The 245,286-nt window shown below is 50.6% G+C and overlaps 1 protein-coding gene across 13 annotated transcripts; it reads right to left on the reverse strand.

Annotated features, from left to right (window-relative positions):
* Positions 1 to 103,380: 103,380 nt before the first annotated feature.
* Positions 103,381 to 228,885, reverse strand: Rgs3 (regulator of G protein signaling 3). 13 transcript variants are annotated; one of them, XM_052718838.1, is made up of 23 exons: positions 228,733 to 228,885; positions 205,080 to 205,130; positions 202,405 to 202,463; positions 201,320 to 201,414; positions 200,262 to 200,330; positions 192,653 to 192,713; positions 191,481 to 191,571; positions 190,922 to 190,977; positions 184,213 to 184,294; positions 182,940 to 183,045; positions 182,046 to 182,397; positions 181,653 to 181,692; positions 176,945 to 177,141; positions 173,898 to 173,981; positions 167,675 to 167,786; positions 160,900 to 160,943; positions 155,013 to 155,135; positions 116,722 to 117,909; positions 109,369 to 109,430; positions 106,403 to 106,504; positions 106,079 to 106,140; positions 105,290 to 105,456; positions 103,381 to 104,325 (listed from the first exon to the last, which is right to left on the reverse strand). In XM_052718838.1, exons 1-23 carry the CDS (start codon positions 228,833 to 228,835, stop codon positions 104,140 to 104,142), a joined length of 3,492 nt encoding a protein of 1,163 aa, XP_052574798.1. In that variant the 5' UTR covers positions 228,836 to 228,885; the 3' UTR covers positions 103,381 to 104,139. The 13 variants fall into 13 exon arrangements, with proteins under 13 accessions (XP_052574798.1, XP_052574784.1, XP_052574785.1 ...); XM_052718824.1 differs by lacking the exon at positions 228,733 to 228,885 and adding an exon at positions 227,653 to 227,713; XM_052718825.1 differs by lacking the exon at positions 228,733 to 228,885 and adding an exon at positions 227,085 to 227,238.
* Positions 228,886 to 245,286: the final 16,401 nt, after the last annotated feature.

The following is a 245,286-nucleotide window of genomic DNA, read 5'->3' on the forward strand; positions in this document are numbered from 1 at the left end:
TAATACATCTGGATAGGACAAAATAACAATAGAAAAGAGCCCAACAAAAGGCACATGAAACAAATGTAGATGCAGAAAGTCACTCGTTCACACACTCAAGAATCCCTTAAAACCACTAGCTAGAAGCTGTAAGACATACTCAAAGGACAGATAGGGTAAAAAGAAAGAGAAACACACACACACACACACACACACACACACACACACACACACACACATAAAAGTAAAAAATAAGATAAAGTGAAATAAAAATTTTTTAAAAAAAAAGCCCTGACATGTGACAGGGGACTTCCAGTGATGTCACTGAGTTAGTTCATTTTCTGTTGGGCATCCAGTGCCGGGCACACAGCCTACCCTTAAGAATAATTTGTTTCCCCAGTGAGACTCTGTTAGAGATAACTAAATTTTCATTGACAAGTAGTTACCAGTCAGAGACAGCTTCTGGGTTAGGGATGGGGACATGTCTCCGCTTTGTTCAGCTCCAGGACCTCATCTTGTACAGACCCGTGCAGGCCCTGTGTGTACTGCCTCAGTCTCTGTGAGCTCATACGAGCATCAGTCCTGTTGATTCAGAGGGCCTTGTTTCCTTGGTGTCCTCCATCCTCTCTGGCTCTTACACCCTTTCTGCCTCCTCTTCCACAGGGTTCCCTGACCCCTGAGGAATTTGATGGGGACATAGACCAAGTTTTTATTCTCAGCAAGAAAGCAAACAGGGCCACTAGCAACTGGACAAGTGGGTTTGCAGCGCAGGACCCTTCATGAATAGTCACACACTTGTGTTGGCAACCGCTGTGGCCCAGAGCTCTTCTTCTGACCAGACTCTGATGGGCACTTCCAGTCTAGGAACTTCAAAATGTGAGACACCTTCTGTGGCCTTCAGAAGTGGAACAAGTCTGTGGCAGGCTCAGGTGACTGTATTGTGAGAAACACAAAGGACTAATGAAGGGAGACTCCATCGACAAAGGACTCGCACACTGGTACAAAGCGAGACGCGGAGATGGGCGTGGCCAGATGTAATGGTTTGGATCTGCAATGCTCCCCACGGGCTCTTGCGTTTACACACTTGATCTTCAGCTAGGCGTTGTTTGGGGCGGTTATATACACAGGGCAAGATAAAGCTCAACTTCATTTTTCTCTCTTTTTTTCATTTGGCAACAGTTGTCCCAGCACCACTGTGTTACTGAAGCGCCTTCTTTTTCCCTCCTCATTGAAAACTGGTTGACTGGGGATACAGCTCAGTAGTAGACCACTTGCCTGTCATGCATGAGGCCTGATGCATGCTCATGTGCGCACACACAAACACATACACTCTATCAACTACCCAAAGTCTGAGTTTATTTCTAGTCTTTAATTCTATTCCATGATCTATGTATCCATCCTTTCTAATTTTTGATGTTAATATAAATTACAACATTTCTCCCTTCCCTTCCCTTCCCTCTCTACTTTTCTTCAAATCCATGGTCTCTTTTTACATGAATTGTTATTGCATGCATGTATGTTTTTGTACATACATCTATATTTCTAAATATAAACTACTCATTCTATATAACATTACTTGTGCATATAGTTTTGACAGCATTATTTTGATTACTATATATTTGTGATAAATCTTGAAATTACTCATTCTTTTTTCAAAGTTTTATTGAGAATTCAAATTTCTTTGCAATTTCGGATAAATCTGAGGATCACCTTTTCCATTTCTGAAGAAAAATAAAAAGAAGCCCACTGAGATTTAAATGGGGATGGCATTGAACCTGTAGTCTTGTTCAGAGTGTTGACATCTTGCTCATGGTCCATGAACATTGGATGTCTTTCCATTAGTTTAGATTTCTTTTACTTTGGTACTATTTTGTCTCAGTGTCTGACCTCCTTGGTTACACTTATTTCTAAGTATCTTGTCCCTTTCTTGATATCTCCAATGGGATTGTTTGCTTGCTTCCTATTTTGGATTGTTTGTTGCTAGTATGAGGAAATTCAACTGATTTTTATAACTTACTTTTTGCCCTGTAACTTTGCTGAATTTGCTTGTTAGTTTTCATAGTTTTGTCAAGTCTTTAAAATTAGTAACTAGCTTCATATCAATTGAATATAAACAATTTTGTTTCTTTCTAGTCTGGATGCTTTTAATTGCATTTTTAAGAATTTGCTTTTTCAAGAGATCTGTCATTCAGCATAGTAACTGTGGGTAATAATAATGTATACTTGACAATTACTAAGAGTAGCTTTCATTTATATTTAAAATAATTTCACACATGAGTACTGTGCTGGATAGTTTTATGTCAATTTGAATCAAGCTAAAGTCACTTGAGAGGAAAGAACCTCAACTGAGAAAATATCTCCATAAGCTTGGATTGTAAGCAAGCCTGCAGCATTTTCTTGATTAGTGATTGATAGAGGAGGGCCCAGTCCATTGTGGGTGGTTCCATCTCTGGGTTGGTGGTCCTGGAGTCTATAAAAAAGCAAACTGAGCAAGCCATGAGGAGCAAGCCAGTAAGCAGCACCCCTCCATGGCCTCTGCATCTGCTCCTGCCTCCAGGTCCCTGCCATGTTTGTGTTCCTGTCCTGACTTCCTTCAGTGATGGACTATGACATAGAAGTGTAAGCCACATTAAATCCTTTCCTCCCCAAGTTGCTTTGGTCATAGTTTTTCATTATAGCAATAGTAACCCTAAGACAAGTACTATATTTACATCATTTTGACCCCTCCTTCTCCTGCCTCCAACTCTTCCTATGGCCTCTGCTCTCTCTCAAAATTATTGACCTCTTATTCTTTAATCACTATTATTACAAATAAATACACCTGCTGAGTCCACCTAGTGTTTCTCATGTGTATTTATTTAGGGCTGACCACTTGGGACTGAATAACCCGTCAGGGAGCTCATCCCTGAAGAAGACTGATTTCCCCCTCTTGTAACATGAATCTTAAAAGGTCTTATTCAATAAAAATATGGAGCCAGATATTGGGGTGAATTCTGATAGATCAGAGAAGCAGAACAAGTCACATCTAACCTCACCTCGCCAACTTTTCAGCTGATCCTGTTTCCTCAAACTAGATGCCTCTGAGTCCTCATCCAAATGGATCTCAGCTGAACTGCTGCTAAAAGCCTAAAAGCTTTTACCTTTCTGCTTCCTACCATCACTTCCTGGGATTAAAGGCATGTGTCTTTCCCAAGCAAGACATGAGATCTCAAGTGCTGGGATTGAAGGTGTGTGTGTCATCATGCCTGGCTGTTTCCAGTGTGGCCTTGAACTCACAGAGATCGGATGGCTCTCTGCCTCTGGAATGGTAGGATTAAAGGTGTGTGTGCCACCATTTTCTGGCCTCTATGGCTATCTAGTGGCTGTTCTGTTCTCTGACCCCAGATAAATTTATTAGGGTACACATTATATTGGGGGACAAATATCACTACACCCTCTCTGAAGTCATTAGTCGTCTGTAGCTGTGCGTCTCAGGATGGGGCCTTGTGAGATCTCCTCCCAGCCACATTGGCATGTCGCTGAGTGTTCCCATCGTCCATCTCTTGTTTAGGAAACCATATTGTTGAAGCTTCGTGGGTGCACGCATAGAAGACACTGTCTCACAGCGGATGTCCTTGTCCTCTGACTCTTCCAGTCTTTCTGCGCCTATTCCATGATATCCCCTGGACCTTCAATGTAGGAGTTATGCTGTAGATGTATCACTCTGGACTGGACATCCCACAGTCTGTTGTTTGCATTCTGGCCAGTTGTGGTTTCCTGTAATGGTCTCCATCTACTGCAAAAAAGGAGGTTTCTTTGAGGAGAGCTGCACTTAATATCTATAGATGCAGAGTATTGTATACTTGGAACATGCTAAGAATAGATTTAAAGCATTTCTACCACAAACAAATGCTAAGGAGGTGGGGTAAGGTATTCACAAATTTGATTCAGGCATTCCAACATGTATGCATATTTCAAAACAGCATGTTGTATTCCACAAATATATATAATTTTTGTCAATTCAAAAATAAATAATTGATCCTTTTCACGCGAGAATGGATATTGTTCTGATTCTCTGACTATAACTTTTGGTTTAGTGTTGAAAAGAAACAGCAAGAGGAAGCATTCTGGACACATTCTTGACCCTGGGCAGGGGACGCTTCTGGCTGATCAACACAGGGTATGATGGGACTGTGGCTTTTCTGTTGTTGCTTTTGTAAATGCCCTTTGTAAGGTTGAGAATGCTCCCTCTACACATTTGTTGGGTGTATTTATAGCCAGTACCTTGCTTTTATTCATTTATTTCACAGCACTGATGGAGGACTTGCTGCATATGCCAAGTGAAGCATATTCTCGGGAACAAGGACAGGTCCCTATTTTCTAGATCACAGTGAAGTGGAGAAGATGGGCATTGTCCTTGTTTCTGTGATATAAAACACTTTCACCAAACACCTCCAGATCATAGTTCATCACTGAAGGAAGCCAAGGCGGGAACTTGAGATGGACACGGTGGAGAAATGCTGCTTGCTGACTTGCTCTTCACCTTGCTCACAGACTTATGCTTAGCTCTCTTTTTTCTACTGCCCGGAACCAGCTTTTCCGGGAATGGCGCTGCCCACAGTGGGCTGGCTGGGTTCTCTTACATCAATTATTAATTAAGATAATCCCCTGCAGACATGCCCACAGGCCATTGTACTCTATGCAATCCCTCAATGGAGTCTAGCCTTTCATATAATTCTAGGCTGTGTCATTAATAATTAAAGCTAACTAGGACAAGCACCTAGGCAGACCTTCACAACACCAAATGATGAGTGGCTTAGGGAGAAAGAATAGAAAAATCGACTCTTCTGTGGAGGAAAGAGGAGGTATCTTGGTTTGAGTGCCCTGAAAACAGAGCAGGAGGCAAGGACTCAGGAGCAGGGCATTTATTTGACCTTTCAGTGACCTCAGGACTCAAGCGTGAGGAGAGGGCAGACATCAAACTGCAGAAGAAGGCAGGCCAGGGAGGGTGCCAAGTTGTACCTGGGAACAATAGGAGCTCAGCTTGAGAAGACCAAGGAATTGTTCAAAATGTGTCTCTGAACTGTCCTTTGACGGGACGGAAAGTAGAGACAAAAACCACCTTACGCCTGTCAGAATGGCTAAGATCAAAAACACTGAAGACACCTTATGCTGGAGAGGATGTGGAGCTAGGGGAACTCTCCTCCACTGCTGGTGGGAATGCAGGCTTGTACAGCCACTTTGGAAATCAATATGGCGCTTTCTTAGAAAATTGGGAATCAATCTCCCCCAAGATCCAGCTATACCACTCTTGGGCATATACCCAAGGAATGCTCAATCATACCACAAGAGCACTTGTTCAGCTATGTTCATATCAGCATTGTTTGTAATAGCCAGAACATGGAAACAACCCAGATGCCCTTCAACTGAAGAATGGATAAACAAAATGTGGTACATATACACAATGGAATACTACTCAGCAGAGAAAAACAATGACATCATGAGGTTTGCAGACAAATGGATGGATCTAGAAAAAATCATCCTGAGTGAGGTAACCCAGACTCAGAAAGACAAACATGGTATGTACTCACTCATAGGAGGATACTAGATGTGGAACAAGGATGACTGGACTGCTACTCACATCACCAGGGAGGCTACCTGGAAAACAGGACCCCAAGAAAGACACGGGGATCGCCCAATGACAGAGAAATGAAAGAGATCTACATGAACAGCCTGGACATGAGTGGGGGTAGTGAAGGGCAAGGGTCGAGGGAAAGAGAGCTTGGGGGAGCGGGAGATCCCAGCTGGATCAACAACAGAGAGGGAGAACAAGGAATAGGAGACCATGGTAAATGAAGACCACATGAGAATAGGAAGAAGCAAAGTGCTAGAGAGACCCACAGAAATCCACAAAGATACCCCCACAATAGACTGCTGGCAATGGTCGAGAGACAGCCCAAACTGACCTACTCTGGTGATGGGATGGCCAAACACCCTAATTGTCGTGCTAGAAACCCCATCCAAAGACTGAGGGATCTGGATGCAGAGATCCATGGCCAGGCCCCGGGTAGAGCTCTGGGGGTCCAATTAGCGAGAAAGAGGAGGGTTTATATGAGTGAGAATTGTTGAGACCAAGGTTAATAGCCAAACGAATGGAAACACATGAACTATGAACCAATGGCTGAGGGGCCCCCAACTGAATCAGGCCCTCTGAATGGGTGAGACAGTTAATTGGCTTGATCTGTTTGGGAGGCATCCAGGCAGTGGGACCAGGCCCTGTGCTCAATTGTATGAGTTGGCTGTTTGTAACCTGGGGCCTATGCAGGGTCGCTTGGCTCGGCCTGGGAGGAGGGGACTAGACCTGCCTGGACTGAGTCTACCAGGTTGATCTCAGTCCCCGGGGGAGGCTTTGCCCTGGAGGAGGTGGGAATGGGGGGTGGGCTGGGGAGAAGGTGAGGGGGACAGGAGGGGGGAGAACAAGGGAATCCGTGGCTGATATGTAGAACTGAATTGTATTGCAAAATAATAAAAAAAAAAATGAACTCAAAAAAAAAAAAAGTTCTAAGCTCCAGCAGGCATCTGGTGGAAGCCTTATCACAGGACAATGCACATGGGGTGGTGTGCTTGGGGACAGTTCTCAACTGCAGCTGCAGGTGAACCTGGGGCGGGTGTGGACACTGAGAGTCTCTTCTGCTGGGGGTCAGGGGTGGGTGTGGACACTGAGAGTCTCTCCTGCTGGGGGTCAGGGGTGGGTGTGGACACTGAGATTCTCTCCTGCTGGGGGTCAGGGGTGGGTGTGGACACTGAGATTCTCTCCTGCTGGGGGTCAGGGGTGGGTGTGGACACTGAGAGCCTCTCCTGCTAGGGGTCAGGGATGGGTGTGGACACTGAGATTCTCTCCTGCTGGGGGTCAGGGGTGGGTGTGGACACTGAGCATCCCCTGCGGGGGGGTCAGGGGTGGGTGTGGACACTGAGCATCCCCTGCTGGGGGGTCAGGGGTGGGTGTGGACACTGAGCATCCCCTGCTGGGGGTCAGGGGTGGGTGTGGACACTGAGAGCCTCTCCTACTGGGGGTTAGGGGTGGGTGTGGACACTGAGCATCCCCTGCTGGGGGTCAGGGGTGGGTGTAGACACTGAGAGTCTCTCCTGCTAGGGGTCAGGGGTGGGTGTGGACACTGAGCATCCCCTGCTGGGGGGTCAGGGGTGGGTGTGGACACTGAGAGCCTCTCCTGCTGGGGGTTAGGGGTGGGTGTGGACACTGAGCATCCCCTGCTGGGGGTCAGGGGTGGGTGTGGACACTGAGAGCCTCTCCTGCTGGGGGTTAGGGGTGGGTGTGGACACTGAGCATCCCCTGCTGGGGGTCAGGGGTGGGTGTGGACACTGAGCATCCCCTGCTGGGGGTCAGGGGTGGGTGTGGACACTGAGAACCTCTCCTGCTGGGGGTTAGGGGTGGGTGTGGACACTGAGCATCCCCTGTTGGGGTTAGGGTGGGTGTGGACACTGAGAGCCTCTCCTGCTGGGGGTCAGGGGTGGGTATGGACACTGAGCATCCCCTGCTGGGGGGTCAGGGGTGGGTGTGGACACTGAGAGCCTCTCCTGCTGGGGGTTAGGGGTGGGTGTGGATACTGAGCATCCCCTGCTGGGGGGTCAGCACCAACCAACCTTCCAAGAGGATCATCTGTGGTGGCATCTCTACAAGTCTAAGGTCAAAGCTCACAGTGCAGGAGTCTTGTTCAATAGCAGCTTCCAAATTGGAACATCTCATCCTGGAGGGAGGAGGGAGTCTCATGAGACTCCAGAAATGAACTTCACAAGTCCTTTCCTTGCAGTGATAAAAGCAGTAATTACTGCCGAGGAGAGGGGGCTCTCCAAACTGCCAGGCAGGAAACTCCTGAAGGGTGGCTTTACTGAGTGGTGGTCCACGCTGGGGTGGGCTTCTCAGTGTCCATGGGCTTTGGGTAGTCCATTCTCCTGTAAGGACTCCCACTGAGCTCACTGGTTTCCCAAGGTGAACTTAGGCTTGTTCTCAGCGCCCCATCTAAGGTAAATAGACATTCGTTCACATTGATAGTGGCTGGCGGGCGGGTTCTTTTTCTTTGTCCATTAGATTTATAAAAGAGAAATGATGCAATGTAAGATGGACATGTTTATTGGCAAGTGTTACAGGCCTCTTAGGTAGAGAAAGGCCCCAGGGTTGGGGGACTAACCACTCTAAGGGGTTTGGGATGCCTTACCTCAGAATCACTCCCCTCCCTTTGTCTACTGATTTAAAGGTGTCCCTGTGTCTCTTCTAAAGCAGGGGCTGAGTCCGGCTCCTTAATTGTTGACAGAGTGAGAGTAGACCCCCCGCCCCTGCTCTCCGAGGTATGACAGGCACAGAGAGAGACTTGTCGCATGTGAGGGGAAATGGGCTGCATTTCAGAGAAATAAAAACTTACTGACAGAGGCGAAAGCCACAGAGAAGTGGAAACTGTCTATTGTTAGGGATTAAAAAGCCATTTAAAAACAAAAACCCTCAAACCGGGGTTATTATGTCCCCTTCTCCTATCCCAGGGGCCCACAGCCTCAATGTCTGTCTCCCTAGGAAAAGCCACACAAAAAGTCTTCTTGCTGTGTCCTCAAATGGCAGAGAACTCCTCAGTGTCTCCTCTTACAGGGACACCAGTCCCACTGGGCTAAGGCTCTGCCCCTAAGGTGTCACCTCCAAGAGCTCTTAAAGGCCCATTCTCCAATGGTCATGTCATAGGTGGTAGATTCAGCAGAGGTGTTGGGGGAGGCACACAACTCAGTTCACACCGCAGGGCTTTGGCCCTTTGCCCTGAGGGCAGTAGGGAAACCCTGGAGGGATCTTAAGCTAGAAGTAGCCACAGCCATGGGAAAGGAGAGAAGGACCACAGCCCAGATTGGGGGAAGGGTGCAGAGATCTGACTCTCAGCACAGGGTGAGTTCTTAGCACAAGTGAGACAGGAAAGGGCTTTGAAAGGCAGCTCTCTAGACTGGGTGGAAGCCAAGAGGATGAGGGGGGCCAGGGACACTCTCTGGCTGACCACGGGATCTTTGTGGTATCGCTCATGGGGACAGGGAATCCGAAAATAGAAGATGACCTTGATGAGGTCAGTTTGGTCTTGTGCAGGAGGAGGAAGGTCCTAAAGAAGAGACATCCCACAAGATGGCCCCACCAGTGTTTGCCACCCTTAGAACTAAGCAGATATGCCTTCCTTGAACACCATACTAGGTACTCAAGAAGTGTTTGTTGATTGAATGAAAGAGTAATAGACGGTTGGTCCACATGGATGCCTTGCTGGGGTAGCTAATGTTAAGGTGCCCCCTCGCCTGGATTAGGACTTATCTGGAGAAATGGCAAAGCATTATTTCTGGGTGTATCTGAGAGACTGCTTCCAGAACAAATGAACGCATAAGTCAATGAGATGAGTGGGTATGGTGGTCCATTTTGACTGTCCACCTGATTTGAAAAATTAATGCCTAGGGCATAGTGAGGCTCACTCCTGGGTGTATCTGTAAGGGTATTTCCAGAGACGATTGACTTAAGAGGAAAGACCCCTCCTGTGTATGGGCAGATCCATCCCATGAGCTGGGGTTCCAGACAGAATAAAAGAGAAAAAGGAGAAAGCAAAATGCCAGATTCCCTTCTCTGTTTTCGTACCCACTGAGATGTGAGCGAGCAGCTGCTTCACTGCTGCCCCAGCCTCGGGCTGCCCCCACAGCCACACCTTCCTGAGCAGAGCAGGCCTTGAGGGAACCTCAGCTGACAGGGCCAGACACTCTTTGTCCCTGGAAGCGCCCAGAGCTCCCTGGCCGATGGTTTCCTGTCTGGCTGCCCCGAGTAAGCAGCATGAAGGAAGTGGCCTCTGCCAGGGAGGTAGGCAGAGCACGCAGCTGCTTGTGAAGTGGGTCAGTGTGTCAAGTGCCAAAGCCTAGGAAGGAGCCAAGTGGGAGGGAGCACTCTTGCCTGCTCCCAGAGCGAAGGAGGAGCAGGCAGCAGGCAGTGCTGTGGGAGCTGCCGGGAAGGGCTCCAGCTACGGGCTTGCCTGCCCTCCCTCCCCCCACACACCCGTGGTCTCGGGGTGCTGTGTCTTCAGGCCCCCGCTATTGCTTTGATTTGGCAGCCGACTTCTCTCATCCACCAACCACATTCTCCACATGCTCCACCTCTGAATTAAGGAGCGGCTCCACCCTCCTTAGGAGCTACTTTCTCTAAGGGCCACCTCCAGCTGGAAGCCATGCCCAAATCTCATGGTCCCTCCCTACCTCTCTCCACTGAGCCCCTGCCGTTCCTCCTCAGAGGCAGACAGCAGAGCCTTGGGATTCCATACCCAGACTCTGCACTCTGAGAGGCTGGATTCTAACTCTGGTCTCTACAGCAGTAAGAACCCAGACAAGTTACTGAACCTCTGTGCCTCAGCTTCTTCAACTGTTAACTAGTGTAAATTACAGTCTCAATCCCCGTGAAGTGTTCTATCAGAGACTGACAGGTGTGAAAACCTAGGATTGATTATCCCCTGAGCCCACGTTTCCTGGGCTTTCTTCTTGGTTCTTCTGAGGGAACTGTGTGTGTGCACTGCAAATGCGTGTGCACTGCAAATGCGTGTGCACTGTGAATGTGTGTGCACTGTGAATGCGTGTGCACTACAAATGTGTGTGCACTGCAAGTCTGTGTGCACTGCAAGTCTGTGTGCACTGCGAGTCTGTGTGCACGGTGAGTCTGTGTGCACTGCGAGTCTGTGTGCACTGCGAGTCTGTGTGCACTGCAAATGTGTGCACTGTGAGTCTGTGTGCACTGTGAGTCTGTGGGCACTGTGAGTCTGTGTGCACAGTGAATCTGTGTGCACTGCGAGTCTGTGTGCACTGCGAGTCTGTGTGCACCCACAGTGAGGAAAGGGAATGGGAGTGACACCTCTTTTGATCGCCTCTGATGAAGGCCTCTTGACAGCAGTTGGTAGAGCACAGGTTAACTTTACAGAGCCATCACCAACACACACACACACACACACACACACACACACACACACACACACACACACACACTGCTTCATTTCTCTGGAGAACCCTGACTAATCCACCCAGAACCCCAACTGCTATGGTTTGAGTGAGTCCCCAACACTTCTGGAGCTAGGAGCGTGGTCCTCATTGCGGGGATGTTGAGAAGTGATGGAATGTAAGGGAAAGTGTTTTCTTCAATGGCAACATTGCCTTCGAAGGGGCTGATGCAGTTACAATGAGACCCTGGTTAGTTCCCGTGAAGATTAACGTGATTGTCATTTTAGCAGGATCTGGAATCACCCAGGAGACAGACTTCGGGACATGTCTTTGAGGGGTTCTAGATTAACTTAGTTAAAGAAGGAAGACCTACCTGTGTTGGGCAGCACCATTCCTTAGGCTGGGCCCCCAGACAAAACACAAAGGAGAAAGTGAGCTGAGCACCAGTATTCTTGACTCAGCTTCCTGGTTGTAGATGCAATGTAACCACCTCCCCACCACACACACCCGAAAAGTCCTGCCACTACGGCTTCCCTGCCATGATGGGCTGAGCCCCGTGATGATAAAAGCCAAGATAAACTCTTTCTTCTCTAAGTTGTTTTTGTTAGGAATTTTGTCACTATAGCAAGTAACCAACACAGGCCCCAAGAGAGCCTGTGTTGTCGGAAGACCTGACTTCTTGGTTTCTCCTGCTTCACCTCACAGTGTGATTGCATCCGCACCCACTACAGCTGTCACCGTAGGGCCTCACCAGTCAACAGAAGAGATGAGGCTACCAGATCTTGGAACTTCATCCTGCAACTTAAAACTGTTTTCTTTATAAAGTACCCAGCCTTTGGTATTTTGTTACAGCACCAGAACCTAGATGAATATGTCATACCAAGACCTGAAAACGTCCATAGGAAGACCTCCCCAGAGAGTAGCTTGAAGGGTTAAGGGGATTCCATCATCTCATCCACAGGGCAGAGATATACGGTCACAGGTACCACCTTCACAGTCTCCCCTTTCAGGTGACATGCTCCTAGCTACGTTGAAATGTGGGGACAGAAAAAGATCCAGAATCCTTAACCCCCATGGCCTGCACTTAGACAAGCTTTGGGGTAGGTCGTAAGGCTGAGCCCCCAACTCGTTTCTCCCTTTGGTTTCCTTTCTAGTACTGTATTTTGAAGTGGATTATTGCAAAATAAAAGTGGTATGTGATATCTCCCCTAGAAACAGCACTCATGGCACGAATTCATGGTCCTTCCATCACATAGCTGAAGAGCCCACGGTATGGAGCCTCTCAGAAAGGCTCAGTTTGAAAGACTGGATCTGCACCAGATCTTAGAAGTGTTTGGTGCATAGATGTCTCTGAGAAACACACTCTGAAATCTCAGAGATGTCTAGCCAAGCAGAGGAGGCCACATATGACCTGGGAGGCCAGTGACGGTCAAGATGCCATGCAGAGCCAGAGAAAATTGGAGCCTCCATCAAATGATATCTTGCAACCCTGGCATATAATAGCAAGAGTTTGAAGCCAGTTTTGACATCCCTCGTGGAGCACCTGGCGGAAGCTGTCACTGTTATTTAACCCATTGTCTTTCATACAATGACAAGAAGGAGTTGAGGTTGCCTGGGTATCATTGGGGCTGATTTTTGTCACATGAACAAGGAGTGCATTTTGGGGGCCTATGACAATGAGAGATTTTGATAAAAATCAACCCTTTTAATTCAGATGTTTCTTTGCACTGAATGGATCCTTCGCTGTACAAATTTCATATGTTGCTTCCTCATTTTGATCCCGTGTTCTTTTTCTCTGGACCGAATTTGCTGGAAGTTGGTATATTTTACTAGTCCCTTTGAAGAGCAGGACCTTGGCCTTATTTGTCAGCTGTATTTGGGGATGCGTTTGCTTGTCTGTTTTTGCTGAGGTGGTAGTCTCTAACGGATTCACTTCAGCTTTAATCTAGACCGTAATAGCATTCCTGCCCCTTCCTTTGGACTCACTTTTGTTCCTTTTCTGTACTTTACAAAGTTATCTAACAAATAACACTGCTAAAGTTGTGACCTTCTCTGTGAATATAATTACGTCTGCATCCTGGAAATTCACACCATTTAGATTTTTTATTTAATTAAAACATATATAAGCTGGGCAGTGGTGGCGCACGCCTTTAATCCCAGCACTTGGGAGGCAGAGGCAGGCGGATCTCTGTGAGTTTGAGGCCAGTCTGGTCTCCAAAGTGAGTTCCAGGACAGCCAGGACTGTTATACAGAGAAACCTGTCTCGAAAAACCAAAATAAATAAATAAAATTAAATATATTTACATCATTTCCCCCTCCCTTTCCTACCTCCAGCCTCTCCCATGTTTCTCCCCCTCCCTTCTAATTCATGCCTCCTCTCTTTTTTTTAGATATTATTGTTACATCTATATAAGCAAATAAATATATTTTAAAAAACAAGGGAGATATTTTAGAAGAAAGAAAAGCAATTATTTATTTTAAGTCCACCATTCATTTTATGACAGATACATTAGGGAGTTTTATCATTATGATTCTGTCATTAAAAATCTTTATATTAACAAGTTCTTGGAAATTATTACAGCATCCTGACCCATGCTGATCCACACTGACTGTTTTCATCCATGGCCAACTCGTGAGAGAAGAAGCAGTTTCTTTGATATGAACATATTGCATCGTTAACAAGGCTGAATGTCTTATGTACTTGGTGGCCACACATGTTTGGACTTTTTTTTTCCCTACCTTTACCTTTTCATCCTTATTCTTATTAACCTATGAGATCTCTTTGCTCTTTCCATATATACCAAAACTATTTTGACCATTGTATTATTAGATTTCTAATTTGTTTTTTTGTTTATTTTTTTCTTGTAAGATTTTCAAAAATTTGTTCCATGCAATATAGCAATCTTTTTCTCTTTCATGGTTTTCCTCCTCACATATATTTAGGAAGATCTTGCACAGTGAAGGTCAGATGGCTTCACATTTATTACTATTTGTTTACATTTAAATCTTCTAAGCATCTGTGTTCCTCCTGGGTATCCAAAGCCCTCCAGCCCAACCTCTCAATTGTGTGCTGTCATTCTCCAGCTCACTTACTCTTCCTCAGCCTCCTGCCTCAACGCCGACTGTCAGCAAAACAGAGATGAATGTCTCAGAAATGGCAATGCTGCCCTCAGGCCTGATCAGCTCTGTTCTCCACGCAGATGGCAGACACATTGGGCAGCACATGTTTACAGGTTTGTCAAGTATTCAAAGATGCCCCAGACCCCAGCTCCTACATACAGAGGCCAGCAAGTCCCACCCACTCCCCAGCCCAGAGCCCTTTGCCTGCTGCTCCTGTGTCCCTGCCAGACTGTGACCCCACGGAATGCATCCATGCTTTGCTCGAAAGGTCTATGGATGCCCAAGTGACCATGGAGGTGGCTGAGGAAGAGGGTGACAGAAGTCCTTGAGTCTCAGAGGAGTTTGTGGTAGAACTTTCCTCCCTACGCACTCTGGAGTTGGAGCTCAGCAGTCCCTCCCCCATGCCCTTCATTCACCCTGTGTCTTGTCCAGGATGGCCCGGGTTCTGAAGGAGCAAACAATCTCTATGTCTTCATAATACTCAAAAAACCTGATTTCTTGTTCATGGGTATCCACTGTGGCCCCAGTGAAATGACTCTCTGATACACAGCTAGCTCTCTTCCTGTGGCTCCTATCTCAGGGTAAGTCCCTTTGTGACTTCTGTGGCAGGGGAAGAGAGGCAGCTGGCAGTGCCCTGAATATTAGTGCTACCATCTGAGAGGGACCTGCGGCAGAAATGGTTACCTGGCCCTGACTCACATAAGAAGGTAGGAAAAATTCTCATATGCCAAAAGAAAGAGGGAACCTGGGCACCAGTAATGTCTATTACAATCTTGTCAGTGACCCCAACATTGCCTCATCTCGTGTTCCTCCACGTATGACATCTGAAAAACTTTTCATTTAAGGGAGTGTATTAGTCAGCGATTATAACAGTAATGCTGCCTAACAAATAGCTCTACACTCAATACTTTATGATACTCATATTCATTTTTCTCCCTGCCTTGAAACTGCCTATTAGCTGTCTTGGCTGTGTTCTGAGTGCAGGTTAGTCTGGATTGGCTGAAGGGTTTGAGTTGGATCAAGTTCAGTCCATGACCTGGCATTCTAATGATACATCAGAGGGACCAAGGAGCCCATGCAGATCTTGGTCATGCCCGTAAGTCCTCCTCCATATACGTTGTATCTATTAATATCCCTTGGCCAAAACAAGTCATTGGCCTTGCCCAAAGTCAAGGGAAAGGTAAGTGTCACTGTCCATGAAGCATGAAGATGCATATTTCTATTAAAGATGGAAGCAATGATCTGGGTATAATGATCCCATCCGCTCTGAGTGGCCTTTCAGGAAGCTCAAGGCTTAGAGTCCCACAGAGGATAGTTTGAACTCCAGCCCTGCCATGCCCAGGCTGTGTGCCCTTGGGTGAGCTCTCTCAGTTCTCACACCACTTGTACAAAATGAGGGCAGTATTTCCCTTTTGCTGTTCCCTTGACACTCATAGAAATAGCCTGATGTAATAACACAAAATAACAAAGAGTATTGATTGAGTTCCTACCCGGGGTCAGGCCCCAGGGAAAAGCCTGTGCTTCGGCCATCGGCTCTGTATCCACTACAGCAGTGGTTCTCAACCTTTCTGATGCTGTGGCCCTTTAATACAGTTCCTCATGGTGTGGTGACCCCCAACCATACAATTACTTTGGTTGCTATTTCATAACTGTGATTGAACTGTAATGTAGATATCTGGGTTTTCCGATGGAAGAGTTATTTGACTCCCCCAAGGGGTCACAACTCACAGGTTGAGAACCATTGCACTACAGGGTAGCCCCATCACTCCACATCAATGGAGACTAGGATGTGAGGTTTAGCCCAACCAAAGACTAGAGGAGAGTGAGAGGCAAAAGTCCCACCGAGACACTCACTGACGGCACAGGTCCTCTGAACGCTTTATTAGTTAAGGCTTTCAGTGAGCTGAGGGCTGAGGGCTGCCACCTTGACACAGGGATCCCAGCTACCCCCGCATCTGCTTACAGCACATTGACAGATTGCCTGCCTACCCTTCCCGGGGTTTGGGGCTCCGAGGAACAAGAAGCTGAGCAGGGACATCCCCTGCTGCTGCTAAACTTACAGCCTGCCTCAGGCAGGATTTCACAGAGAAAAAGAACCAACAGGTCACATACGATGCCTGTGTGATATATAAAATATGTAGATTTATAGGTCATATATATAGGCCTATAAAGTATATGTTTATAGGCCTTACGTATAAATGGCTGGTGAGTTGACCTGTTTGGTAGAAGTGTGTTGTGCACAGCCCTGCAGCCTAAGCTCTACCAGTCTCCAGACACCATACAGCAGCAGGATAGAACTGTCTCCCAAGAGTTGTCCTCTGTCCTGCACACACATGCTACAGCATGTGCACACCTGCATGTCCGCACACACGCACAATAATATGTGTGTGTGCATGTGCGTGTGTGTGTGTTTGTGTGTGTGTGTGTGTGTGTGTGTGTGTGTGTGTGTATGCACATGATAGAGGTGGCATACAGATAGACAGATTACAGATAGATGGATGGATGGACTTATCATAAGGAAATGGCTGACATGAAAATGGATGTTGAGACAACCCAGGATCTACAGTCAGACCCAAAGAGCTTGAAGCATGCTTCCAGGGCAAGTCCAAAGCCTGAAAAGCAGCTGAGTACAGGGTTGAGAGCTCCTGCCTGGAAGCCATAGGCCAGTGGTTCTCAACCTGTGGGTTGGGACCCCTCAGGCGTCAGATGGCCCTTTCACAGGAGTCACCTAAGACCATCAGAAAACATGTATTTCCGATGGTCCTAGGAACTGAGACACTGCTCCTATATGGCCTCCAGGCGGATCCACCCACATGCAGGCATGCTCACATATGAGCACCTGGAATTGTGTTAAAGGGTCGTCGCAGCATTAGGAAGGTTACTGCCATAGGCTCAAGACTCAGGAAGAACTGAGTGTTTCAGATGCAGACTGAAGGCGGGAAAAGACTGACATCCTAGCTCAACTCAGCCAGACTGAAGGAGATCCCCCTCACCTCCAGAAAGGTCGGCCTGATTGCTCTGAGTAGGCCTCCACCTGAGAGAGCAGCCTCCTTACTCATCCCTTCAGATTTCAATCTCATCAGAAGCTGTCTTGGTTGTACACAGAGTAACGTTTGATTTGGTACCTGGGCACCTCGTAGCCTAGGCAAGTTGGCACATAGCATGAGCCCAGCAGGAAAGGCTGAAGCTGGAGTGGGTAGCAGTGGGATGAAGTTCTGGAGAGGGGCAGAATGAGATTCTGGGAGGATGCCCAGAGAGCATCCCTTCTGTGGGGCAGAAAAGCTGTCATGACTTTCAAGGTGGGGGGATGAGATGCTGAGGACCATTTCCAGAGCTGTGAGAGGGTGGTTAGGGGGCTGGGGGACTTTCCCTTGGCCTTCAGATGATGTGCTGACACTCAAGGTTACCAGGATCAGAGAAGCAATGCTGATTTCCCATGAAATTAACATGTCTTACCAGCAGAAGGAGTTGACTTGGTAGGATCTCCGAGAGAGAGAATAAGTCACCTCAAGGAAGGGTCCCTAGCATGAGTTTTATCTATCTTTGACTTTATTTTCAAAAATAAAGTCAAAACTTAGAAAGATGTCAGATACCTTTCAAGTGAACATTTGTAACAGCATGGCCAGGCTCCTACTCTTTTCCTTTCCTCTTCTGCAGCTTAAGACACACAGGAGTGTTGTTGTGTTGTTGTTGTTGTTGTTGTTGTTGTTAAAGACAGGTCAAATTTATACCATTGTCTATTAGCCGAGGCCAGCTTAAAAGCCAGGTGACCTGGTCTCAGGGTCTGTGGTCTACGACCAAGTGAGCTACCATGCCACTTGGTTTTTATCAACCAGATTTCCAATGCTGGTTTCTGGACAGTTGCTAAATAACCATATATTAAGCGTATGTCCATGTGAAGGCACTCTGTCTGTGGGTCAGCCCAGAGCTGAGCACGTGCCCCCAAGAACTCCTAAAATCACCACAAGGCCACCGCTCCCCGTGCATTCCTTAGGCAAAGAATCTTCCTGTGAAAAGCCCACTTTGTGTGTTTATTTTTAGTGTGTGTGTGTGTGTGTGTGTGTGTGTGTGTGTGTGTGTGTGTGTGTGCATGTGGAGGTCAGAGGACAACCATGGATTTCATTCCCAGGTGCCCCCTCCTCTTCTGTCTGAGACAGGCTGTCTCACAGGCCTGGACCTCAGCAAGTAGGTCACTTAGACCAGCTGACCCTGGGATCTGCCCCTCTCAGGGATTACAAGTCTGTGTCTCCACATCCTGCTTCTTCACCTGGGTTCTGGGGCTCAAGCTCAGGTCCCCCTGGCTGCAGGGCAATGGTTTTTACCTAACTGGGCCATGTCCCCAAGCCCTGAAAGGGCAGCATTAAATGGAATGTTCAGTTTTTCCTAACTGGCTGTACAATAAGAAGGCCCCAAATTGCATGCTTACCTGTGGCTCCCTTTTGCCTTGAGCAACTCCTGCTATTTTACGTCAACAGAAAATAGGCCTGAGGTCATCTTGGTTAAGAGGAAACAAATATTCCCTCTTGATTTTGAAAAGGGGAGGAGATGAACATCTCCGTTCCTGGCCTTACCTAGCTGAGCTTGTGTGGTGCTTTCCATTAAAAAATGCACTCATGTTTTATGGATTTCTAAAGAGCCACAATTTGAACTTAATTCTTCGTCACTTTAAGACAAGCACCCCAAAGTTAGTATTTAAAATGTCACATGCAGCCAGAGGCCTCAGTGGGTCACAGAGGGCTGGGCAACCCATACTGGGAAGTAATAAAATTGACACTGAATGGCTTCAAGACTGAAGACTTGCCCTGAAAGTTCAAGAACAGAAAAATTGAAATGAAACCATGAATAAATCTCCAGAAAGTTGATAGCCGCGCCTTAAAGGAAGGAAGTCGGTACATGGGCTGAGTTAAGCTGCATCCTATTCTGAGGGTGTCTTACAGGAAATGAACTGTGAGCGGCCAGTGACTTGTGTGCTCAGAGGGGGCCCTCAGCAGGGTCACATCGTTTAAATCAGCATCCTTCTCTGCCACCTTATTTACCAACTGAGACTCGGAGCAGGGAGTGATCTCTCTGGGGACAGAGAGCAGGGAGTGGTAAAGTAGGGTTTGAACATGACTCTGCCTGGAAGCGTTGATGGAAGGAGTTGGGAGAAAGCTGGACACACAGCCCAGAAGCCATTGTCACAGCGTGAATTCTTATTATCATTGTGTTTCTAAGCCCCAAAACAAACAGATTTCTTTATCATGGTCTCACATGATCTTATCCAAGACTCTCCGTGATGTCTCCAGAAAGGGACCTCAGCTTTTCTGGAATTCATATGCTGCCCAAAGTGGATCGTGGCAGACACTGTGAGCCCACACTGACTTGTTCTCCTAACCCAAGCACTGCGTGTGGCGGTCGTTTGCTGTAAGTCAGGGAACATCTTTCCATCTTGTGCACAGAGTTCTGCCTGTTGCTCATCCTGCTCACGGGACAGCCACTGGTCTAGTGTAGAGCCGAGGTTCTCAACCTGTGGGTCACGGGCCCTTTGGGGGCATCAATGCTCCTTTCATGAGGGTTGCATATCAGATATCCTGCATATCGAATATTTACCTTACAATTCATAACAGTAGCAACATCACAGTTACGAAGTCGCAAGGACAACAGTGTTACTGCTGGGGGTCACCACAGCATGAGGAGCTGATCAAAGGGTTGCAGCCTTAGGAGGGTGAGGACCACTGTGCTTGATGTCTGGATCCCTCTAGTTTTCCATTATTGCAAAACAAAACAAAATGCCACAGGGGCTGCCGAGATGACTTCATGGATAAAGGGGCTTGCCTTGCTAGACGGACAGTCTGAGTTCAATCAATCCCGAGGTCCCACGCAAAATCAGGAAAGAATCTACCCCTGCATGCCGTCCTCTGATCTCCACACGTGGGCTGTGGAACACATGCACACTTGCACAATTAACTAACCACACAATTCATTAATATATTTGAAAGGTACCCTGAGCATCCTGGCACAGAATCACTGTACAGATGTTGGCATTTATTAGTTACTTTTCCGTTGCTGTCATAAACACTGCGACCAAGGCAGCTTAGAGAAGAAAGGGTGTGTTTAGCTTATGGTTCCGGAGGGATAAGAGTCCAGGATGGCGGAACAGAGGCAGAGGCGGCAGGCAGCTGGAGTGGCTGCGGAGAGCTCACATCTCAACCGGCAAACGGGAAGCAGAGACAGAGCACATTGGAAGTGGCACAAGGCTTCTGAACCTTCAAAGACCCCAGTGACATACTTCCTCCAGCCAAACATCCTAAACCTACCTAAACAGTTACCAACTGGAGCTCGAGTATTCGGATGCCTGAGAATATGTGGGGCAGCTCATCAATCAACCGCAGCGGGATGGAGTCTAATGCAGGATTGTCAGACCAACTGGTGCATTTTACATTTTCATGATTTCTCCAAGTTGGCGCCCATGAAGTCCGACTTACGTTCCACCAACAACAGTTGAGACCTATCATTTTCCCTCATCTTCCCTAAGACTGATACATTAAACTTTTCATTGTTTACCAAGTAAGTTAAAAAAAAATCCATTTCAATTGTTCATGAAATTGAGCATCTTCTGGCACACTTATTAGCAGATACATCAATATTTTCCTGTATCTCTTCTCCTGGGAATTATTGTTCAGCATCACTAGTCTGCTTTTATTACATTTGTGTGTGCGTGGGTGTGTCTGAGTGTGAACACGTGTCACAGCACATATGAGGAGGTCAGAGGACAATTTTCTGGAGTAATTTCTCTCCTTTCTCTACCATGTGGGTCTCAGGGATTGAACTCGGGTCATCAGACATGGCGACCATCACCTTCACCCACCGAGCCATCTCTCATTAGTCTATTTTTATTGAGCTTCTGTCCCTCTCAATTATTTATAAGTTAACACCTATTTGTAGTAACCCTTGGTTTACTATATGTTTCAAATGTTTTCTTCTTACATCTCACGTGTCTTTTGCCTTTGTTGTTTATTTGCTGAACAGCATCCTAAATTTGAGAGGCAGCCAGGCTGCCAGCCATTTTCCTTTGTGGCTTCTGGGATTTGTGTCATGCTTGAAAAAGTCCTTCCTCTCCCGCCCCACTCCCCGTAATTATGAAAGTATTTCTCTATATGTCAGTTGTGTTTTGTCCTTTCTGCCTATGTATTCATCCATCTGGACTGGATTGTGGTTTGTGACCCGAGGAAAGACCTGACTGTATTTACTTCCAGGTGTATTGCTGTTGACCGAGCTGTGTGACTGCCAGTTCCCAATTCCCAAAGTTTTACCTCTGTCAGTGCTGAGGTCCAACCTGGGCCAAAGCCTGCTTCTACGTTCCCTGATCCAGTGGCTCTCCGGCTTCGCTTCACATTAATGTCACCTGATTGGTGTGTGTGCCTGTGTGTGTGTGTGTGTGTGCCTCTGTGTGTGTGTGTGTGTGTGTGTGCCTCTGTGTGTGTGTGCCTCTGTGTGTGTGTGTGTGTTATGTGTGATGTATGCATACACGTGTGTGAGTACCTGTGATTGAATGTGCAGAGGCTTTATCACTGTCCACCCTGTTTTCCTGACACAGGCTCTCTCTCCCCATTCTCTGGGGAATTGTGTACTGCGATTGTTTCTCCCAGCTACCCAACCTAATTACTACCAGCCTTCAAATCTGGTCCTCCGGGGAGGGATCGATTCAGCCAGAAAGGCTGGGCATTTCAGTGAACCAACCCCATGAACGCGGTACTACTGGGGCACAGAAAGCTGAACACCTCGGCTCCCTTTTGTTCTGTGGGGCTTCAGCATCAGTGCCTCCAAAGTCCCTCTTTTTCATGCTTTCCACACAAATCAGCCACTTCAGCCTGGCCTCAGCTCGTGCTGTGCCCTGCGCTGAGCCCATTTTGTCCCCTCCCCAGCCGTCTCTCAGCAGAATCCTACCCCACCCCACGGCAGGGCGCTGTTAATTTAGCCGCACATTGGAACCGCATGCAGAGCTTTGTAAAAATTCCTGAAATTGAAGCCACGCCCCAGGCCAATTACCGCAGCCTCTGTGGGCAGGGCCAGGCTCCAGGAGGTCTGAAAGCTCCTTAGGCAGCTGTGACATGTGGCTTCTGGGGGTGAGAACCACCTGATCCTAAACCAAGTCCCAATACTACTATTCTGGGAAATGACCTCTAATTTCATCTGTGCCCACTGGGACATATACAGGTATCACAATAATTTTTTTGTAAATAAATTTTAAAAACCCTTTATTTGTTCATTTTGGAATAGGTATAATCAATATTTAAAAGGTATAAAGAGGAGAGAAGGTCTTCTCCCCCCTTCCCCTCACCGTAACCCCACCAGAAGGACTTGACCACATCAAAGGCCCGTCTCTCAGCTCTCCAAAGGCACTGGGCATGGCTGAAGGACCCAGCCTGGCAGAGTCTTAGGCTCACAGAGGCCTGGTGTGAATCTTGCCTCTGCCATAGGCTTGGCCACTGGTGGGCTCTCCAATCCTACCTTCCAGCTCCAAGTCTGTGCTTGTCATCAAGAAACAACTTCAACGTCACCCTGTCCCTGAAGCCTTCCTCAGGCTCCCAAGGAGGAAGTCAAGACACCTAAGTTAGAAGCCAGGCTCTGTCACTAGCATGAAGCCGGGAACTCACTGTGAACCAGGTGGGAGTAGTGGCAGGTCCGGGGGGACAGTAGGGGCAAGGTCAGGCAGGTGGCAGAGTCACAGCGGGGCTTCCCGCAGACGGTCCAGAGAGTGGGCAAGGGAGACTCCAGCAACGGGACCAACCAGGGTCTCCTAGCCCCGAAGCAAGCACAGGCTCCGCTGTCCAGGAAAAAAGGCAGTTTTGGAGAGGAGACAAATCATTCCAGGTGTGAGCAGCTGCATAGCTCCAGAGAGACAGCAAGGACACCTCGTCATGGACTGTCTCGATGCTCAGAAATCTGAAGTGTGGTCATCAAAGCATCTTTACATTTTACTCACTGGAGCCTGTGGTAGGAGCTGACACTGAACTATGTCAAGGCCCCAGACCTGGTGGTTCACTGTCTGTGTGTGCATGTGGATGAGAGAGACAGACAGACAGAGAGACAGACAGACACACACACACACACAGAATCTGTGTCTAAACAACTTGAATGTGGGTGCCCACAGAGCTCAGAAGAGCTCTGTGTGATTCCTTGGAGTTGGAATTACAGGAGGAGGTTGTGAGGTACCAGATATGGACACTAGGACTACATTGTATCCTCTGCAAGAACAGCACGCACTCTCAGCTGCTGAGCCAGGTAATCTCGGGCCCCTGAATTTTAATTATTATGAAGGTCAATTTATTTGTTCGTGGTGTTTATCACAGGAATAGAAATATAACTAAGATATGGAGTATTACTAGTAGTAGTGGTGCCCGAAGTCACATGGGCTGGGCAAAGGGACTTTCTAAGTCAATCTGGTTTATATCCTGTGTTACTCATTACAATATTGACTTAACTACACAGTTATCATGATCTGAAGTGATTGATATTGTTGCTGCTCATGGTGTCTCCTTACTATGGGATGATACCATGTCCACTCACAGGCCCTGGCAGACATGAGCAATCAATCAGTGTTCTTGGTGTCTTCAGAATCCTTTTCCACATAGTCACAACCAATCAATTTAAATTCCCGTGAGAGCTGAAAATCATTTTGCTTCCCTGACCAACTGTGTTAAGATAACTTGAAAGACTTGAGGGGGAAAAGGGGGCCCCCAAAGGGCTTCCGGTTCCGAGCCTGACTTCCCCCTCTGCTCCAAGCCAGCTGTGTTGAGGAACACAGCTTGGTTCCCCCGCCCCACCAGGGAGGTTTGCTTCTATGCTAGCCTGACAGACGGAAGGCAGCAGAATGTGCTCCGATGGACCTGAGCTGGCCTTGGTGTCAGGCACTAAACCTTGGTCAGTGAGATTAATCCACGGGGCAATTTTTCCTAGCCACCCTCGCCTGTCCCTGTGGATGGCTCTGCCCTCAGAGGGTTCTCTCTGCCTTCAGAGTTGATGTGGGCATCTCACGGAAGCGAGCTCCCTGTTGGCCTCTACTGAAATCTCCCCCTTAATCTTTATCACCTCCCACGAGATGGTTTTGTTGGGGTATTACTGAACTGCACCCTGAGGGCCTCCCCAAGGCTCTAAGCAGAGAAGACTCACAACAGCTCAGAGCTTTGCCCAGGTGAGCTTCAGGTTATGTCATTCACCTCACAGGGCTCCCCATTACCAAGTCATGGGGAAATCCGCACCCTTTGGGGAGGGGGCTGAAGCTGTTTGCGGGGATGTCCTTTCTCTCAGGAAAGGGAAGAAAAACAACACCTATTACCCTATCACAAAGGTGCCTGGAATGTGCGTTTCTGAATTTTAACTGTAGTTAGAATATCTATGTCTCAAACCGCAGGCAGGGCTCATCTTGCAGGCTACCTCTGACTCTGTCCCCCACAAGAGGGACACTTGGCCTGCTGTTTAGGGATAAAGGTGGGACACCTCCACAGGAATCAGAGAACCAGGTCGGTCACGCATCATGGAGCAAGTCAGGACATTGCCTCTGGTTCTCAGTTTGTTCTAGATTTTGATATTTTTTAAAAAAAAAATATGGGGGAGGGGCAGAGGTCAAAGTTGCTCTCCACTTTACTTTAAAAATTTTGTTGTGTGTGTGAACATGAAACACACATGCTCAAGTATGGCGTGCAAGTGTGGATTTGTGTGCTTAGGTGAAAGCATGGAGGTCAGAGAACAACGTTTTGGAGTCTGTTCTCTCCTTCCACCTCTGAATGAGTTCTGGGAATTCGACTGGGGTCCTCACATTCGCATGGCAGATGCTTTTACCTGCTGAGCCTTCTTGGGGCTGTGCTGGATGGTTTTATGTCAACTTGACACACGCTAGAGTCATATGGGGAGAGGGAACCTCAATTGAGAAATGCCCCCCGCCCACCAGGTTGGTCTGTGGGCCAGCCTGTGGTGTGTTTTCTTGTTAATTGTTACCTCTGGGCTGGTGGTCCTGGGTGGTATAAGAAAGCAGGCTGAGTAAACCATGAGGGAGCAAGCCAGTAAGCAGCACTGTTCCGTGCTTCAGTTCCTGCCTCCAGGTTCCTGCCCTGCTTGAGTTCCTGCCCTGACTTACCTCAGTGATGGACTACAATGTGGAAGTGTAAGCCAAACAAAGCCTTTCCTCCCCCAAGTTGCTTCTGGTCGTGGTGTTTCTAGAGCAACAGTAACCCTAACTAAGACACTAGCCCCACCTTATTGTTTGAGACAGGGTCTCTCCCTGAACCTAGAGTTCACCACTCACTAGACTGGCTGGCCAGTGAGCCTCAGCGGTCTTTGTCACTGCCTCCCCAGCACCTGCTATGACAGACACGTGCTGCACCTGGTGCCCCATGTCCTGGGATCCGGACTCAGGACCTTGTGTTCCCCAGTAGCACTTTACAGCTTGAGCTGCCTCTCCAGCCCCACTAGATTTTTTTTTTAATGGCAGAACCAGCTTGATGGGTTTCCAAAGCTGCCAGAGACCTCAGCTGGCTTCTGAGCTTAACAGGCACAGCAGCTGCTGGAGGTAGAGCGTTGGCTCTGGCAGGGAGTGAAATGATTTACTGCCTAATGGGATTCTTGCTGTAGGTGTAGATCCGCTAAGCCTACCCAAGTTACCATGAGCCACGTGGGGCTATTTGACTCTCTATTAATTTAAGTGAAGCCAAATTGAAAAGACAATACTTCAGGACACGAGCCACATTTCAAGGGCTCACTGGCTGCCCGTCATTAGCAGCTTTGGAACTCTATGAGACGTCTTCATCCTTCTAGGAAGTTCTACCAATAGCACCAGGGCAGAGAGGACATCTTGGCTGCTTTGGTTTTACAAGGATTCATGGAGCTAACGGAGAGCTAACGACGAGCTGGAGAGCAGTCGCTTCCTCTCTGGGCTGTCTTGGGACCGCATGCTCACACAGCGAGTGTAATTTGCCCGATGCCATTCTTCACACTTCCTAAATAGAACACGGCTCTGAAGCAGAACAGGCTGTCCATGCTTTTTAGCTGCCCATCGCCTGTGCGGTAGGTGCAGCGGCAGCCGGGCACGGACGACTGTGTGCTGCGTGTCCAGATCGGGGAGGCTCTGAGAAGTCCCACAGATTCGGCCAGTTCCTTTCTACCTTGACCCTCACAGTGGCTCAGCTTCACCTCTTCCCTGGACTTCTAGAAGCTGATCTGAATTCCTAGAGGAAGACTCCTGTCTAGAAAGTGGCAAATGAAAAGTCATGTGCTTGCTATGGCAAGAAGAAAACGTGCCATCATTAGTCACAAGCATCCTGGTGAGAGGGAAGAAGGAGGCAAACTCTTTATCTCAGGGATGTAGTGCTACAGCGCTGGCCTCCTCCAGGTCCCTGACTCTCTTGCACATTGGGCCTAACAGTAACAACCAGGCCTCAGGGGCCAACACTGTTTATCGCTGTTTTCTCTTTAATCTCAGTTTTAAGGTAAGAGGAGTCTACCATGTGTGTCCAGTAGTGTCCAGTGGTCCCCACGCTACCTTAGCTGCAGCTTCCATGCTTACAGTTACCTGTGGTGAAGAAGAAGAAGAAGAAGAAGAAGAAGAAGAAGAAGAAGAAGAAGAAGAAGAAGAAGAAGAAGAAGAAGAAGAAAAGGAGAGAGAGAGAGAGAGAGAGAGAGAGAGAGAGAGAGAGAGAGAGAGCGCACTATTATATTTGAGACGTGCTGTTATAGTTGAATTTGAAATATCCCCCTAAGGCTCATGTGTTAAAGGCTGATGGGCTCCTAGGTGGGTGATTTGATCCTGATGTTGACTCGCCCAGTGATAAATACATAATACAGTGACATTGCTGAGAGATTATAGAAATTAGGAAGTGCGGCATAGCTGGGGGAAGTAGGTCACTGAAGGTGTGGCCAGGAAAGGTGTATCCTGTCTTTCTCTGCTTCCTGGCCACCATGAGGTGAGCAGCTTCCTCCACCACACCCTTTCCCTCCACCTCAGACCCAAAGCAATGGAGGCAGGCAACCTTAGGCTCAACCCTCTGAAATGAGCCAAGATAAATCTCGCCTTCATCACAGTAGCGAAGAGCTGACTTGCTGCATTTGATCATTAGTTATTCTTAATCTCTCATGGTGCCCGATTAATACATTAGACTTTGTCAGAGAGATATCTGCATAGGAAATAACCGTGCAGATATGGCTCAGGGCTCAGTATTATTTGAGGTTTCAGGTATCCACTGAGTGTCTTAGAAGGTACTCCTCTGGCTAATGTCTACTGTGGAGGCCTGAAATGGGGAGTATATCGGGAAACCCTGGTCCGGGACTGTCTTCGGCTTCCCCTTGAGCCTGTCATGCCAGTTTCAAAGAGTATGCTATTGTTAGGAAAGTGTCTAGCTGGGAAACAAAATGACCCCAAGCTCTCTTGAGAACTTCCATCAACTGATAGTGACTACCTGGAGTGCTAGGTGGGAAAAGATTCCAACAATGCCAAAAGATCATCGATTGATTGTTCATGTCTGGCCAGGGCCCAGGAATGGGTGACAACTTCCCACAGTAGAATGAAATAAGCAGCCACAATGACATGGATAGCAGTAATAGTCAAGTCTAGCTACACTCTCCCAGGCCAGTTGTTGGGAACAGAAGCTAAGGTCATGGGTGTGAAGGTGCATTGTGAACTGAACACATGGACTTGAATCAAAGACTCTCAGGGTAAATCGAGACCTTCTGACTCATGCCACTTAGCCCCACCCCACCCTACCCCCACTCCTTTCATCCCCCTGTACTGTGCTCTGTTCTGTGTAGCCTTTTCAGAAGCCTGGAAGCACAGCCACGTGGGAGAGACTGTGAAACTGCACATTCACCCCTGTCCTCTGTGTTCCCTGCCCTGTCCATTCATTGAAGGATCTTTGGAGGTCTAGGCAGTGACATCAACATAGTCCTGGTCCCTGCTTCTCAGAGCACCTGGAACAACTGGTCTTGACCTTCAGAGGAGGGAAGAGACTGAATTTTCTGGTCAAGCTCTTGCCCCTTAGGCCTCCCATGCTGGACAGTGGCCATCTTGGAGGACCACTAGAGAAGAGGTCTGACCCCAAGCTGAATCAATAGATGTGGTCGGTGACTGCCAGAGGTGCTGCTGAGGAGGCAGATGGCACCAGGTGGTGAAGAATGCCATTTGGAGGACATGAGGGAGCAGCAGGTTACTTCTGTGGGCAAATGGAGGTCCTTTGTGCTAACAGCTCTTGGGGGCTTTGACATTGTCCCTGGAGAGAGAAAGAGCAAAGGGAATCACCCATCAGCCCCATCCGTCTATTAGTGGCTGAGGGCTGCTCTGGGGGCGCTAACTCCCTGGATCATCTGCCCATCGACAAGCAGCTCACTGGTGATCCTACAGCCAGAGAAAGCCCTGTGTACAGATCCAGGGAGTTCAGTGGCATGCCAGGTAAGAACAGGGACATTTCCATCAATGCAGTATTACAGAGTTACCTCCTTATCAGGACGCGAAAAATGAGACTTAGCACAGACGGCAGGTGATGCACACACCATTCCCAGTGTTTGATAACATGAATGCCCGTTGTGAACAGGTATTCACCTAAGTAGGCATCTCTGAGTCTTGCCAATCCTCCAGAGCAGATGTTGCTGCTCCTGTGTGTAGTTCAGGACATTTATCCCTGAGAGATGCGCACAGCTCAAGGACACCAAGAATTAGCAACAAAGGCAGACCCCATGTTTGTGTGACTCTATAACCTGGGGTCTTTTCAAGGGTCCATCCGTCCAGCAGGCATCTCCAGGGACGCCTCAGAACTCGGGGTTCCACCCACAGCCCTGCGCAGTCAGGACCCAGAGTGCCCTCTTGGTTAGGGGCCTTCTCCTAGCAAATCATTTTCTCCTGGATGCTCAGAGCTAGTCCCCTGCTGGGCACCTCTGTGTGTCCCAAGGGCTGCACCTTATGTCAGAGGAACAGCGTGAGAAGGTGCTGGCGGTGGGGTGGAAGCTGAGACCCCACGGGGAGGTGCAGGGGCGTCTCAGAGCTGGACCTTCCTGCAGAGAAAAGCTCCCAAGATCTCACTTTACCCACAGGAGTGACAGTGACATCAGCCAACACTTAATGGGCACATCTTGTACCAGTCACCCTGCTAATGACTTTACATGTGTGAGTACACTGAATTCTCAGACTAGCCCATAGGAAGTATCACTCCACACAAGAGGAAACTGAGGCACAAAACTGTTGAATGACTCCTTAAAGGTGACTCAGTGCTAGCACTGGAAGCCAGGTGACTGGATTTCAAAGTCTTCCCCCTTCAGCTCCCAAGCCAGCCCCCTCTCCCGCATAAACACATATGCCTTGCTAGAAAAAAAATGGATTTAACAATCACCCATTCATTCTCTGGGTATGGCCTCAGTTTCCCAAAAAGGAAACAGAGATCAAAGAGGAGGAATCAAAATCAAGCCAGGAGGAAGAATCTGGGGCTGGAAGTGCCCCTTCCTCCCTCAGGGTCCCTACCCACTGCCCTCCAGAGACCTCCACACGGCGTCGCAGTTCCCACCTCTGCCCTCTGAAGCCACTGGCAATTCCCGCAGACACACAAGCACACAGCCTGCAAATACCCCCAGGAACACCCACCAGGGACAGGGCCGGCCCCTGGGGTGTATTATAAGTGGGGAGGGATGAACAGGAGCAATCAAAAAGATCCTTGTAGAAGGTCCCTGGGGACCCAGAAAAGCAAGCTGTGGGTGACATGGAACTGTGAGGAAACAGGGTGACAAGGATCTGCCTTCTGTGGGTGGCTCCAGAGCAGAGCAGTTCTCCTGGGACCCACTCGGGTTTACAATAGTCCCTCCCTTGGCCTCCGAGGTAAGCTAGAAGTGTCCCAAACTGGGAGGCAAAGAAAAGGAGCTAGAAAGTTCTGATGAGAAAGTTCCAGAGTCCTTCCACAAGGCCACCCGCTCTGCAGGAGGAATGAGGTCCCAGGCAGAAGGGGAGACAGGGCTCATCAGCCCTAGGGAGGAGGGTGGTCTTACAATATCCACAGTCCCTTCCCTCCATCATCCCCCTTCCCTCCATCATCCCCCCTCCCGCACACTCTGTTTCACAGTGTTTCAGCGGCTCCAGAGAAATTACACCTGTAAAGAACTCGGTTCCCCTGTCCCTTGTAGTTCCTGGCACAGATTCTGTGAGCGGCCCTCCCCAGGCTGGAGGTAGGAGTGGCCTGCGAGTTTCCTCCCTCAGGGATAGGTGGCTTCTGCCTCTGCTCCCCTGTGGGCCTGTGGAAACAGCTCCCACAAGCCCTTGTCCTCTGGAGAGCCCGTCTCTTTCCCATCTTGCCCACCCACTCCTCCCAGGTCCACTGCCCGCCTTGTACCCCCTTGCTTCCTGTCTTCCTCAAAATGACTGCAAACTAAAGGAATGATGTTGAAGATGACCCATAGGTCCTGGACCGGTGGGCTTGTATGGAGTTGTCACGGGGCAGAGAAGCCCTTCAAGGCAGGGCCCAGGTTTCTGCGGGGCACAGGAGGTCCAGAGAGTCAGGGTTACCACTTTTCTCCCGGACAACCCAGGCCCCAGGCCCACAAGCAGGGCTTTGCACCTTTGCAGAGTGGGAAGGGGAGATTGTCCAGTGTGGAAAAGGGCAGATGGGAACGGTGGCCGGCTTAGGATGGCCGGTCACTTCCAGCTTATACAAAGCCCCTGGACCCATCGCCCTGTAGAGACAAAAGCAGCAAAGCCTTAGGAACAACGCAGAATCAGACTATTCAGTGACCTCGCGAAAGGTCCCAGCAAGGCCTTCCCTTTGTGCTTTCTAGAACATCTAACCACTTTTCTATGGCCTCCAGACCAGACGGGGGCTCCGTCTAGCCCTCCTCTGAGCCGTCCCCTCACCCTGATATCATCCCTCTGCTCCATGCTGGTTTGCCCATCTTCCCAAAGTGTGAGCAACTCATTCTGCCGCAGGGCTTTGGCCCTTGCCCTTTCCCAACTGGCCACACTTCCCCCTGGCTCCCCACATCCCTCAGCTCACATGTCACCCCTGAGGAGGGAGAGCAAGGACTGTCCCTCCCACATCGTCATGTTTTGTCTTCACAGCTCGTATCATTGGCTGACAATGTTGCTTCATTCCCGCACCCGCTGTCTGCATGCTGCCCCTCAACCCCTCCCCGGGAGCCTACCCCGGTGGCCCGCAGGGGCCTTGTTCCCAGGCTCACTGCTACCGCAGAGAAGGTGCTCAGTACAGACGTCAGAGAAGCATGCGGGCTTCGGCACGCCTCTGCATCCTGTACATCTGTTTGGAGCCGCAGTTAGCCCCAGATGTGTTATTTCCCTTGTTAATTACCGCAGAGTAATTGTAGCAAGAAGTGTAAGTAAAGCATGCATTAATGGGGGGAAAACGATTCCCTGCGCAGGCTCACAGGTCACTGGAAACAAAGCTTGGCCTCCCTGCAGCCTATGAGAATTCAGGAGGTGCGCCTGCGCCTTGCCCACCCTGCATCTCACTGCTTCTTGGGAAGGGCTCCATCCCACCCCAAGGCCCATTTCTTCCTTACAGAAGAGGTAGGGACATGGGAAAGGTTGGCATCTTGATTCTTTGTGTCCTAGAAGGGCTGAGACACACTGAGCAGATGATTTACCTTCCCTGAGCCTCCGTCTGCCCATGTTAAAATGGGCTAACAGCAGTTCTCTGTTGGGCTTGTGGGCCCCAAAAGAGACGACATGTGCGATGTCCTGAATGGGTTTCCACCAAGATGGCACCCTTCTCTCCCTTTGCAGAGTCCCATGCCCCGCCCCCACCTCCACCTGCTGGGACTCTGCAGATATTCCCTCCAAATTGATTTTGACAAGGTTGGTGACAGATGTCTTTAATATGGCTGCTCCAGACCTCAGTTTCCAAGAGGGGGTGTTGTTGCCAGGGCAGAAATGTCACATCTTCATGGAGAGTGCAGGGCAATACAGTTGTGATAGGCAGTTTCCATTTCTGTCTCCCCCCCCCCCACACACACACACACACACATGAAGTGCCCAGTGTGCCCTCAGGGTTGAAGAGAGCAGGAATGGCTCCCGCTATGTAGAAGAGAAAGAGTCTCCTTAAAGTGCTGGGAAGGTGGGGTCACAGCTGGTATTTCAGAGCCTACTCATTGGTCATTCACGGAGGAGCAGCCAGGATCCTGGGTTTGGGTTTGCTTCGCGATGACCCTGAGACGCCCTCTTGTGGGCATCAGCGGTAATGACCGGCTTCTTTGCTCCCCTAGCATTGTGTTTTTTAAAGGGACAGGTAGCTATCATTCTTTTTGATGTGATACTGCCAAACAACCTCTTCAGTATTTCCCAAAGCATGGAAATGAAGACACAGTCTTGTAACTGGCCCTACCTCTAAATATGGAACTGTTACTTTGCTTTTTAAAAGTCATTATACAAAATTTTGAAACTGACGAAAAGCACAAACAAGATGGTTTAAGACTATGGATTATCCTTCCAGAAGACCTGAGTTCAATTCCCAGAACCCATATCAGGGGGCTCACAGCTGCCTGGAACTCTGGCTCCATGGGATACAACACCTCTGGCCTCCTCAGGCATCCACCCACACACATGCTTAAAAATAAATATTTGAAAAGAAAGACTTCTGAGCTAATAGTGGCGCTCTACACTCATCCAGCAAGAGAAAGGGATGAAGTTATAGTCTTCTTGGTCCACCAGACACTGGTTTAGAAGGAATAGCACTATTTCTACAAAGCACTTGGCCAATTGTAGCCCCGTTCCGAGCTGGTGATCCCGGCCAGGCAGTCACGAGGACTGAGTACCAACCAGCTCAGCTCCAGCTGTTGATCTGAAATGGCAGGTACTTCTCCCAGCCCATCTCTCCATGTCGGACTTCCTTTTCAGTCAGAAGTCCATGCACAGTTAGCACCAGGGCATGGAGGGTGCTCTAGAATACTCAGTCCACCCATCCATGCCACAGTGCAGATTGGCATCTGTTTGGGCCAGACCTGTAGATACTGTCCCACCCTAGCTCACCCTCTACACTAGATATGTTCAGAGAGCTAACTCCAAACATGCTTGGATGGAAAAGGACCCTTCAGGCTTATCATGGCTCCACCACTCCTCGGGCATATGTACTTACCTGTGAGTTGAGGGTGGTAACAGGACCTTCTTCACCAAACAGTGGTGAGCACCGAGTGGAGACCCAGGGTAGACCATGCGTAAGACACAGCGTAGTGACTTATTTCTCCAGTCATGCCCAATTCTCTGCACATCTTGACTGAACCTGGCCATGACTGTAAAGGTCTGGGTGCCTGCTGGACCTTCGAGAAGATCCTATTTTATAAGCAGCCCATGGTGGAAGGGCTTTAGAAATCATTCACCCAACACACCTTATTTTAAAGGAGAAGGAGGGGGGCAGAGAAGAAGAGGGACTGACCCACGGTCACCCCAGGTTTGAAGGGACTCCAGACAGACAGAAAGCCTCCTGCACTCCAAGCAAGGCTTTAGTACTGAAATGAGTTCAACACTTCACGGCTCTGGATCTTTCTTTGTGAAGTGGTCACAACTGACCTTCCTTCCTACCGTGACTCCCAGTCCAGTGCTCACCGACTTTAACTGAAGTTTATGAGTCTCAGACGCTTTTAAGAAGACAGCCCGTTATGAAGCTGAGGTACACCTGACTCCCAGGTCAGGACTTGACTCAAGTACATCCCTCGATTTACAGATATTTTGGTAAAAACCTTGGGCCAGAAGAAGCAGGCTTCTACTCTAGGTGGCAAAAGAGTAAATAAATGCTGATGTTTGTTTGTTTGTTTGTTTGTTTGTTTGTTTGTTTGTTAAAAAAGAAAAACAAGAAGATAAAAGCTGGGTCAACCTTCTCTCCCCAGGTAAGCCCTGGCCTTCATCAGCTGCATGAGCAGAGTGGCCATATTTTAAGTAAGCAGGTGACTTCTCTCTCCTCCCTTGAATGTAGTCCACTGACTCTCTGCGTGCCCAAGATGGATGGTACTAGTCTAAGGTCAAACTCAAAATGCCAACGATTGCATCAAAACATCAGATTAAATAAAAATAAAAATAAGCAATCATAAGAATAAGTTAGCCATTCGGTGACCTGTGGCTGGGGGAGGCCACCATCCGCATTTCCTCTTTTCTTTCAAAAATAGCTGGATGCTTGGAGCCTTTCTGGGGTCACCAAATAAGAAAGAGTCCCTCAGGAGCCATTACAAAGCCCCAGTCTCTCCATTTCTCTCTTGCTATCACATGGAAAATCACCAAGGAGAGTAATGATTTTTCTGTACACATGTGTAAACAAAAGAACATACAATTTGCCCTTTCTCCCTAGGAGAGCATTTTACTTTTTTTATTTTTCCAGTTTAGGGAAAATGCTAAGATTACTTAGGGCATTGTGGAAATGTCATGAAATCAAAGACACGATACTGAGAAAATGCAAAGAAATCTTTAGAAGACAAAGAGGCTGGCTGCCAGGGTGGGCATGTGGTGAGCCAGTCAGATTTCAGTTATAAGGTTTCGGTTTTAGGAAGCAAGCTTAAATGGGAATGGGAAGTGGAAAATTCCAGAAAGGGAAGTATGCCAGACCCTTGCAGAGGCCAGAAGTGTCCATTTGGGGCTGATAAAGTGGTCTGTATTCTGTGGAGATTGATGAATAGACTGTGGTAAAGTACAGTACTTGCTCACAGTTTGATAATGGGACCGAGTGGCAGCCATGGGGACAGAGGCAAGAACTTGGCTCTCAGCTCAGCTCGGACACACTCAGGTTCAACATGACTTCTGGTGAGCTCTGTCCCCTCCCTGAGCCTGCTTCTCCTTTTCAGAAAAATGTGATGTTCTTTGTGGAGGTGATATCGGAAGCCTGGATTCCATCGCCAGCACCCGTCAGTGTTAGTCAGGGTGTCTGTTGCTGTGAGCAAATGCCATGACCAAAAGCAACTTGGAGAGGGAAGGGTTTCTTTTGCTTACAAGTTCAGGGAACAGTCCATCACTGAGGGAAGTTATACACACAAAAGAACGAGGCATGGGGGCAATGGTGAAATCCATATTCAAGGCCCACCCCCACCAACTGATGTCACCAGCTAACGGACCCAGGCCAATGCGGCTGGCTGTCTTCTTCAGCCTCCATTCCGCATGCCAGGGCATCACCCCTGGACTCTGGAGTTCTTTGCATAGCCCTGCTGCTTTGAGAAAGGGCAGGGGACTTCAGACAGCCCATAGAGGTTCAGGGGGGTGCAAACCCCACAGAGTGGATAACCAAGCTGATGGACGACTTCCCCTGCACCAGAATGCCAGGCACCTGCCCATAAATGATCCCTCCCCTTGAAATTTCACATCTCTTCCCATATCCCAGTTTGCTCCTTTCCCAAGGGACAGGTACTGCTCATAGCAATAGGGTGGGGAGAGGTCATGGAACATGAGCCATGTGGCCAAGGGTGTGACGTCTCAGCAGCCAGGAGAGATCAGGGGAGTTTGCCGTTGTTTATCAAAAGCATCTGGGTTCATGGCAGCCTGAGAGAAGATGGGGTCAGTGTCAGCGCTGCACGGTGACTGGAGACTTTAAAAATGGCCTCAACTGCCCCAGTAAGTTAGTTCATGTCAGAGTCCATTTCATACAACAGCAGTTTTCCTCACAGCAAGAACTCCTGATATCCGGTAAGTGTCAGCAACACCGTCAGCCTTACCAGCCTTCCCTGACGCCCAGTAGGGTGTTGAGCGCTCTGAGAAATCCTTCAGAAGGGAGAACACTTCTGCCGTCCCACTCCAAGGTCCAAGCAAGGACTATTGTCCTGCATTCACTACCCTGCTCACAGCAGAGCTCAGGATCCAGTTCACCCAGGAGGGGCCTGGCCACCTCCTCCCGACTTGGCAGCCGGTTCGGGTACAGCATTTCCACAGTTACACCAATCATTAACATGGCAATGGTGGGTCAAGGGTCACAGGATTCCTCATGAGGGATGAAAAAGGATGTCATCGATAAGCTGGCAGGCCTGAGAGGTCACAGAGGGTCTGTCCTGGCAGTCGCCCTCCTACTGAGCCACAGGAGAATCACCCTAAAGCCTCACTATGTGGAGGGTGCTGGCACTTTGGGGTGCCCTGGAGAGCCTGGGCCTAGCCTAAAAGAATAGATACATACCCCCCACCACACACACACACACACACACACACACACACACACACACACACACACACACTCCTAACCCTGTGATACTGGGGCTTCATAGAAGAAAGCAACATTATGTATTATATACATTAACTGTCATTTAAACCCACCTGAAAGGGCCTGCCTTAGTTAGCTTCTGTTGCTGTGATCAAACACCATGAGCAAAAGGAACTTGGGGAAGAAAGGGTTTATTTCGTTCACACTTCCAGGTAACAGTCAGAACTGAAGCAGAGGCCACAGAACAGTCCTGCTTACTGGCTTGCTCCCCTTGGCTTTCTTAGTCTGCTTTCTTATACCATCCAGGACCATCTACCAAAGGGTAGTGGGGGATAATGTAAAGATTTGTCACTTGAATTGGTTTAATAAACGCTGATTGGCCAGTAGCCAGGCAGGAAGTATAGGCAGGGTGACCAGACTAGGAGAATTCTGGGAAGAGGAAGTGCGGAGTCAGGAGTCTCCAGCCAGACACAGAGGAAGCAAGATGAGAACACCACACTGAGAAAAGGTACCAAGCCACGTGGTTAAATATAGATAAGAATTATGGGTTAATTTAAGTGTAAGAACTAGCTAATAATAAGCCTAAGCCATCAGCCAAATGGTTTGTAATTAATGTTAAGCTTCCGAGTCAATTATTTGGGAAGCGGCTGCTGGGTATTTGGGAACAGGCAGGTGGGAGAGAAACTTCCGCCTACATACAATGGGATGTCTTTCTGTATGCTGTGAATATGTGTTGCTCCCATTGGTTAATAAATAAAGTTGCATTGGCCTATGGCAGGGCAGGATGGAGCCAGGCAGGAAATCCAAGAGAGATAGAGAGAGAAGAAAGGTTGAGTGGGATCATCTCCCTGAGCCGCCACCAGGAGAAGCAAGATGTGAGAGAACACGTAATGCCACGAAGCCACGTGGCAAAACATAGATTGATTGGAATGGGGTGAGTTGTAAGAGCTAGCTAGCAAGAAGCCTGAGCCACAGACCAAACAGTTTGTAATTAACATACACCCCTGTGTGTTTATGTGGGACTGAACCACTGCGGGACAAGGAGGAACAGAAACTTCTATCTACAGGGTAACACGGCCCACAATTGACTGGGCCCTCCTACACCAATCATTAATCAAGAGAGCACCCTCATAGACTTTTCTTCAGACCAATCTGACGGAGGCATTGTCTTAATTAAAATTCCCTCTTCCTAGATATGTCTAGGTTTGTGTCAAGTTGGCAAAAGCCAACCAGCATTGTGCATTCTGGGAAAGAGAGTCTGCCCATTAGTTGAAGAAGCAGGAGCAGCTGAGATGAATGTCATGGAAGGTAAGCCTGTCCACCCAAGCTGGACAGGGTACTCAGAGTGACCAGACACCTTCAGGGAAGTGACTTAAGTCTAGCTCCAAAGATGGGAAAGAGGGGATGGAAGCACATTCTGGGCCGAGCAAATGACTCATGTAAAGAACTGGGATACTGAAGAGAACTGCTTTCTCAGCTGAATCATGGGATAGAACCAACTTCATGGAGAGACCCCAGCACTTGGCTGGCTCCTTTTGGATTCTGAGCTACTGTTCCAAGTGCCACTTAGACACATTCTGTTGCCTGAAACTCAGGCTTCACAACCCCTCTTCACAGGGGCTGAAGTTTAGGCTGACTGTGAGCCTGGTAAGAACCAGGAGAATCTTTGAAGAGAATTGAAGCCAATCTCTACTGTTAAGAAGCCCCCAGTGGGAAACTGAGGTCTGGGAAGAAAAAGTCATCAGCCTAGACCACTCAGCAACTTGACAAAAAGAGGCCACACTCCTGACACTTGCTTTCTTGGGTCTCGCTATTGTCCCCTCTGGCAGTTGCTGACGGGATCACACTGCTGTCATTAACCAGTTACTATGGTCAGAGCCTGGACCACGGCAGCCCATCCTGAATAGGCCATTAAACAGACAAGCAGAGAAAGGAGATTTGTTCCACATTGGGAAGAGACACAAAGGATCCTGATGACCACCATGTCCATCTTCAGGGTTCCGATAGGAGGTTCAAGTTGAAATAGAGGCAAGAGGTGTACATAATTAGGTGGACATGGTCAAGGTGTGATCCCACCTGTCACTGAGCCATCGTCCCAGCTCCAGTGTCTCTTGTAAAGTGGTCTGACAATACTTCAGAACTGTGTAAAATGTGTTTCCAGAAGTCACACTCCTTCTCCGGCCGGCATGAGCTTTCCACCTTTCCTTTCTCCCAGCACGACACTCCTAAGGACATTTCAATTCCTTGGGGACCACTGTTTCTGAAGTGATGGTCAAGGGAAGAGGGCCAGGGTGTCTCATAGACCGTCTTCCCTCCCGCCTGGTCAGTTACACAGTGTGTGGAGGAAATAGAACATCAGTCCGGCAGACTTTCAGCTTGGCCAGCTGTTTGTAAGTGGGAGAAAAATGTGACAGGCACATGATGTCTGTACAGATGCCCTCCCCCACCGCACCCCTGTTTCCCAGGCAGAGAGAGGCCATTGCCAGGGCTCTGGGAGGAGGAAAGATGGCCTCCGCCCCTGAGGAGCAGGCAGTGAGCTGAGCCTCTGTACCACTTACCTTTGCATCACTAGGACCGTAATAGCCTGACAGAAACACCTGAGGGAACACAGATTGACTGGCCACGGTTTCAAGCCTTCATAACAAGGAAGGAAGGGCAGAGTAGTTCAGGCCGCAGGAGGCTGTGGCAGATGTTCTTCACATCATGATGGACCCAGAACCTAAGAGGCAGAGACCAAGGTTGGGTATAAACTTAAAGGTCCACACTAAAGAATCTTGTAGCACAAATCTTAACAGGTCTTATTAATAAAAACAAACCCGGTGCCAGTTATTGGGGTCAACGCTAGAAGATCAGAGAAGCAGAACAAGCCACAGCCACCTCACCTCGCCAGTTCCTCAGCTGATCCTGTTTCCTCAGACTGGAAGCTTCTGAGTCCTCATCCAGAATGGATCTCAGCTGAACTGTGCTGCTCAAAAGCCTAAAAGCTTAACCAGCTCTAGTTCCTGGTCCTCATGCCTTATATACCTTTCTGCTTCCTGCCATCACTTCCTGGGATTAAAGGTGTGAGTCACCACGCCTGGCTGTTTCCAGTGTGGCCTTGAACTCACAGAGATCCAGGTGGATCTCTGCCTCTGGAATGCTAGGATCGAAGGCGTGTGTGCCACCATTTTCTGGCCTCCATATCTAGTGGCTGTTCTGTTCTCTGACCCCAGATAAGTTTATTAGGGTGCACAATATTTTGGGGAACACAATACCACCACAGGCTCTCCTTCCACCCGCCAGGCCCCGCTTCCCTGTGCTTCTTGAAGTTCCCAAAATGGCATCATCAAGTGGGGACCAAGTGTTCAAAACGTGACCGTAGGGTGGGGGCACACTTCAGGTTCGGACCAGAGTGGCCTCCAAGGCTGAATGATTTTCCTTTCTCTCTTGCTTTGTTGTCTTACCACTTCTGCCAGACTGAGGCAAAGCGGGGTCCTCACCTCCTCCCAGTGTCCCCACCCTCACACTGGGCAAGACCCTCTCCACAGGCTTACTTCCTTGTTTCCTAACATTTTTTCCTTGTATCTTACCCCCACTGTATCCTCCTCCCCACAATCATCCTCACGAATGTATTTGCTACACATCCTTCAATATGGGTGAATCCTTACAACGCATGCTCTGTTTTCCTGCTTCTGGATGTTTTCGTTAATGTGGCTTGATTCTGGGCTGTAGCTCTGTCTTTTTATTCTATTTTTATTACATTGATCAGTGCCAGGAGTGTGCCGAGGCGTGTCATGGCTGCCTCTACCTGTATGAAATCCACCAGAACGCGCCACACTTGCTCATGCATTTCCCCAGGGAAGGCCATCTCGGTGGCCTCCAAACCCCTGGTACCCCAAAGCACCCCTGTCATAGCTCTAGCAGTGTCCTTTCATCCGGCGTGAAGTGGCTTGGGGATGGTTGTCCAGGAGGGGCCTTGTGGGGTCACTGTGATGGCTAAACTTCATCGTCAGCTTGACACACTTAGAGGAAACCTCAGTTGAGGAACCGCCTCCCTTACACTGGTCTGTAGGGATGTCTGTGAGCATCTTCTGACCGCTGATTGAGGTAGGAGAGTCCAGCCTACTGTGGGCAGCATCATGCTTAGGCAAGCGAGTCTGGGCGATACAAGAAACGTAGCTGAGTGTGAGCTTGGGAGCAAGCCAGGAAGCAGCATTCCTCCGTGATTTCTGCTTCAGTTTCCTGCCCTGCTTGAGTTCCTGCCCCGACTTCCTTCAATGGTGGACTGTGAACTGTGAGACAAACACTTTCCTCCCCAAGCTGCTTTGGACACGTTGTTTATCACGGCAACAGACTTAGGACAGTCCTGAGGAAATGCTAAATTCCTCTCTCAAACAGCTTTTGAAAGGCCAGGACCCTACAGTCAAGCAAGATTGCCCCCTCCAGGTGGGTGCTGTCCCACCAACTCCAGCTTGTCCCACAGGTGGTAGGTAGCTGGCAAGGGTTTGAAGAGAGACCCTTCCTTTGACATGCCCAGGCCTAGGCCAAAGGCACAGCTTGAGGCTGTGGTGACCACATGCAGCACTCTACAGAATGGCTCCCGCATGCAGGGCATGGCCAGGACTGCCCTTCCCCTGCATCCCTTGCTGCAGGCCGCAGGAATATATCGTAAGAACTCAGCTGGTTATGGCAAAGTCACTACCTGGAGGGATCAGGGAATTCCTCCAGAGGAAGCCAAATCCCAAGGAGTTTTTGGTGTTACTTGGCTTGTTATATATCAGCTGTCTTCTGTTATGAAAATCATGTGTGCCTTCATAGTTTTCCCAGTTAACTTTTCCCTAAGAAGGGCTAACAATGTGAACTGATCACTCTCTGGACATACACATTCCAGGTATTTGGAGAACAGCCCCAGGAAAGGCTTTCTCTGGAATCAGATATCTCCCCTAGCCATTTTCAAGGACTAAAGGAGACACTACCCAGGTGGTCACCCAACTTCCGAGGACTAACAGTGATAACCACCCACAGGCGAGACTCCTGACTTAAGGTAAATTCTACAAGGAGACACCGCCCAGGTGGTCGCCCAATTTCCGAGGACTAACAGTGGTAACAGCCCACATACAAGTCTCCTGACTTAAGGTAAATTCCACAAGGAGACACCGCCTAGGTCAGGTGGACGTTAAGTAATAGCTTTACACAATTTAGCTCGGACCCTCCCTTTATATACCGGGACTTCCAGGGCACAGAACGGAGAAGAGAAAAGAGAATGGAAGAACTAGATGGGTAAGAACTAGATTGAAGGGCTAAAAGAGAGGACTAGAGGAACGAGATGGAAGATGAGGAAGAGCCAGATGGGGAAGAACTAGATGGGGAAGAGCCAGATGAGAGAGAAGGAGACAGGAGAGGAGCTGATAGGGGAAAGAACTAGATAGATGAGAACCTCGAAGGGACAGAACTAGATGAAGGAATTAAGATAGAACCTAGAGGGGACAGTAGATAAATATAGAGAAATCAGGCAAGAGAGGAGCTAGACATGCGAGCAGAATAGAAGCTGTGTAGAGAGAGAACTATCACAGAATAATAAAGTGTATGAACTATGGAGTTTCGTGTACATAGATTCATTTCTTTTCATCAAAGATTAATTATCAGCTGGTTGTAGATTCTTCCCGGACCCTGGGAGGGGACTATCGAGGGGCTGGACCCCCCTAGTCCCCGATAATCCCTGGGTTCACTTGTCTTTCTAGCTGCTGCCATCTGGGTTGGTAGGGAGTAGCAGGGTTTCTTTTGCATGCCTTGGTTTGCCAGTGTGTGTGTGTGTGTGTGTGTGTGAGTCACATGTGGGGTGCATCTACATACACATGGAGAAGTAAGAGGTTGATGTTAGACATCTTCCTCTATGGCTCTCCACCTTATTTTTGGGAAAAATCTCACCATTTAGGACACTGTCTGGTCAGCAATGTCTGCCCCCCTCCTCTTCTGTCCACCTTCTCTGCCCCATCGGCATGGGGTTACAGGCACACACCACCACACCCAGCTTCCCCATGGGTGCTGGGATCCGTACTCAGGTCTTGAGCCTTCCCAAGGCCCATGCCTTGGCTTTTTTGATGTGCCCGCACGTCTCCTCAAGTGCTCCTGGGCTCTTGGACTTCTTCCTCCACCAATTTGCAGAGAACGTCACTGATGGTTTGTAGGAGTTCTTTGCGCACTAACCCTTTTCTGCTCCATCTCCCTGGCTTCACCTCTGCTTGCCTGCCTTCTCTGTGTTTTCCTCGGCTGAAGAACACTCCTTCATGCCTGTTTCCACAGTCCTACCCTTCAAGCCTAAGTCAGGGGATCTCCCCAGCTTCCCTTGGTTCTCTGTAGGGCTCGAGTGCTGTGTTCTGAGTTGACCTGGCTGACGGGAGGGAGGCAGGACTGAGTTTTCTTCTCTCCCTTAGTCTTCCCTGGCCAGGGGCCCCAACCTCCTCTCTTGCCTGCGGTTCACCTACCCAGCTCCAGAATCTCCACGGACTTCCTTCAGAGGTTCCTCTCCAGTTCCCTTCTGTGTGTGTCCTCATCACATGTTTAGTGTGTGGGCTCTGTGGGGTGTCTTAACATCTGCTGTGGCGGGTCCTTCCTTTAAAAAGTCAAAGCAGGGCCTAGAGAGACAGCTTCATTGCTAACATGCTTGCACAGTCCGATTCTCAGAATTCACATACAAAAAAAAAAAAAAAAAAAAAAAAAAAGCTGGAGTGATTTTGCAGACTGCTAGTGCTGCATCCCTGAAGCTCACTGGCCAGCCTGGGCTAATCAGGTCTCACTGAGAGGCTCTGCCTCCAAGAACAAAGTGTATAGACCCCAAGGGATGACACTAAGGGTGGCCTCTGGCCTCCACCTTCACGCACACACGTACACATGCAAAGGGTGTTCTGGTGGAATGTATAGCACTAGGCAGGACCTGAAAACTTCTGCCACTAACTTGTTACCTAACTAGCTCCTATGGACCTTTAGGTCTGGCCTGAAGCCACCTGGGCTCTTCCCTGGGACAGTGCTGCAGTCCCCTGCATGAGTGGCATAGGCCGTTTGTGGCATTGACTATGCTCACTTCCTGGCTGTCTGGCCAGTACTAGTCAGCAGCTCCTTCAAGGACAGAAACTTGGTCTGTCTTAAGTAATATTGACATAGCACCCAGCCACAGCTAAGGGTAGCATTTACTGAGTGTTTAGACACCATGCCAAGCACTTCAAGAGTGCTCTGTTCACCCTTCATATGAAACCTCCCAGACAGGGTATGATTACCACCATTCAGAAAACTGGGGCACAGAAAGGTTGAACAATTTGCTTAATACCACACAGACGGAAGGCAAACTTTGATTTGAATCCAAATAATTATTGAAGCACTTAAGAGTTCATGTTCCCTTGTGTCCACTGTCCACCTCTCCACACACACCAGGTGAGTACGTGGTGAGTGAGTGAATGGATGGATGGATAGATTAATGAATGAATGAATGAATGAATGGGAAATTAGGAAGGTGGGCAGATAATTCAAATATCTTAAACCACACTTGGCTATAGCTCTTTTTCCCAAGCAATTATGCTCCTAATTCCAGCTCTTTTTTTTCTGCAAGATACTGGTTTTCATAAATTATGGAAAATTCTTTGGCTATTGCTTGTTATGTTATGGCCTGGGGTGGAGCACAGGGGTGATGGAAGACTTTTTAAATTCTTTCCCATCAGCTTAGAGAATTCTCTAGGCCATGACTGTGTGCAGAATCTATAATTAATTATTATTCACACTTAATACAGTTAGATACTGTGAACACACACTTTCCATTAATTTATGTGCCTGGCTCCTCATCATTTTCCCACAGGTATAGTCACTGATTTCTCAAGTTATTAAAAATTAAAATGTATATTAGGGCGCGTGAGGAGCTTGGTGTCCTTGTACCTATTTTTAGTCTAAAGTCACAAACTGAGAGGGGAACTCAACCGCTTTTGGGGGTCAGTTCTGACTGAGGGTGAGAACGTTCATTCTCACTCATCCACTCTTCACTGTTAATTAGGGACAGTTGAACCATGATGGTCCAGTGAGTGCTACCAGCGTTGGGGAACATGGAGAAGACAGGTCTCAGTCTTCCTGCAGAAGGCAGGTAGGTGTGGTCAGGAAGGTTCAGGATGAAGGAAGTCCCCCGCTGGCCTGGAGTGGGTGGCAGGAGCAGGTGGCAGGAGCAGGGGAACATAGAATTGACCCTTGAGGAAAGATAAGGGGTCAGAAAAGAAGAAGGAGCAGGAGAAGGGAGGGATAGGCACTCCAGCTTGTAGGATTAGCAGGTACAAGTCACAGGAGGCAGGAGAGGTCTTGGCGGGTTCTAGAAGGCCAGAAACCTCTCTGGAGAACCAACATCCAGTGTGAGGGGTGTGACCATGGGAGATGGGTGGGGACAGAGGTCACTGAAAGAGCCAGTCCAGGCTGCCTGTACTTAGGAGCTTGAAGACGGCCTTAGCAACAGTGAGCTCAAGAAAACAAGCAAAACCACAAAAGAAGCAGTGGAGAAACGAGAGAGCAGTACTTTCCAGAAGCCTCCACACAAGAATCTGAACGCTGTGGTTATCGCAGAAACTTAAAACCTGTGAGACCAGCTCACCTAACTTTCCATTTGAGAGTGAGGGAAAACTAAGGTTCATTTTCCAAAAATCAAAACCAAGAGCTTCCAAACAAATAGATCCATGCCTGTCCAGGCGTCTGAAGAAGTCAGCTCTCTCCATTTCTCAGGAGCCTTTGCATTCCAGCTCTGGGGCACAGTTCTCACAGGGACTTTCAAGCAGGTGGCACTGAGGATAGAAACCCAGCATCCCCCTGCCCACACACACACACACACACACACACACACACACACACACACACACACACACACACACACACTGTCCAGGCCACCGGAAGCTTTACCCCTCAGATCAGAGACTCACTGTGGCCCCACTGGTGACGAGACAACCAGAGCCTCCGCTGATTTACATATTCTGCATAACTTTGCATAAAGCATTGACAAGTCTCAGAGCCTGTTCAAGAAAACTAATTAGAGGAATGCCTTGTCCTAGGAGGGGAGGGGACATGTTTGCATTCTTAGCTGCTCGCTCAGTACAGCTGTGGGGGCTGACCCAGCATTATGAGGCTGGCTTGCAGTCTGACTGGATTCTGTTTGGTTTTTGAGACAGGGTCTCTTGTAGCCCTGGTTGGCCTTGGACTGGCTATATAACCAAGGATAACCTCCGACCTCTACCATCCAAGTGAGGGGATGACAGGTGTGTACCACCAGCCAGATTTGTGTGGTGCTGGGTGGGGAATCAAACCTTGAGCCTCACTCATGCTAAACACTCCACAAACTGAGCTACATCCCCATCCCCAGGTTGGAGTTTCATCCAAGTCTGCTGCTGGCTATCTGTGTAACTTGGGGCCAAGAACCTTGCCTTCCGATCCTCACCAACAAGGACAATTAAGGAATGACTGACAGCTCCTCAGTGGTGCATGCTTAAAATCCCAGCACAGGGGAGACTGAGGTGGAGTGGGTCACAAATTTAAACAACTGGCAGCGTAGTAAGACCCTCTCTCAGAGGATAAGCCAAGACATGTGGGGCTGTCTGTCCAACTGCTTGGCACAATGACCAACGCACATTCAGGACTCATTCAATATTTAGGCATTGAGTGGGTCTGGTCCATGGACAGCAAAATTTTCCACCTGATTTTTGTTTACGTTCTATTTATTTGTTTTGCATATGTGTACAAGTGTGGATGTGGGCACGGGTGCTCGCATGCCATAGTGAGTTATGTAGAGGTCAGAGGACAAGTTTCAGGAACCGGTCCTCCCTCCACCACGTGGGTCAAGAGAATCAGTCTTATTGACCCTGACAGCAAACACCAGTACACTGAGCCGCCTCACCAGCTGCCTGGTATTAATCCAGAGATGTCTCACTCCTCATCTGATTCTCGGGGGATGTTTACCTTAAGAAATGGACCCCATTCCGATGTCACAAGGGAACCCCTGGACCCCAAAAGATCATCATCCACTGAGGAGCTCAGGAGCCAGAATTTACACACAAACTGAAGACAGAGCCCAAAGAGAAACTGAGGCAGACAAGAGGCAGGAAGGACCATGTAGGGCTGGGATGGGGGATTTCTCTATTCCCTTCTAGACTTTTCCTCAACTGTCTCCCCACACCCTTTGGACTCCACCTTGTGACATTCCTCTGGTTCTGTTACTCTGCACCAGGCCTGCGTGGAGGAAGGGGGCCTGAGGTTCTGAAGATCGATGCTGCTCCAATACTCGCCCCCTGCGGCAAGCTCCCGACATATCTCTTCCACAGTAATAATTAGCGACAGAAATATCTGACCTACTTAAGACTCCACAAATACACACATTTGGTGGCTTCCACATCAACTTGGGGCCTGCCAGAGGAGGCTGGCTGAGAACAGTTTTGTGTTTTATTTTGTTTTGTTTTTTAACTGCTTATTCCTGCCCATCATTGCTCCTGCTCACCTCCAGCCCTCACCTGCCTCCCCCCTGAGGAGGTACCTTTCAGCACTAGAGTTGGTGGTTATTTTTATATCCAGTTCCATGAGCAGAGGGGTCTGGGTGTCTGGCTTTAGCAGGACGGGTTCTGCAGAGATCTTTGCAAATTTCTAAAGCAGTTTAGGAATGCAGCTTTGAAAACATCCAACAGAAAAGGATAGATAGCCCATGAAATGCCCAGTTGTGTCATGTGAGATCTGCCCTTTCTTGCCGTTGTTACGTGGTCCCAGGTATTCCAGGCTGGCCTCAAACTCATGTAATCAAGGATGACCTTGAACTCCGATCTCCTGCCACCACTCCCCCACCCCAGGGCTGGAATTACAGGCAAGTACCCATCACACAGGTTTTATGCCTCACTGGGGATCAAACCCACGATTTCATGCATGCTAGGCAAGCACTCCACCAACCAAGATGCATCCACAGCCCTGCCCTTGCGTTCCTAAGTCTGTCCTCTCAAGATCAGGTCTGAGTTTTCCATAATCACCCACGTGCAACAACATCCGTCACCAGAAGTATACTGAGGCTTAGTGACAAGGAGTAAATTGTGTGCCGACTGCTGAGTGATGAAGTCACCCTGCACAAACCTGTCCCTCACAAAGGACTGTCAGGAAGGCCATCAGGCCTTAAAGAAGTGGGGTTTGTGGAAAAGCAGCAAATGCGTGGGTAAATGAACATGGCGGGAGAAAGGGGGGCTTCCATCCAGCTGGGGGGACATCATGGAGGGTTCACAGGTGCCCCTGAGCCCTGCATCATTAGTCTCTCCAGAGGAAGGAAAAGCCACTGTCACCCAAGGAGCAGCTGCAGCAAAGGCACCGAAGTCAGAGGCAGTTGCTGGGTGCTCAGGAAGCTACGTGAAGTTCAAGGGCAGTGCAGCAACTCGGGATGAAGGTGAGGGCATGATGTGATGGGGAGGGCATGTGAGGGCAGAGGGAGTCAGCACATTGCTTCAGGAAGGGAGCCACAGGATTTGATCTGGACTTTACTGGTTCCTTTTACAAAGCCCATCTGGAAGAGAGAAGGTGGGAAGACGCTCCCACCGGTGGTCTGTGCCCCACCAGGGCCTTTGCCAACCAGAACATCCAGGCTGTTGTCCATCTGTCCAAAGCTATGCAAAGCCACAGCCCACTTTTCTCAGAACCCTTGAGTGTCTGACCATGGAAGAATCACAGCACAGATTTTGTGTGGACAGCTGGATAAGCAGTGGGCTTCAGCTAGGATCCGTAGACATTCACGCAGCCTCCAGCCTCAGGGCTGGAGCGGTAAGTAGCGATCAGCCCTGGGTAGATTCATGATAGGCCTCGGCCAAGGATAAGCCAGGGAGGCAAGGCTTCACTGCTGTGAGAGCAGCAATGGTACCGTAACCTAGGAAGGGGGACCGCCTAGGAGAAGTGAGCAAAGACCCCAAAGCTACCCACCTCAGGCCCTCAGAGACATCTTCTGCAGAGCACAGGAGGCAGGGAGCCACCAGAAAGTGACAGGGTAGGGCTAGAAGCCAGGGGTGTGGTGGGGGAGGAGGGCAGAGAGTACTATCTGTGGGGTCAGCCTAGATGTTTCCTGGCCCGTGATTTTAATGTCACATCCAGGCTAAGAGCTGCCCTGTGTTCGTTACTTTGCTCGTCTCTGTGACCAAATACTGACAGAAACTAATTAAGGGAAAGCATTGTTCATCTAGGCCCATGGTTTCAGGGGTTCAGTACCTCACAGCAGGGAAGGTGCAGTAGAACAGGGCAACCCACATCATGGTTGCCAGGAAGCAGAGAATGTGGGGAACGCTGGAAGGGACCAGGCGAGAGACAGTCCCAAGGATACCACCTGTGATGACGGCCTCCTAAGGTCTCATCTCCTGCTTTTCACCCCTCCCCAATAATCATCCTATAATGAAGCCACGGGTGGGTTGACCCACTGATCTAATCAGAGTCTCCACGGACTAATCATCTCTGGAAATACCTGAGATAGCCCAGCATGGTGTTTCATTATGTGCTCTGGGCATCTCTTAACTAATAAAGATGGCACTCAAGATTAGCCAGCACACCCTGCTAATAGGGTCTTGCGGCTCTGCCTGGTGGGCTGGCATTATGGGAAAGGAGCCTTTCCCTAGCTTTGAGAGAAGGCTTGGTAGTGCCAACATTTCTCTCCCCCTCCCTCCCAGGAGGCTGTCCCCCTCAGGCCTGGCAAGACCATCCAGTTGGCAGCATCCTCATCTGCTGCCACACACACAGGACCTTAGTCACCATCTCCACCAGCCCACGGAGCCCCCTCTCTGTCCTTGGTGTCACTTAATCCTTTAAGTGTCCCCTCCCCAGTATACAAGCTTCTCCGGTCTGAAGACCAGGAAACCCATTTTCTCTGCCCCCCACTCACCTGTCCCGTCTCCACGTTCTCAGAGCACTCATCTACACTAGAGGCCAGGGAGATTCCAGACACCCAGATGAGCACAGTCAGGTCTCTGCTACCAGGAGCTCACTGGGCAGCAGGCAGTGCAGCAGAGACCCGGTGGTAGGTAAGAGGAGCAAAAGGGTGTGTGGGTGTAGGAGTATGGACCTTGCTCCGTGCCCAGTGAACACCCGTGGCATTTGACAAAAACCCCATGTGGCCTGTCCCAGGACTGTGCAGGTTCAGAGGGTGCTACAACTTTCCCAGCAGCCCAGTGATGGTGACGAGACTGAGAGCACGGAGAATCTATTCTGTTGCAGACTCATGCCATCTGGAACATCACCACAAGGTGTCAGCAGAGGCTCAGTGGCCTCCCCTATGCAGCTCTACCTCCACAGCATTCTGGAAAGACCTGGGTGGGTGTCCACAGCCACAGCCCAGCCAATCTCTGCACTGGGCCCTGAGCAGCTAGGTCATCGCCCCAGCAAGGGAGGAGTTGGGAGTTATGTGTCAGAAGTACATATAAATGCAGGCTGGGACTACAGCTCAGTTGGTAGAATGCTTGCCTAGCATGTGTGAGGCCCTGGGTCTCATCCCCAGAACTGTATAAGCCAAGTGTGGTAGTGCATACCTTAATTCCAGCACCCAGGAGGTGAAAGCAGGAGAATCAGAAGTGTATGGTCATCTTTGACTACATAGCATGCTTGAGGCCAGCTAAGGCTATATGAAGCATGATTCAAAAACAAGTATACATATATGCACATGTGTGTAGGCACGTATGTGTTAGTATGCTTGCACATGAGTATATGTATATACTCTCTGTGTGTATACATGTGCATGTGGGGGTCATGGGTGTATGTATATGTACATCGTTTGATCAGGTGCACTTCATGCATATCTATAAGTGTGTGCACACAAGTATGTTATACATGTGAGTGTTTGTGTATGCCCGTGCATTCATGCGGGGGTTTATAGGTGTATTAACACATGGGTGTGTATAGTTATGTGTGTACACTGCCGTCTCTGCCCTGCTACTCTGCCTTCTTGATATTTGTCTCAGGAACTGTCACTCAAAAGTGGGTAGGATATGGTCTAGCAGCTGCTTACTCTGACCCTGCCCTGCTCATAAGATCTTGATCTTGAGCACTGAGTCCCACTGTGCCCTCAGCCACACACAAGGACATGTGTAGAGGCCTACAAAGGTTTTCTAGTGAGATCTGAGCTTGCTTTACCCAGCAGGGCTGCATTAGAGGATTGCTTGACCATGTGCGTGGTTACCAGGTGATTGGAAAGGGTCTGCACTTGCCTGTGCTGGGGGAAGGTCTTTTGCTCCACCCCTTGGCATTCTTATAAATAGCCCTTTAGAAGAGACCGGAAGGGCTAGTGGATAAAAATCCAGGCCCTCTTGAGGCTATCCTGTGTTTCTATCTGTTTCTCTCCCCTCTATCTTTCTATCTAAATCTCTTATCCCTCTCTCCCCAAGAGCACCCTGGGGTAAAATGTGGGAGCCAGTCTCCCAGCTGGTTCTCCCACAGACATGTGCAGAGGAGAAGCCTGGTGCCCAGAGGGCTGGGTCTGCTGCCTGTTTTGTGCAGCAATCAGGGACTATCTGGACCTTCTGGTGACCTTGGAACAGGAGGAAGATGAAGGTCGGAGGCAGGTGGAGACAGAAGCGTGACGTGGGCCATCCTTCAAGGATTGTGCTGTGACTGTCACGTCAAACCAAGGAGTAGAGAAACGGGGGTGGGGGGCTGGAGGACTCAGTCAGAGAGCCTCCAAGCTGCCCCTCTGAGTCCTACTCAACCTCCTGCGCCCACTTCAACCTTACCTCTGAATACTTCCCTCCCCACAGAACCCACTGCCTCATAGTCCCTCAAGGCTGATGTTCCTACAGCCAGCCCATCGGGCTCTCCGGGGGCAGGGGCCTTCCACAACACCTTCTCCCTGGTTCTCCCTAATCCAAGTCTCTTGGTTACTTTAGAGAAGGGCCTGGCCAGAATGATATGATGGTAGGTGTTAACTGTCAACCTGGGGGATCTGAACGGCCTGGGAGGGGGCCTCTGTGCTTGCTACTGAGGAGGAAAGACCCACCTACCCTTGGTAGCACCGTTCCCTGGCTGGGATCGTGGACTGTGTATGTGGGGAGCTGAGCAGGATTTATGGCTCTCTGCTCCTGAGTATGGATCGGACATGGCCAGCCGCTTCAAGCCCCTGCTGCCTTGACCTCCCTGGGCATGATGGACTCTACCCTCGAGCTGTGAGCCAGAGTCAGCCCTTCCTCCTTTAAGAGGCTTTGTCACATCCACAGGAAAAGAAACCAGCATAACTGGCTTTTCCGAACCTTCCTGCTGGGATGGGAGGAGAAAGGGGCACCGAGTTTGTGGCCGCCACCGCCATGCCTTCAGCTGTGGGGGTCCAAACTTAGCATCTTCAGAAGACAGACCATGTTGCTGAGTGATCTTAAGGGAGTGTCCTGTCCTCTCCGGGTTTGCTTTCTGTCTGAGAAATGTAGGAACAGTGAGTGAGGTTGTCATGAGGATAAAAAACAGTGCCTGGCTCTGAGTTAGGTCTTATGGAGGCGTTAGCCATGATCACCACCACTAGGTCCAAGTCAGGCCGTTTATCTATGACCACAGAGATGCAAATTAATAACTGACCCACCAAAGCACCAGCTGCAGTCACCCTGGCATCCTGTAATTGTGTGTGTGTGTGTGTGTGTGTGTGTGTGTGCATGCGTGCGTGTGTGCATGTGCGTGCATGTATGTGTGTGTGTGTGTGTGTGTGTGTGTGTGTGTGTGCGTGTGCGCGTGCGCGCGCGCGCGAATTCTCTCTGTTCACTTGCTTGCCACCCCCCCACCCCCCCAGGACAGCCCTGAATGTTAGCTCTGTGAGTGCTGTTTACTAAGTAAGTTCTAGCTTCAAAATTATGGTATTTGATAATTATTTACTAAGATAAGTTAACAAATTTAAACTTTATTTCCCAAGCCTAAGACCATCCTTCCTCTTAGAAAGGTGACTCCATCACATGTTATTTCAGAACAGGACACCAGGGGGCAGCACAGGGCCAAGTCAGGGCTGCTTAACCCTGCCGAGGAGACTAACGCCTCAGAAGAAAGAGAGGGGCCCTCTGCAGCTCCTAGGAGGAGTGGGCTGGACATAGCCACTCTCTGCCAGAACCAGGGAGCTGGAATCTCTGCAAGGCAGATTTGCACGGGTCATCCACCTATGCCTTCCAGCCAAACCAGCCAAACTCCCTCACAGCCCTCAGAGCCCCGACAGCACGGAATTAAGGAAGGCGTTTGCTCCAAAGGAGGCAGCCAGTGCATTGAACGTGATGATTCTGTGTTTAGAACGAGGTGTTGTGGCTGTGTTAGAGTCACCAAATGGAGAGAGGGGCATGAGCAGAAACCAACTGATGCAAAAGCCCTGAGGCAGGGGAATGCAAAGCTGTTAGCTCTTCAGCCCGGTAGCACCCAAGAAGTAATGCTGGGGCTGCGGTCTCGGTTTTCTGCCTCTTGCCCGGGCTCTGTCCGTCATTCCTGGCTCCCTTCCCAACAAGCTGCCTTTCAGATGTCCCAGCAGCTGGGGCTAGAGGCAGAGGAATGTTGGCTGTGATAAAGCTGGACCCAACTTCCCCCATATAGGATCCAATAAGATGGTTTCATTTTCATGTCTGGACTAAGACAGTGACTGAGTGTCCTGGAGCAGAAGAAGCTGACAAGAATCTCTCTTCGGAGAAATGAGATGGCATTTCAGTAGCCTTAGAGGCTCCTGGGCAGCAGAGGCCATCCATTGGCTGGGGGCCAGAGACACTTAGAAAGTACTAACCCTCGTGTAAACCAACACTCCAGGGCGACTTATCCCCGGAACAGGGCAGCTCTGCCTTACCTATATGAATATTGAAAACATGCCAGCTCCTCTGTCCACAAGGTGGTTCATGGCAGAGGTCAACCTCTCACTTCGTGCAGAGCCCCAAAGGACTTGGTAGAGCCTACATGCTACCCTGCAGACCAGAATTGGGGAGAGCATGAGGCACGGAGCCCCTGGCAGCCTCAGCAAGGAGAGTGGACAAGCCATGCCCAAGCTCTTGGTAGCTGCTTGGTACGATCATTCATGCACCAGAGGAGGAGATCTGAGAGAAGGAAGTTAAGAGTGATGGCCGTCTGCCTCCATGACATGGCCTCTCAGAGATGCCTCAGAAGCTACAGTTGGGGCTGGCTCTTGTACCCAAGTGACTAACCCTGGAACAAGATAAGCAGTCAGCATTGACTGAACACTTGCTCTCTGCCCAGATCGTCTAAATTACATTCAGTCCTCAAGACAGCACTGTGAAGTACATACTGATGCTCTCCCTACTTTACAGATAAGAAAACTGAGGCAGAGAAAGTCCTAAGCAACTCTGATACACTACCTAAATGCTAATGATACGTCACGCTGGTACCTAACCTGCAAACCTGTTTCTGATAGCAAAATGTGATGAAGAAGATCAGCCACTGTCTGATACAGAGAAGCCCAGACAGGGGCAGTAAGCCAGGGCAGGGCCAGGGTATGAGAGGGGCAGTTCTGGGACTGGCATGGGGTGAGGTGGGGGCACCACAATTACCAAGACTTGGAGATGAAGGCAAGGGGGAGGCTGCTGAAACATTTTTTTCCTGCCATACAGTTAATGTTGATTGTCAACAGAATCTGGATTTAACCAGGAGGCAAGCCTCCAGGCACGCCCATGAGGGATTGTCTAAATTAGCTCAGCCCCTGAGCAGGACTAGGCCAGACCATCTCAACTAGAGGTTGGAAGACATCCTGAAGGTGGGCAGCACCATTCCTTGGGCTTGGGTACCTGACTGGATAAAAAGGTGCAAGCAAGCTGAGCCCCAGCGTCCGTCACTCTCTTCTTCCCAACACAAGTGCAGTGTGACCATCTGCTCAAGCTCCTGCGGCCTTGACTTCTACACCATGACGGACTGAATCTCAGCCCAGACCCTCAAGTTCCCATACCCAGGAGCAGGGACGTTCTCTGTCCAACTCACAGAACTGTGCAGTGAAGAGAACCAGTGTCCTCTGGCAGTGTTGGTCCACAGAAGACCCACACTCATGTCCCCACACCTGCCCCTGCATGCACCGTGTATCTGTCCATCTTTTCCCAACATAGGGTCTGATCAAGCATCCTGCATGTTGTATCTCCCCAACTCTGTTTTTGGGGGGAATCAAATCCCTTGAAGAATCCAGGCAGACAGCCTGCAGAACCTCCCATGGGACAAGCTCCTGGGTCAGCTTCAAGCCCACATTTCCAGCAAGGGCAGGATAGGCGGTCAGCCTGTCCTCCCAACAACAAGGCCTAGCCTGAGGCACGAGAATATGCTGGCTGCCCAGACTCCCCAGCCTTTGTAGTGAGTGAGAAATCCTTGTGGTTATTTCCAAATTAGTGAATACCCTATTCACCAGCACTGGCCTCCCAGCGGTCCTTGCAGACATGATTCTCCCTAAATATAGCAAGCTACAAAGGTTAATGTTAGAATTCACCAGGCAGAGCAGGAAGAAGTCTGCTTCTCTTAGCTATTCCCCCTAGAAGACTGTCTCAGGTTGCCCACTGCCTTCCAAACCATAGTGGTCACAGGTGGAAGAGGGTGGTGCCAGCCATGCTCCGTCATTCACTGCCTGTGGGACCCAAGTGTGGTCTCAGAATCCACCTGGGAGATTGCTGAGAACTCAAGCAACTAGACCCTCCTCCAGGGGTCCATGTGCCTGTGGCTACCTACTCAGGACTTACTTGAGAGCTCCCCCACGCTCCAGAGTGTGAGCTTCGCTGCCCGAGAGTGTGGGTCAAACAGGCTCCATCTGTGTTCCTCACAAAAGTAGATGCCGATACTTGCTTGTGTGAGAAGGTGAGGACCATGATCAGGACAGTAACAGCAGCTGTGTCTGGGGCAGCAGAGAGAGCTTGGACCCAGCTTTTGGAATAGAGAGTTTGGGATCAACGAGAAGGGTGCCGTTTGATGCGGAAGGCCTGGGCTTCACCAGAAGTTTGGTTGGTTGGCTTTGTTTGTCCACCACAGGGCCACACAGTCACCTGAACAACAGAGGGGGAGAGCTCAGTCAACAAGGGGCAGTCCTGAAGCTAGAGACGGGAAGAAGGGACAGGGGACAGAGCTGGAGGAGGATGGAACCTGCCACTGACTGGAAGTCCTTCCAGCCTCGTGGTTTCTTTCAAAATCCATGCCAATTTATCCTTCTGTCTTATAGTGGCTTTTAAAGTGAATTTTTGAGTGGCTGTGGGTCTTTGCTTGACAAAATACCCTAACAAATGCAGCTTGAGGGGGAAAGGGTTTGTTTTAGCTCACAGTTCCGAGTCACAGTTCATCCCTATGGGAAAGTCAGCAAGGACTCATACACCACACACATGCCTGTGCTCAGTTCACTCTCTACACTTGGACAGTCCAAGATCTCCTTCCTAGGGAATGGTCTCACCCACAGTGGGCCGGGTCTTCCTACCTCAGTTAGTAATGAAGACAATCCCCCATAGACGTGTCCACAGGCCAACACAATCCAGAAAATCCCTCCAGACTCCCTTCCCAATGACTCTAGGTTATGTTGAGTCGACAACTAAGACTCACTATCACATTGTTCCAAAACCTCATCCCTCTCTGGAATAGTCTCAGGACCCTGTATTCTGTGGTGTTTGTGATGCATGCACCTTAAGATTACGGTCACATCTGCCCAAAGTCTTCTAGGGATGACAGAGACCTGGCCACTGCTGCCAGAGGCTTGAAGAGTGGAGGGGAGCTCCTGTGTGCAGGGTTCTGGAAAACTCGGTTCTCCCCAGGGCCTCTCCTGGGTGAGAGGCTGTTGCTAAGCCATCCTTACCTGTGTCCCCTGCACTCACCCACGTGGAGTTCACTTCGAGAGCTGCCCATTGAATATACCAGCCACAGATGGTACTGAGCAGGATTGTCACCCATTCTGAAGATGACAAAACTGAGCCCAGAGACACAAAGGACTCATCGTAGTGAGAGTTTATTGCTGTGAAGGGATACCATGACCATGGCAACTCTTATAAAAAAAAATATTTAATTGAGGGGCTTATAATATCAGAGGTTTAGTCAATTATCTTCATTGTGGGACATGGCTGCCTGCGGGCAGATATGGTGCTAGAGAAGGAGCTGAGATTCCTACATGTTGATCTGTAGGCAACAGGAAGTGTTCTGTCTCGCTGGGCGTTGCTTGAGCATATATGAGACCTCAAAGCCCACCTCCACAGTGACACACTTCCTCCAATAAGACCACATCTACTCCAACATGGCCACACCTCCTAATTATGTCAATTCCTGTGGAGGCCATTTTCTTTCAAACCACCACATCATCTGAGAATCATACCCCGTTTTGAGGAGAAGCTTATCTTTGGTTGCCGACTTCCAGTCTGAACTAGAAGTTTCTCCCCTTCCTCAGTGAGGAGAGAGATATTTGTCAGTAGGATGGTCCAGAACTGTGGTGCACACAGGCACCAGGAGGCCCAGTGGCTTGGCCAGGGACAGAGAGGAGGGGCCACCTGCTGCAGGTACTTCACAGCCTCTGGTGGCAACACTCTTGGACTTGGGCCTCGGAGACCAGGTAGGAGGATGGGAGCTGGGCCACTCCTGGAGTTTGCTCTGTTCCTCCAGCTGAGGAGTAGCCTGGGCACAGCCTGAGATGTGGAGGGGCCTTGACAAAGAGTCAGGGCCCCACCTGAATGGAAATGAGTTCTCAGGGTGAGCACTGAATGGGGTGGGCCTTGCTGAGGAGGTGATGAGCTTCCCATCAGGGAAGCATCCAGACAGAGGCCAGCAGACTGCAATCTCCAGATCTCTGATGAGGTCTGTGATGTTAAGCCTCAACAGCCCCTCCTAACAGGAAGCAGAGGCAAACCGCAAAACTTTGGCCCTTGCCTCACTTTCTAGTTCTCCCAAGAGGCATGGGAGAGGACCCAGGGTTGGAGGCCGTGCCCACAATCCCCATGTGGCTTGGCAGGGGGGCAGAGGGTCTCCCGAGGAGGAGATGACCACTGAACTAAGGGTCAGGAAACTCTGCAGCATCATTGCAGTGTGGCTTCACGGATTCTGTACATCCTTAAGCAGGTCTTTTCACTAAAGAGAATATCATTCTCCCTACCTCAGAGGACTGGCTTTACCCACTGTCAGGAAGTAGATGACTGGAGGAGACATGCAGAGGAGAGAACCCAGTAAAGCACATGGATGCTAGCTCAAAGACCTGAGTTCCACACTCAACACCCACGTAAAAGCCAGGCACTGAGGTGCACACTTGGAATCCCAGTGTGGGGGAGGAGGAGAAGGGAGGACCCCTGGGGCTTGCTGGCCAATCAGTCTAGCCAATCAGTGAGATCCAGAGCCAGCAAGAGACTCTGTTCCAAAAAATAATGTGGGGAGATATTGAAGAAGACACTCAATGCTGCCCTCTGCCCTCTACATGCAAGCATATACATGTACACACACATGTGCGCACACACACACACACACACACACACACACACACACACACAGAGGGAGAGAAAGAGAGAGAGAGGACAAGAAAGGTGGCCCCATGATGTGCAGTCTGTCCAGCTCATAGAACAGAAGGGTGTCTTAGGCAATAGCAAAACGGAAGGATCCTAAGGACACCCTAGTGGGACAAAGAGGTCTCCATTTGAAGCTGAACAGCAGCCAAATAGGATGTCCCTCAGCCCTCCCTAAAACTAAAGCCATGAAGTCAGCCTCAGCTAAGAAACAGTCCAGGCATCCAGCTCACTCCTCTAACTCTCACAGCAACCTTTTCTGACCCCTAGAGTTCCAGATGCGGTTCAGGGTCACCTGGCAGGGGAAAATGGTGGATGTAACCAAGATGGCTGCGGTCATGTCAAGTGGAAGGCTTCCAGTCACCCCACTTGCCGTAGCATGTCCTCATCCTTGCTCCTCCCTAGGCCTCAGTTTCCCCATGTGAAAAATGTAGACGAGGCTGGATGTTGATCTCTAACCACTGTTGCCTTGGAAACAGTTTCTGTGTACACACAGAAAAATGAAGCTATTTCTTCCTGAGGCCAAGCGCACTAAAACACTGTGATCTGAGTGAGGGAGCATGTCTGAGTCCCACCCACCCTGAGTCCCTCTCACCATCTGAGCATCCCCCACTCCAAGCCCCAGGACTCCAGATGTGGAGCTCCTCTGGGCCCACAGCCAGACACGCCCACACATCTGCTTCCACTCAGCATCCTCTGTCAGCCATCTGCCAAGGACTTGGCCCACAGCCTTGAAGGCTCTCAGGGGCCTGGAGGGGCCTGCAGGGTGCCAGTCACCAAAGAGACAGAGGCCTCTGGGGGGTCCTCCCATGTGGTTTTCACCTAACACCCCAGAAGCCAGGTTTCCTCTCAGCCCAGACCCCAACAGGCCACCTGCTGCTTTGGCCCTATGAACCTGGGGCCTCATGGGGGTGAGGGGGTGTGAAGAAAGGCCCAGAAATAGAAGATAAGAACCCAGAGGTGTGGCCGACCCTGGGCTGCCAGTGGAGTCTAGAGGCAGGAAAGACATTCAAATGTTACTCTACTGCCTCCTAGTGGTACAACCTAGGCACAGCCCTCCGATATCCTGGCTTCTCATCTGCAAATCTCAAAATGTCATGAGAATTAGAAGCCAGTGTGTGCCATATTCCTTATGCACTGTTACATTCCTGCACACAGTAGGTGCTGTTGTTATTCCTCTTGTGGACAGCAGTGTGGGGGAGGACAAAGGCGGTTCCCCGTTACTCTCACTCAAAGGTTCTCTCTATAGCCAGTGAGCGGGTTTTGAAGTGTCCCTTCAGTCACTACAGAGTGACCAGGAAGCCCCCTGGGGACTGAGCAGGTAGAGACAAACTGGGAGACGGAGGGGGGGGGTAGGGGTGGCCTGCTCTGCCAGCTTTAACTACAAGCCTCGGTTCCTTGATTCCAAGGGCTCAGGGCCCCGCAGGCTGGGACATGTGTTCTGAGACTCCAGTAGCCATTTCTCTAAGGGGCCATCTGGGAGTCTATTTAAGTAGAGGACGATGAAGGGAGGTCAGGGTGGCCCAGCCTCTCCAGCAGGGCAGCGTGACTACCCCGCTGTGGCCACTAAGTTAGAGGGTTCTCAGCCAGGCTTGTAAACGGCATTCTAATAGGGAGGGTTGCCTTAGGGGGCTGGGCTGGGCTAATTCATTTGGAGTTTTTTATTTGTTGGTTTGGGGTTGTTTTGTTTTTTGTCAACTTGACACAAATTAGTGTCATCTGGTGAAAAGGAACCTAAGGTATTGCCTCCATCAGATTATCCTGCGGGCAAGTCTGAGGAGGCGTTTTCTTGACTTGTAATGGATGTGGGAGGGCCCAGATCACTGTGGATGGTACCACCCCTGGGCAGGTGGTCCAAGAAGGCAAACGGAGCCAGCCAGTGGGTTAGCTCTCCTCTGAAGTTCCTGCCTCCGCTCTTGCTTGAGTTCCTGCCGGGGCTTCCCTGGCTGATCGACCGTGGATTGGGACCTATAAACCCGATGAGCCCACTCCTCCCCGGTTGCCATTGGTCACACTCTCTATCACTGCCATAGAAATCAAGCTCGGATGCAGTTTAGTGTAGGAGCTGTTCTCTATAACGCAGCAACCCCAAGAGCGGACGCTAGCCACAGATCTCGGCCAGTCCGTCTTTCTCCACAGCTATGGCACAGCCGTCTGTTCCGCAAGCATTTGCCTACTGGGAATCAGCCCTTGAGCTGGATATGGGACTCCACATGCACACAGATCTGTTCCAAGGAAGCAAACAAGGGCTGTGACAGAGAAAACCCAGTGGTGACCAGTTGTTCCAGGATTCAAGGAAACTGTTCTTTGTTGGACGATCAAGGATGCCCAAAGAGAGGAAGAAGGGAGAAGGGAAGCCGTCTTTGCTCAGTGACCTTGCAGCATCTTTTTCCCCCCACCTTGAATTTGCCCTTGGGGGTAAGGGAGGCTTGACCCAAACAGGAGCCAGAGCATGGGGTGCGGACTCACTGGAGAAGAGAGCAAGGCACACAGAGAGCAAGGTGCAGAGCAGAGGAAATGGACTTGACAGTGGTGAGCTCTGGGATTCGGGTCCCAGTTTACTGACTATGTGATGTGGGACGGCTCGTTTACTCACTCTGTGAACCTCCATTTGATATTTACTAACGTAAGTGGCCTAAGAGGACACATCTCAGCTAACTGGTCTACCTTGCCTAGCCCTGGCATAGAGCCAGGCCTCCGTGAGTAGGTGAGTAGTTTCCTATCAATGTTCCCCTCCCCAGGGACTGTGTTCCTGTGCAGGGGAGGGAGTGGTGAGAATTCTCTACCCCGCGTGTCAGCAGTCTCCTGTTCCATGCCCAGGATCCTCGTCATTCCCCTGAGGAGATGCTGGGCCCTTGTAGCATCATGTCTGCTGCTCTAGTTATGAACACCATAGAGACAGTGAGGGGCAGGAATTCCTCCCTAGAAGACAGGAAGCCCAGACTTCCCAGGTTCGTGAGTCATGAAGTTAGTATTTTATGGGTTCACACATGGTGACCTACTGGTGGCCTGACCCACATTCAGTGAGGATGTGACCTGTTCACCCATCCTGTCTCAAGGCCTCCAAGAGCACCTGCCCAGGTGCCTTTCCGTCAGGAAGGGAGCTGTCATTTTACTCCATGGGTCTCATGGGCCTTGGTGGCTGGAACCTCCTTTTGCCCTCTGCAATGGAGGCAGGTGCCCTGGCTGATGGAGAGTCCTTGGGATAATCTCCTCTGCAGGCTGAACAGCATAGGTCTGGGGACCAAGGCAGAGCCTCTGGGAACTCTGAGAGAATGACTTCTGATGAGCCTGATAGCATGGGGGCTTTGGAGCTTCTCAGCTGACTAAGGTGTCTGCTACCTGCTGACACCTTACCCTGCCCTTCAGAGCAGCGGCCGTCATGTCTCTTGATTTAAAGAAGAAGAAAAAGGAGGAAGAAGAGGAGGAGGACAAGGAGGAAGAGGAGAAGGTCTGTAATGGATCAGGGGGCTGAGATCACCAGTTCAAAACCAGCCCAAACTGCATAGACAGACCATATCTCAAGAGCAAAGGGGCTGGGGAAGGGAGGCATTATGCATGTAGAATTCCAATTCCCGGGAGGCAGAGACAGGAAGATTCCCTAGGGCTCACTGGCCAGCTAATGCAGGCAACTAGGAAGCTCTGTGTTCAGTGAGAGATCTTGCCTGAAAACATGAGGTGGGGAGCAATTGAGGAAGATGCCTATTGACAACTTCAGGCTTACACACACACACACACACACACACACACACACACACACACACACAAAACAAAACAACAAAGAAAAACAATAACAAAACAACCCCAATCCCAACAGTTAATGAAGCCCTCCCTCTTCAAATGTCCTATGGTGTCTGGCTCTTTTGATTGACCTTATCACGTCCTATCTGCACACTAACAATGAAGGTGATTGGGAAAACCAGAACAGAGATGTAAGACTCAAGTGATACTGCAGCCCCCTGAGCTAAAATGACATTCAGAGGGGGCTCCACAATGGCAGGATACGCTTGTCCCACTGCACACACAACATCCACTGACACAGACCATGTCCTGGGCCACAAAAAGGCTAAGCGAATTTCAAAAGATGGCCATCGCTGGGTGAGTTCTCTGATAACAGTAGAATAAAATCAGAAATCAAGCTGGGCAGTGGTGGCACACACCTTTAATCCCAGCACTTGGGAGGTAGACAGGTGGATCTCTGTGAGTGAAAGAAATCAATAGAAATTAATGTTTTATAAAAAGACCTATGAAAATCATATTCTTTGTATTTAGCAGTGAACATTGCCTGCCTTCTCACGGTGCCTGGAGCAAAGTCTGTGGTGTAAGAGTGTATGGGAGGCACAGGCCACAGCAATAAGGAAGGAAAAGGAAATAAATACGTAGTTATTGGACAATAAAAAATAAAGTGATCTTGATCTGTTAAAAATTCTCCCAAACTGGCCTCCATGGGACCAACCTAGGCCCTCTGCATGTGTGTGACAGTTGTGTAGCTTGGTCTGTTTGTAAGGCTCCTAGCAGTGAGATCAGGTCCTGTCCTTGGTGCTTAGCTGGCTTTTGGGAACCTGTTCCCCATGCTGGATTACCTCCTCCAGTCTTTTTATAGGGGGAGGAGCTCGGTCCTACCTCAACGTGATGTGCCAAGCTTTGTTCAAGCCCATGGGAGGACTGACCCTTTCTGAATGGAGCCAGAGGAGGAGTGGATGGAGAGGGGAGTAGATGGGAATTGGGGGTGGGGGTGGGGGGAGGGGGGAGGGAGAAATTGTGGTTGATTTGTAAAATAAATGAAAAAATGTTAGTTAAATAAAATTAAATAAAAAAATAATTCTCCCAAGCTAATAATCACATAGAAAGTACAATATATCAATAAAGAGCTATTAGGACAAATCCAAGATTATGGTGATATTTTATTTGTACTGAAATGTGATTTTATTTGTATGTTAACAAATAAAGTTGCCTGGGGGTCAGAGCTAATAGCAAGCCGTAGCAGAAGTCTGGCAGTGGTAGCACACGCCCTTAATTCCGATCACATGACAGGCAGATCTCTGTGTGTTCAAGGATACCACCAGCATGGAGACACATGCCTTTAATCTCAATACTAACCATAGAAGACCTGGAGGTCTGAATAGATGAGCAGTAAAGAGGAGGTCATGTGGTTGGGTGTACAACCAATGAGAACGCAGAATAGAACGTCAATAAAAAGGACAAACACACAGGAAGTAGCGCTCTTGTGGAGAGGTAGGACAGCAGCGGCAGTGAAGGGTAAGGTTTTTACCTTACCTCAGCTCTTAGCTACTGCTCTGACCTCTTGGCTTTAAACTCTGTATTTGGCTCTGTGTTTCTTATTTAACAAGACGGTTACATCTATACATGGTGTTTCTACATAACGGCAACAAACATTTGGGAACTGAATTGATAAAAAGAAAAAAAAGCACAACGGCATCAGGACATTAAACACTGGGGAATATATTTAACACAGCACATGTAATATTGATATGAGAAAAATCTGTGAAACGTGACTAAGAAACATCAAAGACATCCCGAGGAAATGGAGAGGCATCCCATGCATATTCAAAGTGCTATATCCCACAGTTTGTATCCAGAATATACAAAGAGCATTTTCAACTCGATGATAAGACAATCCAAAATTTAAAATGCATAAGTATATACCTTAAAATACACACGAGTTGTCAGCCAATAAATGCATAAGATGCTAGATATCTTGCTAGAGAGGCGCACATAAAAATGGCAGCGACCCGAGGGCACGTGCATGAGAGTGGCTAGCGACCAAATGAAGGGAAGAACCGAGGGCAGACAAGGATATGCGACAGTAGGAGAGGCTGTAAATCGATGTTCTGAAGATTGATTGACAGCTCCTGACAACGTTGACAGGTGTCTGACCACCCCTCAGTGTGTCCCAAGAGCAGCTGAAGCACACATCCGTGGAAAGACCTGGATATCAGTAGTTCTAGTCACTTTATTCGTGAGACTTTCCAAGCTGGGATGCCGGTCAAGGGGACTGCACAGACTGAGGTAGATCTCCTCCCCAAGAGGGTTACGACTCTGCAATCACAGCAAGAAAACCAAACTACTGAGACTCGGTGAAGGACCCTCGGAAACAGTGTGCGGAGTAACAGACGCCACACACAAAACACTACACAGTGCTTGGTGCCATCCATGCCCACGGTAGGAGGGGGTTAGATCCAGCCGTGGAGGAAGGTGGTGCGTGTGGACTGAAACTGCTGTCCCACACTGTACCAAACGCTGGCGGTAATAACTTACAAAGGTTTGTGTAGACTCATACTTCTGGAAGTTTCCATTTGTCATCAACCAGCCCAGTTGCTCTAGGACTTGGAGGGAGGCAGGGCCTCATGGAGGGAGCACAGAGTGGGTCAGAACCACTCGCTTCACAGCTGGGGAGAGAAACAGAGGAAGGGCAAACCAGGGCCCATCTCCTTCAAGGACTTGCTCCCAGTTCCATAAAGACCTCTCACTAGCTCCACCTCTTAAAGGGCAAGGATCCCAAAAGCACCATGCTGGGGAATTAGGTTTTGGAAGAGGAATATTCCAGATCCCAGCCACAGCCGTGGGTCATGAAGGGATTCTTGGAGGTAGTACTGGGTAAGCTGGTCCTGTAGGTGGCCTGGAGAAGTTCTGTGTTTATGGAAGCTGGGGCTCAGGTCAGCACATACAGAGAATACTGGTTGACCTAAAACCGTCCTAGAAAATCTTGCATGGAGGGACCCTGTTGGGGGCCACAGTCTGTGACATCTTTCTCAGCATTCCACATGGCCAGTCTTCCTCCTGCATGAGTTAAATGAAGATTCTTTGGTTAGACACAGGGTGGCTGGTTGGCTTATACATATGTTCACACACAAGCACACTGTTTTAACTGGGAGATTCACACCCAGGCTAGGAAGATGGTGTGTGAAAATTAACCACCAGGAAGGTTCACAGTCCCTGGTCCCCATTCCTATGCACATCACAGGCCATTGTCAAGGCATGATATTGGTGCCAGAATGGACATCAGTCTGTCCCTCAAACAGAACTCAGAGGCAGACCAGGCTGAGGGGACACTGTGGACACGGGAGATGAGATGTGTCAGGAGAGCTCTTTGGACCCCACTCCAGAAAACGAAGCTCACTGTGAAAAATGTAAATCTAAAGAAAACAAGTGACAAGACTTCAAAAGTTAGCCTGGAGCCAGGGGGCAATGTTTCCTTAAAAGGCACTAAGCAGGCTGGGGAGATGGTCCATGAATAAAGAGCTTGTTGACAAGCATGAGGACCGGAGTTCAAATCCCCAGCATCCATGTAAAAAGCCAGGCTGGTCATGTAACCTCAGCACTATGGGGTTGGAGAAAGGAAGATGGTGGGGTCTTGTTGGCTGTCCTCCTAGATCCAGGTTCAGAAGGAGACTCCGTCTCACAGGAATGAAGTAAGTGAAGACACCAGACCTCCGTGGACATGAGGGGGGTGGTTCTCACCTTCACACATGAGTGCACATACACTACACAACCACATACAAACACACACACACACACACACACACACACACACACACGCACGCACACACACACACACACGAGCAAGCACTAAGCCTCTAGAAAAATGACGACACATTTAAAAATGTGTTAGATGTCTGATCATCATTGAAGCCACGAAGAAACACACCTCAGGATTAGAGGTGATGTTCCCACAATGCATCAGACAAAGAACTCAGATCCAGAATCCATCCAAAGAACTCCTAAGGAGAAAGGAGACAACTATTTCCCCACAATAGGAAGTTCAGATGCCTACTGCAAGCTGAAACGGCGCTCACAGGAACCAGTCACAGAAGCTCTAAGTAAAAATTGCAATGAAAGAAATAATACACGTGCAAGACCAGCGGAGACAAAGAGTCCAGACCGTGCAGACCCTAGGCGCCACGTGGAAGGCTCTGCTTTGTTTTGTTGTTTGGTTTCATTCTGTGGTGCAGAGCAAGGATCAGGTTTGTTATGCTTGCCATCAGGACACTGAGAGAGTCATTCTTAGAAAGCGCTGTCCTGTCCCCTGGAATCGCATTTGCCCTAAAACCAATGTCCTCGGTTCATTGTTGACCATGGAGCAGCAAGAACTCTCCTTGGAAGAGTAGAGAGAGTAAAAATCAGTACAAACACTTCACAAAATAGTTTGGCCTTAGTTATTCAAAGTGACGAAATGTGTATTCCATGACTGAGGACATTCAGTAGAACTAGAGTGAGCAAGGGCCCCAGGGGACCAGAGGGTAGAGTGCATGTGGGTAGTAGGTTACATGAAAACGTGACATTGTTTGCCAGGGCAATATGTGAGGAGGGTGGATGGAGGAGCTGTGTGAGGGACACCAAGTTGCAGATGTCAAACACACGGAAGCTGTGAGGTGTGCCAGCCTGCAGAGCGATCCACAGTGAGCACAACTCATCCCCGGATTTGCAGGATGCCACGTGGCCATGACAGGTAAACAAGGTGAGCAGAAATCAAGGTCCTACCTCCGCATAGGGAGGGGAAGGCGTGCTGGAGTTCCAGCTGCTGGCAACACTCACTCTAGTGGCTAAGGAACACTTGATTGACAGCTGATAAACAATGGGCCTATTGGATTCTTTTCTCTGTACATAAGACATTAAAAAAAAAAATCAATATGTTACAGGCTTTGCAGAAGAAGAAATACTGCCAGGAGGTAGAGAAAGATGTGGAGGAGAGAAAGCAGATAAGCCTGGGGAAACTGAGGCAGAGTGCAGAACAAACGCTTACTTTAACAGAGGCACACTAGCCCTGTTAAGCACACTAGTGTTTGAGACCACCAATCTCCCCAGATCCCCACAGAATTTACATTCCAGGAAGGGAAACCAGCAGGCATCACATAAACACTAATTAAAGCCTGCAGTCCTGGCCCCGGGGGTGGTCTAGGCCCTTCTGCTCTGCCTGTGGGAGGATCCCACCTGAATCTGGTTCTCAAAGGTATAGGATGCTTGGAACAAAGACGGCACCACTGGAGGCCCCACCCCCACCCCTGAAGGAACTTCAGAGTCTCTTTCCATCCCCCACTGCTGAAAGGTCACTTGGCTCTGTGCAGAAAACTCTTGAGGGAGTGGCCTGAGGCAAGTCACAGAATGGGAAGAAAGGGTATTTGAGCTGGGCTTTGGAGGGTTGGTAAGAGTTCACCAGGCACTTTTATAAACTCATTAAGGACTTAGAATTCCACCTCTTGCTTTTCTATGCTGAAAATTCAGTCGTGCCCCATAAATACAGACTGATTTGCTCCAGGAAGTAAAAACAAAGACTAGAAGAATGTAGACATTATCAAATGGAGGCTGCTGGCCTTGACAGTAGAGAACTGAGATGCACAAGTGTAGGGGTGTCCTTAGAGTCCGGGGTCCATCACACGGGTCCAGTGACATCACCACCAGAGGAGAGAGGCAGCTGGGCAGGGCAACTCCAGAAGGCAGGACTTCTGCCTGGGAAAGAGCTGCCAAGGTTAGCCCCGCCTTCCCCCACACCCCTCAGCCCAGGCCTCAGGGTCCCAGGAGGGTGGTAGCAGCAGTCCAGGGACACTGGAGCCAGGCACAATCACAGTGGGCAGCCACAGCTGCGTAGCTTCGGAATCTGGTAGTTAGTGGGCAGCCTAAGGAGCCGCGCGGTCTCCCCTGTGTTTATCTGGCTCCATGGAGTAGCTGGGAACTTGATCTCCGTGGGGACCTGGCCTGGATCACCCTACCCAAGGAAGAAGCCCTAACCTCCCAGAGCACCCCGGGAACGTGGAGAAGAGTGTGCCCAGGCACAGGGTGAACCAGCACCTCCCTCTGGGGAACATGTCTGCTGTTCTGACCATGGGGTCAAATGCTTTGCATGTGACCTCCCTGCAAGGAAAGTGGTATCACCCTTCTTGAACAGTTGGGGAAACTGAGGCTCAGAGAGGGCAAGTAATTTGCTCAAAGGCACAGAGAGCCAGAGCTGGGTTGTTGTCCAGATCTGGCTGGTTGTAAAGCCAGTGTCCCTAACTCTCTCCTCGCCCTGACTCTGAGGGCCCTCCAGCCACTGTGAACCCTCCCGTGACTAGAGCTGGGGGTGAATGTCCTCATTAGTCCCACCACCTTCCCACTGAGCGCTGCAGCCGACATTCCCATCAGCCTTGCCTCCGGCCTCTGCTGCACTGTCCGCCCGTCACGGTTGTGTCCCTGGACCAGGATTCTGGACTTGGAGCTTCTAGAGGGGTCTCCTTCAGAGCAGCCCTAGGGAGTGTGTAACGGTGAAAACAGGGTCTCATCTCTTGTCCCAGGCTCAGCACCTTGCACAGAGGAAGCATGAGAATGACCTCCAACTTGGGCAAACCTGCCTCAGCCTCCAGACCACAAGGATGAAGCCAAGTCGCCCACTGACTGCTGTGTGGTTCTGGGCAAGTGACATAAGCTCTCTGATCCCACAGCCCACGCCACACAATCATGTACTGGTTCATGTTTCCTTCATGCTATCACACATGATATCACACATGATATCACACACACACACACACACACACACACACACACACACACACACACACACACATACACGTGTTCAGTAGTAATTGATGGATTTGAACTTTGACATTTTTTTTTATTTTGGCTTTAGTTTTCAGATTCTTTCTCACAGCATGTACCACAAAACAGAAAACAGAAACCCCACACCCACTGCCAAGATGCAAGAACAGTACCAGGAAGGCAGGCGGCTCAGAACTCCAGTGTTGATCTGAAACCTTCCCCTTCCCCTGCTCAGAGGTTTCTGGAAGCCTCCTTAAACCTGTTTACAGCACCAGATCAAATCCTCCTGGGTGAGCCAGGCACGGATGGATTCCTAATCCCTGCCATCTCCAGCTGTTTTCCCACGCTGGGGCTCGGTGGGGCTGGCTGCCCCTTCTCCTCCAAGCCACCTCACCGCCAAGAATGTCGCTGGTACCTTCCACCAGGAAGCGCTGGCCAGATTGCTTCCGTCCTCTTTGATGTAATCTGGATTCTTTGAGCCCAGCTGTCCCTGCCAGGCCTTTTAGGGGAATGCGCAGGGCCTTCCTGGCCTGGGGAATTCCAAGGAACCTGGTGGTCAGATTCTCCTGCCCTCTGACCTCCCTGTGGAGATACAAGGGTCATCTAGAGAGCTGGTCAGGACACTCCTGTGGCCCCTGCCCTCTGGGAGCTCTCACGTCTCCTTAGGCGGGTCCTCCCCACCCCCCTCCCGCCCCCAGCCAGCCTTGCAGGACAGAAGGACCAGGCTCCCTACAGGAAACATGTCAGGGTCCCTCCCCCAGCAGCTTTCTCCTGGAATTTCGTGCCCCTGTTCTGTGTCACAATCTGTGACCTCCAGGGCACAGTGCCCCTTGTGGGTGGCCTCACCAGGAGAGCCTTGAGGGAACGAGAAAGTGTTGGGAGCTGGGTACACATGTACGCGCACCTCTCTCCACAACTGATAAGCACAGCACAAGGCCACACAGATCTGCTGGTTTCCTTGGCAAGGCCTGACCTTTAACTCCATGGCCCAGGCCTGCAAGCAAAGCAGCAGTCCCCACAGGCCTCCCCACAAGGCCCACACTGAGTTCCAGAGCGGACCTAGAGCGGGGACGTGTTCTTCCTCAGGGCAGAAGTTCTTTTATTTGCCTGGTGATGGGGACATCACTACTTGTCCCACATCTCCGGTACTGTTGGAAGGAGCCAGGGGCTACAACAGGGCACAGAAAGATGGTCAGAGATCCAAGGATGTCATCTCTCCCTTTGGGGCCCCTGTGTCTCTGTCTGCACTATAATGGGGTGAGAAATCTGCCTTAGGGAACTGGCCTGAGTAGTAGAGAAGAGACTGTGACACCCAGTGTCACCTCTGAGACCAGGCTCAGTGGGACACAGCCCAGCAAACCCACCATGGGGCAATGCTCTGTCAGGGATCTCTCCTCCCTCTCTGCTCCTACCTGGTTGATCACTGTAGCCGAAGATCACCCAGGCACCCCCGCCACGCCATCTTGGATCCTGACACATCCACTAAGACAAACCTTTTAGCTTCTTCCTGAGTCACCAAGAAAGACTGTCACCTGGAAGATGTGGGGTTCCTCAGACGTCAGGTGCAGCATGGAAAGAAGGGGTGTTTATCACCTGATGAGGCTGCTATCTGGGTCCCACTTATAGGCACCCTTCAGTCCTATCTCTGCCCCAGGAATTCCTTACTCCATACATATCCCACCCCACATAGATCTAGGCCCCTCCCAGAAGATTCTTACAGGGGTTCACTGGCAGGACTGCAGGATCACAACTAGGAAAAACGCTGTGGCCTGAGCATGGTGGTCCTCCCAGAGCTCAGCCAGCATCCCCTGTCCTCCCTTCTCCCGAACACTTGAGCTGACCCAGCCCCAACCCCAGGGAACAGAGGCTGCAACTCCTTCAGGGGAAGGGGCCCCTGGCCCCCTGGCCTCTCTTCAAGGGCTTTCTCAGCAACCTTCTGCCTCCCAACTGTTTCCTGGTTCCAGGCCCAAGGCATTCTCTGCCATTTCCTCTGCAAAGTCTGCACCTTGGAGCGTTCCACGTGGGGACTGAGACCCATTGTCCACAGCCCCCATTGTCTAGATGGGCAGCTGAGCCTCAGTACCCCTCCCCTCCACTTGTAGCTGGGGGGACCCGATGGGGTCTGAGGGCTGGACCTTGGGTCTCGTGGAAAGGAAAGCAAAAAAACATGTAGCAAGAGATAGGTTTAGTTTAAATGCTAATTTTTAGTTAAAAATGTTTAATGCAATATATTAATATCATGTTTTTGTCCTCCCCCAACTCCTCCCAGACCATCTCTGCCTCCCTACCCACATCTCGTCATGTTCCCTCTCTTTCTCTGTCTCTCTTTATCTGTTTGTGTGTGTGTGTGTGTTTGTATGTGTGTGTGTGTAACAAAAACAAAAGCAAACAAAAAATAAGACAAAATGTACCAAAACAATAAATAAAAATAAAAACCATGGAGTCCTTTGTGTTGGCCAACTACTGAGCACGAGGCCTGTCCTGGAGTGGGTTTGATATTCTCATGAGACTCCATTGGAGAAACTGATCTTCCTTGGCCAGCCGCCATCAACGGCAGACAGCTTCTTCCTTATGGTAGGACTTGTGTCCACTTCCCTTCTCAGTGCTGGGGTTTTGTCTGGTTTGAACCTGTGCAGTCTTGTCCTGTCACAGTGTCTTCAAGTGCATACGTGTCTGGAAGACACTGTTTCTTGGAGTCATCCCTCCCCTCTGGATCTTACAGTCTTTCTACCTTCTCTTCCACAGAGATCCCTGAGCCCCAAGGGGAGGCATTTGATGAAGTCATCCCTTTTAGGACTGAGTGCTCCGATTTCCCCCGATGTCTGCACATTGTCCAGTGTGGTCTTTGTGTTAACTGGCATCTTCTGCAAAAGGAAGCTTCTCTGACAAGTGTTGAGTGAGGCACTGGTCTGTGAGTACAGCAGTGTGTCATTAGGAGTCATTTTACTGCTATGTGTCTTTAGCAGAATAATAATAGCAGATTTAAAAGCTATTTTTATTTATTCAACTTATTCAGAAGACTGGGGGATTAACCAAGGGCTTTGAGCATACGAAGCACACACTTTGCCACTGAGATACACCCCCAGCTCCTTCTGTTCTATTTATTATTGATGGATTGATTGATGTTTTGGAGGCAGAATCTTGCTATGTAACTGCTCCACCTGCCTATGACCTTGAAGTACATGCCCCGGGGGCATAGCTCTCAGATCTTTAAGACCTGGGACACATGTAGGCATCCTTCTTTTCGCTCCATCATGGGACTTGGATGCAGAATTGACTCAGGCAGCTGCAACAGCAGTCAGGAATCTGTATCAATTTTGTTCTGTACAGTAAGTTTTCCCCTTAATAAATCCTTTGCCCTTTAAATAGTCTCTGTGGATTTCTTGTTATACCTAATTAGACTAGTTCTCACTATGTAGCTGAGGCTGGCCTCAAACTCGTAGCAATCCTCCTGCTTCATCTTTCAGAGTGCTGAGACTACAGGTATATTTCTATTCTCACCTTCTGTAGTGGTGTGAAAAGGGCCCTCATAGGCTCGTATATTTGAATGCTTGGTCTTCAGGGAATAGAACTGTTGGGAAGGATTAGGAGGTGTGGCATTGTTGGAGGAGGTATGTCTTTGGGGGTGGGGTTTGGGGTTTCAAAAGCCTATGCAGGACCAGCCTCCTCTCTCTCTCTCTCTCTCTCTCTCTCTCTCTCTCTCTCTCTCTCTCTCTCTCTCTCCACTCCTGCCTGTGGATGTAAAGCTCTCAGCTACTGCTCCAGCAACATGCCTGTCTGCTTCTTGCCATGATATAAACAAGCTACAAGCAAGCCCCTGATTAAATGTTTTCTTTTTAAGGGTTGCTTTGGTCAATATAACAGTAACTAAGATACTTTCTAAATTGTATTTATTAATAAAAGAGTATGCAGTCATTAAGAAGAAAAAAAAATCTCAAAACAGTCTGAAATTAAGATAAAGGAAATAACATAATTCCACCCAGAGACCACTCTGTCAGCGTTTACCATCCTGCTTTCTGTTGCAAGCACATGGCAGGATGGCTTATAAAGATTGCCTCTGCCCATTCCCCAAAGCAGGAAGGGGGTGTGAGCCCCAAGGCTTGAAAGTCACCCTCCAAAAAAGCACAGCCCGAGAGCCTTTCGTGTATTCATTGTGTATGAGACCGTCATGGCTGCCTTGTCCCAGAGCACTGCTATGCTCCAAAGAAGCATTGTGTAATACCAACCATCCCAATTCTGGAGCCCCCCGCCTCTCCACACTCCCACCCACCCACCCCACCCCACCCCCTGTGCCCTAACAACCAAAACCCATTTCCTGTCTCTCAGGATTTGCCTTTCTGGATAAGTCACACAAATGGAATCAGCAGCAGCAGCCTGGCTGCTTTCACAGAGCATCAGGGTTCATCATGTTACAGTGAATCACTGCCCCGTTCCTCTTGATGGCTGAATAATATTCCATTACACGGATGTGCCACATTTTGGTCACTCACCGCTTGACCAACATTTGAGTCATCTGCACATTTTACAAGTGGCAAATGATCCTCTCAGCCATGTGGAAGGTTTTGTGTGGTGTTTTCCTTTTCTTTAATACATACCTAGCAGTGGAACTGCTGCGATTATGGTAATTCTATGTTTAGCTTTCTGAGAGGCAGCCAGGTTCTTTGCCACTGTGGTTGCACAGTTTTACATTCCCACCAGCCTAGTTTAAGGACTCTGACTTCTCCACATCCTCACCAACACGGCACATTTTCTTTTCTCTCTGAAAACAAAAAAACAAAAAACAAAGAACCATAGCCACCCCAGAGAGTGAGAAGGCCACCTCACTGCGGTTCTGATTTCTGTTTTCCTGATGATGGATTTGGTTGTTGAGCTCCCGTCTGCTTTCAGACTGACTTAAGGACCAGGAAACTCCATTCTCCATTACAACCATGTATTTTTAATTAGCTATTGCTAAATATTCAAGTTATTGTTGTTTTTCTACTCTTCCCTCCCTTCCCTTTCTTACCTCTTCCCTTTCCCTCTCTTTCTCTTTGTCTGTCTCCCTCTCTCTCAACATAGTCTGTGAAAATGTGCTATGTTGCCCAGGCTAGCCCAAACTCCTAGGCTTAGGCACTCCTTCAATCTCAGTCACATGAAGAGCTAGGCTACAGGTGTGAGCCACCATACCTGGCTTAACTCGCTGCCCTTGTGTGGTGTGACCATCTGTGATTCCAGAGCACCCACACGGGGTAGCTGTCAGCCTGGCCAGGCCTACCCAAGATGCTCTGCATAGTGCTAAACAGAGGAAGTGAATGGGAGCCCACCCCAGGGGCATGTGGCCGGCCCATGAGTGAGATAACTTTGCAGGTTACGTGTGTCCTCAGAAAGGTAGGTGTAAGAAAGACTGCAGGTGGGGGCTGGAGAGATGGCTCAGTGGTTAAGAGCACTGACTCTGCTCTTCCAGAGGACCCAGGTTCAATTCCCAGCATCCACATGGCAACTCACAACTATCTATAACTTCAATTTCAGGAAATCCAACACCCTCACAGACATACATGTAGGCAAAAAAAAAAAAAAAAAAAGTACATTTTTGGCCAGGCGGTGGTGGCGCACGCCTTTAATCCCAGCACTTGGGAGGCAGAGGCAGGCGGATCTCTGTGAGTTCGAGGCCAGCCTGGTCTACAAAGTGAGTTCCAGGAAAGGCGCAAAGCTACACAGAGAAACCCTGTCTCAAAAAAAACAAAAAAAAAAAAAGAAAGAAAGACTGCAGGCTGTAGACAAGAGGCTTGTGGACACCCCAGTCCATGGTCATTCTCTGGGGTGTATAGATGGACCCTGCCTTGTGCTGGATGCAGAGGGGACAGCCCCATGGGACCGAGCCACCAACCTGTGGGGGTTGAGCTACCACCAGGAGATGGCATCAGCCTTAAGTAGGACTGTGGTGAACTCTGACTGATGTTGCAGAATTAGGATTCAGGGTGAGAGCATATAACTCAGGTTCTGTTTTGGCAAGAGTCCCCAACCACCCAAGTCCCACTTTTGAGGGACATGGAGTATGTTAACCGGTTGTGACAGTGAGGCTGAGATTCGGGAAGGGAAGCAGAGAGAGGGGTTGCCGAAGCTGTGAGCTCACAGGAAACACAGACTGGGCCACGGGAAGCTGAAGGCAGATTGGTGGAGGTGGGAAGAGCAGCTGAGGACTGGGAGCACCCACAGGGAGCACGGAGAGGGGCTATGGAGGACACCACCCTCTGGATGGGAGCCCTGGGAAGGTAAGAGGAGGCTTCAGCTCCTTGTTCACCACTGGCTGGAAGGGACTCCGCAGCACCCCTGCTCCTCAGTCATGTAGCAGCTCTGGGCATGTGGCCAGGCCTGACTCAGGGACCCACTGACCCACTGCAGAGGGCTGGAGCCTGGAAGTGAGAGGAGGCTCGAGGACTGTGGTGTTGGGGTCAGCACTCAAGTGCAGGGCCAAGAAGCCTACTTCCAACTCTGATCTATCTCACTCTAAGCCAAAGATGGACACCACCACTCCCTGGGCCTCAGTTTCCCCACCTGCAAAAGTAGGCAATTTCTATGTCCTACACTCAAGTGAATATTAATATTTGGAGAATCTGTCACATAAGAAACAAAAATTGGCTTTAAAAAATAGTTGAGGACCAGCAAGTTGGTGCACTGGGTTTTAAAAACAAAACAAACAGCTTCCTGCCTGAACGGCTTGTGTCCATCCCCAGGACCCACTTAACCAACTCCCTCTGACCTCCACATAAACAGCATGGAATGTACACAAATAAACTATATATGCATATTTTTTTGAAGTTTGAGAAAGAAGTCTCATAGGCCAACAAATACTGTCAGTTGAGAGATACAACACTCAACACTAAACAATAGGATTTTATTTCTTAAATCCAAAATAAAAACTTCCTAAAATCCTGCAGTCAGAGGTGCTGACAAATGCCCACCAAGGGGACACACATCACGTTCAGACTCAAGGATCCCCGTTTAAATCCCCCAAAACTCTAAAATGTCAAAGGAGTCTAAGACCCTATGAGTTTACTAGGTCGTAAGACTCCAGGGGTTCAGAAGTTTCCAGGATACTGAGGTTTCTGAAGCTCTGATATTCCAGGATTCTCCCATCACCACAAGTTTCGAAAGTTCAACCTCCTAGATCCCAACAACCCCACCTGAGGCCACTGAGAACGGTGGGAGAAGGTGGCAGGACCACTGGTGGACCCCTTTGGGAATGGCTGTTCCTAAGACTCTTGAGGGGCAGTCATTCCCAAGTTCAGTGATCTCCAAGACAGGGTTTTTTAACCTTAACCTTTTTCTTAATCTTAACCTTTTTTCTGTGATCCCCTGAAACCCCACTGCCCTCTACGCCCCTGAGTCCCCAAGTCTTTTTCTATCTCGATTCTAGAGCCCACCCGTTTGTCTATTCCCATTCCTCAGAACTCTGTCCTCAGAGATCCTAAGATCTAATGAGCAAATCTTCCAAGAGAGGGACCCTGGCAGAGATCTGGCAACCCATGGCCTAATTACATTGGACCCCCTTTAAGATGGTGGTCTTCACCCGTATCTGCTGTCACGTCTCAAGGATACCAGCCATCAGCCCCCGCCACTAGAGGAAGAAGCCAGGAGTCTGTGGCTTTCAGTGAGTCTAGGAGTTTTCCCAAGATTATTCCCACCCTGGGCCTGGTCCATCACCTAGTGACCCTTGGATGTCCCCAGTTCGGTTTTGGGTCTGCATCTACTGCTCTGGGAGCTTGGCCCTCACTCCCAGTCACTTGTTTCCAACAAAAGAGGAAAGATGTCTGAGCTCATCACCCACCACTCCACCAGCCCAGAAGATTTCTCCAGGGTAGCAAGTGATGGGATGGACTTGATGGACACACTCAGAGTCTCAAGCTTACTTCTCTCCCCTGGCTGAGCACTCTGCAAACAGAGGTCTGTTTCTACCACAAAGGGGAATTTAATCCATTTATATTCGTTCTCATCAATGCCCTCTCTCTCTGTAGGAGGGAATGCTGGCTTCTTACCTATCAAAGGACTGGTACCCCCTGCTTATTCTGAGCATCCCCCAGCCTTCCAACCCAGAGCAGCTGAGCGGAGGGGCCCAGGTGGACTGAGCACCCTATGGGGAGCAGAGAGTAGGTTTATGACTGAGGCTAAGTGTGGGGTCGGGATCGTCTCCCTGGCTCCATTCATGAACTGGGTATTTTTAGCACAGGGCCTGGCTGCCTGCGGTCAGTGGGGGAGGCCAGGCAGTGTGTCACGTCTCGGAGCTCATGGACTCATTCTGCCCAGGAAATGAGCCCACGGGGCCAGCTGCTAGATCCCAGAGCTGCTCTGCAGTCGGGGAGAGGACGATGTTCAGTGGGACAGGAGGCTCCAGCCATGCACCAGCCCCAGGGAGAGTGCGGGGACAGTGGGTGACAGTACCTAATCCATCAATGCGCAGGGGAACTGGTGCCGGCTGACGTCGCAGGATTCATTGATATTTACATGGAGAAGCATCTAGAACTGTCCCCACTTCACAGATGTGGGAACCGAAGATGGCGTGCAGTTTACGCGCCTTGAGCAGAGCTGGGGGCTCTGAAGCGGTGGGTAACAACCCTCCACTGACAAGAAGCTCTCCTGCCTCAGACCTCTGAACCTGGGCCCCTCTCAGCCCAGAGAGTGCTCAGGGGTCACAGACGGGCACCAGGCCAACCCCACGTTAGGAGGTGAGAGAGGCACGACCCCGAAAGGACTTGACGTGGTAGTGCCTCCAGCCCTGACTCCCAAGGCTTTCTCGTTGCGTGGTTCCCTGGAATAAGCGCATCTTGCTGCCGGTCCTGTCCCCTGGCCTCTGCTTGTCTCCATGTCTGAGCTTGCCTTAAAGAGATCCCAGGCTCTGGTAAGGACAGGTAGCCCTGCTTCTGATCGCTGTGCTGCCTGCCTCCCTCTGAGCCCGGTTCCTCCTCTCTGATGAAGCCAGCCTCCCGAAGCGGTACACCAGTTACAAGCTGCCTGGAGACTCCATAAAGGGGGTTTCTTTGTCTCAGGTTCTCGCAGCCGCTAGGGAAGCCCTGCTGAGAACACTAGCCCTGGTGTGGACCCCTCCTCGCCCCCAGAGTCGCCCCGATAAACAGCAGGGCTGAGGTGGAATGGCAGGGGGAGGAGACAGGCCTGCCATCTTCATCCCTGTCACAGCTGCCAAGAAAACGGAACAGGCACGCAGAGTCCAGGCTAGTGTGGCCCTGTCCCTAGCGTGACCTTGGATCCATCTCAGCCACACCCCATCCCGGGCCTCACTCTCTGTGTGAATTCACTGGAGCAGCCCCGCCTCTGGACTGCTGTGTTCTCACTCCACCTCAGAGGTCACACAGCCTGACTCCTGGCTGCCTAGCCATGGCCTAGGAGGACCGCTCCGCTCGTGTGTGGCCTCAGCCCCACACTGACCCGGCCTGCAACACAGCTCCCCACAGGTGGTCCTCCCCACAGGTGGTCCTCCCCTATTCTGAATCCCAGTTACAAGTTTCCTGACCAGAACACCTGATGGGCCCAGGTAGCCTAAGGAGGCTAGTGGCTAGGTCACATGTCACATGTCATTGGCTAGGGATGGAGCAGTTTCTCCAAACTAGAATGTGAGGAAGAGGACATAAAGGCCTCACTACATAGGTAACAAAACAGACCTCCCAGCCCATCGTTAATTACGAGGAGGAAAAAAATATGTGTCTGCTTTCTTCGTTGGCTCAGGGAGCTACCAGGAGCCTTCTGGAGTGGGAAGAAAATTCACAAGAAAAACCATTGTTCTGCCTTCAGCACGGTGGCTGTGCCTTAATTGACTGCTATCTCAGCCAGCAACTGCCACTCCGCAGTTACCAGCCTGTTTCTCTGCCAGCAGCCTGGCCACTCAGGCCGCAGCCTGGCAAGAAATCTATTACCGCAGGCGCTGGCCCTGTCGCTGCTGCTAAAGGCAGCTTTAACTGAATCTCTATCATTCTATTTATAAATAAGACCCGAGACTCAAAGGCTGGGGTGAAAACCTGCGAGCTCAGAGAGGCTGAGTAGCAGCCAGCTGACCTCTCCTTGCTGGCATCTCCCCAAAGCCCACCCTTCCACTCTGCTAAATCCCTCCCTACTACTTCCTGTGTCTCTCTATCTCTTCCAGATGCCCTCCAATGTTCTATGATTACTTTCTGTCAACTAGTTGCTAACTCAACCTCCTGACCCAAGGTTAATTTTATTTAATTAATCCAAATGCTAACTCAGTGTTCACAGTGTGATCAAATATTCTCCACCAAAATCCTAATGCAAACAAGCACCCAAGTGTGTGCCTCTGATTCAGAGAATCTTCTCATTTGTCATTTATCAATGCTTACAAACACAGTTATAAAGGGGGTGCTCACTGGTTCTTCCAGGAGTCTTGATAACACCATGAGAATTAACTATGGGGGCCTCAGAAATGGCTCAGCCACTGTATAAGAATCCAGGTGTGCTTCCTGTTATCCCAGGACTGGGGAGATGGATTATGAGAATCCCTGGTGCCTGCTGGCCGGCCAGCCTAGCCAATCTGCCAGTCTATAAGCAGGAAGAGATCTTTGGCCTCCATGTGCACACAGTTGTACTCTTACATCCATTCACTGTATGTCCATACATACGCATGAACCAGCATTCAGGTACATTGTGCCTACACATATGTAATGGTGGATACATTGTAAGAGAGAAATCTTTAAAAATAGAAAAATGAAAGCAAAACAAGCTCAGATAAGCAGACCCAAAGATCTAGTCACTTAAGAGACACTCGGGGTCCAAATGCAATGATCTGCAAAGTTAAAGAACTACTCAAGTCATCCACATGCACAACAGTTACAGCTCACAGTGACAGCCCCAGGGTTAAGTTATGTACCCTAAAGTCTACTTGGAGTAAATAGGGCAGAGGAAGATGTTGCTCAGAGGTATAGCACATGTGCAAAGGCCCTGGGTTCCATCCCTAGCAACACACACACACACACACACACACACACACACACACACACACACACACACACACACGAGAGAGAGAGAGAGAGAGAGAGAGAGAGAGAGAGAGAGAGAGAGAGAGAGAGAGAGAGAGAGATTGAGAGAGGAGAAAGGAGAGAGAGTAAAACTTAGGTGATTTGTGATGAGAGACCCCCATATTTATACAAGCAAGGCTTTAGGTATTGCAGTGACCTGAAGTTCACCGGGAAAGACGTGTTTGTAAATAACTCTATACCGTGTCGCACTGTGCAAGCGAGCTTTGTGACAGGAAGAGTAAGTGGCCCAGCTCTCGCAGCACTGGTTTTCTGACCTCCCTGGCAGCCTCCTCCTCATCTGCGGCTGTGGTTGACCGGCCCTGTCCTCCTCCACTGATAGCCCAACAGGGATGCATGGGGATTCTGGGTTCAAAGTCCCAGGGGGAAAAGGTGGCTCTGCTGCCCTTCCTGTGCTCTGTCCTGGGACTCTAACTGCCTCTCCCTATTCTCTGCTTGGGGGGTGGGGGGGGGCTTCTCTGAGCTACAACAGAAAGGTGCCCCTCCCCGAGGTCTCAGAGAGCACTAGGACCCAAGCCTCCAGTCCTTCCAGGCTCTCTCTGCTCATTGGATCTGATCTTAAAAGCGTTTTCTTTTACATTTACTTGTTTAGTACATGTGCATATACACATACATGTGCATGCACGCACACACCCACACACATGCACACACCCACACACCAGAGGACCACTTGCAGGACTCAGTCCTCTCCTTCCTCTATGTGACTCCTGGGGATCAAACGTAGACCATCAGGCTTGGCGGCAAGTGGTTTCTGCCGCAGGACCAGCTCAGCAGCCTGAAGCTGATCTCTACAGTCCTCTCATTTTGTGGGTTGGTAAGCTGAGCTGTGGGCATCATCATGGGCTCTTTTCACAAACACCCCCACTGCAGCAGGCACTAGGATGTAATCTGCCATCACTGCGTGGGGTAGAGCACTCTCCCCAACGCTAGACCAAGAAGATTCTGGGCTGGTGGGTGGGTCACATGACAAACCTCCAGGGTCAGTCACGTGTCCAGTGTCCTCTGTATCAGGCAGGGCGACCCCTGTCCTGTTTCCTCAGTCCCCACCTGTGCCTCTCAGGGCCTGGGGAGCCTCCCATGGTGGACCTGGAACCCAGAGGCCTCTAAAATTCCACATGCAGAGCCCCAAAGGTGTTAAGGTATCTGTCCAGTGAGAAGGTCTTAGTCATTCTCAGGCGTGCCCTTTGTGGAGTAGGAAGGACCCACGTTCAGAGAACATGTGAATTCGCCAAGGCCTGGGGCTTTCCTGAGATCAGTGGGGCTCTGGAGCCCTGCTAGCAGCTGGGAGCCTTTCCCTGGGCTACTTCCCTGGAGTGAGGCTTGGCCCCGCCTCCTGCAGTTTTCCAGAGTGAGGTCATTGGCAGATATAGTTTTTCCATTCCTGGTAGAGCAGGAGTTAGGATACTGTGCTTGGGGGAGGAACCCAAGAGAGCTGATTGCCCACCCTTTAGGCGCAGGAGTGGATGGATCTCCCTCCTGTGACAGCCACTTTAAGGCATCGGCGTGTCTCAGGCCTCCTGGACTGCGGAGTCCAGATTGGCCACACTGCAGAGGCCCCAGAGACACGCCTCGTTCTGTTTCCTCTTAGTGCAGACAGTGGGAGAGGCCCAGAAATGGAGGGGCCTGTACTGAAGCTCACACAGCAGCACTTCAGAAGCAAAACCGTGATTCACATCTAGACTTCTAACATCCTGGACAGTATGCCCACACTCAGGACATTCGGGGCAGAGAGGTTTTCTGCTGTGCACTGTGGATAGAACCACTCACCGGCCCACCCTCCACTTTAGAACTGAGAGGAGAAGGGGTGACAGAGAAAGATGTGTGTCCCAGGCTCCATGACACACGCCTTGAAGATGCTAAGGCAGACCTGGAGGGGACTTTGGGGGCCATGGGGGTGTACATCCAGGGCCCCTGAGCACTTTGCTCAGGGCAAAACTGCTGACTTAAGGCTTGGGAAATAAAAGTAAATGCTGGTTTGGGTAATCTGGTCCCCATCCTGGTCTGGAAAAAGCAGGCTCATGGAGACTGACTGTGAGGGTGAGGGCTGTGTGTGGTGAGTGGAGGGGGGACGGGGCGGCGGGGAGGGGGGTGCTGCTGACACTTCCTTTCTTGTTACACTGTGCCTTGGAATGCTCAAGGAGGGCAGGCAGCCAGAGGCCGGCTCAACTTCTGACTTGCCCGGTGACTTGGAGCCATTGCCCCGCTCCTCTCCAGGCCTTGGTTTCCCCATCTGTGAAGTAGGTGGTGGGGATAGAGAGAAGGTGGGCATCTGTGGCCTCCAAGTACGTCTCAGAGCCATGTTCTTGGGGGCTCTTCCAGCCCTCTTGAAGTTTCTTGGGTAATTTTGTTGGGTCTGACTTTGGGGATGTGAGTGTCTGAGGACTTTGAATGCATTCCCCACAGTGGCAGACCAGAGATCTCCACAGCCCTGGGGTACCCGCTCGCTTCCCCTTCAGAGCATCCCACGAGAGAGTCTCTGCCAAGTCGGGAGGGTGAGATGCTGTTGGATTTGGGACTGGGCACTGCTCCTAAGAATTATCTGCTTTCAAGCTCTTGGCTGGGTTCCTGAGTCCCTCGCTCCAGCTGAAGTCACTGCTAAAGCACTTTATTCCTCCACCGATGACATTCTAGCGACTTGTCCCAGGTGGCCTCATGGTTGGAGCCCTGGGCTGGCAGCCCCTACATCAGAGGCCCATCTTGGCCCAGCTGGCACTTGTAAGCAGGAAACATATCTTACTGCTGGCAGGGCAACCCGATGAGCTTCATTAGAGATTGGGGGTGCCTTTCAGAGATTCGGGGTGCTTGGCTCAGGAACAGTTAGGTTCCTGACTTAACATCAAAGAAAAGAATTTCAGGACAAGTCAGAGAGAAGAAAAATCACAAGTTTATTGATGAAAGAGAAAGGCCAGACACGTTTGAAGAGAATCTGGGAGGGTGTCAGGAGTAGAATGATGTAAGCACCTCTCTAAACGCACGCGCGCGTGCGCGAGCGCACGCGCACACACACACACACACACACACACACACACACACACACACATATATATAATTTAGGGGCTTTGATCCGCAACTAAGTTTAGGGATCAGGAAATAATGGGTTGGTGTTCTTTTTCTTATCAACAGAATTCTGTCTTTGAGGAGATTTTTTTTTAGAAGTAAGCTGTGTCAGCTTGCCCCTGGAGAAGAGGATGCTGGGAGAAGAGGAGCGTTCATCAGTGGATTCTTAGTCACAGTGGAGCAGAAGGCGTAGTTCACTGGCCATCTCTAATAGTCATATTTTTTCTAGGCATGGTCTCTCATGAAACCTGGAGCTCACCAGCCTGGATAGATCCTCATGTTGACGACACCCTCCCCACCTTTGCGTCAGTCTGGTCTAGCAAACGCTTGGGGGTGTCCACCACGGAGAGACAGAAGCCAGAACCAGACAAGTGAGAAGGGTCCTTCTCCCTTCTCATGCCCCCTGTATTTCCCACCACCCAAACAACCGCTGCAGAGCCAAGCTTCTCTCTCCGTTTCCTGACAGGGTGGGGTCAGGGGGACGGCTTGATGGATAAGGTGCTTTTTGTATAAGCTTGAGGGTCCGAGTCCGAGTACTCAGCACACACGTGAGAAGCCGAGCATGGGGGCAGGAGTCTACTACCCTAGTGCTGGACCTGGGCCTAGCTGGCAAGCTTCAGGTTCAATGTCTCCAAAAACAACATAGAGAGTGATTGAGGAAGGCACCCAATGTCAACAGCTGGCCCCATGCACACACCTGCAGGCACCTCCGGCACACACACACACTCTCTCTCTCTCTCTCACACACACACAGCCCTCTCCTGTGAGTTCTGCTAGCCGTCCCTTTCTGTCCACACATCCATCCCTGCCCTCTGCCCAGCTGATCTCACCCAGCAGGAGACCAGAAGGCCCAATGTCCTGCACTCTTGCCTCATTCCTTCGGGTCTGAGGGAAACACGGCTTCCTGTCGTTGGAAGTCTGTGCTTCACCCTGTAAAAGCCTTGCACCACAAGGCTACACCTAGATAAAAAAAAAGTCCCTTCACTTCTCTAAAGAAATGGCAAACTTAAGGAGAGATACTAAGCAGTGCCAATCATTAGAGAGACGCAAGTCAAAATCGTGGAGATAGCTCTTCACTCTCCCTGGGAGGGCTGCCACCCCCAAAACAGAAAGCTGTAAGTGTTGGCAAAGAACTAGGGAAACTGGACTGCTTGTGAACTGTGGGTGGGACTCTGCCGGGCTGCCATTGGGGAAAGCAGCAGTCACTTCCTCAGAAAGCCAAGAGTCTCACTTCCAACAATCAAGCCATCCACTTCCAAGTCTAGACCCAAAAGAACAGGGCAGTGAGACCCTGTCTCAAAAAAAGAAAAAGAAGAGAAAAAAAGGAAAGAAAAGAAAAGAAAAAAGACGCACAGTGGTGGTCCACACTTCCATTCCAGCACTCAGGAGGCAGGGGCAGGTAGATCTCTGAGTTCAAGGCCAGCCTGGTCTACAGAGCTAGTTCTAGGACAGATGGGGCTACACAGAGAAACCCTGTTTTGAAAGAAAGAAAGAAAGAAAGAAAGAAAGAAAGAAAGAAAGAAAGAAAGGAAGGAAGGAAGGAAGGAAGGAAGGAAGGAAGGAAGGAAGGAAGGAAGGAAGGAGAAAAAGAGAAGGAAAGAAAAAACCCAAGAAAAGCTGGGCGGTGGTGGCCCACGCCTTTAATCCCAGCACTCGGGAGGCAGAGCCAGGCGGATCTCTGTGAGTTCGAGGCCAGCCTGGGCTACCAAGTGAGTTCCAGGAAAGGCGCAAAGCTACACAGAGAAACCCTGTCTCGAAAAACCAAAAAAAAAAAAAAAAAAAAAAAAAAAACCCAAGAAAAGAAAAAAAAAGAGCAGTCTCTGTTAACACAAGCTTATCATCCCAGCTACTCCAGAGGCTGAGGCAGGGGGATTGCAAACTCAATTGCAGACTCAAGGCCAGCTTGGACTACAGTGTAAGTTCAATTAAGGACGAGCTACTCAACATAGTGAGATCGTGTCTCAAAAACGAACTGTGGGATTGGGATTTAGCTCCGTGGACTCAGTCTCTAGTACCGCAAACACGGAAACCATCGTGGAAAAAAGAGCGGAGCTTCCAGGGGCCTGGCATTACCGAGGGACCTAGAGTCTCGGTGTTGCAAGATGAGAACGTTCTAGAAACTAGTTGCACAACAGTGTGGCTATACTTAGAACTACTGAACTCAGTATTAAAACGGTTAAGGAGGCTTTTTACAAATTTATCAAATTTTATCTTTTGAGTGGGTGCAATTTATGTTATGCCAATTAAATCTCAATAAAATCTTTTGTTTGGGTTTTGGGAGTCCTTTAAAAATATTTCTTCAGAAAACCGGTGGTTCCCAAACTTGAATTTTCTGGGAATCTTATTTTTAAAAATCCCCAAACCCAAGCCACACCCATTAAACCACTAAGTGGAGGCAGGACACAGGCCAGGGGAGGTGATCCAGGGCGCATGTGTGAATCTGGTCCCCGTGAGACGAAGGCCTCATCTGGGTATGCCGTTTCTTGTCAAGAGTCGGTGTAGACTGTGCTCAATAAAATGTGCTGAGGATATTTCTTGGGAATCCCACGCTGTCCTGGGGCCTAGAGAGTCCGCAGAGGGAGGCAAGGGCTGGCATTCAGACCAAAGGCGGGTGAGGCAGGAGAAGGTCAGAGCTGAAGCAGGGAAGACACAGGTCTTGATTTGGGGAGCTGAGGGTCAATCAGGGGAGGATAGTGGACCAGGACAATGATAAGGGGCCTTGCCTCGGGGGCTGCCACCAGCCAGCTGGTATAGTCAGAGGTTCTGCAAGCCCTGGAGTGGTAAGCCCTGGAGTGGTAAGCCCTGGAGTGGTAAGCCCTGGAGTGGCACTCAGCCCTGTGGAGCAGCGTGGAAGTCAGCAAGCTCACATTTCATGGGAGGGCTTCAGGCTGGCTTGTTCCTGGGATGGGGAACTTTAGTGTTCCAGAGTTCCTCAGTTACCCCTGAGAGTCCCCAACAGCGTCACCTCCTCTGGGCTCCCTGGTCTGAGGCCACTGCTGTCTGTTACCTGCATTTACGTCCAACCTCCAAGTACCTACCCTGATGCTCACTCCTGGGAGTGAACGCTCCTTATGAAGGAAGCCAGACCAATAGGAAGACCCCACTGACAGCACACCAAAGCCTTTCCAGAAGGCATGGTTCCTTCAAGGGACTCATCAGCCAAGCCCGGGCCTCTTTCTCCAAGGAGTCTATGTGTACACAAATCACTCTACTGCTCAAGCACCTTCCACGGCTCCCCATCACCCACCTAATGAACACCTCACCCCATACATACGCAAGTTCTCATTCTATCTCCCCAGACGAACCCTATGTTCCCTGATTCCCTGTCTGTTCTGGTCACCTCACAGTACTTCCTGTCGCCATTTCTGGGCCTCTTCCCTTAAAGGCTCTCCCAATGTCACCTACTCCGGGAAGCCCTCCAAGCTCCCCACATCAAACACAGCCTCTCCCTCCTCCTGGCCACCAGAAGATGCTGCACTCAGGCTGACTCTAGCTAGGTACAGCTGGGGAGCAGAGTTCAAGTCGTACCTACCTCATCATCAATGATAAGAGTTAAGAGAGGAAGGAATGAGTGGCTTCTGTGCCCGGTGTTCGGACCAGGACAGACAAACAAGGACAATTTGGAGTCCCTGGGGAGCCACTCCGGGCCAGAGGCACCTCGGCGGAGCCAGCGCTGGGACACGTGCCCGATCTGCCTTCAGAGCCTGTTTTTGTTTCCCATCTCCCCAGGCGAAGGTTGCGGGGGTGTTTGGAGCCACAGCTGTTTTTTTATTGCATCGAGGCTCAAAAAAGCCCTGAGCATATTTTTAGAGAGAAGGGGAGAAAAGGAATATTTTCTTTCCTGACCCAAGAGGAGGACTTGCTCCAATTTCCCATCTGCTTGCCCTGCTGGGCGGAGCTGGCAGGGAAGTCTCCAAAGGGGACTCCTCCAGGAGAGAACCAAGTGGATGAGCTCATGGGCAGGCCGAGCAGGCATCTGGACACCATGCCTGCCTCCCCCAACAGGCAGATGCATGGACGCACATGCACAGTGGAGTCGAGGGGGCCCATGTGCTGGATTAAAGACGGAGGAGCTGGACGGACTGGGGGCCACTGGGGTCCCAAGTTCCACCAGAAAGTGTGACGGAATAGGGGTGTGCTGGCTTCTTTTCCTGTTGCGTGATAAAACACCCTGACAAAAGCAACTTATGGGAGAAATGTTTGTCTACTTGTTTGTTTGTCCTAGCTCACAGCCCCACGGCAGGGGAGTCAAGGCAAGGGAACCTGAAGGAGCTGGCCACATCCGGAATCAGAAAGCAGAGGGGGCTGAATGCATGCTAATACTCAGCTCACTTTCTGCATTTTTATACAGTCCAGGATCTCTGGACTAGGAATGGTCCCATCCACAATTAAGGTGGGTCTTTCCCTTTTAAGACTTTTTATTGTTTTTATTTTTATTATTTATTATTTATTTTATTATTTATTATTTTTATTGTTTTGAATCAAAGTATATGTAGGCTCTGTGTGTGTGTGTGAGCAGAGGTGCCTGTAGAAGCCAGAAGGTGTCAGATGTCCTGGACCCGGAGTTACAGACAGTTGTGAACTATCAGACATGGGTGAGTGCTATGAACCCAGCTTGGGCCCTCTGCAAGAGCAGTGTGCCCTTTTAACCACTGAGCCATCTCTCTAGTCCCAGATCATTTAGCACAGTCAAGGCAATCCCCCACAGTCATGCCCAGAGGCCTGAGTGACAGTTAACTTCAGCCATCCCAGGTACCCCCACTCCAGGCCTGAACCCGGGACGCTGGCTATGCCATGCTCCCACTGGGTGCTTGGATCCATCAGACCCACACAAGTTGGGATGGGAATAAAAGATGCACAGCTGGCTTGCCATCATCCCAAGAGTGCACAGCTGGTTCTCAGTCATCCAAAGATGCTGCTGGGGTGAATGAAACCCCAGCTCCTCACAAGCTTCACTGAACTCTGTGGAGTTTTTATTGGAATGTAATTGCTCAATTGAAAGGAGCTAATTGCATGGGTGGTCTGCAAGTGTGTACATGTGTGCACTCGCGCTCGCACACGCGCATGCATGAGCACACAGCCTTTGTTGCTGCGGGTCCGGTGTGTGGCGTGGATGGTGTTACAGATGAATGGTGTTTGCACAGTGTTACGTCTCCTGTGTGTATCATGTAAATCTGATGCTCAGGCTCCATACGGACGATGCAACCAGCGTCGATTCTGGGTACCAGCCGGAGCTCAATTGGAACTGAAGCCACAGTCCTCACCTCTCCCCAGCCCCATCTTTCCACATCTTTCTTAGCCGAATAGCATGACAGGTAGAAGATGTTGAAAGGCGAGTGGCATCTCAAAAAACCTGTTCCCCACCTGCCTTGCCCCAAGTCAGAAGGCTCTTGGCTTCTGGTGACACCCCACACCAAAATCCCCCAGTCCAGACAGCAGCAGGCAATACAGCTAATGCTCGGAGAAGTCCAGTGTCTCCACAGGAAGAACCCAATGTCATCTCCTTCCCTGTGGTTGGACTGGCCTTCAAAGCACTCGAGTGCCGAAGAGCCAGGCAGCAAGAAGAGCTGTGACAACAGAGACATATGGCAATGCCAGGAACCACCATTGCAGCCCAGCCAAGGCTCCCAGAGCAGCCTCTGGAGGCCTCTTTGTAAGTGTGGCCCAGCTCCCTCTCCAGCAGTCCACCAAGGGGCTATCAGTGCTCTGCTTTGTTGGAGGAGAAAAGAGGCTCCGAGGGGAGAAAGGAAGGCAGACCCCCCGAAAGCCACCAGGACCCAAGAGAACCCAAGCCACAAGGACAGCCTGGAGCCAAGAGAGGTGTGTCTTCATTCTGAGATCCAGTCAAGGAAGTTGGGGCAGTCTGCAGGGGTGCAGCGGTGTGGCTGAGGGGGCACTGGCTTGCTTTGCAGTTTAGGGTGAGGAGGAGGTGCTGAGCACACGGGGGCCATGGGACCTCTCTCCTTGCCATTTCTCCATCTTTCCCAGGCAGCTGGCAGGCTAGACACCTGCTTCCCACGGTCTTCCTTCTCCTTCCAGAGATTCACCTCCAACAGCTGGAGACCACGAGCGCTTCTTGGGAGCTGGGCTTAGAGGGTGAAAAGAAAGATCTAGATTTGGGGCTTCCGTAGCCCTCCTCCCACCCAGAGCCTCAGTTTCCTCCTCCATAAAGTGAGGGTATCAACTGTCCCCTCTAGGGACGGTCAAAGGATTTTGAACATGTGGAGTGTCTGCCACATGGGCCTGGCACGAGAGAGGCACTTGACGGATGTGTGCCCTGTCCCTGTCCCCAGCTGCCCTGGGTAGGCACGAGTCATAAGCCAGGCATGACTGATCCAAAGGTTAAGCTTCTCTGGGTCCCAGTAGAAGCTTAGAGAGACAAACAGTGGTTCTTGGAAAGTCACTATCCAAAGCTTCCACGAATAGGAGCCCTGAGGCCAGTGCCACATGACGTCAGACCTGATCAGGACTGTGACAGCCTTCCCTGCCCTCTCACTGGCACCCTCGGCACTGTGATCCGGCCCACAGTAACATGTAACCCCCTGCCCTCAGCCCTGAGAAATCACCAAATGCCAGCTACTTGGCCTCCCTGGAACCATGTCACCCGGCCCTCTCCTCCCAGAGCCCCCAGGCTTCTCTCAGAGGAGTAACGTCCTGGGTCTTCAGTTGGATGTTCCAATCCCGTCTCCATGTGGCCAGCCTTCGCTTCCTATGTATACATGTGTCTTCACCACCCCACCCGACTCCACATGCCTGCTACCACCTGCAGGAGGGGCTTCATTAGTGTCTGGTCCCCGTGGAAGGGAGGCACTCAGCGTAATGTCACCTAAGGTCTGCAGGCTTCTGCTCTCACAAGATCCCTGGAATGCCATCCCCTACCCACCCACCCACCCCCGCCAGCAATCTGTGATCACCCTTTAAGACCTAGCTGTCATCTCCTTCAGGAAGCCTTCCCTGATGGTTGACTCTCCGGGACAGTGTGGACACCTCCTTCCCATAGGAACGGCCTCGTGTCCCCAGTTCTTTCTGCCATGGCTGTCCTGTGGGGGTGTGATGGCCAGAGTCCCTGCCCACTGTCCTGGCATGGTCTCCCCTCCACCCCAGTTTCTGTGCTCTGGAGTGCCCCCTGCTTCAGCCCTTCTTGCTCACAGTGCCAACAGCTGTTCTCTGGAGGCACCCCACATCCCACACCACCCCCACAGGCCATTGGCCAGGGTTAATTTGGGTGACAAAGTTTCCTGAGGTTTGTGAGATAGTGCAGTGTGACCCAACCCTGAGCACAAGACAACTGACATCCCAAGGTAAGACATGGCCACTCTCATGCACAGACCATCTCTCAGCAGCCGAGGAGGAGAACCTGGCCTTGAGGAAAGTTCTGGAAGCTCCCCCCCCCTCCCGTCTCAGTGCCCTCTCACGGTCCGTTTCCAGTGCTGTTGAGAGCTTTGGCTGGTGAGTCAAGGATCTTGGGAGCCCCTCTGCGCACCTTCCAGCATGTGAGGAGTGTTCCTGTCGCTCTTCTGGGCAGTGAATTTAAAGGAAAGATGCACACGAAGGGGAGACTAGAGGCATGGTGCTCCTCCTGCATTGCTTCTCTCCAGCTGGTCAGCAGCAACCCACCTCACCTGCAGCGACACATAGTCCTACCAGAGAGCTCTGCCCATTTCACAGGACAGAAAACCTGCAGCCAAAGCAAAAGCAAGCAACTTGTCTGAGGTCATTCATGAAGTCAGAACCATTATGGAGAAACTGTGGTCCATGGGTCCCAGGGAAGCCTGAGAGGGGAGGCTCTAAATGTGTCCAGAGGAGTAGGGAAGGCATGGGTTCAAATCCTGAATCCTCCTCTTGTTGTGTAGAGCATGTTGCTGATCTTTCTGTCCTCGGGCCTCAGCGTCCACATCTGTGCCAGGTTGACAGACACTTGAAGACTTGTAGGCTTAGCTCAGACCCTGGAAAGGGCTCTGGGAATGGTGTAGGGCTGCTGTGGCTGCATGTGCAGCCCGGCCTTCTTGGAGCACTCAGTGGCCACCACCTGGCCCCGCAGGAAGCCTGACGGGAGCTGGGGTAGAGGCTCTTCCTGTGGGCAGGAACTGGGGGGCCTCTGCCTGGCTTGTCCAGCCCTAGCCCTGCTCCCACAATTGCTGCCTTCCTCTCAGGACTCACTAGGCCCAGCTAGGCCTCAAAGGCTCATTGTTCTCCCCCTAGACCCTAAACAGGCCAGGCCTACCCTGCTGGGAACCAGTGAGCTAAAAATAGCCCAGGAGTGTTTGGGTTCAGCAGCTTATCTGGCTTCTGGGGTCAAGAGGTGCCTGTGCTCTTCCTGTCCACCACTCTGGTGAAGCCCAGCTTGGCCAGCTTCCAGGTCAGCCTGACCCGGGAGCCCAAACGCGCACATCGCAGAGAGCTCAATGGAAAGTCCAAAGTTAGCTCTGATTCCTGAGGAATAGAGCCTGGTGGAGTTCAGAGTTCAGAGGTGAGCTAGGTCAACCTGCCAAGGGTTTGGAGGAAGAGCCTGAAAAAACAGGTTGGCACAGCTAGGGAAAGAAGGCATCTCCAGGGGCAGAAGCCATGGAATGAGGGTGGGGGCTAGCTGCAATACTGAGAGGCAGGGGGAATTGAGGAATAGCTCAGTCTCCTTTAGAGGGCCCTGCATTCTAAGTAGGGTTCTCCTGGACTTGTAGACATCGCCATGGGCGCCTTCCCTCACACTCTTCCCCAGCCAGTGCTCCCCATCCCTGATGTAGAAGGTGGAAACTGGGGAGGATGGAGAAGGCCCACAGCACGTCCTTCCAGGCCTTAGGAGGAGCTAAAGTCCATTTGTGGGGGTGGGGGAGGGGCTAAAGTCCATTTGTGGGGGTGGGAATGCCAAAGGCAGCAGCATGAGAAAAAAGTACCCTTCAGACATACATGTACAGACATACATGCACAGACATGCATGTACAGATGTACATGCACAGATATACCTGCACAGACATACATGCACAGATGTTCATGCACAGATGTACATGCACAGACATACATAAAAGCAAAACACCCACACATCTTGCAGTGATTTGGATGAAAATGGTCTCTGTAGGCTCATATATTCAAACACTTGGTCACCAGTTAGTGGAACTGCTTGGGAAGGATGAGGAGGTGTGACCTTGTTGGAGGAGGTGTGCTTTAAGATTTCAAAAGCCCACACCATTCCCATTAGCTGTCTGCTTTGTGCCTGTGGGTCAGGATGTACAAGCTCTCAGCTATTGCTCCCATGCCATGCCTGCCTGCCGCCACACTCCTCACCGTGATGATCATGGACTCTAATGCTTCAGAACCATGAGCCCCAGTCAATAAATATCTTCTTTTATAAGTTACCTTGGTCACAGTGTCTCATCACAGCAATGGAAAGGTAAGTAGACACATCTAAAATAAAGTTAAGAAAAAAAAAATTTTTTTTTGTTTGTTTTGTTTTGTTTTTTCGAGACAGGGTTTCTCTGTGTAGCTTTGCGCCTTTTCCTGGAACTCACTTGGTAGTCCAGGCTGGCCTTGAACTCACAGAGATCCGCCTGGCTCTGCCTCCCGAGTGCTGGGATTAAAGGCGTGCGCCACCACCGCCCGGCAAGAAAAAAAAATTTTTTTCAGCATTCAGGAAGATTGTTCAGAGGATAGAGCACCTGCCACTTAGTGTGAGGACCCAAGTCTAAAACCCCGCAATTCAAGTAGAGGCCAGACACAGTGTTGTTCATCTCACACCTCAGTGCTTCTGTGTTGAGACAGGAGGAAGAGACAGAGAATCCATCAAAATTCAAGACCGGCTAGCTGGAAACACACAGTAATGAACCAGAGACCTTGCCTCAAACAAGGTGGAAGGCCAGGACAGTCCTTTGACTTCCATGTGATCCTGCACTCACATTCATATACAGGCACATACATTGAACACACACAGGCTCACACACACACATACACACACACACTCATATACTCAAACACACACAAGTATGCACATATGCACATACTTGTGCACTTATACACACACAGAGACACACTCACATACACATACTCATACAAGTGTGCACACATGCGTGTACTTTGTGCACTTGTACACACACATGAGGCATGCACACATACACTTTGTCCATGACTTTCCTAGCACAAGATAATCTCCTGTATAAATAAAGACCATCTACAAAAGCTACGATTGTACTATTCAGTGGTGAAAGACTAGATAGAGCCTGTGTTAACAAAGACAGCCAGAGCAGAAAGGAACAAATTGTCTCTATTTCATGAATATTTAGAAAAACTCAAAGCATCTGGAGGTTGGGAACTTCTAAGATATTTTTGTGGTGCTTTTTTTGGGGGGGGTGGGGTGTATTCTAGTTAGCTTCAGCTGCACTTAATATGGGAAGTCGTCTGTGGTGGTCTAGATTGGGGGTTGCCTTGATCAGATTGGCCTGAGGATATCTATGGAGCATTTTCTTGATTGCTAATTGCTAAACTGGGAGGGCCTGGCCCACTACGGGCTGTATAAGAAAAGTAGCTGAACCTGTGCTAGAAAGCAAGCCAGTAAACAGCAGTCCTCCATGGTCTTTGCTTCAGTTCCTGCTCTGAGTTCCTGCCCTGACTTCTCTGGATGATGGACTATAAGCTGTAAGGTGAAGTAAACTCTTTCCTCCCTAAGTCATGGTGTTTATTCACAGCAACAGAAAGAAAACTGAGGTGGATACAAATGTAATGGAATATATACAGGGTTTGCATGCAGAAAAGTCCCAAATGCTGATAGAATAAAAGGAGTCTAACTTAATAGAGAGACATACCATGCTCATAGATTGGGAGGTCTACCACAGCACACAGACCAAAATGTAGTTCCCAAGCTGTTGCTGGATCCTAATGGCTTCCTCAGGGGAGGGAGTGAGAAGGCGCGGCATCAACGGCACAGACACCAGGAGTCAGTTGAAGGCAAACAACAAACTCCTTTATTTAATAAGGAGAAGGCCTTATACCCTCCTCCCAGCACCCAGTCTGTGTCACAATCTGGTGGCACTGTGTGGTCGTCTCTCATTGGCTGGGCAGCACCTGTTGGTAGGCCCTCAGGCAGACTCTGCATGATCAGGAATTCTGACAGCAACTAGGGACTCTCATAGCACCTGTTGCTAGGCCTTCAGGCAGACTCCGGGTTGGCTCATAAGAAAGTATGTTATGTGCATGCCTTGGCAACTGGTTTGAGCCAATTTCCTCGACCCTATGGGCCTGTCCTACTACACCAAGCAATTACTATCAAGATCTCAAGAGAGTTTTCTATTTTAGACAAGAGTATCCTTCAATTAACAGACTGCTAAGACAACCAGAGTAGTTAAAATAGTTTTACAAAAGAAAATAATAATTACCTGGCATGCACGAAGCCCTGGGCTTGATCCCCAGTACTGCATAAACCGGAAATGGGTACACTCCTGCAGTCCCAGTACTCAGGAGACAGAGGCACAAAGGTCAGAAGTTCGAGGTTATCCTCAGCTATATTGTGAGTTCTAGGCCAGCCTGAGCTACATGATACCTTGTCTCTAAATAGAAAAATAAATAAATAAATAAATAAATAAATAGTTAAGGAAATGGTTCAATCAGTGAAGTCCTTGCCATATAAGCCTGAGGACGTGAGCGTGATCACCAGCAACCATATAATAAGCTAGGCATAGCAGCACATGTCTGCAATCTCAGCATTGGGGATGTGGAGACAGGAGGATCCCTGAGACTTGCTGGCCAGTCAATCCAGCTGAATTAGTGAGCTACAGGTTTAGTAAAAATTTCTGTCTCAAAAAATAAGGTGGAGGGTTGGGGGGAAGGTGAGGGGGACGGGAGGGGGGAGAACAAGGGAATCCGTGGCTGATATGTAGAACTGAATTGTATTGCAAAATAAATTAATAAAAAAAAAAAAAAAAAAAATAAGGTGGAGGCCAACATTGACCTGTGGCCTCCACATGGACTTGTTCACTTGCACACCTACACACAGGAACACACACACACACACACACACACACACACACACACACACACACACACACACTACACACTAAATAAAGAACAAATCAGAAGGAATCACTGTGCCTGACTCCAGGCTTCCTGAGTGTGCTCCATCAGTCAAGGCTGTGTGCTGTTGGTAGAAACATAGGCTGTGGAAATCCAGACCCACAGAACAGAGAGTTCAAAAGTAGACCAGGGTGAGTAGAGCCATGAATGCCTGCCAGGGTACAAAAGCAATCCAGTGGCCTGCTACACACTCTCGAGGATGGTAGCTGCAAGAAGGACATTAGAGCAAGTGTAGGTGAAGAAGGAGAGAGACTGAAACCCCACATGTGGAGGGTGGGACGAGAAGATGCTGAGGTCCATCAGTGCCTCAGGAGATGAAACACACAGTTCACTCAGCCATTCCACAGCTAAGCATGTCCTCAAGAGAATGGAAAACACAACCACGCAAGACAATTGCACATGAATATTTATCATGGCACTGTTCTCAACTGCAAAAGTCAGTGAATAAATAAATAAAATGCAGACAACCCAGGCATCCATGAAGGAACATAGAAATCCAGTGTGGTGTGTAAAGTGTGATTATAGACAATGGGAGACTCTTAGGTAATGAAAAGAAACCCAGGGCTGACACATCACGACACACTGAGCTGAGCCTTAAATCATGAGGGTATGTGGAGGAGGCCACAGAGTGGGTGATCCCATCCACATGAAATGTCCAGCATAGGCAAATTGCAGAGACAGAACAGATTAGGGGGTAGACTCAGGGAAGGAAACAGCTTCCAATGGGTAGGAAGGCGTTTTTGAGAAATGATGAAACTGTTCTAAAGTTGATTGGAACGGTGCCTGTACAGCTCTGAAAATACTAAAGAAAACAAACCCCAGAATTATTGAATTGTCCGTTGTAAGTGGCTATCCCCATAAAGCTGGGTTTGTTTCCTTCAGCAACTGAATAGGATGGAGTCTTTTCAACCAACAGTACTGGAAAGATTACATTAAAAAAAATTAAGCTCAATTTAATATCTAGCATCCGAGGGTTAGCTCAAAATGGATCATAGATTTCAGTACAAAACTATGAACCTTTTAGGGGGCTGGGAGGATGACTCGGTGATTAAGATCTCTTGCTGTTCTTCCAGAGGACCAGAGTTTGGTTCCCAGCACCGGCAGTAGGTGGCTCACAACCATCTGTAACCCCAGCTCCAGGGGATCCAACGCCTTCTTCTGGCTTCTGCAGGCATGTGCATAAATTTGCACATAGACACACACACACACACAAATCAAAAATAATAACTTTTTAAACTATAAAACTTTTAGAAGAAAACAGAGAAAAATTTGGAGCCATGCGTCTCAGAGAAAAGTTCTTAGATATAATAACACAAGGCTCACAATCCATTTTTAAAAATGATATATTGGGCCCCATCAAAATGAACAGCTTTTCAGAAGGACGGGGTTAGGAGAACGGACCAGGCAAGCTATCAACAGAAATTATGTGCCAGTGATATATTCAAAAAAGAACATGCATAGCATATGCAAAGTACTCTCACAGAAGGGGGTATAAGACAAGGGGGAATGGAATAGGAACAAAATACAATGATACATATTTATGGAGATGCCATAATGAAATCCACTATTTTGTACTCTGCCTTTAAAATATAAGATTAAAACAATAAAACACAGTCAAATTTCAACAGCCCCAAAGCAAACAATCTAATTAGAAATGGGCAAAAGGCATCTCACCAGTGAGGGTTTGCAAACGGCAGGTGAGTGCTTGAGGCAATGCCAGCATCACTGGTTCGTCCTTAGGAAACCATGAGCTCAGACTAATGCCGTATTGCCACACATCTGCCAGAACAGTGAAGGCAAAACTGAGGTGCAGGGCAACGTCACCTGCCGCCAAGGGCAGAGAAATGATCTCACGTGGGACGGGGCTGCTACTCTGGAAAACAGTTTGTCAGTCTTTTAAAATCTAAACCTGTACTGACTAGAGGACCCAAAAATTGCGTTCCTGGTCATCTGCCCAGAGAAATGGGAAGTGACAACCACCTGCGACTCCACGTGACTTCTTGTAGTGGCTTTAAATGGAGCAGCCAAACACTAAGAATGGGCACAGTGTCGTTCAAAAGGTGAATGACAAACTGTGGTACATCCACACTGTGAACTACTGCTCAGTAATTAAAAAGACCTAATTAACTGCTACATGCAACAGCTTAGACACATCTCCAAGATGTTATACTGAATGACAAAAAGAAGGACCTCAAATGTTATACATTGTATGATTCCATTTATGTAACCTTCTTGAAATGACAAAATTATACAGACAGGACACAAATTAGTGGTTGCTAGTGAGATGGTGGGGGATGTGCATGGCTATAAAAGGCATTGAGGGAGCTCTTTGTGGTGACAGAATTGTTTTGTCATTGTGTCATTGTATCTTCACGGTGGTAGTGGTTACACAAATCTACACTTGTGACAAACTGACATCAAACTCTACACACATGCTATCCGATGTCAGTTTCCATTTATGGTGGAAACTGGTCTATAATCGTGTAAGATATAGTTATGGGGGGGATCCTAGGTGAAGGGTACATGTGACTTCTCTGTACTATTTTTGTAATTCCCTGTGAATATATAATTATTTCAGAACCTCAAAATTTAAAATAAAACCTTGCCTTCATTGCAGTAGGAACTTTCCCAGGACGATGGATGCTGGCTCTCATGTCGGAGGGCTGGATACAGCAGCAGATCTGTATGCAGCCATGGCGAGAAGCCAGCCACCCAGCTCCTTTGGGATCAGAGGAGTACAGATACACGCAGAGCATGTGGGAGAAGAAATGGCAGCTTTTTAAACCACCGAGCTCGGGAGGCTTTCTTGCAGCACTGTTGTGTTAGCAGCTGACTGATAAATATCCATTTACCTTCCACAGCCCGAGAAGAACAGGCAGGCAGCTGCCTTGGCGAGTGACAGATGGTTGCTTGTCCCTCGATATCGGTTCTACCCTGAGGTTATTTCAGAGTCCCAGAGTAATAAAACCTCTGGTGTTTGTTTGTTTGTTGTTACGGCTTTAAACTGGCCATGTTGCTTTCTAGACTATGTCCACATTTCCAACCTCCCTTATAACTCAGGGTGGCCATGTGAGTAAGGTCCTGAGTATCATGTGACAATCTGGGCCACCTTCTAAGCAATAACTGGTATTAACCTTTTGCCCATCTTCCTTAGCCCCCTCACCTCTCCCTGATGGCCAGAGCTCTAGCAGATGTTTTGGCTAAGGCGTGGAAGCTGCATTTTTAGGAGATAAAGCTGCAAACAGAAAGTACTCGGGGCTGTGATGCTCACGGAAATGCCATGGCAACCCTGGGCCATGGGCATCTCCATTTTCTTTCTGTGTGAGAGATTCTCCTTTTTGTCTTGTGTTTCTTTCTATAACTCACAGGAGAACTCAAGCTCTATTTGCAGAGTGTGGGCACATGGAGGCCATGGTGTCATTCCCTAAGTGTGGATCACCTTGTGTTTTGAGATAGTCTCTCACTGATCTGGAACTGGCCAGTAAGCCCCAGGGATCTGCCTGCCTCAGCCTCCCCAGTGCTGGGGTAACAAGCATGCACACAACATTCGACTTTTTACATGAGTTCTACACTCAGGTTCCTAAGCTTTCAAGACCAGCTATCTCCCGGGGTGGCTTCTTAGCTCGAGCCCGTCCCCAACCCACATACTGAGCCACAGTCCCAGCCACTAAATAGGCACCAACTAAGCACTGGTCACGTGTCAGACACTGTGATAAGGCTGGGGATGCCATGAGGAGAGAGACAGATGGGGACCCCATCCCCAAGGCTTTTACTGTTGAAAGATAGAGACATTGACAAAATGAACCCATAGAGACAGGCAGTTACAACTTGTGACAGGCAAGGAAGGAAAGACACCAGGCACTCTGTGAGCAGCAGCAAGGCCCCTTGTAGTGAGTATTATTGTCTGGGAAGTCTCCCTGAAGAGGTGATGGCTACAGCAAGCTTCGGAAGTAGGGTTTGAGGGATGAAACACAGCTTGAACTCAAGAGCACAGGTCCTGGAGCCCTCACGCCCGACTCCTCTTTCTCGTGTCCCCAAGGGCAAGATGGACTCTGTGCCTTGGGTTTTGTTTGGTTTGGGGATTTGGGGTTGTTTTCGCTTGCTTGTTTTTGACAAGGTTTCATGTAGTCCAGTCTAGCCCAGAAATTGCTATGTAGCCTAGACTGACCTTGAACTCCTGACCCTCCCTGCCTCCACTTCCTGAGTGCCTTATGCACACCATGCTCGGCTTCTGGACCCCCTTTTCCTATTGAGGAATTTCGTGGGTTTATAGCTGCTAGACATTTGCCGGCACTTCCCCAGGACGCACTCTTCACTTAGAGCCATGACTGCCTTTTGATGCGGGTTCAGCACCATTCCCACACACGAAAGGGTAAGCTGAGGCCAGGAAAGGGAAGCAACTTGCTCGAGTCTGGAAACTAAGTGGGTGAGCTGCCAAGGCCTGGCTTCTGAATCCGGCTCCACGACACCTTGCAGCGACTGCTGTGGGATGTTCTGTATGGCAAATGTGTTGCTGATTGGTCAATAAATAAATCACTGATTGGCCATTGGCTAGGCAGGAAGTGTAGGCGGGACAAGGAGGAGAATAAAGCTGGGAAGTGGAAGGCTGAGTCAGAGAGACACTGCCAGCCGCCATGATGACAAACAGCATGTGAAGATGCCGGTAAGCCACGAGCCACGTGGCAAGGTATAGATTAATGGAAATGGATTAATTTAAGCTGTAAGAACAGTTAGCAAGAAGCCTGCCACGGCCATACAGTTTGTAACCAATATAAGTCTCTGTGTTTACTTGGTTGGGTCTGAGCTGCTGTGGGACTGGCAGGTGACAGAGATTTGTCCTGACTGTGGGCCAGGCAGGAAATCTCTAGCTACAGGCGACTCTTTGTGACAGAAGTCAGGCAAGCTGACCCTCCATCCATGTTAACTATGGTCACTGTCACACTAAGGAGCGGGGGAGGCATACCCAGGCAGGGAAACCATGAACACAAAGGCCCTGCGTTGAGGTTGACCCAGAGCATCTGGAGTGGAAGGCAGGCACAGCTGGTCTGCCTAGAAAGCTCACACTGCTCTCATGTCGCAGAGAGCTGCTATCACTCTCTCCTCATAAATGAGGGAGCAGGGGCTCAGAGAGGTGATGTGACTTATCCAAGGTCACACAGTACAGAAGTCCACAAACCTGGCTCAACCCAGGTCCACTGCCCTCCAAAGGTCCTGTTCTTCGCCACTTTGGTCCTGGCCTGGAATGCACCAAACTCTGAGGATGGAACCAGCTCCTGACACAGGAGAACTAGAGAGGAAAAGCAAACACTGGGCCCAGACCTCTGCGGCCCTGCTCACCTCTCCACCTTCTCTGTGTTCCTCAGAGGGCTGCAGACCCAGCTGCCTCCCTAAGGTCTTCTCTGCTTCTGTGTGAGGTAGGGTTTGGGGATCGGGGACTGAGGTCCCAGTCCTGCCAGCAGCAAGATGCTCACCCACATTCCCCAGAACTTTTATTTTCTCTTTTATGGGGTGAAAATAATCCTTAGCTCCTGCCTCAGGCAACTGTGAGGACGGGTGGGGACAGGGCATGGACCACGACATGTTCAGTGTGTGCCTTGACTAGAGGGAACTATTCTTCCCATGTGCAACCTGGCCTCCCATCCCTCACTGACTACATCCTCTCTTTGAACTGGCCTGAAACAGCCCCACAGCTTTTCTTCAGGAAGTCCCCCACCCCAGGGCACTAATGTGGCAGGAGGTTTGGGTACCTCTTCTTCCTGCCTAGCTCAATCATGGAGAGGACAGGCAAAGCCAGATGTTCTGCAGATGTTGCCAACTGTAAGCAAAGCAGCAGCAAACAAGGTGTATCTCCCAGCTCAGAGTCTGTGACTTTAGTAAGGGTCCAGAACTCTAAGGCAGAAACAGGCCTGGGGCCGGGGTGTTGGGAGCCTCAGATCTGGAAGCAGGTAAGGGACAGAGAAATACATCAGAGAGGCTTAGGATCAGAGAGTCTATGACTAGAGTCCCTCACAGGCTACCAATGACCTGCTTCAAGATCCTGACGTCAGATGGACAGAAGTCGAGAGCCCTCAAGAAGCTCCCAGGCCCTCCTGCACACCCTCAGGAAATAATGAAGTCTCTGTCAGGGAAGGAATGCAAGCAGAGACCCAGGAAAGGCCTCAGCACTGCATGGCAGCTTGGACCAGCTGGCTTCTTGCAGGCTGGAGGAGCTAGGGACACTCGCTGTCCCAGGCCAGGGGAGGACAGGAAAATATGTTGCTTACATACCAGTCTGAGCAAGAGGGCTTTGACTCATCCACATGGAGCCCAGCTGAGCTGGCAGAGGCACCTAGTAGAGTGGCAATGGCTGTGCCCTCCCCACTCACCCTTCTAACTGACCCCAGCTGTTCCCAGGCAGGCCAAGGCTGGGCAGCCAGGCCAAGGCTGGGCAGCCATGCCAAGGCTGGGCAGCCATGCAAGGGACACGCTGTCTCTGACTTACTCCTGGGAACATGTTAGCTGTGTCTTCCAGCTACACAAGAAGAAAAACTCCCCACTCTCTCGGGTCTAGTTAGATCCTGAATACTATTGCCAATAGCAGCTTATGTTTAAGGACACATACCCACGCCGGGACCACCCGACAGTGACCTTACATACAGCTTCGCTTAGACTCCCAACTCTTGGGACACAACCAGAGTCAGAAAGGCTAAGAGACTGATCCACAGGTCAGGACCAGGAGGAAGCTGAGGCAGCAACTAAGAGAGGCTGACTCCATGCCCTTGCTGAGCTCGGGCCTTGCCTTGCCTCAGTCTTCCTGGCTGTGTGAGAGGATGTGCGTGCAGAAAAGGCCTTCCCAGCGTGAGACCCACATTGTCCAGCCCAGGCTGCTGGACGAGATGCTGGTCCTAAACAACACTACCCAGGTGAGGGCACTGAGCCTAACATGGTAGGAGGATGTGCCCAAACACACACAAACACCCGTTGGGGAGTCCAGGAACACCCGTTGGGGAGTCCAGGTGGGGCCAGGACAGGAGAACCCAGCGCCTTTCCAGACCAGCCTCTAGCTGCTCCACACTGCCAAAGGAACCAGGGTGTGCATGAGTCATGGAAAGCAGGCGATGGGGCCTTCCGAAATGGGAATTCCATCTGCCTGACTTTGTTCTCCTGGACTTTGGTTTCCATGGCAACTTGGGTTTGGAAGGTGGAGGGTCTGGCTCATGGCTGTATCCCTGGAACCCCACGAAAGAGGACAGTGAATCTCTGTGTGTAGCCAGGGGCTTTTCGAAGCATAAGATGCCCCAGAGGAGCCAGGACAAGCGAGGCATCAGGGTCCTAAGCTCTGACTGGCCTAGCTCTGCTTTGAAGGATTTAGAGAAACAAGTGGCTTTGCAGTCCTCAGGAATCAGTCAGGTCCTCCAACTCGGGCCTGGAAGAAGCCTGAGAAATACCCTTGCTCTCAAATACAAACCCAGCTCTGCTTCCCAAATGGTCAGCCTTAAGGAGGCCCCATGGTGGGAAAGGCCTTCACTGTTTACAAAGCCAAACAGACTCACTGACTAGGCCTACTGCTGGGTTTCCAGGGCCTGGGGAAGGAAGACCCAGCACTCTCCTGGAGGAGAAAATGGCTGCCAACACGTCTGGAGTCCCTGCTCCATGCCTGGTCCAGGGCACATCCTTCATCTGCATTGGCTCCCTGGGCCTCCATCCCAGAGCCAAGTTGTCCGTGGCATCCTCCCTACTTGTACCAGGGCCCCACAGTGACAGGCCAGCATCACAGAGTGAGTCAGTAGCAACGACAGGGTTCAGACCCAGGACTGCATTTTTCTACTACCCATGCAGCCTTTGGAGACAGACTAACCACACCTGACTCCGATGGTGCTTACCAGAGCTTGTCTGGTAAAGGGGGACACTAGCCTGGCATCCAGATGGTCTTTCCAAAGACAGGCCCAAGGCGGAGGAGCCTTTGCAGAGGGGGCTGAAGTCAGGTGGTCAGCTCACACACTCCTGCCAAGAGAAACCCCAGGTCCGCAACGGGAGCGGGACCATGGACCCTCTCGAACTCAAGCCCTGCCCAACCATTCTGCACGGCGCAGCCCCCAAACTTCCTGATGGGAGCTACCAGCTACCACTCTGACCCTCTCCCTGTGCAGGGGGCAGACACAGCATGGCAGAGAAGAGTGTGACTGTCAGGCCCATGCCCTTTGCATCTCCAGCTCCCTGGTGGACAGACCTGAGCCCAGGACTCCAGGCAAGCAAAAGGATCTAGGGGATTATGTCTAGACTGTCACATACCAGCTCTGTCATCTACTCATCTGAGTCTCCCAGAAAAGCTAGTCTCACCCTGGACCGTGCCTCATGAGGTTGTATGTGTGGGCTCCAGGGCCTGCCCGGGTGTCAGCTTGGCTCTGGTTCTGGGCCCTCCTCTGCCCCATCTAGGCAAGAGTATACCACCCTCCAGTATTCCTCTGTAGCAGGCTTTTTCTACAGTTGTATCTTTTGCTACACAGGAGGGAAAATAAGGATGCAAAGGAGAGAGATGGGCCCAAGGCCCCAGAGGAACTCTGGAGTCCTCCTTCCTTATACCTCTTTAGCTCTTCCTTCCGTTAGAGGCCTGTGAGCCTGCTGCCGCCCTACCTGAGACTCTGGCCCCATTCACCTCTTGCATCCATCCCAGTGCCCCTGGACATTTCATTAATAGTGCAGGGTGTGGCAGGGTGAAGCGGAGGAACTGACTAGGTCCCACAGGCAGCTAGCCACCCTGCGGAGTTGTCAGCCCAGGGCCAAGGGCAGAAGCTTTACGGCCAATCAGGCTTCATTCGGTTAGACTCTGTCTCTGGTACCTGCTGCCTAAGGACCTGACCCAAGTCACCTGACCTGCTTCGCTGTCCTCATCTGGAAAAATGAGGACAGATGCCAAGGACCCCAGGAGCCTGTGGCCCAGCAGAGGCAGCAGCCCTCCCAGAGGCTGGCCTCAGGGTGGCCAGCAGGTGGTCGCGAGAAAGACGTCGCTGTTGGGGTGACAGTGCACCTCGCAGGCCTCCCGGCCCAGCCACCCGTGAAGGCTAGAGACCAGGAACACACAGCGACGCCCAAGAATGAGAAGAACACAGGCCGTTTATTCGTTCCAACACTTGTTCCTGTGTGGCTGGAGGGCACTATGCTTTCCCAGATCTCTTGGGGGGGGGGGGACAATGACACCCACCTAGGGGGTGCCAGATTTCTGCAGCATCCCCGCAAGGCCTTGTCAGTCTAGAAGGCCCAGCTGCCACCACTGGTTCCTGGGACCAGCAAATGCCCTGAAACTGCAGGGTGGTGGCCACCCCTCCAGGTGGCTTTAACAAGGCATTGGTTAAGATATTGCACTTGTAAATTAAGAAAACTGGCAGGGCAAAGGTTTCCTATTACAGTTCATTGCCAAGCATCCAACTACAGTTTAAATAAATAAAATTCAATGGGGGAGGATCCGAGCCATGAGCCCCCGCAGCCCCCAAGACGTCCTCAGAGCCCAGGCCTGGGCCTCCAGTCCTTCCCTCGCCAGTTCTTGAAGGAACTTGGTCAGCGTGAAGTCTCTGAATCTCCAAAGCATGGAGCTACAGCTCCTGATCCTGCTGGGGCCTGCCAGAGCCCTTGATCCCCTCGTACCGGAGCATTGAGGACCTGATGCAGCCTGTCCTCCTACTCCTGTAGCGGCCTGGGTCTCTCTCAGTCCAGGTCTCGAATCCAAATGTCCTTCTGTCTGTCTGGAGACACAGCCTTCGGGGGCTCGCTTGCCCCCTCCGTCACAGGGGAGGGAGGCGGATGGGCAGGGAGCCTGCTTCCGCTTGGTGTGAACGCTGAGCTGGATACTGGTGGTCCCTAGAGTGGGGGGCTCATCTTCTTCTGGTTAATGAGGTCCAGGTAGAGGTCGGAGCGGAGGAAGCGAGGGTATGAGTCCTTTTCCATGAGCCCAAAGATACGTTTTTGTGCCAAGTCAAAGCAGCCTCGCGTGACACTCTGCAGGTTGTCCTTGGTGTGTTCTCGTGTGTATGAGTCCAGGTTTACCTGAGGAGTCACAGAGGGGCATGGTCAGGGCTACTTGTCTGGAGGCCAAGTATCAGGGAAACAGTGGGGGTCACTACAGCCTCTTCTGTACCCCATGACATTACAAAGGGCCCCAAGACCTGCTTCAGTCAAGTGCTGCTGGGTGGCAGAATCTATGACGCCTAAAAACGCCACCCCTAGGGTCAGGCTGCCGAGATTCATGGGCTAGCAGCCTTGATATAATCACTCAGGGACTCTGTCCCTCAGTTTTTCTACATGCGGGATAAATGGTGCTTTCCTCGGAGCTGTGAGAACCGTGCATGTGTGCCCACACACAGAGGGCACTGAGTGGGACTGAGGTCTCTGCAGGCTCTCTAAGACCCTCTTCATTTTGTGTATGACTGTGTGTGAGCATGTGCGTGCTTGCATGCGACAGCCAGAAGACAGCTTTGGCTGTCATTCCTCAGATGCCATCCACCTTTCCTCAGGGAGACAGGATCTCTCATTGACCTGGGGTGCGCAGATTAAGCTAGACTGGCTGGCCTGCGAGCCATCCCGTCTGCCTTCCTGAGAGGGACTTACAAGCATGTACCACAACACCTGGCTTGTTTGTTGCGTGGCTTCTGGGGATCCCATGTGGGCCTTTATGCTTGCAAGGCAAGAACTTGACCAACTGAGCTATTCCCCCAGCCCAGACTTCTCTTCGTTCTTAAAATGAGGATAATATTCAGAGTTGTTGGAGAGATCAGTATAAAATTAAACACAGGAGCTCATGCATAAAGAGTTCAGCATGTACCTGGCACATGGCAGTGCCAAGTCAGGCCATTTTTGTTATGGGCTACCATTCTGTTCTCTGGTCCACCTAGCAAACCACTGAGTGTCACTCCGGCCTTTTCCCTTCCTGAGCTGCTGGCTGCCTCCTAGCAGCAGAAAGGCTCTTGGGTCAGGGAGATTGAGGACCCAAGGTCCTGGCATAAAGTCTTACCTCCTTGCAAGCCTGGATCGCGATGAATTCGGCAAAGATCTTCTTGGCTTTGGCTGCCATCTTGGACTGTGATTTGACCTTCTTGAAGTCCTCACAAGCTAGCCAGAACTCCAGATTCTCCTCACTGAACTCAGTGCGAAGGAAGGCTTGAAACACTTCTAAGCCATCTGTGAGGGGAAGACCAGGCCAGGGTGAGAGGCACAGCCAGCCTCGCCTGCCTTTAGCAACCCCTCCACCGTACCCCCTCCAAGAGCCTTGAGAGGGGGCATGCTGGGAACTTTTCAAGAGTCCCTACCCCAGAGAACGGTGGAGCACTTGGACATGGTCCTAGCCCTGTGAATGTCTTGTTTGGGGCCTTGGCTGCTTTCCCCCCTCTCTGTGCCTCAGTGTCCTCCTCTGTAAAATAAGGATTATCCAACCCATCTCCTGGAGCCATGGGAGATCTGGAGGAATCCTGCCCCAGAGGTGGCAGGCATACTTGGCCCAGGCCAGTGTGAGCCCTCGGTCCATGGAAATGTTTGCCCTTATTCTGAGAATACGATCTGAACACACAGGTCCCAACGGCCTCTGGCAGGCAGGGCCAGCTCCCACGGGCAGGGAGGGGCTGGCAGGAGCCAACCCAAGGCCAGACTAAGGGCCCTAGTGTGCCCTGCTGTTCTCTAACAGGAGCGACCGGGACCAGGGGACAGTGAAGGCACTTCTGGGGGACACTCTCTAGGATGAGTTATGGGAAGAGGGGTGGGGTGGTAAGAAGGCCAGAGGAAGACAGAGGGGCTGGCCCCTACTCACACTTGTGAAGCAGCAGCTTCTCCAGAGACTCGCTCCATTTGAGGGCTTCCTCCGAGGTAGGCCTGAGGGGTGAGGGTAGGAGTGTGTAAGGAGCTCTGGCTGGGAAGCTAACTCTGCTTCCAGCTCCAACCACCCCTGCCTGGCCTTCTCCCCAGAACAGCAGCTTCTGGAAAGAGTTGCTTGCTGGGTACTGGGTTCCCCAAAACAAGTTTCCCTCACCTTATAGTAGGATCCAGTGGACAAAGCCTCTTCCCCAAACCCACTGCCCAGTCCTCTCTAAAAGCCAGTGATCACCCGAGTGCCAGGATGGCAGAGGGTACCTACTTGAAGGACTTTGTTGTCTTGTCTGTCTTGCTGGCTGGCGGGGCCCCCGGAGATTCATTTCGCCTCCTGAAGATAGCCAGCTTATTCTTCATGTCCTTGGCTCTGGGGGCAGAAGCAGAGAAGAGGGTTGATCAGCTTGGCCCACACAACCCCTGCAAATGTGGGGTGCAGGAGGCTGCAAACTGGAGCGAGGGGCACCTACTCCTTCATGGTGTGCCGCCTCTGCAGGTTCCCATTGCGCGTGAGGTACATGCCTCGGAGCATCTCCAAAGAGTCCCCCACCTTGAGACTCAGGATGACGGGAACTGAGCGCCCTCAGGCTCCTGCCTCCCACAGGGTTCCTAGGCTTCCAGGCAAATGTGCAGACTGCAGAGGGCTGGATCTCTGTGTGTGTGTCTCTGTCTCTGTCTCTCTCTGGAATCCTGGCCGGGATGACTGCACTCCAGGCACAAGCCCGGCTGGGACTCAGACAGGCGGAGCCAGGAAATGGGAGGGACCAGAGGGGGGAGCCGAGAAAAACAGCCCTCCTGGCCAACCCTGAGAGGCAGCGTGAAAGGGGCATGTGTTTGCAAAGGACAGCCCCTGGGGCCAGCCCCAGGCTGAAAGCCAGACCCAGTTATTTGTGACCCACCTCCCTTGTTACCATGGCAACGGGGGGGGGGCAAGTCAGCAAATTGCTGGGCAGGAAGGAGGGAGGGAAGGAGCCTCTGCCCACCAGGGTGGCAGGACTGACTATTTTTAGCCAAAAACCATTTTTAGCCAGGCTGCTCCTCCCAGAGGCAGATTTTAGCCTTCAGGAAGCTGCTGGTCAAACAAGGGTTAAAGGCCCCTTGTTGTACTTCACACCCCTAGTCTGTGGTCCCCTGCCAGCTCCTGCCAGCTCTCACTGGCATCAGACAGGGCCATCCATTAATATACAAGAGGGCCCAAAAGTCTCAGTAGTTCTAAGCTTGAATAACCTAAAGTGTAAATACTATAAACTTTGGGGGGGGGGGCAGGGTGGAGAATCATTTGATGGTTTACTTAATTTCTGTGCATATTTAGTTTTGTGATTGAATAATCTTTTTTTCATTTTGACTGTTGTTCTCCATAATTCTGAAGATGTGAAGTGCTAACTGAAGTCAAAGATTCGAATAGAGATCACAGTATCAAAATCACAAAACCAAGAAACTGAAAAAAATCAAACTTTCTAGATAACTTGTGGAATTTCTCCTTCTGAAGCTAGTCAAGCCTAAATGCCCCAGGACCTCTGGGACCATTTGTGGCACTCTACGTGGTGGAGGTTGGCTTCTGAGCTCTGGAGACGACAGCCTCCGGGTCAAGCCCAAGCTCCCCCAGTCTGCTGTGTCCAGCCACCCCCCCCCCCCCAACAGCTCTGGAGGTCAAGTTCCCTGCTTATCTAACAAGGATGATACTCCTGCCACCTGCTGGGGTGTTCAGGACTCTGTGTGTGGGGAGGGGGGCAGTCACACTTGTCCTGGGATTCAGGAACAGATGCCCAGAGATGGGTCCCTGATGCAATAGGTTCCAAGGCAGTGGGCTAAGACCAAGGAGTCCAGAGACCGTCAGTTCTCTGGGTAAGGCTGGGAGCTCCAAAGCAGACTGGCTTCCCATCCTGGTTCCCATTCTCTTGTTACGGGGATTGGACAAGTGACTAACCTCTTCATAAGTCTGTTTCCTTTTGTAAAATGAGGATACGGCAAATAAAAAGATCATGCAAAGTAACGGTAAAGCTTAAATTGGATTGCCTACATAACGCACGCAGAACCCAGAACCCGGCACAATGAATACTCCGGCTATTGTGTTCATATCAGATGCTGAGTCCGGTCTAAGCTTTGAGGAATGTGAACTCCAGACATTCAAAAGACCACGCCTACTTTGACAGGAGGCTGAAGTGGGTGTGTCTGGGGCAGTTCCACCACCCCACCCCGCCCCCATCACCACCTAATGCTCTCCGAGGTACCCCCACAGCAGCTCTGGTAGTGAATACATATCTCCCTCCCTCCACCCTCACCCCCACAGACTGCAGCTAAATGGGAGTGCCCATGCAGAGGATTGCTGTTCGTACATTTCACTGTCTCCGGCTACAGACTGAGAGAAGCCCACTGTTGTTGCTAAAAACAGGAGAGGGCATGGAAGCTGGAGAAAACGGGTTCATAGACCAGCCGGCTCCATCCAAGGTCTGTGCTAGGTAAGAGGGTCACTTACGGCATTCTGCCTGGGAAGACTCCTGTCGCCTTCCCCCAGTTCCAATTCCTTCTGATCTGTGGATACTACTGAACCTGGAGGAACGGTGGCCTCCCTCTGGGGGAATGTGTTCCCTCTAGGGGGATGTGTTCCCTTTGGGGGTCATGATCCCACAGACTACTCCCTATAACTCTGCTCTTCCAGTCTCCAGGGCCTTAAGCCTGAAGGTTTGAGGAAACCTAATGGGAGCACGCACGCGCGCGCGCGCGCGCACACACACACACACACACACACGCACACGCACACGCACACCCCATCCCTCACAACCCAGAGACCTTGTTAACTGGCACCAGAAATAAACCTCCACAAGTGTAGGGGGCCTGGGCTGGCTTGACCACAAAGGCTTACAGAGGATGGTATAGTGTAGCCGGGCCAACAGTGCCCCCTCCTGTCTATGCATGAGACTGTCAGTTCAGCTCTTTGTGTGCCAAAGATTTTTCTGCATCACTGCTCAGCTTAGAGGCCAGGCTAGGCCAGGCCAGGGCTTCTTGGTTGCTGCCTATCTCTAAGAAAATAAATGTTCAAGATCCTGATGATTCTCCCTGGGACTTCAGTATCTCACTGTTTCTTAGTATCTGTCTAGGGGAGTGGGTGTGGCTGGGTGCCACCCTTCCTTTTCCCCAGCCACCCCCATCCAGGAGACCAGTATGGGGTAGAAGAGAGAGTTGCCAGGAGACTCCCTGGGCAGGGGGATGACTATCAGGATCTTCCCAACCTACATGTTTTTGCTCTTTCTCTTCCGGGAGGCTTCATCATCATCCCCGAGGTCAGTCCCACTCATCTGCAGAGAAAACAGAGATACGATGTTGTCTAGGTACCCAGGAGCTGCTGCTCAAACCCAGGGCACAGGGCTCCAGCAGCATGTAAGCAGCCTGTGGAGCCCCAGTGCTCCGTCCCTGGCAGAGCTCCCAGATCAAGCAGTCGGCTTCTTCCTGGTTTGCTGGGGAGAAGCAGAGGGACAATTGTCACTGACAACAGAGCATCACTCCAGGCATCCTGGCTGGCAGGTGAGCAGGGATCTAGACAGGTTTCTGCTGTGTGATTTGGCCAGTCACTGAGCCTTTCTGATTCTCCATTCTTTAATTTCTGCGACCAAGACCCTAACAGGCTAGCTCAGGATGCTCAAGGAGACTGAGAGCATCCCCTTTGCCTTAAAGCACCCCAGGGCTCCCTAGTGCTCTTGGGATAGCATCCAAATTCCATCGCAGAGTACTCATCACAGGACCTGGCACGAGTTTCACGTTAACACCAGTTGCTACACCGTCAGCTGATCTCCAGTCCAGCACCTGTTGTAGAGACCGCCTCCTCTGCCCCAGCCCAGTACAGTCGCTCTGTCATCATCCCCATCCTTTGGTGACTCTCCTGTCTCTCCCTCCTCTGAGATCCACCTTAGGGCAAGACCAAGATTGAGAGACCTCAGCCAGGCAGCTCAGAGGTCACTGTCCCCAGGGAGCCTCTTGTGCCCTCTCTATCTCTTTTAACGCCCCCATCACACCCAGAATAGCTTTGTCCGAACCCTCCTCGGCTTGGATCTGAGTTTCCCAGAGGAAGCCTCAGGCAGACCGGTCACCGTCATACAGCCGGCGTGATAGGAGCACACAAAGTCGAGTTTGTCAGATGGATGCATGGGGAAGGGGATGCAGACTGGAGACAATGCACCTGGGAGTCCTCACTGCCGGATCCAGGGCAGCAAATTTCCTCGCCATGTCCCGTGGGAGCCTGCAGACTCTACAGCCCCGGCCCTCTGCCTTTGCCTGGCCTGTATCTTCTGCATGAGAGGCCCTCTCTCCTTGTGCCCTCCGTCTCCTCCTTGCCTCATACCCTCCCTCTGGCTCCCATCTCTTTAATCCTCCTAGTAAGTCCCTAATTAAACAGAGGCTCACTGTCACTTGCCCAAACACCACTGAGCATTGAAGAGACAGAACAAGCCTGTGTAAATCAAGGCCTGTCCACCAGAGGGCGCAGACACGCAAGTGCCAAGATGGCACAAGGTGAATGTTTCCAGGACTCAGGAAAGGCCGCCTCCTTCCTGAGTTGGTTGCCACACGGGAGCGGGAAACTCCTGTGTGTACGTGCACCAGGGGCACACACCCACGTGGTGCGAAGCCAGCCCCCCAGCACGTGTGCTGCTCCCAGCAACTTGAAAAAAGTTTTTTTGGTTGTTCTGGTGACAGCAGAGGCCTAGGGTCAGCTACCTGCCAAAACAAGGCCGGAAGATTCACCAGGACGAAAGTCCGGGTCCCCAACCATGCCCTCACCAGCTCGGCGGCCTGACGTCACTGCCGCTGTCCCGCGGAGACACGGGCTGCTGTTGTGCTAGCCTGGCTCAGCAGTGCTTGGAGCCCCCACCCGTGGGAAAGGGCCCAGGGAGCTGGGTTTCCTCCCATTCTAACCTCGGCTTCCGCACTTTATCAGCCCCACACAATGGGCCTGGGGACCACTCCCGCCAGCCACCACCCCCAGTCTCTGTACTGCTGGGAAATGGGCTCTTCCTTCCACTACTGGAGGTGGGGTGGGGTCATCTTCAGCAGGGACGGGTCCAAGCCCAGGAGCCAGGCCGTGGGCTGGGACGCTCTGACCCTGGGACTCAGCTTTCAGGCAACCAGGGAGCCCGGCCACTAAAAGGGAAATGGGGATGAGGGAGGCTGCAACCAGGAAAACCAAAAACTGAGACAGAAGGGCAGGAACTTCCCCCAGCCCTAGTGGTTCTTAAATACACCCCCTGGCAGCAGCCTTGAGTCTTTGGAGGTGCCAGTGTGGTCCCCAAGGTCCTCTTCCTCCAGCTGCAGCAAGGCCCAGCTTGCAAAAGGGCAGCTCCTTCCACCTGTCCCTACCCCTCCTCCAGGACCCTGCCCTGCTGGAAGGTAACAGAAGTGAACCCAGAGTCACTGGCCCTGCCCACACTCTGGCAGGGATCCCTGGGGCCTGCCTGGCCTCACCCTGCCACCTCTGGGACCAGGAGCTCATAGTCTCACGGAATAATAACTATAATTCTTATTGTCATTACCACTGTAATTATAGCCGTGATTAAGAGTGTAGCTTCCAAACGGCCTGGCTTTGCATCCTAGCTCAATCACATATTAGCTAATTGACCTTTGCTGTGCTCTGTCTGCTTGCCACGTCTGCTTCCTTTCTTGGTAAAATGAGGGTCACAACTGGACCCACCTCATAGGGCTGCCGTGGATCAACAAAGGCACAGGGGTGGTCGGTGTTCATCAGCCATTGCAAGTACTATGTACCGGGCACTGTGCTAAAGTCCGTAGACACATATGATCTGATTTAATGCTCACGATTCCAAGCACCATTTACTACTGTTTCTCCTGGCTTGCACTGAGAAGAAAACTGAGACCCAGAACAGTATAACTTGCCTGGACTCTTTGAGCTGTTAAGACGCAGAGAATTTGGGGTCTGGCATCAAATCCCACTGGGGTTTGAGGGCTCCTTGAGGAGCAGGGCCCCAGATGATTTCCCCTCTTGGTCCTGGTCTGACTTCTGGGGTCGTGTGGCCACGTGTGGCTGACGAGCTGGGTCCTGTGTGGCCATGTGGCAGCAGTGGTCTGTGCACTGAACTTATTGAGACATGGGGAATTTAGACATAGGAAACACCTTTAGACTTTTTGAAAATAAAGTGTTATCCTACCCTGGAGATGAAGGGCTTTTGGGAGTCCTTGTGTCTGACCTGTGACCTTGGCTGGAGCCATGATAGCCCCTGCAAGGGGGGCAGGAAGGAAGCACAGCCAGGGAAGGGCCATCACCTGCGTTTTCCTCAATGTCAAAGAACGGCCAGACACGGCTGAAGTGTCTAAGTCAGTGACAGCTCCTGGGCTCACACACACAGTTACCAAGAGGGGCTCCTCTGGAGAGCAGGGACTAGCACTAAAGGCTAACTGCTGCATCACTGTGCTGTGCCTCCAGCGGTCCGGCAGCAGGGGGCGCCATAAGCCAGCTTGGCTCCACAGAGGCCAGGCCCGATGAAAGCTCCACTGGAGAGCCTGCCTCATGATCCCCCCCACTCTCTGGACCTCAGTGGGCACCTGTGAAGCCTCCAGCCCAAGCAGGCAGCCTGTAAGGAGTGTGTGGTTCTCTAAGGCATGAACTCACAGTAGAATTCGCTCGGGACACCCGGGCAGGATGGCAGCGGTGTGTGGAGACCACCATGTGGACTGCTGCCCTAGAGCGAGTAGCCTGTGCTCAGAGCCACACAGCTCGGCCACCCAGCAGCACGTGTGACCAGCCTAGGATCACGGCAGCTCCACCGGGCCTTCCTGGCTCTCACATCATTAAAAGATCATTTAGGGCCGGGCGGTGGTGGCGCACGCCTTTAATCCCAGCACTCGGGAGGCAGAGCCAGGCGGATCTCTGTGAGTTCGAGGCCAGCCTGGTCTCCAAAGCGAGTTCCAGGAAAGGCGCAAAGCTACACAGAGAAACCCTGTCTCGAAAAACCAAAAAAAAAAAAAAAAAGATCATTTAGACTCTCTGACCTAGAGCTATCTATATCCCGGGAAGACTTCCTAGTCCCATTTGACAATGGGAAACTGGTGCTCCAAGAAGTGGCTTGTCCAAGGTTTCAGAGTCTGGGAACAGGCAGAACTGAGACTGGAATGGGTTTACCTGTCTCCGCGAGTGACGACTTCACTCTAGGGAGCTAGGCCCAAGCCGGAGGGTAGACATCACGAGGAGAACACGCCGCTTCTCTCTCTCTGTCAGCCTATCAGCATGAGACATGCAGGGTCCAAGGGCAGAGCCACATGACTCACCGTGGGGCTTGGGACAAAAAGAGTTTCAGTCCTTCCCACTAAGAAGAGGGCTAGGACAGGCTACTACTAATACTGGGCACAGCGGCTCAGGCCTGTAATCCTTGCACTTGAGAGGGTGAGGCAGGAGAATTGTCACGAGTACAAGGTCAGCTTGGATTACACAGTCAGTGAGTTACACAGTTTGAGATCCCCCCTCAGAAGAAGAATCAGCAATGCTGTGGAGCGATGAGGGTCAGAAAGGCTAGGGTGGGGCTTTGCACATGAGGGTAAAACCGGCAAGCCTGGCTGGCGGTGGCGCGTGCCTTTGATCCCAGCACTCGGGGAGGCAGAGGCAGGCGGATCTCCGTGAGTTCAAGGCCAGCCTGGGCTACAGAGAGAGTTCCAGGACAGCCGGGGCTACACAGAGAAACCCCGTCTCAAAAAACAACAACAACCAAAACTGGTTGCTATGCTCGAACCACCTCGGCAACACGACAACCGTTCACAGAGGACCCATCGGGAGCAGAGTGCCAGCATCCTGCCTTAAGCTCCTGCATCCAGCTGCTTGAGCGTCCCAGGAGCCCTCTGCAGTATCACTACCATAATTTCTCTGGTGAGGAAACAGGCTGGGGATGGGGGGGGGGGGGGCTGGCAGCTCTGTCACTCAAGCCTGAGAAAGGAAGTGACAGTGGGGGAGTTGCGGGGGTGGGGGTGGGGGTGGGGGTGGGGTGGGCGTGGGGGGGTGGGGAGGTGGGAAGACGCCAGTGGGAACCTTGGGCAACACTAAGTGGAGACAGGAGGGAGCTGGTACAGAGCCACTAGACTCCCAGGTGGGGGCGTCTGTTCTTGGGAACTGGGGTCACCCGGACTGAGGGGCAAGTTGGAATACATGCGTGAATGTGTGTTAACGACGTCTCTGTATATAAATATTTGTGTTGGAGCAAGGATGGAGGAAGAGACAGAACAAGAAGGGAGGGGTTAGTGGGAGGCAGACCAGGGAGGCCCAAGGTAGCTGGTTGGGCCCTTGGTCCTCAGCTGCCCTCCAGAGAAGGGCAGCCAGCGTCTATGTGGGCCCTCTGAGATCTCATCTCGATGACACAGAGTTCCAGGCTCTTGCCTGCAGCGGCTGCCTCAAGGACTGGCCTAAGATGGTAAGAGTGGCCATCAAGCTTGGGCAAGGATCACGATCCCCGGAGCATTCGTTTAAAATGCAGGGTCTGGGTACTAGCCATGGGAATTCTGATTCCAGAGAGCCGGGCTGGGGAGAAGAAGTCACAAGGTGGTACCCTCTCTGGGAACTTACAGACGAGGAAACAGAAGCAACTCCAACCCCTGGGGGTTTAGTTCTAGTGTCCAGGCCCAAAGTTCATGGTCCTGATAGCCTGACCGCCTTCCTGCAGAAAGTGGTTTTTCAAAATGCCAGGTCTGTAGAGTTGTCGGTGGTTACAAAGGTGAGAAGGGTTTGAGTTGTTTGTTTGTTTGTTTGTCTGGTTGTTTGGTTTTGGTTTTGTTTGGTTTTTCTGGACAGGATTTCTCTGTGTAACAACTCCATCTGTCCCGGAACTTGCTTTGTAGGCCAGGCTGGTCTCAAATTCACAGAGATCCGCCTGCCTCTGCCTCCCTGGTGCTGGGAATTAAAGGCGTGCACCACCATGCCTGGCTGAGAAGGCTTTGGAGGCCATGTCCCAACTTGGTGTCAAAGTAAGCTGGAATCCATTAGTGATGTCTGCCATGGGTTTGGCCAGGGAATGGCAGTAAGTATGCCATGTGTCTGTGCTTCAGGAATACCTTGTTCTAGCCTTATCCTCAGTTTATCCTAAATGTATGTGGCCTTCCAGGCCCTGCTGGGGGCAACTTTTCTTAGGTTTTCTTGGTGGTCCCAGGTCCTAGGGTCTCTCCTGAACTTCCAGGTCTCTAGGCCTTCGCTGTGCTCCCACCTGACTTCCTACAGTTGCCATAACAACACTTTAGCATTGTGGATGCTCTTCAAGGGAGGGAGGAGAAGCAGGGCTCCCTGAGGGCTTCTTCCAAAGTGTGATGTCAATCATGTCCTCAGGCCCCAGGCTCTTCTAGTTCATCGCCACCCACTCATGGACACAGAGAGCCATTAAGTCCTACTTTTCAGAGAAGGAAAGCAAGTCTCACAGGAGCTGGTGACTCACTCAAGGCCACACTACACTAAGGAATAGAACTTGGGCTCCCACTGCCTGGAGGACTTAAAGGCCACAGTGCGGTTTGTTCCACTAGGCCAAGTCCCCAGCCCACGCACAGCGCTCTTTCTTTCCCTCCCCAGCGGACATATTCCTCCCCCCGCCCCCCCGCCCCAGCTTCTGCAGCCTCTGCTGTGGCGCTGAGCACAGGGCCTGGCACAAAGCAGAGAACCATAAACGTTGATTTGCCTGTTTATAAACATTTGCACAAGGCAAATAGCAGAGCTCTTAAGAGTTCTGGCCTTGGACTCAGACTCTGATTCTGGTTCAGACACTCGGAGGCTATGTGGTCTGGGTCAAGCTATAGAACCTATCTGGGACTCAGATTTTTCATCAGTGAAATGGGCACAAAATACTCTGTAGTGCACAGAGCTATTGAGTAGATTAGTGTGAATCATTTAGAATAAACATGTACTGTCTTTGTTGTTAGCTAACAGATTTCTAGTCTGGCTAGGCTTGGACCAGATCTAAATCATAATATTTATGTGTGTATGGGGGGGGTGTGTGTGTGGAGGTTAGGGGATAACCCTGGGTATCAGTCCTTGCCTTCTACCTTGTTTGAGACAGGGCCTTTTTCAGTGTTTGCTGCTGGTGGTACCAGTCTAGATGACCTGTGAGTTTCCAGGGATCCTCCCATCTCTGCCTCCCATCTTGCCTTAGGAGCCCTGGAACTGCAGAGGTGTAGTTAGTACCTCATCTAGCTTTATGTGGGTTCTGGGGAATCGAACAAGTGCTTTACCCACTAAAGTCATCGCCTCCTCAGCCCCGTAAACGCTTTATTTTTCCAGCTACTGTCTCGGACCTTTTAGATCCCAGTGCACAACATTCCAGGCCAAACCACACCTTCTCTGTCTCCAGTGGGGAACCACTGGACAACGGAGCTGGGAGAACAGAACATCTGAGCCTATGGGTTCGCCTTCTTGGTACCTTGAGGCCTCAGTTTTCTCTTCTATCAAATGGGCAGAAGGTTCACTGGGAAGCCAAGGAGTGGGGGGTGGGGGAACAGAGTGATGATTCCTTCCCACAGCTGCTGGAATTGCCCTCCCCATCTCATGTACCTGTCCCCCTCACACACACACACACACACACACACACACACACACACACACACACTTCCTCTTCTTACCTTCCTGTGTCCAGTGAAGAACAGGGAAAGGTGGTGCATGGAGCCTCCATTACGACCCAATTCTTTTTTGAGGGTGCGGGGTGAAGGGATGGCCCAGGTGGACGCGGTGCCCTCGACATCAGAGCAGTTTAGGGTGGTGTCGGAGGCGAAGCAGGGCCCCCGGGCCTCCTGCAGCAGGCTGCCTTCGCTGTGCGTCCGGCGCCGCAGCGAGTTCTGCACACGCAGCGAGAAGCCGCCCTCGGCTCCTTGGCCGGTCTCAATCAGGCTGCTGCGCTTGGCCTCGCTGCGGTCCCCATAGTTGTCGTCGCTGGTGTCTTCCTCCTCATCTTCCTCCTCCTCTTCCCCTTCCTCTCCCTCTCCTGCATCCTCATCCTCGCCAGAGCTGCCCCCGTGGGCCCCATCCTGTTGGCTGTAGGCGCTATCCAGCCGGACCTCGGGGATCACAAAGTTGGGCCGGGAGGCCGGAGGTACAGCTGCGGTGGCCGCGGCGAGCTCCCCAGAGCTGATGGCCTGTCCATCAGGGGCCTTCTCCGGTGGGGAGCCCTGGCTGGGAGGTGACTCCTGAGAGGGTGGAAGGTTCTGGACTGAGGCAGGGGGTTCTGGGATGACAGGGGGCTCTTGACTGAGCAGAGGGTCCTGGCTAGGGGTGGATTCTTGACCAGCAGGAAGGTCCTGGCAAGATGGGAGTTCTGTGGTTGGAGGAGAGCCCTGGTGCAGTGGGGAGCTCTTGCTTGTTGAGGTTTCTGGGCTTTGAGGGGGCTCTTGGCGGATAGCTGTGTCTTCACCAGATGGTGACTCTGGGCCAGGAGCTGCTTCTTGCCCCAAAGAAGAGTCCTTCCTGGGTGGGAGGTCTTGTCCCGGAGGAAGCTCCTGGCTGGGAGAGGGGTCTCTGCTGGGTGGGAGGTCTTGTCCCGGAGGAAGCTCCTGGATGGGAGAGGGGTCTTTGCTGGGTGGGAGGTCTTGTCCCGGAGGAAGCTCCTGGCTGGGAGAGGGGTCTCTGCTGGGTGGGAGGTCTTGTCCTGCAGGAAGCTCCTGGCTGGGAGAGGAGTCCTTCCTGGGTGGGAGGTCTTGTCTTGCAGGAAGCTCCTGGCCGGGAGAGGGGTCTTTGATGGGTGTGAGTTCCTCAGCACCTGGCCCCTTCCCCTTGTCCAGGGGCATCTCCTTCTCATCTGCCTCTGTCTCAAACATCTGCAACACAAAAAGGAAGAGAGAAGTCTCAGAGATGCCAGACTCCATGTTTGAGCCAGCACCACAGAGGCTGATACCAATACCAGAACCCCACAGTCAGTCTGAGAGCCAGACAGAAGCCCAAGACTCCCAGGGCTGGGCTGTAAGATCTTTGGGCTTGAAACTTGTTTTATGTACAGCACACTGGTCTGCTGGTTTGCAGGGACCACGCCAGCCCAGACTCCCTCTCTCTGCATAGGAAGCATCACTGCCCTTATTTGCCTGTGTGTGTAAGGAGATAGCAGGCAGTCTCTGCCTTCATGAACCAGAACGAAACCCAAGCCCCCAAGCCGGAACTCTCAGCATGGGGAACAATCTTGAATCTCATCAGAGGGTCATTACACCAGAACCAACAACTAAAACAAGAATCTAAGTGAATCATTCAAATAAGAATTCGCTCTAAATGTTAAGTAGATATTTGAAACCAGTCAACTGGACGAGAACCAAAGCTTTCAAATATTGCCCAACACCTGGAATGGTCAGATGTCGCAGACACACGGAACCTCACTGAGGGGTTATCCACCCGATAAGCTCAGAAATTTAAAGAAAGGAAGGAAGGAAGGAAGGAAGGAAGGGAGGAAGAAAGGTAGGAGGGAGGGAGAGAGAAAGGGAGGAAGGAAAGAAGGATAAAAGAAAGAAAAAGAAAGGAAGGAAAGAAAGAAAGGAAGGAAGGAAGGAAGGAAGGAAGGAAGGAAGGAAGGAAGGAAGAAAGAAAGAAAGAAAGAAAGAAAGAAAGGAAGGAAGAAAGAAAGAAAGAAAGAAAGAAAGGAAGGAAGGAAGAAAGAAAGAAAGAAAGAAAGGAAGGAAGGAAGAAAGAAAGAAAGGCACACAGACAAGAACGGCATCATTTCCTGCTTCATACACAATGGAAGGAGCCCTGGGAATTCTTACCGGGTTCTGACAGTAGATTACATTTGCAAAGAAAGACACTGTCCCCTAATAAGAGTGTAAGATGCTGCTATCTCAGATGAAGTAGTGTCGAGAGAAGATAGAGAATGTCATGTCTTACTGTCCCCAGTGCTGCAGGCACACGCAGTCCCTTCCTCCCTCCCTCCCTCCTACCTTTCTTCCTCCCTTCCGTCCTTCCTTTCTTTCCTGAGGCCTGACTGTACTCAAGGACTTGGAACACAGCAGCTAGACCTACTTAGAGCCCAGTTTTCATTCTTCAAACAGCAGTAACTATACAAGCTTATGAAAGAGGAAACAGGAAACCACACACACACACACACACACACACACACACACAAACGCGCGCCTGGGAAGCTTTAGCACATGGGAATGTATGGTAGGCATACATTGGTGCAGAGCCCCAACAGAAGGCACCCCAGCATATGAGTTCTGACCTCTTGCTATGGAGATGGCCATTTGACGGACAAGGAAACTAAGCCCCCAGAGCAATGACTTAACCATGATTGCCCAGTTTCCCAGAGACAAAAAGGCCATGCCTGAAGATGGTGAGCACTGCGAAGTTCCAGCTAGGCCTCTCTAGGAGTTAAGTGAGCCATCTATGGTTCTGGACAGCCTCAGGGTGCGGTCCATGCAGGACATAGGTCACACAGACGCCTGGGAGCATCAGAGCGGATGTGAAAGCACACTGTGGGAAGAGCCCGCATCTACGCGCATGAAAATGAGAATGCCCTGCTAGGTAGAGGAAACAGAAGCCTCAGAGGACCATGGGATGGCCTGGCCCCAAACAGGAAGGACACCCCAAGGCTGTCGTTCCCAGGCCAAAGACTGGCACCATTGACTCCATGGAGCTTCCTTCCCTGGGTAATCCTGGAGCCAGCCAGGAGGTGACTTCTCAGGGATCCCTCAGAATCTAAGCACCAGTCATCCTAAATCCCCACAGCTCAGACCAATGGTTCTCAACCTCTGGGTCACAACCCCTTTGGGGTTGAATACCCGTTCCACGGGGATCACCTAAGACCATTGGAAAACACATATTCCCGATGCTCTTAGAAACTGAGACACCCGCTCCTCTATCCATCTCCAAGAGGGGTCTCTCACACCCAGAATTGTATTAAAGGGTCACAGCCCTGGGAAAGTTGAGAACAGAAAGGCAAGTCCAGAGAGGGCTACAGGGGATCCTGAAATTGTGCAGCAGGGCCAGTCACTGGACTTCCAAGTGTCCACTTTTGAAATGGGATGCCTGCCACACACCGGCCACAAACCAGGAGAAACACCACAGAGAAGTACAGAAGAGGAGCGTGGTGATGGTGGATACGGTGCTAATGACTCATCTGGAGGGAAATTCTGAACTCGAAGCATGTCTTCCCCACAAAACTGTAGATGCAAATACAACCAAACACCCGGAATCAAAGTTGGCCTCTGTGGTGCCAAGCCTCCCACTCCAGAATGCCAGAAAACTCGGGGACTGAACTTCAGACTCTCCAGGCTGCTCCTGAGCACAGAGACCTTGCAGGGATAGACAGAACATCTGAGGGTCCTGAGCAGTGCACTCCAATCAAAGCCAACGTGCACTGGGTGAGGCTGGGGCCAGGGCCCAACTCTGTTCTTTGCACACATGCTTCTGATAGCAGCCTGATCCCAAACCCACCACCGTCCTCCAGGTGGGTTCTGCATCGGAAAATCAAATTCTCCTGCAGCAAGCTCTCCTCAGCAAGCCCCCCGTCTCCCACCACAACCCACCTCTACTTGCCTCTTACGGTCCTTGGGGAAAGATGGAAGGAAGCAGCCGCTGGGTGCCTCAGGGCCTGGCACAGAATGAAACTAACACAAGAGTCAAGTGAATTTCCCCTTTCCTGGGGGCCTCGGGGAAGGGCCTAGGCCTGTCTGTCCCACAGGTGCCTATTGGCAGAACCGGCCCTATCCCCTTAGGGAAAGTACGGCAACAAGCCCCAAACCAGAAATGCAAGTCAGCCTGCCTCCGTAGTCGACTCAGCCCTAGTCTGAGGCCAAACCAAACAAAACCAGGAGGGGAAGTGCTGTTGCAGCAAGGGTGTACCCTGAGGATCAGCCAGGAAGGGCTTTCAGGAGCCTGGTGGTTATGCGCGGCAATGCCTCGATCAGTTTCTTCACCGCGTCTAGCCCAGGAGACACACTGATACCATGGCGGCTATTAGTGGTCTCATGTTAGAGATGGGGAGCCGAGGCCCGGGGGGCAGTGAGAGAATTACCTAAGAAGGCGGAGACTCGTGCAGGATTAAAACTCCTGTCTCCCGTCCCAGGCCTCTCACATACAAGGTGGGGGTCTCGAGGGGGAGGGAGCAGGCTGTGAGCATGCCCAAGGCTCATCTACAGAGTCAGTGCTTTGCATACAGGGCCCAGAACTCTTCGTTCCGTGCCAAGCTCCCAGGCAGGATCTGTGCGTTCTGTGACCACCGTGGACAGGTTTGGTCAGGCCAGCGTTCCTGGGAGAGCTACCTGGAGTGGCAGTGGCTTGAGACCATCCTCTAGAGAAACTTACAGGAGACCTGAGAACCCCAGGAGTGTGAAATGGCAGGAGGGGATACAAACAGGGCAAAAGAGAGAGGACTCGGGATAAATGGCGAGTATAGATTGTCCTGTCAGAGAGAATGACATGGGAAGAATTATCTACGTCAAACCTGCTCTGGGCAGTGCTGGGAGAACCTGGGGGCAGGACACATGGACTCACTTATTCACAGGCACTGGAAGGCAGCCGGGAACAAGTCATATAGACCTCAAGGAAGAGATAAAATAGAGGCTAGACAAGGGGTGTGTTGAGCGCTCCAGTAAAGGAAGTGCAAGTAGTCGAGGATACCCAATTTGGAAGCTGCTGTAACAGGCTGGGGTGACAAGAATCTAGCCAGGGTGCCCCAGGGAGACTAGCCTGGTCTGTCAGGTCATTAAGTCTCACCCCCAGAGGGTCCATATCCCTCCTGGTCCGTTTCCCTCCATCCATCATTTCTTTGGCTAGGCTGGAACAGGGTTAATTCTGCCTTTGTCTCGCCTGCTAGCAGCCACAGGAAATGAGCCAGGACCTCTAAATGGAGCCATTGCCCAGAGCCTAATCAAATCCTCTCCCAAATGCAATCCAGAGCTTGTAACAGGCTGAGGAAGGTTGGCATCGATGATGCCCAGGAGCTCCTGCTCATACCAGCTGTGGCTGCTGACCTCAGACACCCCCCCCACACACACACACACCAGCTACTAGGTTTCAGAGGTAGCTGTAGGCTGCTGGAAGCGACCTGCCCAGTACCACACAGCTGCTGCCTGTGGAGCCATCCCCGTTGACCCCACAGGTGACCTGGGGTTCTCATGCCGATGATTCATTGCCACCATTGGATGCCAGGCACAACATATGCCCTCAGAAACCACTTCCTGCTCTGGGAGTGCAGATGTGGTGTTCGCCTGTCTCAGGGTGGCCCTCACATAAGTCAGAATGTTTCCGAATGAGCACTGGCTGGAGAGCCAGAGAACTGGGTCCTCCCTCCAGCATTTGCTAACCCTAGTGTCTCTGGCTACCTGTTCTTCTCTGCCATGGTGCAGAGAAGCCACGAAAAGAGTCCATTCTTGGAGCCAGGAAGTTGCCCAAGACTAGGAAAGGACCTCAGAACTCCTGGGGGGGGGGCTGTGTTTGTACTGGGTTGTCCCTTCAAGGGCTTCGGGTCCACGGGCCTCCAGCTTCTGGGTCTCTGGTTCCACACCGACTTCCGCAGACCTTAGGCACTCGACCCATACCCAGCTTCCTCCATCCAACCTCAGCCAGCTCCCCGAGGAGTGGCCCCTAGACACAGAGCCTAGAGCCCCAACCTCTGCCTCCGCCACCAGCTTAGCCCTCCATACCAGGGTAACAACAAGCCCCCACAGTGGTGACAGCTTTAGATACTGAACCTGCTTCATCCTTTCTGGCTGAGGGACCTTAGGCTTAGAGTTTCTGTGTCTCTGTCTCCTCAGCTGTAATATGGGATTAAGAACAACTTGATCATGGTGCTGATAAGAAAAATAAATGAGCTATCATGCATCCAGAGTTCAACACTGTGTGGCCACATAAGTAGCCTGTAAATGGTAGCCGTGGCCACTCCCAACACTGCTGGCCTTGGAACCTGCCTGCAGATTTCCTGACTGGTCCACTGAGCCCTGCTCTGATCCATCATAGACTACTCTTCCTGTCCATCAGGATCTGCTCCAGGTCCCTCATCTTAGCCCCGCACCTCCCTCATGAACTATCCACTTCTAGTCTAGAACACCCTCTGCATTTTCAAACCACTCCTCTCCTGAGGCTAGAGTCCATGGGTAGCTTTTACCAGAGCCTCACAGAAGTACTTTGCAGCCAAACACCGTCCCAGGCTCCGTGGACACAACTGTGCTTCCAGGCTGGGAGGGAAGGACAGTCTTCAACCAAGTGGTCACTCAAAAAAAGCACAAGATCAACACTGGCCACAGCCTGCAGCGTAAAGGAGAGCTACATCCTGCTGTGAGGAGGAGTGGGGTATTGGGAGGCCCTCTGATGGCACAGAGGGCAGAGAAGGCTCACTCAGAGGAGGCGGACCAAGCAATTTATTCCAAAAGTGTCAGGGAGGGCACATGGCGTGCGGCTTAGGGATGGAGTTGGAGCCCACTTTCTGGAAATCTATTCAGCTCTACCAGCTTCCTGTGCCCCAGACTGAGTGAATTTTGAGTTCATTCCTCCTCTGGGGCCCCTGTATGATGCCGCCACCAGTTGCTCAAACAGAGTCCTGTCCATCATTCTTTCGTCTGGATCTCTCACTACCACCTCACCCCAAACCTGGGGCCAGGCACCAAATCCTCAGGATGGTTCCTCATCAAACCTCAGGCAACCCTCGGGCAAGTGGTAGGCTGAACCCAGGGGACAAAGGACAAAGCAGGACACACTACACTTTCTGCTCCATTCCCAAAACTGTGCTAGAAAACAAAGCTTATTGATTTTTTTTTTTAAGAATCTTTCCACTCTCTCTGCATTCATACCACGTTAACTCCATCCAAATTGTGTGGCGCTCCCAATGGCAGCCCAGATCTCTCTGGCCGTTCTTTGTGTTATACTGGGGAAAAAAAAAAAAACTGTCTTGTGGAAGTCTGAACTTAACCACTTCTCTGTTTAGAACTCTCACGTGACTTCCCCAGTGCTTCTGAGTCCAAACTCTGTAGCCCTGGAAGACCCTGGAAGACCCTATGAGCCGACGTTAGGTCTCCACTGGAAGGTCCCCATAGAGGGCTCCAGGCTTCCCTGCCAGGACCTGGTCGCACTTCCCCAGTGGTCAGGCAGGCCCTTCCCTCACTTGTCAGGACCCGGCCCTGGCTCACTCCCCACCCCCCATCCCCTAGAGTAACTCAGAAAACTCTCACAGAGCCCAGCCATGCGCCAAGGCTTGAGCCAGGCACGGGAGCCAAACGGCGGCAAAACACATCCCTGCCTTAGAGGTCTGTGCAGGAGAGCCTGGAATGAAGAGCCAGGCCAACCTCTCTCCACCCCAGCCTCGCCCCGGGGGCTGCGGGAGCTGAGGCAGCAAGAAAGGCAGGTGAGGCTTAGGAAGGAGGAAATGGGGAGGGGAGACGAAGGATCCGGGCCTCCAACGCGGTTGGAGACAGCGTAGACTGCTGGGGACGGTCCTGTTCTTTGATGAGGCAGGGGTTCGGGTGTGCTGGGGAGTCCCAACCTCACTCTGAGAGCAGCACTGGGCTCATGGGACCATGTCCTGGCCTACTCTCCCCTCTTCCCTCAGGGTTTCTTTTACTTGTTTGCTTTTTGATCTTGCGCGAATCACTTGACCTCTGAGTCTGTTTATTTTCAGAATGGGGCCAATGATCCTGACCTCCTAGGGTTGCTGGAAGTGAGTGGAAACAAGGAAAGGTGGGTCATGGTGGTGGGTGAGCCGCAGTTAACAATTCCCAATCCCGCCGCCGCCGCCGCCGCCATCCTTAGGATCCATTTCCACTATCTCTAGACCCACCTTCCTGATCCCTCCAGCGCCAAGCAGACAGTTTTCAGGGCGAGGTTCTGGTTCCTACACATGCCCAGGCCCTGCCCTGTGGAGCCCTGTGCTCCGAGTTGTCTCCAGCTGCACATCGAGTCTCCTGTCCCCTCCCCTCCCTTCTCCCTTCCCTCCCCCTGAGAGCCCTGGCCACCCTCCCACCTCCCTCTGAGTTTCCACAGCCCCCGAGGCAGGGCTGGGTAGGGAGAGGTTGACCTGGTCCTTCACCTAGGTCTCTCCCCCTAGAGACCTGGCCCCTTCAGGGCAGGCATGGATCTCGTTGGTCTTTGGCGCCAGTGCCTGGCACAGGCCTTGGCATGTGGCTGGGTTCTGTAGGCATTTGCTGAGTAACTCTGAGGAGCGAGGGTAGGAAGGGAGCCAGGGCTCCAATCTTCATGAGCCAAAGCAGGGGCCTGCCTGGCCCACAGAGACAGCACAGGGGAGGCCCTGGCAAGGGAGCCTAGAGTGGCCTAGAGCCCGTCAGTCAGCCAGGGCATCTGAAGGAACAATCGGCTGGGGCTGGGGCTCACAGGGGCACACAGGAAGAGGACTTGAGGCAGTAGAGCTCTTCGCATGCACTCACATGTACATACACAGCACACACAGACACACACACACACACACACACACACACACACCCTTCAAAACCTTCTCTTTCTCATTCCTTCATGGTCTATCCTGACCTCAGTTGCTTCCCTTCTTCCGCCCTTCCTACCAAGGACTTCTCCTGAGTGCCCATGGGGTAGACATTGTGCTGGGCAATAGTGAGCCGTGACACAGGCACGACCTGCCCTTGTTCCAAGTGACTGGTCACAGGAGGGCAGGAGTCTGAGTCCACTGTGTGTGTGTGAGTCCGATAGGAGTGTGGTTTAAAATGCCACATACCTAGAGACCCTCCTAAACCAACTCCTTCCCAGAGTCCACTCCAAATAAGGCCTTCCTACACCATTCTGCTCTAGGTTCGTCAACCAGGAACAAAAAAAGCTCTGACGTACCCAGAAGGCCCCAGGAAAGGGCAAAAATAACTCTGTGGTCATGAGGCTGGCAACTGAGACTAGGTGGGGAAGTTGGAGTTGATGCCCATTTCCTAATCATGTGCTGAAGCGAGTGTGCCCCGGTGGGGTAGGTGGAGGAAGAGCCTGGTGTACAGCAGTGTGCAGCATGCCACGGTGTCCTCTGCTCACAGGTGGGCGCCATGGGCCAGCCCCCAACTACACTTTGCTAAGCAATAGCTTAGTGAACGGGATCACCCTGAAAGCCAGAAATGACGGGACAGAAATTCATCGTGGTGAAGAAGTGGGGCAAATCGGGGTTCGAATCCCATCTCCACCACCTCTAAGATCAGTGCGCAAGCGCTTGACCTCTTTAAAGGCTGGGGCTGCCTAGTATGAAGCACAGTGACTCAAACGCCAAGTCCCCACATCCTAGCAGAGCTCCACATAAAGCATAAGACATGGGCCTGACTCGTCACAGGTGCTCGGTAAGCACCTACAAATCCTGCAATCATATTCCTAGCCTATCAGCATCAACGTCACTGACACTGTCAGCTCACGCCCCTGCGTTCAGTTCTGGGACAGAGCACTTAACACATTCTGGTCCTTATAACAACCTAGAATAGGAGTATTTGCAGCTGCTTAGCTCAAGGCAGGAAACTGAGGCCTGTACCAAAGGCCTCAGAGTCACAGGAAGGGGCCTGTCTATACCCTTAGCCTTCTCCTGGGTTCGGTCATTTGGGCTCCCTGTGAGACCTAGGCCACTTCACTCCTCTGCTGAGTATCATTCTTCCAGGATGTCTGCCTGCTCAGAGGGGTCAGATCTTGACCTGATGCATGGCCCGGCTCTTTCCAGGACACCTGCCTAATCTGTTTGCATTGCTCCTCCACCTCCAGGGCCTGTGGTGCTGGGGGCCCTGGTGGCTAACATTGGAGGCAATAGAAGGCTGGAGTGTACAACTGGACGCTAGACTCAGCTGCAGCCCTGTAGCTGAAGGTCACCTTGGCAGGCCCTCAGGCACATGCCTGCCTCATACCACTGAGTCCAAACAGATGCACCATCTCTGGGAGGGGTGATGCTGGGCTGGGTTTGGTTGGGTCTGCTCCAAACCCATCTTCCAGCTATCCACGTCATGGGACTCCCACCCCCTTAGTCTCACACGAACCTAAGCAAATCATTCTCCTGTTCTGAACTCTCTAACCCCTAGAGGTGGCTAAATCTGCAGATGCTCAAGTGCTGTGTGAGAAATGGCACGTGCTCTGTCCCACAGACATCACCACTAATGCATCTCCTTGTCCCCAGCTCCACAGCACCCCAGCCAATCCAATCCATTTACGGTTTCGCGGACAGACACTCTCTCAGGCACTCTACACCTGTACCGGCTCTGTCACTCACGTCCGAACACCTCCCACCGCCCCATCAACCTGAACAGCTGTGTTCATCCTTCCACAGCTCAGCCCACCCGGCCACATGTCTGCATCTGGTTCTCTTGATTTCTGACGGGGTGACAATGTCCCACAATAAGAAAGGATAGTCTTTTTGATAAGTTAAGCATCTCCTCAGGGAAGATGAATCTGGACTTCTGCATCACACTGTGCAGAACAACCTATTCCAAATGGGTTTCAGGTCTAAATATGTAACATAAAACGATTAAAACTTCAGAAGGCCCACCATATCTGCGGGTTTCATGTCTGCAGAGTCAGCCAACCACAGGTCGAAAATTAAAAAAAAAATTCATCTGTAGTGAAAATGTATAAACTTTTCTTCTTTGTCATTATCCTCAGAACAATATTATATAACAATAACTAAACTTACTGATATCCACACAGATGGGGGTAACTGATGCAATCTAGAATTCACATTGTATTGGGTTTTACTTATTAATGTTTTTGTTTTTTATTTTGAATGTGTACATATGTGTGATATGAGTGTGTGCATGTGTGTGGACACACACGAGTTTGGGTGAGCATTTACGTGCGGGTGTACGGAGGGTCAAAGTTGACATTGTTACTGTCTCCTCAATTATTCTCCACTTTATCAAGGCAAGGTCTTTCTCTGAACTTGGAGCCCATTTAAAAAAAAAAGTTAACAGATTGGACTGTATTAGAATCGAGAACCTCTTTTCTTCAAATATTCCCTGACAAGAATAAAAAGATGAGTCCCAGACTTGGAAACATATTCTCAGTGTGTTTAGCCAATAAGGAACACAAACACATCCAGAATATTTTTTAAGCGCTCACAAAACTGTGGGGAAGCGGGGCTGACATGCTCCAACAGCAAAGTGAGGAGAAGGCTTGAACAGGGGCTTTGCCCGCGGTTACCCAAATGAGCAATTAGCATATGTAAAGGCCCACAACCTAATGAGTCATCAAGGAAATGTAAATTAAAAACATAATTAGATGTCGCTGTATCTGATAGCGGTAGTGTGGCTGCGCACGAGGGGCAACAGGCACGGTCACACACAGCTTGAAAGCCGGCGCACCGGCGTCACGCTTTGGGAAATTGTGATGGCATCTACCCAGCTAATTATACATAGCTCTGTGAGTCAGTTGTTGCAAACTGTAGGCATATCTAAGAAAGAGGGATGCGCTGCAAAAAGACATGTTCAAGGAAGCCCTTGCAACCTTTCTCACGGCAGCCTGGAGTGAGAAATACCCCAAACGTTTGTCAAAAGGTAGAATAAGGGGTAAACTGAGGCACGCATCTAGAGAAGCACACGAAACAGTAATAGAGTGAACAAAATAATAAAACTTGAGACAACACGGTGATGAATCACCATGAGAGCGCTGGAGGGGAGAAGTCAGCGTGAGAGCACGTCTACTCAGGGGCCCCATTGACACAAAGGACATGGTAGGTAGGCAAGCAGTCGGTGAGAGACACCAGGACCACAGCGACTGGAAGGCACGCTGGGACACTCCCAGTGCGCTGGGTGGGATGTTTTCCTTCTGGACCTGAACGGGGGTGTTCCTTTGGGGAAAAGCCATCAGCTGCATTCTTGTCATCTTTCTCTGGTACACTAGGCTTCCATTTAAAAGTTCACTGGAAAGACAATGAAAAGCCCTTAACTGTGCCTCTTCTCTGCTGGAGACAGCAGATCTCTCCTCTGCGAGACCTCCATCTTTAATACCCCTTTCCAACACATTCCAACCATCCCCCTCCAAAAAGCTGTTGCCCCCATCACCTTCTGTGTCAGTCCCCCCATCCTGAGCACCTCGCCTACAAGGCTGTATTTGGCAACAGCCACCTATGAGACAAGACATCTGGTCCTCCGTGAGATGACCTGGAATCCGCAGGCATGATTCTTCCTCATCTAAGAGTTCCATTTTGCATCTCATTTGACTAGTGAGGTTGACAACTGCCAGAGGAACCACCGGCAGGAGAGATACATACTGTGAAGTGGGGTCACTGCCCTTAAGTCCAGAGGCCACACCCTACAAGACAACATTAGACAGCCTCTGGAGATAAGGGGGAGCGTGTGGCTGAGGCTGGAGGGCAATTTGTACACAGAGGCCCCAAATCACATCCCCATAGACAGGGAGTGGAGAAACGAGGATGGGTTCTTGCTCTTTGGACAGGTATGCATGCGCACGAGCAGACAGCCTCAGTCCTTAGGAAGCTTCACTGAGGCTCCCAGGATATATCCGATGCTTCTCCAGGGCACTGTCGATGGGCCACCAACACATCCATCTCCCTAGCCCCTACCTACCCAGCCTGGGTCTCAGATCACAGATTGAGCCTTTTGTGTTGACACTTCCAAGACCCAGAAAGGGTGTTATACAAAGGCACTTAATGGGTATGATAGGAAAGGAGAGGGGGATGAGAGGAGAAAGGGAGAAGGGGGAGGTAGAGAAGGAAGAACAGAAGGAGAGGTAAAGAGAACAGAACCAGGTTGCTATTTGGACCAACTGGGAACTCTGTCAACTACAGTCTCTTCAGGGAAGTTTTCATGTCCTGACTGGACACCAGTTACAATCCATGGCAGCTTCGAACCTATGGCTCCTTCCCTGACCTCCTTGTCTCAAGGTTCCCGCCAGCCATTTGGCTCTCAGAGGCTCACACAGCCTTTTCTCTGTCCCTCTTCATGTTCCCTCACCCTCTGCCACCCGCCTCTATGTTCCACTATCAGACCAAGGCTAACATACCAACAAGTAACCGGGCAGATGGTAAACGCTCCATCCAATGCCCTGTAACTCACCACACAGCCCATTTCCCTAAGCCAGGAGTCTGGGTGGTTATCTGACAGCAGCTTGGGCCATCTTGCCCAGAAGGAAGACCCTTGGGCCATCTGGGGTAGAGGGTACACCTGGCGGCTCTCCACACATCTGCTGTGATGACCAGACCACCATCAGGGGGAAGAGGGTACCAGGGACTTGCCATCCATTCCTCAGTACCTAGACCTTCTGATTTCCCAAGGGGCTGGTGGTGCATTCCCCCTCCAGCTCACTCTGCTCACTAGTGGTTCTACGAGGTGGGAGGGGGTGTGGAGTGGGGAGCAGCCAAGCATCAGCTCCCTGGGCCTGAGCCCAGCTGGCCTGCTGTGAGTGGCTCCAGCCTCCCCGGACTTAGGGGGTTGAGCCATAAGCAGCCTTGTTTATCCCTGGGAGGAATGATGGTTTTCCCTGAGCAATGAGATCTTGGAAACCGACGGGCTCCACAAACAACAACAAACCTCCCAGCCGGAGCCTGGGTTGCAGCTCGCATGAGAAGGGCTTCTACCCAGAGGCGCCTGAGCAAGATGCCCTGAGGTCAGAGACTGTTTCTAAGCTGAGCCTTGTCTTGACCCTGACTCTTGGCCCTAGGTCTGCAGAGAACCAGAGAATCCAGTGGCTGGAACGTGCCTAGCAATATCTGATCCTGTCCCTGGTTGCTCCAAAGTGGGAACTGAGCTAGAAAAATAGGTGAATCTGCCTAAGAGTCACTGGGCAGGTATGAGAAACAGCTGGGTCTCCTGGACTTTCTCTGCCACACACACACACACTGCTTTTCCAGAGATCAGCAAGCTCAGTCAGTAAGCCCAAGGGTCCAAAAGGAGTGTGTCACTGGGAAGTCCAAAAGAGAGAGAGAGAGTGCTCCAAGACAAACCTCGTATATCCTGAGGTACGGCGCAATGGGGAGAGACATGGACCGAGCAACCAGAGTCCTGGGTTCCATGTAACCTCAGGTGAGTGGTTCCTTTCTGTCTCAATCCCTTCTCTATTCAGAAGGTAAACAGACTCCACCAGCTCCAGAGGCTCAGAAACCAAATAGGAAGCAACATTTAAGTTCCCCGGGGATCTGGCTGGGCATGGGCCCTCCCTCCCCAGCTGTGCCTCTTCTGAGAGAGCCAGGCAGCCCCCGGCAGAAAACCCGTCTTCAAGATCTAGTCCAAGCAATGACCATTCCAAAGTGGTCCAGGAAGCTGAACTCCAAGCGCCCATAGTCTGTGCAAAGGACAAGGCATGAGTGCAATGGGTCCATCCAGGGCTGTCCCTTCTACCATCGATGGCCGGACTATGGTATGGTCACCACCCCGCACAGTAGGACCCTTGAACAGGCTCTTTCCAGGGCTCCAGGCAGGCCTCCCTGCCTCCATCAAACCCAGCCTTCAACTCCTTGGCCCTCCTATTATCACACTGATGGGCAGAGATTAAAGCTCATCCTAAGGAGCTTCTGGCCAGGTCCTCTCCCGGCAGTGCCCACTCTCCTGCCAGTCACAGAGACAGGATGGACAGTCTGAGTTGACCTGGACATCAGAGCATGTCCTTCGGGGGAAAAAACATCCTTGCTCACCAAGGCATCTCCAACCACGCCCTGGGAGAAAGCTGGGCTTGTGGGTGACTAAGGGATGAATAAAACCCACATCCTGCATAAATAGGACACAAGCAGCCACCAGAGATGCCACCACCAGCAGACAGATGTATTCACTCCAGGTATGGAGGTTTAGGTGAGATTAAGATCTAGAGAGAATGGAAAAGAGGGGTTTCTTGGCCGATGAAACAGCGTGCGCGAAAACTGGCAAGACAGACAGGCAAGCCGGGAAGTGCGGTACTTTCATTGATAACTAGCACCTATAGTCAGGAGCCTAATGGAGCATCCTGGCTCAAAGCCCTGGAGACTTCCCGACAGGGAGTCACTGTCTCCATGGCCTCCATCCTCACTAGGTTCCTGTTTCTCGGATGCCAGGCTGGGCCTGTGCGTGCCCCCACTCTGCAACTTGGTTCCCTAGAGGCTCCCCGCCCGGGGCTAAGCCATGCCACATGCTAGAGCTGAGGAAGAGGGGAGGTGGCCCTTGGCTGGGCACAGAGGACTCAGAGGGCCTGGGTGGAAACTTTGACTCTGGCTGAGATCCTGCCAGCGTCAGAGGAGCAAGCTGCTGCAGCTCTTGCATTGGCGGTGTGCAGCCACTCCGGCCACCCTGCTACGGAGCAAAGTGACCGCAGTACGAAGCCAGAGACCATCTGGATGGGAAACAGTTCTCCGGAGTTGTTGAGGGGCCTGCTGGCTATGCATTAAGTCAAGAGTCTTGACTCAAGCGGGATCCTGTAGCTCGGGGCTGGGAAATGGCTTCCCATGTGTCCGGTCCTGCCCTCACTCTTCTGGGAGGCAAAGGTCCTCAGTCCTGATTGGGCTCAGTCACAGACCTGCTGCTTGAACTTAGCCGAGGCTTCTCCCCGCTCTGGGCTCAGGGTCCCATTCTAGCCCAAGACTTAGGGTTCTTTTGGGACAAGAGTAAAGACATGGACCCTCCAAGTTGAGAAAAGAATTGGTCTCTGCCTACTACAGGGGCTAGCTCTGAGAGGGAGTAGGTCTCAGCTGGAGCCAAGGGAGCAGGTGCAGGCTCTTCCCTTGGCAGGGTAGGGAGGTAGCTTTGAGCTCATGGGGCACACAGCAAGGCTGCTTGTGTTTCCAAAGGCAGATCTCGGAGGAGACTAGCATTAACTCCCCAAGACAGGCTTAGGAGTCCAGCTCTTCCCCAGCCAGGGGATCTACACAAGAACTGTCATCCCCAATGCCTCCTGATGTGTGGCCAGCATCCCTGACACAATAGCCAGCCCTGCTGGCTAAGCACTCCTTCCCCATGCAGTGTCCCAACTGGTCACCAAACATTCCTTGTCTCTCCTAGAAAGAAAAGCTTGCTGGCTAGCTCGGAAATGGAGAAGCCTGCCCCCTAACCCTGAGGGGCTACCACCCCCTGAGACAGACAGACAGACATACGGGGACACACACACACACACACACACACACACACACACACACACACACACACACACCCTAGAACAGAACAGAGCCTGTTTGGTTGCAAGATGTCTCTCAATGGCTGCCCTGGGGAAGAAACAATAGAAACAGGGACACGGGGTGTCTCCAACAAGACTACCCTCCCACTGCCCACCACCACCGCACACACACACCTTTGTCATCAAGGCACCTACCCAGCACACTCCGGCAAGGACCCAGGCAACTCCCAGCCGCGGCTGCTGCCGGCCACCCGCCCGGGTCTCCACCCGGCTCCTCCCGAGGGCGGGCGGGCAGCCGGCCGGCGTGTCAAGCGGCTGCCTTCCCCAGACAGAGCTCCTTTGTGTCAGTAGAGCTATTTATGGACTTACCCAAGTTCCCCAGGGGAGCGGTACCTGCTGGGAAAAGCAGAACCAAATGACCAGGTTCCACCTCCCACATGGAGGTAGCTTTTTTTTTTTTTTTTTCAAAATCCTTGCATCACCCGTCCCTCCTCCTCCTACTTGTCCTCCTCCTCTTCCTCCTCCTCCTGCGAGTGAGTGCCCTTCCCAAACACATACCCGGTTCAGCCGGCCACCGCCACTCAGAAGAGAGGCTTGACTCTCTTGCTTCCATCAAATAGAAAAGTCTATGATTTTCCTAAACCACTTTCCCCCAAGGATGTCTCAAGAAGAGAGTCCTCGGCTGGCCAATCCTTTAGCAGAAAGTGTGCGCTAGTTAGAGTCTGGCTTGTGCTCAATTAAAATTGTCATCCCTGGGTCCCTGGCTGCCCATTCCCCAGGTCCCAATCCTTCCTAGCAGCACCCCTGACTCTGGGATCCTCAGTGGATTCCACCATAAGCCCCACACTCATTCTGAGGTCTCCCAGGGCTGGGGCAGTGCAAAGCGGAGGCTGCCACTCCCTAGCAAGACCCAGCCAATCATCAAGTCTCCCCTGTCACACCCCCACCCCTGTGCTGCGCTGTCCCAGTGGACAGCTGCATGTGAACTCAGGGTCTTGCAGTCAGCACAGCTGACTGAGAATGTAGCTGCCCTCAGGGGCAGGGAGTGGTGGCCTCTGTCTTTCTCACATCATTGTCCAGCACAGCTGGAAACACATGCTTTTATGGGGCACCCAGTGTACCAAACTCTGAGGAATCTGAGATAGACAGAGGACTTAAGCTTCCTCTCCACAGCACAGTGGCCAAGAAGTGCCCATGATATCAACCAAGAGAGAGGAGACAGTGTAGTCTCAACGACAGACAAAGCTGACCAATTCTAGTCCCAGCCCAGGCTGGTTAGGTTTCCCTGAGGAAGTTCTTGCTGCTCTCTGAGCCTTGGTTTCCTCATCTGTAGAACGGGGCTGAAAGCTGCCCATCTTCAGAAGCCAGAATGTTCTTTTTTTTTTTTTTTTTTTTGGTTTTTTGAGACAAGGTTTCTCTGTGTAGCTTTGGAGCCTTTCCTGGAACTCACTCTGTAGCCCAGGCTGGCCCCGAACTCACAGAGTGCTGGGATTAAAGGCGTGTGCCGCCGCCACCGCCCGGCCCGCAGCAATGTTCTAAAAGCTGACTCTAGGCTCCCCTCTTCTGAACACAGACTCTGTGCCCAAGCCCTGTGCTTAGAGCTTCGCCTGTATTAGTCCATTTAATCTTCCCCCGCAGCTCAGATGATGGGGACTCTTACACTCCTCACACAGGAAGAATCCTGGCTGCAGAGCTGCTCACAGCTTAGTGGCTGTGCGGGCTGGGGTTGAAGATTCTGAGTTACCCACTTTTCACCACAGCGTTTCCCCACTACCGCAAGCAGCAGTTGTGCCCTCGCCGTGCTGGACCCCGAAGCCTGGCTGTGCCATTCTGTGGACAGTGGTCTCAGAGTCAGGCTGGCAGCCCATCCCATGCTGCTCCACTTCAGCAGAAAGCTCCTAGGGTGGCAGCTCACAAAGAACTGGGCAGAAGGAGCCCCGCCTTCCTGTCTTCTCAGCACCTCACCCCCCCACCCCCCCACCCCCCACCCCGCACCCTAGAACAGAGCATAACATGGTATCTTGGCCCCTCCCTCTCCCTGAAGGTATCTCTGGATGTGACCCTGCCTGCCCACCTGTGTCTCTCACACCCACAAGCACACATGAGCACGTAGCTGAGAGAGGATCCTTAGCAGGGTTGATGATGCGAAATACCCTTGTACTGGTTACTTAAAAACTATACTTAGTACTCATCTTGTGGGCAATAAAAGAAGCCAAGGTCATTCCTACAGACAGCATGGGTTGGGCTCTGTAATCATAAAGCTGACATCCAATGTGTGAGATGGATGGCAGCCATCAGAACGGATGGATGGATGGCAGCCATCAGATGAATGAATGAGGCCATAATCAGACATCATACTATGAGGGGCAACACAGCTCTATCAACCCAGGACACTAGGCCCAGAACTCATCCATTAATGTGCTGGACTGTGGCATGCAGGGGAAGGGATGGAGCCCCGAGGAGCCAGCCAAGACAGACTGGGGAACATCTAGTTCCTGGGGAGCCCAGGGAAGCTACCGCCTCTTGCCTCTCCGTTACCCCAACACCAACAGCAAAGCCAATGCCCTTCTCAAAGTATAGCCTACCCCAGGACCAGGGAGTCACTTCAGCCAAGCTACTTTTTCTGGAGAGCCAGCCTTTGGGAATCCTTTACCATCGCTTTTCCACTTGGAGCCAGTAAAAGCAGGTACAGAGAGGGTGACTTTCCTAAGGAAACCAAGCAACTGTGTGGCTGGGCTAGGAGCAGGGATTTCGGACTGTCTAGTGCTCCATGGATGGCAGCCCGGTACTTATCAGCCTAACATCAGTGATGGCACTGTCACTGTGGGAGGAATGGACACACAGGGAACAGCGACATTATGTGCCCTACGGGCACAGGGGTCGGCGCCTAGACACTCAGGGCCCAGTCCCATTAGCTGATGCGCATGTTTTGTGTAACAAATATTCATTTGATCTTCTGCGTCTGCACAGTCACTGGTGGGAGCCCTTCTGACTGATTCAGTAAATCCTCAGGACCTTATCAGGCATGATTTCTAATATCCCCATTTCACAGATGAGTAAGCAGAAATTAAGAAGTCCACTAAGGGGCCATGACAGCAGGAAGAGAGCGTGTTCCCGAACAGAGCAGGCCCTTTTCCACCATGTCCCGCAGGCACATTCTCCAAGAGCCCGACAACAGCCACACTCACAAGTCCAGTGAGAAGCTAAGGCAGCAGCAGCTCCCAGAGCCAGAACAAGGGAGACTCAGCACGGGCCCATCTCCCATTTATGAAGGGCGGGGCCCCCAAGCTCCAGGGAGAGCCTTAGGGAAATACAGCAGGACCCTGAAGATAGAGCACACCGCCAGACACAGGCTGGCCCCCCGGCAACACTCACTGCCTCAAGGCTCTGCGTACCTTCCCTTCCAGCCCCCGCTGCGTTATGCCCAGTTCGTCTGAGTCTGTGTTCCCAAGACCCTGTCACGAGCCAAGCCGTGTGAAGACAGAAGCCCTTGTCCCTGCAGGTTCCAATAGGGAAAGAGGGTTTGGACGATGACATTTGAACATGCCCACACCAAGTCAAGCTCAGTGTGTGCCAGCCCACTTAGGGAGTTCTGGGCTATCACTCACTGGGGGCTCATGGTTAGGGGTGAGGGAGTCTACTAGTTCTGTGCAGAAAGGCCCTCCCTACCATGGGGCCGGCCAAGAAACTGTCATGTATGGTTTCAAATCCTGCGGAGTCTCCGCTCTATTCTAGAGCCTACACCAGGAGCCTGAGCATACGTGCTCTGTCTTCTTCCACCCTCTTGCCTGTGGCATGTGGCCTCCAAACAAGGCCTACGCTACCAGGAAGAGCAGGTACATGGCTCTGTAAGCAGGAGGAGAGGACGCGACCTGCCCCGCTGTTAGGGCCCTCGAGGAGGCAAGCACACGGCAGGCCAGCCCCTGCCTGGAGTATCAGTGCCCACATTTGTCACACCCACTGCTCAGGACTGCATGGAACAGGTTGCTTCTGTGCCTACTCCTTGGGAGGGCTGGTGTCAACAGGAAGTTCACTGTGATCATATCTGTTGAAGGCTAATGGGAGGGCCTAACAGTTGCCTGAGTGGGCTGACAGCTGACCATCACTAGCGTTTATGGACAGCGGAATGTGAACAGCCTGCGCTGCTGATGGGTTCAGACAGTAAGGCACAAAAAAAGTGACATGGTATGAACTGAAGTTCCCAGAAAGAGAGAGTGTTAAAAAAAAAAAAATTCTACAAGGCTGATGACTGATGGGAACTCCCGTAAGTGTGGAGATTTGGAATGCTGAAGCTCTTGGAACCAAATTATCTTGGGTTCTTGTTCCTCCCCTTAACAGGCAGCCATTGTCCACTCTATCAGGTGAAGCCTTTCGGAATGTACTAACAGAGTACTGGCTGTCACCAATCTAAAGGTTGAGGGCATCCAGCAGCCGAGGCCTACAGCAGAGACTTCCCTTCTGTGCAATAACCTACCTACCTGACGTTTCTACCCATGGATTTGAAAAGAGCTTTGATTTATGACTTTCTCTGCTCCTTTACTGGAGGAAAACACCACCACCACCAACAACAACAACAACAACAACAAAACCTCATTAAACTGTATTTGGGGCAATCTAAATCTGTCTTCCCAGACCCTGGTCATTCATAGTTGGCTCCAGAATCAACTGTCTCGTACATGAAAGCTGGTTTGGGCTTGAGTCCAGAGGAGCAGTTCCGAGACCGGGGCTCCTAACTGCACACGCTGCCTTCACCTGATGCTTCCTAATGTCCGTCCGCTTTGCCATCTGTTCCTCCTCAGCGACCTCCAGCAGCATACCCGACTGGGCCCCACTCACAGTAACAATGCTCCCAACCACCCAAACAAGAAGCCCGTAGGCTGTAAGTAGGAAGCCAAAGGCCACCCCCTGGGGCTATCCCGGAGAGCTGCCAGCAGCCCCAGCGAGCTTCTGCATCCTGCCTGCAACATGCTCTGCGACTGTCACATGCACAGCGCTGGCCTGACCTTGGGTGGCTGTCACCGCACAGCATGGCCAGGCACAGTGCCATCTCCCTCCCTGGCTCCACCCGAACTGTCCACACGCTGGCCCAAGAGTTTAAAGTTTTGGGAGCAATCCTTGACCTCACTGTGCTTCTCTCAGCCCCAGGGCCAACTTGTGTTCTGACAGCCTGAGTTCCTGGGAAGTGCTGGGCTGCAGGCTGAACCGTGGGGAGACCCAGGGCTGGGACGGTCCAGTTCCGTCCGTTCTTCGCTGCCAGAAGTAGTTCATTCCTGCACTCCCCCAGGGGCCTGCCGGCCCTCTGCTTGGACAGTTGGGCTTGAGCTCGGGCCATCAAAGCAGAAGGTCTGCAGAAAAGACTGCGGCGACCTGATAACCTTGCTGCCACCTTCAGAAGCGAGGGCAACCCCCTCTCCGAGCCCCGGGGGTCCTGTCTCCAAGATGAGCAAAGGGCTTGGAATAGATCAGTCCCATCAAAACTTAGTCTGGAGAATGGCACAGGGGCCTAACTCATCACAGGTTTGCGATGTGGTAAGGAGTAAATCCGAGAGGGTTTGGAAACTCCCACGACAAGCGTTCCTTGCCACATCTGAGCATGGGCTCAAAGGACACGTCCCACTGAATGGAGTACAGGCCAGGCCAGGTGTGACAAATCACGCCCAGTGAGCACTCTGCAAAGGGCCCTGCCTCATAGGGTTGGAGGCTCTGGTTTAAACCAGCCTTGTTCTGTGAGAACTCACTAACTGGGTCCCACACTACCTCCTTCGGTAGGCCGTGTAGGCTGGTCATCGAAACTCTCCCTTCTCCGCTGTTCCCGGGACTCGGTGTCCAACCGGCATTGAGCTGTGTGCCTGAGTGGGAGCCTTTTCCTTAGCCCCTCCATCCACCAATCACCAAAGCAATGTAGGTCTCACCTCCTATCCATCTGAGACAGTGTCTCCGCTCTGATCTAAGCCACCAACATCCCTCCTTGGCAGGGTGGAAGGACAACTCCAAAAGGCTCCCTGCTCCCTCCTCAGGAGGCCACCGTGAGCTCTCTACCACACAAACCCAGCCCCAGCGGCTCCTACTGCCCTTGGAACCAAGCTCAAAGTCCTTGTCACAGGGTTGTAGGGGGTGGCACCACGGCCTCACCCCAACCCTCCTCCAGCCTTGTCTCATGCTCCCTTCATCTTCCTCATTCCTGCACTGACACTGGCCTGTTTTAATGTCCTCATCTAGAACAAGCCTTCTCCAAGCCCCTGCCCTCTCTCCTAACATCCTTGACCAGGTCAGCCAGACACCCATGCAGAGCCCTCTGTCCCGACCAAAGCTGATTCCTCACATGCTCCTCAGAATCGGCTGCTGTCTGTGTCTCCCACAGCTGTCCTTGCACCACACTAGACAGACAGCTCTCTGTGGCGATGAGGACCGTGCTGGCGGATGCCTGAGAGTCTGCCTAACCAGCCTTCATTCACCTTTCTTAGTCATCAGAGGGCCTCCACTTCCTTCCTTCATACTCAACTCCAGTGAGTCAAATGACTCCAGAAATGGGCCTGGGAACCCCCGTAGGGCTCAGTCAGCCTGTTCACCCATTCTACATCCTTCAGTGACTGAGATGAGCATATGATCCTACAAGGGCCAGTGGGACTCGGGGCCCAGCACTGTTGCTGAAATGAGGGAGTCACGCCGTAAAGTCATAACCTGGCTCTCCTGGAATCTACGGCCACCATTGAGGGAGTGAACACATAAGTAGGTAGAACCAAGCAGTGGACGGGGTGAAACTGGTTATTGGTGACATTGGTCAAGGTCCTGAGTCCAACCGACTGCACACAAAAGCTGCTGCCCTCCATAACCCAGTGGATTCCCTCTGCGGGCTGCAGCTCACTGGAGTGGGTTTGGGCCGCTTGCAGCGGGTGAATTCCTGACTGATACATCACTGGTCCTTCGAACACCAGGCACTCTAAAACTGTTTGCTCATTCGTGCAGTCACTCAACAAACATTCGGCGGCAAGAAAGTGACCGGATTTGTTCAACAGAAAGAGTCATCTTGGCTGCTGTTTAGAGAGACGTCAAAGGGGGCAGGAGGACACAGAGGGAGACTTGCTAGAAGACCATGCAGGCATCCCAGGGACAGAGATGATGCCTGAGAAGGGAGGCAGAGGCCAAAAGGGTGGGTGATTGCTAACTCTAAATGTCTCACTATCGGTTGCAATCAGCACCGAGCAGGGCTAGGGTCAATCTCGGTTCTGGGGGTTGGATTTGACAGGCAGGGATTAGAGTGTGGTAACCTCCCTGTTCCTTCGTTTCTTCCCCCTCTTCTGTCCCCCCCTTCTCTCTACCATACCCTCCCCTCTATGATGGATGGAACCCCTTGAAACTGTGAGCAGAACAAATCTTTCCCCCCTTACATTGTTTCTCTCCGGTATCTAAACAGCAACGAAAACCCCAACCCAGTGGCATTTTGTGGGTTGGGTGCAGCACAGTTACTTTAACCTTTCCCCACTGAAGGACATCTGAGCTGGTCCTGAGTTTGGGTTACTATCAATAAAACTTCTCTGAATGAAAAAAAAAAATGTAATAAAGTGGGAAAAGCAGCAGCGTTGGACAGATTACATACTATGGCAGAAGGAAGGCACACTGAGTACTTAGCATCATTGTTATTAATTATTATTTGCAGTAGAAATTTCAGGAAGTAGAAATTGAACACAGAGCGCAATTCCAAAGATATTTAATGAAAATGTCTGTGAGCTGAGAGAAAAGATGGGTGTCTAGGCTGAATGGCTTAGGGAGTTACGACGGGGAACCATGGCCAAAAGAGAACAACTGAGTGGGTTCTGGGAACATTTCTCAAAGGTGGGGAAGAGAAACCTGGCTGTTTTCATGAGGGGATCTGAGAAAGCCATGTCAACCGTGTTCTTTGTGTGTGTAAAGACAGGAGAGCAAGGACCGCACTCGGGCCTCTTGGAAGAAAGGACCCTTGATCTAGAGTCCTTTATTCAAGCAAGCTCTGACACTAGCAGAGCGGCAAACATTTCCAGACTTTTGAGAACCAAGAAAGTGGAACACCCTTGGACGCTTCTGAGAAAATGCTTCAAGACAGCTCCGCACAGCGACTGGAAGCCCGGAAGTCAAGGGTAAGACGGTGTGCCATTAGAAAGAGGCAAGCCAGGACGTCTGGAGATTTCCTGACTGCTGATATAACCGGGCGTTAAAGGGGACTTAGAACGCGATGGAACCAGTGTGTTACAGCCGAGACCACCAGAAGCTACACTGCAAATGATTTCATCTAGGAGCTACAGAGAAAACCAAAGGGAGTGGTGAGCCGGCTGACAGGCTTAGGGCAGCTTGTAGAAGGGGAAGACAGATTCTTACAGGACTGCTGTGGAGCCTGATACAGAAATATGTGAATGAAAGCAGGAAGGCAGAAATATTAGCCAACTAAAGTCAAGGTGCAGAACTTCAAAGGAAAGGCTGGTACACAAACATCCTTTTATATGAAGAGATCTTTGTGAAGGAACAATTCAACTATTAACAGCTCAACAGGAAAAAAAAAAAAAAACAGACAAAAGACTTGAAGAGACTATTGCCCCAAGAGGTGATTAAATGACCAAAGGGCATGTAAATACATGTCCAGGGACTCCAGGAATCAAAGGGAGCCCTTTTATTTTTTAATGGAATAATAGGGGCTGAAGAGATGACTCAGAAGTTAAGAGCACTTGTTGCTATTACAGAGTTTTTGGTTTGTTTCCTAGCACCCACATGGCAGCTCACAACCATCTGTAACTCTAGTTCCAGAAGATCTGACACCCTCTTCTGCCCTCTACAAGCATGGGGGAATGTATGTAGGTGCACATTCATACACACATAAAATAAATCTGCCAGGCGGTGGTGGCGCACACCTTTAATCCCAGCACTCGGGAAACAGAGCTAGGCGGATCTCTGTGAGTTCGAGGCCAGCCTGGGCTACCAAGTGAGTTCCAGGAAAGGCGCAAAGCTGCACAGAGAAACCCTGTCTCGAAAAACCAAAAAAAATAAAAAATAATAAATAAATAAATAAATCTAAAAACAATTTTTTAATTTAACAATATATAGTGCCACTGAGGGTGCAGGGAAATAGTCATTCTCTTCCTAAGATGTCTGCTTCCTGGGAAGTAGGACTTCCGCTATTAAAAATGGGAAATCTCACACTGGAGTGTGCCTCGTATGCACAAGGCCTTGAGTTGATCCCTAGCACTAGGGAGAGAGAGATGGAGACAGAGACAGAGAAACAGAGACAGAAACTGAGGCCAAAGAAGACGAGCAGTTCCAATTGAGGTGGCAATGGAAATCTGCACAGCCATGCTGAAAAGTAAGTCAGCTACTGGAGCAAGAACCCACTCTACAGACGCACACTCATTGACCCAGAAATTAATTGCCCCAAATTAATTCCAACCAAACCTTTGTCAATAAATATTTATTGAGAGTCAGACAATATACTAAGGCATGAACTGGATGCTGGGGGATTCCAAGTTATGTTGCTAAGGATTTTTATCTCAGGGTTTTGTAGCCAAGCACCTAACTCTTAAAGATGATTCAAATATTGCAGATTTCTCCTATGAAATGAATATTCTAAAAGTGGTGTTGTAGAACATCATTTATTAGCAGGAAATGTGGATACACTACTACACTGTTAAGTAGGAAAAGGCAGATTTAAAAAAAAAAAACTGTACCCAGAAGTAACCCTAACTTGCACACAAGAAATACGTGTGAGAAACAAATTTCTGACAGGGTGCACCCCAAAATGTCAATAATAGTTAACAGTGAGCACTGTAAAGGGCGAACCTTGTTTTATTTCCTCGTTCATTTGTATTAAATGTCTTCTCCACGAACAACATCAATTACAGGAATTATTCACAACAACGACAAAATCAACTGCACCAAACAAATAATACCGTGCCACTGTGGTGGAGGGTCATGGAGAGTCCACCATGGATCACTACTAATTTCCTCCATGTTTGTTTTTCTCACTGGGAACCTAGTCTCGCCAGGCATGGTAAGAGATGTCCTGCGTCCATCCCCTTCCGTCATCACAGGACAGTGGAGGCAGGCTGCCCAGGACCTGGCCTCATTTTACAGTCCCGCAGGGCCCTCAGCTGCCCTTGCCCGTCCCTAGGAAGGGCAGAGAAAGTGCCAGCGCCCTGAGGTCCTCTCTCCTCCAGGATGGCTCTCTGCAAGACAGTGTAGGAAGTGACAAAAGGGAACAGCAAGGAAGGGACACCAGCAAAGGGAAGAGAAGGTGCTAAAGGCCAGCCGGCTGAGGTCAACGAACCGGGCGGGCTAGCCAGGGGGCTCCTCGCCTGGCAGGCGGCTCTCAGGAAGGCAGACCACATCCGGTCCCAAGAGTTCCCAGGCCCTGAGCACCCAAGGCCGCAAGAGAAGCCTCATGAGACCTGAGGTGGGCCTCTGAAAGAGCAGGAAGGAAATGAGCCCACCTTCTGGAACCTGGTCCCCAGGTTTGGGGACTACTGAACAGTCCTTTTTCAGCTCTGGGCCTCCAGGACCTGCTAGTGTGGGCGAGGAGAGAGGTGAGGACAGAGGGCTCCTGGACCTTCCCGGATCTGAATTCTGTGAACCTGCAGGACTTCCTCGCAGAGGGCCTGGCAGGAAGAGGAAGGGGCCAGGCATCCCCACCCAGCTCCCAAGGAGCCCCCTCCCCTTCCCCTCAGCAATGTTCCCACTGCTATTTTTAGAACCGTCCACAGGAAGCAGAGTGTCTCTGCCAGCCCCCGCCACACTCCACACACGGCCCAGCTCCAGGTAAAACACAGCAGCCCATTCATTCCCTTCCAGCCAGAACGTGCCCCGGAATTTGTAGACATGCCTGCTGACCAGATAATGCCCCATGCTGTCAGCCCATCACTGGGGCTAGCTGCTCAGTTCCCATCATGGCCCAGGTTGGGGACTTCCCAATGACAACATATCTGCTAAGCGAAAAGAACACTGCTTTCTAAGGCCATCCGTATCCCCTCTGGCAGACCTTCAAGTCACTGACTCTGTGCCCTTGGCCAAGTTCTAGCCTCTATCCTGGTCTCTTTCTCTACAAACCTGATTGTAAAGCTGTTGATCTCCCTGGGGGACAAGGGAGGCTTTCAGTTCCACATTCAAGGATCCTATGGTTGGACCAAAATTCCAGTTACTCAGCATACACACTATGTTCTCCACTTTAAAATATATATGATGGATTATGTTCCCAAAGACTTCTGGGAATTGAATGTTGAGTCTCAGAATGAATTTTCCCATCGTAGACTGCCGTTAAGTGGTGGTCCACCTCCTCGGCTAGCCTACACAACCCTTAATGTCCCAGCCAGGCAGACCACGAGAACACTGTTTTCTTGTAATAATGGCATTAAGAACCCTCTATAGAAAAATGTATCTTGTGTTGCTTTGCCTGAGCAATGAATGACAGCTCCTGGCTGCAACGGACAGATGCTTCTGAGAAGGTCTGCAGAAGACACTGGAAACTGGAAGAGGGCAAATTGATCGCCAACAGCTCTCCTGGAAAGTAAGCCTGAGACTCAGCGGGCAGGAGGGCTGGTTGAAGAATACGTGTGCACACAAACATGCATGAAGTCAAGCAAGAGTCCAGGGCACACCGAGCACAGTGAAGGGCAGAGGGCCCGAGAGGAATCTGGTTGGGAGACCGATGGAGCTGCTTCCCAGGGCAGCCTGGAAGAGGAACCTTGGGATGGAGAGGAAGCAGGGAAAGGTTTCTGTGACGAGGCCCTCTTCTGGTACGGGCTGACTAGCACTCGTCTGAAGAATACTAACCATGACTATTGCTCACGCCTGCTCTCCTGTTTCAAGGCGAAGCCTAAGACAGCTGCCTTCCTTCTTCCTTTAACTCGTTCCCAGAGTCCCGAGGCACTGACTGCTGCCCATCCTTCCCTCTGAACCTCAGTGTCAAACGTCTGGATATGGGTCTGCACCCCCGGAACAGTGACTATGATAAGGAATCTGAGTTGGTTCCTGCTTTTTGAAGGGTGTAACTACTCTACAACAGCCAATCATTATGGTTAGTCTGCATGCTGGTGGACCCTGGAGACCACCTGTCGTCAGCTTCCTTGTTTGGTTTGGTTTTTATTAAAGTAAGGAAACAGATGATCAGAGAGGTGAGGTGATTTGTCCAAGGTCACACAGTAAGTACTAGATAAGTCAGTATTCAAGTCTGGGACTTCTGGATCCTACTTTGGTTTGCTTGGAGGCAGAGCGCTTATGGACGGTGGGGGAGGGGCGGTCGCCCTGGACCGAGGAGCAGTTCTGATCAGGCTTTTGTTCCTCCAGGGATGCCTGCGTGAGCATGGGGATAGGGTTTAGCCCTCTGCCCTGATGCAAACCTGGCCAGATTGCATCATAGATCAAGCGAGGGTGTGGGCCTGTTGGTATCTGCAAAGCTGTGGAGCAAGAACATGAGCTCTCTGGCCCCAGGGCTCTAACACTGGTTTGCTTGTGACCCTGGCAGAAAGGTCACTTCCCCTTTTTGATCTTGTTTCCTCATCTCCATTCTAGAATAGAGGGAGGGTCGCACTGAACAGCTGAATTCAGTTCTACACCATCTACTGAGCATCATGGGCCAGTCAACAGCAGAACAGAAGATGGCCTCCACTTGCTCCCATGGAGCTTGCAGGCTTGCAAGTAAGGTAGAACTAGCTGCCTGGTAGGTACACCATGCTAAGGATGAACACACTCCTCTGGCAAGCACAGCGTGGGTGGAGGCAGCAACCTCTGAGGCATGCCTCAGAAAGTGTCTTACAAGAGGTGCTGAGCCATGATCGTCTCCCTGGGGACTGCAGCCATCGGGGACATTGAAGGTGGACAACAGTGTCAAGGAACAGCCTGCCCATGGAAAGGCACAAGGATTTCTGGGAGGAAGGGACATTCCCACCCACGTAGCCAGGAGAGTCAAGCTGTGACCCAGGCTTTATGCTCAAGACCGCGGGGATAGCCCTTCAACAAGACTGTGACTGCCCAGCTCTGCCAGTCCTTCGCAACTAGAATGGTCTGTGGTTGCAAGGAAACGGTAGAACCAAATAATTGTGGCGGGTCCTCTGAGCAGGGTTGCCCTGCGCAGACATTAGCTGTGTGATCTCAGGCAAGTTTAACTTTCCTAAGACCCAGTGTCTCCATCTATAAACTGAGTAGAGTGGGAGTCAGTTCTCAAGAGGCTAGCATAGCACCTCAGACTCTAGGGAGGGTCAAAAGAGACAACGAAGGTCAGGAGGTGGATGCCATGCCCGGCTCACAGTGGGTGCTCGGCAGATCACCTAGCACTACCATGCATTCTGCACTTGACCAAAGACTTAGGAATGGCTGGGGGCACGGCAGGTGACCCTCTTCAGAGACTAGATTGGAAGAAAAAGAAAAGGGAAGAGAAGGTGTAGAGGCGGGTTGTTCTCTGCTCCTTAAGAGCGGAAGAAGGAAAGAAAGATGGCTGCCTCTGAGAGAGAGCAAGGCAGGGAAGAAGGCAGTCTTCCCTCAGCCAGCCCAGCAGTGGGAGGGAGAGCAGGAGATCTGGAGGCAGCCTGGAAAACAGTGGAGCTGGAAAAAAGAATGCTCTTCTAGGGAGGGAGCGCTTGCGCGGGGAGGCTGAAATTTGATCCCTTCGATTCCCAGCTACTTAGGGCTGACATCTTAAACCAGCAGATTAGCAAAAGCCAGGCAGGGATTCTGGCAGAGGCAGGCCCTCTCCTGCCCTCCGCTGGGCCTGGTTTAAAGTCTCCTATCTTCTGCACTGATGCTCGCACTAGCAGGCTGGAGCCTGAGCTACCCTTCCCTGCCTCTGGCACCGTTCCCTTACTGCCAGGTCCCCGCCAAGGTGACCGGTGATCCTGTTGAAAGCCAGACTTTGAAAGGGAAGGTGCATAACCCAGCACTCCAGGGCATCCTGAGGGCTTGTCTTGGGAGCTTAGTTCTGCCTTTCATATCAGACTTTTGTCAAGTCCTGTGGAAACAGATTTGTTTTTCAGCCTGGGCCACCATTTAGGGAAAGGAATGCTCCACTGGGTGGCAAACAACCGTGTCTCGTTTAATCGGTCCCCAAAGCACTCTTCCTCAGCAGAATGGGCCAAGAATGACCTCTCTTACTTCCGTCCCTCAAAACACCTTTGCCTCCACAAAGGACAATGGACTAGGCCTCTTACCAGCTGCCTGACCATAGATTAAGTCATTTAAACTACTCAGAACCTCTCATTGTTCCCTTCACAAAATGAGTCTGTTCATGGGAGACAAAGCTGGGGACCTACTGCCATCTCCAAAGTGCATGCTCACTGTGGGGTTCTCACTGTGGGTATGCATCCACATGGCAAAACTGCCTGTGCCTCTACTTTGGAGAACCTTCTCGGTGCCTCAGAATTGATTACGATTAGTACGGGCTTTGATGGCAAAAGTTAGAGGGGAAATTAATAATAACAACAACAACAATAATAATAAATATACAAATAAGTTTCTCCGTTCCCTAAAGATCCACGTGGCTATCTATAGCTCCTAAAGAGCCAAAAGACTCAGGCATGACAGCTTATATGAGAGATGAACTTCAAAGGACTCAGAGCCCAAGACACAGAAATGGGGTCCAAGAATACATAGGAGACTGAAAGGGGCACTTTGTATTCAAATCTCACAAATGGCCTTTCAACAATAAAGCGGTTGTGCTCCCATCCTCCCAGCTCCGGGGCCAAAGACACCACCCAAGACAATTGGTCCATCAGGAAAGAGGTCATTGTGTGCTTCTTAGCATGATTTATGTGGCAGGGAGGAGCTGGCCATGTTTCCCGTGATTATGACTCTCAGAGGCAGTGTTGAGAGCTTGTTCATTCTCTTGAACAGCTGGGATGGACTGAAGAGCGGTGGCCACCAGGTCATATTTCATCTTCTCGGGCCCGTGACACCAAATTAATTGTCGCATTGATCCATGAGGCAAGACCGTCATGGTGCTGTGGCTCCCTAGAGTCACGGAGCAAGCTAGCCCAGGGCCTGCCAGGAGTGCCTGTTCTCTTCCCCATCGGACAGAGGGCCTGGGAGCTTGATGGGAGAATCTATCCTACTCAGGAGCTTATCAGGGAGCACGGCCCTTCTCCCAGGGATGGGTGTCATGTTCAGATCCTCCGTTTTTCTGAGTCAAGAGCTCTTGTCTTCTGTACCTATCTGCTGGATAGAGAGGAGGTCCCCAGACTCAGGAGAGACAAGATTGCTGATTTCCCAGGCTGGCGATTCTCCTGTGCCTCCTGGTCCCCTGAAGGTCATTATGTAAGAGAACCAAATGAAACCAACATGTAGTTTGCTGTCTGCACAGACCCTGCGGGCCGATCACTGGCTGGCAGCATGGTGTTACCTATCCCCTGTACCAGGCCAAGCAGCATCTTTCCATCCTGGGCTGGGCATTATTAGCCTGACACCCGCAGATTCACCCCATTTCCCACTAGACTGATGATTCAACATGGTCTCGTTTTTCCTATGTTAGAAGGAAGAGAAACAGAAAACAAGGGACCCACTCTCTTCTAGGCCACTGGGCAGGTGGCCCTGGCAGTTTAGAAAACTCACGAGAGCACAAGATCTTCCCTAAGGTCCTTCATGACTAAGGTCGGGGTCTTCTCTGGCCTTGGCCATCACTACAGCTTTCTGTCTCTGAGCTCCCCGTACCTAGACCTACAAATACTCTCTAGCATGTAGCCGCTGTCCCTCTAATCCACAGCCCTGGGATTCTGTCCTGCTGCATCTCTGCAGTCAGGGAAGGCTGTGCAAGCTGCCCAGCCCAGAGTCCCGCTAGGTGGACAGGGAGTGGGCCCAGCCAGCTCTGAACAGGCTACCTTTTGCCTTGTCTCTGTGAAGGTTGCTGAGCTCTATCTGGCCCTGGACTCTGGACCTTGGCCCTTAGAAGTTCCACAGAAAAGCAGTTCTCTGAGTGTAAGGCCCTGGCTTCCTTCTAGACCCCTTGGCATGAGAAGTAGTACTAATATATGGAGCCCGGGGGCAGGGCAACCATGAACCTTCCCACCTTGGGAAAAAAACTAAGCTTTACTGTTACAGTGGCCACAGACATTCCCAGAAGCTCAGCACTGGCCCTAGTTCTAGACTGACCAGAAGAGTATTTCTGAGGGAGGCTTCAAACCTCACATCATTGAGACATCAAGACCCAGTAGAGTATGAGGGCAGGTGGGGGTGAGCAAATCATCCTTCCTTCTCCCAGAGCCTAGCCTTCCAATACCTACCATCCCAGCACCCTCTAGAACAAGTCACCATCAGCCCTCACCTGGAGGCCTGAAGAGGAGCCCTAACCAGCCTCACAGCCATTTAGGCTCCTCTTAGCTACAATCCGATCTTGCAGACATGCACTTGAGGGGTCTGTGACACCCTTCCTCAAAAGCCTTCCATGGCTCCCTACTACATGTAGGAATCAACAAAGCAATCGCCACATATGGATGTCCTGAGTAGTGTGGCCTGGCTCCATCTTCTGCCTCACAAAGCTGCAGCCACACTAGCCTCCCTCTAGTCCTCAACACACCATGCTCCCTCCTTCTCATCTCTGCCTGTGCTGTTTCCACTGCCTGGAATGTTCTCTCTAAAGTCTTTGGCTGGCTAGCTCCTTTCCAGCCCACAGGCTCGGCTTACAAGCTACGTCTTTCCCCATCATACCCTACACATCGCAACTAGATACAATACCCTCTCTGAAGACATCTGTGATGGTTCTGTACAGACTCTCCCAGTGTGTGAGCATGGATTGGTGCTGATTTATTTAATGTTCTCTCCCTATCAGGACTGGGAGGGCTGTGATCTTGATGGGAGCACTGTATCCCCTAGTACAGACACTAGCACAAAGGAGATGTCCCCCAGTATCCACTGAATGAAGAAGTAAATGTGTCCAGATGAAACAGGAGTGGGAAGGTAAGGTATCTTCTGGAAGGAATGGGTCATAGGCATTGTCCTCCATTAGAGTGACCTCTCCCTCTTTCCTGCTGTGCCCAGGCAGGTGCCCAGGTGCCATTCAGCCTCCTTCTGCTTGAAGGGAGCTTGCTTCAGAATCTTCTCCGTCCAGGACTTCCAGGTACCACTCTGTACAAGCCCACAGGGTCTCTCACACCACTGTTCCTCCTGTTGCCAGTCCATACACACCCTTGGGACCACTCCCTCCAGATGACCCTAGGCCCAACATCTTGGTCTTCCGTTTTGGGTCCAGTTGAGATGAGGTTACTGTGTGGTAGGGGAAGCCCCAAAAGGGTTAAGTTGCCAGAAGCATAGTCCCGCCCTTGGGCTTGCTCAGCCAATCAGAGTCTGTCCTGATGAGGTAAAGCTTCTATCCTGGGTGGCATTGATGGAGGTGACTGGCCCCATCTCCTGCTGGAGAGAGCCGTAAGGGTGAAGTTTCTGTGGAACCAGACAGAACTGGAATTAGCTCGCTGTCCACTCTGATCAGGACTGCCTGACTCCAAAAACCTGCCTGTGCTTCTTTCTAAGGCACTCAGACAGTCCCTGGCATCTCTGAGACCCATCTCTAGCTGCCCCAGAGGAGATGGCAAGGTGGCACATGCCTCAGTGTCACATCTGGAAGTCATACAGCCAGAGAAAGCCCAGGAGGCCTCAGTTTCCCTGCCAGGGCTCTAGAATCTGGCAGGTAGCTACCAGGGAGTGTCAAAAAAACAAAAACAAAAACAAAAAACAATTGTCACATGTGCTGGGGGACCAGCGTCAACCTCAGTAAACAGGAATAACAATAAATTGTCCTACACAGTCACACTGAAAGACAATGATGAGCATCACAGTAGGTAGTTCACTAGGGACCTCCTGCATGCTGCAACACCCTACACAGCCTCACAGTAACCCTGGTTACCCCATCTCCTTTGCTGATAAGAAATCTCACGGAGGCTAAGTGGTTCTCCCAAGCTCAATGCAATCATTTTGAATTATCTGTTACCATATCTGTCTCCATCACCAGCCTGTGATTGCTAAGGAGAGAATGTGATAAATTCCCCCATAGAGCCCAGGATCCACCTGAGAACAAGGTTGGTCCATGTACCCTTCTCACCCTTAGGTCCCTGAAGACTGAAACAAGCCTACTCTGTTCAGAAGGTTCTGGAGCCCATCCCAGAAGCACCTGCATGAGTGACCAGTGGGAGGTTCACTGTTGACCATGAATGGACAGTCAGGACCCCTGTGGACAACTCTCAGATCTACAGGCATGGCCTCCAATGCTTGGATCACCACTCCAGTGCCCACATCATCCCTTTCCAATTAGAAGTCCATAAGGACCCAGGTGAGGTGCCATTCATCTCTGTGACCCCAAAGAATCTAAAGCAATGCCAGACGCAGAGGAGACATTCATCATGTGTATTTGATCAAATAATCAAAATTGTATAGATCAGCCAGTCCCCGGCAGCCTCACTGGCCACAGCATGGACCAGCTCCGACAGGATCTAATGAGAAGCCTCACAGTAGTGCTAAAAGTGTAGCAGAGGGAGCCTGGTCCCTGTTATCAAAGGCATAAGAAAGGAGGGTGCCCTCCAGGGACATGTAATGAAGCAAGAGAGGGGCAGAGTTCTAAAGAGAAGCATGGGTGCTGAGCAGGAGAAAGGAGCTGGCATGGGACAGAAGGCAGATCGTTTATTCCCACAGAAGAGAACATCCTTAGGGCTGAGGACGGAACTCAAGTTGATAGGGTACTTCCTTGTCCCACACAAAGCCCTGGGTTCAATGCCAGGAACGGTATAAACTGGGTATAGTGGTACACATGTGTAATCCTAGCACTTGGGAGGTGGAGGCAGGAGGGAGCCAAAGTTCAAGGTCATCCTTGGCTACATATGGAGTTTGAGGCCAGTCTAGGCTACAGGTAACCCTGTCTCAAACGGGTGAAGGTGGAGGCCAGAGAAGATGGTTTCGTAGGCAATGTACTTGCTGCACAAGCAAGAGGATCTGAGTTTGGAAACCAGCGACCGTAGAAAAAGCCAAGTATGGCGGTGTACTCCTGAAATCCCAGTGTCGGGTGGGCTGAAACAGGCAGCTTCTTGGGTCCAAGAGGCCAACCAGCCTAGCACAATCAGTGAACTCCAGTTTCAGTGAGAGATGCTATCTCCAAGACTAAGGTGAAAAGCAAATGAAGAAAGCACCTGACATAGACCTCTGACCTACCTACACACAAGGACACAGACACACACACACACACACACACACACACACACACACACACACACACACACACACACACACTGTGCTAGGACCCCTACATCACCACGCCACAGACCATCTCCTCCTCTTCCCACATACGTTACAGAGAGTTGTACAAAAGCTTAAAGAACTCTCCAGAGTGTATTTTCCTAAGAGAGGTGGCTGGCCCCAGTCCCTGGCCTCTGAGGATCACAAAGCAGAAGGAACCAAGCAGGTGACTTCCGACTGCCGGGAGTGGTTGCCATAGGTTGCGCTGCGGTAGCACCACACACCTGCGTGCTGTTCTCTACACTCACCTTCTCCACTTCCCCTGGGGCCTCACAATAAGCATCACCAGCCCTTCTCAGGACAAACTGTGTCCATCACTGTGTGTGAAGGGAGAAGAGCTTTCCATGGTAAAGGGTGAGCCACACGATGGGGAGGAGCAGGGGCTGGGGTGGGAAGGGGTGGGGTTGGGGGTCTGATGGCTGCTCTATGAGCCCTTCTTTCCCTGGAGAGGCCTTGGAATGGGGCCGGTTGCCGAGTCACAGTGTCCTCAGTTCCACAGGAGGCAGAGTGCTCACAAAGAGAACAGAAGGGGAAAGGCATGGCACCTCAGCATTGGTCCAGCAGAACCTTCATGCCTAGAAGCAAGAGCCAGCTACCCAGACCTGCTTGGCTTTCTTGCTCCTCCCCTGGAGGACGACATCCTTCACTGGGGGAAGGCCATCCTTTGGGAAGGATGTCGGCAGTCACCCTGAGGCTGAGTACAGGTGGATGAGAGGTGGGCCCAGTCATTAGAGTTGCTGAAGCATGCCTGGACTGCTAGAGGGCTGCAGAGGATCCAATTTACCAGAAACTTCTTTCAAGAAGCACTCTGTAAGTGACTCATGGAATTCATTGTGAAAATTCCTTGAGTAGGTATGGTGGAGGTGTGGCTGGGTAGGGTTGAGCGGCAAAACACACACCCCCCTCCCCAGGGAGGGGACTGCCTCACAAAAGCCAAGTGGTGCAGTAATGGCCTCTCCAGGAGAGTGGAGATGTCCAAGTCTTAGCAGGGCCCAGGTCTCAGCCGCACAACACGCCTCCAAAGCTGTTCTAGCTACCGGGCCCTCCACCCCGTCTTTTGCACCCCCTCCAGCTGCCCGTCTAACAACACACTTACAGAGCTGGTGTATTAAGGTGTCCAGACTGTTGCCTGCCCAGGGTGCCCACATATTAGGGGTGAGTCATGGGCTGGAACCCTTTCAGGGTCAGCCAACCCAGCCTATTGCTGTGCAGGGCCGAGAGCCTCTCTGAAACAGCCTGCCTTTAGCTAGTCCCACATTCCCAGGTGAGCCTGCATTGGAAGAGTCTCCAGGGTATTGAGAGGCTGTGGCTCTCCAGAGCCAGCAAATTCTGGAGTCAAAGCACAGAGCACTCTTCCCCCAGGCGAGAGGAAGAAAGCCTCTGGAAAAGGAAACAGTAGCGTGAGTGCTGGCCCTGGGTGACCTCGGGGCTGTACTACAGAAGGGAAAGTAGCCTGTGCTCTGACTGCAGCCAGCACAGATCCATGGGGGTAAGGCAGCCTATTTATAGTCGTGGTGACAGAGGACTGTGGTGATGGGGGCCAGCCAGTGTCACCTGAAATGGGGTTGGGGGAACAGTGTACGCCCCTTAGTGATTGTTGAGTGAACATCTCCTGCGTACTTGGTGCTACACCATGAACGGCATGTGCCCTCCCATTTAATGCCCACAGCAATCCTTAAGGGAGGAACCAGTGACCCCTTTGATGGAGCCATCAAAGCACGGGCAACAAGGGGACTCACCCACAGTTACCCTGGCCGTCAGCAGCAGTGTTTGACTCAGGCTCTCCCCTGAAAACACCTTTCAAAGTCTAGGATGGTGTGGTTCTCCGATCCTCGCCTCCCTTGCCAGTTTGCTGGAGAGCAGCTGTCCACCCCTGAAGGGAGAGGCTGCCGGCACCTCTTCCATGTGCTCCCTGCCCTCTCGGAAAGCCAAGGCACATGGCTTGGTAGCCCGGACACATCAGATAGCAGCAACAGGGCCCACAGGTTGGCAAGCTCCAGGCCCCTCTCATTTCCTCTTCCCTGAGAGCTGACAGAGCTAACACCTCATCCACCAGCTTGTGCAGCCACCACCCCAAATTCCAAACGGCCAGCACTTCTAGTAAGAAAAGACACCCGAATGACTTCACAGTGGGCAAGCAGCTGTGCCTTGTGGCAGACATCTGAGTATCAAAGGAGAAGGCTGTTATCCGGCTCCCATAGCATCTACTCCCCAGCACAGAGCTGCACTGGACCAGCTCAGCCTTCACTGGCCATCTTTACGCTCCCTGACATTCCAGCTGGCCAGCCCCAGGCCTCAGCAATCCAAAGTCAGTTCCACCTGGCTCTGGCAAGCATCAAACTATGGTGTTCTACCACAAACATCCCCTCAATTATGCCTGTCTTGGGCTAGTGTTGACAGCAGTGTGCTGCCCCCGGACACCGCCTATCCAATAGCAGAAGGGCAGTTAAACCTTGCCATCGGCAAACCGAAGAGCGGAGCCGAAAATGGGATGGCCCATGCTCAGTTTGGCTGCTACTCCTTCCGCAAGCAATGTCAAACCCATTCCGCAGACCCAGAGAAAACTCAGAGGAGAGATATTCAAGCACAGACCTTTTTGCCAAGCCCACCGCGCTGGTCCGGGGGCTAAACTCTGGATGACTCCCAGCTCAGATCCAAGGCTTAAAGGCTAGGCTAGCCAAGGGGGGAAGGTGGCGGTCAGGGCTGCAGCCATTGGCGGAGTCCTTACCTTCCTCTCTGGGGGCGATGCGGCCAGCTGTTGCTGCTTGGCGATGTTCTCCGACAGGCACCGGCACACTCTCTTCTTCTGCTCCTGTGAGTGAGCCTCCAAAGTGAATAAGCACTCTGCCTTCTGACGTCAGGGAGAAGAGAGACAGGAATGGGTGGTCAGGGCTGCTCCCTGACTCAAGGGGGCTCCAGGGCCCAAGCCCATCCCCGAGGCTCCAGAGGGTGAGGCTACATCAGGGAAGGGAGCATCGGCTAAGAACAACAAATGCACACCGATCCCTGGTGACGCTGAGGTGGTCAGCGGACCAGGGAAGTAGAGCCATGGGGGAGCTACGAGGCCACGGTTTGAGTCGGGGAGGGAGGCAGTGGCTCCCTGGACAGTGGAAGCCTGTGGAGAGCTACAGGCCAGAGGGTGAGGTCACCCTTGGAGCAGGCAGCACAAGGCAGCAGCTGGGGATCACGTGGGGAAGCCAAAGGACCAAGCCCTTGAGCTGGTGCTTCCGTGAATACAACCCCCCTCCCCTCTGACCACAGAACCCCCTTCTCTCATGGCACCCTCTTCAAAGCACAGGCCAAGGTTAGCTGGGTTGGATGAGCACAGCAACAGAACTGGAGGAGTCCCTTTGGAAAGTGTAGGGTGGGCAGTCCCAGGGCCCTCTAACACGACCCAGCACCTGAGCTGGGTTTCCCATCCGCTGCTGTGCAATATTAGTCTGGCTGGTCATTTGAACCTTGCTGAATGACAAACACCTAGAAGATCATCTTCATCTGGGCCTAGCACAGTGCCAGGTAAGCACTGGCCTTGGTAAGCGCTGGCTGCCTGGAAGAACTTCCATGATAACAACAGGGCAGCTTTGATATAGCACCAGACAGTCGGCCCCTGAAGCAGTCAGGACATGCAGCGGGTAGAGACCTGTTGTCCCCACCCCCACGCTGGTCCCCCACTAGACACTGGGATCAGAAGATGACAAGTTCTTCTTCACCCCGCTGGTGATAATACTCAACCAAGGAGCTAAGAGCATGAGCTGGGAGAGAAAGGCCATGTATCGACCCAGTCTCTCCATTTTGCAGACCTCGTTTGCATGCCGGCTTTGCCACTTCCTAGCTGCCAACCTCTGGAAAGTCAGACGTGTTCTATAAAATAGTGGCATTGCCCCCACTCCAGACCTATAAAGCAATAAGGACTTCCATAGGCCTTAGCACACAGCGTACTGTTATTTCTCAGCATCCGACCTTCAGGGCGGGTACACCTCCCATCCTAAGTCCCTGGAGTATTTACCATCCTCTCATGCTGCAAAATACTGAGAAGCTTTCTTCCTAAAAGCATGAGGGAGAGGGAGCTGAGGGGATGAGCTGTGGTGAGCCTCTGCTTCCTCTTAAAGTCAGGCCCATCCGCTTCCCAGACCACTCCTACCGGCTGCAGGGCAAACAAGCCTCAGCTTCCCCAAGGGGATGCCCAAGGAGCCAAGGAGCAGCTGGCCCTTGGCTTCCTGTCTTACGGTGTTCTGCTGAGTGGGAGGGACCAAGAAGGTCCTTTCCAGCTTGGAAAGACCACCGCTCTATAAACATGGCCCAGCCTGAGCCTCGCCGCCCTGCCCTTACCTTACCATGTGGCTTCTGACTATCTTCTACCTAATTTATCGACTTTATAATATAGTCTGTCATCTGCGATCTCATTTTGATCTGGGCAATTTCAAGAAGCAGAGAAGGTGTGGATTCTTTATTCTTATTTTATTTTTCTGGTGCTGGGGAGCAAACCTAAGTTCATGCACATGCTAGGTAAGCACTCTACTTCCAGCCCTTGATTTTTTGAAATAGAATCTCATGATCCTTTAGCTCAGGCCAGCCTGGAACTCACCATGCAGCCCAGGCTGCCCAGGAACACATGGACCTTTTGCTACCTCTGGATTATAGACACGTAACTACTATGCCTAGCTGGGGTGTGGATTGTGATTCCCCTTTATGGAAGGGGAAAACCAAGGTTTAGAATGGCCAAAGGGTTCTCTGAGTCTTGAAGCCAATGAATCAGAGGAAACACTGAGCCAGGGAAAGCCACCTGCTGCGATTTCATCTCCAAGTTCTGGAAGATGTCACCTCCCGGTGAGGCTTCTACACCTCTTGCTGGCAGGACTGCTCTGTCTCACAGCCTGGAGGCGACAGGAGTGTCATGTCATCAGAAGGAATTGTATGTAGGTCAGGGGGCTCTCTAGCTGTGGTTTTTTGTACAACTGCTTACTCCTCTGGCATGGCAAGTCTGTCCCTACAAAGGCACAGAAAAGCCTCTTGGGAGCAGCCAGCATCCCTAATCTTGAATTGACTTCCACAGCACCAAGCTCTTTATCAGCCATGTCTCGATATTTCTTCCAACAGCCTTCCGAGAGAGCAGCTGTGGTCACTCGGTTCTGCTGACACCCTCAAGAAACACTTCTTAGGAAGGCCCTGGGGTTCTTACCTGGGTCAGCCACCAGGCCGTTTGTAAAGATTCCATGATTCAGTAAGTCCCTGCAGCCAGCAACTGAGCCCAGAGCCTCCCCCAGAATCACCTTCCAAGAGTGGTATCCCAGGTCAGGGATCATGACCTTACTGTCTATCAGTCTCAGCAGCAAAGGACAAGACTGCATCTGACAGCTTGAAACTAAACCCTGCTACAATGCTCGAGGGCTTAGAAGACTTCCTCAGCATCCAGGATCCAACCCCAGGTGGGGCTGCCTTAGATGGACAAACATTTTCGGAAGAAGCCTGAGTGTCAAAGACCGGCTTAGCCAACAGACGAGAGCCAACTCCCTGAAGAGAGGCTAAATCCCTACCTGCCCAAATCTGTCCAAACGGTGAGTCCTCATTGCCTGCCCAGCTGGCCCCACATGTGAACCATCTGTCATAATTCCGTGTGTGCTCCAAATGACCCAATTAGTCGGTTTCAATTCTGACTTGCTCAACGGCGTCAATAGCAGACTCCAGGGTCAAGGCTGCAAGCCGTCCCCAGGTACCCTCATGCTGTCCCCTCGGAGGTACTGCCTTCTGACTGTGGGGTGCTTGACCAAACACGGGCTTCTCGGTTGCATAAACCTGACCCCGCAGCACTAGGTGGGGGACCCCTGCACTTGACTGTGACCTCAGACCCAACCCGACTTCCAGCTCTTCTTGGTCTCTTTCAAACCCCCATCTTTCCTAACCTCCTTGCTTTAAACTGATTTTATCTTTGTAAAAACCCAAACAGCTCCAGCAGTAACCGAAGCCTGTTCATTTGCCGTGACAAGCGTGTTCCATCTCATTCCCTCCTGATGGACTGAGGAGGCAGGGAGGCAAGAAAGACACTGCCGCCACCTTTTTTATTTTATTTTATTTTTTTTTTGTGTGTGTGTGTGTGAATAAGAATACTAAGACTCTGGGAGGCCGAATCTTAAGAAGATCCTGACTGACTCCAGAACCTGGAATCTTGCCCGGCCTGTAGAACCATGTAGGTGTGTTATCTGGCAAATGAGATAGTCCACCTAGCTGTCCTTGTAAAAGATCATGAGTCAAATGGAGGGTAAACGAACAGGAAAAGCCCTTCCTCCTGCTCTGATCTAATGACTACGCAGCTACCCCTCGCTGAGCATGCTGAGTACTGGGCTCTGGGCTAAGTGTTTTAGATGCACTGTCTCATCGAATCTCACTTAACATTACAGCCCTGCAGGAAAGACCACACTGTCTCTGTCAGGAGTATGTAACCTGCCCCAGATCACTCAGGAAACGAACAGCAGAGCCAAGTTGCAAATCTAGGACCTCCTCCTTCCCAAAGCTAGCTCCTTCATGGAATGGAGGCAGCCCCACATTGCAAAGAAGACAGAAAATGGTCCCCAAACAATGTGCCCCATGCTCTGAAGCCAGCTGTGGGCTGCTGTCCCAGATTTGCAAGGACTGAGGGACGCCTGTCCTTGGGATTAAGACTGCTTAGAGCAGGCCAGGAGCGGTGGCACACCCCTTTAATCCCAGCACTCGGGAGACAGAGGCAAGTGGATCTCTAAGTTTGAGGCCACCCTGGTCTACATAGTGAGTTCTAGGACAGCCGGGGCTGCACATACAAAGCCTGTCACAAAAAAAGGGGGTGGGGGAAGGAAAGGAAAAAGACAAGAAAAAGAAAGAAAAGAAAAAAAACAAACCAAAAGACTGCTTAGAGTAACCCTACCCAGGAACAAGCTGTTGTCCCCCGGGATGGTTACGACTTTCTGAATGCAGAGGGAGAAAATTCCTCTCAAAACCTCACGTCCTCCCCAGGTTTCTTCTTGGGGTTACCACTTGCATATCAGGCAATAGAGAATAAACTTTTCAGTAGAAATTCTAAGATTTGTCTACGGATCTCCATGAGGCCCAACACCACCTATGTCAAGAATGCTCAGGGCTTTGAGCCCAAGCAGTGTGGCTCTCCCTGCACCACGGGCTTGCCTCTCATTAGTAGCAGCCCATTAAGGTGAGAGGCTCCCAGCTCCCAGCTGCCTGAGAGATGCTCTCTCTCCTGGTCCCTCGGGGTCAGATCACCTGGTACATTCCGGAAATTGGAGGCCTCAGGTCGATAGCCCTTCAGCAATCCTTAGAGAACTAGAAAGGAGGTCTTAGAAGCAATGGGCAGAAGCGCTTTTCTCCAGGAAAACAAAACACCAGTCTGGCAGGAAGCTCTCTTGCTGTTAGAGAACCTGGAGCCTCATTTCAGGAGCTGGTGAAGCATACGGGAAGCCAGAGGGGCCAGAGGGCACAGCCCCGGCACCATTTCTCCTGTCTGTACTTGGCTCACTCGGCTCTGTGGAACAGAACACCCTCCAGTGCTGAAGGGATTTTCCCAGCCACCCCTGGACCTGGGCTGGGTTGTGGCTGACACAGAGGTGCCTGCAGGTCTACTTTCAGGCCTCTGAGTCCCCAGTTCTACTTTGACACCTTCTGCTGTCTCTTGGCAGCTCTGGGCAAGTCTCGAGTGAAGTTCTCAGTAACCTTTCTTGTCCCTGGGGTCTGTTCAAAGAGGTGTACCTCTTAGCCAGGAAGGCTTTACAATCCCAAATGGCACAAACTCCTTCTCAGAAAGGTCTATGCCTCTCGGCCGGCCCTTTAGGTCGTTCCCCATCCATATAGACAGGTTCTCAGGACAGTTGGCAAGACACAAGGCAGCAGAGGGCAGGGGTGGGCCTGGCTTGGACAGATGCCACATGTCAGCAGAACAGGGCTAGGGACAGAAAATTACACAGGAAACTGAAGAGAATTTGACCCTCAGATTTTTCATCACCAAGGACCTCTCTGGTTAAAGCCCTGCTTTATCTACCAAACCACATGGAGCAAAAAGCTGTTTGCTTGGTTTTGCTCCCCAAAGGTAGAGCTGTCTGAGCCTACCCGAGCTTCTAATCAGAGATCATCAAGAGCGTTAGTCCCTCTCGTGGGGATCACTCGGAGCCAAACACAGATGCGTGGTGCTTGCTTTGGCCTGCGCTGTCTGGCCCAGGTGAAGGTACAATTACCTGAGGCCTTTGAAACGCTGACAAGCCTTTGTAGGCGGGAGATGGGTGGTACTTCCTGGAAAACAGGGTGAAAGAGGCAGGCGTGGGAGCTGAACCTTCTCCAGAAAAAGGGCGAGTAAATAAATAAACAGAGTAGCGTGCAGCTGTCGGGCCACGCCCTCAGGATGCCCACAGGTGCAGGGGTACCAGAGGTCCCAAGCAGGGTATCTCGGGGGCCATAGCTGCCCTTTGACACAGAGGTAAGCAGGGCTGGCTGTGTGCTACAGAGCAAGAAACTGCCCCTGGCTGTCTTGGGTCATCGTCGTCGCAAGATTATATGGAGGCCAGCCTCAAGCCTAGTCCCACCTCTTTGCTCAAGTACCAGATCACACTCGACTCTCCTCCAAATCGGAGAGAGGGACTCACCTCTGCCAGGTACAGCACACAGAATTTCAAGTCTTCTGAAGAACCTTTGAAGGGAACAGAAAGGAAGACTCACATTAGAATTGGCTACACAGTCAAAGTCTCGCTGAGCGCAGCTGTCTCGCCCAGGAGGCTGTGTGTGCTGACTCCCCGAATAAGAGGAAGGAGATGGCAGGTGTGGGGAGCAGAGCGGTCTCTAGAGCAAAGCTCACTAACTCACGCATCCAAGCAATGTACAGTTGAAAGGCTCTTGCCTACAGGTCAGCCTGACCCAGGGAATGCTGGAACCCCATTCCCAGAAGGAGACCCTCTGACCTCTATGGCCAAGTGCAGGGAACTATCTGTATCCCAGAAGGACTCCTTCTTCCCAGAATTCTGCCACAGAGGCAGCAAATTCTGGGGTTTCTCTTAAACCACTGGTTCTCAACCTTCCTAATGCTGAAACCCCTTAATACAGTTCCTTGAGTTGTGGTGACCCAATCATAAACTTTTGTTGCTACTTTATAACTGTAATCTTGCTACTGTTAGGAATCGTAATGTAAATATCTGATATGCAGGATATCTGATATGTGATCCATGCAAAAGGGCTATTCATCCCCCAGGTGGTCAAGACCCACAGGTTGAGAACACTGCCTTAAACACTCTACCACCTTTACTATTTTGAACTTCAACAGGGAGCCATCTTGAGTAGGTCTTGTTGCTCACAAAGGGAAGCAGGGGTCAAGAAGGGACAGTCTCCAAGAATCCCATCTCTATGCATCCTGGGAGACAGCTTTTCAACAGGGCACTCTCTCAGGATGCCTCTGCCAGTCTAGGATGGCAAACTCAGCCAGTTACAAAACTGGAAAGGACAGGGAGGGACAGTGGGCTGTCCCCTCCCTTCTTGGAAAGAGTCTCACTTCTGAAGAACTCCAGATGGAAAGGAAGGGAACTCTGGGAGGTGGGGACAGCTGGGAGGTGGGGACAGCTGGGAGGTGGGGACAGTGTGGCATGGAGATAGAGTTGTGCCGGTGAGCAGAGAAAAACAGGAGCACCCCTCAGGACACCTGCCTGCTCACTTCAGCCTCTCCTGGGACTCGGCCACACTCTCCACGAAGCACTCATCTGGACACAGGCCTGGGAGGGTGGGGGAACCCCCTGCACTTCCAGCTGTTGGCCTTACCAAGCGGGGTGTCATTTTTGAGGAAACCAACTATCCAACACAAGTAACAGCAAGCACTTGAAATGCCAGGGACCCTGGAGTACCACCGTGATTTGGGCCAACTGCTGCCCCAAATGCTTCCACCAGTCAGTTCAAGGGCTCAGAGTAGCTCTGTGGGAGAGTACTTGCTTCTGTATGCACTCCTGATAACCAGGAGGCAGGGCTTCTAGCATCCCTGGCTCATGTGAGAACAGAGGACCCAGAAAATGAAGTCACTCAGACAGGCAGTAAAGGGGAACTGTAGCCGCATTCTACGGCTCACACTCAGCCACTACACAGCAAGCCTCTCAAATGCCAGGCTCCAGTAGGACTCCCTTCAATGCATACTTAAGGCAAAGAAACCATCAAACTAAACAGGGTCTGTCACAAAGAGAAGCCTACAAGGTCAAACCAGACTGCACATCAAACCAAACTCTAAAAACGCAGGGAGTAGAGATCTAACCAGGGGAAACCAGACTTCCTCAAGCAAGAGAGTGGACATGCCCCAAAGGGCAGGAGCCATCAGGCAGAGCCAGGAAAAAAAATGTCCCATAAGTAAATGGAGGTTCACTCTGGACTTGGACTAAATCTTTCTACTTTTCCCCACCTGGAAACAGGTTGAAGAGGGAGCCAGCCCTGCCTCAGAAATCTATAGTGTTTAAGAAACTGGATCCCATTCCCTAACCCCTAGAGAACATAAGGGAATGGGAGGGTTGAGCTGGAACAGGGATGGAGTGGGAAAGTAATGAGAGAGATACCATGATAGAGAGGGATATCATGGGGTTAGAGAGAAACCTGGTGCTAGGGAAGTTCCCAGGAATCCCCAAGGATGACCCCAGCCTGGGCTACTAGCAATAGTGGAGAGGGTGCCTGAACTGAACTGGCTTGCCCCAGAGATCAGATCAGTGACTACCCTAACTGTCATCACAGAACTTTTCTCCAATGACTGATGGAAGCAGACGCAGAGATCCACAGCCAATCACCAGGCAGAGCTCCAGGAGTCCAGTCAAAGAGAGAGAAGAGGGATTCTGTGAGCAAGTGCATCAGGATCATGATGGGGAAGCATACAGGGATGACCAAACCAAACTAGGGGGAACTCATGAAAGTTGGATCAATGGCTGTGGAGCCTACATGGGACTGGACTAGGCCCTCTGCATGGCCAGACAGTTGTGTAGCTTGATCTGCTTGGGGGGCCCCCTGGTGGTAGAATCAGAATCCATCCCTGGTGCATGAGGGGGCTTTGTGGAGCCTACTACCTATGATGGGACACCTCCTGCAGCCTTGAGGCAGGGGGAAGGGCTTGGACTTGCCTCTACTGGATGTGCCTCCCCATGGGAGGCCTTGCCTTCTTGTAGGTGGGAGTGGGGGGTGGGTTGGGAGGGGGAGGCTGGGGGGCGGGAGGAGGGAAGAGGGGGATCTTTGATTGGTGTGTAAAATGAATGAAAAAAAATTAATTAAAAAAAGGGGGGAAAAAAACCTGGATCCCAATGCCCCTGTGGATTCCTTGTGTTGGTGAGACAGAGACAAGAGGAAGGGGTCCTTTTGCTTAGGAAAACATACTGAAACGTTTCCTAGCAGACCCTAGTCTAAAGGAAAGCCACTACCATCGGTGTAAGAAAGTAAGAGAAACCTGGGTTTGGGGAGCAGGCAATTGGAGGAGAGGAGACTCTAGAAGTACAGAGTGGGACTAAGGACAAGAGCCGTGGGGAGGCGGGAGCCGAGGTTGGAGAAGCACACTGTCAGACAGTCCCTGTGTCGGGAGCCACTGATGAACGACAGCTTCTCTGTGCTCCGACACCAGCCCCGCCCCCTCCAACATGGCCGCCGCAAACTCTCCCTGGCATCTGTTCCCCATCACAGCCTTGCGCTGGCTGCGGCAGGACAGCAGGAATGGAAGGGGAGCCGTGCTCAGCCTGACTCAGAGCCTCAGCAAAGAACGGCAAACTGGGGGAGCCAAGGGTGCCAGGGAGGAGTGTCTGCAGCTCTGGAGGACTGCAGAGGGAACCCCTGCCCTGCTCGAAGAGAGGGACGCCCGAGACAGCGTACCTGTGTCTGTGTGTGTGTGGGGGGGGGCGGCGGGGGGTTCTCCTTGAACCACACTTACTGCCTCTGCCATTCTGGAATTCATCAGGGAGTCTTTGGTTCCAGAGTGGGCCTTACTTCCCACCATGTAATGCATAGACCATGCCGCCGGGGGTTCCCTCATCGTGGGCTAGGTGGAGGCCGGAGAGGGCTCCCCGGCCCGTGTCTCCCCATCCATCATTTACCCAGAGAACAACTTTCTGGTGGTTTGAGAGTCACCCCACCTTCTCCACTGGTAGAGGCAGACCCAGAGAACTCTTGTCTGCATTCTCCACATACACAGGCAGGGCCAGGGAGGCCCAGCAAACTTCGTAGACAGTAAGCGGCAGAGCTGAGATCTGAATCCAGGACTCCTAATCCTATATCACAGGTCTGTGACTCCAGCCGGCCTGGAGCTCCAGAGTGGAGAGGCCTCCACAGCTCTCGCTGCGGTGGCCAGAACTGAGGTAGCCATGGAGGACACCTTAGAAAATGTCAAGCAAGCATTCCAGCAGCTGGAGCTGAGGCAGCTGAGTTTCCAAGATGATGGGATCCTGGCTGGCTCCCCAATGTGCCTGGAGAGCCCATGAGTCAGATAGACATTTCCAGGTCATGTCTAAGAACAGGCAAGGCCAGAAAGACACACCGTGGGCGTGATGCTGGCTGCCGGGGAGGCAGAAACACAAAGAGCAGCGAAACCAGCAGGCAGCCGTGGCAGGAAAAGACCACAATGGGCCCTCGGCTGACCGGAGATGTCCCGATTGTTAGCAACCAGCTCTCCGCCTGTTCCCATCGCACCGCCATTCAGGCCTGACGAACCTTGGGAGACGCTGACAGGAGGAGGCAGTCCCCATAGGAGTGACCTCGAATCTGGAGCTCTGGGGGAGGAGACACCCCAGCTGCCAAGCTAAGGCAGCACTCTGGTCTCCTCTTAGCCATTCATTGTTTACAAAAACAAGCATCCGTTGGTCACCTAATGTATGCCATGCTCCCTTCTGAGTCCTAGGAATATGGTTGAGTGGAGCCAGGTCCTAGCAAACAAGTCACAAGAGAGTCCTTGGTCCCAGGAGTGGGGTGGATTCTGCCCTGCCAGGGAACAGCATTTGCCAGCCCCAGCCTGCCAAGCTGGATGCCTTTTTGTTTAACAACTTTTTGACCCCCCTCCAACACTGAACTCCGCATACATACTGACTCGAAAGCGAGATGAAACCTAGGAGTCTCACACCATGGTTAGTTAGAGACGGTTCTGCCACCAGACACTCCAGCTAACAAACCCCAAACGACCTCTGAAAAGCCTCACTTGCTGTAGTAGTGGGCCTCTGGGGCTTGTGGGAGGGGCCAGGAAACGGCACCAGCCTTGGAACATTGGGCCTCACAGCTCTGACTCTGGCTGCTGCAAAAAGGGGCACTGGACTTCGGCAGAACATGGAACCTATCTCAGGGAAGCTGGAGGGTCGGGGGTCTACAAAGGCTCCATTTGATGCCTGGAAAGAAATCTGAGCCCTAGATCCTGCACCTTGAGTGCCCTGCCAATTAGCCTCTTCCTTCCATCTCAGCAGCTCCAGGGTTCTCAGAGGTCACTCGCAAACCCCCTCAAGCCTGTGGTCTCCCCAGGAAATCCAGTACAGGTCCACGTCTCCATGCCACCCCCACAGGCTCTCGTGTCCATGGTCACCTTGTCTGAGATGTGCTGCCCGGGTCACTCACCCTTAGCTCTCACGTAGTTGACCACAGCTTTCATGTAGCTGTCCCATCATCTACCGGCAGACACGGTCTCAGCCCCAGGCCACATCTGCAAGCAGCTGAGTCTCTGGGGAGCTCCTCTGCACCTCTAGGCTCTTACCACCCACCATGAACATCACTGCCTGGTAGAGGAGAGTGTGTCTAAACCCCTCAAACTTCAAGTCCAGGCCCTGGGGCTCCCGGAAGGGAAACCCAGCCAGCGCTAACCTCTATACCCCAGTCTGGAAGCAGGGTGATGTGAATACTGGTCAAGTTCTCCCAGGAGCCCTGGGGGTTCCATCCGGGGGTGTCAGAGACAGGAGGGAACTCAAAGGGCTGACTGAATCCTTACTTCGCAGGGAAACCAGGAAGAGGAAAAAGGAAAAGGCCCACAGAGGTTACAAGCATATTGTTACAGCGGTCAACCTCTGTCTGGGCCCCCAATCCTACGGCCACTGCTCTCTCTACCCTCCACCCTAGATCCACCCAAAAGGCAGACACCTGGAACAGACCACCCCCTAATTCTTTCCCTCCTTCCATTTAGCAGGAAGCTGAGCCAGTGAGGCATTTGGGCTGTGTCCCTGGACCTCTAGTGTGCACAGCAGTCGGGGTTCAGGTCCTGGTGCACCTAGTGCATGGTACTGAGCACTGCTCTGCTGGGTGCTCCTTCAGTTTAACCAGGTCCCAGAGCAGCTGAGCTGGGGGCAGGGAAGCCAGGCTGACTATAGAAAGCACGTTGTGTGAGTATGTGAGCGCAGGGGAAGGTGGGAGGGTAGCAGGAAGCCAAGCGCAGATTCCCTGGAGGGCAGAGAGGCACCATCTGGAATACCAGAGCCAGTGCCCAAGAAGCTGAGAGGCCTGCTCTTCCTGCAGCCCTGTAGCTGGCCCTGAGGGTGGGGGTCTCGCTCTCCCCTTAGTGGCCTGCCTTGCTCTCCTGTCAGTAGCCACCCTAGCCTCTGAGCAGGACAGAACTAGAGAGGAGGGCCGGCCGTGAAGGACTTCCCATGGGGAGGCCAGTTCCCGAGGAGGCCAGGGCACCAAGTACACAGGACGGCTTTGCAAGCAGTCAGGAAGTTCTGGAGCAAAACCCGCCAAAACAGAATTCTTTCGCAGAGAACATTTTCCTCCGGTGCCCCAGCTGCCCTGAGCTCACACAGGTCTGTTGTTGTTTGCATAATCTGGGAGAGGAAACCGAGCCCCTTTCAGCTGAGACCTCAGGCGCCAAAGCCTGCCGCTGGACAGATACTCCCAGCCGGCTTTCCGTTCCCTGGTCCCCGGTGGGCCAGGGTGCCATGGAAAGTTTTGGATTAGAAATTCCCAGCTTGCTGCTGATGTTCAGGCATGCTCCAGCTTCCTAAGACTCTGAGCAGGCCCACACAGCTGGCTAAAAAAGGGAGTGTCCACAGACCACTGTCAAGAAACCTTTTGGAAACCGGCTTAGAGCAAGGCCCTTTACAGAAATGACCTAACTTAACCCAACAACCTTCTGAAGTGCTATTATCATCATCGCGCTTTACAGGAAATGGGCTCAGAGAAGTTAAGTCACTTCCCCAAGGCCACACCGAACCGAGGAGCTTGAACACAGGTCTTGGAGTCCAAAGCTCTCCCTACCCTTTTCCTTGGAAGCTCCCTAGGATAGACACCTCCTACAGAGATCAAGGTATAGCAGAAGGCTTGTGGGCCTAGGGTACAACACCTGACAATCTGCCAGCCCCAGGCAGACCCAACAGCGCCCCACTGAAACTGGCAGCCAAGTTTCTAGAGAGTCCCCAGCTGGACATCACGCTGCTCCTGGGATGTCCAGGCCCTTCTTACCCTCCTGTAGCTTCACACTCTGGAGGTAGAGGGGATTTCTCAGGACGTCACAGCGGCCTGGCTCGTCCTCCTTAGTGAAGAGCAGCAGGTCCGAGTAGGCAAACAGTGTCACCTGTTCAGAGAAAGAGCAAACACAACTGTCCGCTTTGCTGTCCCCCCAGGACCCTGGGAGCCACAAGGTCCACTGGAGGTCCAGGAAACACACCCGTGCTGTGTCGGGCAGAACCAGAAGTGTGACCCCACCAATGACGGAGGCCTCCCTTGCAGTGGGGGTGGCCAATCTGTCCCTTAGTTTTCTAGACTTCCCCCACTCGAAGTAGAAAACAAAACAGAAGAAGCAATGGTTCTTGCCTTCATAGTGGACAGCTCTGCTGGCTTCACTATAGCCATAGCCCCCCAGGCTCACCTAACCTGGAAGAGCCTTACTTGGGCCCTGAGGTGTCTCAAGACCCCACCCCACATCTGACTCCTTCAAGCTTCTTCTACAAGCCCTCTGTAATGTGAAGGGAAGCATCACCAAGCAACATTACCAAATTCCTAGCAGATATTTTTGCAGTGTACCAATGAGAAACTGGTTCAAGAAAACAGCAGTTACTGACGTTCTGATACAGGCTTCTACAGAACTGCTAATCTCCTTTATGCTCCAAAAACAAAGGAAAGGCTATTTTTAAACATTACAGGTAAACTGACAGATGTGCTCAGCATATTTTTATGCTTAAAAAAAAATCCACTTGGTTCTCTATGTCCATTAAGGTTTACACTGTTCTTTCCTTTGTCTGCCCTACAGTAGCCTTTCCTTAAAGCCATAAAGTCCAATTTCAGATTCTATAATAATAATAATAATAATAATAATAATAATAATAATAATGAATCATTAATTATGGGAATTCCTCTTTGAGGGCCCGAATCTGACATGCCATCTCTTCTGAAGCAAGAAGAACCAGCCAGAAGGGCTTGGTACATCTTGAAGGGCACAGTGAGTATGTGATTTGTTAACCGTGTTTAAAAATCCAGCATGCTGACATTTAGCGAGCAAGCTGTTAAAGGTGATCCCACAGTCCCACCTCTGAGGCTTTCTTAAAGAAATACAAGAATATATAAACATGAACATGTAAGGATGTTCTCAGTGGCACTTCTGTAATTGAAAGAAAAAAAAGCCGGCCATGGTTGTAAACATGTATAATCCCAGCAGTCTGGTAGCTGAGCAAGAGAACTGAGAGTTACAGGCTATCCCAGGGTACATAATGAGCTCTGAGCTAACCTGGGCTATGTGGTGGGAGCTTGTATTCATTATGTATGTATTCATACAAACATATATACATATACACATGCATATATATATATATATATGTAAGATGGCCGACCTGCCATCTTGAGTGCCATGCAAACAGAGAAGCTGGAAGAAATTAGGACCACAGAGAAAATTCAGGGATGTCCTTAAGTAGTCTATCTCAGGGCTATGTCCCCTTCCAAGAAGTCCCAAACACAAAAGCTCTAGAATTCTTGGCTAGAAGGGCTCTTAACAATGGGCCCTGCCCAGCCCAGTCTCCATACAGCATCCCAGCTGCTGAGCACCTTCTCTTGTCCTATAAGTAAGTACTCCTTCAACAGTGTCATCGCCCTTTACAGCTCAGACAGGTTAGGTGACGCCCCACAGCCACACAGCTAGGGATCATTCCACAGGCCTGCCTGTTCCTAGGGTTCACATTCGACAGAGAGGTGGTGTTGTGCCCGTAGCAGATGAGACAATGAATTTAGTGAGTGTGGGAAGGAAAATGATGGAATGCTCAAGAGAATGACATAAGGGATCGTCTGAGGAGGGGCCTGCAAAGTCAAGGAGCTGCTGTTCTAGGCAAACCCACATGTTACCACAAAAGCATGCCCCCCAATCAGGGAAGGTCTGGCTGTTACTTCCAGATGCACAGGGCAGTTGGCAGGAGAAAGGTTGGAAGAGGAAGTCTGTGAGCCTGGAAAATGAAGGGGGCGGGGAAGGCATGGGGCTGTATGGAAGACTTGTGGGAGGAGCCACAGCTAGGTGAGAAAAACCCCAGGCCGCGGTCCCAGCCTGGTTCCCAGAGCTCAGAATATGGTCTAGACAGGAAGTGATTAAGGCATGAGAGAAAATTTCCCCCCAAGGTCGGTCAGGCAAAGGCCAGGGCTGGCACAGGGCTGGAGGCAAGGCAGACGGCAAGAATGCCAGAGCAAAGCCTGTGAGCCCTGCTCCCCAGCATCCCACAGGCAGGACCCTCACCGTCCATGAAGTTGTGACCCATCTCCACAGCCCAGTTACCCGGTGCCTTCCACCACTGGCCCCGGGGCCTTTCGAGTCTTTCTCTCACTGGTTTCTAGGACACAGGTATTTCCCAGAGTTTCAAGACAGTCACAGAATCCTTACAACTCCAGGGTGACTTCTTCCAAGTGGCCTAACCAAAGCCTTCTCCTGGGAACCAGGCCACGAGGCCATTAACTAAAGCACCCTAAGAACCTTGGTGCTTTAGTTAATGGTAAACCTGGATGAGTCAGTGTGAAAGTGAGGGTGTGACATCTTGGGCCTCACAGTATTCCTGGAACCTAGCCAAGAATCCTCAATGACCAGAGCTGTTGTCAGGATGTACGTATAAGAGGCTGCCATGAGCTTGACGTTGCGGCACATGCCATTAATTCCAGCACTTGGGAGGCAGAGACAGACCGATCTCTTGAGTCCGAGGCCAGCCTGGTCTACAAAGCAAGTTCTGGGACAGCCAGGGCTACACAGAGAAAGCCTGTCTTGAAAAACAAAAACAACACACACACATAAAGGCCACCACAAAATGCCAATTTGATCTGGATATGCATGCACCCAGCAAGTTTGTGACTTCTGGATGGGAGGGGCGGAGCGGTTTGTGCTGTGGGACCCGAGCCGCTCCCTAACATCAGCATGCTCAGAGAAGGGATGCTGCAGGGAGGGGGGGAGATGGGGGGAGAGGGAGGGAGGTGCACATTCAAGGAATGCAGAGCTCCCAACTACTTAGCGCTTTCCAGTTAACGACTCCACTGTGCAGAGAGGCCGCCATGCTCATTCGGAAACCACTTTGGGAAAAGTTATTCCCTGGAGAGTGACACAGAAGTAACTAGAATCTGTGACTCCTGGGGGCTCAAGGGTTCTAAAGCTCTCAGAAGCTACCCAACGCCCAGGACAGCTGCTTCCCATTTTCAGTTTGAGGACCATGAGATGAGGTCAAAGCACTCCTATGTGGCTGCGATCTTACCTCGAGGAGAATGGATGTACTTAATTTTCTTGTCCTGAAACCACCTCCTTCGATCTTAAAGAGAGAGTCTCTTCTAGTTCTCAGCCTCCAAAGATGCAGGAGGCAAGAATTTGTGTGTGTGTGTGTGTGTGTGTGTGTGTGTGTGTGTGTGTGTGTGTCTGTCTGTCTGTCTGTCTGTCTGTCTGTCTGTGTCTGTGTGTGTGTACGTTCGTTGGGGGTGGTGGTGAAATGTTATTATAGTTTGTCTTTTGTTCCTTTGTCTTTAAAAAACATACCAAAAGCATCAGGGATCATGGAAAGCATTACCCAGCCAGAGAACCAAGCACTAATCCTTGCTCCATTCTCTACCAGCCTTGAGACTCTTGGATCCGGTCACGGGAGCCTCAGTTTCTTCACCATGCTTCTCCTCTCCTGGGGTGAGGATGCTGCAGGATGATTGGGATCATGTATGTAGCATGGGATCCTGCCTGTAGCATGCATGAGCAGTGAGGCTATACAGTAAGTGCCTAATGTTTGTGGATTTAATGGTGAGCAAGACAGGAAAGAGTATATTCCAGGTGTCTGCTATCCCTAACTGGCTTCTTCTGGGCCCACTAAACATGCAGTCACAACTCTCCAGTTCTGACCCTGAACACCTTACCTGCACCACACACGTATGCACGAAACCCAGTCCCAAGGGACTTTTCGCTCTTACAACCTAGATCCCATCTCCCATTGGAATTTCTCTCCCACTGGAACAAGTGGGAGGTCGATAGGCTGAACTCCCTAATAAAGCTCTCCAAAGAGAGGTCCAGGAGTGATGTCAGTAACCCCAGGGGTGCAGGAGCTAAGCTCTGTGCGGGCAGTCAGTGGAAAGGGCTCTGGTAAAGCCTGTGGGGTGCTCACCTATGCCGCGGTGGACACAGAGGCGGGGGCTGCAAGGAAGGTTAAGAGTTAAATCGGTGGCCGGGGCTTGTAGTTGGGTCTCAGATAAATGAAGCTGGCCAGATAAGAGGAGAGATAGGGTTCTGGGCCAGTCATGGCAGGCCGCTGGCTCCAGGAGCCCTTAGAACCTATATAAGAAGCCATTGTTCTTTCATATGTCCTTGATTCTAAGGCAACTAATTGTGACAGACTAAATTGTAAGCCTGGATGGCTTCTAACAAGAAGCTTCCTCCTAGGAGACACTCTAGGTGACCCCATAAACAAGGAAGTAACCACAAAAGACTGTAACTTGGTGGCTGGGATAGAGTTAACACCCTTTGCCATGGTAAAGCGGCAAGCTGATCCTGTAAATAAGAGAAGCTTAGCATAGTTACCAGCCCTTGAGATGTCTGCAAGGTTGGAAAGTAGCTGTCCAGGTCAAGGGACCAAGGACTCAGAGAGCCGAGGTCAAAGCTAAAGGCAGAGGTGAACAGAGCGGGGCTTCAGTCATCCATAACTGGGTGGGCATGTGAGCGTAACGCCACTGTCCATCTCCCTGGTCGGACTGAGAGGACAAGTATAGAGTGTGTGGTCTCTCCATTGGCTTGTCCCATGACAGCCCAGAGAATTAACCAACCTCAACAGACTACGTTGGCTTTTGGTCAAGTTTCTGCCACTGTTTCATAAAACCTAAACAAAGGAAAGCCAACGGATTTTTCTTCCCTGGGACACACACACACACACACACACACACACACACACACACACACACACACACACACACACATGCGTGCGCGCGCGCTCTCAGGAGTTTAGGTTCCTTTTCCTCAATTTTTCACTGTTCTGTAATCTTTCCTAGTAAAGCTTACACTCTGCTCTCCATACTTTGAAGAGTTGACGTCCATTAACTTTCTTTGGTCTAAGACAACAAATAGAACTACTGACCCAGGTCAATCTTTGATGATTGACTGCTCCAGCATCTTACGCCCTTGGGTCACGCACAACAAGACTGCGAAGGGTCCTATCACACTCAAAAATCACAAATGATCAGCATGGGAGGGACAAGCACACAGTCTCCCCAGGCAGCTCCCGTGAAAGAGACAGTACTCGTTTGGAACATAGGTGTTAGGTGTCCGATCTGCTTGCTTACAACAAAACAAGAGCCAAGCCAACTTCCTGTATTAGCGCCAGTCACACAGAGTGCCCAGGACCATGAGGCTGCAAGGGGCCAGCCTCAGACCCTGCCCTTGGCCTCAGACCCTGCCCTTGGCCTCAGACGTGCACAAACCCATTACTCAGATGGAAAGAACTGATGAGGAAGGCAGAAGTCACCAGAAGCCAGGAACAGAGCTGGGGCTAGATCTAGACTTCCTGCCTCCGAGCTTCCTGATCTTTCCACAGATCCTAGCAGCCATTCATCCTGGATCTGCATCAGCTCTGCATCAGGCCTGAGCTGCAGCCAGCACCCTGCCCTCACCCCAGGACCTCCTGGTAGCACAGCCAGATCCCAGGGCTCCAACGTCTCTTAAACTGTTTCCATCCCAGGACTGAGCTGGGACCTGGCCAACTGTGAGGGTGAGGGAGCTTCTCCTAGCTTAGAGATAGGCTGGCTCCCAGGAAGAATGACACAGGCCCTACCCCTGACCTCTGCTGACAGGGCTGGAGCTGGGGCTGAGGGGCTGTGAGGGGTGCCAATAGGCTGAGCTTTGAGAAGGGGGTCTGGGGTTGGGTTCATACAGAAAAGCCTCCAACATTCTTCTAATAGTTCTCTTTGGCTAGTACTTCTCTCAGCTGGGGTGAAGGTCCTCTTTCGCCTCCATAGAGGAGTCCAGGGTAAACATTGAGATGTCTTTAGGGGCTAGAGGTACCTTTTGACCATATCAATGATCGACTCTCAGAGGCAGCGAGATCGTCATAGTAACCAGTGGGCAAGCAAAAGCTGGGTGAGCACTTGGTAGGGTTTTGGAACAAGTTTCAGGTCTCCACCCTGAGGTGGTAGAGAGAAAGTGAGGGGCCTAACGAGTGGGCAAGGAAGTCCAGCGGGAAAGCCAGCCAGGCTGGGCGCGTCTTACCTGGGAAGCCTTGTTCCTCCCCTCATACAGCAGCAGCTCTTCAGACAGCAGGAGAGTCCGGGCGGGGTTACAGAGATCTAGGGGCTGAAAGCCAATCACACTGAGTGGGAGTGCAAAGGGCAGCTTGCCAAAGCCAGATCAGAGAACTCTCTTGCAGAGGGAGAAGACAAGACCGCCCGCCCTCCTCCTGCCCCTGACCCCATGCACCCCTCACACCCACAATGGAAACAGAAAGACTCTGCTCCAGCCCTGCGCAGCCAGGCCTGACCAAAAGAGCTGCTCTCTCTACAGGAAGTTCAGCCACAAGCTCAGAGCCTTTGCAGTCCTCCCCTGATGCCCGCCCCCACACCAGGCTCCTAGGCCCTCCCAGCCCTCCTCTGTCCTGTGTATGCCTCACAGGAAAGTCTCTACTGTCAGACCCAAGAGGGATCTTGAGGGCCCTATGCCAAGAGATTTGGCCACTCAAGTCTCTTCAAGGCCAAGTGGGTCCCTCCCTGCCCTGCTCAGGTCCCAAGCTGAGCAAACTGACTCCTCCACCTTCATCCGTTTCCCCAGCAACCAAGTCCCACTCAAACTCCTCATCCCACCACCCTGTCCAGCCTAGCTCAGAGAACACACCCCAACTCTGGCTGACCATCTGGAAGCACCTGAGAATGCATGTTTGTCACATGACCCCCGAGTCCCTGACCTCAAGCAAGGGGCTGTAGAAAGATAATGAGGCAAGTACCAAGTGTGCACTCCAGCAGGGGCGGAGCTTCAAAAGGGGGCTAAATGAGACCTCTCAGGGACTCAGGAACAGACGGGAAAACTGATGGACAGCAAAGCAAGTCTGGCCAGCAAGCCAGGCGGGTGGGGCGGGGGTGGGGTGGTCGCTGGTGGGAAGGGAGCGCTCCACAGTAAGGAAGAGGCGAGATGGCTCCTGTATGGACAGCTGCTGGCTACTCCTTTATCTTGGTAGGTATTCATTCTCCAATTCTTTGTTTTGCACATGTAAGTGTTATGCCATTTTTAAAAATCTTGATTATTTCCTTTTCTTTTTTCTTTTCTATTTATTTATTCATCTATTTATTTATTTATTTGAGACAAGGTTTCTCTGTGTAGTTCTGGCTGTTCTGGAACTCACTCTGTAGACCAGGCTGGCCTCCAACTCAGAGCTCTGCCTGCCTCTGCCTCCCGAGTGCTGGGACTAAAGGTGTGCGCCACCACCGCCGCCCGACTTGAATATCTCACAATTTAAACTTTTTCAGTTTTTATAATTCTAGAGACTAATTTAAACTGGGCGTGGTGGTGCATGCTTTTAAGCCTAGCACTCAGGAGGCAGAGACAAGTGGATCTTTGTGAATTCAAGGTGAGCCTGGTCTACATAGTGAGGTCTAGAAGAGTCAGGGTTACACAGAGACCCTCTCTCAAAAAACAACCAACAAAAACTCTAAACCTAATTTAAATTTAAAACATTGTACTATATTTACTTATGTGTGTATGCACACACACACACACACACACACACACACACACACACACACACACGTATACGTGGAGCAGGCACAGCACAGGTACGGAAGTAGAAGGAGAACTTGTAGAAGTCCGTTCTCTCCTTCCACCACGTGGGGCCCAGGGATCGAACTCAGATTGTCAGGCTTGGCAATGTACACCTGCCCGGACAGGGCCAGCTGGTGAGCCTTAATTTGTAACAAAAATTAAAAGACAAAACCAAAAATAGCCAGGCAGGCGATACGCATCTGTAATTCCAGTCCTCGGGATACTGGGGGAGGATGGTGAGTTGGGCCACCCCGAGCTACATAGTGAACGCCTGTCGAAAGAGCCAAGCGTTGTGGGTCCGGCTCGGCGGCAGTGCGGGACAACAGGGGCAAAGCCATGAGCGTGGTCCCCAGCCCGACAAGGCAAGGGAGGGGGCAACATGACAGGAGAGAAGAGCTTTTTATATTTAAGATGATACTCATGGAAGTGACATCCAAATGACAGCACTACCGAAGACTTGAGAGGAAAGACACGTAGTGCATTTTCAATTTCTAGTCACCAGCTGTGTAAGCTGTTTGCAATTCCTTGGTAGTGTGACTACAGCTGCAATACACACACATGTGCAAGGATCTCTGTCTAGGACAGAGAGCCCTTTGGACACATGCTCAGAAGTGGTATGGGTAGATCATACGGTAATTATGTGTTAATTCAAAAAATCCTCATGTTGAAAATGTGGTATATATGTGCAATGAATTTTATTCAGACATTAAAAAAAATGACACTACAGCATTTTAAGGAAAATGGACAGATCTAGAAGACATATTAAGTGAGGTAATCTAAACTGAGAAAGACAAATACAGTATGTGCTTTCTCATATGCAGAATGGAACTTCAAATGCTTCTATTATATATACACCTGTGGGTGTAGGTGTGGGTCACATAACCAGAAAAGGAACCACAAGAGGGGAAAGGAGCTGCTGAGGAAAGAGGGGAACAGAACATGCAGGGCATGGAGGTGGGAAAGAGGTTATGATGGCAGAAGAGTATTGGGGGTCGGGGTGTGGGAGGAGAGGATCAGGGAAGGACAGGGAAAAACAAATTGTGTTTGAAAATGCCATAATGGAACCCAAGACTTGGTAAGCTGGCCAAGTCATGACAGGAAGAGGGAAAGAAGGAGAGACATGGAGAAGTGAGAGAGGAAAGGGAAGAGGTGTGTGACTCCTGCGTGGCGATTGCTGGCCGGATGTGTGTGTGCCCGAGCAAAGCGACCAGCCACAGCAGCTCTCCCTCAGTCCGTTTCAAACATTAACTCTTGTGGATAAGGCAGCGGATGGCACTGGCTGACTTTGTGTCACCCCTTTCCCAGCCCCAGAGGATGAGGAGGCTTGGGAGGAAAAGAGGGGGCTCCCTCATGGGCTTCCCTGATCATCTCCACAATACGAAGCCAGTTCTCTGTCCCCAAAGGGGGCCCTGGATCCTCGATGAGGCTCCACCCTCAGTCCTGGAACCAAGGCCCCTGCCTGTTCTCACTTCCTCCTGAGGGAACCCTGGGGCATGCCACAGGCTCACCTGCACAAAAACAGGGAACACCAGGACTTTGGGGGCCAGCGTGACGTAGGTGCCGTAGCTTGAGTGCTGGACATGTGGTCTCAGGGCCGAGCAATCTTGGTAGTTGCTGTGGCTCTTCATGGTCTGCACTGTCTTCATCAGCCGGGACTTCTTGCCCAGGCCGGTGTACGATTTTCCTTTAGTGGTAGTCCCTGGTTCTGTGGAGCAGAGGTGGGGGACAGTGAGTCACTTCCATCATCCCTCAAAGGACACCCCCCCCCCCCGGTAAGAATAAGGAATAAGATCTAGTCAGTGAACCCAGTCCAGCTGGTCTCAGCCTTAGCCTTAAGGGAGAGAGGGAGAGAGAGAGAGAGAGAGAACTCCAGAGCTAGGAGGGAGCCACTAGCCCACAACTGTGACAGGGGGAGTTACCCCCTCCCCAGTGACCCAGGCACCAAAACAAACCTATCTATTTATCAGCTTTGCACTTTTGAAAACCAAGAAATTGTCTAGGCATGCTGGCACACGCCAAGAACCCCAGAATCCAGGAACCTGGAGCAGAAGAACCCAAAGACCTAGCAGCCTAGGCTGCATGACAAGATGTACAGCAAGGCTGTATAATCCCATCTCAAAACAACAAAACCGCAGTGCCACGAATATCAAGAAATTGCTCAGGCCTGACCTCACTGATCCTGGAGTCACACATGGAACATGAATCAGAGCAGAGCTGGCTTCACACGCTCCCGGGCACCCACTCATCCTCCTGCTGCTACCATTCCAACCCAGACCTCCTGCTCATCATCTCCCAGGCTCTGTAGACAAAGGTCTGTCCCCTGCAGTAGGGACAGAGACAGTCTGCTTTGCCCATGGACCTCGGGGTCCACACCTACCGCTAGCCCAGGTAGCAGGAGCCCACCCTGCCACCACCATCAATTTGTCTAGGATAAGAAGTGGCACTTGTGTGTGCCCTGGGGGCAAGCAGTGGGAACAAGCCCCAGTGATGGGGCTCACACACACCTAGGCTCCTTCCTAGGGTTCCAGTTGCCAGGGGAACCCCACCAGGTTCTCCCTGATGGAGGTGCCCAGCCTGGGCCTCAGAGGCCAGGCTTCCCTAGCTTTCTGCAACCAGTGAACAGGTGGCCTGACCCAGCAGCATCTCGGGGAAGCTCCCCACCAACGCAAGGCCACAGCGCAGAGGAAACAGCCAAGAGGGTTTCATACTTCTTCCTCCCCCGAACCCGCAATGCCCCTTCTCACAGAGAGGTGAGAAAAACATGTCAACGCTTCCCATCCCCACAAGTGACCAGTGATCACAGTCTGGTGGCAGCGCTCAAACCACTACAACTCAAACCACTTCCTGCCTGTTCAGGGGTGGCTTAGACGGTACAAAGAACAGGTACCCAGAAGGGGACAGGAGGCACAGAGGCAGGGAAGGAGCCCCACAGCTTCTCTTCTGACCTGACCCTGGGAGTTGAGGGGTTGTTTGTACAGCAGCTGGCCTTCTACTGGAAAAATCCAACCTGGGTTTCCAGATCTACACTACGTTTGAGTCGGACAAGACACCCTGAACATGAGCGATGACTTCCTAAGTCATCATGCGGTACGGAACTCTGTGCCACTGTGCAACACAGGGCAGGCTCCTTCCCTGTCTGAGACAGTTTCCTCTGTTTGGAAGCAGAGACCATACACCTTCCTGTCTCACCTGGGCCAGGCAGTCAGGTAGAAACTCACAAAAAAGGTCCCATGAGAAGCGGGGCTTGGAAGGCCAGGCTGGTATGTGACTGCAGGATGGATGATCAACACTAAGCCAGCCATCAATGGTAGCGTGACAGAGAAGGTCACTGGGCCTGGGAGCGTGCCATGAGTGAGGTCTGGAGGTAGATGGGTTGAGTGGACATGGCACAGCCTGGACCAGAGAAACAGGGTCTGAGGCCAACCAGACCCAAACGAAGGAAGGACCCAGTCCACAGTGGAGAAATCGAGGTGCTGGGCTCTAAGTGGAGACTTACAAGAGATTCCTTTTCTTTCCTGGCCCAGCTGCCCAGTGCTGTCAAAGGATCTTCCCCTTAGACATCAAGAGTCACAAATCAGCCACCTGACATGTCTCTCTGCTTCCAGAGAGGAGGGGACTGCCTACTCCCATTTTCCAGATAAGGGAACGGAGGCCTAGAGTGCTTGGGCGAGTTGCCCAAGGTCATTCAGCTGGCAAATGACACCAGGCAGGACCAGCCCGATCTAGGTGGCGGCCACACCCTAAAACTACCCTGCCACACCCCCTGGAGATATGGGGCAAGGGGTGTGGCTCTCCGGAACTGATTTTCCAAGTTATCCTTTTTTAGAACAATCTAGATTGCAGCCCGGTTGCGGAGCCCCACGAAGGCAAACTTCCACCTGTCACCTTGTGATGATGTCTGGCCTAAACCCCATATCATCTCCATTTCCTCTAGCACCTGCTTCACTGACCAAACACAGTAATTATAGGGCTTTGCTCCCAGCTTCCGAGGCGAGCCCTGGCAGTCCTCTGGCTCTGGCAGTGGTGAATCTGAGGTCACTCTGCTTTTACAGGACAGCAGTTTCTGGGGCATATGCCAACTACAGCCAGACAGGCACTCTAGGCTCCGGAAAGGTCTCAGACCCTGTTCAATGCAAGATGGCTAAGTTGTCCCTGTCCCTGCTATTCAAAGCAGGATAGCTGAGCTCTCCCTCCTGAAAGGCCACCTCCTGGCAGGCTAGAGAAATCAAAAGGCCAGCACCCTGCTGACAACCCTAACCTCTGAACTCAGGACCTGGGGCTGCAAAGAATTAATGCATGGGAATGGGGAAAAGATATCTTTTGACACTAAAAGGATCACTGTGCTGAAATAGAAATGAAATAAAGCCAAGATCTTGATACAGGGGCTGGGAAGATGGCTCAGTTGGCCAAGTGTTTGCTGTACTAACCGGGTGGACCTGAAGTCTAATTCCCAACACCCAGGGGAAAAGCTAGGCATGGTGGCACAAGCTTGTAATCCCAGCACTGAGGAGGCTGAGGTCCCCTAGAGTTCTCTGACTAGCTAGCCAGCTCACTCAGCAGTCTCAGGTCCTGGTGACAGAGGGTGTCTCAATAAAATCAAAGTCAACGGCTCCTGGGTTTGACCTCTGGTCTCCGCATGCATGCACACCCACACACATACAAACATGTGCACACACACACAAGATCTTGACAGAAGGAATTCAAAACATCGCCACTGTTATTAACACCATCACCTCTTCCTTATTCGTCCCTTCCCCTGAGGCTTAGGTGACTAGGCCCTTCTTGGCACTGCATTTCAGAGAGGAGTAAAAACACAGCCAGGTTTGGGACTGACCACACAGGCATCTCTGGAGCTTTGTAGGAAAGGATCGGAGAGCTCCTAGCCCATGTGCATGCACCCACACAGGTGACACACCTCTCCAGGTCCCTTCCTCAGCGACAACCATACAGACAGGCAGAGTTATTCTCCTTAGCCACTCTGCCGCAGTTCCATCAAGTTTGTGTTGCCTGACAGGCCCTGGATCTGATGCTGGGCCCACAGAAATACTCCAAGCCCAGCCCCGCCCCTAATAAAGTCACCATTTAGCAGTGACATATTTCTTCCACCCTAATGTGCCCACTAAAAGCTTTTAGACACTTACTGTTGAATCACTATCAGGATCCTCCCCAGGAGGGGCACACCTTCTTTTCTGGCAGGCAAGGCCCAACTGCCCACAGGCCCCAGCAGGGAGAGGAAGGGGGTGCCTTCCTTCACCAGTCCTGAGCCTGATGGAAGCCCCCTCTCCCCAAAGGCCCAAGTACCTACTTTAAGAATCATCTTCTCACTAATGGAGGGAAACAGCCCAGAAAGAAATCTGAGAGAAGATAGGAAAAAGCCACTCTCAAGGAAGAAAGTCAAGGGTATCCCGTGGGCACAGAAGAAAGGTTCAAGCACACTCAAGGTGGCCTCACAGGCCACATGGCATGGCTGGACTCAAGTTTGTAGACCGGTTGGACTTTTGGGTCAGAGCTGTGTGGCAGGTGTGTAAGGTCCTCAGAGCAGCCCCCCCCCCCCCCCCCCCGCCAGCTCCTGCAGAGAGACCCATCTCCCAGGCTTCCTGGAGAACTGGTTGCTTTACGCCGGCTTCCATTTCTGGCCAGAATGTACAGACCAACGGAGAAGAATGGACTAAACAGCAGAGACATCTGTGTGCCTCAGAGACGGCTCTCCTGTACCATCTTTCAGCATGCAGGCAGCTACACGCAACTGTTTGCCTGCAGAATCCTCCAGACAAGGCCCTGAGCAAGAAGCACTGGTTCTATTTTCTAGGTAAAGTGAGGCAGCTTGAGTCCCACAGTGAAGAGTCCGACCTGAGGCCTCACAGCTCAGCATTCCAGGACTGCTTCCCATGCAGGTTCAAGCATGGTGTCTACAGCCCCTAACAGATACGGTTGCTCGGCAACACTGGATAATAGCCAAAGAAATGCTCAGCATCTGTCTCTTGGATGGTTCTCATAGAATCCCCCTCTACCAACTCAGCTCTCACTCAAGGAAGTACACACTCATTCAGTGAGGGGAAGAGGGTACCAGGAGGATCAAGTGTCTGTGTCAATATGCTGGGTAACCCCTACTCCATTAGAAAGGCCTCTGAACTCAGAGCAGGAAGTCCGGCCCAACCTCAGCTGACGTCAGCTTTCTCCCCAGGCTGAGAGGGCTTGGCATAGTGGACAGCTCACCTTCAGGGATGGCATCCTCCTGATACACAGGCCGCAGCAACTGCAAGGGAAAGACAAGAGACCCAGCTTCAGTCCCAGGAACGGGGCAGAGCAGCCCAGCAGGTAGCTGCACACAGACTTGGGGCGTCGCAGGGCAAGAGGAAAACTCAGGGGTTCTCTTAAGGGGCAGAGGTGGAACGGAGCTGAAAGAGGCTTCATGCACCATGAAATTGTGGCCCTCTGAGAGACCTCAACTTCCTTCATAGCAGCTTGTTCCAAAGTGCATCTCATGGATCACCAGAACGGTGGGACTGCTATACCACAGAGGTCTCCTCGCAATCCAATTTTCTGTTTGGGAGACATGCTTAGCCTACCACAGGGACCCAGTGCCCTTCCACAGCCAGCTGTCCATACCTGGCTTCCAGGGTTCAGCGGGGCCAAGATGATGTAGTTGGGGTCGGTGGGGGTGGTGGCCCGAGACAGTGCAGGCAGGGTGTGCTGGCCGCTGCGCTTGCCCACCTCAGTGTACCGCTCCCAGCCACCAAGCAGTAGGCCGTCGGAGCTGTCACACACCAGATGGCAGCTGTGGCGCTGCTCAGGACGGGACGGGGCCCCATGGGTACAGTTCTTCTCCCTCTTGTTAGGGGGCGACAGGAGGTCATGTGTGGACTTGCAGGAGGCCCGCCGCAAAACTCCACCATCCGGCCCTGGCTTGATCTGGGGGACCACACGCCACACGAGCAGGATGATCTCACTAGGGCAGCTCCTAGAAATTCCACAGAGAAGTTCAGACTTGGGGAGACCAGAGTCAGTGAGGGTAGGAAGCCTGCAGGGCAGAGAGCAAGTGAACGAAACCAGGCAGGAGCAAGCAAATGCAATTTTCATGTAGTCGTTCTAGAAGCCGACCAAAATGGACCGTTAGGGTGTTACCCCCACGGAGTCAAGGAGCTCAAATATTTTACAGACTAAACTTTAAATTGTGCAGTAGAAACATCTGCGCTGTCTACACACCCTTAAACAAAGGGTTTAGCCATTCAGTAGCGTAATTAGCTGAAGTGGAACCGGCCCCCTGGAACCATGGCAGGAACCATGGGGTCTGTTCAGAGAGTCTTTCCTGCTGCGTGCTGTGAGATCAACATTCATCGGAGCCTGAACCTTCCATTTCCAGGCCAAGAAACGGATTCCCTGAGGAGCGATGTAAATTGCTCACAGCTGGGCAGAGAGTAGAAGGAGCAGAGTAAAGCGAGGCAGTGTGCCCGGGGCTGGGTGGGGAGGATACGCCATCCGCCGCCCACTGCCCCCTGTCACCGGATCTCGTGTGCCAGCTCCACACATTTCCAGTGCTCCACGGGCCTCTCATTCAGCTGTAGCACTGTGTCCAGCTGCTGCAGCCCTGCTCTCTCTGCTGGGCCCCCTGCAAGGACAAAGAAAAGAGCCTGGAGTCCTTCGCTTCCCTAGTGACCGTGGGCAAGGATTGCCCCTTTTCTCTCTGTTGCTCTGTCTGAGAAAAGAGGTGCTGAACTAGGGGGCTGTCGGGGAGGTAGCACTCCTTGCCCATGTCTCCTCTCACCCTAGCTGCACCCCCCCCCCGACCCACCACTGTCCCCCTCCAAGGGTCTCCTGGAACAGTAAGGAAGTGATATCTTTTTTGGTGGAGGAGGTGTGTGCATGTGTGTGTGTGTGTGTGTGTGTGTGTGTGTTCAAGAGTGTGGGAGAGGGAGGGAGAAAGAACATATGCACACATGCATATAGAAGCCAGAGGACAACCTCTATACAACAAGTGTCTTTCCTCAGGCACTGTCTTTCTTTCTTTCTTTCTTTTTTCTTTTTCTTTCTTTCTTTTTTTTTTTTTAAAGACAGGGTCTCTCATTGGCCTGGGACTCATGAAATAGATTACTCCAGCAAGTCCCAACCATCCTCCTTTCTCTGCCTCCTCAGGAGTATAATTACAAACACAAGCCACTATGTGTGGCTTTTTCTTTTCTTTTCTTTTCCTTCTTTTTTTTTTTTTTTTTTTTGGCGTGGGTCCCGGAGACCAAACTCACGTTCTCGACTTTGCAAGATGAGTACTTTACTGACTGAATTAACTTCTTATCTCTGTTTGTTTTGTTTGTTTGGTTTTTGGGGTTTTTTTTGTTGTTGTTATTTGTGGGGGCGGGGAGGGGCAGAGTCTCATGATATAGGCCCAGCTAGCTTTGAACTTCCAGGATCTCATTTCAGAATCCTCCTGCGAGCAGGGGCTACAGGTATGAGCCACCACACCCAGCTAGGAAGTGGTGAGTGGGCCTGGAGACAGGATGAAAACTCGTAAGTGGCTTTCATTAGCCATCACAATTCAAGTTTAGTTCCTCTTCAGAAACCACCGGGAATCAAAAGTACAACACCTATTTTCATTTTGATAAAACACAAATGGGTCTATTTTCATAAACCTCAGATTCATCTGTGGGTCATTTAAAAATATTATTCTTTTCCTTTTGAAAACCCAGACCCTGATCCAGTGTGAGGCCCCCTCCAGCTCCAAACTGCAAAGCCCAGTTGCCTAGTGGGAGGGTAGGACTGGCATCCTTCGCCATTCACTTACCAGAATCCACAGCCTGGACTCGGACCGGAGAGTCACAGCAGATGGTGAAGCCAAAGCCGTCTTTGCCCCTCGGGATAGTGATCTAGAACACAGCCCTGCCCAGTTACTCCAGAGTTTTCGAAGCTGGGAAGCCTCTAACCCCACCCCCCACCCCCAGCCACCTTCCTCTCCACAGGAACCAGACCTGAAAAGGAGCCAGCCAGTCTCTCTCTGCTCCTATCTGAGACCCAGCATCTTAACACTGACTAGCAGCCCAAACGAGATGCTGAGACCTCATGTGGAGGGCAGAATTGACTGGATCTGGGAAAAGGATAAATCTTGCCCCTTGTGGTGCTAACAGCCCCAGCTCTTTACCTAAGAACCGTCTAGAATTGTATACCTCCTCTCCCCACCGAAGACCAGCTGCCTGCCTCCCACCCAGCTTCCCTTCTCACCAAGGTCTTGGGATCTGGCGCAGGGTTTGCCTCGTGCTGGGGACCCACAAATAAAGCCAAGCGGGTGGCCATCCTCCCAGAGCACAAGGAGGGAAAACTAGGACCTACTATCTCAGCCTACAGCCAAGTGTCAGGGGAAGAGTGCTGGGGTTCACAGGCAGGCTTGATCAGAGCCTCTAGGCAGTCAGGAAGAGAGTTCCCGAGAGAGGAGATAGGCACAGGCAGAGCCAAGGTCTCCCAGATAAACCAGCACTAGCCACGGGCTTCACTCTGCCTGCAAAGGGCTACGTATGCGGGAGGGTCCCAGCCCCAACTTTCAGAAGTTCCATCAAGGGACCATCCTATCGGGATTCTCTTTGCAGACCAGCATTCTATAATCCAGCTCCTGCTGTGTGTCATGCACTGCTGAGGCACATGGGACAGGGGCCCCTGGGGAGTGGCACTTGGTCTCTGGCTACTGGAGAGGACAAGCCCACACAAATCTCTAAAAGTAGGCCATGACCAGCAACAGGAGAAAACAGGGCTGTACAGCAATCAGGCCTGTGTGATCCCGGACACCACGCCTGTGCCTGGCAGAAGTTCAGCAAAGGCTTTGTCCCTTAGGGTGGTGACAGCATCTGATCTAAAGAATGTTTACATCTGGGGCTTCAGAAACGATTTAGTGCCGTGGTTCTCAACCTTCCTAACGCTGCGACCCCTTAATACAGTTCCTCGTGTTAACGGCGATCTCCCAATCACAAAATTACTTTCGTTTGCTGCTTCGTAACTATAATTTTGCTACTGCTATGAATCGTAGTGTAAATATCTGATATGCAGGCTATCTGACATGTGACCCCTGTGAAAAGGTCACTAGACGCCCTAAAGGGGTCGAAACCCAAGGTTGAGAAGAGCCGCCTTAGCGGATAAGAGCACAGTCCACCATTCTTGCTAGTACTAGCCCCTGAGTTCTAGTCCCAGCTTCCACGCCAGGTGGCTCACAATCACCTGTGACTCCAGCTCCACGGGGGCCCAACACCTCCGGCCTTCATGTACTCATACCCGTGCACACATATAAACATAATTTTTAAAAAATCTTTTAAAACAAAACCTTCAAAAAAAAGATAGAAAGGATGATTCTGTGTGCAGCATGGCCCATTGGCTCATTCAGATGATTAGATCAGAAAATGGCGGCTTCAGAGGGAGTCCCAAGACGCCCTTAGGAGAGGGAAAGGTCCGGGTGACTCCCAACAAGGTACAAAGGAAAGGTATCCCGGCTAGGAAGAGGAAGAAAACAGTTCAGCCAGCCTGGACTAGGTCAAGGGCGTCAGCCTTGGGCAGAGCAGGCTGTCTCTTGGAGCTGAGCGCCTGTATTCACCTGATGGTGCCCCGAGGCCAGGCGTAGTGAAGGGGAGCAGGCAGGAGCCCAGGGTGACCAAAGGTCCCCGAGGCTTTGCTTCCCACCAGTCCTGGGCCTGGATTCAAAGCAAGTTTATAAAACAGGAAATCTGACAGACAAGGGGGAGGGGAGGGGGGCAGGAAAATACCCTGTTCCCATAAGAATTCTGGGAAAACACACAGCTAAGACAGGAAGAGAAGGAAAAAGTGGAAAGAAAGCTAAACAAAGCTGGGAGTGAGTGTGGAACTCTGGGAGAACGAGACGCTTCTAGTTGCCAGGCCAAGAGAGGCCCAGCAAAGACAGTGGGAGCCACTGTGTGGGACTCACAGGGGACTTACAACCCACCGGCCACGTCACACAGACACCCTTCCAGCCCTGCCCCGGGCCTACACCACAGGACGCTGAGGATGACCCCTCCTTTCTGGAGGGTGAGCCCCAGCTCCCTGGCCTGAAGATGAATGTGTTTCCATGTTCTGGTGCTCTAGTCCAGGCAGGGACAGGAGCCTCTTCACCTCCCTGAGTGTCACCCCAGAGAACAATCCCATCCCATTGGCAAGCAAAGGAGCGTCAGGCAGGAGAGGGGATATAAAGAAAGGAGAATACCGCCTGGCTTTGTGGGAGAAGCGGACTGCCATGGAGGCAGAACCGTACCATCATGATCTCTGATCATGCATGCAGAAGGTGGTGTCCAAGAGTCTGTCCATCACCACATCCTAAGGAATACAGCTCCAGCAGGCCCCTTTTACAGAGAAGGTAATCAAGGCCCAAAGTGAGAGAATGTTCTCCCACCCCTCCTCTCTGACCTTGGGCTCAAGGAGGGAGACAGTCCCCTCCTGACTCTCAGCAGCTCCTGACAGGTGTCCTTCCCAGGGTGGTTCCTTCTCTTGCCTGTCAAGGGCATGGAGTGCCATTGCTCCTGTGTCTCAGCCATGCCAGTGCCTGCCTAGTCTCTGATGTTCTGTCACACCTGGACTCCTGTCCCTAGCTGCCGCCAGCGTTTACTGACCACTCCCTAGAGATGGGCGGCAGGCACAAGCCGTGCACTTTATAGGCGTCATCCTTCCACTCGCACAGGCTTGTCTCTGTTACATTACTCCTATTTTAGGGACAAGGGACTATGAATTGCTCAGGAGTGGCAGCTAAAGGGGACCAAGCTGGACTAGAGTCCTGGTCCCATAAAGTTTTGTGCACCCCAGCTTCTAATGCAGGAGACAGCTTACTCCTCGTCCAGAGCTTGGGTCCAGTCCATGTGGGTACCAGGTCCCACTCTGACTACCAGCACATCCCAGTCTTCTGGCCCCTTAGCCCAAGGACACCTGGGATTTCATTACCTTCCATCCAGTGCTCACCCCGCCCCACTACCTAAATGCTCTTGCCACAGGAACTGTTCAGTCCAACCGCAGGAAAGTAGGAAGCATAGGTTGGGATGAGTAGGGCAGGACCTGAGAGCAGAGGAAGGACGAGAGGAACATCTGGATACCCGAGTGACAGAGGCAGGTACAGGGACCCCGTGGGCATCTCCCTGTGACCTACACACTAAGGAGTTAGGACCTAGATTCTAATGAAGGCCTTCTTCATGTTTTAGCAATCAGGAAATTAGTGTGCTCCCTCCAGCTCGGACACCACAAATCTGGGTATCTTTTAGCTTTATAGCCAACCCATTCCTATTTCATAAGAAAGAAAATCCTAGCGGTGGTACTCACGCCTTTCCTCCCGGTACCCAGGAAACAGAGGCAGGAGAATCTCTGAGTTCAAGGACAGCCAGGGCTACACAGAGAAACCCTGTCTCAAAGAAAAAAAAAAAGAAAGAAAGAAAGAAAGAAGGAAAGGCCTAGTTCTAGAAGAGTCTTAGGGGTGAACGTCGCCATCACTCCGGCCTCTGCCCTGCTTCCCAGCCCAGAAGCTAAGAGACAGCCTCAATGAAGTTGGACTCTAAGGCCACAGCAATGTGGACCCACTTCAAGGCAGCAGGGAGGAAAACATATGCATACACAGAATATCCTATCTCACACAGAAGCACACACAAGGGATGAAACGGGTATGGCTGCCCACCAGAAACGGGAAAGTCAGCAATACCGTATCCCTCCGGAGTCCCTCAACTTCCCGGCCCAAAAGCCATTGGCAATCTCAGACTTGACATGCCTTTAAAAAACAAAACAAAACAAAACAAAAAAACCGAAAACAAAAACAAAAACAATCACTTCCTTCCCAGATGATAAAAACAAAAAATCAGCTAAATCATCTCATCAAGGATGCCAGCCAGTGGTTAGGACACACAGAATTGGCCTCAGCTGCCTGTAACATGGGGTGTTAGGTAGCAGACAGGGCCGTGGGTCCAGCCTCTGCCTCAGACTTCCCCCGCATATCAAAATGTGCCTGCCGGGGACAGGAGGCGGCACGGACGGCCTTGTGGAGAGAGAGATTCTACATGGATGAGCCCCCATCCCTGACTCCCCAAATCACGCGGGACCCCAGCGGAATCGGGCACCCACCTGCCGGTAGCGGCGTTCTGAGCACACCTTGCAGAGCCCATTGAAGCGGTTCATGGCTGCGGATCCTGCCTCAGCTGCCTCCCCATGAAAACCCAGCTCTCCCCCCAGCAGCGGGAGCCCGCACTGCGCCCCGTCAGCCTGGCATGACCGCCCTGGGAAGCCCGCCCCACAGAAGAATGGCAGGAAATCACCTCTCACCTCCCCGAGCCCTGTCTGCGCTGTGTGCCTCTGCAGATAAGCCCGAAGGCTTCCTGAAACCTCAGAATGACAAGGAAGAGAGAGAGTTTTATATTCAAATTCCTGTCAGCTAGTTAGTATTCCTCGGGCCTGGCGGGGAGAGGGCGCCTTTGTTCTGACTGCATTCTCTGCCCTGGGCCACTCTGTGAGTCCAGTGTTCTCACAAACACCCCTCACCGAGAAACTCAAGCAGAAAACACGCCGCTGCTCTGTAACAGCACACCTCCCTGCCAATCCCAGGGTCCCCAGGAGCAAATCCTGTGGACTAACCCAGTGGGGACAATCCGGGATGGCCTAAGCACGGTACCCAAGTCAGAGAACACAAAACATCTGGAGACTGACGGGCACTCTGGAGCTACTTAAAAGTCAGCTTCTTCGTTCACAAAAGTGGGCTGTGAAGAGGGACTGATGGCACACAGATGTGTAAGTGGGTTCCCAGCCACGGGGGCACCACCCTCCACATCTTAACAACAAGGAAATGGAAGCCAAGGAGAGTGGCTACAGCTGAACGCCAGGTTAGAACCCAGGCCCTGCAGTCAAGTTCCTTGTAGTTCCAGGATCAGGTCTTGAGAGTGGCACAGAATGAGCCCAGCCCCCTCTGCCCTCCTAGGAGCCCCTGGGAAAGCCCACCTGCTCACTCATGTTATTAGAACAGAGGCAGTCCCTTGGTTTGGTTGCTAAGTGATCATGGGTAGGTGACCTACATCTCTATGTCCTTCAAATGGATTCGAATAAGCGAACTCTTATTTTCCCAAACCTCTGCCAATCCCTGTCTCTGCTGAGCGCTATGGACACCTTTCGGGTGTATCAGTCCCCAGATCCAATGCACTTGAGAACAGTAGCCTTAGGGACATAGGACAGTCTGCAGAATCTAGCACAAAGTGGGTCTTTCTTTCACAAGCCACCTGGAGACCTCCAATGTTGATGTCCAAGTAATTCCCACATATTACCAGGGTGGCTCCATAGTCACTACCCCATCACAGACAGTGTGGGGGAAGATCTTTGGAAACTATCCCTGAAGCTAGGGGAAGCTTTTAAACTCCACGTGAAGCCATAGAAACTACATCTGGCAAGTTACCCTAGCACTATAATGGGAGCTAGACATTTGTACAAGGCAAACTGAAATTACCTGACGTGAAATAGAAGCTGTAGTTCAATTCCTCAGGCTCACTTGCTACAGCCAAATGCTAAGAAGCCACAGGCAGCAAGCTGGTACTATGCTGGGCAGTGATATTCTCAACAGTATGTTCCACAAGGGCTGAACCAAGGCTCTTTTCCAGGACCCAGTGCCAGGCTGGGGTCCATGCAGGTGTAACCACCCCATCGTGTGTGAGGGGATAGATGAGTGCAGCCAAAGGAGAGGTTTCCTAGATTGCTCAAGGAGCATGCCCACATCACGTCTCCTCAGTGATGTCTTCTCCGCACTCTAGAGACAGCACAGCACAGGGCACACCCTTTTCAGAGGCACTGTCTACCTCTTGCTGCCCGTGTGGCGACGGTGACATATAACCCAGGGACCTGTATGTCCCCTTATCGGTAAGGTGGGGTGGTGAGGGTTAGATCACAGTAGAACCCAGGGGATAAATGGGTGCTACTGGGTCCCTGGGAGTTGGATTTTCCTTCTCCTAGTTAAAGAAAACCATGAGTCACTGTGAGAGTTTCTCTAAAGAGACTGAGTGAACTTTGGACAGTTCTTCCAAATCCCTACATAATGTTCCTCTTCAGATTCAAAGCTGTTAGGAAGCTAGAAACCCATACCATTCAGGTTCAGAGTCCTGGCTACTCTCCAGCCCCGGCAGGCCTAACCTGTGAAAATGACATGGCCACGGTCCTAGGAGAAACAGGGGTTCTGGGGACCCGGGGGAAGGGAGGATTCTGTTTCTGGAGGTCAAAACAATCTGAAAGATCTGGTCACCTGTGTTTCCTGGCTCTCTCCCACCCTTGCAAAGGTCATGAATAACTACATACAGGGCAGTGGCATACCTTTCCAAGGACACACCTTAGGAAAGCCAAGAATCCTCCCTCACAATGCATGACTTGCTGAGTTCCAAACATCAAATGCTACCCTCTTTCACAGCCACTTCCTGGGTCAAGAGGCTGACAAAAAGGAGATCAGAGACCCTGGATCCATGCCCAGGTTCCACCAGGCCAGCAGGAATGTCCCCACCTACCTGGAGTTTCTCCCCACTCTCAGGGTCCCCAACTCCTGGCATTCTCAACAGCATATCTGGAAGGTGATAGAGCTGAGTCAGAAAGTTCCTATGGGCAGGAGGGCCCATGCACCAACCAGGGGTGAGAGTGTCAGGGTCGTTCCTGGCTTCCAGACAGAAGGATGCCAAGGCTCGGAGTAAGCAGAGGCTCAGGAGCCAGGGCTGTGAGCAAAAGAACAGGACTGAGGGGGCATGAAATCCAAGCCCTGAGCCTCAGGCTCACGGCAGACCCTAAAACCATGCCTGCAGAGGTGAGATCCCCAAGGTTAGCAAGGCCTCACAGGTGAGATACAGAACCTTGGGAAAGAGACACTTGGGAAGTAAAGAAGCTTCTCTGAGTGAGGCAGGGGACTGATCTGTGTGAAGGGGCACAAACTCCGAGGAAAGCTCATCATATGGTAATAATGTCCTGGGCATGGGGTAGCCTGTGGTCCTATAGCAGCTGGAAAGAAGTCCCAGGGAGGCGAGATTCATGCTCCACTCATTAAGGGTCAGGGAGCTTCAAGGGGCTCGTACACACCTCTCAGGGGCTGGAGCCGCCGCCTAGCCACCTTGAGGTGCTTGGTCCGGCCCAGGTCCTCCCCTAGCAGATAATACCAGCCACTGATCTCCTGTCATGAGAGAAGGAAGAATATGATCAGACCAAAGAGGCAGAGGGAACAGGTCAAGGCACCACTAACCCCTCAAAAACAAACCAAACAACAAAAACTGCAGCTGGGCATCATTCCTCAGATGCTGATGGTCCAGTCTCCCCGTCCAAGGCTACCACCTACACCAAGAAGCCTTCCCTGATGCTCTGGACAGAACTGGTTCTCCCTCGGCCTCTTAGCCCTGGAGAACAACTATGGACTCGCCTGCCTCCTGCCTCCAGCCAGGCTCTCGAACGTACCTAATACTCAGCCTGGTAAACAGTAGTAGGTGTTCATTAAATCCATGTTTACAGAACAAAAAGATAAGAGTGAAGAGCAGTGGAAAAGGCCACAAAAGCAGGTGCTCAAGACTCTGTGCGGTCTCCATGAGGAGCACCTTCTCACAGTCCTCAGAGCAGATGGAAGCCAAGGCTGCAGCCAGGAGATCCGAAGGACCTCCACACAGCCATCTCCTGACTTCACCCCAGGACACAAAGCTAAGTGGCAGGGACACAAAACAGGCCGTGAAGGACATTTTCAGGATGTGGAGAAGTGCACCCACCCCTATTTGGAGCTTCCGGTTTGGGGCTGCAGTGCCTAATAATGGCAGGTAAGTGACAGTGACCCAAAGGAAGGGTCCTGTGAGCCCCGTCTGAGAGGGATGGCATCAATGCCAGTGCTGCCCCCTCCTGCACTCAGAAGACAGGTCAGGAGGACCCTTGTAGAGGGGCATCAGGGGTGCCAGTTCCCTTCACCCAGAGTAGGTTAGGAGTACCTACATCCCATGGGACTTGCCAAAATACTTCATGGCATCCTGGCATCCAGCAGACTCCACACTTCCTAGGGAGCCTGGGGGCTGCCAAACTGCCCTCTGGAAGAGGACCCAAACCCTTAGCCAGCCCAGTGACAACAGCAGCCTATAACTTAGGTTACCAATGCCTGCCTCAGTGGAATTGTCACAGGGAACAGCTCAACCCGAGCATTTGCAGGGTTGGCATGAGTGTACCAGCCAGGGCCTGGGGGTGGGGGGGGCTATTGCTCCTGAAACTTCCTGCCAACTCACCTTGTCCGGAGTCAAGAGGGATCTCACCCCAAAGCTCATGCAGCCGATGAGTGCATGCTGCCTAGGAGAGGAGCAGAGAGTGAGTTCCCTGCTGTCTGTTCAAGGAAGGCTTCTGTCAAATGTTCCACAGTCTACGTGTGGCTTCCTGAGGGCACCTCCACCTGCCTCTGTTCCTTCCCACTTTGTGAGGTGGCACAGGAGTTCTACTCAGTTTCCCGAGGAAGACACCAAGCTTCATTGGTCCCCTTCCCAAGGTCACAGAAGAGTTCGTAGTCGGTTCTGAGGGAAGCCAAGCATCCTAGGCCTGGGCAGATGCTGCATTCTCTGATGCTACGGGAGCTCAGGACTACCTTGAGTGTCTTAGCTGTTCTGGTGCTGGATAGGTGGAGAAGACTGTCCCCGTCAGCGTCTCTTAGCCATCACCTCAGCTGGGGACATGCAGTAAGAAGAAAGTTATGGGGCCTCAGCTCACATAGTTTTTGCCTTGCATCCAAGCGGGACCTTAGCAGTTCTCAGATGGCTAGAGACCAAGTTCCAGACATACCTAACACACAAAAGTCACAATGACCCACAATGACCTGTCTGACCTGTCAGTGGGACAGGCAAGCATGAGCCAAGGTCAGGCCTCACACATTGTCAGACTAGGGTCACAGGAACTCAAAGTGCCTAGAGAATGTCCACCCACCAGGAACTCATTAACAGCTTTTAATAAGGATGGTACCGATCAATGCTAATAAAATGCCAAAGCTCGCTGTTGTCAGAGCAAAGGACCCGTACAAAGCTGTAGTTTCATGGGAAACCGAACCACAAAAGACAAACAACGGCTGTGTCTGGCAGGTGGGACTGTTTGCGATTTTGTTTTCAAATCTTCACAGGAACAGTCACTGCTTTTGCAGTGTGGGGTGGTGGATAAACGTATTTTTAAGGACCTCTACTGTACAGCCTTCTACTTGACCCTGATACCACACAGTTAGACTGGAGCACAACACTGGCAGCCCCATTCGCACTGTCTGTAGGGCCCACGGAGATGGAGGATTTGGTCTGTCCTGGAAGGCACAGGGTTAAAGCAAAGACGGACAGTAAACTCCCTGCAGATACACCTCCCAGAAGGCTGGTCTACAGGGCCCAGGCCCGGGAGGCTACTCGGAAGAGTACAGCATCGAAGGGCTGCCCAAAAACCTGCCTGAGATTTGAGCTGTAGAGCTCATGCCTAGGTCCAAACCAAACTGGTTCAAGGCAGCGTCTGGGCACTGGAACCCCGGGGAAAGCTCTCCAGGGATTCTGCAAGGCACCCACCCACGGTCAAGCGGAGGTCAAGAAGCCTCCATAAATACATATTGTTTGGATTCTCCGGAAAGGGTGGCAGCTTGCCACCTGATAGTGGTAAGCATAACAAAACTAGCTTCTCCCAGGCGGCCACGTCAAGTGAGGGGCAGCACACAGGCAACACTGGCCACCCGCCCACCTGCCTATCCAAGTTCTAAACCACAGCCACAGGACCGGGGCCTCGGAGTTCACCCAGCTCTCTCTCTCCACGGCAGCACTTGGCTACTTCTCCAGCTGTGGCTCATGGTCTCCTCCTCCTCCCTGTCCCCTCCTATCATTAATAACTCGCTCAAGGAGGATAATGCAGTCCCCGCCCCCAATAAGACATCCCTTCACCTTCCGACCCCACTGTTCTGAACAAATATTCTTCCCTCCTGGAAAGGGGTCAGAGCCGCACTAGCGGGTGAGACTGCCCCAAGCAGCAATCGCCCAGACAGCTGCCACTCGAGGACAGCCTTTGCAGGCTCTACCAATGTGCTCCTAGCAAGTTTGTTCTCATCAGCACAGTTGGGAGAGCCTTGGCTGGTAGGGAGGTGATGCACACTCGGCACTCAGGCTGGCCAGCGCTGCAAATTTTCCCATCTCCAGGCTGGGGCTTTAGCTGTAATAAACACTGCCTCTCCCTACTCTGCTGTAAGTGGAATTTTTATTCCCTGGTGCTTAGAGAATGCTAAATGGTTAATAGCCTCCCTCGAGCTTTGCTTCCTGCTAAGGGGCCTCCAGTGATTTCATGATCATTCAGGCAGAGTAAATTGTCACAATTAATGTCCACAAGCAGGAACCTCTCTCTCTGAGTGTTCTTCAATTAGCTACTTTTGAAGGCTGCTTTTGAAAACCCTTTGGAGGAAAAACTGCTTATATAAGCAGCCCAGGCATACAGCAAGGTACCAGCCAGCTTACCAACTTGAGCCCATGCAGGAGAGGCTGGCAACTTCCCTCCGTAAAGAGGCTCTGGAACCACGCCTTGGTCACTGCTGATTGCCAAGGCTTCAGCTCCAGGCTTCTGCACTCAGCAAAGGCTTGACAAATGGGGGAATCCATCATGCCCATGGTTGGCAGGCCCTGGGCAAGGAGCCCCAGTATGAAGGAAACAAGACAAATAGGCAGGAATTTCAATGGCAGTTCAAGACGGCAATACAGGCCCTGGCACAAGACGGATCGAGATTGACAGATGAACGGTGCGGGGCCACAAATTGGGAAGGCGCAAGAGGCAGCTGGGGCTGGGAGGCTTGCAGGAGGTCGCAGGAGCAGGGCCAGAAAGGATGAGAGGGAGAGCATTTCAGAGAGGGGGACCAACCAGTGCAGAGGCTCAGAGGTGACTTCACGGAGCACACGGCAGAACAGGGCTCAGCTTACTGCAAGGCGAGGTGCGTTATGTTTTCGGGAAGGCACACTGATCTGCTCACTGAAGAACCTTGAACCATTTTGTATCACAGGGTTATATAATGTAATCTTTATTTCTAGTTTGATGCCTTAAATTGAGTCCATGTCTTTCTATTCACTTTTTTTCTTTGGGCTGCTTACCCATCACTAGTCACAAGCCTTCTGATGTTAGGGCCGCTATACTTGGCACGGAGATCCTGTTCGTAACAGGGGTAAAGGAGGGGCTGCCCCTACAGTGCTGAGGGCGGTGCCTGCCGCACGGCAAAGCAGACCTTCCATGTACGCAGTTACTGTTTTCATAGAAGACTGCATCCTTTAATTTTATATATAATATATATATAATATATATATAAAACTTAAAAACACTTGTTAATATCCGTCTACAACAGTTTTTCACATGACAAGTCAAATGTCTGTCTTTCGGAGGAACAATTACATCTTTCTCCAAGGCTGTTCTCTGGCTACAAGTTCAGAAGGTGCTTTAAACAATATTATAAGCTTCAGTTTGCCTTTCTGCTTATTATCCAGCAAGACGTCCAAACAGTTTAGCTCTGTGTTCAAAGTGCCTGAGGAATTAGATGGATTACCATTTTCTGAGTGTGATTACGTCTTTATAATTCTGTTTCTTTAGAAATTGTCATATATATGTGTGTGTATATATATATATATATATATATATATATATATATATTACTGATAAGACATGAAAATGTGTGGGGTTTGCTTGAAAACGATCCACTGGAGGAGGGGCAAGTGAGTGGGCAGAGACAAAGATCAACCACACGTTGATAACAGATGCATTGGGGCTATGCATCTCTGGGGGTGATATCTACCTTCTAGCTTTGCATGTCTTTGAAAAGGTCTACAGTTTGTTTAGTTTAGTTTAGTTTATCAAACTATTTTATGAAGGTAGCTATAATTTTTAACATTCACAGAACTTTGAAATTGAAAAAAAAAAGCCGACTTAGAGATGCCTGCATTTTACAGACAAACAAACTGAGGCCCAGAGCTGAGGAAAGGCTGGCCCACAGTGGCCCAGCCAGTGAGAATGGTCCTCCTTCACAGGCTCAGTGGTTCTCCTCAGCTCCTGCCAAGATGCTGACATACACTGACATCCACAGCTCCGCCCCAGGATGCTGTGTGTCTGTGATCCGGTGGCGTCCGTGCACAGGTGTATATACGCACACAGGCCAGAGGACCGTGTCAGGTGCCCTGCTCTGTGGACCGCCACCTCATCCCCTCAGGACAAGGTCTCTCACTGAAGCTGGAGTGAGGCAGGCAACTAGAAACCCGTTCGTTCATCTTCGTGTCTCTGACCGCCACTGTGCTGGGGTGACCGGCTTGTGTGCTGCCACGGGATTCGAACTCAGGTCCTCATGCTCGCACCGTGAGTGCTCTCATCCACGGAGCCGCCACCTCCCCAGCCCCACCTGGAGTTCTCTGTACGTCCCGTCTCCAGTAGGAATGGACAGCCACCACCAGGAGGCTCCTTCCTTCTTGCTGACTACAGGAGGCGGAAGGTGCCCACCGCACATTTGACTGGCTGGTTCATACAAAGCCACACTATGTGTGCTGAAACATCTCAAGGTTGGAGGAGCAAGCCACTGGCAGGGAAGGAGAACGGCTTTGGAGTCATCGTTTGTCACCCGCGGGAGGTGGGCCAGCGCACTGCGGTGTGACTAACAAGCATGGACTTGCTTCTCACTGCCTGGATCTGCCGCTGATTTTTTTTTTCTGCATTCCAGCTGTGTTACTTTGGACAAGTTACATAACCTTTCTGTGCCTGTTTCCTCGCCCATAAAAGAGCAGAGTGAGGATTAAATTAGATAAGGCATGCCATGGGCTTAATGTTCACGCAGAATAAATGCTTGTTAAGTACCGGCCATTATATAACCTCAAGGTCTTGTGCCTTCATAGGCCTTTGAAGAGAAAGACAATCGTAATTCTCACCCCTCCAAACCTGTGTTAAGTGAGATAATGCATGGGAAATGCTTTGGGATGGAGGACGGTTCAGTAAACTTGCCTCCACCTTCCACGATGGTCTTTCACATCGATAACTTGTATGTCTGTCCTTCAGAGAAACACAATTTGATTTGGGAGCATTTGGCAGAGCCTGGGTTTCCTGGAGTTGCTGTCCGTCTGCTCCAGCTCAGAGGCCTCCTCTGGTCGATAAAGAAGAGCCGGCTAAGAGCGCTGGGAGGCTGAAAACAGCCAGCGTGGTGCTGACAGGCTCCATCTGCTCTGCAGGCAGGCCTGCCTAAGCCTGCCCCAGCCCTCTTGAGCTTAGGGCTGGGGCTCTGACCACGAGGCTGGCTGTGTTTAATACGAATCGCACTTTCCCAAAATAGGCAACTGGTGGAGACAGGGCCCTGATCAGGCGGCCTCGCTGGGGACTGACTCACTTTCCCCAGCTTTACTTTCTCTTCCAAAAAACGTGACCCGCATTGCTGGCTCCCCCGGCAGCTCCGCCTGCCTGCTTCCCATGGAAGGCTGAGCTCCAGCCCTCCAGGAGCGTGCTGAGTATCCCTCTGCTTCTCTGACACTCCTCCGGGCTCCTTTAGGGCTCCTGATGCAGTTTACTGACCCTTCAAAGCCAGGGCCCCACACTCAGTGTGTCCTGGGTGGTCCATCTCATCCATTCCATGCATGCACCACCAGCAGACACCACGGTCTCAGAGATGCTCTAGACACCAGCATCTCACCTTCCCTTTCATACACTACTGGTGACACCACCAACCACCCAAGAGGTATATCTGCCCCTTCCTCCTGTTCGCACAGCTAAGTACCCCATCCAAATACTGCTCCCACCAATTCTCTCTTTCACCTTGTCCTGCCAAAGACCTTCCCAAATCTTAGACCCACAGCACGTATCTGCCACTCTCTTGCCAGGGTCTTCAGGTATGTCCCCAGTGGCCAAACAGCATCCCAAACACCAAACTGGTTTCTTCAGTTCACCATGGGGCCTTGTTCAAGTGTAGACCTCCAGGTTCTGCTCATGGAGACGTGGGCTGGGCCATCTGACGTGGCGTCTGGGAACTCGTGTTCCACACAGGTGCCCTGGGAGACTCTGATGTCCAACTGGGACAGAGAACTGCCAGCACTAAAAAAGACCACCCTTCTCTAAAGAGGATACACCCTTCTCTAAAGGACCTATGGATCCACCTGGCTGGGCCTACGCCAACTCCATCTCAGTTCTGTCGACGGCCTACTTTGCACCTGATCCTCCCAAAACACTGGTAAGTCCTCAGATGCTGTCTCACTGCACAAACCCACGCTCGCCACTCTGTCCTTTGGGGCCAGGAGGCAATACAGTGACAAGGACAGAATTTAGACACAGCTGTCTGTCTTCTCTTCCCAGGTCCACTCTTCACCGTTTGGGTGACCCTGAGCACGGTCTAGTCTCCCTGAGGCTCGGTCATCAACTCTGGAAACAGCACAACCTGCACACACGAGATAATGCATTCTTGGCTGGACCCAGCTCAGCACCCGCAAGTGGGGCACCTGTTACCGGTGTGGTGCCCCCTCCCTCACCCATACCCTCAAGTCTCTTTCCTTCACTCCCCTCCAGAGAGCTGCAGGGGTGCTAGCACCTAGAATGTTGGCTGCCGGGAAGCGGCAGCTGAGTGGATGATGGAAAAAATGGATGGGTGAGGTGAGTAGGACCGTGAGCATCACTCTGTGATGAACAGTAGGTTCCTTCAAAACAAAAACTCTTCATTCTCAAGGTTAAATGGGACCCCTAAAAGACCATAGTAGCTACTGGGATTTATGTTTCCAAGAAGAACCCAGGAGTTAGGGACACAGATCGGTGGTAGAATGTTTGCCCGGTATGTACAGGGCCCTGGGTTCAATCTCCAACACAGTGCACACACAAAAAGCATTCAACCTCAAAACATTTTCCAGGTCTAGGCTGGAGAGCTGAGCTGATTTTCACTCACATGGGCCCCTGAATTCAGTTCATTCAGTTCTACTCTGTGCCTGCTGGACAAAGTTACTGGTGACCAGGTCTCCCAGATTCATATAGTGCCTTTGTGAAGCGAGCCCCGCGCTGCTCCTGCCCAGCTGGTCTTGACAGGCCAACGGTCGGCTTTCCTTAGCAGCCAGTCCCCACCCTTGCCTACGGCGCCCCTGCCCCACACTGTAACAGCTGCCTCTCATTTTCAGACCCACGACTGCCTCCTTTGTCTCCCACCACCTGTGAGATCAGCCTGTTTCGATATCCCCCCCACCCTGCAAAAGTTCTGCACCCCTAAACCAGGCCTCCTCAGGACAGCCTGAGGCCACCACCGCGAGCCCTGCTTCCTCACTTCTTCATTGCTTTCTGCTTACTCACGCCTGGCCCAGAATGCCCCTTCCTTCTCTCCTTGTCTTACTCCTACTCTCTGCCCAGGTTCAAAATTCCACTTTTCCCATGAAGCCCTCCCAGGCACCTTCCCACACTTACTCTCTTTTTCATTCATCCCTTTCTAGTTTGTGAGGTTAGTATTCATTACATGTGTGTACTGGGTACAGTGGTGATTCAGAGCAAAGTAGGCCCAGTGAAAACAGGGCACAGAGTCACAGGGAACTGGCTTACGTGTACGCTGTCACTGTAACTTATCTCCGGACAATGCCTAACGTCCCTTCCTGGGACAGTGGGCACCTTCAGAGCAGAGTCTCGTGTTCGCCAGTGGGCATCCCTGGGGAGGCTTAAGCCCTGCCTTGTTGATACCTAGGGCTCACAAATATTCACTGACAATGGCGTCTTGGCCTCCTCTTGTTCATCCATGTGATAGGGTCTCAGGGCTTCTGTATGTATAGTCACTGCCATTTACTTACCCCAAAGGCATTTCTCCCTTACCGCATGCTGGCACCCCAAACCCAGGGAAGGTTCTCAGTCCAGCTCAGCAGGTCCCCTCACCTGGTCTCACTGGCCCTGTTCCACACGGTCACCAGAAGACGCTTCTGATCACCCTCCTCTGGGACAGGGCTAGGAAGCAAAGCAGAGCGTTAGGAGGGCCCAGCTCTCGGCCAGGCTCACAGCACTGACCACGTTGACAACAGCTGAGAAGGAATCTACAAACGGCTAAATATAGTGCCATAGTGTGGGAGAAGAGTTCTCACGGGCACAATAGCGTGTAGACTATACTGTGAAGGACTCAAAGGGGGCTCGGGCACACCATTATGAAACAATCCCGTCTTATAAACATAACGCGGAGGCACACGCAAACATGAACGAAGGGCTGGGACAAGAAATGCAGCGAGGCTATCTGTGTGAGCAGGAGGGCTCTGAAGATCTTCTATTTTCTCCTTTTTGTTCACCCGTATTGTCCAATTTTGCATAATATGCAAAATTATGTCATGAAGTGAGGAGAAAACCAAAATATTATGATTCATTCTCACCAACAGGAAAAGACTAAGTGTCCATGACCTTCCCATTGGCCCCAGAGTGCCCAGAGATGGGGGAAAGAAATAATAGTAATAACAACAACAGCAGCAGCTCCCACTCTGATGGGCGCTGCCCCATGTCCCAGTTAAGAGTCCCCAGCTCCCCCCGGGGGGAACTATTATTAACTCCATTCTACCAATGAGGAAGCTGGGGCTCAGGGAGGTTAATGAGTTTAAATAAAAAAGGGGGGATGAGCAGGTAATAGCGCCCCTCAGCTCGGAAAATTCCTTCTGTTGAAGATGAAAACTTGGCCAGAGGCACAGTGGGAAACTGGCTACTCTTCAGGGGGCTGCCAGCCCTAGTGACTGTAGTTAGGAGAACCAGCCAAGTGATGTTATTGCTGCATGCCTTACTGCTGGGCCCAGGCCAGGGATGCAAGGACGCCGGGGATGGAGAAAACAAAGGCATCCTTCAGAAGCCGCTGTTTTTCTGCTTAGATCTGTGTCTAGATCTGGCAAACAGAGATCTTTCCAGACAAAACCTCCCCGCCTGCCTCTCCCCTTGGGGGCTGAGCTGCTCCTGACTCTTACAAAAAGAAGTGCTCGTGGAACGCTGGGTCTCTGCAGTCTGGAATGGTCTGCGTCTTCTGAGGGCATTGCTGGTTGTCTTCCGGGATCAAAGAGATCTGGAGTGAGAAAGTGAAAACATTAGGCGATCACAGAGCCACATCATCACCTCAGCCCCGCAGCTAGCTCTGCAAAGTGGCTCCAAACTAAAAGCTTCCCAAGGTTCTTCAAAGCAGCCTGTGAAGAGGACAGAGCAGAGTCCCCATCACAAACACGGAGCCTGGGGCCAATGGGATGGACACTAGGACAGGGACACCACCTTCTCGGTGGTCCCAAGAAGGCAGCTATAGGTCTGCGGAGACAGGGTACAACTGTATCATCTCTACTCCTGCTTCAACCAAGAACGGTTTCCCCAAAGCCAAAGGCCTCCTCCCTTCTAAGTCCCACAGAAGCCCCTGGGCATTGTGTTTCCTCCCCAGGAAGCCTCAAGGCCATGCTTTCACTCCAGGACTCCTTTTCCCCTGCCTCGGGCAGTCCGCCTATTCCCGTCAGGCCTTTCTCCGGCTCTTGGCAGGAAGGGCTTCAGGAAGTAAAGGGAAGAGAGCATCAGGCCTGCACCTGGCATCTTGGCTGCCACACTCTGGGATGTCCCTGGCCTTTGGCTTCCTGTATCCTTCACCCCCATGGTCCTCTGCATTCACTGCAAGGGTCTAACCCAGAAAGACCTGGCAGCCCCCAGAGACACCCCTTCCACTCTCCTGCCCAAGTTTGACTAGGTTCTGCCTCATTTGGGCAGGAAAGGGGACGAAGACGCTGCTGCCCACAAGAAAGCTTGTGTGTCAGTCACCAGCATGGTCACAGGGCCCACTATGTGGATCACCAAGAAAACCCCTAAGAGTCTAGCTCTTGCCTAAAGCCCTAGGGAACAAGCCAGTCAAAAAGCAAGGGTCTAGGCCAGTGTAGGGCCTCATAAATAACCAGAGACCCAGCAAATGAGGTGGTAGCCACCACCCCAGGCCCCAAACCCACAGGTGTGCTAGGACCTTGAGACTCTACTCAGAGACATGGCTCCTCAGTACCTCACACCAGCCTCTAGTCCCATCAGATACCTTCACGTAGGGATCACAGACGCCAGGCTCTCTGCTCATCAGGCCTTTGCCTTCTATAACTAGGAGAGAATCGAAAGGTTATGGTGAGTGAGTGAGTGAGTGAGGATATGTACACGGCACAGGCATACACTCACTAATGGAAGGATATGGAAATACAAAGCATATCCCTGGGCAGTAGGACTCTGACCCTTCATCCTGGTCTCTTGGTTGACATGCTAACTAAAGGTTGTTACTCCATCTCTGCCTAGTGTATTGCCACTCCCCGACCCCTGCGCTCTGGCAGCACCCTCACCATGCTATAGAATGGAGTGCACTCTTTTCCCCAAGTCTTTCAGCCACAGGGGAACTTACAATGCATTCAGTCCAAGCCATCACTGAGTGGGGGAAATGTGGCTGCCAGGAGGACCCAAAGAATCACAGAATCTCGTGTAGAATCACAGAGCAATGAGAATGGCAGTTAGATTAGGACCTATGTCTCTTGATTCCCAGTCCAGTGCTCTCTCTCCTTTCATGACAGCCTCCGGGAACGGGAGCCCAAGCTGCATGGGGCACTGTGCTACGCTGTGGGCAGTGTCACAGAACGGTCCCAAGCTCGCAGTCCAGAGGCAGGCAGGCAGGCAGGCCGTGAAGGCAGCTGCACCTTTCACTAACCGTGTGTACTAGAGCAAGTACCTTGGACTTTCTCAGACTGAGTGCTCGATGATATTCACTCACATGACACTTGTACTTTTAAAATAAACGAATGTTTCTAAAGTGCTCAGGAGACTGCCTGACCAACAAGAAACAATTCTACAAAATGTTTGCTGGCTGAAAAGAATGAATAAGGGCTGGGGTGTGGCTCGGTGAGTAGAGTGTTTGCCTAGTGTGTATGAAGCCTGTGATTCAATCACTATCAACAAAACAGAAAATAAATAATAATAATAATAATAATAAAGATAGACAGACAGGAATAATAGATTAAAGGCTAAGAATGGTTCTCTTACCTGAGGCCCACAGCAATCAGGTAATAGGTCTAACAGAACCCACATCTCTCATTTTCTTTTGTGTTTGCTTTGGTCGGGGCCCGGGTTTGGCTCACACAGAGCCCCAGTAGTCTGGGGCATGAGGCCTGGGAAGCCAGGCTGGAAGGGATGAAGAGCTGAGGCTGGGGGAGAGCCAAAGCAAACTACACAGGACAAATGGTGTGGCAGGGGCCAAGATGCGTTTTGCAAGAACTGTTTGCTCAGCTGGAGAGAGACCCTGGCAGGCCCGGAACACCCCTCCTTTGGTCCTTGGGAACTTCACATTGGGCCCCTTAAGGCCAGGAGCAAAGGACCTCAGGCGCCCGCTGTCCTCTGTTCTGTATCCCAGCTACTGTTCCCCGAGAGTATATTCTTCCCCTGTAGGGTGTGGCTTTCCTGGGGAGGATCCAGGCCTGGTGACCTCCTGGGTCTTCCTGACTACCAGAGGCAGTAAGGTAGCCCTGACCACACCCTCACTGCAAAACCATCATGGTGGAGAGACCAAACTCATGGTGGCACAATATGGCCAGACTATGATGAGGACCCCAAACAGGGAGCAACAAACAGCCCCTGGAAGTGGGTAAGGACCAGGGGTCACTCCTGGCGGGGAGCAAATCCAGCCTTCCTTTCTGAGGCTCACCGATGTCCTGGGTCGGCTCAATTCTTGCAAAATCAGAGGAAGGAAAGGTTCGAATTCAACAAAAGAGGAAGGTTATTGCAGACACGTAGCTCCCCCGTGCCAAGACAGAGTGCACGGACAAGCAGGGTGCAGTCCTGAGGAGTGGGGCTTGTGGTAGATAGAATGGTATGGAGAGGATCTTGCACAGCAAGAGCTAGGAAGCCTAGAGAGGCAGGTAGGGCCTTCCACACTAAGCTGAAAAGTCCAGACGTCAAGGGCCACAACAGAAGCTTGGCAATACTCATACACTGGGTGGAAAGAAGAACAAAGGGATTAAGTGGGCAAGTCACCTCCTCTCTGGCAACCCACAACACCACTTAGACACAGGGAAGCACTTCTCCCTGGTGCCCACAGCCCCTAGCACAGAGGCAATGCTCAACCGCTAACTTTGCCGTTTATGGCTTTCCCTCTTATCTTACTAGACACCTCTACTGTGAGCTGGGTGCTTTACACAATATAACTCGTTTAATCCTTGAAACAACCCGGGAGTGAGAGGGTTGTTATTACCAGCACTGCGTGACGGGAAAACGGAGTTTGCTCAAGTTTACTTAGAAAGCAAAGCATCAGAACCAGGACTCAGCTTCTAGTGGCTTGGCTCCAAAGGCTATGACCTTAACCATAACACTGTGCTGCCCATCATTGTGTGAATAAACAAAATAATGAGGGTTTTTTTTTTTTAAAGGCAGCAGGGAGGCTAGGAAGGCTTTTCCGCAGTCCCTGCTGTGTCTGGCCCAAGTGTAACTTTGAGATGTCTAGAGACAGTTGCAGCTTGCTGGGAAAACGGGCCTGGTAGACAGACTCCAGACTTAAGAGTGAGGACAGACGCTGGGTCTACAGAAAGTGTCCCAAGTGAGCACCCACTGTGCCAGCCGACAAATGGCAGAATGCTATAGGGAAAGGAAAGATACCATAGTGACACCATGCCCTGTCTAGCTCCGGGCAGGAGGAGACCATCCCTCTCCTCCCTGAGTGAGCCTGCACATAGCCATACTCACTGTGCAGCAGCAGAACCCGATCCTGGGCATCAATGGACAGCTTCAGCTGACCTAAGAACAATAAAAGAAACACCTTTACCTCGGCTCCTGGTGGGGGAAACTAATAATGGTGGTAAAGGAGCCCTGTGTTCACGTGAGGCCATCCAAAGACGTGCGCAATCTCTGATTGGAAGGGGCCTCTGAGACACCCGCTTCTGCTTCCTCTCCCCATCAGGAGTGCCTTCTGCAGTGGTTCCAGGCCAACAGATGCCATTCTGGTGATGAGGAACTCATCCCTGCACAGGGAGGCAGCCCAGGCAGACAGTGGACAGTGTCCATGTTGGCAAAGACACTGTTACATTCTGCCACAAAGAGAGCCAATTGCCTTTGCTGGTAATATACACTGGAATTTATGTGCACACCCTTCAGTCAGGTGCCTGCCTACCAGGACAAACTACTCATATATGCACACAGGCTACTAAATGAAAGGAAACATGGAAACAGTTGTACTGGGGAATGGTATGGTTCTATGTGGCCTGGCATGGGGATATTATTGACAAGGTTTTTTTGTTGTTTTTTTTTTGTTTGTTTGTTTTTTAGATTACTTTATGTGTGTGAGTGTTTTGCCTACATGTATATCTGCGCTTCTTTGCATGTCTGGTGGCCCCAGAGGTCAGAAAAGGGCATCTGACCCCCTGGAACTAGAGTTAGGGATGGTTATGAGACACCATGTGAGTGCTGGGAACTGAACCCAGGTCTTCTGAAAGAACAGTAAGTGCTCTTAACCAATGAACCATCGCTCCAGCCCCAACAAGTTTTTAAAAGGGAAAGCAAAACACCTGGTGTGTGTGCATGAACATTAAAAAGGATACCAAATTAAAAAGAGAATTGTCTGGAGGAAAGAGAATGGGAATTGGACGGAAGTAGTTAAGAATTCCAATTTATGTTGTTTTCCAACTCTTGCTGTTTTCACAATATAAATGCATCCATGAACAACAAGATTTTCATAACTAAAATTGCAACACTCAGAAGGTAGAAGCAGGAGGATCTCCAGTTCAAGGCCAGCCCTGGCTACACAGCAAGATCCTGTCACACACACACATACACACACACACACACACACACACACACACACACACACACACACAAGGATCATGTAGCTCAGTGCTACAGTGTTCACCTAGCACACATTCAAGGTCCTGGGTTCAACTTCCAGCACCACAAAGATAGAAAGAAAGAAAGAAAGAAAGAAAGAAAGAAAGAAAGAAAGAGAGGGAGGGAGGGAGGGAGGGAGGGAGGGAGGGAGGGAGAGAGAGAGAGAGAGAAAGAAAGAAAGAAAGAAAGAAAGAAAGAAAGAAAGAAAGAAAGAAAGAGAAAGAAAGAAAGACACCAAAGAGGGGAAGGGAAAGATGGAAAGATGATAATGGATCTGGGATGGGAAGCAGGTGAAAAATGGAGACCTGAGTTGGGTGGTTGTTTCTGGCTTCTCTCATTTTTTAAAAAATAATTTATTTAACTTTATTTTTTGTGCACTGGTGTGAAAGTATCAGGTCCCCTGGAGATGGAGTTACAGACAGTTGTGAGCTGCCATGTGGGTGCTGGGAATTGAACCTGGGTCCTCTGGAAGAACAACAACCAGTGCTCTTAACCACTGAGCCATCTCTCCAGCCCCTCCTCCCATTTTTATTTAAATAAAAGAAAAATAAAATGAGGCGTCAGGTTAAGAAGGAGAAATGGCCCACCGGGCAAAGCGCTTATGTGCAAGTGTGAGAACTTGAGTTCAGACCCGAAGAACCCACATAAAGCCTGGCACAGTAGTGCATCAGTAATCACCGTATTCCTATGAGAGAGAGGAGGTGGAGACAGAATCCCCAGAAGCCTGAGGGCCAATGAGGCTGGTGTATGCATCGGAAGACATCAAATGTCTTAGTTAGGGTTATTATCACTATGACGAAACACCATGACCAAAAGCAAGTTGTGGGGGAAACAGTTTATTTGGCTTTCAGTTCCACACATAGTTCATCATTGAAGGAAGTCAGTGCAGGAGTCTGGAGTTGATACAGAGGCCATGGAGGGGTGCTGCTTACTGACTTGCTTGCTCCCTATGGCTTTCTCAGCCTGCTTTCTTTTCTTTTCTCTTTTTTTTCTTTTTGTTTGTTTTGTTTTGTTTTGTTTTTGTTTTTGTTTTTTGAGACAGGGTTTCTCTGTGTAGTTTTGGTGCCTGTCCTGAATCTCGCCTGGTCTACAGATCTACTTGGCTCTGCCTCCCGAGTGCTGGGATTAAAGGCATGTGCTACCATTGCCCAAGAACTCAGCCTGCTTTCTTATAGGACTCTAGACCACCAGCCCAGGGGTGGCCCCACCCCCAATGGGCTGTCCCTTCCCTATCAACAATTAATTAAGAAAATGCCTGCCAGTGGTGGTGGCACATGCCTTTAATCCCAGCACTCCAGAGGCAGAGGCAGAGGCAGGCAGATCTCTGTGAATTTGAGGCCAGCCTGATCTACAGAGCAAAATCCAGGACAGGCACCAAAGCTACACAGAGAAACCCTGTCTCAGAAAAAAAAAGAAAAGAAAAGAAAGAAAGAAAAGAAAAGACAAAAGAAAATGCCCTACAAACTTGCCTGTAGCCCTTTTTTTATTAAGAAAAAAATTTTTTTCATTTTACACAACAATCAGAAATCCCCCTCTTCCCTCCTCCCGCCCCCCAGCCTTCCCCCAACCAACCCCCCATTTCTTCCCACAAGAAGGCAAGGCCTCTGAGGGGGAGGCACATCCAGTAGAGGCAAGTCCAAGCTCTTATCCCCGCCCCCCCCCCCCCCCCCCCCACCTCAAGGCTGCAGGAGGTGTCCCATCATAGGTAGTGGGCTCCAAAAAGCCCACTCATGCACCAGGGATGGATTCTGATTCTACCACCAGGAGCCCCCCGCCCCCAAGCAAATCAAGCTACACAATTGTCTCGCCATGCAGAGGGCCTAGTCCAGTCTCATGCAGGCTCCACAGCCATTGATCCAGCTTTCATGGGTTCCTACTAGTTTGATTTGGTCACCTCTGCAGGTTTCCCCATCATGATCCTGATGCACTTGCTCATAGAATCCCTCTTCTCTCTCTCCCCGACTGGACTCCTGGAGCTCGGCCTGGTGTTTGGCTGTGGATCTCCTGCAACCCAATCTTATGGAGGCGTTTTTCTCAGTTGAGGTTCCCTTCTCTCAGATGACTACAGCTTGTGTCAAGCTGATATAAAACTAGCCAGCACAAGAGACCATGTTTCAAGCAAAGTGCAATCAAGAACCAACATCCAAGGTTGTCTTTGGACCTCTACATGTGTGTCTTGGCACATTTACTCCCACATTTGTGTACATAAACACACACATACAGAGAGAGAGAGAGAGAGAGAGAGAGAGAGAGAGAGAGAGAGAGAGAGAGAGAGAGAGAGATTGGGGGAATTAAAAACCAACCAAGCAAACAAACAAAAACCCCTCAAGTCATCCTCATAGACAGCCATACCCATCACTTCCCAGACATATCAAAAATTCTCTGAATCCAGTGGTCTCCCTGTAGCCTCAGGCAGCTACAAGACTCCACCTACCCAGGGACATAAGCTGAGAGGCCAGAGGAGCAGGGCTAGGCCCCTGTACTTGCCCCACATATGACTGCTGCCTAGCAATCCCCTCCCTCAGCTCTGTCACCTCCAGTAAGGGAAGTTCACTTCCTGTAACAAGAGTACTTTCTCTTTTGATAACTATTTGATGCTCCATCTAAACAGGCTGTTGGTACCTTTCATTGACCTCATTTGGTCCTCCAGCTGTGGACTGTCTCCTCTAGACCTGATGTCCAGAGTCCTTCAGCCGTTCCTCAGGCATAGTAAGATGCCCTGTCACTATCCCAGCTGTTCATCTCTGTGTGTGCCCTCGGCGTGGGCTGGCGCCTGAGGCTTCATTACTGACTAGAAGACAAGCAGCCTTTGGATAACAAAAAGAAGGGAGTCTTGTGTTTCAAAATTCTGCGTGAGGTCCCCAACCACAGTCACCTGGAATGCCTTGATTCTCACACTGATACAATCCACAAGCTATTCAGACTCCAGCCTTCTGCCCCTCAGAATTCTTACTGCTCTCCTGACCAGGTTGCAGGCCCCAGAAGCCCAGGAAGCCCATACTAGTTCCAGACCCAACTGCCCACTTCTCTCCCAGGACCACATTGTCCATGGCTTGGAGGCAGGGCTAATGATGGGGTGAAAGTGTGCTCCAGGCTGTGATCAGAAGATACAGGAGGGTGATGAGGTCCCGGGATGAAAGGATGCATGGGAACCAGAAGGACGATTACCTCAAGGTCCCTGAAATTGCTACTCTTGGGCTCCCTAGTGCCTAGAAATCTGCTGCAGATCCAGCGCCTGCTGCAGGGTGGGGTGGGAAAGGAAGGTTTGAAACAGATGTGGCCAGCAGTCATGGGTCAGAGCTCACCAACCCAGTGGCATCTAGGTTTAGCATGAAATGTTATTTGTTTGTTTCTGAAATCACTGCCAGTGCAAAGTCAGCTCTGGCCCAAATGTGTTCCAATTTGCAAAGCCCTTGGAACTGTTATACTGTACAACACCTAACAAAAGCCCTTCCCAGAAATGGAGACACCCCCATACACAAATGGCCATCGGTTCCGTTGGGCAGACGTGAGAGTCAGAGGGCAGATCTGAACACACAGGTTTCTGTCTGTAGCAGGCTCCCAGCCTGGAAGAGTGGACAGGGGTACAGGCCAGGCCAAAGCTGTAATTTTGCTACTTTGGAGGTCAAGACCCACATGTTGAACACCACCGTCTAAGTCAAAGATTGGCTCAGAGTTCTGATGAGTCTATAAGATCTGCCAAGGAGCCGGGCGGTGGTGGCGCACGCCTTTAATCCCAGCACTTGGGAGGCAGAGCCAGGCGGATCTCTGTGAGTTCGAGGCCAGTCTGGGCTACCAAGTGAGTTCCAGGAGAGGTGCAAAGCTACACAGAGAAACCCTGTCTCGAAAAACCAAAAAAAAAAAAAAAAAAAAAAAAAGATCTGCCAAGGGCATGCACTCAAAGAGGGCCTAAGGACCCTTTCCCATGTAGTAGCAGAGACCAAGACAAGCAGCCAGGCTCCAGGCTCCTGGTCAGGCCACCTAGGCTCATAGTTGAGGATTAGATCAAGACTGGGCCATATCTGTCTCCCTTGTCTTCCCCATCAGCCTCTTCTACCAAATGTCCAACACTCAGGGACCCTGAAGTCATGCTGCCCAAGCTCCTCACTGGTAGCTAGTATACCTGGTGTAGACAGTGGCTTGGACCCAGAGGATCCAGGGTACCCAGAACTGGGACTGGAGGCCAAAACTTGGCCCAACTCAGCACTCCTTCCTGTACAAGTAGTCTGTTGGAACCCACAACCCCCAGCAGGCACCTCCTCTGCCATCCCAGGACAAAGGGCCACAGCTTTACTCAAGAAGCCAAGAGAAGGGGAGCAGGTGTGGTGGCGCACGCTTTTAATCCCAGCACTTGGGAGGAGAGGCAGGTGGATCTCTGAGTTCGAAGCCAGCCTGGTCTACATAGAGAGTTCCAGGACAGACGTGAGTACATATAGAGACCTTGTCTCAAAAACAAGACAAAAAAGAAGCCAAAAGAGTGCTGGCTGGACAGGTCAGGAGGAGGAGCGCTCGCTGCACAAGCCTGACCACCTACGGGAGTTTGGCACCCAGAGCCTACGGTAGAAGGAAAGAACCAGCTTCCACACATCATCTCTGACTGCCATACCCACGCCACGGCACCCACGGACCCACATGCACACATCACACACAACAACAACAATAATACGTAAGAATTCAGTTAGAATGAAGGAAGCCAAAAGAGCGTCAAGGAGGTGGCAGGTTCCAAGAAACATCTACTCTAAAGAAATGAACCACTGGGCAAAGAGAAGACAGGACGAATCCTGAGTCTTTAGCTGATCTGAGAAAACAAACAAGAAAAAACAAAACAAAACAACAAAAAAAAAAAACAAGCAAGATATCCCCCTCTCTTCATTTTTGTCCTTTACAATGGTCCTGCTTCCTCCCTCCGCACTCAGAGTGTGGCCTGGGAGAGTGCCAAGGGCCTTGGAGTGCTGAGGCTAAGGACCTGAAGTCATCACCTCAGGGTTGTGTGGGCACACGGGGGAGTGGGGGGTTAGAAAGGGCTGTTGCCATACCACAGGATTGTAGTTGGACATCTTTTCTATGTGCAAAGGATCCCTGTAATGGGTGTTCAAAGAACCTGTAAGGATGTGCCAGGGACCCAGGGCCCAGAGCCAAAGCAAGAACAGCCAGGACTCCCATAGGCCAGGGGTGATGCTGAAGGAGTAAGCTTTAAAAGTTTGGAGAGAGCAACAACCCCCAGTTCTGCTAAGCACAGGGCTGAGGGGTACAGACTCACTGTACACCACACGAAGAAAGCAGCCAAAGAAATTCTGTCCTGTCGGCATTGCTCAGCAGAGAACCACAGGAAGACGAGCTCTCTCAGGATCCAGGCCAGAGAGACGGACTCAGAAAACAGCAAGATGTGGGCTGCACCCCCTTGCTGGGCTCCAGGGTCAGCAGACACATGTCCTCAAGACAGCCCATGCCACTCTGGGGTATGTCAAGAATACATCTATAAGGTTCATGTAAAGCAACAGTCATCCCCAAACAATTCACCCCCCAAACCAACTGCTCACTTGAGAACTGTCCTAAGAGCTTGAGGGGTGGTTCAGTTGGTAAAGCGCTTGTGACACAAGCATGGGGACCTGAGTTTACATCCCCAGCACCCACATAAAAAGGGGGTGGGGTGGGGATTTGACCCAGTAGCAGAGGGTTTACCTAGGAGGTAACAGGCCCTGGGTTCAGTCCTCAGCTCCTGGGGTGGGGAAGGGAGGATTTAGAGGATTTACAGGTGGGTGTGCATGGCTGTGTGCATCTGTAACCACAGTACTGGAGAGACAGACTGCTAGAGGCTTGCTGGCCAGCCTAGACAGATCATTGACCCAGCACTTGGGAGGCAAGAGGCAGGTGGATCTCTGTGAGTTCGAGGCCAGCCTGGTCTACAAAGTGAGTTCCAGGAAAGGCGCAAAGCTACACAGAGAAACCTTGTATCGAAAAAAACAAACAAAACAAAAAGACAGATCATTGAGCTTCAGATTTAGTGGAAGACCCTGAGTCAAAGTGACAACACCAACTATAATAAAAGCAATAATGTGGAAAGCGATAGAGGACGATGCCTGACGTGGATTTCTGGTCTCCCCATGTACATGCACTCATGTACGCAAGTGCACAGACACAGGTAGATCTATACAAACACACATACACACACACACACACACACACACACACACACACACAGAGAGAGAGAGAGAGAGAGAGAGAGAGAGAGAGAGAGAGAGAGAGAGAGAGAGAACTATCACATTTTAAAAGCCACAGGAAGGACTGATGCGAGATTCGAATTAGTCTTATCAATAAAAGCCAGGAGTCAAATATTGGGGTGATAACCTGAAAGATCAGAGAAGCAGAGCAGCGGCCACCAGAGACTTCTTACCTCTACGAATCCTCAGATGGAAAAAGTGGGCTGAGATCCTGTCTCCGCCCGCCTTATATTCCTGTCTCCACCCCCCCCCCCCCCCCCCCCCCCGATTGTGCCGGGATTAAAGGTGTGAGCCTCGAGAGTGCCGGGATTAAAGGTGTGAGCCTCGAGAGTGCCGGGATTAAAGGTGTGAGCCTCGAGAGTGCCGGGATTAAAGGTGTGAGCCTCGAGAGTGCCGGGATTAAAGGTGTGAGCCTCGAGAGTGCCGGGATTAAAGGTGTGAGCCTCGAGAGTGCCGGGATTAAAGGTGTGAGCCTCGAGAGTGCTGGGATTAAAGGTGTGAGCCTCGAGAGTGCCGGGATTAAAGGTGTGAGCCTCGAGAGTGCCGGGATTAAAGGTGTGAGCCTCGAGAGTGCCGGGATTAAAGGTGTGAGCCTCGAGAGTGCCGGGATTAAAGGTGTGAGCCTCGAGAGTGCCGGGATTAAAGGTGTGAGCCTCGAGAGTGCCGGGATTAAAGGTGTGAGCCTCGAGAGTGCTGGGATTAAAGGTGTGAGCCTCGAGAGTGCCGGGATTAAAGGTGTGAGCCTCGAGAGTGCTGGGATTAAAGGTGTGAGCCTCGAGAGTGCCGGGATTAAAGGTGTGAGCCTCGAGAGTGCTGGGATTAAAGGTGTGAGCCTCGAGAGTGCTGGGATTAAAGGTGTGAGCCTCGAGAGTGCTGGGATTAAAGGTGTGAGCCTCGAGAGTGCCGGGATTAAAGGTGTGAGCCTCGAGAGTGCCGGGATTAAAGGTGTGAGCCTCGAGAGTGCTGGGATTAAAGGTGTGAGCCTCGAGAGTGCTGGGATTAAAGGTGTGAGCCTCGAGAGTGCTGGGATTAAAGGTGTGAGCCACCTGCCTGGCCTCTACGGTTAACTCCACCCTCTGATCTCCAGACAAGCTTTATTCGTCAGAACACCAACAAAATATCACACAGCAAAGGATGACATCAGTGTACATCAGGGGCTGGGTGTACACAGAACCCAAACAACTTCTGACATTTACAGATTCGCCCTCCAGTTGTGAGGACTGTCTGTGAGCAAGAGGACGGTTGGAAGGAGCCTTGCCAGCTCCTAGTTCCCTGTCTGTGTCAGCCACCTAGTCCACACAGGAGCCCTGGTCCACACGGAGAGAATGAGGCATGTTAACCAGCTCTGCTTTCTGTCCTCTGATAAACCACAGGCGGTGGCAGGGCCTGGGAGCCACACAGCTCCTGTCCTTAACCCTGGAGAATTCTAGTGTCTGCTGAATTGAACCTTTTGGGTTCATCCAGTTCCTTTCTGTTGTAGGAGGGCTAGTTGGCCAGCAGGAGAGCTGAAGACATAAGCAGCAGACCTACTGAGTGGAGATAAGAATTGTGACTAGGTCACTGCTCTGTGTGACTCTGCTTCCTGTGAAATCTGGTGCTGCTGTGATGTCCCAAGTGGCTTTTCTTTCAGGAAACACTGCCCTAGCCAGAGGAGTCTTCCAGTCTACTCAGCACAAACTCATAAACTAGCTTCCAGGTCTCCCGGTGAGTTCAGTTCCTGTGGGTCATTATGAAGGGATTCTCAGTTCTTCCTGGAAAGCCAGTGAACTACAATCTCTGATCTACCACCATCAACATCCAACCTTGACCGAACCATATTGCTAGCAAAGCCATCAGTCCTGCCGGGCTCAGATCCAACATCCCACAGGCCACAACCTGACACCCTAGTGCTCAGAGCTCCATAGGAGAAGGCAGGCAACACTGGCCGGATATTCGCGTGGTACTCAGAACTTCACATGATGCTTCTCAATGTGTTCACTCCTCGTGGAAACACCATAGAATAGTTACTACTTTGAATCCTCACTAACAGGCAAGTTCAGGCTAAAAGTTGAACATCCAGGCTGCACAAGCAGTACGTGGTTGACACGTGGGCAGTTAGACCCAGGGCATCACTGTGGCTGGCTTAATGTTTGTCTACAAGGTCTTTGATGTTCTCTCCTGTCTAGAAACGGAGACTAGAATTGGAGAGATGGCTGGGTGGTTAAGAGCACATACTGCTCTTACAGAGGATCTGAGTTCCGTTTCCAGGACCCACATCAGGGCAGCTCACAGTCCCATGTGACTCCAGCTCCAGGGGATCCCCACCTTCTTCTGGCTTCTACAGGCACCCGTCCTCATGTGCGCCTGCTCACACACATACACACAAACAGTTTTGAAAGTAGAGACTAGTTCATCCTTTCCACTGTGGAGTGGACCTAGTGACTTCTAATTGAATGTGGTGGAAGCAATAACGGGCGGCTTGTGTAAGAAAAGGACATACTAGGCATTAAGGGCTCCTTTTTCTTGTTTCAGCTAAGTTGGTTCTTTAATTTATTTCATGGATTTGTGTGGCCAAGCTCTACATGTAGTGTATCATTCTTTAACACATTCCATGGGACTGCGTAGCGAAGCACTGCTGTCTACTTAGAATATTTTTCCCTCTCCTGGAAGAAATTCCAAAATCATTACCAGTCTCTCTCAGGTGCCCACTTCCCCCAGGCCCTGTCAAACCATTATTTTCTTTCTATGTCAGTGGATTTGCCTATTCTGACAGTTCATATAAATGGAACCTTACAACAGATGTGCCTTTGTGACTGGTTTCTTTCCGCTTACCATAATGTTTCGGAGATTTATATGTTGTAATATGTATCAATACTTTATTCCTTCCTATGGCCCAACAATACTCCACTGTGTGGATATACCACATTTTCTTTACCCTTTCATTTGATGATAAGTATTTGGGTTATTTCCATTTTGAAGTTACTGTGAGTATTGTTACTATGAGCATTTATATATTAGTTGTTTTGTGCCCAACATACAAGCTCACGCACATATTTGTAAGCATGTTTTCATTCCTCTTGGATATATACCTCAGAGAGAAATTGCTAGGTCAAATGTTAACTCCGTCTTTAACTTTAGAAAAACTGCCAGACTCTCTTCCCAAGAGGCCAAGCTTTTTGTACTTCTACTAACCATGTACAGACATTCAAATTTCCCCTCATCATCTCAACATTTATTATTTCTCTCTTTAATTATAGCCCAGTTTTGCCTCATTGCGGGGGTGGGGAGTGGGGGGGTGGATGTTCATTTGTTCCTTGTTTTATTTTGTCCAAATGCTTTTGTTTGCTCATTTTTGACTTGTTTGGCTTTAGGGTTTGGGAAACTTTATTTATTTTTTTGTATTAGAGATCAAAGCCTGGGACTCGTACATGCGAAGCAAATGCTTACTACTAAGCTACATCCAAGTCCTTTTACTTTTTAGCTGGGAACAAGGTCTCATTAAGTTGCCCTTGCTGGGTTTGGATTTATTATGGAGCTCAGATGGGTCTTGAACCTGTAATCCTCCTAACTTAGCCTCCTACGTAGCTGGACTAGACCACCAGATCCAGCTCTCGTATTTGATTGACACGTCTCTAACAGCTAACATCACTGAGCATTTTTTTCTCGTGCTATTCACTGTTAGTATATCAGCTTTGGGAAAATGCTTTTTCATCGTGATAATTAATATCTGGAATATACAAAGAACTGAAAAAAATAAATACAAAAAAAAATCCCTGCCAATCAATAAATGGGCTAACAAAATGAACTGAGAGTTCTCCAAAGAAGAAACACAAACGGTGCATAAATATTTTTCAAAGTGTCCACCATCCCTAGCCATCAGAAAAATGCAAATTAAAACTACTCTCCCCAGACACAATGGTTATCGAGAAAACAAAGGACCGGCCTTGTACAAGACCGTTTTCTATGGCTCACAGAAGGTTACAGAGGAGAGGGCGGAAAGAAAATAAGAGTCAGAAGACAGGGAGGAGGATTGTGAAACACCATCTTCCGGGAAGTACACCATCATTACAACCACGAGCTCAGAGCAGCTTCGGATGCCTGCACCAGATCTACACAGATGGACCCCTCAACAGTCAGGCAGGAATTGGAAAACCTGCTCACGAGATCCCACCCTTCACTGAAGAACTATTTGCTACTGACGGGTTCAGGGAGAGGGAAGTCGCTGTCTGCAGTTGTACCCACTGGTGGCCCCACCAGGCTCCGATGGACAGTTCCAATCCAATGGTCACACAGGAGGCCCTGGTTAGCTAGGTGAGTCACAAAACCAAGAGTTAGGAACCTGGAAGAAGAACAGGGATGGTAGAGTGGGATTGATAGGTGGGGGGGAGATTTTTTTTAAAAAAAAGTTGGGCGGTGGTGGCGCATGCCTTCAATCCCAGCACTCTGGAGGCAGAGGCAGGTGGATCTCTGTGAGTTCGAGGCCAGCCTGGTCTACAGAGCAAGTTCCAAGACAGCCAGGACTACACAGAGAAACCCTGTCTTGAAAAACCAAACAAAAACAAAAAGGGGTGGTAGTGGTGGAAGAGAGAGTATTCAGAATCCATTATATATATATATATGTATGTATATATATATATATATACATACATATATATATGAAATTGGCCAAAAAGAAAATTAATCAATAAAAAAGAGAAAAAAGAAAAGAAAAAACAAAGGACAACAAATGCCGGCAGAGATGTGAGGAAAGAGGAACATTTATTCACTGCTGGTGGGGGTGTAAAGTAGTACATCCGTTGTGGAGGCCAGCATGGGGCTTCTGACATTAGAAACAGACCTACCAGATGACCAGCATACCAGCATATGTTTTTGTTGCTCAATTCACAATAGCAAGGAAGTGAAATCATCCTAGATGTCCACCAAGAGAGGAACAGATAATGAAAACATGGTACGTGTACACAGTACAGTTGTACTCAACCAGAAGGGAAACTGAAATTATGAAAATTGCAAGAAAATGGATGGATTTTCGGGAAATCATTCTACAGAGTGCTATAACTAAGACTCGGAGGGACTTGCTCCTTCTCGTACACAGATCCTGGCTTTCAGGGCCTCTGTGTATGTGTGTGCGTGTATGTATGCATGTGTGTGTGTGTGTGTGTGTGTGTGTGTGTGTGTGTGTGCATATGTGTGTGTGTGTGTGTGTGTGTGAATGTATATGAGAGCATGTGTGTGGACATAGGTCATAAAACTAGAGCAAGAACCATGAGAAAGGAAGAAGATGAGGGTGGGCGGGTGACAGAGCACATGTGACTAGGGATGGAAGGACACGCCCCCCCACCCCCGCGGGGGCAGGGGGCGGGGCAGAGAGATGGGAGGGGAACGGAGGAGGCTCCACAAAAGAAAACTGGGTTCAAAAGTGTCACAATGAAACCTAACACTTTACACGTGGTTTTAAAAATAAAAACACTTTAGAAAAAAACGTACGAATGAGTAAGTAAATACATAATGAGCACGCCTATCAGATGGCCGTCAGCGGGGCTCTCAGTGAGGGCAAGTGTTGCCAAGCGGGCTGACAAGCCGGGCGCGATCCCAGAACCCACGTGAAGGAGAGAACCAACTCCTGAAAACTGTCCTCTGACTTCCACACATGCACTGTGGAGTGCACAGATTCTCTCTCTCTTCCCGCCACCCCCCCACCTCTCTCTCTCGCTCTCTCTCTCTCTCTCTCTCTCTCTCTCTCTCTCTCTCTCTCTCTCTCTCTCACACACACACACACACACACTTCACACATGCACACACAATAATAATAAAATTTTTTTAAATGTTTGTTTAAGCTGTCAAAAAACCCCGTGTCCATATTAAATCTGTTCTCTGTCCTATCTGGGGTTCTTCCCCACTTCCACATTTGCGTGGCTCACTCAGGAGGAAGCCAGCTGCCAGGGGCCTGTGCCAAGCCAAGAGGCCCATGAAGAGGACAGAGTGACAAAAGACAGGGTCTCCTAACAATGAGCAGCAGGGAACAAGGCCTCCTGCCACGAGTCACGTGAATAAGGCCTCTCCGAGAGGGACCTCTGGCTGCTTAATACCTTCAGATAACCGAGTCCTGGCTAACATCTTGGCTTCAGGCCCTGCAAGAAACTCTGAGGAAAACCATTCCTCTCAGCTACTTCCAACCTCCAGACTCACACCAACAGTGAGACAGAAGTTGTTCAGTTTGGCTAATAAACTCTGGGATGAATTGTCTCCACAATTGGGGCAATTAAGTCTGATCTCAATTCTGAGGCAATTTTTCAGTTTTAAGAATTGAAGGAAGAGGGCTGGAGAGATGGCTCAGCGGTTAAAAGCACTGGCTGTTCTTCCAGAGGTCCTGAGTTCAATTCCCAGCAACCACATGGTGGCTCACAACCATCTGTAATGAGATCTGGTGCCCTCTTCTGGCCTGCAGGCATACATGCAGGCAGAACATTGTATACATAATAAATAAATCCTTAAAAAAAAAAAAAAAAAGAATTGAAGGAAGAAAGAAAAAAATGCAGTGTTAAAAAATACCATTATAACTAAGAATGGAAGACTTTTTGTATTTTGAGTTCTTTGATTTTCTTAATAAAAAGTGCTGGTAGAGGGGCTGAGGAGACAGTTCTGTGGATAAAGCTTCGTGTTGCCCAGTCGTGAAAACCAGAGTTCGGATCCCCAGAGCCTCCATAAAAAGCCAGTCAGTCAGGCATGGTTGCTGCCTGTAACCCCAGAACTTGGGAGGCAGAGACAGAGACTAGCCAAGTTCTGTGAGCATTCAGTTCAGCCAAAGACCTGGCTTCAATAAAGTGGAGAGCAACTGGGGAAGACAACCAATGTTAAATTTGGGCCTTCACACGTGTGCACACATGCACACACATGTACACCCATGCCCACTATACACATGTTAAAAAAAAAAGTTGGTTGGCTGTAACTATTCCTGCTTAAACTAGAATGCAGAACTGTCCACTCTAAGCCCGGAACAAGCCACACATCTGCTCAAGATGCTTCGCCCTCTGCGGATGGTTCTCCACCGCGCCCATCCATACACACACACTGCTGTTGTGTAGAAAATTCACGGTACGCTGCCTTTCCTGATTTCTTTTCCTTTCACTTTACTATAATTATTTCTTAATCACACATACAAGTCATATAATTTTAGTCGGAAAGTGTCTACTTTCCAACATCTTGTAAACTCCTCAGCAGCCTTAGCTGCTTCACATGGCACCTCTCTTGCCCAGAGTTCTTCTGTCACGATGGACATTGTACATACTGACAGCTTTATGACCCACAGGGAATTCAGGATTTATTTTCATTCAGTTTTACACTTGTGGCATTTTTCAAGTGATCAAATAACATTTTCCAGAAGAACAAACCTAGTGTGGAAAACACAAGATGGGAAGCATGGACCTATGGGTTTGGGCATCTGTAAGACCTGGGGTGGCTCCTGCCTCACCAGTTCACAGTGGGAACTGTCACAGAAACACACTTCTGATTCACATGTAAAGTGTCCAGTATGCAATGACATGACCACCGAAATGACCAGGGAGAGAGGGAGAAGAAAAATGATAGAAGACATCTTGGGGGAGGGGTCGGAGAGCCAGCTCAGTAACTAAGAACACTGACTGCTCTTTCAGAAGACCCGGGTTCAGTTCCTAGCATCCACATCAGGCAGCTCACAACTTCCTGTAACTCTAGTTCCAAGGGATCCCACGCCGTCTTCTGGCCTCCACAAGCACAGGCATGCACATGGTACACATAAATGCATGCAGGCACACACGCACATATACATACATAAACAGCCAGAAAGGTGGTTCAATGGGTATAGCATTTGTTGCCAAGGCTGAGGACCCGAGTCTGACATGTGAGACCCACATGGTAGAAGGAGAGAACTGACTCCCACAAGTTACCTCCGACCTCCACATGCATGCTGTAGTACACAGCATGGGGAGTCAAACGCAGGTCTGGCGTTTCCCCAGGCCAATTTTCTACTGGGCTGTCTCTGAATTCTGGTGATGAGAAGCTGAACAGGATTTCTGCCTGGCCCTTAGGCTGGAGACCAGAAGTCACGGGATAAAAGATGAGGTTCTTTTGAACCCCTACTTTTTGCACTGGGACCCTAAAAGGCTGCTCCTTTGGAACAGGGTGAACTGCAACCAGACACAGAGCCTCAAAGAACGGCAGCTCAATTCAAATAGTCTCAGTCCCTGACACTGAATCAAGTTAATCCCAAGAGCCAGGCACAGGATGTGCTTCTGTCATAAGTTCAAGCTCAGCCTGGGCTATGTAGTAAGTTGAGACCCAACTTGGGCAACATATCGAGGTGATAGCTGGAAAAAGAAAGGCAGTCCTGGGCTGCTAGTGACTCTAGCACCCGACAAGCAAAAGAAGAGACATGTTTGCAACCTCTGAATGATGAGAAAGGGTAACACCTCCATGGCCGCCTTTTGCAGTAGGCTCTGAACACCTAAAGAGTGAAGACACAGGATGGAAAGCCAAAGGACGGAAAAAGACAGGCCAGGCAAAGGTTGGGCCTGAGGGAAAAAGCCAGTGCTAGGAAACATGGACTGTTGCTGTGGGATGGTCTGTATGTCAAATCGCTCTGATTGGTCAATAAATAAAACACTGATTGGCCAGTGGCCAGACAGGAAGCATAGGCGGGGCTAACAGAGAGGAAAATTGAGAGAATTCTGGGAAGTGGAAGGCGGAGGAGGGAGACACTGCCAGCCGCCGCCATGACAAGCAACATGTAAAGATGCCGGTAAGCCGCGTGGCAAGGTATAGATTTATAGAAATGGATTAATTTAAGATATAAGAACTAGATAGCTAAAAGCCTGAGCCATTAGGCCAAACAGTTTAAACAATATAAGTCTCTGTGTTTACTTGGTTGGGTCTGAGCAGCTGTGGGACTGGCTGGTGACAGAGATTTGTCCTGACTGTGGGTCAGGCAGGAAAACTCTAGCTACAGACTGTAGCTCCACTACAATAAAAAGACATACAAGAAATAAAGAGAAGGCTCGTAACAACCAAAGGCTTCATAATAAAAGTTTCCACTCCCCAGAAAAGGAATAATTATAAATCCATATGTTCCTGACATAACTCCGAAATGTATAAAGGAAAAGCTGACAATGAGGTGCATAAGTTTACAACTACAGCAGGGATTCTAACATCTGTTTCTTGATAACCGACAGAGCAAACAGGGAGCGAGGCTAACAGAGATGGAGAACACGGGGACAACACGATGACCAAGCCTGACCTGAGCTGATGTACTAGAACATTGCACCCACCCACCGACTACAAGGCTCTCTTCAAGGACGCACGGGACTCTTATAACACATGATGGTCTGCCGGCCAGCAAGCAAATCTCAACAAACCTCAAAGAACTGAAGGATTCAGAGGATGGTCCCTGACCAAAACACAAAATAAACAATGAAACCATGGCCAAAGCTGGGCTCAGTGACACCTGCCTGTAGTCCCAGCATCTGGGAGGCAGAGGCAAGAGAATTGTAAATTTGAGGCCTGCCTGAGATACATAATGTCATAATAGTTTATCTTAATGAAAACAGGACCAGGGATATGTCTCAAGACAATAAAAGTGCTGGCCACATGGAAGGACCAAAATTTGGATCCCTGGCACCCATGTGAAAGCCAGAAGAATGCCTGAGCTAGAGTGTGTGTGTGTGTGTGTGTGTCCGTCCATACAGGTACTTTATATTAATACAGGGATGTTTTTTGTATGAGTGTCGTACACCATAGTAACAAAGGCTGGAAAAGGACGTAGATGGAGGAACTGAAAGAGAACAAGGAGCTGGAAACGAACAGCAACATTGAGGAATTTCTCAATCCTCCCAAGCAGATGGACTACAAACGACAGGAAAACAAACCAACGCCGAGGACTCTGCCCAGCAAATTACGAACTCCAGAGAAATGGATGGGTTTCCTGAGCCAAGCGTAATGAGTCTGCCAGGCTCAGGGCAACAGGGCTAGAAACAAGGGCTGATGGCAGTTGGCAGGGACACATCAATGGTCTCCAGTTCAGAGCACTGACCTTACTCTGCCCAACACAGGGAGCAGCTGGTGGGCATCTGTCCCGAGCTTCATTCTCAGTACAAAAACAGATTTGTTTTCTCTGGGGCTTCAAAGAGAGGCAGAACATGGGAAGGCCGGGCCCTAGTTAATACCACTACCACAACAGACATGGAAAAAGAGAGAACAGCCAGCAAACATGTGCCGTCCCTCAGCCCTCTCCGCCTTCAGAAGCATGCTTCCCTCTGATGAGCCTACCTTGTGACTGTTCCCATAGCTGTCACCTTTCAGGCTCAGTGGGAGCGACATTTCTAAAGAGAGTTGGTGTTATCATCTGTGGCCATAGCTACCCTCAGCCTTCATAACACATCCCCTGGCTGCCCATCATCTCCCAGTCCAGACACCCTGGAGGAAAGGTACCCTGTACTCTCTCCTGACCACTTGCCATTTCTAGGATGCTAGAGACCCCAGGGAGGGCAGTGATATGGCTTATTGGGCAAGCTAAAAACTTGGTATCCTTTCAAGAAGATTTTCTGTAAGTATCCAACCGTTTTATGAATTGGATTTTTCTATATAAAATAATTGCACCTAAATTTCATACAGAAATTCCATGAATCCAGAACAACCAAAATAACATAGAAGAAAAAGAGGGCTGGGCGGTGGTGGCTCACGCCTTTAATCCCAGCACTCGGGAGGCAGAGCCAGGCGGATCTCTGTGAGTTCGAGGCCAGCCTGGTCTCCAAAGCGAGTTCCAGGAAAGGCACAAAGCTACACAGAGAAACCCTGTCTCGAAAAACCAAAAAAAAAAAAAAAAAAAAAAAAAGAGGAAGAGGAGGAGGAGAAGGAGGAGGAGGAAGAAGATTATTATTATTATTATTATTATTATTATTAAAGGATTTGTGCTTTGAGGTTTTAAATTTTACCACAAAGCAGCAGTAATCAAGTCGGTGTGGTATATTGGTAATGTCAAAGTAGCAGATCGTGAAATAAATCAGAAGGTCCAAAAATAAAACCACACAGCTATGGTACTTGCTTAAAAAAAAACAAAACTTGCTTTAAAAAACATCTCTAAAATGTTTGTTTACTGTGAGCATGTGCGCTTGCTATACACATATGTGTACACCTGTGTGTGTACATGCAGAGACCAAAGGAGGCTGTAAGCTGCTCTCCTTTATTGCTCCCTGGAGACAGTCTCTCAGTGGACCATTTTTGTTGTGGTTCTGTGTTGTGTTGTATTTGTTTAAGCCAGAGTCTCTCTATTTAGTCCTGGCTATCCTGGAACTCACTCTGTAGACCAGACCTCAAACTGACATTTGCCTGCCTCTACTTCCAAGTGCTGGGATTAAGGATGTGCAGACCATGCCAGTCTTATCGAGGTTCGTTTTTTTAGGCTAAGCTGGCAACCAGCAAGGCCCAGTGATCTTCTTGCCTCCACGTCACACCAAAATCCCCCAGTGCCGGGGTTCTAGGTACACACTGTGTCATGCCCAAGATGCACAAGATGAAAAAAGGGAACCAGCTTCTACCAGTTGTCCTTAGACCTCCACGCTTGTGCTACGGCACATGTGTACACACGCAATAAATAAACGTGAAAAATATTTTTAAATGGAGTACTGCTACGTGCTCCTACATGAGCCTACCTGGAAAACACAAGTGAAAGGAATCAGTCATAGAAAAACACACATGACTCTATCTACATAAAATCCCCTCAAGGAGGCATGTGCATTAAGGTAGAAAACACAGTGGTGATTTCTTGGGGTTGGAGATGAGGGGTGGGATTGGAAATAATAAGCTAAAGGGCACATTCTCTCTAGGGTGATGGAATTATTCTAAAATTGATCACAGTAATAGTTGCATAACTCTGCAAATGTCCTCAAAACCACGGAGCTGTGCATTTCCAATGAGTTGTTCATACAAGTTATATCTTAGCAGAACTCTTACCAAAGAATGAGCAAATACCCTAATGGAAATAAGAGGCATGATTCTGGAAGATACAACCACAAACACTTACAATGACTTCTTCAAATTACACGAAATTACAATAAAGAAGGAAGAGCGGGGTCCTGGCCTCAGCTTGGATAGACCTTCCTTTGAAGTCAGCTGAATTCTCAGAAGCAATGAGGCCATCCATGTGAGCTACTTGGCCAGCCCCTTCCTGGGGAACAGGGGTTGTGCTCATGGGATCCATTCTGTGTGTGTGTGTGTGTGTGTGTGTGTGTGTGTGTGTGTGTGTGAGAGAGAGAGAGAGAGAGAGAGAGAGAGAGAGAGAGAGAGAGAGAGAGAGAGAGAGAGAGAGAGAGAGAGACTTCCTGTAGGCAATTCTGACTGAAATATTTTTTCCCTTTGTGTTTCCAGAGATGCTTCTGCCTTCTTTAAATGTGTGCGGCATCATCACCAGGTCCCTCCAAGGTAAAGCCCACTGTTGAAGGCCAGGGCTGCCTGGTGTGTTGGGGAGAGGCCAAGGAACTAAGAAACTCAGCAAAGATATTTGCATCAAATGGTACCCACATTGGCTACCAAAACTGATCTGGAATCCATAGCTCCCAAGTCTGGCTCATGTTCAAAATACCCCTAGGAGGTCTTTAAAGGTTAGATTCTCAGGATCCACTCCTAGTTGTTAAAGCTTACTCTCTGGGAGAGGATCCTGGGAGCCTGTGTGCTGGGGTGGGACATAATCCAGTAGGGCAGGACATTTGCCTAGTGTTGGAGCCCTGGGTTCAATCTCCACCAGCACAACTAAAAGTCCAAAAATGCTTCTGGTCTTAACAGGAATCTCCATGGACTCATGATCAAAGATCATTTAGTGCCCAGTGACAATTAGCAGCCCAACAATAAGGTCATCATGGCAAATGGAACCCCAGGAAACAGAACTATTACTGGAAACATTTTCCAAGCATTCAAATTAGTGTCAAAAAGATCTAAGAAGAAACTGCATGAAACAAGCAGGTGGCTCCCCTTTCTCCCCAGTTCCTGCCTGCCTCCTCCAGCACACTCAGGTGACAGTCACGGGTCCAAGCAGCCTATCCACTTGATAGCCATCATTCCTAACCCGGAAGCCATGGCCAGCCTGGAGGATCCACGCCCTGCTGGGACTGGACCCTCCCCTGCCCCAGTCTGGAAGAGAGATTAGCTGAACAAAAGAACACAAGAGTGAATGCAGAGAAATATTCACATCACACCAGCAGCGAAAAGGACTGTGTTTCAAAGCTGGACACAAAGAATGATGTCGGTTTTGATACAATTAAGAAGGAGCAGGTGGAGATACCTAGAGAATGTAAGCTAGAGTGGTTATATTCACTTTTGAATGGAGACCTGGAAAAGGCTATAGCTCCCCGTCCCTCTCAGCTGGAAATCTCCCTTGTCTCGGACAGCCCTGTGTCCCACTGGGATTCATAGGATTGGTTTGTAGGATTTGGGAACATTAAATGAAACGATTCAGGTGACACACTGGAGACAATTCATGCACCTAGTGGGCACTCAACAAACTCATGGTTAGTAAATTCCTCCTTCTTATCCTCCCACACCAGGACCAGCGAAGTCCAGGCAGCCAGACTGCAGCCCATCTCTAGGAGTTCAACCTGCTGCTTTTCCATTACCCCTCTGTCCTGGGTGTATGTGTGTGTGTGTGTGTGTGTGTGTGTGTGTGTGTGTGTGTGTGTGTGTACAAACTGTGAAGAGCCAAATGTGTGGTGCTGGAATAAGCTGGAGAGCGGGGAGGCCAAGAACCCTCCTGAGGGCCCAATTCCTTGTGTGCTCTGCCTTTGGAATCTGGGTAAAGTCTGCTTCTGTTGCAGGACCCACTCCAACTTCGTAAAGAACTTGTAGACAAGTTAAAAGAGCATTGTTGGGAAGGCTTGCACTCAGCTATCAAAGCCCACCGCTGGCCAGAGAAAGACTCTCCTGTCAGTTGTTTTTTACTGCAGAGGAGGAACAAGCCCCTCCAGGCATGGAGGAAATGAAGAGCGGAGCAGGGCTGTGATCTGGGGAAGGGGTGCAACCCTTACTGTGCTTCCTTGGAAGGCCAGGTTTGCACAGGCCTTTGGGAAAGCTGCTGTCCAGCTGGGATTTGGAGGAATAGAGAGTCCGCAACTTTGGGACTTGTAGGGTCGATTGTCCCTTTCTGTTCACCTGAGCACTGATGCTCTCTTAGGGTCTGTCTTGGAGAAGAGACGGCTCCCATCTCCACTGATCGTGAGTTAGATGACCAACGGGGAGAGGATAGATTACAGCCTCCAAAATGGGCCTACAAGACGGCAAAGCCACCTGGACTTACCCTTCCCATCTAGTCCCTGAGCCAAAGGAAGCGGGTGATTGAGCTGTCCTGACACAGCAAACCCTGATTTAACCTGAGAGCTGGCTAATGGGGAGATCCGTGGTTACAAGGCAGGCCTCTGAAAGATAAACTGGGGCATGATTATTCCAGCCAAGTGAGGCAGAACCAACTGCGGCTGGCAGCGGCGGCCGGCAGCAGGTGGTGTCCATTGACTTGCTGGGCCTGGAGGAAGGGGCCAGAGAAGGTGTCCCAACGGAAAGAGCACCTGCTTGTAGCCTCCCTGCCATGGTGGGCGCTTGCCTTTCTGGCTTGGATTGCCAAGAAAGCGGTCCATTGGCAGCTTGGCCCAGAGGCACTTACCAAAGGTGGTGAGATAGAAGGACAAGTTCGGGTGAGCGCGCCGGCTCCCGAGGGAGACGCGGTGCAGGGAGCGCTCCATGGCGTCCCTGTTGCGGCCAGGGCAGGAGGGCCTGTCCCCAGGCGGTGGCTGTGTAGCTGCAGGTAACCCAGGCAGCAGACTCAGCCGTTCCCCCTCGCTCCGGCGTCTCCCAGGCGGGCGGGATCCCAGGCGGGCTGCAAGGCGCGTTGGGGAACGGCCGGGCGCGCCAGCCCCTGATTGGCCCGCGCTGGTTTGAATGGGGAGATTTCCACCTGACCTAGCTGACGCGGGCCAGATCCGGGGAGGCGTGGGCTCCTGGAGCAGGGAGGACTGCCACTAGCCACCAGAGGTGGCTCCTTCTCCGGTGATCCGGCAGGAACCCTAGCTCCAGCACCCGCATCTCAAGCTGCAGGTGCCAACCCAACTATGGCCCCGCCGCCTGGCTTGCCCACTTGAGCAAGCTTGGCCTGCTCGCCCAGCTCCCCCAGGCTGCAATTAGTTAGGTTTGTAACCGGCTTTGAAGCTCAGACCTGTAATCGCCAGACCAACCTGGAGCAAAGGAGTGCCTGCCCTCCGGAGTGGCCCAAGAGGGCATGGGATCGGGGAACATGAAGCTGCACATAGACAGGCTGCATGCAGCCTGGATCGCTCTCTTGAGCCTCCTTTTCTTGAGAGCAACGTGGCACAGGTCCAGAGAGGAGCAGCTTGCTCCATCCAGCCTCAGGGCTTCCCATCTGCAGCCTGGCGCCATCAGACAGAAGAGCAAGACTCGCCATCTGCAGATACAGTGCAGGGCAGGGCCTTTCAGTCTTCCCAACCTGGCGCAGGAAGGCAGATAGAAGGAAGGTCAGCCCTTGCATGGATTTGTCGGCAAACATTCATGAGACACCTCGAGGGAGCAGTTTCACACCAAGACATCTGCTCTGCAAATCTCTGCTGCCACTGTGGGAAAGAAAGCTGTTGGTCTCATGTAAACCTAAAAACGGGAAGTGTTAGAGTTTGTTTCTGGTCCCGACTTCATTGCCAGTGGATATTTGTGGTTCTGTGAGCCACTCAAGACAAGATCAGGGGAATGCAAGAATATAGTGCCAGGAGCCGAGCTGAGCAATTCACACACGTGTCATTTAGACTTCACAGTAAGCCTTAAAAGTATTAGCTAAAATTTGCCAGGGAGATATCTGAACCTCAGGCAGAAAGAGAAGGCAGCTTGCCCAAGATTTGCAGAGCTGCAATTTGAACTCAAGTCTGTCTGCCCCCAAAGACCATTACCCTTTGTTCTTCCATGGCCTCCACACATGCCCCATGGCCAAGAGCAGGCATGGGCAACAGACCTGCCTTTATGAGGATAAGAAATTGGATGCCATAAGTTCAGCGGCCCATGGGGGTGGGGTTGGTTGGGAGGGGAGAGCGGAGCAGAAACTGGAGAAGTCTACCTGAGGTTAGCAAACACATAGTCAAGTGCAAATGAGCCACATACTATAAAGGCCAGTGAACTATTTGACCCCTGGTACTTTCTGAACCCCTGTGCTGCTCTTCGCCTCCACCTCACCCCCCTGAGCTAAGAACACTACTACCCTGAGCAGGAGCAGCCCACCCCCCTAGTCCTAACCCACTGGCAGATAGACTTACCTATACCCTGGACCTGTGCATGCCTGATCCTCCTCCTAGGTGGGTAGGTCTGGGTCCAGGCATCCTTTCTGGACAAGAAAGTATCCTGCTGTGGCCACTCCATCCAGCCAGAGAAAATGGACAGCTCTAGCTTCAAACAATGGATGCAAACAGGGGGCTGAGTTCCAAAGTGCTGCAGACCTGCAGGATGGAGAGCAGAAGTTAGATATGCCCCCTGCAAGGAGTGTTCAGTCCCAGTGAGAGCTATACAGAATACATCACCTACACACATATATGTCATACAAATGCATACTCCATATGTGTGAACACAGGTGCACATACACATACACTATACATGCTCCTGATGCACAGGCACAAGAACACACATATATACCTTACAAATATATACAAAACACACTTCAATATACTACCTACATAAACCATATCCATAGGAATAGATTGATCATAGCATGGCTTCGTAAGAATCAGAAATATTTGAGTTTAGAAGGGAGGACTAAAAAGACTGATTTGAGAAAAAAAAAAAAGACTGATTTGGGAACATTTTCACACTGACTAACACAGAGTAACATATCTTCTTGCCCAATAACCAAAATAGTTTTTTAAAAAAAATAATAGGACAGGATGCTTGGACTGCCATGGTGGTTAATTTTAGGTGTAAACTTGGCCAGATTGGGATCACCTGGGACAGGAGTCGCCGTGAGGGACTGTCTAGATTGGATTGACCTATGAGGAGTTTTCTCAGTCGGGTTAGCTGAGGTGGCGAGACCCACCCTGAGTAGCACTGTTCTGTTGGCAGGTCCTGGATGGAGCAAAAGGAGGGGGACCAAACACCAGTGATCCTTGCTCTCTGCTTCCTGACTGTGGGAGCCATGTGAACCACTGGGGTGACTTCCTGCAATGATGGGATGTCACCGGAACTGTGAGTGAAAGCAACCCTGTCTCCCCTGTCTTGACCTTGTCAGAGTATTTCAATCACAGTGACTGGAGAAGAAACTGAAACGGACCACTATTTTAACAATGTCATGCCAGGAAGAAAAGACAAATCAACAATGGATTACCAAAATTCCAAGGAAAAATACTTTATTTAGGAAACAACAAAGTAGGTTCATTCAAACAATTAGAAGGGTAAGTCCAAATCGGATGAAACTCTTAACAGGAAGTAACAGAGAAAGTTCAAAGAAAAAAAAAAACAAACCAGATTCAAACAATAAAACCAAAGTCTGCTTTTTCAAAACACCAGTAAAGCAGAGCCCTCTTGAAAAACTACAAATAAAAAAAAGGAAAAAGAAAAACTAAAAATAAACAAGAAAAACGATCCTAAGATATGACAATAACTTCTTAATTATTAAAAAAAAATTTGTCGGTCTAGGGATATAGCTCAGTCAGTAAGTGCTCGCCTAGCATGCACAAAGCCCTGGGCTCGCCCTCAGCACCTTAGAATTAGAACCCGGACGCTGTGATGACCACCTGTAATCCCAGCATCTGGAAGATGGAGTAAGAGAATGAGAAGTTCAAAGCTATCCCTATCACACAGTCATTTCATGGCCAGCCTGGGCATGAGACCCTAGCTCTCAAAAACAAAGCAGTCAAACCTTTTCAAAAAGATTTACTCGCCGGGCGGTGGTGGCGCACGCCTTTAATCCCAGCACTCGGGAGGCAGAGCCAGGCGGATCTCTGTGAGTTCGAGGCCAGCCTGGACTACCAAGTGAGTTCCAGGAAAGGCGCAAAGCTACACAGAGAAACCCTGTCTCGAAAAACCAAAAAAAAAAAAAAAAAAAATCCTAAATATGCACAAGCCAAAGCCAACAGTTTATTCATGGTCAAGTGGTATTTCTTCCAGGAATCCAAAGATGGCTCAAATTTGGCAAACTACAGCCTAACCAGCCGAATCTGGCTGGTAGCCGGTCTGGGCACAACAGGTGAACTGAGAATGGATCGCACATTTGCAAGTGGTTGGGTAAGAATATAAGCAAATAAATAGCTTTTCTGGGTATGCTGGTACAAACCTGGGATCCCCAGACCTCAGGAGGCTGAGGCAGGAGGATTATATGTTTGACACCAGCCTGAGGCTACGAAGTGTGACACACTATCTCAAGCAAATAAACAAATACTTTTTTCTTGCCACTGAAAAAGGTACAAACATTTCTAATTGACAGATGAGTTAAGGACTAGGGATGTAGCTCAGTGGCAGAGAGCTTGCCTGGCTTGTGTAGACCCAGAGCTCAACCCTGAATGAAAAGGGAAAAAGTTAAAAAAAAAAAAAATTGTGAAATCTATGGCAAATATTAACAATAATAAAAACTTACAAACCAATAAAGACAAATGAGACAAGAGCACCAAAGAATATGAAGTACCATTTTATAAGAAATACAGTTAATACACGAACTACTAGGAGTTCATTCATCTAAGAGAATGAATGAAACCATCGGGCCCTATTACTTACCTTTAGAAAACCCAAGCATTTGTATTCATATGTGAAACCACTAAGGTACAGAGTTGCTGCCTGAATCAGGCTGCTCAACCAGGAAATGAGCAGTGGAGAAATAAGAAAGCCAGCTTCCAGCAAGAGATCCACGCCAAAAAGCCATCCTTTACACCAAGCTCCATTGCTCAACCAGACTAGATTAGTAGGTCTGCAACCTCCACAGCTGCTAACACAGTAAAATCCAATTCCAGGAGACAGAAGCTGAAAGATTAGGAATTCAAAGCCATCCTCAGTCACATAGTTCAAGGCCCACCCGGGCTGCAGAAGACTGTCTCAACAAACAAACTATTTTCAGTGCAACAGCTGGGTGTGGTGGCTGTAATCCCTGTAAATCCAGCGCTCTGGAGGCTAAGGCAGGAAGACTACAAGTTCAAGGACAGCCTGGCCTACACGGTGAAAACATTCTCCAAAAACAAACAAACAAACAAACAAACAATTATTTAAAGATTTGATGCGACCAGTGTTTGCTGCTTGTTTCTACGCCCGAGCCTCACACTGAACACTGGAGATGCAGAAATTATAGGCTATCAGATGGGTGTTACTATAGAGAAAACAAGAGTGACATTTGGAAACACAGACTAATACCTCATTTATTCTTGGCAGACCACGTTGATCAAAGAAATCAGAGAAGAATCCCAAAGGAAGTGACCTGGAAGGTGACTGATTCAGGCAAAAGTGGTGACGAAGGGGTTCTAGGCAAAAAGAACAAAACTTATAAAGGCCCTAAAATAAGAAGCATCATAGACGGCGGAAGAAAACAATGGGAAGCATAGGCAGGAATTGAGAATGGGAGGGAGGGTGACATCTAATAGGTTAAACAGGGACCAGATCATACGGGTCCTCACACTTTACTAGAATGAACACGGAGGACTGGGGCTATAGCTCAGCGGCAGAGCACTTGATTCGCATACATGCGGCCCTCGTTTGATCTCCAGCCCCATGAAATAAAGCAAAAGGAGTATGAGCTTTAGACCCTAAGAGCACAGGGTGGTCACTGAAAGATTTAAACAGGACCCTGCAAGCCTTCCTTCATCTTTTATAAAGGCCTTTCTGGCTAGAGCTGGCAGAAGGGAGCCATGAGAGGAGAGGGCATGAGGGATAGAAACCGAACATGCTCCAAGGAGGTCTCCACCAGACTAACACAGGAACGCTCCCGAAAGAATGGAAGGAGCATCATCGGCAGGGCTTGGTAACCAAAAGGAAGGTTGAATGCAAGGAATTCTGGCTTTAGAACCAAAATGGGCAGGGGTATCCTTCACAGAGATGTAGTACCGGGCAAGAAAGCCTGAACCAAGGGGAATGGGCTTCCATGAGGCTTGCCCTAGTCAGGGTTTCTTTTGCTGTGATAAACACAATGACCAGAGCGACTTGGAGAGGAAAGTGTTAATTTGGCTTATACTTGCACATCAGAGTCCATCACTACAGAACCTGGAGGCAGGAGCTGATGCAGAGGCCATGGAGGGGAGCTGCTTACTGGCCTGCTCCTCGTGGCTTGCTCAGTCTGATTTCTTATAGAACCCAGGACCACCAACCCAGGGATGGCACCACCCACCATGAGCTGGGTCCTCCCTCATCAATCAGTAATTAAGAAAATGCCCTATAGGTTCTCATGGAAGCATTTTCTCAGTTGAAGTTCTCTTCTTGCAGGGCTCTAGCTTATGCCAAGTTGACAAAAAACTATCCAGGACAAGGCTGCTGAGGGGAGTGAGCTCTGTAGCACCTAAGTGAAGATGGTAAAAGATCAACTGGACATTCCGGGGTGACGCTCACAAGAAATATTTAGGCTAGAAATGTTGGTTTAGGAGTTCCCAGGAAAGCCACAGGCATGGATAAGAAAGTCCAAAGATAATGTTCCATGTGAGAGGAAGGCTCAAGATCTAACCACACAATGTACCAACTAAAAGGACAGAAATAGAAAGACCAGGAAAGGGAGAAAAAGCCAGGGAATGTGCTAAAGAGAACTGTCCACATCAAATGCTGTGGAGAGGTCAAGTAGGTTAATAACTGAGAAGTGCCCGTTGGATTTAGCAACAAAGCAGTCATTGTTGACCTCCCATCCCAGAATATAAAGCTGAGAGGCAACAGGTCCACATGAATGAAAATGTGCCCAAGTCATTCTAAAAGGGAAAATACCCCAGGCTCAATGCCAGAGAATATTCTGGACTCGTTTTGTTTTGTTTTGTTTTTTTCCCTCGTCCTAAATTTAACCAGCCGGAATGCTTGGCTAAGTGGTGTTTTGTTCACCCTCGAGATGGAGGACCTGCTTTTTAAGAGTGTGTCTGCACTTCATCTTCAAAGTGGAACACAGTGTCTTTGGGGCAGTGACTCTGTACAGGAGCAAAGGCTAGGTACTGTAAGTGCAATGGAGGAACTTTCATTTACCTCCAGTGGGGAAGTTTTTGGTGACCTAAATACTCAAGCAGCATCTAAGTGGAAACCGGGGCCAATCCCCACCAATAATAATAATAATAATAATAAGAAGAAGAAGAAGAAGAAGAAGAAGAAGAACAACAACAACAACAACAACAACAACAACAAAACAAAACAAAACTCTATGATTTCAAGAGTGAGCTGAGAGGTGCAGCTTCAGTGTGAAAAAGACTAAACCTCCACCGATGGGCAGTGAAACGGCTAAATTGAGGTCAAAGTCTTGATACGATCCAGGAAGAAAGCACAGTGCCCTACAGCTCCTCAAACTGCTGTATCCTTGTACTTGAGTTGGAAGCTCTTTCAGCCCTTAGAGAAGCACCCTTTTCCTGGCCTGATTATAGAGCACTTGACTTGCACATAGTCTTGCATTCCTGAGTGTTCCAAACTTAAAGAACAGTGTAGACATCTGCTTCTAGCCAAAGTGGAATATTAGGGACCAGATTTTCCCTTTCATCTGAAGCAACTAAACGGCCAGGAAAAAATATGAAACGATAGTTTTCAGATACAAGACATAAGGCTTCATGAGCCCTGAGCAACAGGGAATAGGGCGAGCCCTGTGATCATCAGCCTGCGGCCACAGCAGGTTTTCCAAAAGGGAAAGAGGGCAACTCTAACCCATGAGTTAAGACATCAGGGAGGCCATGGTAGCTAGAGTTCATGAGACAGAACAACAGAGAGGAGATGGTCACACAGGGAGAGAGAGCACCAGAGATCTGCCAAGGGTCCTACCCCAACCCCTGCTAATACCGATAACTCCTGGGTATGAAGAAAATACCCCAAGGATGACAAAGAACTACCTTGAGCTGGTTATGGTGGCACATATCTTTAATCCCAGCACTTGGGAAGCAGAGGCAGGCAGATCTTTGTGAGTTTAAGGCCAGCCTGGTCTACAAAGCGAGTTCCAGGATAGCCAGAGCTGTTACACAGAGAAACCCCACCTCAAAAACAACAAACAAACAAACAAACAAAAAAGAACTACCCAGAAGGATTAGAGAAAGAACGGTCTTTGAAGCTTGCACAGAGCCAAGAACAGCCTTTCTTCTCCTCAGCCAGAATGGGAAGACTCCCCTCCCCCAGTTCACGAGGCACTGGATAGCATACCCAGAAGGGTCTTGCTGCATTTGTGTCCTAGATTCAATGCAATTCTGGCCCCATCTAAAAAAGGTCAACAGCAAGACCCAAAAAGATCAAACTGTTTCTTTGTAACCTAACAGCATCCCAGAACAAGCTCAAGACTATTTATAGGAATACAAAAATATCTAGCACCCAGCAAGGTACAAGTCATGTCTGAGGTCCAGTAAAAAGCCTCCAGGCATGCAAAGAAGCGGGAAATATGACCACAATGAGGAGGAACATCAACCAACGAACCCGAGGAAGAACACAACTGACAGACTTGGTAGACAAAGACATTGAAATAGTTTGTATACCTGTTATGTGCTGGAGAAGCACTTTAACAGTGTTACTGTTTGGATATAAAATGGCCCCAAAGGCTTCTGTGTTGAAGGCATGGTGTCCCACTAATGGTGCTGAGGACGGTGCCTTGATTATGAAGGCTCTAACTCCCTCCCTGGGTTGATCCATTGATGAATGCACTTTGAATGAGCTACTGGGAGGTAGGGCCTGGTTGCAGGAAGTAGGCCATGAGGGCATGCCTTTGAAGGGTATGTCTTGTTTTGGGCTATTTCCCATCTACCCCCCCCCCCACACCCCGTCCCCCACTGTGAAATGACCACCTTTTCTCTGGCACTCCCTTCCACCGTGACATACATTACCTCACCACACAGCCGAGAAACACAGACCAAGAAACCACAGACAGCAACTCTAAACTTACGAGCCAAACAAATCTTTATTCCTTAAAAATGATTTCCCCGGGTATTTTGTGTCATCAACAAAAAACACAATTAAGTGAAATGTTGACTATCTAAACAGGGAAAATGTTGTACGATATTTTGATCACATTCTCAATAAAGTTTGCTTTGAATCAGAGGGCGGGCTAGCTATTAGCTGACCAGAATTAACCATAGAGATTTTGGAGGACTGAGGACAGATAGAGAGACAGAAAGTAGTAGGGCAGAGCTTATAGAGGGTCTCAGCCCCTTTTGGATGGAGGAACAAGAGGCAGGTCACTGGTCACTTCTCCACCGCTTCTCTGATCACTCAGGTTCTTACCCTTATGTCTGACTCCCAAGTTTTTATTGATAAAGAATAATTAGATAAGCACTTCAGGAAAACTTGATGTCTGGGATGAAAGAAACCTGCACAGGATGGGATTAGCAGTGTATTAGGCACTGCAGGTTAGTGAACTTGAAGGTTAAAACATACATTCAATGGCTGGGGAAATGGCTCAGTCAGTTACATGCTTGCTGTAAGCATGAGGATTGAGTTCAATCCCGGAACCACGTATAAGACTGGACATGGTACCAAGTGCTTGTAATCACGGCACAGGAGACATGGAAACCGGTGAATGCCGGAGCTTCTCGGAGTCAGCCACTATAGCCTTCTGGCTATAGCGAATTCCAGGCCCACTGAGAGACCTTGCCTCAAAATCCAAGGTGTCAGCCCCTGAGAAACTACACTGGAGGTTGACCTCTGGCCTCCGTATGAAGGCACACAAATGGGCAGTTACACACACACACACACACACACACACACACACACACACACATACACACACACACACTCACACTCACACGACTTTAAAAAAGGATGGATCATGAGGAAGCTTCAGGACAATTTCAAACAACCTAATAACTGTCGCTGGAACCCTAAAGAAAGTGGGCGGCAGTGGATTTTATTTTTCCAAATTTGAAGAAAGTGTAAGACATCACAAATCCAAGAATGTCAATGAACCCTAAAGAAGGAAATATGAAGAGCACCATGAGGAGATTGCCTGAAGCCAGTGAGACTGGGACATCTCAGAAGCAACCCTCTCAAGAGAACTGTGTCAGACTTCTCACCAGAAGAATGTGCCACAGACAGGTAGCAACCTCCGAGTTTTGTTATTTTCTTTGGGGTTTCTTTGTTTGTTTTGTTTTGTTTTGTTTTGTTTCCAGACAGGGTCTCACTAAATAGCCCTCGCTGGCCTAGAACTCACTACGTAGATCAAGCCAACCTTGAACTCGAAGACATCTACCTGCCTCTGCCTCCCAGAGCTGGGATTAAAGGCCTGTGCCACTATACCTAGGCTCTGGAGAGAACTTCTTTAAAGTTCTGAAAGAAACAAAATGTAAACCAGAATTCTCCACTCAGCAAAAAAATGAGGATTTCTGTCAAAGAAATGAGGATGAAGTACTTTCTCACGTTTGCAGAACGTGAACGCAACTTCTACGTACACACTAAGGGAATATTAAGGGTCTTTCAGGCCAAGAGAAAAGGACATACTGCCGTCTGCATCTGCTCAAAAGAATGGAGAAAACACCGGAAATGCTAAGTGGGCGTGTATAAAAGAAGTTTTTCTTATTATTTAAATCTTTTAAAAAAGAACAATGTAACCAGGAGAGGGAACCCTTAGCTGAAAACACCCAGGGCCCCCTGCATCCCGGAACAAGCTGCTGTTTGTATGCAGCCTTGCCTAGATTCTGATGAGGTCACCCCAAGAGGCAGACTCCAGGGAAGCTCTTAGCCCGTTAGTGTTTACAGCCATGTGGGAATCGGGCTGTACGTATGGAAGGAAAGACTGAAGATTTGATTAGCAGAGAGCACAAGCACCACTGCTTACATCTGCGCCTCAGCTGGCCCCCACGCAAGCTGCTGGACCGGAAGACTGAAGTCGAGCAGAGTCTACGTCCCCATCAGTGCAAGGAGATGTCGAGGTGCAGTTCCACGGGTGGCAGCCACTCACAAAGGGAAGAGGCCCTGGTACCCAAGGAGCCCATTCTTCAGGGAAGCTGGATTTCCTGGAGCTGTAACAGAGAAGGGACATGTGTTCCCTTTGTTCCCAGATTTCCATCAGCCACTTCTCCTGCCACCACCTCTCAGCGGAAGCTGTCCATGGGTTTGGTCACCATCGATTTCCTTATGAGAGCTGCCTTTCTGTTCTTGGCTGTCCTCCACCCTGCCCACTTCTCTAACACCTGCTTTCTGTTATGACTGACTCTTCTACCTTTCCAGGAAAATGTGCTGCTGGCTCTGCCCTCCCCCGTCCCTCCCCCGCCAGTTTCCGCTCCCTCTGAGATGTTGCACACTCCTGCTGCTGTGGCACTGTGCTGATGACTCCACGATTTCTCTCCAGTCCCAGCACCCAGGCCACCCTGGCCTTGACATACCTGTCATCGGTCTTCCTCTGTGTGCCCAGCTTTCCGACTGTTCACCTACACTGGGGCCCTTATTGTCTGCCTCCCCATCTTTCCACTCAGGGTGTGAACTACTCCTGCGCGGTGACGGAGAGGGTCTTCCTAGCTGCCTACTGCCCATTTAGCACCTGCAGGAACTGGGAGGGGGGTGTCTATATCTTGCCAGGAATTTCAATTCTATAATCAGCATATAAAAAATAGGTTGTGAATGGCCACAATTGCCTTCAAAGAATCTCTTACGGCACTCATAAAATCACGTGGCTTTACCAATGAAAGGGGGAACAGGCAATTTCCCTTCCCCGTCTTGGCCTCCCTTTGGAAGTACCGTGTGAAGTGGAAGAGCTGGGACGGCTTCTGTTAGCTAGTTTATCTCCGTTGCTACCTCCTCCCACTCTGCCTTTTTTTTTTTTTTAAACCCCACACGTTGATTGAGTTTCCACAAGTGAAATGCAGACTGTACTCTACCACATAAAGGTTTGATAAATGAATTCTTTCCCTCAACTGGCTCTCCCCCTTGACTTCTTTCTGCCAGTGACAGCCCCGGGTGGAAGGAGGCTGGAAACCCCGACCCTTCCTTCTCCTCCCCATCTCTTCCATTGCCCATGATTCACTCTACTCCCCTTTGCCCTCCCCACCGTCGACGGCCACCCACTGCTCCAGCCCTGACCACCTCCCATCTTGACTTCTGGGAAAGCCTCTAACCAGTCTCACGGGTCCTCCGCAGTCCACGGTTCACATGGCTGCTGGATCGACATTTTCTGAAGCAGTGGTTTAGTCTTTTCATTGTCTGCCCTGAGAACCAGCAATGCTTCTCCACTGGCTAGCTACTAGCATCCTGTACAATCTAGCCCCAGGCTATCTTCAGCCTCCCGGCGGAGTTCTACTCCTTACCTGTTGCCCAAATGCGTCCCATTTATATCACAACTTTCTACCTCAAAGGCCACCCACCACAAAATTGGAAATGTTTCAAATGATGACATCCCAACTGGCCCTTTCCTCTCTCCACTGCGGCTCCACTTCGGTCTGGTGTATCTCACACTGCCAAGCCATGAGTATACTAAAGAAAAGAGCATGTTGGGGGCTGGAGAGATGGCTCAGTGGTTAAGAGCACTTGCTGCTCTTCCAGAGTCCCAGCACCCAGTGACTCAGAACCGTTTCTCACTCCAGTTCCAGTGCCTCTTCTGGCCTCCAAGAGTACCAGGAATGTATGTGTGCACAGATATACATGCAGACAAAGCACCCGAATACATTCGATTTTTTTTAATTTAAAAAAAGAAAGAAATGCTGGACATGGCGGCACACGTCTTTGATTCCAACCCTCAGGAGTCAGAGGAGGGCAGATCTCTGTGAGTTCCAGGACAGTCTCAGCAACATAGTGACTTCTGGGACAGCCAGAGCTACATAGTGAGACTCCTTTCAAAAAACCAAGAAGAAGAAGAAGAAGAAGAAGAAGAAGAAGAAGAAGAAGAAGAAGAAGAAGAAAGGAAGGCAGGAAGGAAGGGGACATATAGGACATGCATTTCATTCACTCACTCCTTCAGCACGTATTATTGGGCCCTTACAATGTGTCAGGCACTCAGCCAAATGTGGAGACATGCAGTGACCCTCTGAGAATGCACAGTCCGGCAGCAGAGGGTGTCAACAGACAGGCCGTCACACACACACACACACGCACACACACACACACACACACGCACACACACACACACACACACACACACTCACACACACACTCACACACACGCACGCACACACACGCGCACACACACACACACTCACACACACACGCACGCACACACACGCACACACACACACTCACACACACGCGCACACGCACGCACGCACACACACACGCACGCACACACACACGCACGCACACACACGCACGCACACACACGCACACACACACACACACACACACGCACACACCCTCCAGAGACCATGAAAGGAGAAACAAAAGAGGAATCTCATCTTTGCGACAACGTTCAGGTGGGGAAAGGGCTGGTTTCCAAACTGAGGAACATGTAAGCTGAGACCCAAGAATGCATAGAACACAGCCAAACAAGAAGGAAAAAAAGAATGTTCCAGGTTGAATGGAAAGTACCAAAAAATTTTCAGACTGAAATAGCACAGGACATGGCTCATTAGAACTCAACATAAAAACAACCATGGTAAGAGCCTATGGAACAAGTGGGAGCAGGCGAATAGGGTGAGGCCAAGCCAGGTTGTGGGCCTGCTCTGTGAGGCTTGAGGACCCAGTGAAAGAGAGTGCAGTCCTCTCCCTTCAAGGGAGGGTTTTAGGGAGAGGTGTTGAAGAATGGTGGTGGGCAGCACAGAGCAGGGGCTGAGGCTAGCCCGGAGAAACAGGCTAAGACAAGAGAAGTTGGAGAGACCGTGGATGCTCACAGAGCCTAGACCACTGCTTCACCACGGCAGCTGCTCAACTGCTAATTGCGCCGTGGGTGCCCAGGAGAGCACTGGCTGCAGAATTGTGGGGACTGGGGTTCGGATCCCAGCACCCACACAACAAGCCAGGTTTCTTGCAGATGCCTGTAACTCCAGCTCTGAGGGGTCCAACACCCTCTTCCAGCGTCCACATGTGCACACACATGTGCATACATTCATCCAAGCAGACACACACACACACAAACACATACACACACACACATCTTTAAAGGAGTATTTCTGTCATGAATGACTTACAACAAATCAATGAAGGAGAGGCAGAGAATAAATAACTTTTAGCAATCCCCTCCAAGGTAGAAATACCTTTATACCCAGTACAGACTCAAGAAAAAAGTCAGAATGTTTGTTTGGGGTTTTGTTTTTTTTTTTTTTTTAAGGCAGGGGTTTCTCTGTGTAGCCCTGGCTGTCCTGGAGCTCACTCTGTAGACCAGGCGGGCCTCGAACTCAGAAATCTGCCTGCCTCTGCCTTCCAAGTGCTGGGACTAAAGGCATAAGTCACTCCTGCCCGGCTGAGAAAGATCAGAATGTTTTGAGACAGGTTTTGTAACCTAGTCTGACCTCACACTAGCAATTCTCCTGTCTCCAACTTCTGGGTGCTGGGATTGTAGGTGTGCACCACCACACTACACTCTGTATTTGTTTTAGATGTATTTTATTTTATGTGTATGAGCATTTTGTCTGCATGTGTGTATGTACATACAATGCCGGAGTCCCAAAAAGAGTGTCAGATCTGGAGTTCCAGAGAGTTGTGAGCACCATGTAGGCGCCAGGTCCTCTGGAGGAGCAGCAAATGCTTTTAACTCCTGTGCTAGCTCTCCAGCACCTCTCTGTATTTCTTTTTGTCTCTGTATAGGCCCACACTTGTCACAGTGTGTGTGTGTGTGTGTGTGTGTGTGTGTGTGTGTGTGTGTGTGTGTGTGTGTGTCTAGGTCAGAGGATAATCCACAAAAAATAAAGTCTCTGCTTCCATCTTGTGGGTCCTGGAGATCAAACTCAAGTTACCAAGTTTGAAGGCAAGTGTCTACACACAGAGCCATCTCACCAACCTATTCCCTATATTTTTAAACAGGTAAAAGCAAGTCAAGATATACACAGGCCCCTGATAGTACTACACACCTATAATCCTAGCCTTGAGAAGCAGAGGCAAGTAAGATCTCAAATTAGAGACAGGGCTAGGTTATAAGCAAAACGGTTTCAAAAGTTTCACACATACACGCGGACTGGGTTCTTTTCTTCCTTGTGGTGCTAGGACTTAACCCTGGGCTTCATGATTTTTAGGCAAACAACAACTCCAGACCACACACTCACACCTGGGGGGGGAGGGCGGGGGCAGGGAAAATGCAAAACAGTATTATTAGTGCGTTGGGTGCTTTTGGTATTCTCATCTCCCTGAGTCTGTCCAGCTGATGATGTCAGGTCATCATTAGCTCCCAACGTTCCAAAACCCCAAGGCCTGTGGATTCCAGAATCCCGCCCATTCTTGAAATGGTGCTTTCAGTGATGATCTAAATTACTGAGATCTGTCCATTCGTCTGTCCGCTGTTGATCCACTGCCTGCTAGTTGTCATTTGTAACCACGACAACAGGCACAGTCAACGAGCTACCAGTCCCTTGGGCGTTTAAATTAGACCCCATGTTTAAATCAGAAGACGTATCTTTTCCTTCATTTACTCCTGAAGAAATAAATGTCTTTGTTGTACGGACACTGGCTGCAAACGGTCATTTCCATAGTTTAATACTACCACCTAGTGGGCCCAACTAGTGAGACAGCCGGATCAGGAGATTTTCCCTGGAGAACTCGATTTCCAGGAAGTCACTTCCTACCACCTGAACCCATTCTTTCTTTTTCTAGACAGTAAGAAAGCTGGGTCAATTGTGTTGGTTGGTTCTTGTCAACTTGACATAAGCTAAAGTTATTTGGGAGGAGGCATCTCAGTTGAGAAAATGCCTTCATCAGACTACCTGTAGGCAAGCCTGAAGGGCACTTTCTTGACTAATGATTGACTGGAAGGGCCCAGCCCACAGAGGAGTGGCCCTGAGTTGTAGAAGGAAGTCAGCTGAGCAAGGCTGGAGGAGCAAGCCGGTAAACAGCCCTTCTGCACAGCCTCTGCTTCAGTCCCAGCCTTCAGGTTCCTGCCTTGAGTTCCTGCTGACTTCTCTCTGTGATGAACTGCTCCCCGAAAGTGTCTGCTGTCCCAGCACTTGAGGGGCAGAGGCAGAAGTGTGATGATTTTGAAGCCACCCAGGGCTACAGAGGGAGCCCCTGCTTCAAAATAACAAAAGGCAATCCTTGAGTTCGAACACAGTGTTCTCACCCTTCCTGACATTACGACCAATACAGCTCCTCATGTGGTGACCCTCACCCATAAAATTATCGTTGCTACTTCATAACTGTAATTTTGCTATTGTTATGAGTCATAATGTAAATATCTGTTTTCCAATGGCCTTAGGCAACCCCTGTGAAAGGGTCATTTGACCCCAAAGGGGTCATGACCCACAGGTTGAGAACCACTGCTCTAATGCTTAACAGGTAAACAAGCATTTGTTAAATAAGCATTTGTTAACGCATAGCAGAAGGACACATTAGTTTCATAATCTGGTACTTTATGGCAACAGAAAGAAAAAAATTAATTCTTTCAGATTCCTCTTGGCTCCAAAGGGCCTCTAATCATTTCCATCTAAAGGCCAGGGATATTTCTGTCCCTAATCTAGCAAGAAATTCTTTTAGGCATATTTGAATAAACTGATTTTTTAAGGGTCACTGGTGAAACCCTGACCCCTTCCCACTAAACTCAGGGACTTTTTTATAATCCAAAAATGAAGAACAGATTGTTGTGGTCAGGACAACACCCATAATGGACCCTGGCTCCAAGAGACAGTGTGGACCTAGGATTCGGAGGGTACTTACAATGAGGGTACTTACTACACACAGATAAGCCTGGGCCACATGTCGCCAGGAAGCATGCTCAAAAAATCCAGTGAACCAAATCAAGTGGTCTGTTTCTAGCAGGGATCATAAAGTGACCAAGAACAAAAGAGGACTGACTGATGACTACTTTCTCGGAAAGATCAGCCTCCCACGACAATATTTCAACAGACTAAACTTCAAGTTCCCCTGGCAAATTATGGAAAGCTAATCTCTAAGCCCGGGTCTTACTTCTGCTTCCCAAGGCCCCAGAGATGGGAAGTGGCAGTTAGCAACAGTTACCTGTGTCCTCCTTGGTCAGAACACTGCCGGGACAGGCAGAGGATCCAAGAGGGCTGGCCCATCTCCCTTTGCCATTTCTTGTTGATTTGGCCTTATCCTTCCTTTCTGCTTTAGGATGTCCTTATCTTAGCTTGCATTAAAGGGCTAGAGAGATGTCACAGGCACCGTGGGGGGAATCTACCACTGATGTTTTGCAGAATAGGCATATAATTAATTGCCTTCTACGCACAAATGTTTATACTCATTGACTAATGAAGTTCTCAACCTTGGTCAGAGAAATCTCTTCTAGCAGTGGATGATGGTCCAAGTGTGGGCTCATCACTAGTCAAAGCATCTGCCGATGCTTGTCCCAAATGGGACATCTATGGAACTCCCTCCAAGGCCCAGGGAACATCATGGAAGAGGGGGTGGATGGACTGTGGGAACCAAAGGATGGGGAAGAGCGAGAGGGCCACTGCCGTCTTGATATGATGTGGTCATTACAAGCTGTGACCGCCTGCATGGGACACAGGTGACGTCATGCACTGTCGATGGGAAGAAGGGGGAGGCAGCAGGTTTGGCTTTCAGCTTTGGTCTGTTTTGAGACCATGTTTAATCTGCCCTTCCAATCAAACTATACTTAGAATAAGGAAATAATTAATGAGGGAAAGTTTCTCTTCCAAGGTCTCTCTGGCCCAGTCCAGAGTTCTGTTATGACATTGATAAGAGAGGAAGTGGGGAGAAATGTAGGAAGGGAACCAGCTTGTCACAGTGTATTGTATACAAGTGTGATATTGTCAATTTCCGAAAAATAATTAAAAGGGAGTCCAGAACTGGAGAGGTGGCTCAATGGTTAAGAACACTGGCTGCTCTTCCAGAGGGTCTAGGCTCACATGGTGACTCACAACCATGTCTAACTCCAATTTCAGGAAACCTGATGTGCTCTTCCGGCCTCCATAGGTACCAGGCATCCACGTGATGTCCATACACGCAGGCAAACATCCATACACAAAATTAAGTCTTTTAAAATATGTATTTTTAAAAAGAGGGAGTCAGAGAAGGATCCAGATATAGAGGACAAGGAAAAGTTCAGCGCTAAACCCAGCTCTCCTTTTCTTACTGGCCTTCGATTTTGAGCAAATCCCTTCACCCCTCATCTACCGCTCATCAGCCCTATATTCTGAGCCTCGTCTATAAAATGAAGACAACCCACATCTGTCTATAGAATTGGCCATAGAACTACCCAAAACCGTATGTAGAGTGTTTACCCACCATTAAAGCGAGCATGCTATCTGGGTTGTATTTCCCAAGATTCTCTTGTGATTATCTAACTTTGAGGACTTGGTATAAAAGGCACAAAACAAGTTCAGCCTGCAAGTAGGCTTTCCTCTTTGAAAAGAAAAGGCCAGTGCTCAGAGTAAGCATCTCCTCACTCAAATGTCATGATTTAAAAGGTAACTTTGCACTAGTCAACAGGACTTAAAGGAATATTCTAGAGCCAGGACATGGCTCAGCAGATAAAAACCACTTGCTGTACAGCCTGATGATCTGAGTTCCTTCCCCCTAGAATTCATGCAAAAATCTCATGGTGGCAATCATCTGTGGTCCAGGCACCCTGACTAGGAGGCAGGAGGAGACAGGAGAGCCTGAAATCTCAAGGGCCAGCTAGTCTGAAGTTCTCAAGAGTGACAGAA

Source organism: Peromyscus californicus, unplaced genomic scaffold, assembly GCF_007827085.1.
Source record: "Peromyscus californicus insignis strain IS unplaced genomic scaffold, ASM782708v3 Scaffold_5__1_contigs__length_169319896, whole genome shotgun sequence".
In the NCBI taxonomy this organism is placed as follows: domain Eukaryota; kingdom Metazoa; phylum Chordata; class Mammalia; order Rodentia; family Cricetidae; genus Peromyscus; species Peromyscus californicus.

What these genes read in the sequence shown, in the direction of transcription:
- Rgs3 (XM_052718838.1), bottom strand. Translation starts at nt 228,835, where the DNA reads ATGGAGTGGCCACAGCAGGATACTTTCTTGTCCAGAAAGGATGCCTGG. An exon ending in GCGGCTCCAGCCCCTGAGAG is followed by an intron (nt 190,978 to 191,480) that starts GTGTGTACGAGC and finishes ATCACCTTCCAG; the next exon opens with ATATGCTGTTGAGAATGCCA. An exon ending in GAAGCTGCTGCTTCACAAGT is followed by an intron (nt 105,457 to 106,078) that starts GTGAGTAGGGGC and finishes TTCCCCTCACAG; the next exon opens with ATGGCTTAGAAGTGTTTCAA.